The 286018-nt window shown below is 44.2% G+C and overlaps 2 protein-coding genes across 7 annotated transcripts; one reads left to right on the top strand and one right to left on the bottom strand.

The window, feature by feature from the left end:
- Positions 1-24936: 24936 nt before the first annotated feature.
- MCFD2 (multiple coagulation factor deficiency 2, ER cargo receptor complex subunit) lies at positions 24937-35363 on the bottom strand. Of its 5 annotated transcripts, none has more exons than XM_075925407.1 (5): positions 35157-35363; positions 32245-32312; positions 31383-31531; positions 30595-30754; positions 24937-26394 (listed from the first exon to the last, which is right to left on the bottom strand). In XM_075925407.1, the coding sequence occupies exons 3-5, from the start codon at positions 31523-31525 to the stop codon at positions 26263-26265; spliced, it is 435 nt and encodes a 144-aa protein (XP_075781522.1). In that variant the 5' UTR covers positions 31526-31531; positions 32245-32312; positions 35157-35363; the 3' UTR covers positions 24937-26262. The 5 variants fall into 5 exon arrangements, with proteins under 5 accessions (XP_075781522.1, XP_006125550.1, XP_075781521.1 ...); XM_006125488.4 differs by lacking the exon at positions 35157-35363 and adding an exon at positions 34369-34537; XM_075925408.1 differs by lacking the exons at positions 24937-26394; positions 32245-32312; positions 35157-35363 and adding exons at positions 26407-29524; positions 32820-32967; positions 34369-34541.
- Positions 35364-44162: 8799 nt separating this feature from the next.
- Positions 44163-276536, top strand: TTC7A (tetratricopeptide repeat domain 7A). 2 transcript variants are annotated; one of them, XM_006125491.4, is made up of 20 exons: positions 44163-44545; positions 48684-48847; positions 51787-51955; positions 62793-62923; positions 63371-63492; positions 77943-78021; positions 83062-83222; positions 84332-84395; positions 99016-99153; positions 99878-99961; positions 110768-110872; positions 133725-133842; positions 141285-141342; positions 150275-150347; positions 159905-160065; positions 203289-203405; positions 206041-206138; positions 215908-216042; positions 223404-223606; positions 271231-276536. In XM_006125491.4, exons 1-20 carry the CDS (start codon positions 44314-44316, stop codon positions 271450-271452), a joined length of 2634 nt encoding a protein of 877 aa, XP_006125553.2. In that variant the 5' UTR covers positions 44163-44313; the 3' UTR covers positions 271453-276536. The 2 variants fall into 2 exon arrangements, with proteins under 2 accessions (XP_006125553.2, XP_075781518.1); XM_075925403.1 differs by lacking the exons at positions 44163-44545; positions 48684-48847; positions 51787-51955 and adding an exon at positions 52714-52766.
- Positions 276537-286018: the final 9482 nt, after the last annotated feature.

The following is a 286018-nucleotide window of genomic DNA, read 5'->3' as shown; positions in this document are numbered from 1 at the left end:
TGCCACGCATTTTAGAAGGAACCTCAGTGCTTTATCCGTCTTCATGTGAACTTGATTCTTATTAAAGATTTTCAGAAAGTTTTGGAGCTTTTATCTGATATAGAATATGTGTATGGGGGCTTACTCCTGCGAGTTGCTGAGTACCTCCTAGATGTACTGAGCACTTTACAAGGTTCAACCCCTAATGAGCACACTTATCTTATGGAAAAAAGGAATGGGTTTCATTATTAGTAACAGCAGATGATAATTAATTTTAATCTGTAAAGGTTGTGAGTGCATATGGTTTTAAGTCCACCACAGTACTTTGTGTCCTTTTTTTATAACCCAAAATTCTAGACAATTCATATTTTATATTTTGAAAGTATGTGCTTTGAAAATGGCTTGAGTTTCTAATTTCTCTAATTCTTTTTTAAGTAACCCACAATGTTTGCACAACTAACTCAAAATCCAGATGGACCATTTATAAACTTTTGAGATAGTATGTACAAACAAGCTAGTATAAATAGTAAGGTATGGTTTGTTTGTTTGTTTGTTTGTTTTTAAAGCCAACTTTAAGGCAGGCCCCTGTAAACTAGCAAAAGATTCCGTTATATAACAGTCTCGTCTTTTAGCCTTGTCTTTTGTTTCCCTTGATTTGCCACATTGATAAGATGGGAAGAAGAGATCATTTTCTTCTATTGTAAGCTACAGTTATGTTCTATAGATAAAGTATTTCTTTTGCAATAGTCAAACTTGTATCTTAACTAGTTGGTTTTCTGCCAGTAATTAGCAGAGAAATCTGAATGTTATAAGATGAATAATTTCACTACGGTTGGCATCAGCACAGGAAACATCATTTGATATTTCAAATCCTATGAAGCAGAAATTAACAATTATAATACAAAGTAAAGTAATGAAATATATATGTTCTTCTTCGAGTGCTTGCTCATGTCCATTCTGATTAGGTGTACACGTGCCGCATGCATGGATTCTGGAACTTTTTTCCCTTAGCAGTATCCATAGGGCCAGCAGGGAGCCCCCTGGAGTGGTGCTGGTATACCAGTGCATATATACCCCTGCTGGCTCCTCCACCCCCTCAGTTCCTATTTACCGCCGGTGACGGTAGCTGGAGCATGCTTTCAGGCTACTAGCCTATCTCTTAGTGATTGTATTTCCTTTATCTGTTGTACTATGGTTAAATTTGTGGTTTTATCTAGTTAAGTAGCTGTTAAGTACTGTAAATAGTGTAATTAGTTAGATAGGGGAGCATAGTGGGACTCTCCCCGTTAGGGGAGGGCATTCCAGGGCTTTAAACACTGTACTTCTTGCTCAAAACCTATGCCCTGTGGAGATCCTCACTCCGACTGCCTGAAGTGCCTGGGAGAAGCCCATCGAGCAGAAAGCAGCTCTATTTGTAAGAGTTTTAAGCCCCGGACCAAGAAAGAGAGTGACTCCCGGTTGAAACTCCTATTAATGGAGTCGGCACTGCAGCCCCAAGGCAAGGAGCGCCCCCACTCGGTCTGCAGCGCGCCATCAGCGGCACCCGTGTCGGCTAAGCACCGGTCAGAGGCCGATAAGGCACCGAGGCATAGCTCGCAGTCCCTGGTGCCGAGAGGCTCCAAGGGCTCGAGGGGACGCTCAAAGGAGAGGAGTGGCCAGAAGGTGCGCTCTGAGGGGCACTTGTCTTCTAAGGCCTCAAAGAAGAGGCGCAGCCCAGACAGTGGCAGGAGCCCGGGGCAGGCCACGGGGATAGGGGAGGTCCATCCCAGCACCCTAGAACGTTTTGAGGCAGCCCGAGACCTCATTGAGATGGCCGCGGAGGAAGGAGAGAGCCCAGTGCCGCAGGGGAGGAGAGCGCCAGCGCAGGGCTCAAGCGCCCCCCAGCAGGCTCCGACAGCTGGGCCGTGGGACTCTCTGGGCGAGGTGCAGGCCTCAGGCCAGCACCAGCAGCAATTCCCGGTGCCGGCAAGAGCACCAGCACCGGAGTCAGGACAGACACCAGCCTCGACCCTGGCCCCGTCCAGCGGCAGCGGCACTGGGAGCGAGTGCGTTTGCGGCACCGACGGCCCCGGTACCGGGGCACCCAACGGCCTATACGGCACCAGTGCAGGGGCCGGCACTGCAGCCAGCCTTGTGGGCGGTGCAGGGCCTCATGGGCGGTGCAGGGCCCCGCACTGTATTACGTGCTGGTTACGGCACCGCAGCCGGTGCCCAGTACGGCATCGACGCTGCTGCCTCTCCCTGCACCGATCCCATCTCATGCCCTGGGAGCACCAGGACCGCAACAGACTGCGGTGCAGCAGCAAATGGCGGCACCGGTTGGTTATGTACCGGCCTACCAAATGCAGCTGGGCACAGTACTGCTGCAGCAAGTGCCTTCACTTATGCCCCCTCCAGCACCGCATGTGGAACACGGGCAAGCCGTCGGCCATGGCGGCGCAGCAAAGGGTGGAAGTATCATCGGCTCCTCCCTGGTTGGCCTTGGACTATTTGTCTGAGTCCGAGGCCAAATCGTCTGAGGAGAGCATGGTGACAATGCCTAGGCCTCAGGTAATCAGCAGGAGGCCATGGTCCAGCTGGGCTCGGCCCAGATGGGCATTTCGGCTGGAGGGGAATCGGAGGTGCAGCTCGGTGGGGAAGATGTAGTTCCTCTGAGAGAGTCCTCATTGTCATCGCCGGCGAGGCTCTGGCGGACTCCGCACCTCAGCCCCCTTCAATGGACGCAAGGGCGCACCAGAAGCTGCTCCGCAGGTTGGCGGTTAACCTAGCGGTCCAGCACGAGGAGGTCCACGAGGACCAAGATCCTATGGTGGACATTCTGATGGCAGCGTGCCCTGGGCGAGTGGCACTGAATAAAACGGTGGACAAGCTGTCAAAGACCCTGTGGCAGACACCAGCCTCCATCGCACCAACCCAGAAAGGTATGGAGAGGCAGTACTACGTGCCTCAAGTGGGTCACGAGCATCTTTTCAACCATCCAGCCCCGGGGTCGATAGTAGTGCAAGCCGCGGGGCAGAAGGAGCGTCAAGGGCCTCCGGGCCCCACCCCAAAGGCGAAAGAGCCCAAGAAATTGGACCTGGTTGGCCGGAAGGCCTACTCCACGGGGGGCCTTCAGCTACGTATAGCGAACCAGCAAGTGGTACTGGGGCATTATGCCTAAAGCACATGGGCGTCAATGCAAAAATTTAGCAGCCAGCTTCCCCCTTAATCCTGACGAGTTCAGGGCCATGATGGAGGAGGGCAAGGGAGTGGCACGTACATCCCTTCAAGCAGCTCTGGATGCGGCCAATTCAGCTGCCTGCACTATGGCTACTGGGGTGATCATGAGGCATAATGCGTGGCTACAAGTGTCTGGCATCCCGTCCAAGGTGCAGACCACTGCCCAGGACCTACCTTTCGAAGGGTCGGGCCTGTTCTCAGAGCAGACTGACTCCAAGCTTCATAGCTTGAAGGACTCGAGGGCGACACTGAAGTTGCTAGGGATACACGCTCTGGCCCCCCAGAGGCGTTCCCTCCAGGCTAGGAGCTATCCCAGACCCTTTCAGCAGGGGCAAAGCACTGATAGGGTCCGTAGGAGGGGCCGCAAGAATAACCGCCCCGACCTCTTTAGAGGCAGGCGTAGAGGTCCTCGGTAGGACTCTGAGAGAGGTGCAGGGCCGTCACCTGGCCACCAGACTAAGCCTTCATTTTGAAGGTACGTCGGAGAGCAGAGTACCAGTCGCACCTATCTATCCACCCTTTGGGGACCTTCTCTCCCTCTTTTATCAGAAATGGGTAAAGATCACGTCGGACCACTGGGTCCTAGACCTGATAAAGCAGGGGTATACTATGCCCTTCCTTTCCTACCCTGCCCCCCACCCTCCTTCCCTATCCCTTTTCAGGGATCCATCTCAGGAGACACTCCTCCGGCAGGAGGTGCCCAACCTGCTAGCACTATAGAAAGAGTGCCCCCAGAGATGAGGGGAAAGAGTTTCTACTCCCGCTATTTCCTGGTATCCAAAGCAAAGGGGGGCATGCATCCCATATTAGACCTACGAAACCTGAACACCTTCATAAGAAAAGCAAAATTCAGGATGGTGATGTTGGCTTGCTTGAAGGGGAACTGGTATGCTGCTCTTGATCTCAAATACGTGTACTTCCACATTTCGATTTTTCCAAGTCACAGAAAGTTCCTACAGTTTGTGGTAGGATGGGACCATTTCCAGTTTACGGTCCTCCCATTTGGGCTGTGTACAGCCCCGAGGGTGTTTACCAAATGTATGACGGTGGTAACTGTGTTCCTGCAGCAGCACAGGGTCCAAGTGTTTCCATACCTGAATGATTGGCTGATAAGGGGCACGTCTCGAGAACAGGCGCTAGATCACGTCACACGGGTGAGGGCATTGTTCGGTAGCCTCGGCCTACTCAAAAACTATGCCAAATCCTCATTGGACCCTTGCAGGTGATAGACTTCATGGGGCCCATCTATTTCGCCCATGGGAAAGGCGTCTCTACCAAGGGACAGATTCCTTGCTATCCGTTCGCTGGTAGTGGAGCTACAAGAGTTTCCCACTACAACGGCAAGGACCTGTGTGAGGCTCCTAGGCCACATGGTGGCGTGTACTTAAGTGGTGCAACACGCCAGGCTGTGCATGCGCCCATTGCGGGGGTGGCTCAAAGTAGCACACAACCCTTTGAGGTCGCCTTTAGATACAGTGGTGACTATACCTCAGGAGATCCTACGCTCGCTAGAGTGGTGGAAGGATGAGGGCACGGTGTGTGCGGGAGTCCGATTCACCAGAGCGTCCCTGTCGGTGCAGCTGGTCACGGACACTTCGGACGTGGGATGGGGAGTGCACCTGGGCAGCCTCAGAACACAAGGTACGTGGATGCCAGGGGAAGTTCCCCTCCATATAAATATCAAGGCACTCCGGGCAGTCAGGCTGGCCTGCAAGGCGTTCCTTCCCCACTTACAGAACAGGGTGGTGGCAATGTTGACAGACAGCACTACGGCCATGTATTATATCAACAAGCAGGGTGGGGAGCATTCTTCTACCCTGGGCCGGGAAGCCTTAGAACTGTGGGAAATGTGTGTAGCCCACGGCATCTGCTTAGAGGCGTCTCATCTCCCGGGGACCAGGAACAGGCTAGCGGACAGACTCAGCACCCACTCGTGTGCCTGAATCAAACGGCTAAGGTGAGACATACTTCACAAAGTCTTCCAGAGGTGGGGGTTTCCCCGTCTGGACCTGTTTGCAACACTGAGCAATGCCAAGTGCCGGGAGTACTGCTCTTACATGGGTCACGGTTGGGGTTCTCGGGACAATGCGCTACAGATCGGGTGGCCCAGGGGTTTACTTTATGCCTTCCCTCCGTTCCCCCTGATCCACGAGACGCTCATCAGAGTGCAGAGGTTCGGGGCCCAGGCCATTCTGATAGCGTTGGTGTGGCCTCGCCAACACTGGTTCACCACCCTGTTAGATCTAACTGTGGAGGGACCACTCAGGCTACCTCTCTTGCCAGACTTAATCACACAGAGCTGTGAGGCCGGAGTAGCACTCCACCCGAGCCTGTCATCTCTGCACCTCACGGCGTGGTTCCTCAGTGGCTTTTGGTTATGGAGCGAGCCTGCTCCAGAGCAGTCCAGGAGGTGCTGTTAGAAAGTAGGAAGCCGTCCACTCTTTGTGAGGCTAAATGGAAGAGGTTTATCTCGTGGCTAGGGGGCAGAATGCTCGCTCCGGGTGAAGGGACAGTCCCGACTGTCCAGGAGTACCTCCTCCACCTGCGGGGGTAAGGCCTGGCCACAGCCTCCCTAAGGGTACACCTGGCGGCTATAGCGGCTTTTCACCCCGGGGAGGGTCAGAGGTCCATCTTTGTTAATCCTATGGTTAAAAGATTTCTGAAGGGAATTGACAGGATGATGCCATATGAGAGACTGCCGGTCCTGCCTTAGGACCTTAACCTGGTCCTGACTGCCCTTATGAAACTGCCATTCGAGCTTCTGGCATCATGCTCTCTGAAGCACTTGTCTTAGAAGGTAGTTTTCCTAGTGGCCATTACCTCAGCCAGCAGGGTGTCAGAGCTTAGAGCGCTGACTTCAGAACCACCCTACACGGTGTTCTTTAAAGACAAGGTGAGGTTGCGTCCACAGCTGGGGTTTCTACCCAAAGTTGTTTCGCATTTCCATCTCTTCCAGGATATTTAATTACCAGTTTTTTACCCCAAGCCATATGCCTCACCCAGGGAACAGGCTTTGCACTGTCTGGATGTTAGGAGGGTGTTGGCTTTTTACATAGACAGGATGCAAGGGTTTTGTAAATCACCTTAATTGTTTATTTCAGTGGCAAAAAGAATGAAAGGGTTGCCAGTCTTGATGCAGCGTATATCCTCGTGGATTACTTCCTGCATTTGGCTACGCTACGACAGTGCGGGTAGGTCACCGCCGCGCATAATGGCCCATTCCACGAGAGCTCAGACGACGTCGGCGACATTCCTAGCTCATGTGCCAATCTTGGAAATCTGCAGGGCAGTGATATGGTCGTTGGTGCATACCTTTGCAGAACATTATGCAATTATGCAACTGGCCAGGGAGGATGCTGCCGTTGAGAGGGCAGTTCTGAGATCTGCGGAAGGATAATTAGGTAGTTAGTCACCTTCCGACCCCGCCTCCGATGGGGGGGGGGGGGGATACGGCTAGGGATTCACCTAATCAGAATGGACATTAACCTCTTCTTCTTCGAGTGCTTGCTTCTTACCTCATAACTATAGTTCTTCGAGATGTGTTGCTCATGTCCATTCTGCGTCCCACCCGCCTCCCCATGTCGGAAGGAGCCGGCAAGAAGGAACTGAGGGTGTGGAAGGGCCAGCAGGGGTATATATGCACCGGTATACTGGCGCCACTCCAGGGGGCTCCCTACTGGCCCTATGGATACTGCTAAGGGAAAAAAGCTCTGGAATCCGGGCACATGGCGCGCGTACATCTAATCAGAATGGACATGAGCAACACATCTCGAAGAACTACAGTTAGAAGGTAAGTAACCTCTTCTTTTGTGTGATTGTAGAACATAGAGAAAATTGTTAAAAGTATTCCCATTAGTCAGCTTTCATCAACAAATTTAACTTCAATTGCTTTGCTCAGTTTGGTGTAATTTCTCGCTTCTAATATTAAAAGAAAATTTTTTTTTAAAGAGCTTAAAAAAAGATATTAATTAAGCCAATGTTATATTATGTAAATATCTGAAGTATATTAAATGTTGGAACTACTAAAGGGTTATTTTCTTTAAAAATTGTATATTAAAACAATTTCCTTGTCTATTTTAAGAGGATATAAGAACAAACCTAGCATTTATGCTATTACTTCCATAATGAACATGGCTCCTGAAAATAGACCAGTCACTTTCAAACTTAAATCATTCACTTGCAAGTTGCTGTACTGCTTTGACTGCAGATCTTTCAGGAAGAATGTTTGGATATAAATAATTATACAGAAACCTTTCCATTTTTCTTAGTTATGGAAATAAGTTCTGAATTAACCTGACAATATCTCTTTAAGGTTACAGGTATCTAACAAATTACTTGTGTATACTTTTCTCTATTTCCAAGTTAAATTCATTTCTCTTTGTAAGCTCATATAGCAAGTAATGGCAGTTATGAAACTAACATCTTAGGGTCAGCACAAATTCTGCTATAAGCTGAAACTTGTGGTGCTTCATACATTGTCTTAAATACAATAAATGAATAATTTTACACCTGTGTATTCATCTTACACATTTACATTTGTTACGCATATGTTTAGGTCTACAAGCAAATATACCTGACTAGTATGTCTAAAAATAGAACCTAAAGCTTTCCATTGCAAGAGTTATCATAGGGAGCAGGAAAGGGAGAAAATATATTTTATTAGCATCTATCTTTTGTGACAAGTTTCTAGATACAAATATTGCACTCTTTCCTATGTGATGATCCCAGTTCTCTCACTGTTCAAGAACCATTCCTTTGAAAGACAAGAATGGTATATAAATACCTCCCTCTGGCAACTTTTGCTTTTATGGTTTCTTTTACAAAAGTGAGGCATATTTATTAGTATTCAACATATGGAGTCAAGATATTTAAGCATTGCTTTAATAGTAAATTCTTCACTGTTTCAGGAAGCAAGTATTGGCTTTGTAAAGATGCATGCAGATAGATGTTAAGATTATTTATAATTCAGCCTGAATATCTTTGCCAAAAGGCTTTAATAGTATTATGGAATATAATGCATATGCTGCTGTGGTGATGCAGTATTTGGCACAGGTCTGTATATTGGCACCCCTTTGGTCTTTTTGAATATAGTCCCAACATTCCATTTGAAAGTTCCTACCACTGAAAACTTCATGTGGTACTCCAGGATTTGTCTAAAAGGTATGTAGTACATAGTTGGCTGGACTGAGCCAGAGACCTCAAATGCACTGCTCCAAGCCAATAATGGAACTTACTTAATGCCAGAACCCTGTAACTTCATGCCTTGTTAGTCTAAGATGTCATTGGCATCCATTGTTTTAATCCACTGCAGCTTAAATGTTTCTCTACCCTAACTATGCTTTTGTATTTGTAACTAGCTGTCAAACTATATTTGGCAATTTAATAGAGAGAGGAAAATAATATTCCTGTTTTGTCTAGCCATAATCAATGTGATGTAAGTGCCAAACACAGCTACCCCATTTTAAAAAAATGTTGAACACTGTGGGTATGTCTACACTACCACCCTAGTTCGAACGAGGGTGGTAATGTAGGCAACCGGAGTTGCAAATGAAGCCCGGGATTTGAATTTCCCGGGCTTCATTTGCATAAAGCGGGGCACCGCCATTTTTAAATGTCCGCTAGTGCGGACTCCATGCCGCGCAACTACACGCGGCACGGACTAGGTAGTTCGGACTAGGCTTCCTAGTCCGAACTACCGTTACTCCTCGTTTCACTAGGAAGCCTAGTCCGAACTACCTAGTCCGTGCCGTGTGTAGTCGCGCGGCACGGAGTCTGCGCTAGCGGACATTTAAAAATGGCGGCGCCCGGCTTTATGCAAATGAAGCCCAGGAAATTCAAATCCCGGGCTTCATTTGCAACTCCGGTTGCCTACATTACCACCCTAGTTCGAACTAGGGTGGTAGTGTAGACATACCCTATCCTATTTTTCTACGTTGTTATATATCCTAATATTTGAACAAATCCTATTTTCTCCAAATCAGTTTGGAAATATAATTGACATTCAGTTGGTAAACAGTTTTATTTTTAAGTAGATAATCTCTGCTTCGAGAAGCAATTATCTAATTTACTGCAGATCTACTACTTTGTTTTTACAACTATATTTAAAAATCTGTTACTAGATCTGGTTTCCAGTAATCTGATTTATCCTACTTAGATGCTTATCATATTCTGAAATTATTGGTCACCTTTTGCCCTTGGAACTTAAACTGAAATAGAATGTTGGTATTTCCAGGATTATGGACTGAATATAGAACTATATTTGCTACCGCATCTTTATAAGATTTGTCGCCCAGTGCTTTAGTATATAACAATTAAATAGCTTTGCCTGACTTTTAAAAAATGTTATCTTTACTTGAATCTTGATATTTTTCTGTTTTTTTATGTACATACACAAACTATTATTTTAGTACAACGAGTGTCTTTAAAAAAACCTAAAACAGAGTTAACTGGATCCTGGAGGTGTGTATCTTGCTGAAGATCTGCATCAGTTGCTTTCCACCTCAGTTGATATCAGCCCAAATTGACATGTTTGCTTTTGCCTTTTTGGAATGCTCCACTGCAATGAAATGTGATTGTTTTCCCTTTTTTACTGATTTCCATATCAAGTTCTTAGCTGGCAAATGGAAATTCAGTTTAATACTATTCAGTCTGGGCTCTGATATTCAGATTCTGTCACATGCATCATTACCAGTAGAAGATTCTGTGGACTAAATTATACCTATAGCTATCTCTGTATATATTTCTCTTCAGAGTCTATATCCTTTTACTGATACAGGCAAACTCTCTAAACCAGGGGTGGGCAACTACAGCCCATTATTAAATAGCTTTTAATCCAAACTTTAGGATTACCAGTCTGATCTGATAGAAGGGTAAGGCAGGCTCCCTGCATACCCTGGTTTTGAGCTGCTCCCAGAAGCAACTGGCACATCCCAGCAGTCCCTTCCTGGGGAGGAGCAGAGGGCTCTGCACACTGCCCTCACTGGCAGATGCTGTCCCTACAGCTCTTGTTGGCTACGGTTCCATTCCCAGCCAATTGAAGCAGATAATAGTGTCTGCAGGTGAGGACAGCATGTGGAGTCACCAGCCTTAATCCTACTGCACTGCTGACTGGGAGCTGCCCAAGGTAAGCATTCTGAACACCTCCTGTGCCCCAGCTCTGAACCCCCTGCACCTCAGTCTTCTCCTACACCCCTCGCCCTCTATCCTAATTCATAGCTTACCACTCTGTTTCCTTACCCAGAGGTCGGTCTTGGGCCAAAAAATTTGTCAACCACTGCTCTGCAGGCTAATGTAAGTGCACAAGAGGCTATGAAGGCATAATCTGACCTACAGATGCTGTGCTAGTGGAAGCAAAGTTTGGGTTCTGTCTTAATTGGATTGCTAGCCAATGTGAGTTTGGGGAGCTGTGTTAAAAAAATCTCACTACTTGCCAGCTGCTGACACTTGCTATGAGTCCAGCCTATAGAACATGAGTAAGACTTTTACTCACTCTGATACCAAAAAAGTAGTGGTGGTAGGGTGCTTCTGCTCTTCAGTATGATTTTAACAATGTAATTCTAAGGGTGTTAAGGAGTAACAGGATGCATGATCTACCACATAGAGCACACGACTGCAGTTCAGTTTTCTGTTGCTAGTTCTGCTCCCATGTCTTTAGGGTAACCTCAGGCAAGTCACTTTTCTTTTGTGCTTCTGTTTTGTCCATCTGTTAATTACGGGTAATGATACTGGCCATCTTGGCAAAGCACTTTAAGATCTACCAACAAAAACTGCTCAATAAAAGCTTGCAGGGAAGAGAATTCCATGGACTTTTGGTAAAATTACAACCAAGACAGGCACTCTGGAACACTCACTTCAGACACGTTCTATAGCAAATTTTTGGAAGTGCTTAACTTACAAAAATAGGTACATAAAATAGTTCCTAAGCTGTAGATAGATTAAGCTGATATACTTTGGTAAAATATTCATTACTTTTGGCTGGTTGCACATCTAATAACTCCCCCTTCTTTCCCCGCCCCCCCCCCAAAAACCAAACAAACCACACCTCATCCTAGGTGAGAAAAAGGAGTTTTGCATGATCTGGCCCACACTTCCTCCACCTCTGGCCCCACCAAGCATGCTGAAAGTGCTGGGCCAATATAAAAAGAAGCTGGTCAGCTCACTCTAAAAGGGACGCCAGAGTGGAAGGCTGTGTGGTCCCACGGAGAGCCAGCCACAGATCCTTCCTGATTAAGCTAAGCTGAGGACCTGATTAAATTTCCATAGCTGGTGCAGCGCCAGCACTGAGGAACCTGGAGTTCTTCTTCGAGTGGTCCACTGATGGTGTCGCGCTCGTTCTGGAGCCGCAGCTCGGAGACTTTCAATAGGTGTGTTCAGCTGGGTCGCACATGTGCAATCAACAGCTTGTGCTGTCCATGCCCTTTGATCATTGCGCATACCCAGCTCCCCGCTCAGTTCCTCTCAACTGCCTTCGGCCACAGACGGACCTCCTATCCCTTCAGCATTCTTTCAGTCCCCTCGGGATGTGTAGACAAGTAGCTGTAAATAGGTTACCCCTTCTTCCATCAACCTTCTGTCATCTAAACAAAAAAAAAGAGGATTGTTAAATTATTCAAGCTGCGGCTTCCCGCTGTCAGCGGCTAGTGGCTTTAGACACATGGGGTGGGGGTGGGGGGGGGGGAGCGCTGGCCCCGGGCGTGCGGCGCTTGGGGGGGGAGAGCGCCGGCCCCGGGCGCGCGGCGCTTGCAGGGGGCAAGCGCCGGCCCCGGGCGCGTGGCTATGGGGGGGGCCCTGGCCCCAGGCTCGCAAGTGTCCCCACCCCCTGGCGCCCGGTGGGCGAACGGCCACTCCTCCGGCGCCCGGTGGGCAAACGGCCATGCCCCCTGGCGCCCAGCAACCTCTAATGGTTGGGGACCACTGCTCTAGGGAGTCAAGCATCGGCACCTGGGGAAGAGCTGGCACTGGTGCAGGCAACAGCACCGGTGACAGCAACTGCAAAAACACAGAAGCAGGGGAGTCCCTGTTTCCTGTCTCCAACGTTCTCACCGGGACCCTTACCTTCACCTCCACTATACCAGTCACCACTTCAGCATGCCTACCGTCAGGACAGCCCGAGACATCACAACTACTGCTGGCCTCACTATTTGCCATACGGATCCCGCTCCCATTATAATGATCATTACAGATGTTGATCCTACTCCCCGCCACACAGGTAGCTGCCACGCTATTCTCATTCTCCACATGCCAGTTACGATAGGTGATATACAAGCTGCAGATCATCCAGGTACTTGTAACTTCACCCATCTGATCAATACTACAACCACTGTTATGACTCCCCTTATTCTTCGCATTATTACTATCACCAGTGTGCACATCAACAATCTCTATGCTCTGAACCACCACCAGCACAACATACGCTACCGCAGTCACAACATAATCGCCAGCCAGCCCGCCCCTCCTGTATGCAGTCCGGGCGCAACCACACAGCAGTCTGAGCTGAAAGAGGGCCAGATGTTGGAAGTGGAGGACCAATAGATGGAGATCCCAATCCTGACCGTTCGTCCTCCTCTCCTGATGAGGCGGTGTTCCCAGCGGATACGTCTCTGCCGGACAACTTCAAACAGTTCCAGGACCTTTTTAAACAGGTGGCCCAGTCCCAGGAGGTCCAAACAGAAGTGCAAACAAAGCAGTATCGACTATTCAAGAATCTTTACCCAAGACAGAGTGTGAAAGTAGCCATCCCTATCGATAAGGCCATCATGGAGGCTGCAGAAGTCATTTGGCAGACACCAGCATCGGTCCCACCGACCTGCGGGAGAGCAGACAAGAAATACTTAGTCCCTTCCAAAGACCTGGAGTTCCTGTTTAATCACCCACAGCCGAACTCCTTGGTGGTAGATGTGGCACAACAGTGTGCCAAAACACCTCAGTACAAGATGACGACAGATGTAAAAAAGTTAGACACATTTGGTAGAAAGGTATATTCTTCTGCAACCCTGCTCTTACACATAGTGAATTATGCTGCCTTGTTATCTAACCACAACTTTGGTAACTAAATGCTATCGTGCTATCTTCTCAATCTACCAGAAACCAAGCACCCCCTCTTAAAGTCCTATGTGCAAGAAGGTTTTGCAACAGCATGAGCGAGCTTACAAATTTCATTGGATGTGGCAGACACAGCGGTCCACACCATTGCGACAGCAATAGCGATGAGGCGCTCATCTTGGCTTACCTCTGCGGTGGTCCCCAAGAAGCTTCAAACGAAAGTGGAAGACCTCCCATTTGATAGAAACAAACTATTTGCGGAAAAAACAGACTAGGTCCTCCATTCGGGAAAGGATTCCTGCTCAACACTCTGTACTTTGGGGATGTATACACCTCCCTTTAGGTGCAGGAGGTACTATCCCTATCAGAGGAGGTATGACTACCCCTTTCAGAGGCAACAACATCAACAACGACCTATAGACCAGTTGCACGTAAGACAACACCCACAGTGCAAACAACCCCAACCATCCCGTACAGCCAACCAGCAAAATTCAAAGCAGTAAGTTTGATGGTTTCATCAAGGGCTTGCAGCAAGTCCATCCAGTAAAGACAAATCAGCAGGTCACCTACTCCTTTCACCATCGACTACGACCTTTTCAAGCTCAGTGGGTGGCTATTACCCATCAGTCCAATGTATTACAACTCATGGTATCCGGGCTCACCATCCCCCTTCACAACCATACCACCGACAAATCCACCAACCCCGTCCCTCTTCAGGGACTCATCTCACGAGACCCTGTTGAAGGAAGAGGCCCAGCGTCTGCTGTCCATAGGAGCTATAGAGGCCATTCCTCCCCAGTTCAGAGGAAGAGGGTTCTGTGTTTAGTATTTTCTCACAAAGAAAAAAACTGGAGGGTGGAGGCCTATCCTCGACCTCAGGAAGTTGAACAAGTACCTCCTCTGTCAAAGGTTCAAAATGGTGACCCTTTACACGACGATGGTATTATCCGACAAGGACGATTGGTTTGCAGCCCTCGACGTGTAGGACACGTATTTTAAATATAGAGATCCATTCAGCTCACAGGCGTTTCCTCTGCTTCACCATCAGCAATGATCATTTTCAATACTGCATGCTACCATTTGGCTTTGCATCGGCCCCAGAGTTATTTCGAAGACTCTGGCAGTTGTAGCAGCTCACCTGTGGTGCAGAAGCGTGATCATATTCCCGTACCTCAACAACTGCCTTTATAAAAGGCAGGTTGAGGCAAGAGACACTACACATGATCACAGTAGCCAGACAAGCCTTCCAATAGCTCGGACTCATAATCGAGCAAAAATCGACTACAGAGCCTATGCAGATTATAAAGTTTATAGGGGCCTGACTAGATTCTACCACTGCTCGTGCATACCTACCTCAAGAGCATTTTTAGATTATACAGGAACTAGCCACAGTCATCTTCCACACCCCTACAGTGACTGCTCACGTGCCTCCACCTCATGGGGCATATGGCTGCCACCACCTTTGTGGTTCAACATGCGAGACTCCATTTCTATTGCCTGCAGCATTGGTTGGCATCAGTATATACTCCAGCGAAACACAGCACTCACAAGGTGATAAATCCAATCTCTCTAGTTTGCAGATCACTAGATTGGTGGTTGAACCCCCAAAACCTGCTAACGCGGGTTCCATTCAAATGTCAACAGCCATCAAGCCAGCTGACTACAGACGCCTCCCTTCTGGGCTGGGGTACACACATAAATGGCATGTCCCTGCAGGGGAGAAGGTCTTCAAAGGAGGCTGTTTTACATATCAATCTCCTGGAACTAAAAGCCGTATTCCTTACTTGCAGATTTTTCCAGATGCACATTACTGGTACGATCGTCCGGGTTCTGACGGACAATATAGCCACTATATATTATTTCAATCATCAAGGAGGAGTGCGTTCCCGACTACTCTGCACACAAGCAGTCCGCATATGGAACTGGTGTGTGCAAAAACTCATCACCGTAAGAGCGTCTTACTTACCAGACATGAGCAACGTCATGGCGGATGCACTCAGCAGACATTTCCCTCATGAGCAGACATTTCTCTCATGACCATGAGTGGGAAATCCGTCCCAGTGTTCTGAACCGCATCTTCCATGCTTGGGGATGGCCTTGGATAGACCTTTTTGCTACCTATGACAACAGGAAAGGTCACCTATACTGTTCGAGAGGGGGTGTAGGTAAAGGGTCCCTTGGCGATGCCCTGCTAGTCCGCTGGGAACGACCTCTGCTTTATGCATTCCCACCAATGGTGCTTATACCGAGGGTGATACAGAAAATCAGAGAGGATTCAGCCCGAGTCATTCTCCTAACACCAACCTGGGCAAGACAACCTTGGTACCCGTTTCTCCACAGGATGTCCCTGCAACCACCACATCCTTTGCCCCTACTCCCAGATCTTCTCTCTGAGCTACGGCTCCCTGCTACATCCGAGACTGGAGACTCTCCATTTGACAGCGTGGCTCCTCGCTGGCTCAACATAGAGGAGCGCCTTTGTTCAGAGAGAATGAAGGCGGTGCTGTCGAACTGTAGGAGAGAAACTACAAGGAAGACTTACCTGGCAAAATGGAATCGCTACTCCACACCCTCAATGTATGTCGAGTTATAGCGTTTTATATTGACAGAACACGGACCTGGCGCAAAATCAACTGCCTAATAGTATCCATAGTGGATCGCTCCAAGGGCAACTTATCCTCCCAGCATCTTTCTAAGGTCATAGTTTCTTGCATCACTACTTGTTTGAGCCGCAACAAGACCTTCGGACTTGACCTAGGGCACACGCCACCAGAGCAGTAGCAACATCCACTGCTTTTGTCTGTGGAGTCTCACTGCCGGACATCTGCAGGGCAGCCACATGGTCCTCAAACTTGACTTTAACGAACCACTATGCAATAGTTCAGCGGTGGGTAGCTGATTCCTCGGTGGTTTCAGCAGTACTTTCTGTCATTGACAAACCTTAACTCTGGGAACGCAACAGTGGGTACTGCTACATAGTCACCAACAGTGGAGTACCCACGGGGACCACTTGAAGAAGTTACTCACCTTTGTGCAGTAACAATGGTTCTTCGAGATGGGTCCCCATGGGTGCTCCACGTCCTGCCCTTCTTCCCTGTTCCGGAGTTGTTGTTGTTTTTATATCTTTGCAGATACCAAACAGTGAGAGGAACTGAGCAGGGAACCAGGTGTGTGCGATGATCAAAGGGCGTGAATGGCATGAGCTGTGGATCACACATGCACAACCCAGCTGAACACAGCTATTGGTGCCGGGACAAGCCTGACACCATCAGTGGAGCACTCACGGGGCCCCATCTCAGAGAATCATCGTTACTGCATGAAGGTGAATAACTACTACTTCTTCAAGTGATGTCCCTGTGGGTGCTCCACTGTTGGTGGTGGGTCGCCCAGAGCTGCAAATCGGAGCATTGCAAAGCAGTTCTTCCCCGCCCCCCGGGCAGGGCTGCGTATGTACAGGAGGCATCTTGTGCCACTGCCTCACGAGTGCCTGACTTGTGTGGCCCTGTCCCTCCCCTTCAGTTCCTCTTCAGTTGCCCTCGGCTGTGGACAGAGCTTCAACACACTCTCTCTTGTTACCACAGATTATTATTTAGTGTTTGGATAATTTCTTTTAGTGAGTTAGTGTTAGAAATTTGTGTAAATAGTTTCCCTCCATTTTTACCTCATTTTTTTTCTTCCCTTCAGGGGATTTGAACATGGCGTTAGCGCCTCAAGCGTGGTGAACTGGGCATCTCTTGGTTCCCTGCTTCTTGCGGGGGAAGGAACGGAGTCAAATCAACAAATATTACCTATTATGTCTGCCTCCCCAGGCTTTAAGAAATGTACTGACTGCTGAGAGCCCATTCCAGTACCTGATGTCCATTCCCTCTGTATACGCTATTTGGGGGAAGCCCACAATCCTCAAAAATGCAAGCACTGTTCAAGCCTGACAGCAAGGGCAAGAAAAGATAGAGAGTTCTGCTGGAGAATGGGCACTACAGCCTATCGAGGCGCAAGATGCCTCCTCTAACCAGGACAGTTCTCTAAAGAAAAGGGCTGCCTCCCCCCACCCCGCCAGGAAAGTGACAAAGAAGAGAGCTTCTCCAGTTTGCTCTCTCCCTTCTTCCTCCTCCCCAAGAATTAGCAGGGGAGAGAGACCTGGAACATCTGGAGCCACCACCACAAAATCAGCAGGCAGAGCCCATACTGTGGCACCTACACCAGTGCGCACCTCCTCTGTGCAGAGAGAAGTACCAGGGCACCCTAATTTCTCAGTGCTGCTTAAGAGCTTGGTACTGCAAAAAGCTGCAGTACCGCAGGCAAAAGTGGTGCGCTCTAACAAGCTGGCACCGCCTTCAATGCCGCCACTCTCAGCACCAGCCACGTTGGTGCTTGATACAGACCTGCAGTTAACGCAGGCAATATCCGGCAGATCTAACTAATTATCTGACAGGTCAAGGGCCCTCAGTCACACCCGGCTTCTACAGGTCTGTCACCTGCAGTATCTCCCAACACACAGCTCCCCACATGGGATTAGGTCTCCAGTACTCTCTCACTGTAGTCCCTTGCCTGATGATGACCAAATCCATGCATTCTCATCCCCTACGGGCTCACGCACTGTTACAGAGCAAGACCTCATCAGCCTGCCTGGTACCCACATTGGTCTTACCCACCACAGTGGGCATCTTGGAATCACTGGGATCTAGATAGGCAACGCTCATCAACCCACTTCACAACAGCAAAAAGATGCTTGCTTCTGTTTTGATCCCTTCCCCCACCCGAAGAGTCAGAGGAGGAGGCGGGACAGATAGATGATAGGGATCCAGACCCTCATACACTGGATACCTCTCCAACAGATAATGCCTCCCTCACTGTCAGATGATGTGGTCATACTATCTGACACATGCCCAACCCATGAGCTTAAACAATTCCAGGCATTATTCAAAAGAGTACCAAGAAGGTTCTGCCTCAGGAAGTGCAGGAAAAGCAGCACTGTTTGCTGAAGAATCTGCACCCTGTGCTGCAGGGAAAAATTGCCTTGCCCATCGTTGAGGCAATTATGGAGACATCTGATGAGATGCAGGTGTTTGCCACAGCTATACAACCTAGCTGTAAAAGGGCGGGCAGAAAATACTTTGTTCCATCCAAAGACACTGAATTTTTATTCACACACCCACAGCCAAACTCTTTGGTTGTAGAGCTGGTTCAGCACAGATCCAAACTGCCCCAGTATAATTTGGCTAACCAAGATAGGGACCACAAGAAGCTAGATTTTTTTGGTAGAAAGGTCTACTCTTCCTCCACATTGCAGCTTACAATAGCAAATTCCACTGTCCTCTTGATAAAGCATGATTTTGATAATTACTTGAAACTACTCATGGAACAGCTCCCCAATTCAAATAGGCCTATCTCGAAAGTGCTAGTCCATGAGGGCCACACTATCGCAAGTTCTGCCCTACAAATAGTTCTAGATGTGGCAGATATTGCAGCCAGGGCAATGGCCACAGCAGCTGGGATGCAAAGGACATCCTGGTTACAAGCTTCAGGGATTCCTTGTGAGCTCCAGTCTAAGGTGGAGGATCTCCCATTTGACAAGCAAAAGTTATTTGCATCCAGCACAGACGAAGTTCTCCATAGTAGCAAAGACTCAAGAACCTCTCTCTGTACATTGAGCATGTATAATTCACCTTACCAGCGCAAGCGCCATACTCCCTGTAACTAACAGACATGGTCAATATAATCAGCCCCCTCAAAGATCTTATGAGGATACTTGATTCTCAACACTGTCCTCAAAGGAGGTGTTCCAACCACTATCACCCAGCTACCACACAGGCCTCAAAATAGCAGGTTTGAGCATGTGGTCAAGGTTCTGCACAACCTCCTCCACAATCCAATGCCAACACAGCAGCACCATCTTTTACCTACCGTTTGCGTCCCTTCCTACTACACTGACAGTCCATAACATCGAAGCACTGGGTGCTGGAGATCATCCTTACAGGAAATACTATCCTCTTTACTCTGTCCCCACTACCCTACCTCCTACCCTGTCCCTCTTCAGGGATCCCTTTCACGAGAGCCTGCTAAGATAGAAGGTCGATCATCTCCTGATGCTTAGAGCCATAGAGGAGGGTACCCAATGAATTCCATGGAAGGGTGGGTTCTACTCCAAGTATTTCCTGACAGAAAAGAACAGGGGATTGGAAATGGATCCTTGACCTCTAAAAAACTGAACAAATTTCTCAGGAAGCAGCACTTCAAGATGCTCACGCTAACTGCAATTACTCTGGCATTAGATCAGGGGGCTGGTTCACAGCCCTTGACCTACAGAACACCTATTGTCACATCACCATTCACCCAGCTCATCGCCGTTACCTTTGTTTCATACTAGGAGCAGACCACTACTAATATAAGATTCTGCCTTTCAGCCTCTCCTTGGCTCCCTGAGTGTTTTTCAAAGGTTCTAGCCATAGCCACTGCAAGACTATGTGTAGCTGTCATAGGTATCTTCATCTTTCTGGGTCTCAGCATGGGTAGGGGGTAGTGCCAGAAAGAGGTAAGCCTCCCCCAACCCAAGCAGTGGCCCCATCCTTGCTCCCCTGAAGACAGTGGGGGCTTAGTTTGGACCCAAAAAAGGTTCATAAATAGAATGTTGAAATATTTTTGTGTTGGACATAATGTTTTACTTTAAAAATGAAGCCTGTCCAGCAAGTGCTCAATTGGGGCCCCGTCTCCATCTGGCCGCAGCATTGTAACACTCTTGTACCCTCTCCACCCCAGCCCTGAGCCCATCATATACCTGAATCCCCTGCCCTGACCCCTCATAATCCCACATCCCTAGTCTCCTGCTATAACACTGCTGCACCCTCCACACCCCAACCCTGAGCCCCTTATACATCTGAACCCCCTGCCCTAAGCCCCTCATGCCCCCAGACTCCTGCACTCCCACATCCCCAGACTCCTGCCACAAGATTGACAGAAGACAGCCTGAATGCGTGCTTGAAGCTGGATTTGACCAGTTACAATATAAATGTCAAAGAAATGTGCAAAAAGATACAGCAGCAGAAATCCCATTAATTAAAGTCTGTGAGTACAAGGTTTCATTTATGCTATTAATCATTGTCAATTATCAATAATATTAAGTTGAATATTTTCAGTCATGCAAATGGATACTCTTATAAGGCTCTTTGTTGACCACGTGTTCTGAATTTTGATGTAGTTTGGCTCTTTGGTTTGAAAAAGTTGCAGACCTCTGTCCTAGGGCAACCTGACTGATGAGGCATGGAAAAAGCAGTCATGTGCTTTAACAGTAACAAGCATGCAAAAGAGACATTATGTTGAAACATGTGAAAAGTGTTTCTTGGGTAGTGCAAGAGAATGGAATCTCCAAGACAAGGTAACAACAATTAGTAACAATTAGTATTAACAGTGTGATCAAAACTGTGAATAGTTTGTTTTGTTTGAGTTAATCACTGAATTAGCTGCCATTGACAGCCCTACTGGGAAGCTGAATATTTAGCAAAAGACAGCTTTTCTACTAGCTGTCTTTTAAAGCAATTGAATTAAATATGTGTTAAAGCAGGCTGAATAAACAACACTCTTGCTTTACTTATTAATTATATTTCACTTACATGACATTTGCTATCATATGCCTATCTTTTTTTTCAGGAAAAGCAGGGTACAGAAGATCTCAATTCCTAATATAAGAAACAAGCATAAAAACAGGAAAAAATATCCTCTTTGCCTCCTTTGTATATCATAAAGCAAAAGATGTCATGAACTTAATTTTATTTTCCATTTGATGTTAGTTTTAAAGGGTTTACATAAGTCTAGACTTGTTTACTTTATCAAGTTAATCTCAATGATAGAAATATTTGTAAAGCTACTGTCCATAATATCTTCATTCATCTTACACTGTTATGACTTTTGTGCTACATACTATCTTGCAGTTTGACAGAAGACAAACTTGTTTAATTTGAAGTTTCAAATTTTACAGATCACCTTCAAACACAGGCCTGGACTGGTGCAGAGATCCTGGATATCCTCAAGGTCTGGGACGAGGAGACCAACCTCCAAAATCTATGCACCAGAAGGCACAATGCTGAGGTCTACAGACAGATGGCTGCCAGCCTGACTGAGAAGGGACACACATGGACCCTCAACCACGTCCGCATGAAGATAAGGGAGCTCAGGCAAGTCTACAGTAAGGCCAGGGAGCAGCAAGGACACTCTGGGGCAGTGCTGCTACTATGAACAGCTCAATGCCATCCTGGGAGGGGGGCCAGTCACCTCCCTCCACCTGTTGTTCTCAATTTGGCCAGGATACGTCTGGGGTCAGCCTCCACGGGGACAGGGTGGAGGAGGAGGAGCAGGTCAGCCAGTCGACCAGTCCTGCAAGCCAGGAGTTGCTCCTCAGCATGGAGCCAGTTCCTTCCCTGTCTCCCCACCACGCAGGATGTTTCTCAGGCATTGGACAAACCCAGGATAGGTACTTTAATTGAGTTCTGTAATTTTCCTTATACGCACAAGGGGGAGGAAGCAGGCTGGGAGGGGCTGCGTGCTCCTCACTTGGCCTGGCAGTCACACAGCCTGTGCATGTGGGTGCACATGGAGCATGAGTTTGGAGCACTCGGTCCCATGATGCTTTTACACAGGAATCATTGTTTCCGCTAAGGTTCATGCCTGTGCGGCCGTGCACAAAAAGTTCTCTGCCCACCCACCACCTTCACAGAGCCACACAGTGTGCTGGTGGAAGCAGCTGAGCTGCTGCTGCTGATGGTGAATGAGTGGGGGCTCAGCTGGGCAGCTCTTTGCTGTCCCAACTCCTCAGGGCTGTGGCCAGTGCCATGCAATAACTGCCCAGTTGCTCTGGGGTTGGGGCCAGGACCACATGGTGGCAGCAGTGACTCCTGTGGCTGCTGGGGTTGGAGGAGCTGTGTAACAGGAGGTGGTGGTAGCAGCAGCTGCTCTGGTTGGCTGGGACCAGAGCCAGAGGAGCCATGTGACAGGAGGCAGCAGCACCTGTTCCAGCTGGCTGGGGCTAGAACTGGAGGAGCTGCATGGTAGGGGTGCACCAAACTGGTCTGATAGGATGAGATCCCACACAAGGCCAGCTGTGGATTGTGGAGGTCTCGGATTCCCCCACCAGCAGGCTGTTAGCAGGGCCTGACCCCAGAGCTAAAAGGCCAGGTGGGCAGCCCCCACCCCCAATAGACCTCCACCCTCTGTTTAGCATCTTGCTAGGGGACGGGGGGGGGGGGGGGGGGGGGGGGAGAAACAGCCCCCTTGCCTTGATGCTGGCAACTTCCTAGTGTTTCCAAGTGCTTGCCACCAGCTGGAACAGCTCCTTGGGGCTCTAGCCATGTTCCTGAGCCCTCTTCCCCCATTCTAGGTCCCTCCCCTGTTTATCTCCCCCAAATAAACAGAGTTGTTAAAAAAAAAAAAAAAAAAAAAAAAGCTGGATGACCTCTATTCCAAAGGCCACTGTGGTTCTTAAGGGCCTTGGGTGCCATCCTTGAGTGGACCAACCCAGGAGGAGGAAATGATGGAAGAGGGTGCCGAGGGGGGAAGGAGACCCAGGGCCAGAGGAGGACTTGGAATCCAATCAGGTGCTATTTTCTGTCTTCCAGGCTAAGCAGTCACAGCAATCGTGGTTAGGAAAACACAAACAGTCAAGTGATAGAAATGTAGCCGTGTTAGTCTGGGGTAGTTGAAGCAAAATGCAGGACAATATAGCACTTTAAAGACTAACAAGATGGTTTATTAGATGATGAGCTTTCGTGGGCCAGACCCACTTCCTCAGATCAAATACTTTGATCTGAGGAAGTGGGTCTGGCCCACGAAAGCTCATCATCTAATAAACCATCTTGTTAGTCTTTAAAGTGCTATATTGTCCTGCATTTTGCTACAAACAGTCAAGACCGCCTTGGCAAGGGGCATTGATTTTTTGGATGCTCTGCAGTGAATTGGGGGTGGGAGGGTTGCTGACAGAAGGTTTGGGTCTGTGCAGCAGTAATATCAACAGAGGGCTAGCCAGCTACAGAACTGGCTGTTGAATTCTCACTTCATAATAATTGGCCTCAAGTCCATTTTTGCTTCAGATTTAATCTTAAGATCTCAACCGTCATTGCTAGCGTCAGGTCACTGGCTGCACAGGGCAAGAAAACAGCCTCAGAAAAGCTAAGACTTTTTGTGTGATGTTAGGCTGCAGGCTGCTGCTGAAAAAGAACTGCTCCTCTGCTTCTTCAATGAGGGAACAGCCAGAATGACACCATAGAGTAGCTCTTAAATGTTAGAGCACCAGACTACTGTGCTCCAGGTGCTACTTGTACTGCTTGCAGGGCAACTGTGAGACCTTCCCCTGCACCACCCTCCGCCAGTATCCCCTCTCACCACCACCACATTTTGATCCCCATTCTGTCCCCAGTTGGCACTTGCTGCATTCCACACCTGCCCTTTGGCCATCCAGCCCTACAGCTTACCACAAGCACCCAGGGCTCTCAATCCCTGCTCCCACTGCACAGCACATCAGATAGTCGGGCTACATACAATATATAGATATACACAAATCTGCAAACATGCTGGGCCTCCCCGCCTCTCTTCCCACTCAAAGTGCAGATGTGTCATGCTGTATTGGGGGGACGGGGTAATGTCCGTGTTTGCTATCTTAGTTCTATTACATGAAAATAAGCGAGCAGAGCCCAGCAAAGCAACAGCCACTTTTCTACTAAGTACATTGTATGGACCAATAACAGTCACTTACTGCAGTCTTGGGCACCACAACAAATATTACTGGCTTTCAGCATCAAAGTGATGCCTCAAGACACCCCTGATCCTTACAGTCCTGCACTGCGCTCCTCTAATAGCCCTGAGCTCATGCTGTTCAAACTCAACCTCCAGGCACCAAGCCTCAGCCCTGAGTGAAGCTGTCACCCTTTTCTTGGGCTATGTCTAGACTGGCATGATTTTCCGCAAATGCTTTTAACGGAAAAGTTTTTCTGTTGTGAGTAGATTACAACCTGGAAGAGCTGGGTTCGGGCAATCTGCCCGGGCAGAGTACACAGCACTAAAGCTCTAGAAAGATGGCACCAAATGCAGATGGAAGCACTGGGGTTGCTTGGATGCAAAGTGATGCATCACAGGGCATTGGGACAGAACCCAGGATTCCCTACCTCTTTCTTCCCACAAGCCTCAGAAGCAGCAACAGTGGTGCTCTGAGACACAGCTGCAGAGCGCACCCATTTGAGTACAGCTGCAAGTGCTACTGTGCTGGCAACTAACAGTACAGACACACAGCAGTAGTTTCATTCTGTGAGCAGTGAACTGTCAGTGCCTTACATCTGCCAACATAGTCAAAGCCCTAGACCGCTTTTTATTCCAATTTTGTTTAGGTACAGTGGGCTAGCCTTGTTTCCTATGATGTGCTAGCACCATTACCTACTATACTGCCCAATACTATTTCACTGTTTCCTTGTACTTCTCCAGTTGTTAGGCTCGTCTTATTTAAGCTCCTTAAAACAAAGGGATGGTCTTTGCCCGATGTTGTGTAACACCTAGTATAATATAATCCTACTTCATGATTAGGGATCTAAACTCCACAGTAGTACAAATACTTGTATTTGCAGCAAGGAAGTTCAGCAGATAGAATTGGGTAGATTTTTACCCCTGAAGAAGTTTAAATGGAAAAGTGTTCTGGTATTATTCTTTCAACTTCAAATTGCATCAGCTTCAAAATTTTATTGCTTGTTAGATCCTGCATAAGCCATTATACAAATCTGTCAAAATATGGATATTACAATACTGACACTCAGTTTTCATTGCACAAATGTTTAAACAGGAAACTTTACAAATACATTTTTCCTCATAAGAATAGTTTTATACAGAAAATATCTTTACAGAAAAGCTCAATTTAGATTCTGTATCATGAATCTGATGGCTTGATGCACTAAGTTTTTTAAGCTACACTTAAGATTGTGTCATAAAAAGCAGCAGCACATCATTTCTATACTTAAGTCTGCTTGAGTCTTGTTGAACCAAAACATTGAAAATACTCTGGCCACTTTCATAAGCAGATAATTCAAGTATCTTTAAACTCTTTAAAGTATTAGTAATGAAATACTTTGTATTTGTCTAAAAATAACACCATAATTTAAGTGTCAAGATAAATCAATATAAAACTTAACAAGGCAGTATTACCTTAGATTATACTGTTGTGCTAAATAATACTATAACATAAGAGCAGTCTTTAGAAAAAGACTAAACAGATTACATTAAACAAGTTTGAGAACATGAACTTCAAATTGAGTTTTCAGAAAGTGTTCTATTAAATACTATGCAGCATTAAGAAAATAAGGGTCTTTTTTAAATTAGAAACCACTTACAGTAGAGAAGAGTCCAGTAAAGTATTACCTATAGAAGGAAACTGAAAAAAATATAAATGGCTATGCCAGTAAATGATGTATTTGGTTTTGCAAAGAATTGAACTCCATAGAGTATCATTGAAAGTTCAAGCATAAACCATATTCAACAATCTTGTTTTATCTGACAATTTTTATGTCTTGAATTTTTGTATTTATATAGAATTTTCCTAAAATATAACTTGCATGTTTGATGTGGAATTAGGAAGATTTTTTTCTTGTAAAGGAGTACTACAGTCACATGTTCACTTTTTTTGCTTTCCTGGAATTTTATAATTATGATTTTTAAAATGACAGGAAAATACAGTTTACTTTCCTCTCTATCCTTATACTAGGAAAGTAAAATAGTTTACCAACTGAGGCTGAAGCATATATTATAAGCAGTTTTTCATATTGGCACTTTCAAGATTGAGATAGCATGTTACTTTTAGTCAAGTGCGACTCCAACACTGATTTATGTAGTGTTCCTCCCTAACACTCATTTCAACCTACGGAATTAGAGTGGAATCAGAACATTTTCCTACCATGAATATTGTAGCACAGTGGTTTGTACAATTAGTTTATAATAAACAGTAAAATCACATTATAGTGGGTCACATTTGCATACAACTAGAAGAAATTTAAAAAAAACTTATTCCAGTGATTTTGCAAATTCAGCATAATCAATGTATCCATCGTTATTTTTGTCATCATCTCGTAAGACATCATCAATTAGACTAATTAGCTCTTCTTCTTTCATTGCCTGGGAATGTTCACCACCTTCCTGCAAGAAAGAAATTAGTTACAGCAGTTTCTCTCAGTGAGTGGTAGTGCCCCGAATCATTGAAAGTCATGCTACAATTTAGAGCAAAGGATATCTGGCTGCTTCCTTTCACAGACACTGAATCAGTCAGTCAAATAGTCTCTATCAGTCCCTTAAAACAAGTACACACGCAGGTTTGATACCACATTTATAGGAAGTGGAAGAGGGTTCTGAAAATATTTGACTTCAAATAAGGGCTGTCAACTAGGGATGTGAAGGACTAGTCAACTATCTGATAAGCAAATGCTTATCGGATAGTCAACTAGTCTCTCCTCCTCCCCTCCCTTGCTGCCTCTATTACAGAGAGGTAGCAAGGGGTGGGGAGGTACTTCAAAGTGGCCATGCTGCTTGAAGCCTGGGTCCAGACCCCAGGTTCCAAGCCGTGCTGCAGCTCTGAAACACCACATGCAGCCCAGGGCCAGCTGCGTTGTCCCCAGGCTCCCCACAGTGTTTCAAAGTGGCAGCGCTGCTTAGAGCCCGGGGTCAGACCCCAGCTGACCCCAGGCTCCACACTGCACTTCAAAGACAGAGGCACCCTACTGACTAATCGAATAGTCGATGCAAAATATCGATTAGTTGATACTTAATATCCTTACTGCTAACCTGAAGAGCAGGGCTGTCCCCAGCCATAGAATGGCTGGGGCAGCCATCCTAGGCACTGTGCTTTCGAGGACTCTGGTAACTACCACAACCATCTACGGATAGGACAGACCCAGGGGATGACAGGAGCCTGATGAAGGGCTTCTCCCCCTCCACTCACTCACTAGAGGTGGCAGGAAAAGGAATGACGTGACAGTCTACTTCGCTCTGCCCTGTTGCCCTCATGGCCCGCTGTGCCCCGCTTCTTCATGGCTGTAGGAAGCAGAGTGCCCCAGCCCAGGGTTCTCTCCAGTTTGTCACCATGGAGAAGCAGGACATGGTGGCCCAGGAGGAAGAGACAGCAGGCTGCTCCAGCTCCTGCCGTCCACATGCGCTGTGTGTGTGTGTGTGTGTGGGGGGGGGGGGGGGGGAGAGGGGGCTAGAACTCCTGCCACATCACCAGGCTCCCTGTAATCCCCTGGACTACCCTGCTCAGGAGGGGGCAATGGAGTGGAAGCTGCACCGTGTTGCCCCAGGCCCTGCACCCACTTTGGGACAGCCCTGCCGAAAGGGCTGAGGAAGAAAGACTTCCAGTAAAGGAACATGTTTACAGCAGCACATTGATCATATAGCTGCTAACTCCCCTTTCTATTCCCATCCACCAGGCTGTTCTCTCCTCTGCAACTATGACTACATCATGCTTTTCCAAGCCACAGTGTCTAAGATGGAATAGGGCCTCTCAGGAGCACTGAATGCAAAGTTACCGATTGATTTTTATCCAGCCTATGAACATTTACACAAGAGTAAAATTTATTTGGGGTTTTGGTCCCTTTTGAGGAGGGTGGGGAACCTAAGGCCCGAGGACCAGATATGGTCCCCCAGCTTGCTTTAATCGAAACCCCCCCGAGGCTCACGAGACCTCCTCTTGGCTGTCCCCCCGTGGGACTGGAGCACACAAAATTTACTAGCCCAGGCCTCCCTGGGCTCTTGTGTATGAGGGGAACATGTAGAGCAGTGTTTCTTAAACTGTGTTCTGTGGTACACCAGTGTGCCACCTAGATCAGAGTTCAAAATGACCACCCTTAAAGGGGCAGGCCACCTTATTTCTAGAAAAAAATCCTTGTGTTCCTCTATCTTAAAGTTGAAAAAACACTGGTGTGGAGTGTGTCTCCTCAGTTGGCAACCACACCACTGAGAATTTGGGGGGCTTTTTTTTGTTTTTGCCCTTCTCACTTGTGTGGTCCCTGACTGATTTTTTTCTGTGGGTTGGTGACTGACCCAAAAAAAGGTTCCCCACCCCTACTTTTGAGGGTTGGTTTCCTGGGTGCTGAGCCCTTTTAGCGGAGCCCTCCTGGAGCTGAATTGGTTCAATATCTGGTGCTCTGCAGGGAGGTAGTAATCCCAACTCTGTACCTTGGCTGGTGGGAGACCAGAGAATCTGGCTCAGCAGGACACGGTGATGGAGTCAGTGGCATGACCAGCATGCTGGGGCCTTATGTGATCTAACCTATCACAAGCAGCAAGCAAAAAGATTGTAATGATCCAGAAAAACCACCACCATGGATCGGTTTGTGGTAAGGATCAGCAAATACCAATAAGACATCATTAGATTAAAAGACTGCTAGGTTCATTTATGCCACAAATTCTCCTTTGTGCATGGTTAACACCATACAATGTCAGTAAAAGTGTGAGTCCTTATGACCAGGCTACACGCCAGCTGGAAGAACAGACATGGTGTAAGGTTGCCAGATACAGTGTATGAGAAGGAATTTGAACAATGTGCAAGAAATACAGAGGGGAAATTTGCCTGTTTAAGCTTTAATGGGTGGAGCAATGTATGCAATGATCTAGCAATACGTGTCTGTGACAAGAAGATGGTGTTACATATCTTTAAGAAACACTAGATACACTGAGAAATGCCCCTACAACTGAATATTTAAAAAATGGCAGTGAAATCTGTAAAACTGAACAAAAATTCTGCTGTCACATGTGCAGTTTGCAGCATTACCTGTGTGTGTAATTACCTGTGGGGGGGGGGGGGGGGGGGGAGAAACCATGGCAATGATGAAAAGATACTTAGAAGAAAGGGAAGGATGCTCCTTAACAACATATGGCTGCAGTGCTCATTTAGTGCATCTTTTAGCCAAAGACTTATGTATGTCTTCTTCAGGCAGAAAAGAAAATGTTGATGAAGTCACAAAATACTTCTGAAACAACCATTTTACTGCAGTTTTACTATAATGAGCAGGCAGATCCGAACTAGTTCTCCCTCAAAATGTTTGATGGAAGCCTGTGGGTGATTGCTTTCAATAATTTATTAAGAATTGGCCTGGTCACACAAAATTGTGAAGGAAAACCAGGATTAGATACAAGTATCTCATTCAAAGTATCTACCTTTGGATTAAAAAGGAATGTAGTGGATATGCGCAGTATACTGAAATCTCTTATCCACAGCCTTAAACTCCAGGGAAGCTGCAGCTGCATTGTTGATGCTGTCAAAGTTTGGAAGGCACTTCAAGAGACAATGATGAAATACCTCATCGAAAAATTAAACTACAGGCAGTAAAATTTATTCTCTTGTTAACTCTTAATCCCAGATAGAAAAGGTAGATGCCTAACTTCTGAAGATGCTAATACTGCCTTGGCATGGGTGTATAAACAAAACAAAAAAAACAAACCACACCCACCCACCCCTCAGTTATGCCAGTCATAATAAGTTTCAAGACAGGAGCAAAACCACATATCAGTACATGTTTACTGATGTTTTGAACAAAATCTCTCCCCTGAGTTGGCACGAATCATTAGCCAGGCACCTTGAAACAGAGTTCCTTCAGTTGCTAAGCTAACTTTTCACAGTAGTAGCTTCCTCTGCAGTCAGAGAGGGTATACTGTCATCATTTGGTATTAGTCACACAAATCTAAGAAATAGACTGGGAGTTAAAGCAGGAACTCATATTTCTGCTTCAGTCTATGAATCATCTTCCCCACTCCCACTGTCATTTTGAGAGTTTGCTATTCAAGTTTTAAGGGCACTGTACACTTAGTGTTCTGAGGACTGGGTCTGTTAGAGTTAATAAAATTTGAAAAAGTTTAAGGACAGCCATCAGCTGGCAACTCAGGAGACTGCTGCAACTGCAAATGTGAAACATTTTATTAAACTAAATCTTAAATTGTATATCAGTGTGTGTGTGCATGATTTAATTATTGCCATTCCTAATGTACTGCTACTGCATCTGTAGCAGATACAGCATGGTGAACTATTTCTTAAATTAATAAAAAAGTCAAATCAAAATATAAGTACACCCTCTTAGCTGTTGTAAAATGCTATAGTGTCCAGCAGTGATCAGATCTGCACCACTGTTTAAGAAATGTAAGTACTATTAGAGGGAAATTTGATTTAAATCAATATTTTTGGAGATTAAAAAAAAAAAATCTACCCTGGTTAAATTTATATTTTTATAAAAACAAAAACTCACATTAAAAATTAATTTGACTGTACAGAAAATGCATATTCTAATTGGAATTACTTATGAGAACGTATTGTTTTGAAGAGCCACTGGGGCAATTATAAATACTGCTCACCTCTTTATGTACATGTGATATAGCAGTGGCAAGTTCTAACCCATCAAGCAAATTATTGCCATCATAATCGTGCATTTTGAAGTAATGGAGCTGTAACTCCTGTGGGGACATCTCAGATTCTGGTTTGTCAATTACACCTTCTAAGTGTTCCATGATGTGGCTGAAAATACAAAATAAAGTCAGCAGTTAACATATAAAAGCCTATTTATATATTTAACAGTTCTTTGCTCAAGGAACTAATCTACAACAGTTTGGATGAGATTCTATGTTGAGTCTGTTAGAGAAGTGGCATCAAAAACTGGCATCAAAAACTTTTCCTCTCCCCCTCTTCCCAATCTACATATATATGGTGTTTTTAAGCCACCATTGTGTCCTGATCATGGTATGCTAGGATCTAAAGAGATCTGCCATAATTTAGACAGTGTTGGGGGCCTGTCTAAATTAGCCTTGGGAGGCAATTGTATCTCCTTATGAGAGTCTTCCACAGAATCAATGCTGGATGAAGCCTTCCCCACCAGCAGCTTTAGGGCCTATTTATATGATGTGGCTCTTCTAACCACTGTAGAGAGAAGACAAGAATCTTACAGTGTAAGTGTTCATGATGCATATTCCCCCCCCCCCCCCCCCAATGTTTTTGTGGCCAATATACACAAGGAAAAACAGTGTATAAAGATAATTTTGACTGAGTTTTTCTATGCCATGTAGGGAGGGCAACCCTGATATATTGAAGTCCAACTTCAAAATGAATCACTGAGCAATACAAGTTTTACAGAATACAAAGAACATACTCTTTGTCTTGTACTAGGCTCTTATCAAGACGAATATTTGCTTGATGAGTCTCCTCTGTGTGACCCTCAGCTACAGAGGAAATTAAGAATGCAGACACTAGGCAGAATAGCAAATATGTGCTCAACATCCTTGTGGCCATCATGATCTCCTAGCAAGTGAAAAATACATATATTAATACATATGATAAATACATTCAATGAAATGCAATGTTTTCAATGTAATAAGCACAGTGGAAATATGAAGTCTCCATTAAATTGTAGGATGCAAAAATTTTCAGATTCCCAACTTGAAAATGTAGTATGTGCTGTGCAGCTGCTAATCTTTCTGGAGAACAAATCCACAATAAATTACTTGACTCTGTAAATATTGTCTAGTCCAGGGCTACTCAACACATGGCCAACGGGCCGCATGAGGCCCGTGGTGCGGTTTGGGTTTACGCAGGGCTGAACACGCAGCCCATGGGCAGGATTCTTTGAACATGGCCTCCACAGGGAACATGCTCCACAACAGTGAGGTGTCTCCCAGATGGGGTGAGCACTTAAAGGCGCAAGCAGATGGCTGGCTGGAACAGAGGCATAGAGGGTATTGGTGCTTCTAGCCCCCTGGGAGAAGCTGCCAGGAGTGCTGGGATAGCACTTTGTATTCATGCCCATCAATGTGAAAGAAGCTATTTGCATGTATATGCAACCATACTTAAGTTGTGGCCCTTAGAATGTGCTGAGAGTATCATTGTGGCCTCCCAGAGCTTCCAAAGTTGAGTAGCCCTGTTTTAGTCAAATAGTCATAGCAACTTCACTTAGATGCATTTTACAGTATTTTCCTTAAAAAAAAAAAAAAATAATAATAATTAAACTTACAGACCTTCCTAGTCCAACTAGGTAGCCTCCCTTAGATGTAAATGAAAGTGGGGCATGACATCATAAGCACTACTGGAAATATTTAAAAAACAAAACAGCAGTGGAAATGCTCAGATACCAGTTTAATGCAGAACATTCTTTCTTTATAGAAGTCCTAGTTTTAATGATAGAATTGTGATAGTCGAAGCTAAGTTTCATTAAGCTACGTTGATGAATCTTCTTAATCAACAGTGCATTATAAAATTGTTCAGAGTTTATATATTATTGCAGTCTTTGTTTCAATTATTTTGTGGCTCTGTCCAATGACAAAGTGGCTATTTTGAACGTGTAGTGCCACTACCCAAACAAGGCTTATGTTTCTGATATTTTGCGACAAAACATAAGTAATCAGTGTATAAAAATGGTACACTATTTAGACTCTTGGCATTCAATGTTCCTCTCTCATGAAAAGGGTATAAATCACTAAAGTCATAACTAATGGAAGTTAACATAGGTGAAAATAGAGCACAAATGCATTCTATCACATAATCCTAATTAACACAGAATAGTGTTAAGTCAAGTTATAAAAATGAACACTACCATGAAACAATACTGATCTCCTTTTGCAGAAGTTTCCCTGAAGAGTTAATGCCTAATAACAAATCAGGTCTAAAACAGAAATGTTTGCTATTCCACTTGTTTGTCAGAAGATTTAACACCACTTGAAATGTGATAGTAGCAGGTCACCCTGTAAATCCAGAAATACAAATACTAGTGTCAGCTTTCACAACTCTATGGACTATTGCCAGGAGGCTATACAGAGTTTGCATAACTTATGAAAATATTAGGTTTATTAGCTACGCATTTTAAATGGATCAAATATTTTCCACAACTACCTTCCGAACTACCTTCTTTGTCTTTGATAACAGGAAAAAAAAGAAAGCAGGGGAAAAAGAAACTTTTCCTACCAGGACACTAAAATAGTCACTGTACTTGCTCAGTGAAAGTTGAACTGAACCCATTTATTTTAGAACAAATCCCACAAGCCTGAAGACTGCAATTTACTAACTACTTTGGTGCAATTCCTTAAATGGCATGGTACTCATTTACAAAGCAAGACACCACTCCAGTAGTGCCACAGGTACAACAGTATTCTGAAAGAATATTAATACATGATATAGCACAGCAGCAAATCAGTTAGTGAATTTTGTTTGGACTGAAAAAGTTACAGATTGGAAAGGCAACATGGTCAGTACTTTGTCTATATAAGAGAGTTGCACTGGTTTATTTTAAAGCTGTTTTTAACTAAGGCTGTGTCTATATTGGCGCGATCTCACGCAAAAGCGGCTGCTCTTGCGCAAAAACTTGCTGCCTGTCTACACTGGTCGCGAGTTCTTGCGCAAGTACACTGACATTCTAATGTATTAAATCAGTGCTTCTTGTGCAAGAACTCTGATGCTCCTGCTCGGGGATAAGCCCTCTTGCGCAACTGTTCTTGCGCAAGAGGCCAGTGTAGACAGGCAACAAATTTCTTGCACAAGAAAGCCCTATGGTTAAAATGGCCATCAGAGCTTTCTTGCACAAGAGAGCATCTACACTGGCATGGATGCTCTTGCGCAAACGCACATACCAGTGTAGATGCTCTCTTCTGGAAGAGTTTTTGCACAAGAACCCTTCTGCAAAAGAGTTCTTGTGCAAGATCATGCCAGTGTAGACATAGCCTAAGAAATTAAGGCTATAACTACCCCAGCACTTTGCCCATAACACATGTCACTCAGGAGTGGGGGAAAAAAAACCACCAACTGCTCCCTCTCCCTGCCCTGACATAAGTTATACCAACAGAATTGATAGTGCAGACAGCTGTCAGCAGGAGATGCTCGCCCCCCCCTTTCCCCATGAGCAGTGGTAGCTATATACTCATATACCCAATATGGATTTGCACCAGTGTAAGGTGTAACAACTTAAATTCACACCTTCTCTTGTATACTGGTGCAATTTATAGTGATGCAAATTATTACTTAGGATATGAGTGACTGATTTCTGTCACTCAGGAACAGCTTAACCGAAATAAATCATTTTATACTGAAATAAGAGTGCCCATAAAGCCTTTCAGAATGGTCTAACTATATAGGCTTTAAAAAAAACCCACCTTAGACAAGATGTAAGATCCAGGAATTCCTGAATTCTACTGTTCTCTGACACTAATTCACTACATGCTAGGAGCAATTTTCAAACCCTCTCTGCAATAATTTCCCCTGTTGTCAATTAGGGATAAGAGAAGGCCACGTTTTCTGCAGACATAACTCCCCTGATTTGAAATTCACTTCCACCAGCAGAGAATTTTAAGAAGAGTCCTGAACATCAGCTCCTGATAATCTGCAAGGTAGATGCCCAGTTACAACAGTTTAGTTTAAAACGTACTTGACATCCAGCCCTTCACTGGGATGAGCTGAAGGTTTGTAAAACAATAACAAGCACCACAGCCTCCCCACCCAGCCGCTGTGCAACTGACGAGCGATTAGCAGGGAAAGAGACTGGAAGGCAGGAGAGCGGTGACTGCAGGGTCATTAGGTTCAGTTAATTGCCTGCGCCCGCTGCCCGTTTCCATCTACGTGTTACTGCAGCCCTGCTCGGCTACCGGACACCCCTCAAACAGCCCCCACGCCAGGGCCCTGAGCCCCCACCTACCGGCCCCGCTGCCGCGCGCCTCACGCGACCGGGTCTCCCCGCGATTACGCCGGCTCTGCCAAGGAGCCGGACTGGCTCTGCGTGACAGCGCCCGGTGTGGCGGGGCGCGCGGGACCGTAGCCCCCGCCGCCGGCCGCAAACCCATCGCAGCCGAGCTCAGCGCGGCCGGGGCGCGTCTCCGAGCGCGGGGGAGGTGCCGACTCGCCCCGCCCGCGACGCTCCGCAATGTGAGGCGCGGCCCGAACTCACCGGCTGCGTAGCCGACAACGTCCCGGGGCACAGCACCGGGGCACAGGCAGGTGCGCAAGGGAGTAGACCCAGCCGGCCACCGTCCCCAGGCGCATCTTTGACCCGACGCACGCTCGCGTCCTGCCACGCCCCCTCCCGCTCATTGGCTTTCGCCAGCCAGAGCTGGGAGAACGTCAAGGCTCCTGGACATTCCACGTGTAACGAAAATGAAGGGACAGGTGGGGGTGGGGGCGGGAGTGTGTCAGGTGACCAGCATGAAACGCTCCTTCCATGTGCCCCGCCTCCTCCGTGACTCCTGCCCCCATCGGCCTCTGCCTCTCGCTGCACCGCCCCCGGCAATGCGTCGGTGGTCAAGTGGGCGGGGCTTGGAGCTCACCCAGGAGGGGAGTCCTGTAAGAGCCTCCTCTCCCATGGTTTCCAAATAGACCTGCCCTGAGCCTGTTCCAGGCCTCTCCTTGGCCCCTCCCCCCACAAAATGCATCCCAGGCAGCAAGGTCCACAGCTGAGGTGTGGGGGCGTGGCTCTGCGTCCCGGAAGGGGCGGGGCCTCGGACGGAAGGGGCGGGGCGGAGACAGTCAGGCCTAGCGCTGCCTGGAGCGCGACACGCCCGGCCACTTGAAAGGGGCCCGGGACAGGAGCAGCGTCCGGCTCGCTCAGCTGCTGCGCCAGCGCCCACGAGTCGGGCGGGGGCTTCCCTGCGCGTGGCCCTGGTTGAACAAGTGCCTTGGTCGAGGCCGCTGTCCCGGTTCTGTAGCGCGGCGGGTGGAGGGGGGGGAGCACTAGGTTTGGGGGCAATTTTCAACTCTCGTGCGGAATTTTTCTCCCTCACACTTTGTGTGTGTTTGCACGTGGGGGAGGGGGCTTGTTTATGTCATTGGTTCTAGAAACGCCTCCTCCTCCGCATGGCAGCTCAGGAGTGTGTTTAGCAAGCACTTTGGTTTGCTTCTGTTCTGACCCCAATGTTATTTGCTTTCTTATACCAGTATTTTAATAGTGATAGAAATGTAGCCCTGTTAGTCTGGTGTAGCTGAAACAAAATACAGGACTATGTAGCACTTTAAAGACTAACAAGATGGTTTAGTAGGCGATGAGCTTTTGTGGGAGTGGGTCTGGCCCAGGAAAGCTCATCACTTAATAACCATCTTGTTAGTCTTTAAAGTGCTACATAGTCCTGTTTTTTGTTTCAGTATCTTAATAGCCTTTCTATGCCCCTGTGTTTACATTGTACCAGTCCACTCCCTGTCTCTTCTAGGAATGTTGCCTATCTCAAGAAATCTGTACAGTCATTTTGCTTTTGTAAACATTCATCACATTGTTATTAGGCCAGCTTTATTGACTAGTGCTCATTAATGAGCCAGATATAGTAATGAGGAAAAATCAGATCTAACATATAGCTTTCAAGGCTGCCCTGTCTCAAGAGTATTAGTGCTCTCTCTGGGGCAGACTGTTAGGAAAAGGGTCCAACCTCCACTTTAATTTGGAATGCTGATACTTAGATTTTGTTTCACCACTTATCAAGTGTAAATTCCTCAGGCACTATAATAGTCCTAACATGCAGTCAGTCTGTGGTGTACTCAGATTAGTCTTGCCACCCAAATAAGCATGCCTTAGTGATAGATGGTCCCTTACCAAAGATCACAGCAATATTTAGCCATTCATCTGAAGAAGTGGGTTGTGCTATCAAAAGCTCATGTTACCATCTACCTGTTTTAGTAGTATCTAAGGTGCTGCAATACTATTAATCTGTAACTGGAAAAACTTAAAAAAACCAACAAACTCAGCTACCCCCTGGGGTAATATTTAGGTTTCTCCACAGCCCAAAGGATCAATCACTTATCCACTGGCAGATGTACTTTAGTTCTCATACCAAAATGCTTACATCCAGTCCTATTATATGCTATGTAGAGATCAGGGCTGTACCTTGGAGGATGTGAGGCCTAACCCTAACCCTAACCCCCCATTTGCCCCTTCATATTTTGGGACAGGAAAGAGTAAACATAGTTTTTTGTCCTCTTTAATGTTCCACGCTATTCCATCTGTTGTTGATGGGCCTTTCTTGTTGGCCAGAATATAACATCTTCTGTGGGATATCAGCACTTCATACTAGTTAATGTCACTTTTCTGGCTGGTGATCTAAGGGGTTACCAAACAAATGCTGAAATATTACTTTATACCTTATAGTGAATATTACTTTATACCTTATAGTGCAGCAACTTACAAGCATCACATAAAGTCAAAACACATTCTTAGAATTCTAATTCCTGTTTTACTAATACTAACACACAGCTGAGTCAAACTCATTCCAGCTATGTATAAATCATTCAGTGGAGACATGGGGACCTTCATGAGAGCTGGGATATGAGTGTCAGAGAACGAAGGCAAAGGAAGGCATTGCCTACCCAAACAGACATGGTGGCCTTGCCTACACTCTGCCTTATGTCAGGCTTCTTCCTGTGTACAGCAGGCTGCTCTAGGCCCAGCACTGAGGCTGGTGGCCACCCGGTGCTCCAAGACCAGGAAAGCTGGGGCTATGGAATCACCCAACTCGGGAGGGGGGTAGAGACTGCTCTGCCTGGCAACCTGCCACTCTGGGATGTGGAACATGCTAGACTTGGGCAGGAGCCAGGAAGGAACCAGCCAGCAGACACAATGGTGGGTGGGAGCTGCGCAGGGCCATCCCAAGAGGAACATGGGGCCTGGAGCAACCCCTCCTCCCAGTGCCCTAGGCATGGTGCCCAGCTCAACCCTTCTGCAGATCCCACCCCTTCACTGCCCATGCTGTGGTTCTTCCCACTGCTACTCTGCTCCCTGCTGAGCCAGGAGATTACTGGGGACTCGGATCAGGGGTTGCTCTCTCTCTCCCCCCCAACTCTCACCACCGTGGTGGGAGCTGGAGCAGCCAGCCTGCTCTGCTCTACTCCTCCATGCTGCTCTTCCAGCCCGCTGCACCTCACTTCTCTGTGGCAGTGGGAAGTGGAGCATCCTGGGACCTGGGCACTCTGCTTCCTGCTGCCATGGTGAAGCTGAGCACAGCAGGCTGGGAGAGGGCAGTGGCGCAGAGCAAGTTGTTGGGTTGTTCTGGCTCCTGCCATCCTGGTGAGTGCGGGGAGGGGGAATTCCTGTTGCCATCCTGTGCAAAGCCTGTACATAGGACAGTTGAGGTAGTTGCTGTGGGGGGCCCTAAAGCTGAACAGCTATGTGGTTGGGGAACAGGGGCCAAGAGTTACAATGGGGGCTGGATTGGGCTCAGTGGGCACAGAAAGGGTAAAGCCTTGGCCAGAAGGGGTAGGGCTGCCATTCATTCACCATCTATGAGCTGGCACCTGGTCTACCAGCATTGCAATAGCACTATCACTGACTTTTGATGAACTTGCTCTTGACAGAAATGTTACTTAATTTTCAGAACTGGGAGTGACAGTGTAAAGCTGGGTGATCAGTAAAACCCTATAGAGATGGATGAACTCTTAAGTGGATCAGAGATTTGAAACAGATGTTCATTCAAACATTTAGCTCTGTTGGACTTGCTATCGTAATTTTTTGTAAACCAATTAAATGCTCAATGCAACTTTCTATGTGTCTGAAAATATCTTTGTTAGTACATAGGTAGGAATGTGAGAAGGCCTTAAAAGAAAGTACATTTCATCTTGTGTGCCTGGAAACATTCCACACCAAAAGAATTTTCTTCTTTGCCCAGCAAAACTGAGACTGTTCTGGGTTCAAAAATTTTAACCACAACTTAAAAAAACAGTATGTTACTTTACTTTTTGTGGCTAAATTATTTAATGGTTCTTATGTTTCCATTTTTCAGTACAGGCAGTCTCCGGGTTACATGGATCCGACTTACATCGGATCCCTACTTACAAACAGGGTGAGGCAACCCCTCACTAACTGCTTCCCGCCAGCAGACCAGGGAGACGCGAAGCTAGTGTCCCCCCCCCCCCCCCCCTCCCAGCAGACCAGGGAGACGTGGAGCAGCTTTTTCTCAGCAGACACCTCAGCTTGAGAATAAAGGACTGAGGGAAGTGAGGTGTGGGAGAATAAAACTGAGCTCTGGAGAAACGTTTGGCTAGAGTTTCCCCTACAATATGTACCAGTTCCAACTTACATACAAATTCAACTTAAGAACAAACCTACAGTCCCTATCTTGTACGTAACCCAGGGACTGCCTGTACTAGATACGTTACGGGTGCTTCCTGTTTTCACTTTAATACCTACTTCCGGATTGAAATAGATCTCAATATTTTAAGATGTTTTAGTCCAGAACACACACATTACTGGGAGAACAGAAAGTACTCATTATACTGAAGTAATCAATAGATAGTATTTTTTAAAAAATACAGTTTTGCCATAAGTTTCCCAGAATCAGAGAGGAGATTTTAAACTGCTAAAAAACTGGCAGTGCAGTGGGGCTAAGGCAGGCTCCCTGCTTGCCTTGGCACCATGCTGCTCCCAGAGGTGGCTGGCACATTCTTGCAGCCCCTAGCACTTGTGGTAGCTTTGCTAATTCTCTGCCAGGAAAACTGTGGTGGGAGGTAGGGGGTCATTTTAAGTGCTTTTATTTGTGATAAGTATGCTCTCTACTTGGAATGGAAAGTGATGGAATTGTGATAGGAACGAGAGAGAGAGATACATACACTCTCTCTGTCTCTCATAGGGTACATCTACACTTGCTCCCTATCTCGAGATAGGGATGCAAATGTAGTGTACTGATATTGATTTAAATATCCTGTGCTTAATTAACATAATTGCGTCCAGCTGCCATTTTGAAATCGTTACTACACGGGGCGTTTCATTTTGCAATAATGCGATTTCAAAATGGACGCAATTATGCTAATTAAGCACGGGATATTTAAATACTGTGCTTCATCAGCAATTTCAGTACACTACATTTGCATCTCTATCTCGAGATAGGGAGCAAGTGTAGACATACCCATACAGACTTACCTGACATTCTCCAGGTCCTTCATGGCATGGGACTGGTGGTGTGTGGGACTCAGGGCAGCACTTTGGGGATGGGTGGGTAGGTGGTGGGTAGGAGGCCAGGGCAGGGGCAGTGTGAGAGTGAGGGTTGGAATGAGGAGGGGTTCAGGGCATGGGGGCCCATCTGGCATGAGCCTTCCCCCGCGCCCAGCACCCTTCCACCCACCAGGGGCCTTTTCTCTTCCCCAACCCCCTCTGACCACCAGGGAAACAGCCACCAGCTGCCCCCCACCTCCTGCCCTTGCTTCTGCACCCTTTGCCCCTCTGCCCTTTGCCCCTCCTCACCCCCCCAACCATGATTCTTCCCTCCATCTCATTCCCAGCTCCCTGCCCTAGTGTGTGTGTTCGTGTGTGGTTTTGCATGTGTGGGCGAGCGCACGTGCATACATATTTCTTTTTAAGTACTGCAGAGCACTCAAAAGCTTTGTTCTGGCACTGTTTACTTACCTAGCAGGAATGGAATTTAAGCACTTAGGTCAGGGCTACTCAATTTTGGAAGCCCCAGGAGCCACAGTGATACTCACAGCACATGCCAAGGGCCACAATTTAAGTGTGGTTGCATATTGAAGGAACAGAATCTGGACACTGTATGTGAAGCAAGCAAGGGAGTTTGTTACACACACAGCACTGTCAGAGTGTCACATCGCTTGTGAGAACTCAGTGAACACTGCCAAACAATAGATTATAAATAATTATATAGGATGCTCAGTGGGCAGATCAAAGTGATGGGGCGGGGGAGGAGGGGGGAAGAAAGGGGCAGAAGATCCTGGACCCCTGGATAGGTGCTAATTGTGAAGCAAAATAAGAGTAATAATATAAAGTTACATAGGCTGCTTCTAGACTGGCATGAAAAAACGTTTCCGTTAAAAGTATTTGCGCAAAATCATGCCAGTCTAGATGCAGCCATTGTGTTTCCAGTAAAACAAATATTTAAACAAAGCAGACATCAATTATCAACTATGTGTTAAGTGGTGATATGTCTGTCAGCTTCAAGAGGTGTGTCTGCACGGATGAGGTCCACCTGGGGATTAAAGCAGAGACATTATGAGTACTTGACAATGGCACATTTGTTCCTAGCATCATTGAATGTGGCTTCTCCTGTCTCCCATCCTGGGCTAGGTGTGTGTGTGGGAGGGGGGCGGGTAACCATCATGCACTGTGTTTGTGTGCCAGTCCCAGACTCCAAATTTACAATAGGGATTCTTAACAGAATATCATAAACTGCCTCAGAAATTTTCATCCTACACATATACATGCAAATATATATACATGCAAATACATGCAAATAGCTTATTTCACCCTGATGGGCATGAATACAAAGATTAAGCCTTAAGCTGCGGTGCTGGACCCAAATGTGGCCAGTGTGAGCCAATCAGCACCTCTCAGGTCTCTGCCCACAAGCCTAAGCAGCCAGCACTTCCCACAATGCCCTGGCACTCCTGGCACCTCCTCCCTGTGGGCTAGAAATGCCAACACCCGGTACCCATCTGTTTCAGCCAGCCTGTCCGCTTGTGTCTTTCAGTGCTCACCCCACCTAGGAGATGCCTCGCCGTTGTGGAGTGTGTTCCGATGGAGGCCATGTTCAAAGGATCCCACACATGGGCCACGGGCTGCATGTTGAGTAGTCCTGACTTAGGTGAATGAAGAACTGAAACATTTTTCATAGTTTCATTTATGTTACGCTGAGCTGCACAATCAATGAAATGGCAAACATGAAAGTAAGCTGATGGACCTGATTGCAGCACACTGGTTAGAGAGTAGCCAGCTGGAGTGGGCAGGTCTGTAGATGATGCTGGTCACTATATATGGGTAAGGTTCCCATGCTGGTGCAGAGCATGGGTGACCTACTCCTCCCCTGCTGGCAACGCTCCTCTACAGGACCACCCCCCTGTGGTTCCTGGCTCCAGTGTCAGACAGTTGGGGGCAGAGGAGCAAAGCCCCAGCGCTGGTGGACCTGAGTCAGCACCCACAGTTCCTGAGTGGGACAGCCACAGCACCTCCAGGCTTCAGCCCCAGAGCTCTGGTGGCCAAGCAGTGCAGTTCCTGCCGCCCCAGCCAGCGCCCAGGATCTGGCGGTCAAGCAGATCCCCAGATTCCCCACCTCCTGCTCTGAGCTCCCACCCACCCTAATCCTCTGCCTTCAGCACCCCCACTCCAACCTCCTGCTACTGATTCCTGCATCCGCCACACTCCTGCCCTGAGTCCACGCCCCACCCTGAGCTGCCTACACCCCCAACCTCCTGCCCTGACTCCTGTACCCACTCAACTCCACTCCCTGCCTCAAGTTCACCCCTTCCCTTAACTTCTTTCCCTGAGCCTCCCCACTCCATCCCACACCTAAATGTCTTACAGGTAGTGCCTGCTGCAAGGGTACGGTAACGGTAGGACAGTACCTGTAGGAAATATATGTTACTTTTGCCCCTGGTGGTTGGGATTATACAAAGCACAAGAGAAGTAGAGGACACATCTGCCCAACATAAAATTTGGACTATGTATTAGATATCTAGAAGATGTATGTACTGAGCAGCAGAACTATTATGTACATGTGCAAACATAGCCCTTACTTTGGATTGTAACTGATAAATTTTAAATTATTACTGTGAGGAATGCAAACATTTCAGTAGCAGTAAGAATTACCAGGTGAAAGGAAATAAGGAGAGGTCACCCCAAAGTCTAATGGATGAGTTCTGGTAGAAAGGAGTAGAATCAAGTAAAGCAGAGCGCTGCAAATTGAGAGAGATGGATTCATACACTTGGGCTACGTCTACACTGGCCCCTTTTCCGGAAGGGGCATGTTAATTTCAGAGATCGCAATAGGGAAATCCGCGGGGGATTTAAATATCCCCCGCGGCATTTAAATAAAAATGTCCGCCGCTTTTTTCCGGCTTTTAGAAAAGCCGGAAAAGAGCGTCTACACTGGCCCCGATCCTCCAGAAAAAGCGCCCTTTTCCGGAGGATCTTATTCCTACTTTGAATAAGATCCTCCGGAAAAGGGTGCTTTTTCCGGAGGATCGGGGCCAGTGTAGATGCTCTTTTCCGGCTTTTCTAAAAGCCGGAAAAAAGCGGCGGACATTTTTATTTAAATGCCGCGGGGGATATTTAAATCCCCCGCGGATTTCCCTATTGCGATCTCTGAAATTAACATGCCCCTTCCGGAAAAGGGGCCAATGTAGACGAGCCCTTGATGTGCTATCAGCAAGAAGTCAACTAATCTCTTTTTGTCTCTGTGTCTGATGTCATACTTACCTCAAAGGCATGTTGCCAGCCTTTAATAAATTAATGTTTGCTACACATAGTGAAATACTCAGATGGAAAGCATAGTAGACATGCAAAATAGTATTATCATTCACTTCTGCCTGCCTCAGTTGCCTCATCATTATGAAGATGCCCAAGGATAGAGATCTATAAAATCATGACAGGTGTGGAGAAAGCGAATAAGGAAAAGTCATTTACTTGTTCCCATAACATAAGAACTAGGGGTCACCAAATGAAATTAATAGGTAGCAGGTTTAAAACAAAACCAACCAACCAACCAACCAAATGGAAGTAGCTCCTCACAGCACACAGTCAACTTGTGGACCTCCTTGCCAGAGAATGGAGAGAAGACCAGGCTTTTAACAGGATTAAAAAAACCTAGATAAATCCAGGGAAGATAGGTCCATCAACACTTATTAGCCAGGATGGGTGGGAATGGTATCCCTAGCTTTGTGAGAGGCTGGAAATGGATGACAGGAGAGGGATCACTTGATGATTCCCTGTTCTGTTCATTCCCTCTGGGGCACCTGGCACTGGCCACTGTCCAAAGACAGGGCGCTGGGCTAGATGGATTTTTGGTCTGATTCAGTATGGCCTTTTGACCTCAAGGTACAGCTCCTCAGAGAGCTGTTGCTCTCTCAGCACTGCTCACTCCTTTACCGCCTGCTCCTTTCTCGAGTCCAGGCGAAGGAAGGGAAGCCCCCACCAGGCGCTTGTCCTGTGCCAAGCGCTGAGTAGCCGCAGCGCCGCGCCCTGGCGGAGCCCACAGAAACCAGGCAAGGCCGAGCAGGGAAGGAAAGGGGCGCTGCTGGGAGCTAGCTGCACGGCGCGGCGGGGATTTCCCCGCAGGGGTGGCTAAGCGGCAGCTCGCAGGGCGGCCGCCGAACTTCACTTCCCAACATGCACGCGGAAGTCTCTGCACATGCTCAAGGCAGGGAGGGGAGCCCGGCTGTTCCCCAGGCGCCGCCAGCCCAGGACCGGAGCCACCCACGCGAAGATGGCTGCGCGGGGCTCCCACTCCTACCTCAAGCTGGAGGGGGAGATCGAGCGGTGCCGGGCGGAGTGTCAGTGGGACAGGCTGCCCGAGCTGGCGAGGCAGCTGCTGCCGGCCACCAGCCCGCCGCGGAAAGGGGCGGGGGACGCGCAGGACAGCGGTGAGTGACACGGAGCGGGCGACCCCCGCCTGGCTCCCAGCAGCCCGCGCACAGGGAATTCCTCCCCGGGAGCGCACTGCGCCGCTGCCTTGCTTCTAAGTGCGCCCCAGTCCCGAGCGCCGACTGTCCTTTCCCAGCCCCTGAAACGTGCCTGGCCCTGGTGGGGCGCACCTGCGTGGGCGGGCAGGCTGCAGTGGGATTTTCGCACGCGTTTTAGTGGAGTTTGTCTCCGGCCTGGACACCGTGGGAAGCTCTACGGGTATCCAGTTAGCAAAACTCGGTGTCGTGTTTGTAACCCCCTTGCTTTGTCACGAACCCCTTGTTCTCCAGCTTATTTAACTGTTTTGTTCAGGAAGTGGCTGCACTGGCATTGGAGAGCAGCTCATTTGAAACTTTGGCTAATAGCTCAGTCGAGATGTGTTCCTTACAAACGAAGGAGCGGAGATCTATGTAGTTTTAAAAACCAAAACCAAAACATGTATACTTTGGTAGTGCCCTCAGGCCACACAACCTATGGCCCTTGTTGTGCTAGGTGCTGCACATACAAGAGACAAAGTTCCTGCTCCAAAGAGGTTGCTTTTAAAGTGTTCACTCCTCCGCTGTGTCTAGACAGGCAAGCTTTTCCGCAAAAGCAGCTGCTTTTGCGGAAAAACTTGCCAGCTGTCTACACTGGCCACTTGAATTTCTGCAAGAACACTGACGATCTCATGGAAGAAATCAGTGCTTCTTGAGGAAATACTATGCTGCTCCCGTTCGAGCAAAAGTCCTTTGGCACAAAAGCTTTTGTGCAAAAGGGCCAGTGTAGACAGCTCAGATTTGTTTTGCGCAAAAAAGCCCCGATCGCGAAAATGACAATCAGGGCTTTTTTGTGCAAAAGTGCGTCTAGATTGCCACTGACGCTTTTCCGCAAAAAGTGTCCGTGCCAATCCAGACGCTCTTTTCCACAAATGCTTTTAACGGAAAACTTTTCCGTTAAAAGCATTTGCGGAAAATCATGCCAGTCTAGACGTAGCCCTCCTGTAGGAGGAAATGCTAGATGATGTCCTGAGGATCTCTTGATCAGGGTAGACTGTCTCAGAAAGTGGAAAGGTGAAAAATACTCCCAGAAAAGTGGGTGACTGTGATTGTAGTCATGTGATTACAGTGATTCACCTGGCTTTCTAATGCTGGTCCTGGTATATGACAACAGGAGGAACAAAGAGACCCAAAATATATACATCTTCAGGGAAGAGAGACTAGTCTGCAATCTTTAGGGAAATCACACACACACAAAAAGTAAACAAAATCCATGGCCAAATTCAGCCTTCATTTATTCCTGTGTAACACTGACAGTCAGTGGGCTTTCATTGGTATAGCTCATGGTGGAAATTGGTGCTGTGGTTCTAGTTCAGCAAGTGTATACCTTGTAGGTTACAGTTTTGCCCCCTTCTTTCTCATGCTGCATATCTCTGGGGAGGAGACAAGTGACAGCTGGATAGTTGATTTGTTTGAACATACATCCTGTTCAGATTTGCTCACCCAGAACTTTAAAGAATGTCATCTGCAGATTGCTCTTTAACATTTGGAATGATTGTGTAGCTATGTTTATCTTGGACACACTTTAGACATAATATTGTTCTACATTCAGATCAAGTACTTTGCAATGCTTTTAGTTAAAATAAGGGCCCAATACAAGAGGAGGATTTTTCACTAAAGGTTAGAAATAAGGTAGGCCCCTGTGTCTCCTCAGGCCTTGTACCTGTGTACCTCTCCTACAGGCCTTGTACCAGTGTACCTCTCTTTGGTTGTGTATTAGAAGTCAGTTGGACTATTCATGTGGAGTTAAGGCAAAATCTATATATCTGAAACCCCTTCCTTTATCCTCAGCCTGCTAGTTTTCTGGACTCAGATTTAAAAAATATTGAAGCTAATATTAAAAAATATACATAGTGCATAGGTTGAGATACAGAGATTCTGTACATCTGGGTGTCATGCTTGGATTATCTCAAAGTAAAAATTTTGCTTAAGCATAATACAATATAGCATATTATTTATATATATAATTTTAGAGAGTTTGGGCTTCTGTCTGTCCATCTGTGAGTCTCTTTGAGGCTGGAGAGGGATGGCATGAGACAAATCGCTTGATCATTGTCTTCAGTTCACCCTCTCTGGGGCACCTGGTGTTGGTCACTGTCAGCAGACAGGCTACTGGGCTAGATGGACCTTTGGTCTGATCTAGTATGGCCGTTCTTATGTTCTTTGTTCAAGAACTCATCCTAAACGGTAAGAACTAGGTCCACAAATGTGGTATGCAGCTTCGTCTTGTCATAACTTAAAGCAAGGTAACAGTTTTGTTGTGCCAGAAAAATGGGATGTGCCTGGAATTTGATTGTTTTCCATAACATGGAAAAGGAGGGTTCTGATAGGAGGGACAGTTACTCTCTGCAATGCCCATGGGGGAGAGTTATACTGCAGAGTGACCACAGGTGGGTGGCTGCACCAGGAAGAGAGTGGCCAGCTGTGACCTGGGCTCTCTATATTGATGGCCACTGACTCAAGTGTACCCCTGGTCCCTTTCCCCTGGCCCTTAATGGATGAGGCTTGCTAGTTAACCTAGAGACATGCCACAGGCAGGAGTTCTCCAGCCAGACTGGAGCAGCCCCTGTCCACGGTGGGGGTGTGTGAGTATGTGCACCAGACTGGCCCTGGCAAATGGGAGGGCCTCTCCAGACTGTTCCCCTTCTACCTCCCCTTAATCAGTTAACCGGTTAAACATTATGTTTAATTGGTTAACCAATTAAATGGGATTTTTACGTCGCTATATATTTCTGTGATGTATTAAGTGATGTAGTGACTTCACTGAAAGTTAAATGACAACATATGGTGATGTGAAATTTTATTAGACAGCATGGAAAAATACAATGTGTGACTATATCACTCTGTTTAGGACTTGATTATTAAAAACGTGCATGTAATTTTGACTCTAATGTATAAAAGTATTTACTGTGAATGCTCACACAAATTAGATAATTGGGTGTGCACAAATGGGCAGGCATGTATCTAATTGTCCATTTGCAGATGCATTTGTGACATCAGTATTTACAAATTAAGAATGCAATTGAATACTTTCTGTAAAAAAATTCCAACTTAACCCCCCCCCGAGTAATCTCAGCCATAATTCTTGAGTTTTTCAAACTATTTTTGTATGTGTAGCAAAAATGTTATGTCTGTAATACTATTAGTGTTTGAAAATTGTTGTGTAAATTAAAAATAGGGGAACAGATTTGTTCCTGCATTCTCTATATATTGAAAATTCTCTGGTGTTGGAATTTTAAGTGTACATGAAATGCAGGCTTTGGCCTTTGATTTATATATGACCAATCTAAAGGCTTGACCCTTTAAATATTAACATAAGTTCTTACTAACATTAACACTCAGATATTTCTTTATTCTGCAAACACTGTGACACTTAGTACCTTCAGCATGTGTTTGCAGAATATAAGACTATTTATACGTTATTCATGAGTGTAACAGTTGACAGGATGGGATCTTACCCATGGTAATAACAGTTATGCTTACACTAATTATTTTGCAGAATCAAGCTCCAAACTTGTGCTAAGTTTAACTATGGGGTTTGTTTTGTTGTGTTTTGTTTGTTTTTGTTTTTTACTTTATTTTTTAAATTTTTTGTCCTAGCTGAAACTCAACCAATTTTCTACAGGAAGGGTCTTGATTTAGCAAAGCACTTACACATATAATACTTGCTTATACATTTGCAACTATAAGCATTTAGGTGCTAAGCTGAATGTTGGCCTATGTAATGAAAATGGGTTCATGGTAGAAATTTTGAACTGCTGAATTAATGATGTCAATATAAGTGAAGAGTAAATGTCCACACTTGTAAAGATACCTTCAGATAAGAATGGGGAAAAAAAGTTTTTTTTTTTTTTTCTCTCATCTTTTTTGGTAGGAAACTAACATTTCCAATAAGCAGAAGAATAATCAGCCTTTTCATAGCCTAATATTGTCATTTTGCACTTACATTTAACTCCTTAGATCAGGGTGAATATTATGCAGTTGGAGAAGATTCTATGTTTTTATGTCCTATGATAGTTGGGAATACAGTATGTTTTCTTATTCTTTGATCTGTCTCTTTCAGTGGACTATGGAAATCTGCTGCTTGCAGAGGCCCTTCTGGAGCAGTGTTTAAAGGAAAACGTTGCCAAAATAAAGGACTCCATTCCATTAATGGAAAAGAACGAGCCAAAAATGAGTGAAGCCAAAAAGTATTTGATCGGTATTCTAAACAGAGGAAAATTACTAGTAAGTACTGTTAGTCGACACAAACCATTATTATGTTGATACTACCAGGGTATAGTTAGATGGAAACACTAAACATCTGCACCATTTGTATGTGGCTCCCTGTTTCATACACACCATTCTGTGGTCTTTCACATACCGTTATCTCTTTGCAGTATCTTCAGGTGGAAGAGTCCCTTTTTAGTAAATTATGCTCAATTAATTTTTTGGCATTCATTTTAAAAGTGTTGTCCAAAAGGGTAGGAATTTTCTACATTATTGGGCACATCATACTTGTATAGCTCACTTTCAAGGTCTGAAAATAATACCAATCTGAAATCCTGGACTTGCTACAGTCTATTAAAGGGCCTGCTCTTGTGAATGTTGCAGAAGGCCCTCACTTTACATTTATTTCAGTATATTTTTAAGTACTTGGACCAATATTTTCAAAATCTTTGGTGCTAGTTTTTAGACCTGGAGTTTTCTGTGCCCAGCTTGGAAGGATGTGTTTCAGTCCCCTGGAAATGAAATCTGTAGGGTGGAAGTATATACTTAACTGTTCTGAATTGAGTCCCATATTCTTAACCAGTGGTTCTCAACCTTTCCAGACGTCTGTATCCCTTTCCCCTAAGTTTCACTTCACTTAACAACTACTTGTGTATTTTTATGTCTGATTTTGTAAGTGTCACAGCACATTATTACAGAACCATTGCTGACTCTCTCATTTTTACTACATAATTATAAATGTATTAAACTGTAAATTGTGCATTTATGTGTGATACGTGAGGCTGTTTTTCACTTGTCTGAAGCTGAAGTCCCACTGCCAGAGGCTGAATCATATAAATTAACTTTGTGGGGCTTGGGGCAGTTGCCCTGCTTGCTACTCCCTAATGCTGAACCTGCATTTGCAATCTTCTAAACCCAGCCCTTGACCCCTGGGGGGCTGCAGCCCCCAAGATGAGATTAGGGACGTGAATAGTTAACTAGTAAGCCTGACCCTTAGTTTCAACTTCAGACAAGGCTCATAAGCAAGCCTACTACAGGAATGTCTGCAGGGAGTAGTATTCTATGACTCCTGCAGCCCCCCTGGGCAGACAGGGCCAGGGATATGCATGCCTGATGGGGATATGGGAGGAGCCAATTTGTTTATGCTCCCCACTCCCAAGCAGCTTTGGACCATGTGAATGCAGGTCCCCTCTGTACCCCACTGCAGGCTCTTAATACATTTAAAAGGCAGAGGCGTAGCTGGGGGCTGGGCGCGAGCCAGGAATGAGTTGATTCCTGTCTGTACCCGGTCCCAGACACTGCTGCTCTGCTTTTTAAATGTATTACGAGCCACCAGGCTGGCTCGAGCTGGGAATCAGCTGAATATACTTTGGTGTTCAGAGGTCTTCCTAGAGGGAACTCAGCTCAACTGGATTAGTGTATCTCAAGTAGGGATGTAAAATCTTGTTTAACTGGTTAACTGGTTAAACATAATGTTTAACTGGTTAACTATTTGTATGTGGGGCAGGTGGCTCTACTCCACATGTCACCCAGCTTCAGTAGGGAAAGAAGGCTGGAAATGGATTTCTGTTCTTTAATTTGAAAAGAGGAATTATCTCATTGAGGACCCATTAGGAGTCTCTGCAGGCATTTCTGTTGTGGGTTTGCCACAGGTTAAGGTGGAGCAGTGCCCACGCAGAAAAATAGAAATAAAATCTGGGTAAAATCAGTGACACTCCTCCAGTTCTATATGTAGTCCACAATTGCTAGTCTAATAAATTAGTTTTTACCAGATCCATAGGGGGGAATCAACTCTGGTGCCTTGTGTAATATGTTCCAGGACAGGGCTTCAGCACTTTATATTTAACACTTTATATTACCCCCCTGATCTCAGACTTAAAAGCACGAGCCTGAGACTGGAGCTTTTGTCCACCAGCTGTGTTCCATGCCTAGCTTTTGACAGTTCACTATAGAGGAAACCAGCAGTATTGAGACTAACAATACAGGCAGTCCCCGACTTACGCGGATCCGACTTATGTCGGATCTGCACTTACGAACAGGGCTTTTCTCGCCCCGGAGCTCACGGGCGGCGGGTTGCCACCAGTGTCCTCCGGGGCAAAAAAAGCTTCTCCCGGTCTCCCTGGTCTGCTGGGGGGGGGGTTCCAGCAAAGCCGCTGGACCCCCCCAGCAGACCAGGGACACCTGAGCAAAGCCGCCGCCTGTGCGGCTTTGCTCATTTGCCCGGCTTTGCTCGGCGTTTCCCTGGCTTTGCAGGCGGCAGCTTTGCTTGGGTGTCCCTGGTCTGCTGGGGGGGTCCAGCGGCTTTGCTGGACCCCCCCAGCACCCCAGGGAGACAGGAGCAAAGCCGCACGGGCAGCGGGGTCCCTCTGCCTGTGCGGCTTTGCTCGGGTCTCCCTGGTCTGCTGGGGGGGAGGGGGCGCAGCTAGTGCGCCCCCCCCCAGCAGACCAGGCTTTTGTTGCGGGACGCCTCGGGTAGAGCAGCTGGGGTGCTGCCAGGTTGGTCCTGTGGGAACCTACCGGGCAGCGCCCCAGCTGTTCTGTTCCAGGCTCCAGATTCAGCAGCTGTTGAAACTGATCAGGCTGATTCCAGGAAGCTGGGGGCAGAGCAACTCTGCCTCCTGCTTCCTGTAGTCAGCCCCTGGTCAGTTTCAGTGGCAGCAGCTGAATCTGGAGCCAGTTCCGACTTACATACAAATTCAACTTAAGAACAAACCTATAGTCCCTATCTTGTACGTAACCCGGGGATTGCCTGTATAATCATAGAAAGGTAGGGCTGTAAGGGACATTGAGAGGTCATCAGGGCCAGCCCCCTGGGCTGAGGCAGGACCAAATATACCTAAATTATCTCTGACAGATGTTCTTGATTTTTGCTTTATGTCTAGCAAACAGTTTTCTTGGAGGCAGTGCTGTTGTGCTCTCCATGTGTCTTACCCACAGAACATTTTTTATTTTTTCAGCCTAAATATATGACTGAAGCACTGTTGATCCTTGGGAAGTTTCATTATGTGGAGGGATCCTACAGGGATGCAGTCAGCATGTATGCCAAAGCAGGAGTCGATGACATCTCCATAGAAAATGAACCTTTGTACTTTCTGCGCCTGGTGACAGAAGCATTTGTTATCAAAGGTAATGGGCTGTAAATATATCTTAGAAGTAGTTACACATTTAGGTTGGATTTTCAGAAGAGGGAGTCTTGCCACTGATTTTACTGGCAGCAGAGTTAAGTTATGTTGAACACTTTTGAAAATTCCTCCAGTTTGCCTTTGTAGTTTAAAATATATTGTTTGTACATAGATATTGCAAAATCATGCTTCATTCATTTCATACTTGACTGAAATATATAAAAATAAGTTAAAATATTAGAGCAGGTAAGGAATGTTCTAGTAATAGTGGCTCTGATTCAGCAATGCATTTGAAGTTTAAATTAAGTGCATGTTCAAATGCTTTGTTGAATAGGGGGGCTGTTTTTCTTTAGAAGAAAAAGAAATACACACACACACACACTTTAGAGTGACATACACAAAACCGTCAACACAACCACACTAAGTTTTAAACAGTGAACTGATATAATATGTGCTTTCAAAGTGTCTAGCGTATTGTTACAATGCATGCCACATACTATCAGATCTCTTATAAACAAACAGAAGTCTCTCCTTTTTTTCTTCATTTTGTTTTAATTATGCAGATCAGTTTGAGAGACCTTACTGAAAACAGCACCTACAATTAGCAAAATTGCATGTAATTTTTAAAAAAGAAAAAAACACTCTAGACTGATGGAAACAAACCAGCCCTGTAATCTTCTTCTGTAGTTGCTTTCAGTTCTTTTATAAATGTTGCTAAAATATTGCTATCTATCTACTGCTTTCTACTCTTTTCAGCATTTCCACCAGCTTGTTAGGTGAATGAGAACTCTGTGATGATCAGATACCCTCAACTGGTATGTAAAAAAGAAAAAAACCCCAAACCAAACCAAATCCTTGTTTGAATGTGCCATTAGCACTGCTAGCACTGTTTCATGATCTCACACAGTATTCTGCTTTTTAAAAACCTGTTTGTTGTACTTCCTTGATGGCTTTGGATTTCTTTTCTGTTGGTATTAGATGTGTCTTCTGTGAGCTTTTGAGTGAGCTTTTACATGCTGTTACTGACTGATTTGTTATCTGCACTTACTTCTTTTGATGGGAAAGGAGGGGAGGACTAGTGAAAGCTACCAATATGTGTGTTAGCAGTGTGTCCAAGAGCAACTAAGGGTCTTTGAACTCCAAGTCTTTTCATTGCCTTCTGTGCGCATTCAATCAGGTCTCATTAGCTACATACATTTTTGTAATGGGCGCATATAAATTTACTGTAAAACACTGCTTCTTAGGGCCTGAGCCAGTGAGGTGGCGTGAGCCCCATCCACTGCTGATGCCACAGGGAGCCGAGGTAGGTTTGTGCCTTGTTGGAGTAGGTCCTGTGTCTTGCTAACGTTACATGTTTGTAATTATGAAAAATTCATGATACAGGTTGGACCTCCCTACTTTGGCACACTTGGGACCTGTCCTGTCCTGAACAATGGAATTTGCCTGATTGGGGAGGTCCCCTGCCAATAGCCCCCCAGCTTGCGGCTAGCTCTGCTTCTGGCCTCGGCCAGCCCCCATGCCTCAAGCTGGGCGTGTTGTTCCTCCTAGATCCCCTACCGCAGGGCTCCTCACCATGCTGCCGGAGCCACCCCCCATGCCACAGAGCTTCTGGCTGTGCTGCTGGAGTTGCCCCTCCCCATGCTGCAGGGCTCGCAACTGTGCTGCCAGAGTTTCTCTCCCCCCCTGCTATAAGGCTCTCTGGTCCAGGAACACATGTGTTTCTGCCAGGTCATGGATATTGCTGGACCAGAGAGTCCCGGTTTATGGGGGTATAACCTTTACAGAGGCTATGTCTAGATTACGGGGTTTTCCTGGGATACCAGAGGTATCCTGGAAAAACTCTGCTGCATCCAGGGCATCTGCTCTTCTGCTTTTTTTTTGCGGAAGAGCAGATGCACTCTTTCAGAAGTCCTGTTTTCTTCCTCCCACGAGGAAGAAGGGCTCTTCTGAAAGAGGAGGATTTTCCGAAATTTGGCCCAGTGTAGACAGGCCAAATTTTGGAAAAGCCTCTTCTGAAAAAACTGTCGGAAAAAGGTATGCAAATTGCGGAGCACAATTTGCCTACCTTTTTCGATAGATCATTGTAGTCTAGACATACCCAGAGTGAGATATTGTAGTACAGGCTCAAAGGCAAGCAGAATTGGTGATGGAAAGAAGAAGGACCAGGTTGAGGGATATTTGACTTTTTTCATTGAGAGCAAATATATAATATGATGGGAAAGAGCTGATTTGATGCAGGATTTGAGGAAAGCAGTTCTACATCTGTAAAGAAAATGGTGGGGAGTAGAATCTGATGAAAAAATATAATTTGCTTTTATATAGCACCTTTCATACTCTCTCTGGAATAGCACACTTTGATGGATGTTTGACAGTGATTCTAACTTTTCAGCATATTACTATTTATCTGAATTGTGGGTAGCAAACAATCAGAGTCTGGGCCCTGTTGTGCTAGGTGCAGTACAGGCACATAAGAAAAACCCATTATCAAAAGTCTTGCAAGACAGTTTTCTATCCACAATGAATAACTAAGGTAATGGGAGAAATCAAGATCCTTTATCTGAACCGGATGAATCTGCTTTACCCATATCTGTTCCCAAATCCCTCGCCATTTGAGTTGCAGTGTGGGGAAATGAAGGAATACCAGCTCTCCGAAGGGCTCATTTTGAAAGCTCTCTCAGTGATCGTCAAATGGATAAATGAACTGTGCATATTTCCTCTTCAGTATGAGTCTCCAGTGATTTTCATTCTGGAAGTCCTCTGCTGTGTGTACTCTGTTGCATATTTCTTCTTGCTCAGGAGCTTTCTTACTGATCTGTGGTGCAAATACTTCCTGCTTCTTATGCAATTCTGTTTTAATCACAGAAAAATACATCAGAAGCAAAGGTCACTCAGATTTCACTTGTCATCTACTTGGTGCTCATCAGGGCTGGGTTATTTGATATTTTTTCTTCTTTTATCTGTAAACTGACGCAGAAAAATCATCAAACCCTGGTTCCTGAACCATAATAAGACATAAACAAGCCTTTCAGGTTGCCTTTAATACTTGGATGTGAGAGATCCTCACTTGTGGCCCGGGGATAGCATGTAAAAGTTGTCTTTAAATCTTTCCATTGTGCTTCTCTGTTTCCAGTGCTGCATTCAGCATTGCATTCCTCTGTTCTGTTTTAGAGCAACGTGAAGCAGTGGTGGCAACCTGCGTCCTGTGGGCCACATGCAGCCCGTTGGGGTTCTATGTGTGACCCCTGAGATATTTTGTTTCCTGTTGCTCATGCGCAAAGTTGCCACATTTTGCTGATTTCCATCCACATAGGTTTTTTTTCCTACTGGTATTACTAAAGTGACACATCTGTAAAGCAGGGCACATTGTCAGGTGTGTGCTAATTTCACACATTGACTATAAGAGCCATGCCCACCCTCTGCAACGCTGCTATGGTTCAATTGGCACAGCCCACAAATTTGAACCAAAACATACTGCTTGGAAGGATTCCGTAACTGCTATTGTGGCTTCTGTTTGTTTCTCCATGAGAGAGTCATTTTTCTGAAGGGAAGCAAAGAAATCTGCAGGAACATAAATTCTGTGCATGTGCAGCGGCACAGAATTCCCCTAGAAGTAATAATATTTATTGCTTAGGAGTATATTTGTTCCCACTCTTCTTTGTTACCTGAAGTTGTTGTCCTGTACATATCACAAGAAGTTGCCTTGGAGATGATGATGATAATGTGCATAGACTATGGAGACATCAGGTGAGGAAATAAATAACAGAATAATTAGTTTTCATTTCATATCCCTGAATTAAAAAAATCAAGTAGAAATATTGAGCCTATTGGAGTAGCGATTATAAGTAGTAAGGTCTTTGAATAACTACGGTTTGAACAACATAATTTAGTTTATGGATTTTATAAAACCCTACTGTCTAGCCTGCATTCTATAGGTAAATTTATTGAAATGTCCTTTTCTGGCTGTTCATAGATTACATGTATATCATAGGATACAGACATGCTTTCTCGGCATCCTCTGTATTTCAGAAAATGTATTTTTAGGGCATGTTTTGCTTTAGAAGATTAGCCCATTGCCTGAATGTTGTTCTGCCCAAACAGTGCGTAGGGTCTTTCCAAAGGCAGATTTTAAAAGTCCTCTGAAGATTGCTTTTTATATAATATAATATAATATAATATAATATAATATAATATAATATAATATAATATAATATAATATAATATAATATAATATAATATAATATAATATAATATAATATAATATAATATAATAAAATCAATACGGGAATACCTTGCCATTCATTGTACCACATAAAATATATTGTTTTGTGAAGTGAGACAGGGAGTTAAGTTGGATTCATGGGAGGGTGATGGATGTCTATCTATGCTGATGCAACTGTTCCCTTTGTAACTTTTACACAAGTTAAGATAAGGATATTTCATTTGTATATCCTCTCAAGCATGCAACTGCTGAGCAATACATACTTCTGTTTTCTTCTTGGAACTAATCTGCAGAAGAACAGGGGGGAAAAGTCTGTGTTGAACTTAGATCCTGTCCTACATTGCTGCTGTGGGTTGCCTTGAGAAGGATTTATTATTAGTAAAATTTGGTGATCCCTTGGAGTTCAAGGATGGTAGTCTTCCATGAAAGGATAGCTGATTATTGCTGGTAGATCCACAGGGGACTAATAAGATCGATTTGGGAGCTACAGATCTTATCATAATTGGGGCACATATTTTCTGGCAGAAGAGGTGGATTTGGATTGTTGAGTCAGGCTGCAGCATGTTCTTTCCTCCTTTCCTGTTGCTTTGTTTCCTGTTGTTTTCCTTGGGTCTCAAAATGCTAAGATCTTTTCCACCAGGTCCTTCGGTTTCTCATAAATTTCTGGCAGTGTTGCACCTTTTCATATTGGTTTTGAGGGTGTCTGTGAAGCATCTTGTTTGCTCTCTGCTCTCCTGTTAGCTTTGACTCAGTTGTGGGAATGTGATCTCCTTTGGGAGTCGATTGGCATTTAAAGAACTTGACCAGCCCAATGGAGTTGATGGCGAATGATTATAGTTTCGATGCTGGAGGTTTTGGCTCGGTATAGAACACTGATATTTCTGCATTGATCATTCCACTTAATTCGTAAGATCTTGTGGAGGCACTGTTGATAGTATTGTTCCATAGCCTTGCGGTGTCTACTGAACATGTCCTAGGCTTCAGCACTATACAGGTGATTGGGGATAATGATGGCCTGATATCCAGAACCAAATTCAGGTTCTTGTGTGTCACAATCTTCAAGGATATATTTTCTCAAGCATCTAAAAAGCTGCACTAGTCTATTGGAGGTGGTGTTGAATCTCCTTGTCATTACTGGATTTCAGCAACAGATTACTGTCAAGGTACCAAAGTGCTCAATATTTTCCAGGGTCTCTTTGGTGATCTTGCTTGAGGGACGAAGATCCTGATGATTCAGGGCCTGCTGGTAATGCACTTCAGTTTCTTCTTTGAGTGCTTTCTCGTGTGCATTCTATTGTAGGTGTGTTTGCCACATACACCGGTAGTGGAAGATTTTTCCTCAGTGATTCTTCAACGGCAAAGCAGGTGGAAAAAGAGATAATTTCTCTCTCATGAAGGCAGAAGAAGACTGCGGTAAATTAGGAGCCTCATCCTGTCCAAGACCATGGGGACACTGGTGTGCAACAGTATCTCTACATTAAAAGAAATCATGCACCAGGCATTTTACATATTCATGTCCAAGTCCTATGACGATCCAGGCAATGGAAGCAGGACAGCGACCAGAACATCTTATTCACGGATCATCTAACAGCAAGTCGCCTCTGTTAGATAGTCAATTTTTGCATTTGTGTAGAAGCAGGAGTGCAACTCACCACTGCAACCATGACAGAACAATGCTTTTCAGGACCCACTCTGCTCAACCCACATAGGAATGGGGCTAGAAAAAGTTCTCTACACGCAGTCTGCCCTGCCTCTTGCATAACTGCGTCCAGAGGGATCGCCTAACTCCGGTAGAAACTAAACAGAGTTTGGAACCTAGAATGTTCAACGCATGATGGACAATCCAAACAGTAATTGGTGAGGGTGAAGAACAGCAGTGATTCTGGCAAGAGAATTCAGGAGACAGAACATTGCTGCACTAAGTGAGGCCTGATATGCAGGAGGACAGCTGAAGGAACAATCACCACCCTTCTCTGGACAGAAATAAGTGGTGATGAATTATAAATCGATGATATTGGTTTCACCATAAAAAATGAAAACGTCAACCAGATCTCAGAACTATCAGCATCAATGAATGACTGATAACCCTTCACCTTAAATCCACCAAGAATCAGCATGCAGCAGTCATTGGCTGCATACATGCCATCTCTTGATGCTGCTGATGAAAGCAGGGGTGTCAAGCAATTAAAAAATTATTACAGATAATTGCATTGTTAAACGATGATAAATACCATTTATTTTAAATATTTTGGGATGTTGTCTACATTTTCAAATATACTGATTTCAGTTACAACATGGAACACTAAGTGTACAGTGCTCACTTTACTTTTGGTTACAAATATTTGCACAGTAATGAATAAAAAATTTCAAGAGCATTATCAGTATGAAAACATGTCCTCTGGAATGTTGTCTGAAGAATGAAGGGGCATATGGTATCTTTAGTGCATCTAGCATGTAAATATCTTGTAACACCAGCTACAATGACGCCAGGCAAATAAATGCCTGTTCTCATTTTCAGGTGATATGAACAAGAAGTGGCCAGCATTATCTCCTGCAAATGTAAATAAAATGAACAAGTAGGACTGATTGGACTTGTAGGAACTAAAATTTTAAGTGAAAGATTGCACTACAGTACTTGCATTAAATATATTTTTCAATTCACCTTTGTTTTTACAATGCAAATATTTGTAATAAAAATATATATAAAATGAGCACTGTACACTTCATGTCTGAGGTAACTGAAGTCAGTATATTTGAAAATGTAGGAAGCACTCAAATAATTAAGTTGCATTTTGTGCTGTGACACTATGCTCCTGTATTTTTTGTGGAAATTTGTTTTAAAATATGAATATCCCCAACTCAAATATGTGGTATGCAAAACAGGGAAAGTAACCTATCATTCAAGAGCTTGTAACTCCTTGAGTGTGTATATTATATTTGTGTGCATGTATCTTTCTTATATGTGAAGTTAGAATTATGAAGCCTAGATCTGTTTATTAATCTAGGTTTTCTAGTGAAAGCTATTAGTGATACTTAAGGGACCTAATGGCCCAGTGCTCAAGGCCCTGATCTGGGAATAGTCTTGTTTTTCCAATAAGCCTGGGTTGTAGTCGGTCCTACCAAGACACATGGCTGTGCCACCTGGTTTTGGAACTCATCTTGAGTTCGATACTTTCCCATTGGGATGGGAAGAATGCAACAAGATTTCTTGCCCTAGAGAAATTCTATTTAAAGGCTGGAACACAATCATTGATTGGCTTCAGCTAGCTTTTGAAACTGTTTCCCCATGCTAATGCCTAAGAAGCTGTTAAACCCAGACCAGACAAAAGATCAGCTCTGACCTGAAGGATTTTACTGAAATAATGACTAGACTGAGAAATATGATTTGTAACAACTTCTCATTGTGTTAGGCTTAGCTGCATATCTTGTTTTATTTTAGCTTAGTAACTTACTATGATCTGTCTGTCATCACTCACAATCACTTAAATACCACTTTTGATACTTAATAAAATCACCTTTGTTTATTATCAAACCCAGTGTAAATAATTGTTACTTGGGGGGGAAACAACAGTGTGCGTATCTCTTTCATTGATAAAGGGAGGGAACTTATTAACTTTCTCTGTGCAAAACTTTCTTACAGAGTAAGACAGATTTATTTGGGGTTTTGGCCCTATTTGAGGTAGGGATATCAACGTATAGCTGAGTACACGATTAACTGATAAGCCTAGGTTTATTGGTTATCTTACTGACTATACTCCCCCTTGCTGCCTCTGTGTCAGAGGCAGTGGCGGTGGGAGGAAGGAACGGGAGGCAGTGAAGTGGGGAGCTGGCTTTTAAGTTGACTCCCCACTAGTACCAGATCTTTGGAGCCACCTGTCCCCCCCGGCACTGCTGCCTCTGATAGGGAGGCAGAAGTGTGGAGAATGAGGGGGGCAGGCGGGAACAGGTACACATGGAAAGCCAGCTTTCCAGTCAGCTCTCTATCAGAGACAGCAGTGCAGGGAGGGGGACAGGCAGCAGCTGTTACACGTGGGAACCAGCTTTTAAGGTGGCTCTCCTTGCGGATCAGCTCCACGGAGCTGCGTGTCCTCTCACGCTGCTGTCTCTATCAGAGGTGGCGAGGGTAGGTGAGGCTGCTACGGAGCAGCTGCTGACCCTGGCAGGCCCAGACTCACTGCAGACAGGGGCTGCTCAGTGGGATGCCAGTGCCACCTGTCCGTGAGGAGCTAACGCAGGGTGGCAGAAGGGAGCTGATCTGCACAGGGAGCCAGATTTTAATATAGAGGCAGCAGTGCGGGGTGGCAAGTGGCTCCTTGGGAGTGGGGCTGGGAGTGCACTGGCTGCTGGCCCTGCCCCCGGGGACTATTGAATAGACATGTAACTGATAATATTTTGTATGGTTACATGAGTATTCAATTAATCGCTAGCTAACATCCCTAACGTGAGGCTGTGCTCCTGCATGCTGTCAGGTCCCTATAACTGAGCCCTCCCAGAGCTGAGCTGTTATCAATGCCTGTGTTTTACTCTGGGGGCCTGCTATCACAGCTCTGTGCCTTTGCTGGGGGAGACCAGAGCTGCTGGGGGAGACCAGAGCTTCTGGCTGAGCAGGACAGGCTGATGGGGCACCCCAGAGGATAGGTAGGCAGCCCAGTGGTCTGAACAGCCCATCAGGTGACACCTTAAAAGGGATCTCTGTGATCCAGCCCATCACAACTGCAATTAATCAAGATCAATTTTTAAAATAACATGATTAATCACAATTAGTTTTTTAATCTCTTGACAGCCCCAGTGGATACACATATTGATGATTCATGATACAGCAATTTTTGTAGTAACAACTTCATAGTGTTGACCAAAATTCATAAGTCATGCTTAGCTTCCCGAAATAATCACGCAGTGGGTAAGGGCTTTTGTTTTTTAAATAAATATATACATGATGCTCTGTTAGTGTTAGAAGAAGCAAAGGCAAAGAGAACCTCCATTCACTTGGAGAGAAAAATGGGGAGGTTTGTGACGGTCTCTAATTCCTGCAGGCCCCCGAGAAAGCGCTGTCACCTGCACAGTTGAGTGTTACTCCCTGTAGTAGAAAGTTAACTGTTTGACTTCGGTCCTGGAGCTTGAGAGTGGTAATTCACCAGTGAGGGGAGAACGTAATGTGAACTAGTAAGTTTTTACTTCCTCTTGCCTCACTGTTCTTGAGCAAGTTTAGACAGGAGGGAGGTAGAAATGGCTGAATCTTGTCTACATGACAATCCTCATCATTTCCATCATCAATGGAACTGCATCCCTAATGGTTTCCGGGTACACACTGGATATCGTATATGTGCGATGTGTATGTGTTAATGGGTTGTGGTGGGTTTCTTTCAGTTGGTCCTGGAATTCTGGTTTGCCAGTGGTTTTTGTGGCAGAGGAGAATAGGTGACAATCAGGCAATTGTATGTGTGTGGTGATGATCATTTGTCATTTGGGCTGCAACTCTGGACAAGATTCTCTTGACTATGACCACAAATCCACATGCTGGACTTGCCCCCTATGCATTTAAAAGGACATCAGCTTAGGAATCAAACTTCTTTCTGAGGTCACCAGATGAGAATAGCCAAGAAAGGACAGAGAAAAATAGTTATGAATTAGTTTAGCTTGTGAAAAGAGCTGAGAGTGTCCTGGCTCCCTCTACATATGGAGGCAGTTTCTTTTGTTTGTTCAGGGAGAAAGAGATATTTACTATTAACAGAACCACAACCTTTGAAGAGGGACTGGAGGGTGCACTGGATTAGAGAAGATTCCTTTAACACAGAGTGAAGAGTTGACAGAAAAGACAAAACACAAAGGGTGACATTAGTTATTAGATACACAGCAAAGTAATGTCAAGTTTCTACCCACTGCTATAAAATCTGTGGCTATTTGTGCATATGTGGCCCTTAAACTCTCTGAATCACAGTTTGTTTGTCAATAGGACTAATACTTCTCCTCTTCAATGGTGTTGACAGCATAGGCGGTGACTCTGTGGGTGCTGGAACACCTACAGGAAGAATTAGTGGGTGCGGTCCCAAGCTCTCCCTTGTGTCCTCTCCCCCTGTGCCTGCTTGTGGCCCTGTACTTACCAACTCTACCACCTCCCTCATCATGCTTCTGGAGCTCCATAGACAGCTGATTTGTGGGGTTCCAGCTCTGATAGCGCCAGGGTAGAGGGAAAGAAAGAGGATGAAGTGTGCTCAGGGAAAGAGATGGGGAAGAGGCAAGGGTGAAGCAGGGGTGGGAAGAGATGAGGGAATGGACTTGTGGAAAGGGGTGAAATGGGGGCAGGGCCTGGAGTGGAGGGAGAAGGGGTTGAACACTCTCTGGCAAGAAGAGAAGTCAGCGCCTATGGTTCACAGATATGAAAGGTGTTATAGAAATGCATAATACTGTTCTGTATCAAACAGCTGTAAGGTAGTGAATAAAAATACAGCATGAATAGTATACTTTTATTCTATCTGTGCTTCCAAAATATCTGAAGCATGCAAACAAATAAACAAAAGTACTCATTTAAGAGATTTTTTTCCTGTCATCTTGTAAATACTTATGAGTGCAGTGAGCTCACTACTTACGAGATTGGGTTTAAGAAAGTATTTGCATCTTCCAGGTCTCTCACTGGAGCGCTCGCCCAATTCGATTGCCTCCAGTGCTCGGCTGTCCGAAAGGGAAGAGGAAGTCATGGCTTGTTTTGAGAAAGCATGTGTCATTGCACAAGTGTACTTGCAGGAGCTTGAGAAGGTAAGGAAAAAAAAATGTACCTTGAGAGTGGTTACCCATACATGGCCCAAGTCCTGTCTTTGGACAGGGCTCCCAGTGACTTTGTCCATAGAAACTGTGCAAATCTGAGGGGATTGGACTTGATGAACTTCAGAGGTTGCTTCCAACCCTATGATTCTGTAACTAAAAGGATTGTCAGACCACTAATGAAAGGGAGATAGGTCTTCTCAGTATTTCAGACAATAAAATAGTTTTGATACAGTAGGATCCTTATTTTGCTAACTAACTGGAGGCTGAATCAAAAAGTCCATAAAATGTTACATCTCAAAACTACAGTAACCATGGTGCATATGCACATTGTATTATTTTCTTCTTGTCCTCCCATCATTACACAGCGATTCACAGTGCATGTAAGCAGATGACCGGTACAATGAATCTATAATTGTATCACTTTTGTTTCCCTCCTAGTCCTTAAACAGTATGAATTCAAGAAGCATAAAAAGCAGCAGTGCGACTTTTTCAGAGTTTGAACTTCCCTATTTCCTCGAAGCAGCTCTGCAGAGTGCATATGTGTCTCACTTGAAGAAGGGGTAGGTGGATGAAGCTATTTAAGAGAAATGATTAATGCTGAAGGTACTTCAACAGTGAGCTTAGACTTACTTCTGCATACCCGTGCTTCAACTTCTGCAACAGAGGTGCCTGGAGTGAGCTGTGACAGCGCTTGCCACAGCATAATATAGCTACTTCTCTGTTAAATTGATCTTGCTGCTGTTCTCTTTTCAGGGTTCTTTCATTCATTCTACCTCACAGTGGCGCCAAACCGTTGTTCTCTGGACACAGGGCACGTAATCTCCACTCTCTTTTGGCCCAGTTGTCCTCCCATTGAAATCAGTGAGAGTTTGACTATTTGAGAGTTTGATTTCAGTAGGAGCAGAGCAAAGCTGACATTGAATGTTTCTGAAACATCTCAGCCCTATGGAAACTCTCTCATTGACTTCTTAAAAAACAACAAATAGACTAGTAGTATCTTAAAGACTCACCAGACATGTAGACGGTATAATGAGCTTTTGTGGGTGCAACTCACTTCTTCAGATGTATGGAGTATTAGAAGTTCAGATCCAAGAATAAATGTGGGGGGGGGGGGGGAAAAGAGATAAAAAAGGAGGGGGAAAGGTGAAAAAAAAAAGAGAGAGACAGTGAGTAGATGGTTCAAATAGTTACAACAGGCTGATAAGAACAATTTAAAAAATTAATTCTGAAGTTTAAATTCACATATGGTTAAAAATCATAGTGTCCATCTGCTGAATTGCTATTAGTACAGGAACACACCTCTGCATTTGCTCCCATATAAAAGGGTAGATTAATCTTTATCATGAAATCCTAGTGTCATAATAGTAATAAACCAACAAAGCCTGCTTCTCCTCTCATTTACACCAGCGCGAAACAAGAATTAAAGCCAATGAAATTAAAGCACTAGTGGAAAAATTGGTATGAGAATCTATAGCTCATTTACCCATGGCTAATATTAATAATTTCTTGTTTTTATCACAAGAGGGCATGAGCATAACTTTTACACATTCTTGAGATAATTTAAAAGAAGAGAGAAGAGGTTTTGCCAGTTGTATATATGATGTAATTTCCTGTTTCCCCAACTGATGCTGCATGCCTCAAAGAAATTCTATGTATTGCATTTAGCATGATGGAACTAGGAAATGAGTAAAAAATGACAAATGCCCAGATTATGTCAAATGCAGGACAATGTAGCACTTTAAAGACTAACAAGATGGTTTATTAGATGATGAGCTTTCATGGACCAGACCCACTTCCTCAGATCTGAGGAAGTGGGTCTGGCCCACGAAAGCTCATCATCTAATAAACCATCTTGTTAGTCTTTAAAGTGCTACATTGTCCTGCATTTTGCTTCAGCTACCCCAGACTAACACGGCTATATCTCTATCAGATTATGTCAGGATGTCATTTCCCAGTGGAGCATGCGTACTGTGGAGTTACAGGCATTTGATTCTAATTAGCAGAGCTGCCCAATGTCTAGCCAGACAGGAACTGAGGAAATGCACAATTGCTGTCTTTGTTTCCATTGGTATCCTGCGAGATTAGGGCCAGGGGAGTCCTCTCTCTTAAAATATACAATGAAAAGAGAGCCGGTAACTAAAAAAACAAACATCCAGTCTCCCTTTCAGACATTAAAGAATTAGCTGTATGGACCCATAAGCCCTGAGCTGTGGGAAGCTGCTGTGTTCTTGGTGGGCATTTAGTTAATAATTGTATCAGTGAAGGCAAACCTCTTGCACTTGTCTGTTCTTTTGAGTCAGAAAAAAGCTTTCTTGTATTATATTATGCATCATTGATATTCTGTGTATGCAAAGTACAACCAGCCAGGTGGTGTGTCACTGTAGAAAGCAGCCTAATGTGCAGATGTAGTGAGAAAGACTATTTACTTTTCTAGGGAAATGTGTGCATGGAGAAAAGAATCATAATAAGACTGGCTTTTAGTTCAGCTTATTACACATGAATGATTTCTTTATGCAACTGTGCAGGTTTTGCCATCAAAACCATGCATTTTTCTACAGGGCATAGAGACCTCTCCTGAGTCCTTTTCTCATTTTAATCATTTGGTATTATGATGTTATTCATGTGGCTCCAGAAGTGTGCTAGGTGTTTTGCAGACAAATAAAAAGACAATGGACAGAATTTTCCAAAGTGACGAGTGGTTTTGGATGCCTCCATTTTTTGATGTTCAACTTAAAACCTCTTAAAGTGCATGTTAAGTGCTTTCTGAAAATTATACTCTAAGGTGATACAAGTTGAGCATGCAAAACTAGAGGCACACAAAAGCACTAGGTGCCTGCCCAGAAAAGCTTACACGGTAAAATAGTTTGAAACCTCCTGAAAGTGATGTGACCTTAAATCTTTCAAGTGCCTAATTTATTTTTGAAAATGGAAGTTAGGCTCCTAAGGCACTTAGGTCCTGTTGAAAATATCACCCACTATCAAACCAAACAATACAGGCAGTCCCCGGGTTACGTACAAGATAGGGACTGTAGGTTTGTTCTTAAGTTGAATTTGTACGTAAGTCGGAACTGGCGTCCAGATTCAGCCGCTCCTGAAACTGACCAGCGGCTGACTACAGAAAGCCCGAGGCAGAGTTGCTCTGCCCAGGGCTTCCTGGAATCAGCCACTGATCAGTTTCAGCAGCGATTGAATCTGGATACCTGGAACAGAGCAACTGGAGCGCTGCCGGGTAGGTCCCCGCAGCGCCGCACCTCGCCGCTGCGGGGACCAACCCGGCAACACCCCAGCTGCTCTGTTCCAGGTGTCCCCAAGTCAGCTGCTGCTGAAACTGATCAGCGGCTGATTCCAGGAAGCCTGGGGCAGAGCAACTCTGCCTCGGGCTTTCTGTAGTCAGCTGCAGGTCAGTTTCAGCAGCGACTGACTTGGGGACGCCTGGGGCAGAGCAGCTGGGGTGCTGCTGGGTTGGTCCAGTAGCGCCGAGGAGCGGCGCTGCGGGATCAACCCGGCAGCGCCCCAGCTGCTCTACCACAGGCGTCCGCGAGAAAAGCCTGGTCTGCTGGGGGGGAGGGGCGCACTAGCTGCACTCCGTCCCCAGCAGACCAGGGAGCCGCGGGCGGCGGGACCGCTCAGACGCGCCGCGGTCCCGCCGCCCGTGTCCTCCGCGGCTTTGCTCTGCGTCTCCCTGGTCTGCTGGGGGGGGGCTCCCCCCAGCAGACCAGGGAGCCGCGGAGCCGCTTTTCTCACCCCGGAGGATGCGGGCGGCAGGACCGCGGCGCGTCTGGGTGGTCCCGCCGCCCGCGTCCTCCGGGGCGAGAAAAGCCCCGTTCGTAAGTACGGATCTGACGTAAGTTGGATCCACGTAACTCGGGGACTGCCTGTAGACAGAAGTGAACTGCACTGCTGCGTCTCATTGAGAATATTCCTTATCGCTGAGCAGCTCACACCTTGTCCTCTCTCAAGCCCTTCTTCAAGCCATGCTGTTCGGCATCATCCTGTGTTTTTCTCAACCCTGTTGCCATCCATACTTCCAGCAGTTCTGTTTTTGAGTGAGTGCTCATGTGTATTCCAATATGTATGTATGTGCCACATGCACGATTGGAGGAAGCCTTTTCCGTAGCAGTATTCATTGCATCAGCTGTGGCATCATGTATATCAGTGGTCCCCAACCATTTGGGGTTGCCGGGCGCCAGGGGGGCGTGGCCGGGCGACCCCCCCCCCCCCCCATAGCCGCATTCCGGGGCCGGCGCTCTTCCCTCAAGTGCCACGCGCCCGGGGCCGGCGCTCTCTCCCCCCCCCCCCTCCCCAAGCGCCGCGCGCCCGGGGCCGGCGCTAGCGCTTTCTCCCCCGCCCCCTCCCCATCCCCATGCGCCGCGGGTCGTGAATCCGCGGCGCCCCGCGGCAATCTCCGTGCGCCACGCGCCCGGGGCTGGCTCCGGCACCGCGCATGCGCCACGTGCCCGGGGCCAGGCCAGCCCTGAGCACTTGGCGGGCGCAGAGAAAGGCGCCCGTGGGCACCATGTTGGGGACCGCGGATGTATATTATATATATAATTTTTGTCAGAAAAGGATTATGGTGGATGAGAAGCTGGATATGAGTCAACAGTGCACCCTTGTAGCCAAGAAGACTTACGGCATATTGGGGTGCATTAGTAGGAGCACTGCCAGCAGGTCCAGAGAAGTGATTATTCCCCTTTAGTCAGCACTGGTGAGGCCACATCTGGAGTATTGCATCCAATTCTGTATGTCTCCTCCCCCCCCCCCTTTATAGACAGGATGTGAATGCATTGGAAAGAGTCCAGTGGAGGACAACAAAAATGATTAGGAGGCTGGAGCACATGACTTATGAGGAGAAGCTGAGGGATTTGGGCTTATTTAGTCTAGAGAGGAGAAGATTGGGGGTGGGGGGATTTGATAGCAAGCTTCAACTACCTGAAAGGGGGAGGTCCAAAGAGTATGGAGAGAGGCTATTTTCAGTGGTGACGGATGACAGAATGAGGAGCAATGGTCTCTAGTTGCAGTGGGAGAGGTCTAGTTTGGATATTAGAAAATACTATTTCACTAGAAAGGTGGTGAAGCACTGGAATGGGTTACCTAGGGAGGTGGTGGAATCTTCATCCCTAGAGGTTTTTACTTTGACAAAGGCCTGGCTAAGATGATTTAGTTGGGTTTGGTCCTGCTTTTAACAGGGGGTTGGACTCAGTGACATCCTGAGATCTCTTCCAAGTCTATGATTCTATGGTTCTATGATTCTGTATACCCCTGTCGACCTGATTTCTGCTTCATTTCCTTCTTTCCACCAGTGATGGTCATTGGAGCTTCTGACTTCTTGCTTTGCAAGTTGCCAGTTCCTAGCATTACAGATTTTTGTTGCTCTTTGTAGTGTAGATTCGTTTTTGTATGAGTTACCTTAATAGTAGTTAGTCTGGAAGCGATTTCCCTCTTCTATTGTTTGTGCTCCTGGGATATGCAGTGGCTTCAGGGTTTCATACAGTGTGTGAAGCAAGCATGGCAAGCGTATGCCCAGAGGTCACCTTCCAGATAAGTGTAGTATCTGTAATATAATGCTAAATATAGAAGAAGAATATCCAATGATAGGAGGTCAGTTTATCTCTCATCCTTGATCTTTACTTTTAATTTTTAACTATGGTTCTTGGAAGGTTGTCTCTATATAAATATTATTGTTAATTACACATTTTTTCCACCCTGGGAACATTCCTCAGAATGTGGAATACAATGCACATTTTCAAGAATGTAAGGGAAAAATTGTGGCATGATGCAGTAGTCTGAAACAATGGGCTACATTTGAGAATTTACTCCGGGGTGGGCAAAAGGGCCTCCACCGGCCGGATCTGGGTAGATCCAGCCCACGGACGCCCTGCCACTCCCCCGTCCCCAGGCCAATCAGAGCCTGGGAGCTGCTTGAGCTGTAGCTGTCCCTGCCTGTGGTGGTGGAGCTGCTTCAGCCCAGCAGTTGGCGGGGGAGGGTGTGCTTCAGATGGGCTGCTTACCCTCCCTTTAATTGGTTAAACAATATGCAAAACCACTTAACCAATTAAACAGGATTTTACATCCCTAGTACAATAGTGGATCTGATTCATAATACCTTGTTGTTTGTCATTCTCCTCTGTTTAGACTGCATTCACACTGTTGTTGAACAGATGCAAAAATATGCATTAAAAATAGAAATCAGTGAGATTTTGTAGGGTTGTGCATTATTATTTTACTAGTTATTAATATTGTTAGATAGCACCGTAGATGTGAATGGTGCTTTTAAAGACATATAAGCACAATTCCTTCCCTAAATCATTTACAGTCTAAGACCTTGATCCTGCATCAGAATGTACTAGAGCTGACTACCACACCTTTGCAATCCCAGTGATGTCCCTTGGCCTTAACATGGATGCATGCTAAGTAGAATGCAAAGCAGAATGAGGGCTTGAGGGCTAGAATTCATAGCTGTACCTGTAGTAAATCTTTTCAGGACTGACCCTTAAAACATACAACCCATACAAAAGAGAAATAGGAGACTGGGACTGACAAATCATGTGGACCCGAGTTGTTCTTGTTACAGATCAGATCTACATAGCTTTTTTCCTTGTGGTTGTTTTATGGTAGTGGAAATTAAGTCCCCCCTCTTACTGGGCAGTGTAGGTGTCAAGGTCTGACACTTAACACAAAACCAGAAAGTTTTCAAATGTTATTTTTTTTCATTATTCTGATTTTGAATGGGACCAACCATGGCAGGGAATTGTTGGGCCCTTGGGGTATTTGCAAGTCCAGCTTCCTTGCTGACTCATTTCTAAAATTCAGACACATTTTATTTTGAGGGCTTGATGCTGCCACCCTGACTTGTATTGCTTTACTTCATGAATCACTCCAGTGATTTCTACATTGTATTTTGAAAAACCACATTGCAACCGCAATGGGCCCAATGTGGATACAATGAGAGAGGAATGATCATAGAAAGCAAGCACCATTATTCAAGATTTCAGAGATTTATCTACAACTTGACGGAGGACTCTGCACCAGAAAACAGTTTTAAGAAGCAGACTAACTTCATAACACTTTCCCTGACCCCTGCATGTGTTGCATCTTAGCTGTCTGTGGAGCAAGGATTTACAATCCTTCATCTTGCTGCACAGGAGAACAAACATGAAAATGTACCAGTTTCCTTTAAAACAGGACATTTCACCTGTAGATAACTCACATTTTAACCTTTTTCTCCAAGCCTCCACTGGATCTTTTTCAAATCTCTTTGCTCAGGCTAAATTCCTATTGAAAACAACGGAGTGCTGAAAACAAGTCTTAATAAAAGGAACAAAAACATTTTTGTTGTGATCACACTGCCCTCTTTTCCCAATAAACATGCTCAGGCTCTGACTTGAGCCACACTAATTCCTAAACCATGATCCAAAACCCATTGAGGTCAATGGGGTATGTGTACACTACAGAGTTTTTTTGGAAAAATGGCAATTTTCCCGAAAAAACTTGAAGTATATCCACACTGCAATCACATTCTTTCGAAAGAAAATGGAAAGAACAAAGGGGGTTTTTCCGACATTGGTAAACCTCTTTCTATGTGGAAGAAGCCTTTTTCCGAAAGAGCTCTTTCAGAAAAAGGCGTGTGTGGACGGGGAAGAGAGAGTTCTTTTGAAAGAAGAGGAAAGAGGATAAAGCACAGGTGGCCTCGTGGCCACTCCATCCATAGTAATCAAAGCTTACATGCAAGATAACGTCCATTCAGTGTTGACACTATCTGTCGAAATGCACTTTTGCTGTGTAGAGAGAGATCTCTTCCGGAAAAGCTTCTTCCGATAAGAAGCCTGCAGTCCAGACAGCCTAGGAATCATTCATGATGATAATGAATAGTAATTGGATCAGGAAAAGAGCGTGCGAATGGCTCTGTAGTCTGATAGAGCACCCACTGAAGGTGTGATAGACTCAAGTTCCTGCTCTAGAAACTGCTTATTAATTTATAAAAGTGCAGCAGCTTCAACAGGAGAGAGAAGGAGACCCCCTCCCCTCTAACATAATAGTCCCTACCCCTGTAGCTAGCACACTTTTTTTGTAATGTGAGACAACCAGCCTCAAATTCGAGTTGACCACATCAAGCAGGGTTAACCCACATTGGACAGAGGGAGGAACTGAACTTTGGTCTCCCACATCCCCAGATTACCATAGCCACTGGGCTAAAAGTTTATAAAGAACTCCTCATCCTCTTTTCTTCCTCCTTTCCTTCATGGCACTATGTAAATCCAGTCCTCCTTGGCTTTTGTCAAAATGCCCAAAATTTAAATGGAAAACTCAGGTAAAATCAAAAGGTTTAGTTTCTACCTAAGTCAGATTTCATGATTTCTACATGATTCACTGAAAATTTTGAAAAATTTCATTTTCATTTGGCTCAAACACATTTTTTTTCCAGAATTGCTAGTGAATTTAAAACACGCATTCCTCATTTAACTCTATTCCTCACTTGGCTGTGATTAGTGTTGGTCTAGTGGGCTATGTCTAGACTGCAAGCCTCTTTCGAAAGAGAGCGTCTAGACTGCACGTTGAACTTTCGAAAAAGCGGCTTGCTTTTTCGAAAGAAAGCATCCAGTGAGTCTGGATGCTCTCTTTCGAAGAAGCCCTATTTACATTGAAGAACGCCTTCTTTCGAAAGAGGAACTTTCGAAAGAAGGCGTTCTTCCTCGTAAATTGAGGTTTACCGCCATCGAAAGAAAAGCCGCGTTCTTTCGATTTAATTTCGAAAGAACGCGGCTGCAGTCTAGACGCAGGTGAGGTTTTTTCGAAAAAAGGCTACTTTTTTCGAAAAAACCCCTGAGTCTGGACACAGCCGTGGTTAAGCAATAGGACTAGAACTCAGAAGATATAACATCAATTCCTGCATCTTCTACAGACTTGCACAAATCACTTAATCTCTCTACTTCAGTTTCCCCATTTTAACACAGGGAATAATAATACTTCCCTACATCACAGGGTTCTGTCAGGGTACATTCAAGAGTGTGTTTGAAGGGATTTAAGATCCTTGGTCGGAAGTCCTATGAATGTGTAAAGTTTTGTTATCACTTTAATTGTATCACAGACAACACTGAGATTTAGATAAAATTAACAAGGTAGCATAATTACAGTCATGGTGTCACAGTGCTCACAGATGAGGTTGTTGGCAACACAAAGGAGGTAGTCTGTTCTTTTGGTTGGTGTCTGCACTGCGGTTTCCGTGAAGGTATCCCACTGTTGTAGTGCAATTATAGCTCTATTGGTCAAAGTGCTACTGTAGATAGTCTGCTGGTATTTCTACCCTGTGTCACCATGATGTGCTCTGAACAGGATCAGATAATGTGGTGGTACAAGTGGATGTGGCTGGTCTATATCAGCATCCCAGTGTTAATAGTAGCACTTTGTGCTGTAGCACTGTTGGGCAGGGTTAGTAAAATCCCAAGTGTAAATACACTGTGCAAGGCCTCACCTGAATCTGTTGGGGCTGAAACTTTCCAGATTCAAATTATTGAAAATTGGGCACCCAAATCCACTGTATAACTTTGAAAATAGCAGCCTTTACCTCCTGTACTGGGGTTCCCCTAAGCCCTCTTCCCCTTGGTTCCCCAAGAACTTCCTTCCCCAAGGCCGCCTTCACTATAAGTTCAAGATTCGTTCAAAAAAACTTGGACTTAAAGCAAAACAACTTTAAATGGCTGACTTCCATTTGCGCAAATTGGGGTTTTTTTTTGGTGCTACTTAAGAGCAGGAAATGGGGGGGGGCTTATAACGCATCAGTGCCTACAAACGTCAACGACTTTAGTGCGGAACGGATGTATACCAGAGCGACGTATGTGGAGACACCCCTGTACTCCACTATCATGACTCGGGTTCCTTTATTTGGCATACAGCAAAGCTACTTTAAGTTGATCAGACGCAAGTGTTGGGGTTGGTCTCCACACATCTAGAGTTACAAGGCAAATCTCTTCCTTTATATGCATTTACACATTATATTGTATTTACTATACATTACATCATACATTTTGGGGTTGGCATGGTCATTTTTAGGAATCAATCCCTGTTCACATTGTCAGTGCACAACTTACTACTTTTTACATCATCTTTTGTTGCAGGCTTAATAGTTATCTATTGTTATCTTGTCCATTGTAAATGGTTCGCTGAATGTTCCCCATTATCTTACCTATTATAGACTTCTGCTTCCAGCTTGCTGATTTATATACCTTCTAATTCTGTATCTCAAGAAAGGCCTAACCCATGTTCAATTTGCCCTGCTTTCTATATTATTAATAGCTGAAGTGCCATGTTGCCGAGCATTGCAAAACACACTTTGATTTTGCTTTGTGGACTGGTTCAAACTGGGTTACAACCTTACAAATTGCGTAGCTTATTTCAAGGAATTTCAAAATAAAGCACTATTCTGAAACGTCCCTTAATCCTCAAGGAACGAGGTTTACAGGGATGCCGGAATAGCGCACCCGTTATTTCGAAATCTATTTCTGATATCCTGAAATAGTGCCGCAGTGTAGACATAGCTAACTTGTACTTTTCAGATCCCAAATTGGGACTTTTCAGATTCCACAGCATAGTGCAGATAGAACTTCAGTGGGAGTTTTACCACTGACTTTTTTGGAAGCAGAGCTATGTCAGTGCTGAGTGCTTTTGAAAAATCGCACTCCATAAACTACTTGAAAATTACTCTCCCTGCCAAACTGCACGGATTCTATACTGCACTTTGATTTATTTAGCAGTGTCTTGTGTCTGCATTTACAGCAGGCTGAGGACTTATTTTGCCAACTTTTTTGGTAAATAACATTTTAAAGAGCGGTTCAGCATTTTAGAAATCTGAGAGAAAAGCAATAATGATATAAAGCTAGCTTTGAAGACACAGGAGGAATCTCATAGTGTAGCCAGATGTCGTTCCAAAAGGCACCAGCTGCACACAGTTTGAACAGGTAAAATTGTACACAGGAGGAGTGATAGTGAGAAGTTTTCTGTAATCCTCTCATCTCAAGGTGAATGCTTGCATCTATTACAGACAGCTGTGATGTGCTACTGTTGAATAAGAGATCCCGATGAGTTGCTCAATAAAACTCCTGTGGCACTTTTTGCTGCAGGTGCATGAATGTAGGACTGAGCTGTTCTCAACCAGTGTTACATGTACCTTTGGAGGTATGCAGAGGTCTTCCAGGGGATAGATCAGCTCATCTAAATATTTGCCTAGTTTTACAACAGGCTACATAAAAAGCACGAGCAAAGTCACTATAAACTAATATTTCATACAATGACTTGTTTATATTGCTTTGTGTACTTATACACTGAAATGTTGATTTATTTTGTAATCGTATGGTAAAAATGAGAAAGCGAGGAATTTTTCAGTAAGTGCGCTATGGCATGTCTGTATTTTTATGTCTGATTTTTATAAGCAAGTAGTTTTTTAAAGAGGTGAAACTTGGGGTCATGCAGCATGTTGTCAACTTTTTCAGATTTCTGTACCCCTCTTGGGAGTCTGTTTTGTCCTGCATACCTCAGGTTTCACATCACTTAAAAACTACTTGCTTACAAAATCAGACATGAAATACACACATATTACAGTACACTGTTACTGAAAATTTTGTTTATATGAAATTAGTTTTGTATTGACTTTGCTGATGCGTTTTATGTAGCTTTTTGTAAAACTAGTAACATATCTATGTAAGTTAATATATCTGTGGAAGACCTCTGTGTACCCCCAGGGTATGTATAACCCTGATTGAAAACCATGGACCGGGCCAGACTCCAGTTTGGTTCACTACATACTGTCTATCTCAATTAGCTTGGTATTTTTAATTGGATACAGCTATGACATGGTTCCTGGGTGCAGCTTGGACTGTGGGACTGCTAAGACCTCTGTCCCCCCAACGTGGGCTCCCTTTCTCACTGTGATGCTGTTGGCAAACTACAAACCTCTGGCAGATTCTGCACTTACACAGACATCCATGGGCAGAGACCTGCTCAACAGATTTACATGAATGCTTCTCCCTGCCACTCACAAACCAATAATAGAGAGGCTCCAGCCAAGTCCCTCCAGCTCTGCAGCCAGGCACCCCTGAAATATAACATCTTGTCCGGATTAGAAGCTTGACTATTGTAAAATCATTACCCAGTCCACCACCCTCAGTGTGGAGAAGACATATATTAGCCTTTGTAAAATGACCTGAAATGTCCCAAGCACTTTACTCACAACACACCATTCTAGGCAAAATATAAAACAGGTATATTAATGACCGAAAGATTGATTTTAAGTAGAAAGCATTGAAATTGAAGTTGGTTATCTAAGAAATAAAATTAAATTCACAGTCTTAATTCTATAAATTAAACAGGATTTGAATCAAGCAGTGTCTCACCCTGGTAAGTCAAACAGGTCACAAATTTTCAGTACAAAGGCTGGAACACTCCTACAGCCTGGGGTCACCTGTCCCAGTTCAAAGTCTTTGTCATTCTGATACGTTTCCGGGTTTTGAGTTGTGGAGGGAGAGAGGCCCAATGATGATGTAACTCTCCTTCCTTTATGATTTCTTTCAGCTTTCTCGAAAGATCTTTTGCTATGATGTGGATCAAGCAACATCCATTGTATCTGTGCTCTCTGAGAAATATCCATTGTACACAGTTTCTGGGAGTTATGGGAGTGTGGATAACTTTTAATGGGCCATCTGTACTATTGTGGCTACTCCATTCTTGTATCTGCAAGATTGATTGTGGATATTCCTAATCTTACAACATATTTCAGTAATACACACATAGCAAAACTTCATGTGTTTTTATACACTAATAGCACATACAATCCAACAGGATATTAATGTTCAACAGATCAAGATTTTCAAAGTGATGCCTCACAAGGCACAATTTATACAAAACATATCATAATTATATGATAGTGGTGTATATGGAAGTTCTGGGGTGTTGCATTGAGGTACAAAGTTCCACAACAATATCTTAATTTCCCATCCTAGTATTCAGTGTGCATTGTGAAACTGTCACATACACTTTAAGTTTATTTATAAAATGCTGTGAGATCTATTTGCATGAAATGTAAGTACAATATTTTTATCACTAAACCAGACCGATGGGTTTTAGTACCTAAACTGCATTGTGTTATTAAATACTACTTGATTGGCATCAGATCTAAGTCATAATGCACCCAACTCAAAGTACACCCATAACTTGTCCACATTTTTCTTTAAGTTATCCACAAATAATCATAAAACATTCTTTAAAATGGCCATTCATAGGTTTATTTTGGAGTAAAATATTGCCAATTTTGTGGTTAAATCCAAGTCATCTCATTAATGTCAAGATACATCTCTACATCCGTTTATTCTTAGGCAAAAATAACACTGCTTTGTTGTTGTTTGTTGTTTTTGTTAACTTTTCTGTGCTCCTTGAGTGCTTCTTTGGATTGACACCCTTGCTGATGGACACCAAATCTATGATGAAATTTACTTGCTCAGCTTTTTGTTGTATTTTTTTGGGTATGTGCAGAATGCTGTTTATTGTGAGATAAAACAAAAACCAGCCAAACAGAATCTTTGCTTGTTTATCACACTTGCTCCTTTCATGCACATTAGGTCAGATTTACATACATGCGTGTTTAAAAATACAAGATTTTATTGAGTTCCATTCTTGCTTTGACCCACTAAAAGGCAGACTAAGGCCCTGCTTCTGCTCTTGGAGAGATAATGGAAAGATGAAGGCCAGAGATACAAACTTTCTCAAGCTTCCTGTCCCTTACAAACCGAAGCGTATTTTCTATTTAGAGGGGAGGAAATAATTCAGAGCAAATTACTTGCTCAAAATATTCACTTCTTTTTTTATTTTTTGCAAATTATCTCTGAGGAGCACATGATTTTTTCACCTGCATTTGTTTGTATTCTTTCTGTTTGTAATTGTCTCTGAGCAGATCATTGTGAGAATTCATAATCTGAACTACAATGATGAGTTTTGGATTGACAGAAAGTAATACAGTATGGTTTTGTTCCCTCCATGGATGAGTGCATCTCCTTTAAATGAAGTTTTTAGTGTGAATATTCAAAATTGCAAGTTTGTAATTCGTTTCCCACAAATATTTGTGATAGTTATTAACGTGTTGCGGTTTCCTCAAACATTTCTGCCATTAAACTTATTGTTTAGCATGTTTGTGGAACATGACGTGGAAAGAGCGGGATCACTGTTGAAGCCACTTAACTTTAAATTCAATGAAAGCTTCATAGAAAAAGTCTTGTGGTAGGTGCCAAGCTCTTCTTTTTCTTTTGTTTTAAAGACTCTAGGGTTTGCCCGCACAGGAAAGTTATACCAATATAAGCTAAAATGTGAATTTTAAATTGCTTTAGTTAGACTAGTGTAAGCATCCTTGTGGTCACTCTTATACCAGTATAAATGTAGCTTTTTCTTTAACTTATGTCACTTTGGAAGGTGGGGGGAGAAGCCACTCTTGTTCAGGACTTAGAATAATCACATGGACAGTAATACCAGATAACTACAGCAATTTAACTATAGAGATCTATTGTTACTGGAATCTCTGGTAAAAGTTTCCAAGTTAGGTAAGCCCTAATTTTTCCCCAATCTACTCTCAGCGATACAACATTTAAACATAACAAAAAAGAAGTCTTCATTTAAGAACATCACCACAAACTCCGTTTAATACAAGCCAGTACAGAGTGTACATAAAAACAGGAACAGAATGTGCTTTATACATATGATCCATGAGCGGCTTCCAAATGTCTCCTCTGTTCTTCAAAAGTGAATGTGATTTTCTCATAGGAAGCCATCTGGGATAGGCAGGCTAATGACTCTGACTCATTCAGAGTGCCATTGTCTTTCCTATGCCTCAGAGTGACTTGCTTTATGTCATTAGCCTAACTTCGGAATGATTATCCCTTTTATTTTCTCTTCTTTTAAAAAGTCAGTTTGTTGCCTAGCAGATATGCCTCATGAGTAGTCTATCTTAAACGTGCTGCTTTTGCCTTCCTGTTAGAAACATCGTGAAAGGAATGAAGGACTTGCGAGAAGTGTTACGGACTGTGGAAACAAAAGCTACGCAGAGCTTCAAAATGGTAAGAAAAGGTTTAAAGCTGGGAAGTCAGTTTAATCTCCTGTGTGGTTAGTTTCTTTCTCCATCACTGCTGTGGGACTTGATTCCCCTGCCCTCTCCTGATTGATGCCCGGGCCGTGTTGGACATTGTGGTGAGACATTTAATTCAGATACACAACCCCAACAGACAAACCTGATCATTTGAATCTTTTGCAAGCATTGTTCTGTTCAGTGTATTTTTATTGGTTGTTGTATTTGATTTTGAACACCACAGTAATTGTTGTAACATGAAACAAAATATGTCCTGTAATTCTGGCATCCGTTAATCCAGATGATAATGTCTCTCTTTGTCTCTCTGTCACACTCAGACAGACATGTGCTTTCTCACTTTAATACATAGCAGTGCACTGCTAACCACTTCTGCCTCCTGGACTTTCCAGTGCTTTTACATTTAAGCTAGCACATTTTCTCTCTGTGAGGCACGGTGTTGAACAATGTAATTGGGGATGATACTTGGGAATTGCAAGTTTTGAGTGCTGTCTTTCCAAAGGCCTCTTACAAACTGACACATCAGAATTTACCTGCTGCATGTTAGAGAGCAGCTAGAGGCTGTCATGGTTTTGTTCTTAGGGCAATTGATAGTTTATTGTAGGTGTATATTTGTGTGTGCCTTGATTGTAATATTAAAAACACTGAGCATGAGAAAGTAGCCAGGGTATCATTGATGTGCATCATTAAGCAGTGGCTAGACATGAAGTGGGGGATTTTCTGATACTTTTCATAACTCATATATCATGGCTACATGTGAAAAGGCCACTACTCAGGAATGGATAATTCAGTTCAATCTTGTATCTGTTCAGGGCATTGTCTCCCAGTAATTGCTGATAGTCTGCCAAATAATATATGTTTAATGTCAACTGGCCTCTGGTTAATAAGACTGCTATTGTCTGTGCTGTTGATCATGGATGAAGACCATTAAAACTGAAAAGTTATGGTCTTGTGTGTTACTGAGACTGGGTGACTAATCTGGCTTTGTCTTTGTTTAACTTTGTCTGGCCCTAAATTCAATTAAAAAAAATGAGTCCAGGATGGGCTGAGGAAGAGATGTGCTTGTGCTGTTTACCTATGATTTTAGAAGTAGAAGTTGCCAAGGTACCAATGGTGGACTGATTGAAATATGTCCACCCATCATTCAAATTAGGGATGTTAAAATGCGTTTATTCAGGTAAACGTGTAACCACTGAAAATTTCAACCGTTACATGGCTCCCATGGAGCTCCCTGCCCTCCCTCGTGCTGCTCCCCCTGTATCAAAAACAGCGGCATAGGGGTGGGTGGGAGCTGGTGCTCCTCGTGCGGAGTCTACTTAAAAGCCAGCTCCCTGCATGTACTAGCTCCCGCCTGTCTTCCCCTTACTGCTTCTTATACAGAGACATCAGGGGTGGGGTGGGGTGGGGGGAGAGGTGGCGCCACAGGAGCCAGTACATTTGGAGAGCTGACTTAAAAGCCAACTCCCCGCACACACCGTCTCCCACCTGTCCTTTCCCCTCCTTCCCCCACACTGCTGCCTCTGATACAGAGGCAGTAGCGCAGGGGGCAGGTGACTCCCTGGGAGCCAGTGTGCATGGGGAGCCAGCTTTTAGATGAACAATAGGCTTCATGGGAGCTAGTGCTCATGGGGAGCCTGCTTAACAGCCAGCTCCCCGTGAGCACTGGCTCCTGCCAATCTCCTCTCCCCCACCTGCCTCTGACACAGAAGCAGCAGCGGGGAGTGAGAGGACTGCATGTAACCATGAAGATTAACCAATGAGCCTAGGCTCATCTGTTAACCGTTTACATTGGAGTGGGGAACCTAAGGCCCAGGGGCCAGATGCAGTCCCTGGCTTGCCTGGATCCAACCGCTGGTGCTCAGGGATCCTGCCCCCCAACATTGGGGAGCCCATGCTGGCACTCCTGCCCCCTGCCTGACTGATTTTTCTGTGTGTCAGCGGCCCCTGACCCAAAAAAGGTTCCCTACCCCTCCTGGTTTACCAGTTTACATGATCACATCCCTAGTTCAAATCAAGGGCTAAAGCAAATGAGTATACTGAGCACTTATAGAATGATGTTCTGGGTGTGCTTCTGCCCGAATCCATGTCAGGTCTGGTTCCTCTGGCACCTAGATGTGTCATTCTGGGACTTCTCTGTTCAGACTGACAGTCTCATCAGTGTCAGCTCAAAATCCCTAGGTCATCAGGTGGTTATTCCATACTCTCAGTTGCTTTTCTTTTTTTCTGGGAATGGATATAGGTGTTTTTAAAATGAAATGGTCTCATCACTTTCCAGACCAGGATCAAAACTCTGGGGGATTTTATAGCTCAACCATAACATTGCTCTGCTGAAGGGCTGGTGAACATAACCATTTCTTATCCCAATGATACTTGGATGCTGCTTTCTCTGTGCTACGGGGTGAACTGTGCCACAAAAGAGAGATTAGTTCCCAGGGGAAGATTGCCAGTGGAGTTTTTTTTAAATGAGCTGTTGAGAGGGGCTTAGGACAGGAATATACTTAATTAAACTAGGTTTTCAAGCACTAAAATAAAATACATGAGCATATTTCACTTGTAGGCTGACAGTGTACTCCCAGCATAATGATGCTTTTTTAGCCAAAGGCAGTAATAATATAAATCAGAGACTTGGATTGTTCTAATTTGTTTGGTCTTACTCAAAACAAAGTGAAGCTAATTTGTAGTGCTACTGAACATTCAAGTCAAAGCAGACTCAAAGCATTTGAGATTTGTCTTTTCTGAACTGTTTTATCCCAATCATAGTCATGGCTTCATGCAGTGCTTCAGAGACCTTTCTGATATTATTGAAGTTTTTCTTATCCCCGGGGCTTTAAAAAAAATGTAAGAAATTGGAGCCCAAGGGTGAAACTGACTAAATAACTACATGCTGAGATGATAAATTATATTGGCTAATATCACAGTACTGTAGGGTATTTTGCTCAGGTTATAGAAAAGGGTGGTTACTAGCAGATATCTCCCTGTGCTGACAAATGACCAAAAGCTATGAAGACTCCAAGAAATTATGTGGAGCAGTGTTTCTCCACAGCAATACAAACAATTGAAATCTTTTTGATATAGAATATAGAAATAATATAGAAACAGAAATGGAGATAGAAATGAAATCTTCCTTTGAAGTTTTCAAGTAACTTGCACGTTGCTGCTATTGCATCCTAACTAACAAAATGATGTACTTGTGTGATGAGATGGTAAAAAAAAAAAAAAAAACCACCAGTAAAAGCCCTCAGCATCAACAGTTTTTTGTTTTGCAGAAAAGCTGGTAATAGGAACTTTCCATAAGCACAGATAAATTAGACTGAGGTGGAAGAAGTCATTTTTGACATTAGAATACATGGTCAGGAGCAATTAATATGGCAGGCTTAGTTGTCTCCCACCATATATTGTGTATATATATAATATTGTGTGTTTAGGGGTGTTGGATAGCGTGTAATTGAATAGTCGTGTAACCGCATCAGATTTTAGCAATTACATGACTATTCGATAATCCCACTCCTAGGGAGCCCCCTGCCACTCCATTCTGCTGCCCCTCTATCAGAGGAAGCAGTGCGGGGTGGCAAATGGAACCGGTCCACGAGGAGAGCCAATTTAAAAGCTTGCCTGCCCTCCCCACCCCCCCGCAGACAGGGGCTGCTGTCGCAATGGAAGCAGCATTGTGGGGAGGAGCAGAGCCTGTGCTAGGGGCAGATGGCTTTTAAGTTGGCTCCTTCCAAGCACTGGCTTCTGCTCCTCCCCCCCCCCCCCCAGCTCTGTAAGAGGCAGCACGGGGGGTGGGCAGTGGGAGGTGGGTCTGCAGAGCTGGCACACACTGAGAGCCAGCTTGGAAGCTAGCTCCTCATGCATATCGACTTCTGATTGTCCCCCTCACCCTCTGCGCTGGTGCCTCTCTATCGGGGGGAAGGGGAGAGGTGGATGTAGTGCTCATTAGGAGCTGTCTCTTGTCTCCCTTCCCCATCCTTCTTTCTGCCTCTGATACGGAGGCAGCAAGGGGGAGGGGAATGTGTGTATTCGACAGGATTAATTGATAAGCCCAGGTTTACTGGTTAATCATGTACTCATCTACATGTTGACATCCTGTGTGTGTGCATGTGTGTTTATACACACGTGTTACAATCTGCATATATACTATGCAAACGCCAATGGGATGCATTGGGTACATTTGAACAAAGAGACAGGCAATGCAAGAATAAAGTTCTCTCTGATTCACTTCAGTTTGCTCACAACATTGTGTCTTGTAAGCAAACTGGTGATATGCCCTGATGTTGTGGAGGTGAGGGTGTGAGTTACGTAAGGTTCCTCTATTCCATGTACTGCCCAAGCAGTACTCAGTCAGTTCCCATCCCCACATAAAGTTTTTGTTTGGTTCTGAAGTTATTTAGGAGCAAAAGTAGTATTAGTACCCCAAAAGGTTGTTTCTCTTTCACTCTTGTATAATTCAGAAGCTGAAGAAATTGTCCTTTAAAGATTAAAAAAAAAAAAATCCCCACTGGGCTGAGACAAGAGTGGAATTTTTCAGACCAAAAAAGCTACAAATGTGGTTAGGACACAACTATTTGGCATGTACCTGGGGCCTGAAACATCCATGTGAGAGGCGGGCACTTTTCACTTGCATGATTGACCATGTCACTGTCTTCCAGATTTCAGAGAGGCTGACGTATTTGGGTTTTTTTTCCAGCAAAAACAATGGGGAGTCCAGTGGTACCCGGATAAATGTGTTAGTCCTTAAAGGGCTAGGGGACTGTTGGTGGTTTTTGCTGCTTTTCAGGGATTCTCTTACTTTTTCTCTGCCATTTTACAATGAGCCACCCAAACGTCTAGGGCCTGATTTTCAGAAGAGCAGAGCACTTGCAGCTGGCAGGTACTCCATTGGGAGTGTCAGTACTCAGAACTTCTAAAAGTCAAGTTCCCTGTGTATTTTGTGCTCATGTTTCCTGTGTGCGTACATGCCTTCTGCAGGTGAGAGCCTTTTTAATAATTTCCAGTGCTTTCTGTTGCTATGTAGACCGCAGCCAAGCAGCTAGCTGAAGTACTCCTCCACTCCTTGAGTGAAGACTGTTACTGGAGCCCCTTATCTGAACCTCTGCCCGAGTTCATCAACAAGGAAGATAACACTTACGTGAGCAGTCTTCTTCAGCGGAGACCCCAGCTGTACACAGGAGACAAGTAAGGCAGCTCTATATTTTGGTTTCCACCCTGAGAGGAAAAAGCATGGCTGAAGTGTCCCTCAGTGCCAGCATGATTCCTGATCCACGTAGCCTTGTTCATTTTTATGTATTTGTTTGACTTCAGAATGCCTGCTGAAAAACCCAGACCTAAATCTGGCATATTTAGTTATTTCTGATGAATGGAGAATATCTGATTAAATCGCTGTTTCAGTTGTGGAATGGGATGAAGGTTCTGAGGGCTCAAAAGAGTCCATTTTAAAATACGCACTAGAGTCAGGGGTGGGCAATAATTTTTGACCGGGGGCCACTTCAGAAATTTTTGAAGTGGCCCCGGGTTGCCCTGAAAGGGGCAGGGCCTCAGGCGGAAGGGGTGGGGCCAGGACACTTCTGTGCTTCCCCACCCATATACCCTGATTGGTCTGGGGGCGGGGGAGGGCATGAAGTCTTTTCACCATCAGCTGTTCAGAACAGCTGGCGGTTTCCTCTATGTACCTGTGACCCTGGCAGTGGGAGGAGACTTCACCCAGGTTAGTCAGAGCTTGGGGAGGGGGAGCACATGCAGTCTCTTGCTCCCTGTCCCCGCCCTGCAAGGGAGTGCTGCGCTTGGAGTCAGCCTCCACCTGAGCAGTAGCTGTGGTTTACTCTAAGTACCGAGCCCCTTGCAGGGCAGGAAGAAACTCTGCACACTCTCCCTACCCCCACCAGTCCAATCAGGACTTGGGGGGTGAGAGGGAGCACATGAAGTCTCCTCCTGCCCTGCCCCTGTCCTGCAAGGAGCGCGCAGCGCTTAGAAATGCCATGCGCTCCTTGCAGGGCGGGAGTAGACTTTCCATGCTTCCCCCCACCCTGATTGGTCTGAGAGAGGGGGAACGACAGGACCCTTTGGGCCAGATCAGCCCACTTGGCAGGCTAGATCTGGCCCACAGAGGCCCTTTTGCCTACTTCTGCTCTAGAGCTTTTCATTCTGTGAATTTGAAAAAGAGGGTATTATGTAGCAAATGAATCATACATGAGGTGTTTCAAGTTACTGGTCCTCTTGTGACATTAAAAATAGAAACGGGTGGGCTAATTCCTGATCTTGTTTATAAAAAAGTTTTTGTCTTTTAGCCTGTACTGCCCTCAAGACAACATAGAAGAGGCTCTTCTCCTCCTCTTGATCAGTGAATCCATGGTAAGGTAAAATGAGCATTTAATAATGATAGCAATAAGATGTATCTAGCATTTGTGTATCAAGTCTTCTGGAAGTTTTTGTAAACTTCAAGGAATTCACATGTTTACAAAATCTCCCCCAGCCAGCTGAAAATAAGTAAGTCAGCAGGAAGGCAGGGACAACTGTGTCTTCTCTTAATGACTCAGGTTTTATTATTGTTTATTAAATGGATATGCAGTACAGAGCTAGGGGATCCTTCTAAAAGAGTGATTTGCCCATATTGTGTTTTGGAAAATAATTTCTGAAATGCAGTTTATAAGAATTATTGTGAAAGGAAAACAAGTATTTTCCTCTCCTCAAATATAAAAACTTTGTGTTTTGTGTGATTTTTTTTACAAGCTTTCTAGCATTTACAATGATGATTTTGCATGCAACAAATGAGTTGTGTGTGCAACTCAAATTATTAAGGGATCTGTGAAGCTTTGATGCACAAAGCATATTTGTTAAAAAGTACATCTTTTTGTAATAATTAGAAAAAAGGAAATTCATTAGTCTGTTAGGGAGCAACTGTAATTGACAAGTGTAATCTTTGCAGGATTTCTGTACTGTTTGCTATGGTGGCAAAATAAATATTTCCTTTAGTAAAGGCTGCAATAATTGATATTATGTCTGATAATTGCTAGTACTAGAGCACTTATGTAGAGAAGTACACTACAGATATACGAAGAGTAAAAAACAACAACCCCTTTTTAAAGGGAAAACTATAAACAATAATGCAGTATTCAGAATTAAATACGTTATCTCTGGTATATTCAAAGATAAGCATCAAATGTGGACATATATTTTTAAATGACTTAGGAACTAAAAGAATGGTAAGTGAATGTAAATGTTTTGTTGTGTAGGTCAGTGTTCTCTTCTGAATTATAGGTGGTACCTTCCTAAACTGGGACTCTCTGGTCTGGCAAAATCTGTCGTCCAGCAGGACCACGGATGTTCCTGGACCACAGAGTCCAGGAGCAGGGAGGTCTGGTGGTGGGGCAGGAGTGCGGGAGGGGGGAGTAGTGACTCTGCCAGGGAGCACTGACCTGGCCGTGCCGCTCCATCCACAGTCAGGGAGCTCCAGCCCCAGCAGCAGACAGTGAGCTCTGGCCCCGGCCCCAGCTGCGGACCTTTGGCTCAGGCTGCGGAGCTCTGGTCTGACTGCAGAGCCCTGGATGTGGTGCTCTGGCCCCAGCAGCAGTGGGGCTGGCAGCAGCTATAGAACCCTAGGGGGCTGGAGCAGCAGTAGGGCCAGGCTGGAGCCCTAGCCTGCGGGCAGCATGGGCATGAGGGGCAGAACTCCCCCTGGTCCAGCATATCCCCTTGTTCAGGACAGGTCAGGTCCTGAGGGAGCCAGACCAGGGAGTTCCAACCTGTACTAGTTTCTGGAATCTAAGGTAATTTACTACTGCAACTTTTATTGAACTGTCTTTGAACCTGACCAGAGTCCTTCTAGAGTCAATCTGCAAAGTGCTGAGAACTGTCACCAGACCCAACCAAGCCCTTAACCATCTCAGTAGTCCTATTGATTTGGTTGGGACTAATGCACGTGCTTAAATGCTCAGCAAGATTGGATCTGAGCTCTGTGAAACAGAACTTCTATGGGTACTATAATCACATTGGATTTCTGATATTCTTTTCCTAAACCCTGCCCTGATATTTATAGTTGTAAGTCTACGTGAAATTCTCTGTTAATTTGTAGGCCATAAAAATGGAGAACTAGTAATACTATCTAAAGCCAGGAATGATAGAGAGATATGTGCTGCTCGACCTTTACAATATGTCATTGATTCTTAGTCTTTATCTGAAACATCCCTGCTGTTCTGGTCCTGAATGGCTTTGATTAGCTGCAGAAATGGAAAATGGGTATTTGTATTATGTGCACAGCATTCTTAATGGAACATATGGAAACCAACAGGTTTATAATTTATATTTATAACATTTATAACCCTTATAACTTCAGCTAGATGTGAACTCAAGTCTCTTAAAAAAGAAAAATGAATAAAAAATGATCTGTGCAGAATAGTATCAAGAAACCTTTACACCTTGGAAAATAGCTTTTCCTCACTGATATTGTCTAATTTCAATGACTGTACAATATTTATTATTATTTATGTAGCAGCTAAAGTGCACTGTGTGCTTTAAATCCTCTATAACAACATTTCCCTCTGGCCCTAAACAATCAGTTTACAAAACTTTACATTACTGTAAGCAGACAGTTTGCAGACAAACAAGAGAGGGAGAGGATATAACACATTTTCCCCTCTCCTCTTTAATTACAGCCTGTGGAATTTTGAGTAACAAAGCTTGATGCTTTATGACCTTTCTTCATTTCCTGATCTTTCTCTTCCCACCATACAAACCCCTGGAAAAATTGGCAGTTCTAGCATTGCCTGCTCCACACATTCAAAAATAGTGGGTCGGGCCCATCAAAGCGGTGAAATTGGCTTAAAAATTGTGAGTTAAAAAAAGCAATAATAGATTTGGGGCTTTTTAAAATGGGTGTTCTGAGCTTTGAGGACACAGTTGCTTCATGTTTCCAAGCTTTTCTCTGCAGCCACAAGTGCTAGAAACATTTTTCTTTTGGTAACTGAAAGCTGAGATTCTCTTTGAATCATTGGATTCCAGGAGCTAGGGCTTTAAGAAATGATGCAGATCTTTTGAGATTTGTGATACAATCACAAGAGTTGGCAACCCTGCAAGCTTGCTAAGTTTTAGTCCTGCTGTTCATGGAAGAAGAGAACAGGCTTTTGGAGCAATGAATCACAGAATCATATAATCCTAGGGCTGGAAGAGATTTCAGGAGGTCATCGAGTCCAGCCCCCTGCTAAAAGCAGGACCCACCCCCAATTAAATCATCCCAGCCAGGGTTTTGTCAAGCCAGCCTTAAAAATCTCTAGGGATGAAGATTCCACCCCCTCCCTAGGTAACTCATTCCAGTGCTTCACCACTCTCCTAGTGAAATAGGTTTTCCTAATATCCAACTAAGACCTCCCCCACTGGAACTTGAGAGCATTGCTGCTCAGTCTGCCATCTGTCACCACTGAGAACAGCCTCTTTGGAACCTCCTCCAGGCTGCTATCAAATCCCCCCTCACTTTTCTCTTCTGCAGACTAAACATGCCCAAATCCCTCACCCTCTCCTTGCAGGTCATGTGCTCCAGCTCCTTAATTATTTTGATTGCCCTTCGCTGGACCCTCTCCAATGTGTCCACATCAGTGCGTCTAGAACTGGATGCAGTACTCCAGATGCAGCCTCACCAGTGCCGAATAAAGGGAAATAATCACTTCTCTAGATCTGCTGGCAATGCTCCTCCTAATGCAGCCTTGTATGCTGTTAGCCTTCTTAACTACAAGGCCCACAGTTGACTCATATCCAGCTTCTCATCCCTGTAAACCCCAGGTCTTTTTCTGCTGAACTGCTGCTTAACCAGTCGGTCTGTAGCCTGTAGCAGTGCTTCAGATTCTTCTTCCCAAGTGCAGGACTCTCACCAGATTTCCTTTGGCCCAATCCTCCAATTTGTCTAAGACACTCTGAACCCTACCTGTCCCTACCCTCCAATGTACCTACTTCTCCTCCTAGCTTAGCGTCATCTGTCAACTTGCTGAGGGTACAATCCATCCCCTCATCCAGGTCATTAATAAAGACCCCAGAACTAACCATCAGGGTACTCCACCTGATACCAACTGCCAACCAAACATCGAGCCATTAATCATTACTTGTTGAGCCCAATCATTTAGCCAGCATTCTGTCCACCTTACAGTTCATTTATCTGCTCAGTCCCGGCTCCAGCCAGCTCCTGGAGCGACGCCCCCACTCCGCCCCGCGCGGTTCTGCACAGCAGTCCTTATCGACCAATCGACACATTGTATCGATTACACGATTAGTCAGATAACTGCAATTTAACATCCCTGTTGTGTTACACCCTAGATGTGAGAACACTCATGCTTGTTGTGCAAAGTGCCACACATTGGTTTGGAGAGATTACGACTGGCATATATAAAATGGCAGTCTTGGATCTCATTCATCCACTGTGACAGATACCCTCCCTCTAGCCCTCAGGAAAATCATCTGGAGAGAAAGCTCTGTAACAGTTGGTAGGCAACTGTAGATCTGTCATTACTGGATTTACTCCTGTTTGAAGAGATTCCAGAACAGAAAGCTTCCCAATTTCTTACAAATGAATATCTTTACATAGGCAGGAATTGCAAAGGAACAGGAAGACTTGGAGTGTTCAGGATGTTCTCACCATATGTAGATAATGGGTCCAGCCCTGCTTGTCTTACTTTTACAGGCAATCCCACAGAAATCCATTTGGTTGCTCACATGATGTAACGAGAACAGGATATATCCTAGTATCTGTTTCCCTGCTCTACTCTCTATTCTTCCTCAGACTCTTACAGGTCAAATCCCTACTGTGGGTTCAAGTCAGAAATGGGATTTGATTCTTTTTCAGATGTCTATTATGCAGGCACTGAGTTTATTGGCCTTGGATTCAACCAGTTCAATTTCCAATACAACAGAGAAAAAGGAGCAGAAAACCAAAACAATCTATGTTAACTTTGCCCCATTCAGGAGCAGTCAGCTCTGCAGTATTCCACCAGGAAGAGACTGTGCTCTAATATTGCCTTTTGCCACGTATTTGACACAGGGACTCAATGAAGGCAATTTAAGCTGTGCTTTAGATTTCAGACTCAAGATGGGATTGATTCTAAATGTAAATAAACAGCTAAAAATGACTTTAAAATAAATACACAAAAGCTATTAAAAATGTTCCATTCCTGGTATGAGAAACCTCTGGGTGCGGTCAGTTCCAGCACAAAGAATACTCCAGAGAATGGTTGTTAAAATAAATGCAGCTACATTAAGGGAAAATCCTGCCTTACCTCTCTCTTCCCTCCCATCAGTACGGAATGCTTAGCTAGCCACAGAACCTGTGCCCATTCCTACATGAGGGTGTGGGTATCACAATAGGGGGAGCCCACTCTAAGGCAGCCTGGGTGAAATCAGGGGAAAGACTGGACTGGTGGAGTTACAGTTGCACCAATCAACCTGCCAGTCTCCTGCCATACATAATGGGTATCTCGGCTGCCAGGCTGATTGATGGTCATAAGGAAGCCCCACTGATCCATCTGGTTTAAAAGGTGTCTTCCCCCACACGTAGAAGTTCTCCCCCTGAGCAGCCCATGTACCGTTACTTGAGCAATGTTCTCTTGTTGCTGTAGAAAATTCACTTTGTTGAAAGATAATAGATAGGTTGAAGGAAGAATTCTTTCATTGACCCAGTACTGTCTACACTGGGAGGTAAGTTGTCATTGCTGCATCTCTGAGGGGAGTGGATTTTCCATGGATTTTTCACACCCGTGAGAAAGATATCTATGCCAATGTATGTTTTCAATGTAGACCAGTCCTTGGGCTGTGCAAACAGGATGATACTTAAACCTTTGGTTCTTAAACAAACAAGCTTATTAGGAAACATATGGCTGGGTTATACTCCTTCTCATAACAGAAGACCTAAGAGTTACCAAATGAAATTAATAGGCAACAGGTTTAAAACAAACAAAAGGAAGTTTTTCTTTACACAACGTACAGTCAGCCTGTGGAACTCTTTGCAAGAGATTGTTGTGAGGGCATATCTATAGCATGGTTCAGAACAGAACTAGTTAAATTCATGGAGGATAGATCCATCAACAGCTATTAGCCAGGGTGGGCTCTGATTGTCCGACGCTGGGAATGAGCAGCAAGGAATGGATCATTTAATGGTTACTTGTTCTGTTCATTTCCTCTGGGGTACCTGGCACTGTCCACTGTGCCATTGTGGCCTTTCTTATGTTACTATGCCACATAATTATGTGACAACTGTGGCTTAGTTATGTTATCTTTATATGTGTTTATATTAAAAAAATGAAGCAGCAAACCCAAATAGGTATTATTTCAGCAGTTATTCTACATAGAATCATAGGACTGGAAGGGACCTCGAGAGGTCATCGAGTCCAGCCCCCCGCCGTCAAGGCAGGACCAAGCTCCGTCTACACCATCCCTGACAGATGCCTATCTAACCTGTTCTTAAATATCTCCAGAGAGGGAGATTCTACCACCTCCCTTGGCAATTTATTCCCATATTTGACCACCCTGACAGTTAGGAATTTTTTCCTAATGTCCAATCTCAACCTCCCTTGCTGCACTTTAAGCTCATTACTCCTTGTCCTGTCCTCAGAAACCAAGAGGAACAAATTTTCTCCTTCCTCCTTGTGATACCCTTTTAGATATTTGAAAACCGCTATCATGTCCCCCCTTAATCTTCTTTTTTCCAAACTAAACAAGTAGAATATGTGTTATGCTACAGAAAATTAAATTCTACAACATAGAGATGTGCGCTTTAATGTGTAAAATAATGGTATGAATTACAGGCTAGTAAATTCTATGCAATAGCCTCTTATTTCACAGAGCAGATAGGAAGTATTCTTTAATTGCTCACTTTGAAACATAACTTAAAAAAACCCCATTAAAATCTTTAATGAGTGCTTCTCCCTTTCTTCTAATTTATTGGCATCCTAATGTTCAACTTGTGTCTTCTTATAGCAGATATAATTGCCAGATCCACTGCCACCCACAGAGAGTGGGGCAAGGAGAGGCAGGCAGGGAGAGAGAAAGACAGCATAGTGTATACTAGTATACTATCATAATGTAATTGGGGTGGTTACATACCAAAACAATGAAAGCAAAGAAAATACCGTTTAGGTATTTCCCACTGGCAATAGCCTCCGTTCCGGTTTCTGAAATCCCAATTGAGGATTGGGTATCTTATCTTCTGAAATCCAAGTCAGGGGATGGGTAACGGAAAATTAGCATTCTACCCTTAGGGTCTCAATTAGAATCATAGAGTCATAGGATTGGAAGAGACTTTAGGAAGTCATTGAGTCCAAACCCCCTGCTTAAAGCAGGACCAACCCCAACTAAATCATTACAGCCAGGGCTTTGTCAAGCTGAGATTAAAAACTTCTAGGGATGGAGATTCCACCACCTCCGTAGGTAACCCATTCCAGTGCTTCACCACTCTCTTAGTACAGTAGTTTTCCCCAGCTCTTTATGTTCCTAATGATTGAATTCCCCATAACTATTGCCTATCTCTTTTTAATAACTGGAGTTCCCTCCCCTGAAGAGGTATCCTCCGTGCAATAGGATACCACAACATCTGCATGGAGGGTCCCCACTATGGAGTCATTTCCTTCCTTTCCAGCTGGATGATGTTCTTCCCTAAAACTTTCATCCTCCTCAACAGCACAGTCAGACCAGTTCTACTGTGTTCTAGCAAGTCTCACCCAAGTACTTCTTTGCCTCCCTTAGCTCCTCTCGTTCAGCTGCTCTGTTGTCCAAAGACCAAACATGGTCTCTGAGGCCAGGAGCAACTTGCACTGAATGTACACGTCCCACCTGCCCATAGGGCAGGTAATCATACATGCTGCACTGGGCTAGCCCACTCTCTTTCATAAGTTTTGCCTGTATTATCTCTTTACTTCTGAAGCTCATTCCTTTGTTGTTGTTTTGTGTTTATCAGGAGTGAGGTTTTTTGTCTTTAAGTTTGAAGAATGTGAAGTGTATCTAGTTCCCCCTGTCCTCCTCTAAACTCCCTCACAAATTCCCCTGTCACTCTCTCCTTACAAATTTAAGATGGCAGTCTACCTTAGATCCTCATGCGGAACTCATGTTGATAGCATAAATTGTCTCGTGTGTCCCAGGCAATTCTAGAACAGTTTCTCTTTTTCATGGAGTAGATGACCCTCCTGCCCAGTCATGATTGTGTGAACTGTGGAACATCCTTGTGGCAACTAGAACAGTTATTTCTATGGAGAAATTATATTGGGAAGGCCCTAATGCAGTCATCTCCAACCTTTTTATGCACAAGATCACTGTCTGAATTTAAGAGCAATGCAAGATCTACCCTGTCCCTTTCCTGAGGCTCTGCCCCTTCCCCAAAGTCCTTCCTGCTCCCTCCGTTCTCCCCTCCCCCGCCTTCCTCACTTTCATCAGGCTGGGGCAGGGGTTTGGGGTGCTGGCTTTGAGTGGGAGTCAGGATTGGGGAAGGTACATGGGGTACAGGAGGATGTTCAGGGTACAGGAGAGGGTATTGGGTACCTGGTCTGAGAGGGCTCAGGCTATGGCAGGTGCCTTGGGTAGAGGAGGAGTTTAGGGGGAAGGAAGGAGTACAGAGTGCTTGCTCTGGGAGAAGGGTCAGGGCAGGGGATATAGGGTGCAGGAGGGTTTTGGGGTGCTGGCTCCAAGAGGGAGTCAGGGTTGAGGTGCAGGAGGGGATTTGGTTTGTTAGCTCTGGGAGAGGGTTCAGGGCAGGGGCTTGGGATGCAGGGAGGGTTCAGGGTGCAGGAGGAGATATGGGGTGTTGTCTCTGGGAAGGGGGGTCAGAGCAGGGGGTTGGGGTACAGGAGATAGTGCGGTTGCTGGCCCTGGGGCTTGGTGCCAGAATGGGTTCAGGGTTCTGGCTCTGGGAGGGAGGTCAGGCTGGGGCAGTGGCTTGAGGTGCAGGAAGGGGTTATGGGATGCCGGCTCTGGGAAGGGGCTGGGAGTTGTTGCGTGGCCGCCTGCTGGGAGACACTTATCACTTAGGGCTCTCAGCTGGTGGCGCAATAAGGCTAGGGCAGGCTCACTCCCTGCGTTGACACCATGCTACTCCCAGAAGGGCCAATGCACTCCCATGGGCCCACGGATAGCGAGCAGGAGGCATGCGGCTTCATGTGCCTGTCCCCTCTGCCAGCACCATCCCCTCAGCGCCCGTTGGCCACAATTCCCTGTTCCCAGCCAATGGGAGTTGTGGGGAGAGTGGTGCTTGCAGGTAGGAATAGCACGCTGAGATTCCTGCCCCTTCCTCTGCCCCACCACACACCAATGGCCTGATATCCACAGCCTGGGACCACTGATTCATAGATGCTAAGGCTCTATGGAGGTTTCTCCTGAATCATTCTGTCACAGAGATGGATTTGTCTTTTGGGACCAGCCCCCACACCAGTGAATCCTAGAGGATGATCTGCAAGAGGCCAGAGCATCCCTATTCATGTGCTCCATGCCTTTGTCCCCCTGAGATTAGACCAACGCCGTGTGCCCTGCATGTGGTTTCAATTTAAATCAGCTGGGAAACTGGAACTGCTGGAGACAGTGGCTCCCTGCTTACTAAGTAAGGTAGCTTGCCAGGAGTACATGGTATCACTGCTGCTCTGTGTTCTTTGGTGGGGCTACTCATGTGGATTTGACCTATAAAGCTAAGGGCATGACTACACAGCAAAGAAAAACCTGTGGCTGGCCGTGCCAGCTGACTCAGGCTCACGAGGCTTATATTGGGGGGCCGTTGTACTGCTGTATAGACTTCTGGGGGGAGGAGGGGATCATGAGCCCTGGGACCCTCCCATCTTGCAGAGTCATAGAGCCCAGTCTCCAGCCTGAGCCTGTTAGTCTACATAGCAACCAAACAGCCACAGCCTGAGCCACTGAAGTGCTATTGAAAATCCCACCTACATTCATTATACATTTAAATGAATACTAAGGGACGGTGCCCCCTGCTCACTATACTCCCAGCCCTCCTCTCTCTGGGGATAGGCAGCCTCGGCTCTCCCCTTGGCTGCTGGGGAGGGCCAGGCTGAGGCCACGGCATGACAGCCACGGCGTGGTAGTTCTGGCTTCCCCTCTTCCTCCCCGCCCCCATTGGGCCTAGGTTGCGGCAGCCCTGGCTCTCCCACTCCCATCCCAGCTGCTAGCTGAGGCCATGGCAGCCCTGGCTCTGTCCCCAGGCACCAGGGAGGGCCGGACTGCACCAACCCCATTTCTCCCTCCTCCCTGGCTGCTAGATCGAGGCCTTGCCAGCCCCGGTTCTCCCCATGGCTGCTGCCATCAGTACCTCTGTTAGGTTGGAACCTTTCCCTCTCACATTGCTTTGACCGTAATATTTTAGTTGTTCTCTTTCCTGGTAAAGTGGAATACCTCCAGAATGAACAACTATTTTAAAATCATCTATCTTGTAACATGCCGTTTATTGTAGGATCTAGATGCTCCAAAGGGGCATGCGGCACTGATATGTAATGCTGATCTGTTAGCAGAATTTAATGGACAGTCCCCAGTTTGGATGAATCGTCTATCTCTGATAAGATAAGTTACAAAATCACAATGCAGTACTAAACAGATGCCCGAAATAGCAGCAGAGTAAGACTGACTATGGCGTGAGGCTGATTCACATTATGCGATATACGTGGGTGCTTTTTCAGTGCAGTTGTCTTTCACAAATGGTTGTTGTAGCAGAGTATCTGATGCAGAAACTTTTTTTTAAACTGTCATATAAAGCATAAGAGTATTTAATTGGCAGTAAGGATCATGCTGTACATTTATTCCTTTATTTTTTAGCCCTATAATGTTATCATCTTTTCTAAAGGTGAATCCTTTTGGAAAGTTTGACATTTTAAGTTACTTTTCATTATGCTTTTTTAATATTTGCTTTTCTGTTATATTGGATAATAAGTGAAGATTACTTTGTTGTATTTTGCAGCCCTGACAACAAGATTGATTTGAAACTGACGAACCATTGAAGTCTGAATTTCATTTTCTGGTTCTCGTGCACTATTACTGTTCAGCAAAATGTGTGCTGAAAACTAGAGGGGATTTTTTTATAACCAAAATTAATTTCATTGTAATTTAAAAAAAAATACTTAATACATTGGTCTTATAATTTGTAAAAGTTTGTTTTTATAGGACTTTGTATTTTGGACTGAATTAGACCTCTTAGTTTCTTTTAACTCTAGTTGCCAATTAGCCCTTTGTCAGTAATTGTGTTGGCCTGTTTAAATGTGGTAATGAATATCTGTAACAGGGCATTACACAGATTACATGTAATGATGATACAGCTGCCGTTTCTTCTTTTTCTTCCTCTTTTCTTCTTTTTCTTCATCTTTATCTGTCTGTACATCTGTGAGTCCGTTTGTTCAAGAACTCCTCCTAAATAGTACAAGCTAGGATCACCAAATTTGTTATTGAGTTTCCGCTTATCAAAACTGAAAACAAGGTCAGGGTTTAGTTGTGCCAGGCAATGGGATATGCATGGAATTTGTTTCTCATAAAATGGAAAGGGAGGGATCTGCAGGAGGGAGTTATACTTCAGAATGACCACAATGACAGGCAAGGAGCCAGAGATAGGGACCAATACAGCTTTTGGGTGAGCAGAAGACAGGGGTGGAGAAAGGGACAGCTATCTATTATATATTTCAGGGTATATCTACACTTGCCCCCTTCTTCAAAGTAGAGAGGCAAATGAAGCATACCGAAGTTGCAAATCAAGCCTGGGATTTAAATATCCCACGCTTGATTTGCATGTTCCCGGCCAGTCGCATTTCAGAAATTCCTTAGCCCGGAGTAACTGCTCGCGTCTACACGCGGCAGTGAAACGGGAGTCCGATTTAAAGCCCTAACTCAAATTAGCTGGTATTCCTCCTGCAAAGAGGTTTACCAGCTAATTTGAATTAGGGGCTTTAAATCGGACTCCTGTTTCACTGCCGCATGTAGACGCGAGCAGTTACTCTGGACTAGTGAATTTCTAAAATGGTGACAGGCCGGGAACATGCAAATCAAGCGCAAGATATTTAAATCCCGGACTTGATTTGTGACTTTGGTATGCTTCATTTGCCTCCCTACTTCGAAGTAGGGGGCAAGTGTAGACATACCCTCAGAGAGTTTGTCTGTTTGTGTGTCTGGCTGCCCACCAGCAGGGGGACTTGCACACCCCACCTCCCCCCACTGTGCCCTCTTGCGCTGCAGTGGCCACAGATAAGCACTTCTTACCTGGCCCCAAGCTGCTGCTGTGAGAGAGGGCTGAGGTGGTCCTCTCTTCCCGGGGCACCCTGCATATTGAACCCCTCATCCCCAGCCTCACTCCAGGCTGGATCCTTAAGTCACATATTTGACTTAAGGCTCCAAGCAATACCAGGTAAATCATCTAGTAATAAAATATACATAGGCTGCAAGATGTACCTATTATGTCATTTTTATATGCTTGATTTCTGTATTTAGCCTTTTGACAAGACCTTTTCCCTGCAGTTAGAAAGAGAAAGACATAAAAATAAGATTGCAAGGCAAACTTTGCAGCCTTCCTCTTTGGGAGGGATCATAGGACTGGAAGTAACCTCAAGAGTTCTGTCATCAAGTTCTGTCCCCTCCACTCATGGCAAGAACAGGGCAAGAACAAGCACCATTTAGACCACCCTGGCAGGTGTTTGTCTAACAAATTATGGACATTCCACAGCCTCCCTAGGCAATTTATTCCAGTGTTTAACCATCCTGACAGTTAGGAAGTTTTTCCTAATATCCAACCTTCAATTTAAGCCCATTGCTTCTTGTCCTATCCTCAGAGGTCAAGGAGAACCATTTTTCTCCCTCCTCCGTATAACAGCCTTTTTGAGTACCTAAAAGCAGTTATCATGTCCCTTCTCAGTCCTCTCTTTTCCAGACTAAACTAGCCCAGTTCTTTCACTCATCCCTCATAGGTCATGTTTTCTAGACATTTAATCATTTTGTTGCTCTTCTCTTGACCTTCTCCAATTTCTCCACACTTTTCCTGAAATTTGGTGCCCAGCTGAGGACTACTCTGTTCAGAGTAGAGCAGAAGAATTATTACTAATGTCTTGCTCACAACACTCCTGTTAATGCATCCCAGAATTATGTTTGCTTTTTTTGCAGCAGTGTCACACATTGACTCATATTTAGCTTGTGGCCCACTGTATGTGTGTAATCGGTTGTTCCTTCCTAAGTGGAATGCTTTGCATTTGTCCTTATTGCATTTCATTCTATTCACCTCAGACCATTTCTCCAGTTTCTCCAGATCATTTTGAATTATGATCCTCTCCTCCAAAGCGCTTGCAGCCCCTTCCAGCTTGGTATCGTCTGCAAACTTAATAAGTGTACTCTCTATGCCATCATCTAAATCAGTGTATTGCAAAGTGTTCTGTGGGCCCACTTTGGAAAAGCCAGTAGTGGGCCTGGGCTACCACTTTCCATGGCTCCCCTTGGCTAGGAACGGTGAACTGGAGCCTATGGAATCTGCGAGGCTTCATGGCTACGGAGCCTTTAGGGAAACAAAGTGGTGTGGGCCCACTAGCCGCTTTCCCAAAGCGAGCCTGCAGAACACTTTGAGAAACACTGATCTAAATTGTTCAAAGATATTGAACAGAACCAGATCTGGAATAGGTGGGTTGGGTTTGGGTTCTTTGCCCTTGATGGAACTGTGGGGAGTGTCTCCATTGGTTGATGTTTAGTCCTTGATGCCTTGCACTGCAGTCATCCTTCCATCTGAGGAGGATGGTGTGAGCAGTGCTGGTCAATGGCATGGGCACTCCCTCCAGAGTTATAGGCACAACGTCTCTGCTTGTGCCCAATTCTGTGCTGGGGGAGTTGTCAGCCTCTGGTCAAATTGCTCATAGTAAAGGAAGGTAGCCTAGGAGTTCCCATATGCACCTTTCCCATCCTTTACTTGGTGGCAGGTAGCCTTGACATTTTTCATCTGCTTCCTGCACCAGACAATGGTGCAGTAGGTCTCAAATCCCACCCGCCTCTTGGAGATCTTTTCAGTTAAATGCAGATTTTTGGTGCTTTGGTCAAAATCATAGACCTCACAGTCCTCAGATTGACCTGGAATGTTATACCCTTGTACCCGCTGAGCCAGTGACTTTCATTCTGAGGAGTGCAGGTGCTTCTGTGTGGACCGTAGTGGGGTTTGGGCTTAAACACTTGTCAAAGCCTATGCCCATAGTATATAGTAGGCATAGCCTCAGGGTACTGATGATTTGGGTGAAATCCTAGCTCCACTGAACTCCGTGTGATTTTTGCCATTGACTTCAGTGGGATCAGGATTTTATCCTTTGTCTTTAGAAAGCTTAGACCCAAGGATCTGGAGTCAAACCTGAGTGTCTTGCATTATAGTTCAGAGTATTCCGAGAGAGTTACTGGACTGTAGGTTCTGTTTTAACGGACGTTGCAATGCATTGCAATGAATTGTAGGTTATGTGTAATAAATTATGATCTGTACAAATTGTTTAAGAAAAATCTTATTGGCATTACACTGCAAATGAAGTAACATGATGACAGAGAAATCCAATTATTAGTGGAACATGCCCAAATTAACTAATAAAAAGTGAATAGTAGAAAAGATTAAAAAATACCTACCATTGGGAAGTAATACATTATCAGAAGCCTGGGGCAAATTATAGAAATGCAGGTGCAGCCACCAAAGTTGCAGACAATTGAAATAATTAGGCACACAATTTTTATGAGGCCATGAGCTCCTGATGCCTGGAAATTCTGGCCCAGTGGCTCATTTCCCTCTGTAATTTCTATGATTCTGAAAGTTAATGGGGATGAGCTGTTTCCAGCATTTCCTTTCATATGTATGCCACCCTGAATTATCCTTACGTGGATAAATGGGGAGGTAGGTCTAGTGCTTGTTTTGACATGGAGTCATAATGGGTACGCACAGTCAATGACAGACAGATATCTGTCTGCATTTGGCTTGCAGCTTCACTGTCATCAGGTCGGATTTCTTATTTGTGATTGTTGCCAGGCAAACAGAGATGCAGTCATTAGCCGTGCCCCTGACCAGAAGGATGATCGAGCTGTGAGCCTCCAAGATGCTTCTGCAGTGTATGATCTTCTGAGTATCACACTGGGCAGAAGAGGGCAGTATGTCATGCTTTCTGAGGTACTGGATCCTGTTTCTTGTTAAGACATCAACCTAATTCTTGCAAATGTACGCTGTCCTTTGAAGAATAATTGTTGAATGTTGGTGGGGAACGTGAGCAGGAAACACAGTAGTTGAAAATTGTTAGCAACAGCATCAAGTCTGTGTCAGGTTGGCTTAAAAATGTACACCTCTGAGAGCCCAAACTCCGAAAGCCATCCATCGGCACATAAATAAAATGGGCCTGACTTTCAGAGGTGCTGGGCATCTGCCGTTCCCATTAGGTTAGGAGGGGAATTGGAAACGGGAACGCTGCCATAAAACAGTGGTTCTCAAATTGTTGGTCATGGGGTCACCAAGGGCTGACTTAGACTTGCTCGCGCTCAGGGCCGAAGCCCAAGCTCTGCCACCCAGGACTAAAGCAGAAGCCCCAGGGCTTCAACCCTCGGTGGTGGGACTCAGGTTACAGGCCCCCTGCTGGGGGTGAAACCCGTGGGCTTTGGCTCTGTGCCTGGCATGGAAGGGCTTGGGAGAGCTCAGGCTTTGGTCTTCTCTCCTGATGTCATATGAGAAGGGGATTGCGGTGCAATGAAGTTTGAGAACCCTTGCCATAAAAGATCACCTCTGGCCATTTCAGATTGTCCATTTGTGCAAGCCCTTATTTGGCCACTGAGCTGTCTGGCCAGCAGCCTTGACAGACAGAGAAAAATATACTTCTGACATTTCTCCTATGTTTATTTTTCAGTGTTTGGAGCGAGCAATGAAGTTTGCATTTGGTGAATTTCATCTCTGGTACCAGCTGGCACTATCCATGTTGGCTTGCGGGAAGGTAAGACCTAAATCAGACACACCTGTTTTTCTCCTATGTAATGTGTTTTTGCTTGATTTTGGAATATGCAGAAGCACATATTTTATATGGGTTAATGACTATGTTCAGCTTATGTGAAAGGCTAGAGCTGGATGGTTAGACTCTTGCTATGCATCTAATTGGATGTCATATCCTGGACATTGCTTTGGCAACGTAACAGCTGTTTGGCTCCTGATGTCAAGGAACAAAGGGAAACCAGACTAGCTATAGCCATAGCCAATGGAGAAATAAGAGAGCAAGTTCCTCATGTTCCATATAAGTACATTGCTTATAAGAAACAGAGCTGGAAGAGAAGATTTTTGGCTTGTGTTAGGAACTCCACCATGAACTCAATCTGTGGTTCTCTGACCTCTCTAAACTTCAGTTTTCCCTATCTGAGAAAAGGGAGTGTAACCAATACTAGTTTCATGAGGATGTTAGGAAGATTAGTGTTTTATGCTTGTAAAGTGCTTTGAAGTTGCAGTGTGACATACACTGGAGAAGAGAAAAGGAGTGTGTGTGTGTGTGTGTGTGTGTGTGTGTAGTATCACAAGCTTTTGGACTGAATTTTGCTCTTGTTAAAGATTAACAGCCTAGATGATTGAAGTCTTCTATACAAAGAGAACTGTCTAGTGCAGAGAACAAGAAACAGGATATAATAGAATTTCACCTCTAGGTCACTTCTTCCCATGCTCAGATTAGTAACAGCCAAAAGTGGATACACAAAATGCACAAAAGCCGTTAGGCATTGTGACACTGAGCGACACAATGCCTAGCTTTTAGATGTCTAGAAAATTCACAAATCCCTCTTCCCTCTCCCGTGAAAGGGAACTTGAACCAGGGGGTCTCTCCCACATCCCAGATGAGTTCCCTCACCACCAGGCTACAAGTTATGAGGGAGGTGGTCAGATTCCTCCTCCCCCCCCCAGCTGTTTTGTGTGAACATTCTGGGCCTGCAGGGCCCAATCTGGTACACGCACTCAGCGGGTGCCTACCGGATTGGGACCTACACTCAATGTAGGTGGCTGAATGCTTGTCTGTCCCGCAGAGGCAACTGGTGAAAGGGCATACGGGGGGGCGACTGGCCACATGACCCTTCCCAGCCCCAGGAAGGGCTGGGACAACCTCTCGCTACCCTAGGCTCCACCTCTCCCTGCTCCTGGCTCCACCTCTGATGACTGAGGAGGAGGAGTGTTGTGCATCTGTTAACAGTGACCGCTCTGGAATGGCTTTGCCTGCCTCCAAAGGAGCATTGCCTACTCCTCGGAAGCAGATCAGACTGGTTGTGATGATCCAGCAGAAGAACGGTGAAGGGAGGAAATGCAAAAGCTAATGGATAAACATAGTGCGCATGTCCACAGGGCTCCTGTAGGGACACACAAGGCCCCAAGATGAAACTCTTCACAATAAATAGGGTGCTGAGCTATTGCCAATAACAATTTGATTGCAATCTCTGTTCTCCTCATGTTACATATTTGCTTATGTACCTCTTCTAGTAACATTTAGATATTAAATACAAACAGCAGTAAATCTCACATGTGCCTCAGCATAAATCTTTGTAAAGAACTTGAAATTGAAGGACATCCTAGCCTGTTGTCTAGACTTTAAATGTTCAGGAAGTGAAGTGGCCTGATCTTGCAAATTGATATCAGAGCCCTAAATACTTTGAGACTTATATGGAGCAAAGGGAGTTCCCTCACCTAACAATCCCATCCGTGCAGTATTCCATTTCTAGTCCTGAAGCATTCTCAGAGGATTCCTGATGTATACTCTGCAATGGGTCATCTTGCTGATGGGAGATGTGGCACATGTTTTTACACTGCTTTGCCGCTTGTTTAGAACAGAGTTCATTTAAATGTAAGTACTCAAACCTAGCTAGTAGGGATGATGAGCAGTGTGGTCTGTCTAGACCACAGAATGGAGAATACACTTGAGCTTTCAGAGGGAAGAGATCTGTTTCCACCTGCCTCTCAGCCATAGCCAATTCCTGACCACATTACAAAGACCTAGGATCATGCATCCCAAAATGGAACTTTTCGTACAGCATTGGAAATTAGAGTAAGAAAATCTCTGGTATCATGGGAACCCAGTCCAGTAGACCCTTTTATTGACCAGTAAATCTTGAAACCTTTAATATCACATTGCAAAATCTATGCTGTGTAAAAGTGCTGTCAAATCCAATCTTGTCCTCTGTTTATACTATGTTCTTCTTGCACTTCTTATTTCCACCTTCACCAAGATCAGAAATACTGGAGAGTCAAAAATCCAGCCATTTTCTTCATCTCCCAGCTAATAAATTAGCCAGGCAGAATATGTTGTTTTTCACAGGTGTATTAGGCCATTAGATCAGGAAGGTATGCTTGTGTGCGCCTCTTCTTCACAAAGATGGGAGCACTGCACTGTAGGATGTTCACATTGGGCAAATCAGAGGTTCTTCCTTGAGTGCTTGCTCTTGTTGATTCTATGCTAGGGGCATATGTGCCGACCTGTACAGCTGTTGGAGATTTTTCTCTTACTGGTGTCCATAGGGCTCGCTATGGTATCCTCTGGAGCCCCATGCTTATGCACCAGTATATGAGGCGCAGCTGGCCCAGTGCCATCTTAGTTCCTTCTTACCACCCATGAGGTTTTTGTGCAAAAAGAAGCAGTGTGGACTTTTTTTTTTTTTTGGTGCAACCCCCCTGTTTTGCATAAGATCCTTATGCCTCTCCAGGACAAGCAGAAAATATGCTAATGAGATTGCAACTCATGCTAATGAGTCTCTCATTAGCATATTTTCTGCCGAAAAAACTCTCAGTGAAGACAAAGCCACAGAGAATATCTTATTGCCTCTAGATAAATCCATGGTATGCCCATGTTTTGAATACTGCATACAGATATCATCGCCTCATCTCAGAAAAGATATATTGTCATTGGAAAAGGTTCAGAAAAGGGCAACAAAATGATTAGGGGTGTGGAACAGGTGCCATATGAAGAGAGATTAAAAAGACTGGAACTTTTAATTTTAGGAAAAGAGGAGACTAAGGAGGGATATAATAGGGGTCTGTAAAATCATGATAGGTATGAAGAAAGTGTTTAAGGAAAAGTTATTTACTTGTTCCCATAACATAAGAACTAGGGGCCACCAAATGAAATTAATAGGTAGCAGGTTTAAACAAACAAAAGGAAGTTTTTCTTCATCCAATGCACAGTAAACCTTTGGAACTCCTTGCCAGAGGATGTTGTGAAGACCAGGACTTTGACACGGTTCAAAAAATAACTAGATAAATCCATGGAGGATAGGTCTATCAATACTTATTAGCCAGGATGGGTAGGAATGGTGTCCCTAGTCTATGTTTGTCAGAGGCTGGAAATTGGTGACAGGGGAGGGATCTCTTGATGATTACCTGTTTGTGTTCACTCCCTCTGGAGCATATGGCTTTGGCCACTGTTGGAAGACAGGATACTGGGCTAGATGGACCTTTGGTCTGACCCAGTATGGCTGTTCTTATGTAGAAAGGCCACCACCCGGGAAACCTACCTAGTAATATGGAAGTGCTTTACATGTTGGGCTTCAGACTAGAATCTTCCTCCTGAGCAGACCTCATTATAATCCACTTTAGATTACCTGTTTCATCTCAAGCACCTATGTCTGAGAGGGGTCTCATCAATCAAAGTTCACTTGGCAACAACCTCAGCCTTCCACCGTCTGGTCCGGGTAGATCAGTCTTCTCACATGATGTTACAATCTAATTTCTGAGAGGTCTGGAGTTATTTTATCTTCATATTTGTAACATTATTTCACCTTGAGACCTGGATCTGGTACTATCAAGACTCATTGTGCCTCCTCCCGAGCCATTAGTTGGGTGGTCTTTGCTTCTGCTCTTGTGTAAGATCTTTTTACTGACCTCATTGCAGTTACTTTGGCCCAAAGTCTCTGAAATTGGAACTGCACTATATGGTGTTTTACAAGTACAAGGTCCAGTATGGCCCTACAGTCCTCTTACTGAAGGTGGTGTTGCAGTTTCACAATAATCAGGATATATTTCTTCGGGTATTCTCCCCAAGCCTCAAATATCTGGCAAGGAACATAGGTTACATACACTGGATGTTGAAAAGGTCTTAGCCTTCTACATCAAGAGAACCAGACCCTTCTGCAGGTCAACACAGCTCTTTGTCGCTCTGCCATACTGGATGAAAGGTCTGCCAGTCTCTCAGAGACTCTCTTTATGGTTATCTGCCTCCATCAAGTTCTGTTGTGAACAAGCAAAGGAGTCACCGCTGGTGATGATACCCTCCCATTTTACCAGCGTGTAGCCTTCTTGGCACAGGTGCCGATTCAAGACCCATTACGCCATCATCCAGCAGGCCCAAGACGATCTCAGCTTTGGCAAAACAGTGCTGCAGGCTCTATGACCATGAACTCCAAGCCTACCTCCAGGGACACTGCTTATGAGTTATGTAGCATGGAATTGACGTGAGCAAGCATTGAAAGATGAGGCATGGTTACCTCCCTTTTGTAACTACTGTTCTTTGAGACATGTTACTTGTGTTCATTCCATGACCCCACCCACTGTCAGTTGACAACAGGAAGGAACTAAGAGGCTGCAAAACTGGCAGTGCCTAAGCTCAGGAACCAGGCCTACAGATACCACTAAGGGAGAAATCTCCAGCCATCATACATGTGAGCATGCACATGTAACAACCACCAGGTGGATTTGAACCTGGAATCTCTGAAGCAGAGTATAGGAGCCTCTACCGTCTGAACTAAAAGCCAGCTGGCTCCCAGCCCCTGCTGTAGAGGTCTCTTGATCTTAACTGTTGCTGTGGTATAGGTACCATTTGCATTGCTCACTAACCACACTGGGTGTGTGGGTTGCACATCTAGCATGGAAAGGACATAAGCAACACATCTCGAAGAACAATAGTTAGAAAGGTAGGTAACCATTTTTTTCTGTGAATGATGAATTAAATTGTGCAAAGATACACAACCTTTATATTGAACAGCTCGGTTTAAACAGTAGAAATAATACAACAGTTACTTCATTTTGCTGTGTTATGTGTAATTCCCAGAAGCATATTTTTACCCATTTTAGTGAAATTGTGTGCAATGAGGTATGTTTTCCAAAGAGAAGAATTTCCTTTGATTCCATTGAGGAAAAATCATAAATTTGCTGCTCTTCTCACCCTTGGATTGGAGGACAGGAGCTAAGTTGGAGAAGGCCCCTTGGCAGTTGAAAGGACATTGGAGGGAGAGTTACCTTCAGGGAGGGGATGTTGGAGGCAGTTATCTGAGTGTATGTTTGACTTACCAAACATTACAGCCCATAGGGCCCTCATAGTGCTTGCCTCTGAGTTCATGGAACCCCCAGTATGCTACTAAACATCTAGAGCAAAGAGCTATCATAGCCCTCACAGCCCGGGCCATGATGGCATGTGTTTGGGAGCAATTACATCATTCCTGCTCCGTCTGCCTTGGCAGGTACTGAGGCTATTGCAGTGGAAGCTATACAGAATGGTGGGAGGGGCTTAAACTACAGACATAGCACCTCAGAAAAACAGACGGTAAAGAACCTTTAAACCATAGGGACGACTGCCCCATCTGCTCTTATCCATGCACAACAGCAGGAAGGTCAAGCTATGCTCTGACTCCTGAAACATTATTAGCCACGTAATGCTTCAGAGGATGTTGGCGATATGCAAATAATAACAGTCACATTCTTGTCAGCATCTCTGTCACTCATCAGTTCTGCCCGAGGAAGGGAAGCTCACTTTTTCCAGAGCAATTGGTCTGTGCTGCTGCCAGTGCTGGCTCAAGGGTGGTTAGTGTTAGCTTGTGGCGTGGGGCTGCTCAGCACTGAGTTTTGATTTCAGCTGCTTCCCTTAAAGTCAGTTTTGCGCAGATGAACTGCTCACTGTGACCCAATGAGGCAAATGTGCCTTTATTGATGTGTAATAGCCACAGCCCAGTAACGAGTAGTTTAATAGGACATGCTTAATAGGACATTTTAAACTCTTTCCATCCCTTTTGCAAGCAAAAACAGGAATACTTTATTCTTATTTAAAAACAATGCAACATCTTTATCAAGAGCATTACATTTGACTCAAACACATGCATATAATGCCGCTATATACTATTCTGGAAGGTAAGAAAGAAAGCTGTATCTGGGACATAATTCTGTAGCAAGAGCAGATGATTTTATAATTTAGGTTGCTCCTTCTGCTGTTTTCTCTGCAAAAACTTAAGCTAGTTGCTAGGTAACCAGTATAAAAAAAGCATGTTTGTCTATGCATTGCAGTTAAGAGCCTTGGGAAAAGCAGAGGCCTCAGACGGCTTCTTAAATAGCATCATTGGGGAATAAAAGAAAAAATATTGAACATTTATTGGTTAAAGATCCTCTTACGAAGGTCAGCAATCTAGGTGACATTCAATAGTTTGGTTTCTTTTGACCGGGGTAAGAGAGCACAGGAGGAGAGAGATTTGTTTAAGGGTGTGCTTACGACAATATAGCAAATGGAAATTTCCAAAGATTCCTGAAAATGAAACCAAACATATGTTTGTGTTTGGAAGAGAAGGAGAAGGGGATATATATATATATAGCAAGAAACAATTCCTAAATTGAGACATAGCAATTTCCGTGACAGCAGTGTATATGAAGACATTGGGTCATCACTAGTTAGAGTATATTTATGCTAAAAACTATAATCACAGAAGAGATTTGGCAATTATTGAAGCAGATTACATGTGTGACTGGTAGAGCAGCCCTCACTGGAAATGCCAAAGTCAGGGCAGTCTGCAAAAAGGAGCACAGATGCTCCCAAGATGGGAGTCTCCCAAGCAGTCGCATACTGTGCTTCTGATCCCTCCCCACAGTGATTACCAAAAAGTAAAAAAAAAAAAAAAATCTCACCGCCCTTACTTTGTTCTAGTTCTCTGTCTCCTAGTCAGCACGTAGGTCCAGTATAGGGAGGAGTTATTTTAAAACTCTGCTCACATGTACAAAATGTCAGATCAATATTAGGTTGCACCTTACCCAAAATACCACACTGCCAGCCAATCCTTTATTAACTAAAACTAAAGGTTTATTATAAAGAAAAAAGAAAGAACAAGAAGATAGTTGTTAAATGGTTTAGCAGTAACATACATACAAAGACTTCAAAGTCCATATATCAGGCTCTTAGCAATATTGGTGAGTTTGCTGGCTTCAAAAGTCCCTCTGGAACATATTCACAGCTTGGATGTGTCATTCAGTCCTTTGTTCATAGCTTCAGTTTGTAGAAAAGTTACTCTAAAGGTAGGAAGCAGGATTGAAGATGAGAAGCAGAACTGAAGACAAAATGGAGATGCTGCTGTTGCCTTTTATCTTCTTTTACCCTGTGGCTTATACTTCCTGTGTCCCCAAACACAAGTTTTACAGCATATGGCATTAAAAAGCCTCAGAGTTCTCTCCATATGCATGCCACTGGGCTATCAAGCAGGCCTGCTGCCAGTCTGTCTGGGGGTGTCACCCCAGAAACTCAGCACAAGTTTGTAAATACAGATATATCATACACACCTATAACTTATGGTACAAACCTGTAAGCAAGACTATCATACTCTGCAAATTGTGATATTTTTGCAGATACCTCACATTGCTTATCTGGTTGCATTCCTTGCAATTTTATAATATTGCTATCAATGAAATCACAAAGAGTTCAGCATATTCCATATAGCGTAACAGCCTGTAATTCCTTAACTAGGTACATTCAGGGGCATGAGGATAGGGAAAAAATTAAAGTCCTAGGTTAAGAGCCAAATGCAAATGTACTGAGTTGTACACTTGGGTTTCACATTAGAGGGAAAGATCTGATGAGTTTAAGTAATCTGGGGATTCTCATCCTCCAGAGCTGTCATGAATGGGCATCAGGAGTCACAACCACCGTGCCCTTAATAGGTGTTGGCCAAGCTGGATCCCAGCTAGATGAGTTGGGGGTCCCATGGAAAGTGGGGTCCTGCTATGGAAAATCTTGAGAATTACTGAACTAGTCCATTTCCCTGCCAGTGCTGGGTTGTTCTCCATCTAGCGTGGGCAAGACCAGAATTGTACCAAGCAAGAGGGAGAAACACTTGGAAGAGCTTGCTGGGCCACAGTAGTGCCTCAGCATCCTGCTTGATATATCCTGGATGGACATAGCTTAGACATCTCAGCAACTATCTTATTTCTAACCCACAAGACTATTACCAGCAGACATAGAAATTCACTTCCTGAGTTATAGAGATGCAGGTAAAAGCAGACTTGATCCACTTCCTCTGCATCTGAGTTCTGCTTGCCAAGGGTTGAGATTCTCCTACCCGTGTTTGTTTAATATGTAATCCTTGTAAATAAAGGTGGACAATGCAGCCCCTTGCAAACACAGTATAAACTTTCCTATGTTGGGGTAGTAGGAGCCATGTTCCCTGTAAGTTGTGCACATGGGCAGCCACCCAGGAGAGAGTCAGGTGCCGCCCAGCTGATTAGCAGAGCACCCAGAGACAGCAGCATACTGGTGGTGCACATCTACACATGCCTTGGTGCACATAACAAAAATTATTCCATATAAGGATGGAAAAAAATAGACGGAACATTGACTCAGGGTATGTCTAAACTACATGGCTCCATCGACGGAGCCATGTAGATGAGTTTACTAGACATAGGAAAATGGAGCAGCGATTTAAATAATCACCACTTCATTTACATCAAAATGGCCACCGCGCTGTGCTGATCAGCTGTTTGGCGGCAGAGCGGGGCAGTCTGGACACGGTGCAGTCGACAAGGGAAGCCTTTGTCAACCGCTCCGTTATGCCTCGTGAAATGAGGTTTACCGGAGCGGTTGACAAAGGCTTCCCTCGTTGACTGCAGCATGTCCAGACTGCCCCGCTGTGCCGCCAAACAGCTGATCGGCACAGCGTGGTGGCCATTTTGATGTAAATGAAGTGGCGACTATTTAAATTGCCGCTTCATTTTCCTCTGTCTAGTAAACTCATCTACATGGCTCCGTCGATGGAGCCATGTAGTTTAGACATACCCTGAGAGTTCAGTGTTTCATTTTGTTGATACTCCCTGGCAAGGGTAAAGTGTGTATTGCTTTGGAATAGATCTGTGGCTGGGATACAGGCAGGAGGGGAATGGAATATGTCCGGTCATGATCCTTTCTTGATCCATGTCCAAACTTGTAACTCAGCCCAGGAGGGTAAAGAGAGCCCCTGTATCAGACACCAAGGCCAGAGCCATGCTAGAGAGGAAGAAGATGCCTTTGGAATCCCAAGATTCTTGCCTCAAAACCACAAACAGAAACAAAATTAAAACAACGTCAAGAGCAGTTAACTCTTGTAAATACACCAGCCATTTGGGGTATTGCCTTAGGACTGGGAGGCTATGTCTAGACTTCAAGCTTCTTTTGGAAGAAGCTTTTCTGGAAGAGTTCTTCTGGAAAAACTTTTTTTGAAAGGGAGCAGCCACATAGCAAAAGCACAAGAAAAAAGCGATCTGCTTTTTTGAGAGTGTTCACATTGGACGCTATCTAGCATTTAAGTTATGATTAGTATGGATGGAGTGGCCACCAGGGCACCTGTGTTATTTCCTGGAGGCCTTTTCTTTCGAAAGAACTCCCTCTTCAGGAGGGATCCACACATGCCTCTTCCTCTTAGAAATACCCATCCGTTCTTTCAGCTTTCTGTCAAAAGAGCACAATAGCAGTGTGGATGCAAGTATAGTTTTCTGGAAAAACACTGCAGTGTAGACCTACCCAGAGTGTGTCAGGTCTAATTTGAACTCTGACTTGACTCTCCTTCTGGCCTTAGACAATTCACTTAACCTCCTTCTCTTTAGCCATCCATAAATTGAAGATTTTGATGTGATAATATCACTTACTGTTGTTGTACTATTGCCTTTAGGTTGTTGGCACCAGACCTGCACAACTGTGTGTTTTAAACTCCAAACTGCTAGTAGAGCCTCTCCTTTACACTGAGTGATAATGGCTTGTGCTTTTGGATCAGGAGGTTTTAGATTTTGTCCCCCTGTTTGCTGTGAGATTCTTAATCAGTCACAGGTGTGTAGCACTATGTACCTACCTTCATGTTCTGAAGGTAAGTTAATGTGTGTAAAACACTTTAAAGATGGAAAGTGCTATGCACGCACTACATTTATTACATATAATTAATCAATTGTAATCCCAGAGAGAGAGTGAGAGCTTAATGGACTTTCTTATACCGTACACTATTCATACTACCTGCATTATAGTTAATATTCTTCTCCTGGGCATGGTGACCCTATTCAGCTGCTCACTCTGGGCACCTTCTGAACAGTGTGTTGGCCTGCATTTGTCAACTCAATACTATGCTCTGTGTGATTCTGGTGGTATTACTGTTTGCTACAGGACTCAACGGAACAAAAAGAAAACCCACCAGTCCGAGACTGCTTTAGATGCCCAAACCTCTGCTTTCGCTTTGTCTTTATTTAATTAACTGAAGGTTAGGCTCCCCAAATTCCTTTCAAAATCACTGGAAGGTGTCTCTGTAGTCACTGCAAATTACTGCAAATATCCAGGGGGAGAGAAAGAATTAGAATTAGAATAAACCACTTCTTGGGAAAATAGTTCTCTTGCACCTTTTGCAGCCAGATCTGGCTGTGTGGCATTTTGAAAATATGTGTTTCTTGCTGGGAGAGGAGGACAAAGCAACTCACTTGTTGTTGATGTATGAACCTTTGCTGACTTGTGTAACTGTTGTGTACATTTCACTAAATTGCATTGCCTAATCAGACACCTGTTTTTTCTCTCCACCCTCTCTAGTCGGCATATGCTGTGTCAGTGCTCAGAGAATGTGCTAAATTGCGTCCTGCAGATCCCATGATTCCTCTTCTGGCTGCCAAGGTCTGCATTGGGCCATTGCACTGGGTAAGTGAGCTGATGCAATATTTCTTACATTATGTATTCAGTACCGCAGTGACAGTGCCTTCGTTCAGTAAAATACAAAACAAGAACCCTGTGAAATATAGATCAGCCGTGAAATTTTGAAATGAGATTCCCTGGCACACTAGAGCAAATTAAAAGTAAAAGATGATCAAGAATTATTTCTCTGGGTAACCTAGCACTACTTGTTCAGGTTAATTTCCAGAACAGAATCCAAATAATAAGCATTCACCTTCTACTGGCTGTGGGGGAGTTGAGTGAACTTGGTCCCTCATCTGTTAAGACTGCTCTGCTGGCCAGCTCAGCCCTTTGTTTTTGGATCACTGTGTCAGGCTTTTATATTTCAGTTGCATTAATACATGAAACAGTGGGAATGTGAATTTCACAGCGTCTGCAAAATTCTGATTATCTTAAACAGCAGAAACATCAGTCAGTCTTTTGCTGCTTGGTTTAATTAATTGAATAGGAGCCTGCTTTTCCACCTCTCTCTTCCCGCAGCCAATGAGGGATCACAGATGGAAATTTTAAATAATACAAAGAAGGCAAAAGGCACAAAAGAAAAAAAACAAAAAAAATCTGCTTTGGTTGAGTGGAAAAAGTGGGTTTTTTTTCACACTAGGAGCCAGATCCATAGTTGTGTAAATCAGCATAATTCAATTGAAGCTGGTGGAACTACATCTATTTTCATCTGCAGAGACTCTAGTGATACATGTTTTTAAGGGCAGTCAGTCACATGCTGTAATGTTAAAGATCAGACATGAGTTGACAAAGGACAAGAAGTATATTACTGAAGAGATGGTCCCTTCAGGTAAAGATTGAGGCCCCAGGGGATACCGTATGGGGAGGCTGCTACTGCTCCTGCCTAGGATGTCTCCCTCCATTGTGATGGGACTGACCTCTATCCAAAGCACTAAAATTCATGCACAAATTGTATTTTATTTTTTAAAATTCAGAAATAGAATGCCTTATACTTAAAAAGAGAGATTTATAGAAAGCAAAGTGCAAACAGACAGTAGTTTATGTTGAACATTCTGCTTCCCCTTTCTTATCAGATGGTTTTCAAGATAAATTGGACTCACTTCTAAGAACTAGAACAGGCATGTCAAACTCAAAGCCTACTGAGGGCCACACAGAATGAAAATTGATAGCTTTCAGGACCACTAATGTACTTCTATCAGAAAGTCATAATTATTTATTATTATAGGTTATGATTTAGGTATATTGTATAATATTTTTTAGGTCTTGTTTGAATTAATACAATAATTTGATGTGTAAAATTGTTATTTGCTTATATATAATAATTTTTATAATTTTTAAATATACATTTAAGGTACTTTTTAATTTTTATATGATACATAACTTGTTTTGTTGAAATAAAAACAAGTATAGACCAAAATACTAAGGGAGAGACTCGTATTTCAGAATAATTGCTTCAGCCTGGCAAACAATAGCATTGGAATTTTCTTTAAAGAAACACAGTGTAACCTAGGTACACGCTGATTCTTTTTTTGCCCTGGAATTTAAATATGACATCTGTGTTGGCTGCCTTATTCTGCATCCATACCCCCCTCCACCGCCTGCTGTAAGTGTCTATTTGTCCACAGACAGATTACCAAAATGAATCAAGTGGCTTGCAAAGCTGGCCTTTATGCTATCCTTAGGATTTCTTAAACTTTGAACTTTCAAAGGTACATGTAATATTCCTTGCAAGACTAACAAGTTAATTGCCCTTTGGCTGATTGATATACAAGTGCATATTTATTAGCAATATTGGTATGCTCCGGTTACTCTTGACTGGCTGGTACTTCTTAGATATAAAACTGGATACTTTCCTTTTCCTTTTTTATCTTTAAAGCAGATGTTGTTTGAGCCTTCAGAAACTGGAAACCCATCCCAAGTTAAGTCTATAGAGGAGAAAATGAAATAAGGATAGGTAAAATGTGAGATAGCTATCAGGTGTGCAAAGTGGGAATTGATGAGCAAACAGCCAAAATGTGACAAAAAATTGATAAAAGGAAACTTTTTTTACCCAATGTATCTGTGGAACTCACTGCCATTAAATAGCAGTGAGGTCAAAAGTTTGTGAGATTTTTAAAAGGATGAAGGCTTATTGATAATGAAAACATCTAAAATACCATAGGTAGGATAAAAAAACAGATTAAGCCAGCCACAAACTGATGGGAGTGAAGAAGAAACATTCCCTGTCCGGGGATAACTGTCCACTGTCGTTTCCTGTGGACATATGCAAGCACGCTCACACCTCATCCTATGACACATCTTTTATTGGCCACTTTTGTAGCTACAATATTGGACTAGTCTAAAGGGGCCCATTGGCTGATTTGGCAATGCCTACATTCCAAGGAAATCATATGACAAATATGAACACAGTACAGTTAGGTACTTAAAACTCAGGACATATGAAAATTAAACTGGAAACCACAAATCAGTCCCTTGTGTGTGTATATACCAGGGCTCGCTGAACTTCGGCGAGCCCCGCTCGCCAGCCGCGCTGTCCGGCAATCTGCGCATGCGCAGATCGTTATGCGAACGCGCAGATCGCCCAAACCTGGCTCTTCCAGGTTGTAATCTATTCGCCACGGGCGAGTAGCTTACATAGTTTGTTGAGCCCTGTATATTACAGTACTCTTGATTCCATTCCATTCAGTGGAAAAAAAACTTGTATGCTATCATATTATTTAAGAATATGTGACACCATGCAATTAACACTGAATTGTATGCTTCTACAAGGGGAAGAGCTAAAGGGCTGTGGTCCAATGCCTCCCCCAGAGCCAGTCACTCTCAGCTCCCCCAACCTAATGCATCCTCCCTACCCCAGAGCCAGGCACCCCTCAGGTACCCCAACTTAATGCCTCCCCCTCTCCCAGAGCCATGCACTCCCAGCCCCCTCAACCTAATGCCTGGGTCCCGGAGCCACCATCGCTGCGTCGCCGCCACACACTTCTTCCTTAGGCATTGGGGTGGCGTGAGTACAGTGGCCAGCTGTGTGCAGGTGCGTGATGCCTGTGCAGAGTGGCCTGGCCAGCCATGAGCATGTGCTGGCTGCCGTGCGCAGAGCAGCCTGGCTGGCCAGGAGCAGTCGCTGCGGTGCCATGCACAGAGCGACCAGCTGTGATCTGCACTCGGCCATGTCCTCCGAGCGGCCAGCAGGCCTCACTTTATTCTTTTATAAAATGTAGTGGAGGGCCGCGTAAAACTTCAATCGGGCCGCATGCAGCCCTCCAGATGCCTGTTTGACATGCCTTTACTAGAGTATCCTGAGGTGAGCATGATTAGGAAATGGCTTGTCTAGTTTTTGAAAATAGGTCCTGGACATGCAAGGAAAATCACTCAGGCAAACCCATACATTCACACAGACCCATTGAAATCAGTAGGGCTTTATGTGAGCTCAGAGAGCCAGCCTAAAGATTCTCCTTGTAGGACTGAAGCCTAGACATAACTATATAATAATGATAAATCTAGTGACAATCCTGCTTGGAAAGCCAGAATGCTAATAAAGGGAAACAAAGAGATGACCAGCATCTAACAGATGGGCACTTATTGCCCAATGGACTATCCTGTGGCTCCTCCTAAACACAAACTTTGCAGTAGGGAAGGTTGCATTTCCTCCCCCCCCCCCCCCCACATTACTTGCTATACATACAGTCTCCTGTTTTAACTAGCCTGCAGACAGAACTGAAGGTTCAGTTCTGACAGTAAAATCACTGTGATGATCTCAGGTTTTCTGTAAACACTGAAGCTGTTACCGGGCCTCTATCATTGGAACAAAATGGGCCCTTGATATTTGTTGAGATGAAAAGACTCCAACTACTATATTGTGGGAAAAGAAATGTATCACAATTCTTGTGTATACTCTACATTGTGCTACTGCTTTCCTGTAGTTTAGCTTGTTACCTTTCTTCCTACCTTTAATGTTGAGGATCGAATATCTAAAGCAACCATTGTGTGCTCACAGTCCATTCTTGGTTCAAACTATGCACTAATTGTAACCGTTAAAGGTCTAGCCACCTGATTTTTGCCTGTGATCAGGTGTTTATTAGTTGCCTATCTTTTGCTCTCAGCATTAGTGCACCTGAAGTTTACAGATTACAAGTGCAAAATTAGAAGATTATTTGGACCCCATTAATTTGTGCTTTGCTCAGGCTGCATAATCTTCAGCCCTCGATTATATTTCAGCACTGAACAAAGCGTCAGGATGATGTTGATGATCAGGGCTTGACAAGCAGCGGCGAGCCCCGCTCTCCAGCCGCGCAGTTTGGCACGCTGTGCATGCGCTGATCGTGCTGTGGCACGATGCCTGCTTAAAATCTACTTGCCTCTGGCGAGTAGATTGACTAATTTGTTAAGCCCTGTTGATGATTATTATGACGTATGTTACAAGAGTACATAGAAATCACAATTAAGATAATTGTTCACATAGGTGTAAAAATGTATAGAAAAACATAGTGCTTGCCTTGAAGAGCTTATAAAAGAAACAGTACACTTTCTTGTGGGTTTTTTTTAATACTCCCCAGCCACCTCCCTCACTCCCCTCTGTGCAGATGCTCCAGACCGGTGTTTTTCAACCAATGGTACAAATACCCTTAGAAGTACTTGAGAGAAGCCTGGGGGTACATAAACACAACTGAAATTTGGAGAAAACTGAATTTTTGTTTTAAGTTTTACAGCGCTTTTTTATTTTTTGTACTTTTTACACCCAAAAATTTCATTGCCCACCTGGTTACAATTAAGTTGTTTAAACAAACGTATTGCAATGGTAGAAAAAAAACTGTGTGTCTGAAAACTGTATATATATTTTAAAAGGGGCACTTTATAAAAAAGAGTTGAGAAGCATAGATTCAGGCTCAGTCTGGAACCATCTGAATACAAAGAAGAGTTAGCTAAAAAAAAGTTAAAAGGTGTCATAACTCTAATAAAGAAAAGTATGATTTGCCATCTTGTAAGTCTGATGTACAATTTAAAATTTGGGACTTTCACCTTGCCATTCCAGTTAATCAGTACACAGCTGCTGATTTCCTTTAATACTACAATTTGCCTTACTTAATCTTTGGAGTGTATGAAGACTTGGACACTCAACAGTGATATATGGCAAGATGTAGTGATTAAAAAATAAGCACCATCTTCCCTTTGAGGGGGGAGGAGAGAGTAAGGTGGCAAAAGACACCCCTAATTCCCTGCAATGCACAGTTAATATATGAAAAGTATGTTTCTGGTATAGCAGGAAGTCTGGGAGATAAATCTCAGGGAGTTATAGCTCCCTGCCTTGTCAATCCTGGTGTGGTCCAGCTGTGCACAGCTCTTCACTCATGGTCATGGCAGATTGCAAAATGACAAACTAATCCTGGATAAACACAGATTAAGGAAGAGAAGGGATGTGTGTTGAGCAGTTGTTACAATTTAAAGCCTATCTAAAAACCACTGAAGTCTATGGGAATCTTTCTATTTGGATCAGGCCCATACAGCCCTGAATGGGATCCAGTCCAACTAAATATAGCCATCTCGGCTCTAGCTGAATTGCAGGCACTTTTTTACGAGGGCTGTAATGGGGTTCACCTACTTGTGAGCCCCTCTGTGGCCAAGGTGCCACGAAAGCTCTTTGCCTGGCCATCTGGCACTTTCCTTGGCCCCTGGGTCACTTCCCCTGGATACTGCCCAGTCTGGTCGTTTTCAAGGTTCTGAGGCTAGGATCTGACTAGTCCTGTCCACTGTGCTATTGGTTCTTGTATTCAGCCAGTCTTTGGTCACTGGACTGGGCCTTATCCAGGTCTAAGTTCAGCTTACACTCGGAGCTGTCCGTAGTGCTGCTGGTCTCCCAGTCAGTATATAGACCTGCCTGGGTTGAGTTCCTATGAGGAACTGCCAAGCCCTAGCCCAGCAGCTTCTTTTATACCGGTCTGCTGGGTCCTGATTGGCTGCTGCAGAGACAGCCACTCTGTCCTGCCTGGAGGACCTCTTTTCTACTCCTGTTGCTGGGATAGAGTGTGTCAAGGCCTCCGGCCTCCTGTAGGGGGCGTTCGGGCTTAGTCCATCCCATCACAAGGGCCCAGTTCTGCCACCATTTCTCACTTTAAATAGAGCTGTACTCTGTCTGAAGAAGGTACTGCTGATTATATAAGGGTGGCAGAATGGGGGACTTGATGGAGATAACAGCACTGAAATACTGCTAGGTAATTGAAAACTCTTTGTTGTTGTTAAAGCATACATATTCTTATGACTTAACAAATCACTATTGTTCTCCTTTAAGTAAATGGGCTAGATTCTATCCAGACACTGAAGTCAATGGGATTGCAGGGATGTAAAACTAGGCAAAAATGAGTGAAGTCCCTTTAAAAGTCTACAGAAATGGAGAAAAGGGATCAATCTTATATAGTCTCCAGCCACTAGAGGGGAAGTAACTGATTCTTCTGTCAGCAAAAGTAGTTCTGTCAATAAACTTTAAAAGATCTTCTGCCTTCAGAGGGCTGGTTCACAAAATGTCATAATTAAAGTAATTATATGCATTCAAATTACATGGTAATAAAATTAGAATCAAATCATTCTAAAGCAAAGCTGAACTAGTTAGAAAAGCTGTGATCAATGACAATGTAAATAAAGAGCAGGATCAATATTTAATTGAATAATCTAATGGAAAAATAGTAAATGTTTTTGTTGTAAATGTTAATACATTTACAACAAAAACATTAGTAGTTTTCAAGAAGTGTAAGAACTGATTAATTCCTAACTTGCTAGAAATGTGACTAGCTTATTGTTGCTTGAATTATAGCCAGAAAAAGGATGAATGTATACAGATAATCATGTATACAAATGGAAAAGCAATCTCCTGCTCTGTTTGCCTCTTTACTGTATGTGGTGCATTACTACTTCCTGATAGCTTACTGTCCAGATACAAGCAGTACTTTAATCTTATTTTTTCTGCTAGCGATGGAAATAATTTCAGTGCCATTTATGCTTCTGGAAAATTGTAATGTGTCGTGAGGAGTACAGAATTATTTTTTTGCTGGTTAATCAAGCAATTATTTAATTTATAGTACCAGCTTTGTACACAGTATCCTGGAACAATACAAATATTAATTGCATATGATTTAGTGTGTCCAAAATGCATCTATAAAGAGCTTTTGAGTGCACAATAAATTGAAATAAAAGTATGTTTTAATACTACATCGTGCAAATCAACACATAAAGAGCCAGGGCCAGAAAAGAGCTGAATCTCCTCAGTTCCTGTTGACATTAAGAGCCAGATCCTAGGCTTATGGAACTTGTCATAGCTCTGTTGATTTCACGGGAGCTGTGCTGGTGGATGATCTGTTCCCTGAAGAGGATCCTCTCAGTAACTCCTAGGACTGGACCCATGTTGAACAGTTAGCAATGTCCTGTTCAGCCTATATTAGCATTTTAGGTTTTCACAAATAAAAAACTGTGGAATGAACAGAAAATCAATATTAAAAATCTTGCATTAACCTCTAAGAACGGTGTGATAGTTGGGGGGGAGGGGTACTGCTCTGTTCTGGTCATCCTAGCATTTAGTTAATTAAATTGCCAACAGAGTCGATGGGAAGAAAGTGTGAGATTTGAAATAAAACAGATTCTGCCAGCTTTACTTTTTTTGTGTGAGTTCAGAGCAAGAGCTGGGGGTGAGATGAAGTAAGCCTTGGGAATCAGGCATGAAATTTTGAGCAGTATCCATGTCTAGAAAGCCTGAACCTTGGGACAATGGATATGTAAGTGAACAGAGAATGTTTAGTAATATGCAATCATATTATCTTCTTTATTTTCTGGTTTGGTTAAACTCCTGTGTGCTGACTCCCTCTCTCCCTTCCCCTTACACTGAAACTGTCTCCCAAGGGAGCAAGTCTCTGTGCTTTTAATCGGGTTTTTTTAGTTGCTCTGTAACACCTAGCAAACAAGTATGCTTTACCAAGCAGATCTTCTTTGTTTTGTTAATAAAATCATCTTTTTAAGACTCTGATCTGATTCGTATGGCCTAGAAGGCGGGAGGTTCTGTGTACATGTACCTGAGACTGTGAAAGTCAGCTGTCAAGTCACCAGTTTGTTTTCAAGCTCTCTCTCCTGAGGGAGGCTTAAAGAGGTTGGGTTTGCCCAAGCACTGCTGTAGGCCGGGAACTGACTGGCTCTAAGCAACAGTTCTGCAGAAAAGGACCTGGGGATTACAGTGAATGAGAAGTTGGATATGAGTCAGTAGTGTGCCCTTGTAGCCAAGAAGGCTAATGGCATATTAGGGTTCATTAGGAGGAGCACTGCCAGCAGATCTAGACAAGTGATTATTCCCCTTTATTCAGCACGGGTGAGGCAGCATCTGGACTTTTGCATCCAATTCTGGTGGCCTCATTACAGAAAGGATGTGGACACATTGGAGAAAGTCCAGCAGAGAGCAATAAAAATGATTAAGGGGCTGGAGCACATGACTTAAGAGGAGAAGCTGAGGGATTTGGGCTTGTTTCGTCTATAGAAGAGAAGAGTGAGAGTGTATTTGATAGCAGCCTTTAACTACCTGTAGGGATGTTCCAAAGAGGATGGAGAGAGGCTGTTCTCAGTAGTGACACATGGCAGAATAAGGAGCAATGGTCTCAAGTTGCAGTGGGGTAAGTCTAGGTTGGATATTAGGAAAAACAATTTCACTAGGAGGGTGGTGAAGCACTAGAATAGGTTACCTAGGGAGGTGGTAGAATCTCCATCCCTAGAGATTTTTAAGTCCTGGCTTGTGAGAACCTTGGCTTGGATTAATTAGCTGGGATTCGCCCTGCTTTTAGCAGAGGGTTGGGCTCAATGATCTCCTGAGGTCTCTTCCATTCTTATGATTCTATACTCTGGGGCTATGTCTAGACTGCAGGCTTCTTTCGAAAGAGGCTCTTTCGAAAGAGAGCGTCTAGATTGCACGGAGAAATTTCGAAAAAGCGGCTTGCTTTTTCGAAAGAAATCATCCAGCGAGTCTGGATGCTCTCTTTCGAAGAAGCCCTATTTACATTGAAGAACGCCTTCTTTCGAAAGAGGAACTTTCGAAGGAAGGCGTTCTTCCTCGTAAATTGAGGTTTACCACCATCGAAAGAAAAGCCGCGTTCTTTCGAATTAATTTCGAAAGAACGCGGCTTGAGTCTGGACGCAGGGGAAGTTTTTTCGAAAAAAGGCTACTTTTTTCGAAAAAACCCCTGAGTCTGGACACAGCCCATAAGGAGAAATTCCCAAATGTATCTTCCTGGCTCTCAAGGGTGTGATTTTCCCCCTTCCCCTATAGTGGGGGCCCCCAAATGGATGCAAAACTCCAGATGTGGCCTCATCATAGAAGGCAGTCATGCTGGTCAGGCATGATTTGCCCTTGGTGAAACCATGTTGACACTTTCTGATGTCCTCCTTTTCCTCCAAGTGTTTCAAAATGGATTGCTTCAAGATATGCTTCATGATTTTTCTGGGGGCTGAGGTGAGGCTGACTGCTCTGTTGTTCCCTGGATCTTCCTTCTTCCCGTTTTTTAACGATGGGCACTACATTTGCCTTTTTCCAATCATCCGGGACCTCCCCTGATTACTAATAGTTTTCAAAGATAACGGCCAGTGGCTCTGCAGTCACATCAGCTAATACTCTCAGCACCCTCAGATGCATTAGATACGGCCCCATGGACTTGTGAGTGTCTAGGTTTTCTAAATCGTCCTTAATCTGTTATTTCATTACTGAGGTCTGCTCACCTCCTCCCCATACTTTGCAGCCCACTGCAGCAGTCTGGTAGATAACTTTGTGAAGACTGCGACGAGGAGTCCTGTGGCACCTTATAGACTAACTGAAGTGTAGGAGCATAAGCTTTCGTGGGCAAAGACCCACTTCGTCAGATGCATCTGACGAAGTGGGTCTTTGCCCACGAAAGCTTATGCTCCTACACTTCAGTTAGTCTATAAGGTGCCACAGGACTCCTCGTCGCTTTTGCAGATTCAGACTAACACGGCTACCCCTCTGATTTGTGAAGACTGAGACAAAAAAAAATTGAGTACTTCAGCTTTTTCCCCATCATCTGTCAGTAGGTTGCCTTCCACATTCTGTAGGCATCCTTTGCTTTCCCTGATCACCTTCTAAGTGCTAACACATCATTTTATTTCTTACATATATGCAGAAACCCTTCTTGTTATCCTTCACATCCCTTGCTAGCTGTCACTCCAGTTGTGCACTGGCCTTCCTCCCCTGCATGCTTTAGTAATGTTTTTATATTCCTACCTCGTCATCTGCAAGCTTCCCTTTTGTGTTTAAATTCACCAAAACTTCCTCTGTTAAGCCAAGCTGATTGCCTGCCGTATTTACTATTCTGTCTGAACATTGGGATGGCTTGTTCCTGTACCCTCAATAAGTCTTCTTTAAAATACAGGACTCCTCCCCCCCCCATCCCTCTCCCCATGTTAGCTTCCCAAGGAATCCTGCCCATCAGTTCCCTAAGGGATTCAGAGTCTGCATTTCTGAAGTCCAGGATTTTTATTCTGCTGCTCTCTTTTCTTCCTTTTGTGAGGATCGTAAACTCAGCCATCACATTGTTGCTGCTGCCCAGGTTGCCACCTACATCTACTTCCTCTACCAATTCTTTCCTGTTTGGGTACATCTACACAGCAGTGATATTTCAGAATAACTGACATTATTCCAAAATAAAATAGTGCGTATCTAAACTATTTCGAAAGAATGGTGAGCTGGAGGACTTCTTGCTCCAACTCATGATAACCCTCATTTCATGAGGAGTAAGGGAAGTCGAAGGAAGAGTGTTCTCCCTTCAACTCCCTGCTGTGTAGACAGCGCCAAATGCCGAGTTAAACTATTTTGACTTAAGCTACGTAATTGATGTAGCTGAAGTTGCGTAGCTTTATTTGACTTTTGCCCTGCTGTGTAGACGTGCCCTTTATGAGCTATAGGTCAAGAGGAGCATGATTCCTTCAGAACTTGCAGCACGAAATTGTCCTCCATACTCTCCAAAAACTTCCTGGGCCGGCTGTGCATGGCAATATTGCTCTTCCAGGAGATTTCTGGGTGGTTGATGTCCCCCATAAGAATGAAGGCCTGTGATGTGCAAACTTCTGTTAACTGTCTGAAAAAAGCCTCGTCTGCCTCATCTTCCTGGTCTGGTGGTCTATAGCAGATGCCCACTGTAACGTTTTGCCCCGTCCAAAGGGGAATTTGTAACGTTTCACCCCGTCCAAAGGGGCCCTATCCCCGCACCTTGCTGTCTCTGTCCAAATTGGCTCTCCGGTTACTGACCGGGGCGGAGGGGGACCTGGGCCCACCCCCTCTCCGGGTCCCAGCCAAGGACCCTAAGGGTGGGCGTCCAAAACGCACCGCCCGACCGGGGGGCTACGGCCGCAACTCACCGGTCCCCGGGGATTTCCCACCCCGTCCTGGGCTGCTTCCTCCAACCCCTTCGGCTCCGGCCTGCCGCGCTTGGTTCGGTGGGGTGCCGGGAGAGACTCACCCTCTCTGGTCAAGGGGGTCCTCCACTGCCAGTCATGGTGCGTCTGCCGGTCCCACAGAGTTCCCTGCCGGCTGTGCCTGCCGCCGCACTGCTCAGCGGGGTCTCCGCCTCTCATTCCCTTGTGCTCACGGCCGTCCGGCATTTGAACCCGGCGCCCCTGGCCTGGGACGCCAGCGCATGCGCCCTGGAATGCCGGGTCCTCCTCAGAGTCGTGCGCGGGAGAGGCTCCCGCACCTGCACCGGCCACCGCCACCAAAGGGGTTAGGGCACGCGATCCCCGCCGCCCCGTCACACCCACCATGACATCACCCTTGTTGCTCTCACCTCTAATCTTAACTCAGAGACTCTCAACTGACTTTTTTCTCCAGTTTCATACTGGAGCTCTGAGGAAACATACTGCTGTCTTACATGTAATGCAGTTCCACCTTTTCTCCCCCTCCTGAACAGCTTATACCAGTGGTCTCCAACCTTTTTACACCTAAGATCACTTTTTAAATGACAGAACAAGCCAAGATTTACCGTCCCGCCCCTTCCTTGAAGCCCTGCCCCTTCCTTGAAGCCCCGCCCTCTCTATTCTCTTCCTCTCCATTACTTGCTATCCCCAACCCTTATACTGCTGCTTTTTTCCCAATTCTTCTGTAGGAAGAGGTTTTTCCATCATTTGGCCTGTCTAGACTGGACCAAATGTCAGAAAACCCCCTTCTTTTGGAAGCCCCTTTATTCCTTGTGGAAAGAAGAATATAGGGGTGACCAAAAGATCATGTTTGCTCTTCACTAAAAGAGGTAGAAGAACAAATGCATCCCTGGAGGCAGTAGTGTTTTTCTGGGATATCTCCGGAATCCTGAAAAACTCGTGGGCTACGTCTACACTGGCATCCCTTCCGGAAAAGGCATGCTAATGTAGCACGTTGGAATAGGCAAATCCGCGGGGGATTTAAATATCCCCCGCGGCATTTGCATTAACATGGCTGCTGCTTTTTTCCGGCTTGGGGAAAAGCCGGAGAAAAGCGCTAGTCTAGACGTTATTCTCCGGAAAATAAAGCCTTTTCTGGAGGATTTCTTATTCCTACTTTCAAGTCTTCATTTCTCTGATGAAATGCAGGGTAGATACTTGGGCCTCTAGTCCTTTAATCTTCTCTTTGGGTACATCTACAGTAGCCCTCTAGTTCACACTAGGGAAGCTAATGAGGGCAACTGAAATTGCGAATGAAGCGTGGAATATTTAAATCCCGCGCTTGATTAGCATATTCCCGGCCGGTCGCCATTTTGGAAACTGACTAGCCCGAAGTAACTGCCTGCGTCTACACCTGGCAGTGAAGCTTGATTCCGAGATAAACACCTTAGTTCGAATTAACGGTTAAACCTTTGTGCAGACTAAGTCGCTTCTGTCTTCTGGGAGAAAGACAAAGATGGCACGTGCTGTGTAAGTCACAATTGCTGATTGCTCCCTATCCATACAGTCTTCCTTCTAGGAGCCTCTTCAGATGTTCTGTTTTCTGCTCAACAAATCCTGAAAGGCAACTAACTCTGTGGGCGCTCTCCCCAGGCAAACTCCCTCTGTTTGCCTGTCTGCTGTTTGTCATTTACTGAGTTTGCAACAGGCTGCTTTTTCATAAAGGCTGCTTGCTCATAGCAGTTTGCTGAACCATTTTATAAATCTTTTAAAACATGGCTTTGGTGCTGCAGTTTTGCCAGCTCACATGAATAGGGACAAACTGTTCTTGCTCATAGGCTGTGTTCGGTCCTGGAATGAGTAATGCTGATCCTAGTGATGTCTAGCCAATAATTTTTAAATCATCATACAGGAAGTGCTAGGATATGTTAAATGATTGTAGATTATCGGATCATTTGTGTCAGCTTTCCAATGAAAATGACAGTGTGCACCCCTAGGCCCCTCCCTCAATGATCAGACATTTGTCTGGTCTGAATTCAGAGGAAAGAGAGACACCTACTAAACTACCAGAGCGACTTATGTTAAACCCACCGGTGCTTAGGCCATATCTTCACTACGAAATGAGATTGAATTTATTAAGGTTGATTTCTTGCCACCTGATCTTGTAAAGTCAAAGATCCATGTCCCCACTGTGTGCAACATAGTTCAGAGTAGCGCATCCCATTAGGGAGAATGCTGTTGACTTTCAGAGTGATGCACTGTGGGTAGCTACCCCACAATGCCTGTGCCAATTTGCATTCTAGGTTATGTTCCCAGTGCATGATGGGACCAAAAGTGTGAGGTCGGTAGCTCTGGGTTCACGTCTTCAGCATCACATAATGTGTTTGTCTCTACTCTCTTCTGCCTTGCTTGAGATGAACAGGAAACAATCTTTTTGTGCCTCTTTTGGCCCTGGTTACCCAGATACCATAGCAACATGAGCATGGCCTCCTTCATGGATCCCACTTGGTATCAAACCATTATGATGTTGATATCTACCTTGGTGCGCCTATTGGTTCAGTATTTTGAGAGAGTATGCACATTAGTCCACCAGGAAGAGGATGAAGACAAATCTCGGGATCCCATGGACACACTGTGGAGGCAAACTCTTGTGCTGATAGAAACACAGCTGGCAATTGATGCTCTGGAAACAGTGGAACACCGTTTCTGGTGCTGTAAGACAAGCATAGACTAGTGGGACTACATAGTGCTGTGGGTATGGGATGATCAGCAGTGGCTGCAAAATTTCCATATGTGCAAAGTCACTTTCATGGAAGTCATGGCCATGTGAGCTGCTCAAGGTGTGCTGCCTACTCTGAGATGTGCTTGCAACACTGACCACACAGGAAATGAAATTCAAGTTTTCCCTTGACTTTTCCTTTTCACCTGGAGAGCAGTAGAGGTACAAGTTCTGGCCAAACCAGTCACAGCAATGCACTGTGGGATGCTTCCCAGAAGCCTAGAATAATCATCTTTCTGAATGCTGGGTCTATGCTACCATAAATTTGACCATGCAAGGTCGAAATTTATGTTACTGCTCATAAAAGCAGGAGTACCAAAATCAACTTGTGTCCCTTAACGTCAACAGAAAGGACTTCGTAGTGTGCACACATTGTTTAGAAAATCCACATTATGCAGCTAAATTCCACCTAAACTCCTAGTGTAGACCAGGCCTTTTAGAGTGTCAGCCAAATGCTGACTTTGTGAAATCTTATGGGATCCGAGCACAAGTTAGTGCTGCTAATAATAATCACAGTAGTTCCCTGGCTCCATAATTATATTAAAGGTCCAGTTGTACAAATACATATAGAAGAGCAAATGACTACAGACATGCACCAAATTCTGATAATCTTGGCACTCCAGCCTCTCCCATGTTATTAACCTCCCTTAGAGGATAGCTTTCCATTTGAAGATCTCCCTGTGCCATCTGCTTCCTTTTGAATTCTAGGAGGTCATTGTAGAGGCCTTTGGGGGGGAAAACTATGGAGCCAAATGGAGTCTAATCTAGCATTAATCTTAATAGTGAGAAGCAGCATGAGCTACTGGCGAGGGCTCGAGACTTCAAGACCTGTGTTCTATCCCCAACTTTGTCAGTGACCTGCTTTATGAAGATCTCTCACTTCTTCTGTTTCTCCTTCCACCCTTTATCATCTTGTTTAGAACAAAGGGGCTCAAAACTTGGCAAGGGCCTTTATGTTGCTGCTATAATATAAATAATAATAAAAGCGTCTCAAAGAAAACACCCCTCTGTCTCTACAGGCAGTCCCCAGGTTATGTACAAGATAGGGACTGTAGGTTTGTTCTTAAGTTGAATCTGTATGTAAGTCGGAACTGGCGTCAGCCGCTGCTGAAACTGATCAGTTTCAACCGCGGCTGAATCTGGACGCCAGTTCTGACTTACATACAGATTCAACTTAAGAAACCCAGGCGTCCCCAAGTCAGCTGCTGCTGAAACTGATCAGCGGCTGATTCCAGGAAGCCTGGAGCAGAGCAACTCTGCCTCGGGCTTCCTGTAGTCAGCCGCTGGTCAGTTTCAGCAGCGGCTGACTTGGGGACGCCTGGGGCAGAGCAGCTGGGGTGCTGCTGGGTTGCTCCAGTAGCGCGGCTCCTCGGCGCTACTGGAGCAACCCAGCAGCACCCCAGCTGCTCTGCCTCAGGCGTCCTGATTCAGCCGCTGCTGAAACTGACCAGCAGCGGCTGAATCAAGACTCCTGGGGCAGAGCAGCTGGGGTGCTGCCGGCTTGGTCCGGAGCAACGCTGCGGGACCAACCCGGCAGCCCCCAGCTGATCTACCCCAGGGGTAGGCAAGAAAAGCCTGGTCTGCTGGGGGGGGGGGGCACTAGCTGCACCCTTCCCCCCCTCCCCCAGCAGACCAGGAAGACGGGGGTGGGGACGCCCAAGTCCTCCACGGCTTTGCTCCATCTCCCTGGTCTGCTGACCTGGGAGACACGGTGCAAAGCCGCAGAGCACGCGGGCAGCGGGACAGTCCAGGCGCGCCGCGCTGTCCCACTGCTGGCATGCTCCAAGGCTTTGCTCGCCATCTCCCTGGTCTGCTGGTCAGACCAGGGAGACGGGGAGCAAAGCCTTGGAGCACGCCTGCAGCGGGACAGCCCAGGCACGCCTGGGCTGTCCCGCCGCCAGCTTCCCCCGTGGCTTTGCAAAGCCGCGGAGGGGCAAAGCCACGGGGGAAGCCGGCAGCGGGACAGCCCAGGCGCGCCTGGGCTGCCCAGCTGCCTGAGCCCCTCCGCGGCTTTGCTCCACGTCTTCCTGGTCTGCAGACCAGGGACACGCGGAGCAGCTTTTCTCGCCCCGGAGTACATGGGCGGCGGGACCGCGAGGTCCTGCAGTCCGTGTCCTCCGGGGCGAGAAAAGTCGCGTTTGTAACTGCGGATCCGACATAAGTCGGATCCGCGTAAGTCGGGGACTGCCTGTATTTGTATCTGACCAGAATGTGTAAATAGCTAAAGGACACTGATAACTCTTGGCATTGGTAGGTTTGAGTCAGAGACTGTTTCAGGTGCTGTGGGAATACAATGTGGCTAAAGAATTGTTCCAGGATTTTCTCTTTCCTCTAAATCAGTGGTTCTCAACCAGAGGTACACAAAGGTCTTCCAGGGGTACATTAGCTCATCTAGATATTTACCTAATTTTATAATAGGCTATATAAAGAGCACTTGCAAAGTCAGTACAAACTGAAATTTCATGCAGACAATAACTTATTTATACTGCTCTATATACTATATGCTGAAATGTAAGAACCCACACTCTCACACACGTACATATACAGTTAATTTATTTTATAATTATAGGTCAAAATGAGAAAATAAACAAATTTTTAGTAATAGTGTGCCGTGACACTTTTGTGTATTTTGTGTCTGATTTTGTAAGCAAGTAGTTTTTAAGTGAGATGTAACTTAGGGGTGCACAAAAGAAATCAGATTCCTAAAAGGGGTACGGTAGTCTGGAAGGGTTGAGAGCCATTGCTTATGGCACAGCTGTTCATACTTGAGCGATTGCAAAATCTCTCAGAGTCAGCAAATATCAAGTATGCTGTCTTTTTCATGGGACTTCTTGGTGACTGAACAGCTAATGCTGCAGAAGGTCAAGGCCTCTAGAGCCCCATGCAGAGGGCTGGACTTGGGCTCAGTATAATTTGGCAAAATTGGAAATGTGACACAAAATACATAACAGATTCGACCACCTTGAAAACATATGGTCTTAGTTTTTTGTCCTCTGTAATCAGTGAACCATTCTGTATGCTGCAAAGCCTTGTCTTCTACTTCCATTTTGTCCATCCCATTGGCCTTTCTCATTCACTTTCTCTTTTTCTTCTTCATCTACCATTTGGTTTCTATTTCTTTTCCTTCTCTTTGGGCTGCAGCATCTTCTCTTCTTTGAATTGATTGAATAATTGTATCCATGCCTATAGTCCAATACAAAAATATAATAATCATTAAAAACCCACCTCTGTTCTTGTTACAATTAAAATAAAGACCAGAGCATAGTGATATTGTTTGAAATGCCCCCTATTTTACAATCCTAGTAGATGCTTCTCTGGTCCATTGCCCCAATCCAGTGTAATTCTACCTGCCACTCCCCTTGGCAGATGTATAATTATTTAATCAGCTCAAAGAGGGGATTCTGCAACCCAAAGAGGGGGAAAGGAAATAAAAAGCAAATAGTGGACAAAGAGGCAAAGAAAAGAAAAGAAAAAGTGAAGGAGAGGAGGCCCAGGGGGTGTTCAATGACTAACGGACAAAATGGAAGTAGAATACAAAGCTTTGTGGTATACAGAATGGCTCACTGATTACACACGATAAGAAACTAAGTCCATATGTCTGTCACCCCAGCACAGTGTAATTCTACCTGCCAAGTTTTCATCTTCAAAGCTGTTCTCATCCTACTGCTCTGTGCCAGCAGTTTCCCTGCCTGTCCCCAGCTGTGTTAATCAGTACCTGCGGGAGCAGCAGCGCCAGTGTATGAATCTGGAGGGTACAGATTCAGTGTGGTGGGGCTTAAGCCTTTTGAAAAATAAGTGGAGCCAGTTGAAAACCAGATGGGTGGCTGTATGCCATTGGACAGCATCTGCTGTCCCCCCACCCTTCTCAGTGCACCCATGGGCTTGGCTCAAGTACGCATCAAAAGTTCTGGTCAAATCACTTGGTTTGCTAGAACAGACACTTCCTATTTCAGGGAAAACATCTCTCAGAGTTATACTGCTAACAACGGTTCAGCTTCCATCAAAGAAGATGCAGGAGCTGGGGGATAACTCAGATCATTATATTATCAGTGGCTGTTCACAGCTTGGCAACTAACATATTTCTCTGAGAGCTGTGTCTGCTTCCTTGTGGCCCAGAGGAGGAGTTCGCCAGTCATCCAAACTCCCTCTAACAAATAATGACACAATACAGTGTGAGAGTTAACAGTCCTTTAATGTACCTCTGGGGCTCTTTGTTTTTCACCTCCTGTCATTTTTCACCTTCCTGGTTTTACCCTTGCTGATTGTAGTCCTATTCTGATGCTGTTGCTCTCTTCTTTCCCTGTTCAATGGGGAGCATGTGGAAGAGACTCTGTGTATCTGTGTCTGTCTCTCATTTCTGGGCACCTTAGAGACTGTAACAGAACAGATTTCAGGCACAGATCCCACTTGCTTCTAAGAGAACTAAAAATAAAAAGAGGAGGAGGAAAGAAAAATTAAATTCAGACTGCTGCCTGTAAGCTGATGTCCCAGGACTTTTTTTCTTTGCCAGGTGTTGTATTGAGGTTCCACAGCTAAAATGTTTAACCTCTTGTCGCTCCTCGCACAAGGAGGTAGGGATCACTATTTAGTTTGTTTTTGGTAATGCCTTTTGAGGGGCTGTACTCAGATTCTATGCCTCCAGGCTTCCTAGCACTGGCGATAGCTCGATAGCTTGTACACAAGCTTGGTCCATGATCCCTACCAGCTGAGTGAAAATAGATTGGTTCATCATTTCTCCCCAGTCTCATCTGCCACCTAGCCCTGCTGTGTCTGTTTTCTCTCTTGGATCCTTCTAACAGAGTTTGCAAACATGAACACTTAATCCATGGCAGACCAGGATGTGAATGTATCCTGTGTTAGCCTGCTATGCACCAAGGGTGTGTCTATACTATACTGATAGCTCAAAATAAGATATGCAATTTAAGCTACGCAAATTGCATAACTTACTCCGAGTCAATTTTGAAAGAGGTTATTTTGTAATTTGCTATTCCAAAATCTCCCTTACTCCTCATGGAATGAGGTTTACAGGGATGTCGGAATAGCGAGCCTGTTATATTTCGAAATAACAGGCTTTCTGTTTAGACGTCGTATAGCTATTTTGGGTTGCCTCTGGTATCCCCGAAATAGCATTGCAGTATAGACATAAGAATACAAGAATGGCCATACTGGGTCAAACCAAAGGTCTGTGCAGCCCAGTACCCCATCTGCTGACAGTGGCCAATGCCAGGTATCCCGTAGGGAGTGAATCAAACAGGTAATGATCAAGCGATCTCTCTCCTGCCATCCATCTCCACCCTCTGACAAACAGAGGCTAGAGACACCATTCCTTACCCATACTGGCTAATAGGCATTTATGGACTTAACCTCCATGAATTTATCTAGTTCTCTTTTAAACCCTGTTACAGTCCTAGCCTTCACAACCTCCTCAGGCAAGGAGTTCCACAGATTGACTATGTGCTGTGTGAAAAAGAGCTTCCTTTTATTTGTTTTAAACCTGCTGCCCATTAGTTTCATTTGGTGGCCCCTAGTTCTTATATGATGGGAACAAGTAAATAACTTTTCCTTATTCACTTTCTCCACACCACTCATGATATTATAGATCTCTATCATACCCCCTTAGTCTCCTCTTTTCCAATCTGAAAAGTACTAGTTTCTTTAATCTCTCCTGATATGGGACCCGTTCCAAACCCCTAATCATTTTAGTTTCCCTTCTCTGAACCTTTTCTAATGCCAGTATATCTTTTTTGAGATGAGACCACATCTGTACGCAGTATTCTAAATGTGGGTGTACCATGGATTTATATAAGGGCAATAAGATATTCTCCATCTTATTTTCTATCCCTTTTTTAATGATTCCTAACATCATGTTTGTTTTTTTGACTGCCGCTGCACACTGCGTGGACGTCTTCAGAGAATTATCCATGATGACGTAGTCCAAGTGTCCATGCAAGACCTTCTTCCGCGCACTAACATTTTTCTAGAGTGTTTTTATTTACATCCATTTCAAATTGGGCTAGATCAGAGAACACCACCACAGGGTCCATCTGGACACTTAGGGTACATCTATACAGCAAAATAATTATCTTTATTTTGAAATAACATTGAAATACTGTCAAGCTGGAGGACTTCTTACTCCAACTTCTGTAATCTTCATTGAATGAGGAGTAATGGAAGTCAGAGGAAGAGTTCTCTATTGTGAAATAAGTGCTGTGTAGATGCTCCCAATTTCAAAATAAGCTATTTTGAAATAAGCTACACAATAGACATAGCTCAATTTGCATAGCTTATTTTGAGTTAAGCCCTCCTGTGTAGATTAGCCCTGCTGTATTGACATTCCCAAAGGGTGTAAGTCTGAATAAGCTACACAACTTCAGCTACGTCAATTGTGTTGCTTAAGTCGAAATAGCTTATTTTGACTTTTGGTACTGTTTACACAGCAGGAAGTCAAAGGAAGAACACTCTTCCTTTGACTTCCCTTACTCCTTTTAAAATTAGGGTTATCATGAGTCAGAGTAAGAAGTCCTCCAGCTCGACATTATGTCGAAATAAAGGCTTGTAGTGTAGACGCATCCGTTATTTCAGCATAACATCAGTTATTCTGAAATAATGCTGCTGTGTAGACGTACTCTTAGTGCATAACACGGTAGTGTGGGATTGATTCACACTTCAGCTTGTCACAAACTAAGGGTTTATTTAGACAAACCCAGAGTGTCAGCCGATGTATCTGTAAAATCTGTAGTGAGTAAGTTCTCTACCTGGAATGCATTGGGAACCAATTGTGTTTGAGAGCTGAGGCCTAGTGAATGTTGACGTAAATGACCAGTTTGCAGATTTTCAGACTCCCTAAGAATAGTGGAGGAATGGTGAGGGACTGTCACAGCAGAAGTGGCAGTGGCTGAACAGTGCAAAAAAAAAAGGATTTGTGAAAGCTTGAATAGCGAAGTATAGGGACCAGTTCATAAGCATCTCAGAAGCTAAAATTTCTTCATCTAACTTCCAAGTCCATTTTATTTAGACTACTGCTGCTGTGATCATCTTCCTTTTCATTCTTTTCTCCACGTCTCCCCCAGAGAATCCCTTATCTGTCTTTTTGTCTGACTGATCCCTTCTCCTGGTTCTTTCCTACATGAAATGCAAGCTTCTTGTTCTTACCTTCATGCCTTGGCAAGACTGTCTTCTTATGTCTCTCTTGTCCTCTCCTCCTATTAGCTTCCTTAATCTTAAATTCTGTCCAGCCATATCACTTGTTTCGTTTATTCTTTCTGTTCTCATCTTTGTAGCTTCTTTCACCGCTGGATCCCTCCTACATTGTTGTGCTTCAAGTTGCATCCTTCTTGGTCATAGCCCTCCTTAAAACTTATTCGTTTCACAAACCCCACCAATACTAATTGCTCCCAGATGATATCCCCATATGGCGTGGTCACCAACAGGTCGATCACGAGCTACTGGTCGATCGCGAGGCCTCGACCAGTTGCTCGCGAGGCGTCCTGTCTGCCCCGCCCCCATTTCCCTCCCACCCTCGAGAAGCCCCACTACTTACCTCAAGGAGGGGTGAGTCAGCCCCGCAGGAGGCGCGTGGGGGGGGGGTTGGCCCCGGGGCAGGCGTGCGTGCAGGGCTTCCCTGCGCAGGGGGGGGTTGGTGCCGGGACAAGCATGCGGGGCTTCCCTGCGCGGGGCGGGGTCGGCTCCCTGGGCAGGTGCGTGCACGTGGGGCTTCCCTGCGCGGGGGGGTTGGCGCCGGGGCAAGCGCGCGCGGGGTTTCCCTGCACTGGTTGGCCTCGGGGCAGGTGCGTTCGGGGCTTCCCTGCGCCGTGTGGGGTCGGCCCCGGGGCAGGCACGGGCTGGTTTCCCTGGGGGGAGGGGAGAATCCTGGGAGGAGGGAGATGCAGGGGACTCTCCGCCTCCACTGGCACCCCACTCCCCAGCCACAGAACGCTGTCCCCACTCTCCTGTCCCCAGCTACAGAACTCTGTCCCCATTCCCGTCCCCACTCCCCGAACTCTGTCCCCACTGGCACCCTGTCCCCAGCTGCAGAAGCCTGTCCCCACTGGCACCCTGTCCCCTGCTGCAGAACCCTGTTCCCTCTCCCCTACCCCCAGCTGCAGAACTCTGTCCCCACAAAATATATAATTATAAATGCTTCATTTTAGATTTAAATATCATGAATAAAAAACAGACCATTTATTTTGTAACTATAAACACGTGATTTTAATTTTATGTATCGCATAATTTAAAAATAAACTGTTTATCAGAGTGTGTAAGTAAGGGCTGGGGATAGCAAGTGATGGACAGGAGGAGAATAGAGAGAGCGGGGCTTCACGGAAGGGGCGGGGCTTCACGGAAGGGGTGGGGCGGTAGATCTTCGCCTGTTCTGAGATTTAAAAAGTGATCTTGGGTGTAAAAAGAGTGGAGACCACTGCCATATGGTATTGAACTTCAGTGTTATCCCTTGAATTGTATCTGCCCAAGCCTAGTTTGTAAGCTGTCTGCAACAGAGCCCTCATCTTCTGTTTGTGAAATACGGTGTTCACTTTTTAAAAAAAAAAGCCTTTATTTTTAAGGGAATGATGCATACAAATAGATTAACAGATGCAGATAACTCTAACAACTCTCTGGTCATCTGTAATGACACACAGTCTTTTTGGAGTAGGCACGAGGCAAGTAATTGGCTTTTTTCATGCTCTCTTTTCCTTACAGCTGGAAGAAGGGGAATGTTTCGCCAAGATGGTGATAGACCTAGGAGAGGATGCTGGAGAATTTCTGGCTAAGGGATACCTGGCCTTGGGTCTGACATACAGTCTTCAGGCTACTGATGGTAAATATTGTTTATAAAGCAGCTATGCTATGTTTTCAGTGTAAGCAATGTATTAAAGACATTGTTGAAACTCTGACTGATCATGGAAAATACGGTAATGGAATTCCTAGGCCACTGGGGAATATTCACTTGCTCTCTGAACACCATGTGCTGTGATAAACCACATGGAATTTTTATGCTGAAGTACAAAAACAGACTGCTCAGATTTCCTACTGATTTGGAGAGGTCCATTTATTACGGCTAAAAAAATTTGGGTGCTTGAATTGAACATTTGTTATAATTTTTTCAAGTGTTAATTTATATAACAAAACCCCCCTTTTCATCTATTTTCACATTAGTAAGTTCATCTTCTGGCTTAAACATCACTCCCTCTGTGGATTTAAGCAAGTCATTTAACTTCTCTGTGCCTCTCTTTCTCCCTCATTAAAATACTGTAATACTTATGTACCCTTCCAGGGCACGGTGAAAGCTTTGAACGGGAAAGGAGTTATGTAAGCACTGAGCATTATGTTTTAATTATAAGTAGGTTCTGCAGGTTTGGCATATGAAGGTTTGACATGCTCTAAGGCCCATTACGTGGAGTGCAGGAAGAGCTTTTAGTTCTGTTTTTCATCAGGTTCACGTCTAGGAACAGCTTTTAGTTTACCCTTGAACTTCAGGCATACTGACCAGTTTGGCCATGCCATTAATGTGCAATCTTAGAGTTGCTTAGGGTTAGGCCAGTTTGTTTATTGTCCTTGTGGGCAGTAGCGCAGATCACAGAAAAGTGCTAATCTTGGGTGTGGTAGTGCTTTGTGCATACTGATGCAGCACACCACACCATGGCAGAGCAACTTCATCAAATATTTCTGTGCTGTTCAGTAGTAGAAGTCACGGTGATTCTCTGATCCAATGGGCAACTGCCCCCCCTCCAAAGAGGTTGATAATATATAAGGGTATGTCTACACTACCCTCCTAGTTCGAACTAGGAGGGTAATGTAGGCATACCGCACTTGCAAATGAAGCCCGGGATTTGAATTTCCCGGGCTTCATTTGCATAAGCGGGGCGCCGCCATTTTTAAAACCCCGCTGGTTCGAACCCCGTGCAGCGCGGCTACACGGGGCACGAACTACTGTTACTCCTCGTGGAATGAGGAGTAACGGTAGTTCGAACTAGGAAGCCTAGTTCGAACTACCTAGTTCGTGCCCCGTGTAGCCGCGCTGCACGGGGTTCGAACCAGCGGGGTTTTAAAAATGGCGGCGCCCCGCTTATGCAAATGAAGCCCGGGAAATTCAAATCCCGGGCTTCATTTGCAAGTGCGGTATGCCTACATTACCCTCCTAGTTCGAACTAGGAGGGTAGTGTAGACATACCCTAACAGAGTTCCTTCTCTGTTTCACTGCCCCAAAGCAGTTGCTCCTGGAAGGTTCACGTCAATAGACCTACATCCTGAGCAACTTGTACTTTCTCTTATTTTCTAAAGTCCTTTAAAACATTTGAGTCTTACATAGCGGCCTACTTCCTCAAGACATCATGCCCAGATTATGTTTAATTGTCTCTAAGATTGTACGAGATCCCTGAATCAATTTTCAAACAGACTTTTAAAATAGATTACTAAGTAAATAAATAGTAAAATGATTATTCTCTGTACTGATGCTTTATTAAAGAGTTTCTGACAAATGAAGCCAAAGAGGAGTCTGTTGGACTACACTATATCGCTCAGTATATAAGGAGCATTAGTGTGAGTTTTAATGCTTTCTCTTCTGGAACCATGTCTTCTCTGAGTGTTCAAGAGGCTAACCATGTTCAGGAATGTTCTGATCTACACCAAACTTGTTTATTAAATAAACACTTAACCTTCATTACATTAGCTCTGCACTTGTGTCCAATTTAGCCTCTGTATTTCATCATGAAATGGTGGCATTTCTGCCTTTCATGCCTCATACTTTTAGGCTTTGCCTACACTGGCAGATGTGAAGTGCTGGTAGTTAGAGCACTGCTCACAGGGAAGCCGCCATTGTGTGTCCAGAATGCAGCAACAGAAGACTTAGTGTGCACTAAGTGCCTTGCCAGTGGGGACACCTTGGGAGTTACAGTTCTGGAAGATGATTTACTGTGCAGTAATGTTGCCAGTGTAGACTTGTCCCAAGTCTTAAACTAGGCAGGGCTAATTGTTTAGTGGGGGTGTCCAGCAAATTTCCCTCCTGGACCTTATCTTCTCTAAATAAAATGGATTCAATCTCTTTATAACATGCTTGTTTCCAAATACATATATATTTGGTATTTTAACCCCAAACTCCAAATCTATACTGAGAAGAATTTTTTATTGCCATGGGAAGAGTAAAATATTTATCATTGAGATAAAGCAGATATTGAAGGGGAAGACAGGAGGAGAATCAGTCCCCAATATAAACCCCATGTTTCATATTGTGAAATCTTAAATCTGTTTTTGTATGTATTTACACTGATCACACAAAATCTGTGTATATATAAAGTTATGGAAGTGTGTGTGTGTGTGTGTGTGTGTGTGTGTATATATATATATATATATAAACATAAACTTCCATAACTTTCCATTCCCATTGACTTCTGTTTGCTACAGCACATCAAGTGCTAATTAATACATTGTTTCAAAGTCACTTGACAACTTTTGTTAGAAAGTTTTGGTAGAATGGTAGACATTTGCTGACCAAAATTAGGCTTTCTTTTTTAAATTTCTACTTTATCAATAGTTAGCAATATCCAGTAATCCAGGGACATTCAAAACTAAATCTGGTGCCTTGTGACACTTTCTGCTTTATAGCATGACTGTTTCTTTGCAGGAGGTGGATAAGAGAATAATTTTGAATACAATTAAAACATTTTCTAGTATTTTTTAATAATCTTCAAAAAAATCTCTATACATATAAGAGCCACCCTCTTATATGTTACTTTTTTTCCTCTCGCTGTTCCAGTTTTGTCACTGTCTGTGTGCCAGCGTTGTCTTTCTTGGTTCTCATGCAGAATTCATGTAAGACAAGGAAAGGTGGTTTGAGTTTAACTAACGCCTTGCAAGGGGAAAAATCATCAAGTGCAAAAAATACTGTAATGCAAATGCTCTTTATACCTGCCCCCAACATACCTTAGTTAATCCTTAATCTTCTCTGGTTTTTCCAGACCATCCACTCATTCCAAGAGTGTGTGTGTGTGTTTGGAGTTTTGGATACAATGTCACAAATCTGGAATGGAGATGAAAATGTTTCCCTAGCTAGCCATAAGAACAGTGTACAGTTAGTATATGCAGAGCACAAACTAATATTGCTGTAGGCATTGCTTATTAGTGAACTAATCCTGATTTCCTCATCTGTGGATCAGTAATCTCAGATCACAGTAATCAGTAATTATTTCATATTTGATATATGATAAGAAGAATTTGGGCTGTTGTATAAGTGCACCAAACTAAGGCCTGAGGCACTTGCATCCTCTTTGCAAAAGTGACTCAGCACCAGATTTCAAAAATATTTAGATGTCATAATACCTTTAGAAAATCTAGCTTTTAGGAGCCTAAATCCCATTGAATTTTGTAATACTTAAGCTCTAAAAGGCCAGATCTTCATTGAAACCCTGTATCTTAATTAAATCAAGCTGCATTTCCACTGAGACTGTAATAGTTTTATCACCAGTTTGTAATCTGTCAACCATCTTCAATAGTTTTTGGATATTTAGTCCCTTTCTGTGCAGTCTCTCATTGAATAAAGTGCATGGTATGTTTTGATCAAAAGTCTTCATTGTCAGCACACATCTCAGCATGCTTATGGTAGTAGGATGCAAATGCAGAGAGATAGGGCCAGATTTCCAGCTTTTGTATAAATCAGCATAATTATACTGAAGCCAATGGAGCTACATCAATTTGTAACAGCTGAAGAGCTGAACTATAATTTTCAAAAATTCCACAAAATGTCCTTGGATAGTTGAGACATCAATCCTTACTTCTCAGTTAATTAAATGTGAGGTTGATGCTTATGGAAGAATTTCTGAACTCTCTCAATATATTTTGGTATGTAACACCCCCTTTTAAAATGGAGTATGAATGGAATGCTGAACAGCCACAAAAGAGAAGTTTAGGATGTTACTGCCTGGTAAATTCTCTAGAATTTTTCATTTTATTTCTTTGTAACAAATAGTAGAATTCCTCCTTGTCACACTTTGCTGTGCCTTCTTGGGTTAGCATATCTAGCAACTTGGACACAATATTTGGTGTTTTTTCTAAGGGATGTATAATCAGTGGCATTAAGAACACTTCATTTTCCTGCGTAGATGCTTGTAGCCATTATGAGATGATTTGTTTATGTTTCATCAACGATTTTGCATAAAATGTCCATGGTGAGCTTTTTCATTTTTTCTCTGATATTTTTTTTTCTGTGTCTCTACTTTCCTTTCAGTCTGTGTGGAGAGGGATATCCAGGGTGCAGTATTCCAGTCATTTCTTTAAACTGTTCATTTTGTGCTTCATTAGAGCCTACGTGGTTAGCAGCAGCAGCTTCAATTTTCTTATCAAGTCCCTGTCTTTCAAGATGTATGGCATCATCACTGCTAGATCTTTTTGTAATTTTTGGGTGTTGAAGACTGATAGATACTGCTCTAGGTTGAAATGGATGTTAAAAAGAACTAAATTATGTCTCAGAGAAAGAGCTGTATTAATCCTTATCTGCAAAAACCACAAGGAGTCCTTTGGCACCTTAAAGACTAACAGATTTATTTGGGCATAAGCTTTCATGGGTAAAAAACATTTTGTCCGATGTTTGGAGTGGAAATTACAGAAGTAGGGATATATATCTGTACTAGCATATCAAAAGAAGGGAGTTTCTTGTCAACTGTAGGACCAGTTTTAGTTAATAAAGTCATGCCAGGCAGGGTGGATGCCGCTCACTCTCAACAATTGATGGGGTGGTGTGAATAAGAAGACCGGGGAAAATTGTCTTTGTAATGAAAGAATCTTTCTAAATTCTTATTCAGTCCCTAATTTGATAGTGTTAAATTTGCAGATGAATTGCAGCCCTGCTGTTTTTTGTTGTTGTTGTTTTTTGTTTTGTTGTTAGTTTTGAAGGGGTTTGTTTTGTTTTGTTTTGTTTTGTTTTGTTTTGTTGGTAGAAGGATGGCTACTTTTAAATCCATTACTGAGTGTCCAGGGAGGTTAAAGTGTTCTTCTATTAGTTTTGGTATGTTACGTTTCTTGATAGGAGTGAGCCACATCCACCCTGATTGAACTGGTCCTACACTTGACAAGAACCACCCTTCTTTCGATAAGTTGGTACAGGTTGGACCACCCTGGTCTGGCAACATCAGGACCTGACAGGTCCTGAATTAGAGATTTTTCCAGACCAGGGGTGGTGTCCCCTGCCAGCAGCCCTGAGCCAGCCAGCTCTCTGCCTCTGGCCCCCTCTATTTCCACCCCCAGCAGGCATGTCTACCCTGCTGCCACCAGTCCCCCTGCTTTGACTTGTCATGGGTATCCAGGGTTCTCCAACCCCGTGCTGCCACAGTTCCCTGGCCCCGTATTGCTGGGGGTGGCCAGATTTCCCCAGCTCCTCGCTACCACTGGCTCCTGGGATTCTCCGTCACCACACTGCCACACGTGGCCAAGTTTCTTTGTCATCTGGTCCTGTGCTGCCGCAGGCTGCTGGGGTTCTCTGACCCGGCCCCAGCACTTTTGTGGGGCTTTGGTTCCACTGCCCCTGGTCAGGTTGCTGGCTCTCCTACCATTAGGCTTCTGGGTTTTCTGGTCCAGGAGCATTCATGGTCCAGGAGCATTCATGGTCCTGCCAGACCACAGCTGTTGCTGGACCGGAGAGTACCTGTTTTCAGAGGTCCAACCCCTTTGTAATTTCCACTCTGTGCATCTGGCAAAGTGGTTTTTTACCCACAAAAGCTTATGCCCAAATAAATTTGTTAATTTGTATCTGAAAAAACAACAAGCTGTCCTATGGCCAAGGGTGTATTTCAGAGCGAGTGGGGGGCAGAACAGCCATGCCTACCGAGACACAGTTTACTTTTCTTCTCATTCCCCTGAATATCAGGGAACGAGGGGAAAGAACTTGGATTCTATGCATGCCTCTCACTCCTGGCTGGTGAAGGGAGGGGCAGAGGAGTAATTCACAGAATCTAAATACTTTCCCCTTGATCCCTAATACTCAGGGAAATGGGAGGAAAAACAAGCCTTATCCCAGTGCACATAGCTACTGCTCCCCCTGCTCTCCCAAAATGGTGCCCTTGACTGTGGCAACTTAAATACTAACGCTGTTACTCCCCTGTGACTTGACTTTGCAATATTACCAAATTCACTGGTGGTAATGGTGATGTGCTTTTCATTCAATGGCACATTTGATCTGGGAGAATCTGAAGAAACTTTCTCTACATTTTTATATGAGCATGAATCCTCTGTTTTTCTAGTGAACTCTTGAGAGTGCTCGTATTTTCCTTTACTTTTAATGAATAATGTGTTTTCCTTGCATTATGTCAGTCAATCATTTGTTCCTGCCACTTCTATCAACTTGAGGCATGTTGAGTCAGATAAACTCATACATTGAGGTTTTATTATTCACTAAACACTAATCTCCTCTTGGCAGTATTGATCAGTAGCATTTGGAATAAGATATAACCTCCTTATTAATTATGAAGATTGAAAAGCAATATGATCTAGGCTGCTTAATACAGAACAATGCTGTCATATGCCCTTGACAGATGTTTTCAGAAAACCAGGCTTCCCTAATTAGTTTGCATATCCTTTTATTCAGTATCCAATAACAATGAATTACATTCACAAGCCATACCCTCTTTTCAATCTTCCATCCATTTCTGCTTCCCTCTTACAGGGCTCCCTAACTTTATCTTTTCCTAACTGGCATTATAAGAATCTTGAATATTTCCATTTTACCTTTTTTAGAATTGCTTTACAGATAGAAATTAGAGCCTAATGGGGCAGATCCTTAGCTTTGCTGAGTTCATATTGGTGCAGCTGAAGAGAAAGTGCAGGAGGCAACTGGGGACCGAAGCCAAGCTTAGCATAACTTGAAGCAGCCTAAGGATTTGCAGGAAGGTCAGAAAGACTGCTGCACTGGCTGAGAATCTGGCTCTATCCCTGATATTCCCCCTTGTATGCTATTAGTACATAGCAGCCAGGGCCAAGAGTCTGGTTTCAATTTCTGTAGTTTTAAAAAGCCTTTAAATTATGTGTATTATGTAAACAAAAATATTTTAGTCACAGAAAGGCCTTTTTTAAATGGGGGGAGGAAAATTACTTGTAAAAACCCCAAAAATATTTTAAAAGATCTGTTATCGTTTTTCTCTAAGAGCAAAACTGGTTTTGTCAGAGCGTGACATACAAGCACTAATATCCTTCTGCTGTTGTATGTTAACATATTAAAATTTATTGTAAGTGTTCTCTATCTAACTGTTAAATAACCATGTGTGTCTTGTCCTGCAGCCACCCTGAAATGCTCTCAAGACAAATTGCACAAGAAAGCACTTCAAACTTTGCAGAGGTGAGAGAGAGACTGAGTAGCTGCCATTCGTGTTTGCTTTTTTGATGAATCCAAAGTAGTTCTTTAGTTTGTACAAACATATGCTCTAGAAAATGTTTCAACATCTCATGTTTAATATAGTACATCAGAACAAGCATATTGGGTCAAACCAGTGGTCCATCTAGCCCAGGGGCAGGAACCTTTTTTGCATCGGGAGCCACTGACCAATAGAAAAATCAGTTGGGGGCCACACACAAGTGAGAAGAAAAAAAAACAAAAATAAAAACAAACCAAACAAAAATGTGGTCCCCGACTGAGAAGGAAAAGGACACTCCCACATTCCCCACGCACACCAGAGCATAATGGGGCACAAGACTAGTAGATTTTGAGTGCTCCCATCCCACAGTAGGTGCAGGATCTCCAGTGCTGGGTGGGGGAGCCTTGAGCCTCCAGGACTGGATCAAGGCAAGCCAGGAGCTACATCCGGCCCTGGGCCTGAGTTTCCCCACCCTTGATCTAGCCCAATATCCTGTCTTCCAATAGTGTTCATTGCCAGGTGCTCCCAAGGAATGAACAATTGAATGATCTATCCTCTGTGGTCCAGTCCCAGATCCACACAATCAAGAGTTTAGGGACACTCAGGCCATGTGTCCACTACACAGAAGATCAACGCTGCTAAGGTCAATCTTTTGAGGTTTGATTTAGGAGGTCTAGTGAAGACCTATTAAATCAAACTCAGAGGACGTCCCCATCAGTGCCAGTATTCCTGCTCCTCATGAGGAGTAAGGGAAGCTGATGGAGCATTTGCTCCTGTTGACCTCCTACTGTGTGGATAGCATGGAAACACAACTTAAGATACGTTGACTCCAACTATGTAATTGTTGTGTATCTGAATTAGATCTTCCACTGTAGTGTAGACCAGGCCTCAGAGCATGAGGTTGTATACCATACCATCCTGACTAACAGCCATTGATGGGCCCATCCTACATGAACTTATTTAATTCTTTTTTTAATCCATTTATACACAGACCTCCTATTACCTCCCTGGACACAAGAATCAAATCATAGCCTTAAAAAGGTGATTTTATTAACATAACAAAAAGACTTACTTGGTAAAGCATACTTGGTTGCTAAGTGATTTTAAACAACTGAGAAAAGACCAAATTAAAACTCAGAGAATTTCATCCTTGTGATTCAGCTTAAAGTTACAGTGTATGGGGGCGGGGGAGAGGTTTGCATAGACTTAGCACAGAGAAGTTTAACCAAACAACAAAGCAAGCAAAATAACCTGATAATATCTAAATAGACATTCACTATCTACTCAGAATAGTGGTAGAAATGTAGCTGTGTTAGTCTGGTGCAGCTGAAACAAAAAACAGGACTGTGTAGCACTTTAAAGACTAACAAGATGGTTTAATAGGTGATGAGCTTTTGTGGGCATATCCGTGGTTCATGGTCCAGTCTATTTCCATGTCCAGTAATCTCTGCCTGGTTCAATTCATCTTGTTTCCCCAGGTCCTGTCTTAAACTCACACAAAGAAAAAAAAAAGCAAGCAGGGTTCCTTCGAATTCAAATCTCAACACCTTCTCCCATTGGCTCTCCGAGCTTCCTGCTAACAACTCCTAGCTACTTGAGTTTAACCCTTTATTTGTCTAATGCTGGGATGCCAGAAAAGGACAGCACCCCTCCTATTCATCACACCCTCCTCTGTACATTCTTTAATTTTAATATATTTTTGGGATAAAAAAAGAACTGCACACAGTATTTCAAGTGTGGTCATACTATGGATTTATAAAGTGGCACTATGGTATTTTCTGTCTTACTATGTGTCCCTTTCCTAATGGCTCCTAATACTCTGATAGCTTTTTTCACTGCCACAGGATATTGAGCTGATATTTCCAGAGAACTATCCATAATGTTTCCAAGATCTCTTTCTTGAGTGGTAACTGCTAATTTAGACTCTTGCCTATTTCTGAATGTAGTGGGATTGTGTTTTCCAATGTCCATCACTTTGCATTTATTAACATTGGGTTTCATCTCCCATTTTGTCACGTATTTTTGAGATCTGTTTGTAATTTTGTAGTCAGATTTGGACTTGACTATCTTGAGTAATTTTGTATCCTCTGCAGATTTTGCCACCGTAGTGTTTACTCCCATTTAACAATCATTATGAATATGTTGAACAGCACAGATCCCAGTACAGCTCCTTGGGATCCCACTGTTTACCACTCTTCACTGTGAAAGTTGACCACCTATTTCTATCCTCTGTGTCCTGTCTTTTAACCAGTTACTGATCCATGATAGGACCTTTCCTCTTATCCCATGACTGCTTATTTTGCTTAAGAGCCTAAAATGAGGGTCCTCATCAATGTCTTTGAGTGTCCAGGTATACTTTATCAGCTGGATCACCCTTGTCCACGTTCTTACTAGCAGCCTGAAAGAATGTGAGTAGACTGATTAGGCATAATTTCCTTTACAAAAGCTGTGTTGACTCTTCCCCAGCATATCATGTTCATCTGAGTTTGTTAATTCTGTTCTCCATTATCCTTTCATCCAGTTTCCCTGATACTGAAGATAGGCTTATGGGCCTGTAATTACTAGGATCATTTATTTTACATTAGTTATTTTCCAGACATGTGGCACAGAGGCTTTGTTAAGTGATAGGTTGCCTATCATAAAAATCATAGAAGATTAGGGTTGGAAGAGCTATAAGAAGGTCATTGAGTCCAACCCTTTGCTCAAAGCAGGACTAACCCCAACTAAATCATTCTAGCCAGGGCTTTGTCAAGCCTGGCCTTAAAAACCTCTTCAGGGTGGAGATTCCACTCCCTTCCACCCTCCCGCGGTAACCCATTCCAGTGCTTCACCACCCTCCTAGTGAAATAGTTTTTCCTAATATCCAACCTAGATCTCCCACATTGCAACTTGAGGCCATTGTTCCTTGTTCTGTCATTTGTCACCACTGAGAACAGCTTCTCTCCATCCTCTTTGGAACTCCCTTAAGGTAATTGAAGGCTGCGGTCAAATCCCCTTCGTTCTTCTCTTCTGCAGACTAAATAAGCTAAGTTCCTTCACCTCTGCTCATAAGTCATGTGCTCCAGCCCCCTAATCATTTTTATTGCCATCTACTGGATTCTCTCCAATTTGTCCACATCTTCTCTGTAATGTGAGGCCCAAAATTGGACGCAATACTCTAGATATGTCCTTACCAGTGCTGAATAGAGGGAAATAACCACTTCCCTGGATCTGCTGGCAGTGCTTTTACTAATGCAGCCCAATAAGCCATTAGCCTTCCTGGCAATGAGGAAACACTGTTGACTCATATTCAGCTTCTGTAATCCCCATGTGAACAGCCACTTAGGCAGTCAGTCCCTGCCTGTAGCAGCATAGGAGATTCTTTTGCCCTAAGTGCAGAATCTCATGAGGTTTCTTTTTGCCCAGTCCTCCAATTTGTGTAGATCACTCTGGACCCTATCCCTACCTTCCCCCCATCTTAGTGTCATCTGCAAAATTGCTGAGGGTGCAAATCATCCTCTCATCCAAATCATTATTGAAGATGTTGAACAAAACAGGTCCTGGGACTGACTCTTGGAGCATTCTGCTTGATACCAACTGTGAACTGGACATGGAGCCATTGATCACAACTCATTGAGTCCAGTGATTTAGCCAACTTTCTAATCGCCTTATAGTCTATTTATCTGTGCCATACGTCTTACATTTGCAGGCAAGAATACTGTGGGAGATTGTATCAAAAGCTTTGCTAAAGTCAAGGCATATCATGTCCACCACCTTCCCCCTATTCAGAGACAGTTATCTCATCATAGGAGGCCATGAAGTTGGTCAGGCATGACTTGCCCTTAGTGAATCCATGTTGACTGTTCCTGATCCCCTTTCTCTTTTCTGTGAAGACTAAAGGGGGGGAACTTCTTCACCTTTTTCCATATCATTTGTCACTAGGTTGTCTTCCACATTCTGTAAGGATTCCACGCTTTCCCCAACTTTTGTTTTGGTGGTAACATGCCTGTAGAAGCCCTCCTGGTTACCATCACATCCCTTGCTAACTGCAACTCCAGTTGTACTTTGGCCTTCCTGATTATACACTTTCATATTAGAGCAATATCTTTATACTCTTTCCTAGTAATCTGTCCAAGTTTCCTCCTCTTGTAGGCTTCCTTTTTGTGTTTAAGCTCACTGAAGATTTCACTGTTAAGCCAAAGTGAATGCTTGCTATATTTGCTATTCTTTCTGCACTTTGGGATGGTATGTTCCCAAATACCCTCAATAAGTATTCTTGAAAATACAGTCAGCTCTCCTGGACTTGTAAGCCCTCTCATATAGGCCTCCCAGGGGATCCGACTCATCAGGGAGTCAAAGACCCTGCTTTTCTGAAGTCCAGAGTCCATAGTCTGCTGCTCTCCTGTCTTTCTTTTGTCAGGATCCTAAACTCAACCATCTCATCATCACTGCTATCCAGATTGCCACCTTCTTCAACTTACCCTACTAATACTTCCCTGTTTGTGAGCAGCAGGTCAAGAAGAGCATAGCCCTGGTTGGTTCTTCCAGTACTTGCGCTGGGAAGTTGTCCTCAACATTCTCCAAAAACTTCCTGGATTGTCTGTGCACTGCTGTGCTGTTCTTTCAGCCGGCATTATGGTGATAGAAATCTCCCATGAGAATGAGGGCCCATGATCTGGAAACTTCTGTTACTTGTCCCAAGAAAGCATTGTCTACCTCATCTTCCTATCTGGTGGTCTATAGCAGACACCCACCATGATATCACTCTTGTTGCTCTTACTTCTCTCAACATATTGTAAAGACTGTCAACCACAATTTCATACTTGAGGTCTTTCAGAACACTTGGGCAAATACAGTTCTGGCGACTTATTAATATTTAATTTATCTGTGTCAGTTCCTCAGATTTGTCAGCTAACAATCTCCTGCACGTTCTTGGTAGTGAAGATGAGTGCAAAGAATTCACTTTGGTTCACCACAATAGAATTTGTCTTCCTTGAATGTTTCTTTAGCATCTTGATCATCTAGTGGCTCCACCAGTTGTTTGGCAGACTTCCTGCTTCTAATGTTCATACTTTTTTTTGAATCCCAACAGAAGTCTTTCCAAATCACTCCTATGATACAACAATATAGCAGATCATTTGGATAAATTTGAAAGCTTAACTTTTGTGAAATATTTCTTTTTCTCTTCAACTACAAAACAAGCCAAAAATTGAGAATTAACTTCTGAGATTCTCAAGCTTGTAAGAAAAAGGTGGGGTTTCTTTCTAACTGCTAGAAAAACTCTGTCTTAGCTGTTTTATGTCATGTGTTATCGGGACTTCTAAACTCAACACAGCATCTTTAAATTAGAGTGAATTATTTTCTTCTTGCACATCTATAATAGAAATTCTGCAGAAAACCTGCCCTGGGTTACTCCTCGAGAATTGCTTTGTTTTTGTGGCGTTAACAGTTCTGTTGATGTTTCACAAGAAAAATAGAATCCAGCTCACTCACTGCTATCTATCCTGGCTCTGTAGCAGTAATATCTCTCTATATATTAAAGAAAACTTTTTCTGCAGGACGACAGAATGGTATCAGCATGTCACTCTGCAGCCGCAGGAGCCCTGACCATGTGACTTCTCGGTGAAATGGTGTGGGCTCCATCCCCACATGCCCCCTGAACCAGCATCTGCCTGCCTCTGGGCCCTGCCCCCAGCCTGCCCGGCCCACTCACTTTGGTTCTGTGCAGCCTGGGATCAGGTGCACTCTCCTGGCTAGCTCTGTCTCCACGTGCTTCCTTAGCATCCGTTTGCTTCTGAACCCTGCCCCCAGCCTGCCTGGCCCACGCGCCTGCTGTGTGCCTTGGCTTTGTGCGGCCCCAGGCTCAGGCACTCTCTCCTGGGCCCGCTGTGACACGAGCTGGGCAGGTCTTGCACCCAGACACTTCCCCAGCTCTCCAAAGCAGCCGCTGTGGGCTCCCTGGCCTTGCCACGGAGCAAAGCTGCTCCAAGAGGCCTGTGCGCAAAAGCTGAGCTGGGGGTGGGCTGTGGCTCCTGCTGTGGTGCCTAGGGCTGTACTGCTCACCTTGTTAGTGCTCCTGGGGGGAGGGGCAGGCAGCGCAGCGGATTTGGGGTGTGTGAAGGGACGGAGAAAGGGGGATAGGCTGTATGCGGGAATGGGCAGTGTGGTAAAGTGAAATGGTGGAGTTGAGGGGGATATAGGAATGGAGCAGGGGGATGGGCAGTGTGGGGGTGCAGAGGGGGCAGGGTTAGGGAGGGATGGGGATGGTAGGAATGGAGGAAGGAGGTGGGGGTAGAGTTAGGCAGTGTGGGGTGGGGAGGGGTTAGGGAGAATGGTGAGTGCAGGAATGAAGGCAGGGGGGTCAAATTGAAGTACAGTTTGCAGAGAAGGGAAAGGAGGTTCCTGCCTGACCAGAGGGTGGAGTTGGGAGAGACTTGCCTGCCCAGGTGGTAGGGTGGGGAGAGCCAGGGCCAGCCTAGCCTCTGCCCTGCCCGATGGCCAGGGGATGGGGAGAAGGGGGCATGTTGGGGCTGCCATGCCTCAGCCTAGCCCAGACCTCCCCTCCCTGGTGGCTGAGGGAGAGCCGGTGGTGCTGCCTATCCTCAGAGACGGGGCGATGGCGAGTGTAGTGAGCAGGGAGCATTGCCCCCAAGTATAGTAGTAAAAATTAATTTTTGTCACTTAAGTCAGCAGTTGTGACTCTGGGTGCTCACCACATGGTTCTCAGAAGAGCCAGAAGCTGCTCTTTTACTGAGTCTCTTTTCATAGTAAAACTGTACTTTAATTAACACATACCCAGACTCATGTAGTATATCCATGAAAGTGTTAATTACGTGTAATTGCTGTGCTGACTTGCTTTTTATTGTATTTATTTTTATCCTTTGACCTTTCCCACAGACTGCGACTTGTTTTCCCTGTATCTTAACTCTAGCTAGGAAACAGATAAGTCTAAGTTTAGCAAAACATCAGATACTCATAGTTCAGCCAAGTGGGGTGTTATAAGAGTCAGCTAGCTTAGTGCCCTGTCTCAGTATATACATGTTTATCAGTTCTGAAGTATATGTCGACTCTTTCAGCCCATGGTTCAGGATCCTGAAGCCATCCTTAAACACAGGCCTTTCAGCTGGAAGCCTAATTCCTCAAGTTTGATTATTTTTAATGTTCTTTAAGAAGATGCTGATCTACAAAATAGCAGCTTTCCTTTCTTTCTTAAGCCATTGTCAGTCAGTGTTCCCATCTATTGTTGAAGGGACTATTTAAGATTTTACAATAACCACCTGGAAGAACAGGCAAACCAACCTATCCCAGCAGTCATGATTAGGGTTGTTTTTTTTCTTAGGTAAAAGGATCCATTGTGGGGTTTGCAACATGATGTATCTGATGTCAAACCCTAGTCTGATAAATAATAATTTTGGTGTAGATCACAGTGGCCAAATGTTCAAAGAGAGGTTCTAAACAAGCAGAGATGAAAGGAACTTTCTGGCCAAGTTAAACTAATTGGTTCTAGAGCCCTTAATTAAAATAATCGACGCAATAGCTTTTTTTTTTCTCACAAGTTATGATGATAGCGGTATGGTAACTGACATTGAAACAGTAAGTGGATTTTGTTTCCCGCAATAACTCTTACATCTTTTTATTAGTGAATGAATAGTTTGGCAGTGCTTAGCTGCCGCGCTTGTCAGTCTTTCATTCTTCCTCATCCGTCCGTCAGTTACACTTGCTTGTAGTAGGGCACTACTGTTTGTTGGCACACAGCCCAAAGAATTAGAAAACATATGTTTGGTATGATCAGCCTTTCCTATTGTGTAAAGGCAGTACTGCAAAAGAGCACTAGGAAATGAATGAGCTGTGTCAGCCACAGTGGAATGTTATCTGAGTGACCTTTCAAAAATCCTGAAAGGAAACCCAGATGTTGTGATGGGGGAGCTTTGTGAAACCCTTCTCACTGCTCTTCAGAAGCCGTTGCCTTTTGTAGGGAAAGGGTGGTAAGGTAGAGAAAGCCTTTTTGAAATCCTGTTTCTGCCCCTAAACAAAACAACCTGCACCATGCCTGGTTAGAAGTCGAGCCATGTAAGCTATAATCTTCTAAATTCAAAATAGTACAGGTTGTCATTTTATTCAGTCCTGTGATGGGCCAATCACTGTTTTTGTCACTAGGGCACTGAATGGGGAACCAGAAAACCTATTGTTCACTGGCTCAGCCATTGGTCTGATGGGCAAGTAATTCACCTCTGTGTGTCTATTTCCCCTTCCATACTTAAAGTCAGTCATTGAGTATTTAGCCTGTATTTAGCTCTCTGGGCAGGCATAGTCTATACATTTGTATATTGCCTGGCCCAATGGGATTCTGATCTTGGGGTCTCTTGGGGCCCCTAAAATACAAAGTGGTAAAATTACTAGCAGAGAATGCTTTTCATTCACGGTATTAACTCCTCTTTGTTTGTTGAACCCTCATTAAAACATCCAGGAACTGCTGCTGTGTTCTAGTATCAGTAGTAGATAGCAGTTAGAATGCTACTTCAGTTGGCCTGAATTACTTAAAACAGTGTCACAAAGAATGCAGGCCATCAATTAGATGCTGCGTGGTCCTTTTCTCTGTCATAGTTGGGTAGCTAAAGGCCTTGCTATAATTCATCTCTTGCACATTGTCAAAATGGTACTCTGCAAGTGACTGAAACTTAGCATCTTTCCAATCCTCATGCTTCTCATTTTTCTTGCTGTTCCTGCTTGCTGGTTTCATGAGTTTGGCACAGCTGGCAGAGCACCCACATAGTTCTCTGTCTGGTTTCTATCTGCTCTGTACTTGTTGGAGACGAAGTCTTCTTGGATTATGGTTTTATATATAACTAATTTGTGGTCTTCCTCTGGTAGAGAAAAATGTGAAAAGTACAATCTGATACTCACTTTCCTTTTCTTATTGTTCATTTGTTTTTACAGAGCACATCAGTTGGCCCCCGAAGACCACCAAATCATCCTCTACGTCTCATTGCAGCTGGCTCTTGTCAGACAGGTTTGTGCAATGACTAGGAATTTAAGTACTGTCAGCAATTAGAAATTGGTGGAGTGACTGAGCAGAAAGAAACCAAACCCAGTCAAAGTCTGCACTGTTTTTTCCTTATTGATTGAAATTGATACCAAGAATTTTAAAGTAAGTTCACATAAGTGCAGGCAGAAACTCCCTAGGTTGGGGCTCATCACAATCCTGTTGCCAGGCATGATTTTTCAAAAGCATTCATCCAGCTTTAAATCCCAAGGAGTGCCCAATAGGTCCTGCTTTAACATCCATGCAAGTGAAGAGCAAAGATGACTTAGAGGTGATTAACTCTTGTTCCTCAGCAACCAGGAAGTACCCTTCTCTGTGTCAAAAATTCTATCTTGTTCCTTATAAGATGTTGCATTGCACCAATTCTCGGGTTATCCATATCAGGGACTTGCTTATTCCATAATTCAGCATTGTTAGTCAAGATTTCTGTGGGCTCTGAAAACCTCCAGGCAATTAGATTATTTGGCAGTCAAATGTTACTTGCAGGCCTTAGCTCAAAAAAACTATGCTGTGTTAAAGAGAAAGTTTGTCTTTTTTCTTTTTGAAGCCAATGCCTTTTAGTTAAGGAAGTCCCTGTTTATTAAGATTCTTTTTAAGTAGATTTGAAAATTTTATCAGTTTTCTTTTGTTGTTTAGCATGCTCTCTGGTCACTGCATATTACTTTCCCTAGTCTATACTGCAGAGTCAGTCAGATAATTTTTACTTTCTCTAGCTAATTAGGTGTTCTGTTCATTAGATTAAACTAATTATTCAAGTGTGCACACTATTCATGTAACTTTTGTAACCCTTTCATAATAAGAGCAGTGTGCTGCAAAGTTGAATATGAGAAAAAGGATAATTCAAACAGCTGATTTTACTTTGTCATCAACTAATATATGCATGACAGGGCAGATTATTTTCATTCAAACAATATCCTGATAGTGATATTTGGTGATAGTTCTGGGCTATACATGTAGGCAGGCTGATCTGTTTCTTTCCTTAATCCCTTTCAAGAGCAAAAATGCTAAAAGAATATTTGAATAGATATTTTCAATCACCACTTTATAAATTAAACTGAAATTTTCTTTGTTATAGTTTTCTTCTCCTCCTCCTCCTTTTCCTCCTCTTCCTCCTCCTCCTCGGTTTAATTAACTCACCAGGCTTTAAATTGTTTTCCTTTCTCTTTCCCAGGTGATAGTCTTTCTTAGTGCTGCTGTTCACCCTCATTTCATCATTTCCCTCTTTTTTTTTTTTTATTTTTTTTTCATTCAGTCTGTTATCCCCTTCCCTCACACACATGCTTTCTTTGATATCTCTTTCCTGCCTGCATATTTCTCCTTGTTGTTCTGCCACCTATCCCTGGTCACTAGAGGTATGAACCGTATATCTCTTTTGTGTCAGTCTGGCCCTTGCTATGATGCTCCAGTTCTTCTCCATCTAGTTGAATATAAATCTTTAAAGCATGCTTGGAGTGAGTAAAGATACCTGAGACATGCTTATTTTTAGACTGCTGTAAAATATCCTGTTCTTCTTTTGCCAATTTAGTTAATAATAAACATTAGGTAATACATTTTTAATATCCTTAATTATTTAAAGTGCCAACATATTGTTTTTCTGATTAACTGCAGGATACATTATCTTGCTTCCTTTTTTTAACCTCTTACAAATTGTATTAATTTCATTGGGTTGTAACAAAGGGCTAAGAAATAAAGAGTGCAGTCTTGTGCAGTTGACCATAAATGTCTACTGCTGAGAAAAATCAGATCTGTTGGGGTTTTTTTAGTTACTTACCAAAGCACTTTTTATCCATAACTCTCAAACCCATTTACAGGTGAGGACAGTAGCATTTTCCCTTTTTTATTGATTGGAAAAATGAGGCACGGAAAGGTAAATGACTTGTTCAATGCCATCCGGCCAACCAGGTCTTCTAAATCCTAATGCAGCGCTGTGTCCACTAGGCCACTCTGCACTAAGTAAGATACCTTAGTCTCAAATTTCCACAGGTTGATGAAAATGGTGTGTGTGGAGGAGGAAGGGGGGGCAGGCAAGATCAACTTAGCCAGTAAGGTGCTAAGGAAATTGGAAGAACTTCCTTCCCTGAGAAGTCTCTCTGGAACATTTTCAGCAGTGCATGGTTCTGCTATGTGCTTAAAATCACCAAGAAAAATACCTGGGAAGGGAAACAAAAAAACCTCAAACTTTCCTCCCTCATAGGAGCAAGAAATCAAAGTAAGGCTGGGTGGTGGAATAGGCCCGAGTACCTTCAACCGCCAGAGTGAGTGGTGATGTTATGCTAGACACCCAGGTTTGAGTTGTTGTTTTTCTAGGGCCTGATTCCAAGAAGAAAGACTCCAGTTGACTTCAGTAGGTTTTGGATCTGTCCCAGGGCATATTTTGGAACATTTTTCAATGAAATTCATCTCAATGTAAAAACGCAGTGATCTGTAAAGAGAGTTCTCTCTTATTCCCCGTATCCCCAACACTTAAAGTATTAGGCCAGGGGTGGCCAAACTTACTGGCCTTCCAAGCCACATACAACAATCTTCAGAAGTGCAAGAACTAACAACAGTCTTCAGAAGTTCAAGAACTAGGGCACACCTGCTGGGAGCCAGGGCTTGGGGCTTCAGTCCCATCCCTGCTGAAGCTACAAGCCCAGCAGTTGTACCCCACAGGGCTAAAGCCCTGACAAACCCCCTCCCTCCCTGCTGGACAGAAGCCCCTACCCTAGTACCCTACTGCAAGGCAGAGGTCCTGAGTTCCCCCTGCCCCTATCTAGTAGATGGAGAATCGGGGGTGTGTGGAAGGTTTGTAAGCTGCGCTTTTCACAGTAACAGAGCCGCATATGGCTTGTGAGCCAGTTTGGCAACCCCTGTACAAGGCCAAGGCCTGTATTTGTAGGTGTTGGTTACCCCCAGGCGGGACTCTTGGCATTCAACCAAGAAACTGACAAATGAGACTTCTAGCTCTTAACTCCCGGGTGCTATTTGTGTTCCTCCTCCTGTTTCTGTGGTAACAGTTTGGATCAGCAAAGGCAAGGCAGAGTGAACATTTTAAAAATGTCACTTGGAAAAGTCAGCCTTAAAAGTCTTACCATGCCAGTCTGTTTCCATGGAAATATGACCCCACTGAGGTGTCAGAACTCCTGTTAATTTTAGGCGCTGGCTCCCATGTTTTGTGCTTGGTACCAAGTAAATCAATGTCAGATCTGTAGCAAACACAGATTGGGTATTCAGGCCATTTAAAAACTTGCATTAAAGTGGTTTGATTTGATTTGACCTTCCTTCCCATGAAAATAGGAAGAGAAAGGCAGCCAGAGGATTAGAGCTCTCATTGATCAACTTCAGCTTCACTGGCTGCCAATGAAGACCTGAAGTTTCAAGAAATGATTTCCAAAAAACATCTACAGATTTCAAGAGTGTCTGTGCTTAAAGAAGGGGAAAGTGAATACAAAATAGTAGGGAAAACATCTTTAAACTATTTCCCCTCCAGTCCCCTTTTTTCCCCTTTGAACATGATTTCAGAGAGGAGATTGGCTAAAAATTCCTGTGATACCTGCTCTGGTAGAGAAGAGACAGGACTCAGTTGTAATACTTGAGAGGAAGAACGGCATTGCGCAAGAGCCTCTTCTGAAAAAAATGGCGGCTCATTAGTTATGCAAATGAGGCTCGGTGATATTCAACGCTTAGCCTCATTTGCATATTACTTGCGCAAGAAGACGCAAGTGTAGACATAGCCCTGGGGATCCCAGCAAAAGGCTGGGCATCCCAGGAAGAGGCTGTAGTGCTGGGAAGAAGGATAAAGGAGTTTGAGGCACAAGTGGTGTTCTCATCCATCCTCCCTGTTGCAGGAAAAGGCCCCGGTAGGCATCTTTGAATGTTGGAAGTAAATGTGTGGTTGCACAGCTGGTGTTGGAGAGAGGGCTTTGGATTCTTCAAACATGGGATGCTGTTCCAAGCAAAAGGGTTGCTAGGAAAAGATGGGATCCACCTAATGAAGAGAGGGAAGAGCATCTTTCCAGGCAGGCTTGCAAACCTAGTGAGGAGGGCTTTAAACTAGGTTAGTCAGGAGAATGGTGACTTAAGCCCTGAAGTAAGTGGGAAAGTGGGATACTGGGAAGAAACACAAGGAGATAAGTGCAACAGAGGAGACCTCGGATTCCTATGGAAAGAGTAGAACAATTAGCTGCTTATCTATGGTTTCTGTACAAGAACACAAGAAGCTTGGGAAACAAGCAGGAAGAATTAGAAGCCTTGGCACAATCAAAGAACTAGGATTTGATTAGAATAATAGAGACTTGGTGTCATGACTCACATGACTGGAGCACTGTCATGGAAGGATATAAACTGTTCAGGAAGGACAGGCAGGGGAGAAAGGTGGAAGAGTTGCACTGTATGTAAGAGAGCAGTATATACTGGAGCTCTGAGCAATCAAAGCAGGAGAAAAGCCTGTTGAAAGTCTTTAGGTTATGTTTAGATGTGGGAGCAAAAGGGGTGATGGTGTGGTCATTGTCTACTGTAAATCACCACATCAGGTGGATGAGGTAGACGAGGCTTTCTTCAGACAACTAACAGAAGCTTCCAGATCACAGGCCCTGGTTCTCATGGGGGACTTTAATCACACTGAAATCACCTGCAGGGTGATGGACCTCCAGGGTCCATTAGTCCTGTGGCACCAGCAAATGGACTGTTAGCAGCCTGGTCAGCAGTGTTGACCAAAGCCACCAGGGTCCCTTTTCAACTGGGCATTCCAGTGAAAAACTGGACGCCTGGCAACCCTGACATATGGGGTCATTGCGCCCCTCCCCCCCCCCATTCTCAGGATGCCTCTTCATAGAATCATACAATCATAGAATTATAGGGTTGGAAGAGACCTCAGGAGGTCATCGAGTCCAACCCTCTGCTAAAAGCAGGACCATTCCCAACTAAATCATCCTAGCCAGAGCTTTGTCAAGTAGGGACTTAAAAACCTCTAGAGATGGAGATTCCACCACCTTCCTAGGTAACAAACACATTCCAGTACATCACTGCCCTCATAGGGAGGAATGCAAATATAGACATCCGATATTGCAAATGAAGCAGGGAATTAAATATCCCGCACTTCATTTGCATAATCACGGACTGCTGCTTTTCCACAATAGCGCTATTTCGGGACCTCAATCAAACTGGGTCCCCGCGGGGTTATTTTGACAGAAAACCCTTCCCTTGAAATAACCCTTACTTCTCAAAAAATTAGGTTTAAGGGTTATTTTGAGGGAATGGTTTTCTCTCAAAATAACCCCGTGGGGACTGAGTTTGATGTCCCGGAAGAGCGGCAGCCCACGATTATGCAAATGAAGTACGGGATATTTAAATCCCTGCTTCATTTGCAATTTCGGATGTCTACATGTGCATTTCTCCCTCGAAGGAGGAATCAAGTGTGGACATACCCTTAGTTTTTCCTAATATCCAAGCTAGACCTCCCCCACTGCAACTTGAGGCCATTGTTCCTCATTCTGTTTTCTGTCACCACTGAGAACAGCCTCTTTGGAGCTCTCTTTGAGGTAATTAATTCCTGCTAAGAAATCCCCTTTCACTCTTCTCTTCTGAAAACTAAACAACTCTAATTCCCTCTGCTTTTCCTCGTAAGTCATGTGCTCTCCAAATCATTTTTGTTGCCCTCCGCTGGACTTTCCCAGTGGCTTGGACTTATGATGGCAATCAAATTTCTATCCTGTGCAAATATACCAGCTTCCTGTGCAGTAAGAGCTCAAGTCATAATAGTTTAGATCCTCACTTTGCTAAAGCTCTGGGTGTTTGCTATTTTGGTTACAGGCTATATCTAATAGAAAATTTTGCTAGCCATTAAATTTTCTCCTTTTTATAATCCCTGTCCTATAGAAATAGGCACAGCAAATACAAAAAGTTTGCCAAATATTAATATTTTATTAATAACATAAAACTCAGTTGGTATGGAATTTGACAGGACTGGAGTTGGGATGACATGTAATCTAAGTGGCCTGAAGTCATTCAATCTGAAATATTATTTTTGAACCATTGTAAATATAGAGATACATTCTGCCATTGCAAATTACTTTTAAAGACTTCAGATTTCATGTTTATGATCAGGAGGAGAAAGGTAATCTCACAGCCTGTTTGTTAAGCAAATGTGTGTCAAAATAAACCCTAATAATAGTAGACAATATTGTAAATGTTCCACTGTGGCAATTTTTGCAAGTACTTGGAAGGCACCAACTACATTTTATAGCAATAACTTTATTGCTCAGTGAATACAATGTGCACAATACTGTATACACGTGTCTTGCAAAATGTTTTTCATGTAATAATGAATCAGATAATCATCCTATCTTAGGCCCTGTTAGGATTCCTGGAGCAGGTGAGCTGGGATTGTTAAGGCAGCACTGAAAGGGAATTTGATCTGGCAATAGAGTTTCAGAACCCTATCTGGACTTCAGACTTTCAGGTTTCCCATATTCCAGAGCTACTCAAATTAATAAGATGTGACATTGCCAATAGACAATTAGTCTCTGCCTTTCCAAAGAAGTTTGCATTAACTGCTGCCAAGTATCTTGGTGTTATTGTTCTGGAAACTTACCTCATACATTTTCTGTGTCTGGTCTGTTGCAGATTGACTTGTATAATGCTTCTAGTAAAGTGGAGTCTGTTGTCATTAAGTGCTGTTTTCTCATCTGTGTTTGTTCACTGTTCCTAATTATGAAGTTGGAGGAGGATTCTGTGTGGTTACTAACATTGTTATTGTGCTAAGAAATCCTTTCTGATTCTACTTAAATAATCAAGTACTAGACAGATACGTTTAAGGTAAACAAAAAAAAAAAGGATTTTTACTTATGACTGATAAACACCAGGAAGATCTTCTAAATTTATTGCTAAATGTGGGGTTAGGAGGGTGGGAAACATAGCTGCTACTTTGGAAAACAATGGGTTAAACCAGTGTTTCCCAATTGGTGCTCCGTGGAACCCTGGGGTTCTGCAGAGCAAAACAAGGGGTTCCGCGAGGAGCCGGCGCTCCCCCGCCCCCTCTGAAAAAGAGAGAGAGAGAGCCAGCTAGCCAGCAGAGACTTGGGTGGCGAGTTGTGTGGGCTTGTGGTGCCCATGCTCCCGCAATATTTGGAGCTGGAGCTAGAGCTGGAGCTGGTCCCGACCCCGACTCCCTCCCCTCCCCCGCACGTGTCCTCCGAGCCCGGCCCCAGAGCGTCTCTCCCCCGTGTCCGTCCCATCTCAGGCCTCTCCTAATGGAATCTTACCCTCCATCCAATGTACGAGCCAATCCAACACCCAACACTTCAGCTTCACTTCCTAGGATGAGGCATACCTGGGAGGTCGAGAAATGCCTTTTATGTCGACCGCAGAGCGTCCAGACTACCGCGCTGAGCCGACAAACAGCTGATCAGCTCAGCGTGGCAGCCATGTAAATTTAAATGAATTATTTAAGTCAACGCTTCATTTTCCTATGCCGGGTAGTCCAATCTATATGCCTCTGTCGCCAGAGGCATGTAGTCTAGACGTACCCTTTGTCAGGAGGCACTCAGCCTATGAGACTTTTGTGTGCAGCGTGCTGTTGATCTGATTACCGCCCATCTGGCTGGCTCCAGGAACAGCCTCACAGATTGCCTCAGCAGGACCTTCTCATCTTGCCATGAGTGGTCCCTCCATTTGGAGGTGGTCAGCGAAATCTTCCATCAGTGGGCAACTCCCCAGATGGACCTGTTTGTGTCCAAAGAAAACAGGAAGTGCCACCAATTCTCCTCCATTTGGGGTCCAGAGAAGGGTTCACTCTCAGATTCCTTCCTCATTCTGTGGACAGGAGCACTCGTGTGTGTCTTTTCACCAGTGCCATTAATCCACATGGTCCTGGGAAGGTCAAGCAGAACAAAGTTCAGGTCATGTTCATGACTGTGGTGTCACCCCAAAAGCACTGGCTCAGCATGCTGTTTGACCTGTCAGTAGCTGCCCCCTTCCCACTGCCTCTTCGATCAGCTCTGGTGTCACAGAACCATGGCAACCTGCTGGCATGGCTGTTGTATGGCTGACTGAGAATGAACGTGCATGGTCAGCCCATATTCAGCCCATATTCAGCATGTGTTGCTTGGCAGAATAAAACTGTTGACCATGGCAAATTACTTAGCAAAATGGAAAAGGTTTGAGTTCTAGGCTGTAGAGAAGCATCTTTGGTGCAGGATATCCTGGATTACTTGTTGCATCTGAGACTCCAAAGGTTGGCCTTTTCTTCTGTTAAGGTCCACCTGGCTGCCATCTTGGTGCTGCATCCACTGGTCCAGCACAGAGCCCTCTTCACCTACCCTATGACTGTTTTTTTCTAAAAGAGCTGGAGCATACCTTTACCCACATGACTGGGAACCAGTTCCCGCTTGGGACCTGAACCTAATGCTGTCCAGACTTTTGCCTCCCCTTTTGAACTCTTAGCTTCCTGCTCCCTCCTCCTCTTGTGCTGAAAGTCTCCTTTTTGGTCACCATAACTTCAGTCTGTAGTGTGTCAGATTAGGGTGTTCATTTCGAAGCCACCCCATGCGGTTTTCTTCAAGGACAAGGTGCAACTGCATCCTCATCCAGCATTTCTGCCAAGGTTGTGTGTCTGTTTCATATAAGTCAGGATATCTTTTTAACTGGTCCTTTGCCCAAAGCCCCATGTCTCAGCTGAGGAACAGAGGCTTCCCATCCTGGGTGTCAGATAGACAGAACAAAGCCATTCTGTAAGCATCACAACAATTCGTCACAGTTGCACATAAGATGAAAGGTCACCCTGAATCTGTTCAGAGAATCTCATCTTGGATCATGGCATATATCCAATACTGTTCTGAGCTGGCAAAGATACTCTTGTCAGCAAATATAATGTCTCACTCGCTCAGGTGTAGACATCACACCTTTGAAGATGTTCTGTATGGTGACAAAATTCCCCCATAAAATTTGCTACCAATTACCATGGGACAAGATTGCTATTCAGTACTTCCTTCATAAATAGACAGTATAAAGCTGGGATGTCAGACCACATAGACTGCGCACTGTACAGGCAGTCCCCGAGTTACGCTGATCCGACTTACGTCGGATCCGCAGTTACGAACGGGGCCCTCCCTCTCCCTGGTCTCCAGCAGACCAGGGAGAGGAAGCAAAGCGGCGGAGCACGCGTCTCTGGGCAACTCTGCCTCGGGCTTCCTGTAGTCAGCCACTGGTCAGTTTCAGCAGCGGCTGAATCTGGACGCCAGTTCTGACTTACATACAGATTCAACTTAAGAACAAACCTACAGTCCCTATCTTGTACGTAACCTGGGGACTGCCTGTACTTGGGAAAAAAACTCTTTCTCTCATCCCCGGACCTTTTGTCAGGTTTTCCTGGTATGACCATCCATTAATTTGGGCTGGCAGCTAAATTTCTGTCAAAAGTCAGTTTCCCCACCACATTCCCAAGTAGGCTGACAAGATTGCAATGGTCATAAATATGTAACAAGTTTCATGCCTATGGAAAAGAGATCAGAAATGTGGCTGATGGTAAAATATCTCTTGTTTTTCAGATTTCTGATGCAATAGAATGTCTTCAAGAAGCGCTGAAGCTATGCAAAGATGATATGAATTCACTTCATCTCCTGGCTCTCCTTTTTTCAGCCCAAAAGCACTATCAGCATGCACTTGATGTCATCAACATGGCTTTAGCTGAATACCCAGAGAGCTTTAGGTAAGTGATGTTGCTTTAATGTATTATCTAAAATGGTTTGATGAATCTAGCTATGAGTTCATATCTGCCTACTATATCCCTCGTTCTTACCCAAGGGACTGATTTGCCACAGCATTACTCTGGTTTTACACCAATTAAACTCTATTATAATTACACTGGTGTAAAACTAAAGTAACTATGACACATTAGGCTCAATAAATTTGGTGTACTGTCTCAAGAGCCTTTCTGATAGATTAATTATGTAATAAGTAAACCAGGGTTTGCTTGGCATATATGTCTTTGTATAATTTTTCCTACATGTGCTTTCTGTACTTTTTCATGTTTTTATATACATGTAGAACGAGCACGAGACAAATATTAAAAATTACACCCTCTCAAATAGTTGATATTTTGGTTAAAAACAAACTAATTTTAGGCTGTGGATAATTCTTCAGATTTTCACTATTTCTTTTATACTTGTGTGACCTGATTTGTGGGAATAGTCTGGTTTGGGAGGAAAGAAGGTTATGAATTGTAACGTACACCTGAAGGGGTTGGCTTGGTTGTCTAAGACCCAAGTTTGAAATAACAGAGACTCCTTGGAGTCATAGGTTCAAATTGTATCACCATTATTTCACCCTTCCACCTTTGAATGAGACAAATTGAGTTTCTTCCAGTTTATTATGTTATGGCCTTTTAGATGCGGTCTCTTAAAAACTGAGATGGTGTCATTACAGCTATCATGCCATTTTTAGTAGGAGTAGAGGCTAGCTCAATATCTCATTCCATTCAGAGATTGCCTGTATTTCATTGGGGGTTTATACAACTTGAGTGCTTTAGAATCCTTGGTTTATCAGTTACTGCCTTTTACAATTGACGTGAATATTCTAGACGATACTCAGCACATGTCTGAAGTTGTAACCTTCTGTGCACACTGTGTTTTAAAGAAAGTGACAATTAGAACATTTGTTAGTATAAGTTAAGTCCTTCTTCCAACAATACAGTTATGTATGTATGGCTGAGCAGGGAAATACTGTATTGGTTTTTGTGATATATCGTATTTTTGTGAAGATAGTCATCATAATAAAGTCCTCACCCTCTACAATAAGGAGTCAATTATTCCTAGAGAACTATGAACACTAAAAAGTAAATAAGACCAAGAATGTATCAAAGACCAAGATACCCATTTTTGTCAGAAACAGAGGATTTGCCATATCAAATCAGACAACTCCTTCTTCAAATCCCGTATCCTACCTCCACCAGTGTCCAATAACTTACACATCAGAGGAAGGCAAAGAAACCAAATTAAACATGATGCACCTGCTACATATGAGGGGGGAAATTCCTTTGTGAACTCTGAGGCAAACAAATTATCCTGACGTATGAGAATAATATGGTCTATCCTTCTGAAACTCCCCTGGCCCACTGTAGCAAGGTGAGCCCCCATGAGAGTAACATATAAGGTTGGATAGAGAGTTGGGAAATGTATTAATGGAGAGTGAATATTGAAAGCTGCAGGGCCTCAGATCCATTCCACACATTCTACAAACACAACTGCCACTTGACTTCTTAACAGCAGCCCCCCTTCACTCCCTGTGTCTGTTGTGAGCTCTAGTGGAACTGGATTGTGAGAACAGGTCTCATGTACAAGGGTGCAGGCGTAAGTCCTGCCTTCTCTTCTCTTCTGTTCTGGCTCCTACAGCCTTGTTGTTATCACTGAATGCCCTCCAGCAACATGTAGTCATCTGGTAAGTCAGGCCTGGGCAAAATACCCTCTGCAGGCTGGATCTGGCCTGTGAAGCTGCCAGATCCAGCCTGCAGTGGAGAGCCTTGGGCAGACTCCCTGCCTGCCCCCTGCTTGCTGCGAGAAAAGCAGCTGTTGCAGCCTTGCGGTGCTCTGTTTGAACAGTTGTGAGCCCCGGGGAGGAGCGGAGGCTTCAGGCACTGCTCCTGCCCCCAGTACAATCCCATTGGCTGGTTTCCAGCCAAAGGGAGCTGCCTGTTGTCAACAGGCATCTTGTGAAGCACCCTCCCGCCCCCCCAGCCTTCAAAAGACACATGATCCCTGCAGATAGTGCAGGGATGAGGTAGACAGGGAGTCTGCTTGAGAAGGCTACTGGCTGGGAGTCAAGCAGCTAAGTCTCGAAGCCACAACCTGCCTCTGGCACCCTAACTCAACATATCCCAAACCCTTTGTCCCCTCCTGCCCCCAATATCTCCTCCCAGACCCTGTACCCCAAACATCTCCCCATGTCACAACCCAAACCCCTGCACCCCAGTCATCTGCCCCAAGTCACAACCCACTCCTGCCCTAGACCACATCCCAAACCCCTCCATCCTCTCCTGCATCCTAGTCTTCTATCCCAGGTCACAGCCCCCTCTTGCCCAAGGTCATAACCCAACCCCCCTGCACTCTAGTCTCCTAACCCAAGTCACAACTGCCTCCATCACCCAGACTCCTTCCTAGACCCCACACCCTCTCCTGTAGCCCACTCTCTTACTGCAAGTCATGCTACACGCCCTTCTGCAGTCATGCTACATCCCAGACCACCCCCCTTCTCCATTAATATGGAAAAGTGCAGCCCTTAACCACTTTCCAAATTCTTGGAGTGGCCCCCCATCACAAAATTTTGCCCACCCCTGTGGTAAATGAAGGAATGGAGAGAGGTAACAGAACTGTCAGGAGGGAGTAGAAGAAGACCCAGCAAAGATAACAAAGTATAAGGAAGAAAAAGGAAAAATAATACTGAAGAGAGAGAGAAGCCGGGGGAGGGAGAGAGGTGAGAAAAGTCATAAAGAAAAAGAACAGACAAAGGGGAGATAGTGGCAACTGTGTGGACATAGTGGAAAGGAATGGGGCTGCCCATTTGCCCCTGCATACCAAGGCCAGTAGGGAGAGGCTTCAACATTAAAAGTTGCTAATATCTGTCTAGGTGAAAGCCAGCCCATTGAAATGGGAGGAATTGTGGCAGATTAAAGATCACACCATATTTGCAACTTTGACCTCTGCAGCAGCACAGTCTTTTGAAGTAGCTGGAACTGTGAATGGCTGACAGTATTCCAGTTGTATCTACTAGAAGAGAAGTGTATCCTGTTGAAAACTTGGCTCATATGCCAAAGCAGTGATATAGAAAGGAAACCTTTTATTTTGAACTGTTCCTAAATTTTCTAAAGATTAAAAATACAGATTTTATCCAGGAGGGCTTTCTTGCTTTGTAAGTATTATCCAAAGAGTGAGACCAAATTGTAATGTAGATCTCTAGTTGCAATTGACGTGAAGGAAAACTAGTGATTTTTTTAAACTATTGTTTACAAAGTAATATGCAAAGCTAAACAAGAAAATTACAAGGGAAGCTGCAAGAGCTGTCATATATCTCTCCCCAGTAGTGCAAACAGGTCAGTTCTGGTGCCCAGAGCAGCCTATAGAGACATAAAATCACCATTAGAAGATGGATCTGGGTAGTTGTATGAGTAAGACACATTCTATCTCTCTTGCTCCCTATTGCAGCACATGTGCTGTGGAGGGGTAGGACTTTGGGGTATTTCTTAAACTGCAGCAAGGGAGGTTTAGGTTGGACATTAGGAAAAACTTCCTAACTGTCAGGGTGGTATAAATGGGAATAAATTGCCTAGGGAGGTTGTGGAATCTCCATCTCTGGAGATATTTAAGAGCAGGTTAGATAGACATCTATCTGGGATGGTCTAGATGGTAGTGGGCCCTGCCATGAGGGCATGGGACTGGACTCAATGACCTCTCGAGGTCCCTTCCAGTTCTAGTGTTCTGTGATTATCAGGAGATAGGCATGGAGCAGGCTCTGTCCCCTTAAGCAAGGTGGAATGTAGCAGCTTGCCTGCTTAGTAAATTGTTCCTATTGTTCTTACATTGACTCTTGTTCTTACATTGACTCAAGACTCTTTTACATTGCCAGAGTGGTGTAAAGGAGTCTTATTGTAAAGGACAATGTGACCTTATACATGCTTATGGTGTTTTAGAGATTAAAATTGAGCTAAATTGCTATCCAAATGTGTCCCATGAACTGTTTGATATGATACTGACCTTTCTGGAGATGGTCAGAAGCCAATGTAAATTGTGAATTTGTGTCCCCAGCCCTCACTTTCTCTTCAGTTGCCTATGATGTAGCAGTGAGCATATGGCTGCATATATTTATTGACTAATAACTAGGAGTAAAAGGTCAGTACTAGCTACTTACTATTAGACAGAGGGGGCTTGGAAATTTCCACCAATGCTTCCCCCACCCATTCTCCATCCATTGTATCGTAGTTTCAGGGGCAGATGACAGTTTTGCGGAGCCCCGGGCAGCGTAATTCCGCGGGGCCCCCCCCTTTGCCACAGCGCATGCACAGTGGCGCCATGGCACATGCACGGGGCTTTTTGAAGCGTGGGGCCCGGGACGGCCGCCCCGTTCGCCCTGCCCTATATCCGCCCCTGTGTAGTTTAAATAAACTTACCAAAATAATTAAAACTAGCATAATTATATTATTTATTTGATAAATAAAATATGCAGAATTTTGCAGAATTTTAAAATCCTGTGTGTAGAATTTTTAATTTTTGTTGCAGAATTCCCCTAGGAGTATGCTTTGCAAAAAGGACTCTTGCCAGGTGAGAAAATCTACCTGTGTTCACAATAGTTTTGAACTAAATATTAAAAATATCACACCCAAAACAATTTGCCAGTTTTGCTTTGGAAGCTCAGCCCTATGAAATAATTGCTGGTGAAAGCATGTTGGGAACTGCACCTCATTCCGCCTCTATATTCTCTTTCTGAAATTTCATATCAAATCAACTATCAGTTTAAATATTTGGGGGGCTTTTTTGTCTTTGCAAAAAAGAATTACTTTGTATTTCATGCAAATACCTAAGCAGGCTAGGAAGCATCTAATGCAGGGGTGGGCAATAATTTTTACAGAGGGGGCACTTAATTAATTTTGGTATGTGGTCATGGGCTGGCTCCACCCCAGGAAGGGGCAGGGCCTGGGCAGAAGGGGCGGGGCTGGGGACTAGCCTTCGCCCAGAGTTGTGTGGGGCCAGAAGCTTTGAATTAAAAACACAGCAAAGGGCTCATGGCTCCCAGCTCTGCTACTGTCGCATTGCCTGGCAGCTGCCCAGGGTTGCTGCGGCTATTTAAAGGGCTTGCAGCTCTATCTCTTGACAGGGTAACATCATACCTGGGAGCCGTGAGCTATTTAAATAGGTTCCTGCTGCCTGAGCCATGGCCTAGAAATTCAGTGGTACGGGCAGCAGGATATAGATAGAAAGTGGCCAGATGCAGTCCGCAGGCTGAATCAAAGTGTTAGGCAGCCTGGATCTATCCCCTGATCCGCATCTTGCCCAGCCCCGATCTAATGTCTTTTGGAGACTAATAAGAAAATGTGTTCTGCATGGGAAGCTCTTTTTATTGCAGCATGTGACTGTTCTTCTGACATGAAGGATAATGTTCAAGTGGTTTGAGGCTTACCACAGCTAGCCTTTCAAAGTATGAAACACTGTTCTGGATTATAAATGGTTTGATGACACCAAATGCCCTTGACTCCCCCTCTTCCACTACATTAATTTTATAATGTTGAGATCCTCAGGTGTTCTTTCTTACTAGAGAGGAGATGGCATAAAAGGGGCGTTTGCAGATGCAAGGTCAGATATCCTTCATGGGTTTGATCCCCCCCTTTCCACTGTCTGCAAGGATATACATTGTGCAATACTGTGGGGGGTGTTGGTTGTCTACAACATTCACACAGCTGATGACAATAGTAGTATTCCTTTGGCTCTAGACAGTTGCAGTGACTGAGATGTGACCAGGCCCATCAACAGAGGGAGCAAAGGGGGAAATGGCCTGGGGCCTGGCAATTTAAAAGGGCCCAGGTACCCTAGCCGCTGCCATCTCAGCTCTACCCAAAAGCATCTCATGAGTCAAGAATGGTTTTGATATACACTATGCAAATTCTGGGGCTGGATTACGGAGCCCCAGAACCTGCATGGAACATACCAAAGGCATCTTTGAATCAAGAAGCGCATACTACTGTGGCTTTCCCCAGAGGAGACAGGTTGGGTCCAGTGAGGCAAGGCTCAATGCGGCTGTCCTGGAACTCATCCCAGGGGCTGGGCTTACCCCGGGCTACTCTGGCAGCTGTGGGGAGTGTAGCTTGAAGCTTCTCCACGTGGGGGTAGGGAGACTTATGGTCTCAGCTGAGAGAGGTGGTAGGGAGTCTATTCATTTCTGCCTTGGGGCCCAGAATTGCTGTGAATGCTGGGCATGAACTACACTTGACACCTATGCTGGCATACTTTCATCTGTCAGGAGAGTGAAGAAAATCAAACCTTCCAATTACATAGCTATGCTGGCTTAACCTTCAGGGATAATGCAGCTGTTTCATTAGAAAAAAGTCCTTCTGTCAGAATAGTTAATATCATTTGGGGTTCCTGTACTGGCAGAAATACTCATTCTGTTGACATGTGCTTTTGTGTATACTGGATGCTGCAGGGCATATCTGTGCTGAGGTAGCTACTCCAGTGTAGGCTCTGTTCTGTAGATATAGTCTGAGGGATAATTATCCCTGAAGTAAAATCAATCAACTAGATTGTAAACTAGATTGGCTTAGGCTAGGTTTGCACACAGTTCTGGTATGTTGGTAATAATGTCAGTTGGCCTGTGATTATTATTTTTTCACTGGTGTTATATTGATTGACTGAGTGTGGGTGTAGTAATGACTGTCCAAAGGTGCTTTTTTATTAAAAAAAAAATTTTTTTAAAGTGGAAGTGAAATCCTACTGAGGAAAACAGAAAGGAACATAAACTCTGTGACAGGAATTTGAAAAATAGCTAGCCAAATTTTCAAAAAGTAATAGCAACATTTGAGTGAGTAATAACCATTTCTGTGTGGTGTGGCAAAGCTGCAGCTGTGCCCTGTGGGCCTCATGCTACTGGTGGATAAGATTAGCCTCAGCGGTTCGCTGTGGAACTTCACATAGCCTCTTTCCCCTTAAAAGAGACAGGGTCCACAGCTTACTGAGCCCCATACTCATCATAGGTTAGTTCACAGTTTCGGGGTCCCTGGTCTTCCTTCTTGGAGTAGTCTTTGTGTTGGCATGGGGGAGGTTTGGGGGGAACCTGGGCCTGCCCACTACTCTAGGTTCTGGCCCAGGGACCCCAAGGCTGCAGCAACAGACAAGATTGTCTTTACTTCTGATCTGGCAGCTTTTCTCCCTGGATCCCTTCCCCAGACAACCCCTCCAAGTGTCTCTCCCCCTCCCCCTGGTACCTGCTAGCCAGTCCTCTGCTCACTTGCTCTCTCACACAGACCCCTTCCCTTTGTGTACACATACCGTCTCCTTGTACTGCACTTCCTCCTTCTGGTCTGTCACTCCTCTTCCCCCGCTGCTTACCTGAAGGAAACGTTTTAAAAGCAGCCCCACTGTTTTTTATTGGCTGTCGGTGTTTACTGGCTTGCTGAGAGAGCAAGCTAATTAACTAGCCCCGCATGCCTTCATTTTATGGTAGCTGTCTCTAGTAGTTTACTCTGGCAAGAGAAAGCCAATTGTCCAGAACCCTGTATACCTACCTTCTACCAGAGTGTAGCAGGCTGCTGGTTTGGGTTTGTCACACATCCTCCCCCGTCCCCCTGCTCAATACCAAGTGGTTGGATTAAATATATTTGTTAAATACAAATGAATAGAACCCAAAGACTGACGTACTAGCAGCTAAAAGCTGCTCTAATTTAGGACATCTCCTGATCCCCTGACACACAGCATCCCATAGCTATATTTGCTAAGGGAGCTCTCTTCCTGCCTCTGCTTCAGCACAACCCCTTTGCCAATTGCCAGATCTTGGCAAGAAACCTATCTGATTAAAGCTGTTGTGCACAGTGCCTGCACTGGAGGAATTCTCCACCATCCTGATGTGGACTTTTCCAGTCCCTATTTGCCACTGCTGAAGGAAAGGGAGAGATGCTCTCCAAAGTGTTTCAAACAGTATGACCACACATTCTGCCCCCTTTCATTTTTTTCAGTTCATTTGTAGCCAGTCTTCTCAGATAGGTAAGACTGACATTTCTAACATAAAAACAAAACCAAAAAACAATCTCTTTTTTTTTTTTTTTTTGGACATACGTACATATCTTTATACATCCATAAAAAATAAAAAAGGACACAGGCCTGATTTTTCCCCTTTGCAGGCTACCTTCAGAAAAGAAGGGGCATAGAAGGGTTTGAAAAAAGGGGTGTCAGAATGTAGCACTTACAGGCTCTGCTATCTTTCAAAATATTGCAAATTAATCATGCAGATTTCTTGATTTGAAATGTTTGGCCAGACCCCACGGATATCCTTGGCCTACCTGCAGCCTGTTGTCAGCTGAGGAAGAAGAGGTTCCCTCTTACCATGATCCTGGGTTTTCTGAAACATTTGATGTTTCCAGACCATTTTGGAGCAGGTCATAGTGAAATAAGCATTTGCATACAGACTTGGGAGCTTATTTTTAGAATAGGGCTATTAAAATGGTTAACCGGTTAAACACTAATATATCTTAACCATTTTAACTTAGGGCCTGCCACTCGGCACCACCGTAGCCATGAGGTTCCACAGGCAGGCCCACCACCCATCCAGCATTCATCTTCATGGTGGGGGCTGCTCCAGAATGCTGCAGCTGGTCACTGCCGTAGTTCATTGGCAAGAGCGAATTAACCGGTAAACTTTCATTCTTACCGGTATGCTTATCGGTTAACCATTTACCAACCCTGTTTTAGAGTTGCTGAATTCTCACTCCTTCATTTGAAAGCAACGAGAAATATGATTGCAGATTACCATTGAAAAAACAGATCCTTATCTACATTGGTATGCAGGAATCACATTTAGCAAATGACTCTTCAGTACAAAGTGATTATATGATTTTTCCAGTGTTCTTAGCTTGGTCAAACCCAATCCATTTTCCTCCAGACCATGCACTGATTTTCATTGAGAGCTATCTCAATGTCCATTTTGCAACTTTCAAATCTCAGACATTCCTGCAAGAATGTTTTCCTAATTGGAAAAAGAGGTGGGAGATCTTCTACTTTTCTCATTCTCAAAAAAAGTTTAAATAATTTTTTTTTATTCTGACTTTCAAAAAAGGTCACCTGCGGGCAGAAACCTACCTTAGAAAATTTCAGCCCCAAAGGTGAGTGTTTCACAAAGTTGTTGCCTTGTGCAATTAAGAAATACTTTGTACCTGACAGAGCAATAGTTAGCTCACAAATGATATTCCCACAATTCTGCCCTTGTTGAGAATGCTAAGGCACAAACTAGTATGTCAGCACAAATACCCATGTTAATTTCAGTTTCTCTTAGGAGTGAGGCAGGGGGGATTGCTTGCCAAATGGAAGCACTTTAAGTCAGAATAATTACTGCAGTATAGTGTTTCTATGTTACCAGTATCATGTATTGACAAATAATGATATCACGACTTATTCCCCAGGATGTCACATTTTACAACACAGAACAGACAACACATGCAAATCATTTTATCTTTACTTTCTCCTATATACTTCAGCATGTAAATTTCTCACACAAGCCTCTGCATTTAGTGAAGTCACTTTCTCTAAGAAAGGCCAAGATGATGCTGAAGAGCCAAATTCCCTGCCTCCTAGACATAAATGGGTTCAACTCCATTGACATCTGTGAAGTTTCTCCCATTTACATCAAAGGAAACCTTAGCCCAGAATTTCTAAAGTAAGGTGTGGAATTGTGTTCCGGAAAGTGCTTGTGACTTGAAACATGAACTGCTGGAGTTTTAGGTATGGTGTGTAAATAAATCGGATGACCTTTACTCCATGTATTACTATCAGTTGGAAGAATGACAGCAGTCTTAATGATATCACATAAGCAAACATCTCAGTGCCCTGATAGCAGAGAGCAGATAAATTGGAATCAAGATTGTTCATGAAAGTGTGTAGAGACATCTTGAATGTAATTCCACTAGAAATGCACGTGTCCTTACTTTGCTAACATCTTCATGTTTATGGTGGCTTCAGATTATTCAGCAGGTTTTCTTCAACTCTTTTTTCCTCAGGGTAAATCTCTGTATCTTGTATATGTTTGTGTAGTGCCTAGCACAATAGGACACTGAACTAAAGTTGTTAAATATCGGTTAATTGAATAGTCGAGTAACTTCATGAAATTTTATTGGTTAGTCGTCTATTCTATAGTCCCTGGGGGTGGGGGTGGGAGCCACTGTATCAGAGGCAGCAGTGTGGGGTGCCAGGTGGGAGCTGGACCGTGAGGGGAGCTAGTTTAAAAACCAGCTCTCCTCTCAGACTAGCTACCTGTCGCCCTGTGCTGTCGCTCCTAATACACTTTAAATAAAAGACTCGCAACAGGGGTAGGTCCCAGACCCACTGCAAGCCAGGACTGAGTCAGGTTGCTGAGGAATTTACTGGCAGGGAGTGGAGGAGAAGAAAATACATGTAGTCTATAGCATTAACCTATAAGCTCTTGCTTATCGGTTAATCGATTATCCTGTTAGATCCCTACTCTGACCCTAACTAGGGCCAGACAGCACTATTGCCATGTAATTCACAGATAAAGAAGGGAGATCACTGTGATTTTATTGATAGAAAGATCCCATAACAAGACTCGGGATCCATGAAGTGCAGTGACTTATCTTATTTTCCATAGAGATAGCCTAATTGTTCAAAAGCTGGACCTTCACTTTATTGCAGGGTGCTAGTATTTTGTTGGCAGTACAGATGCTCTATTTTCTCTGTAACTTTAAGTATATGTAGGAGAGGAGACATTTACATGCAGAAGCGCAAAATAGGTCAAATAAGAATTGTACAATTCGGCATGAAGCAAAGGAGGGAGCTTCTTTAAAGGTTAATAAGTCTTTTCTGCTTCTCTCCAATTCATTGCCATAGAAGTGTTTCGGATATTGGATATGGCATAGTGTGAAAAATGCACACAAGGAGAGAAATGTACATCTCCTGGCCTTCCTTCAAGTGCACATGCCAAACATTACATGCGCAGCAAGTAGAGATTGTTGTTACCGACACTGATGGGCATGTATGGAGATGGAATTCCGATGGCATTCTTGCTGTAAGAATCACTGATGGCAAAAACAGCACATGCATACTGGACACAAGTTATTAAAGCCTTTCTCCACAGAGACGACACCAACTCAGGGAGGGAAGTGACTAGTTGCAGATGCAGTGATGGGGCTCCATAGTGAAATAGGCCAAATAGACATCGATTTGGCTTGCTAGGAACTGTGACAAGGAAGTAACAGTGGACAAAAGGAATAAATGGTCATCGTCACCAGCCCCACATAGCAAATAGGAGACGCTGAGAATAGGCCACAAGAGGGCCTGACACTTCCAAACAGGCAAAACATATTGGCACAGATAGTGCACCCCGCCGGTGCTGCCAGAAATACACCATTGAGGGGAAGGCAAACACATACACAAGCTGTTAAAAAAAATGTACATCAAATTATATTTCAGGTACCAAAATTCAGTGGATGGTGGCAGAGAACACTTTAGCCAGCTGTGATGATTGTGGTTACCATTTGCTGCTTGGAATTAGTTTGTGCACTTCATATACCTTTTTAGAAAACATCATTATTAGGAAAGGGAGGGGGAGGGAGCTACAGCTATACCTCCTTCTACCCAGAGCACAGCTTCATTGAGCAGCGTGACTTGTGGTGTAGCAGTTCTGAATTGCTCATAACTTGGCTTATGCATTGGGGCACTATTCCAGGACTTCCTTTTTAGATGCAACTTTTTCCAGAGCTCACAGCACAACTGCCTCTTTTTCCCCACTGCTCACCACGTAAAAGAAGGGAAAATGAGACCCTAATATATTTATTTAATTTCAGTTTCTTTAAGCTGTGACCATTTTTAACTATTAGAATTGTGCATTTTATTAAAATCTGAGTACAATTGGTAAGCACTAGTGTGCTGTTTCTACCCCCACCAAAAAAATTCTATTAATGAATATGAAGGCTTTTCCACACCATTCCAAATATGAATTAGGATTTATATTGAATTATTTTTCTGTTTTGAAATGTTATTTAAGATTAAATAGGGTGGCTATGCATGATTGTTGCCCTAGTGTTAAAGCAGACAGAAATTCCTTTAGTCTCCCATACTGCCGTGATATAAACGATGGCGTTTCTTTAGTGAGATTACTAGCCAATTAAAGTCAAATTTTATTTTAATGTTCATTTAAGAGCTGATTCACAATGAGATATTTCTTCCTTTTCAGAGCTCTCACACAACATGATTTAAAAGCTTAACTTTACTCTTCAGAGATGCACATGTACTGTGCTTTTTGTATGGGAGCAAAGAATTCAGGGTAGGGAAGTTAAATACCATTTGTTAAGGATGAATCCTGTCCCAATGGGTTCCTGAGATTGTTTTCAACTTTGCAATGGGTAGTCAACAGTCCAGTGATTGCCAGGGGATGTCACACCTAGTCATGTGCAAACTTTAGGGCTAGGTCTACATGGCACGATCTTGCGCAAGAAAAACTCTCTTGTGCAATGCTGTTACGCTGATTATTTTCAGGAATAACGGCAATGCGCAAGAGGGTTTTTCTTGTGCAAGAAGAGGCAGTGTAGATGCTCCTTTTGGCGCAAGAGCCTTTTCCGCAAAATGGCGGCTCATTAGATATGCAAATGAGGCTCAGCGATATTCCACGCTTAGCCTCATTTGCATATCTCTGGCGCAAGATCGCGCCAGTGTAGACATAGCCTAGGGATTCTGGATGCCAAATAGGAGCCTGGGGTTCCCAAAATGGAAGCCTGTTAGATCATCAAGACCTTCATTGGAGCAGGGACCTCCTGCTTTAACCTGAGGATGTGGCAAATTCAACTGGGGTGATTGCAAGTCAGGGAATTTTCTTCAGCTCTATGCCTGAAACACTCGAGTGTTAGGTGAACTCTCAGTTGCCCTTGTTTGGTTTTCTTTCAGTATCTAAGACTGAGTATCAACCTCTGTTCAGAGCGCTACTATATATTTTAGAAATGTGTGTCTGTCTGTCTGTCTCCTTGTCCATCTGTGAGTCCATTTGTTCAAGAACTTCTAAACAGTAATAGCTTGGACAGCCAAATTTAGTATGCAGCTTCCCCTTATCATAACTTAAAGCAAATTAAGGGTTTGGTTGTACCAAGACAATGGGATGTGCTTGGAATTCAATTATTTCTCATAAAATGGAATAGGAGGGGTCTGGTAGGAGGGAGTTATACTGTAGAACAAGCACAAGGGGGCAGCAAGGGGTCACAGATGGGGACCAGGACAGCTATAATCCCTTTGGGCCAGCAGAGGGCAGTGATGGAGAAAGGGACAACTATCTACTATATAATTCTGTGTCTGTGTTTCTGTGTCTGTCTGTCCCTTAGCTGCAGGACATTCACCCCTCCCTCAGCTTTTTGACTAGAGCTGATGTGGCCATGGACAGGTGCTTCTCACCTGGCCCCAAGCTGCTGCACTGAGAGAGAACTGAGGTTGTCCTTTTCTCTGGGGCAGCTTACACACTGAACCCCTCATCCTGAACCCCACCCCAGAACAATGATTTAAATGAAAAAAGCCAACAATTAATTGTGTTAAGGATCCGAGCAAGGCCAGGTAAACCATCTAGTAACTCTATGTGGGAGGTTGGGGGAGATTATTTCTTATCTTTTATTCTGTGTGTTGTGCATCTATACAGACTCTGAACTCCATCAGGCAGAGGCTGTCTTTTCCTGTATGTTCTGTACAGCACTGAATGTGCTGTCAGCCGTAAAACAAAAAACAAACAAACAACACTACCTATATCATTGTAGAGAATGCTTTGGAAGAGACCTCAGAGAGAATGGATCAGAAGGAAACTCTACTGATCAGATGGCATGGGATGCATAGTCCTAGGGATCAGGGTTGCACGATCGCCACTCCCAGGAGAAGGAGATGGGTGGCGGTGTTTGGGGACTCACTCCCTCCTAAGGGGGACAAAGTCATCCAGCTGCCGTCCAGATCAGGAAATTCTTAAAGTGTGCTGCTTGCCTGGAGCTAGAATTCAGGATGTGACAGAGTCTTCCGAGAATGATCAAGCCTTTGGACCACTACCCCTTCTTGCTTCTCCATGTAGGAACCAACAATACTGCCAAGAATTACCTTGAACAGGTCACTGGAGATTATGTGGCACTGGGAAGAAGGATCAAAAAGTTTGAGGTGCAAGTAGTGTTCTTGTCTATTCTCCCGGTTGAAGGAAAAGGCCCAGATAGGGAATCATCACATTTTGGAAGTAAATGTGTGGTTGTGCGGGTGGTGTTGGACAGTGGGTTTGCATTCTTCAAACATGGGATCGTGTTCCATCCACAAGGGTTGCTAGGAGGAGATGGGATCTAAATAACAAAAAGAGGGAAGAGCATCTTCACAGGCAGGCTTGCAAACCTAGCGAGGAGGGCTTTAAACTAGGTTCATCAGGGGATGGTGACCTAAGTCCTGAAGTAAGTGGGGAAGTGGGATACCGAGAAGAAACACAAGGAGGAAGCTGAAACAGAGAACTCCTGTTTCGTATTCAGAAAGTAGGGCAATCAACAAGGGGCCATACACAGCATGACCTGCTGCTCACAAACAGGGAGGAATTAGGAGTGGAAGTAGATGTGGGTGGCAACATGCGAAGCTGTGATCATGGGACGATCGACTTCAGGAGCCTGACAAAGGAAGAAAGGAGAACCGCAAAATACAGACCTTGGACTTCAGAAAAGCAGACTGACTCCCTCAGGGAACTGATGGCCAGGATCCCTTGGGATGCTAACATGAAGGGTAACAGGACCCTGGATAACTGTCTGTATTTTAAAAAGCCTTATTGAAGGAACAGGAACAAATCATCCTGATCTGCAGTAAGAAAAGCAAATATGAAGGCAACCAGCTTAGCTTAACAGTGATATCTTCGGCGAGTTTAAATACAAAAAGGAAGCTAAGTGGAAACCTGGACAGATCAGTAAGGAAGATTATAAATATATTGCTCAGGCATGCATGGCTGTAATCAGGATGGCTAAAGTGCAATTAGAATTGCAGGTTGCAAAGGATGTGAGAGGTAAAAAGAAAGGTTTCTGTGGGCAAAAAGAGGGTGATCTGGGAAGGTGTGGGGTCCTTACTAGAGGAGGGAGGTAACCTCTTGACAGTGGATATGGGAAAAGCTGACGTACTCAATGCTTTTTTTGCTTTTGTCTTCATGGACAAGGTCAGTTCCCAGGGTATGTCTACACTTGCAGCCTATTTCAGAATAGGGCTGCAAATGTAGGCATTTGGAATTGCAAATCAAGCCCGGGATTTAAATATCCTGCGCTTGATTTGCATCTTCCCGGCCGGGCGCCATTTTTTTTTTTTTTTTTTTTTTTTTGAAATTTACAAGCCAGGAATAACTGCCTGCGTCTACACGTGGCAGTGAAATGGGCATTCGAAATAAAGCCCTATTTCAAACTACCTATTATTCCTCCTGCAATGAGGTTTAACAGGTAGTTCGAAATAGGGCTTTATTTCGAATGCCCGTTTCACTGCCGCATGTAGACATGGGCAGTTATTCCATGCTTGTAAATTTCAAAAATGGCATCCATCCGGGAAGATGCAAATCAAGCGTGGGATATTTAAATCCTGGGCTTGATTTGCAATTCTGAATGCCTACATTTGCAGCCCTATTCCAAAATAGGCTGCAAGTGTAGACATACCCCCAGACTACTGCACTAGGCATCACAGTATGGGAAGCGTGTGTGCAGCCCCAGTGGAGAAAGAACAGGTTGAGAACTATTTAGAAAAGCTGAACATACACGAATCTATTGCTCCAGTTCTAATGCATCTGAGGGTGCTGAGGGAGTTAGGTGAGGTGATTGCAGAGAATTAGCCATTGTCTTCAAAAACTTATGGCAATTGCAGGAGGTCCCAGATGATTTGAAAAAGGCAAATGTAGTGACCATCTTTGCAAAAGGGAAGAACGAGAATCCAGGGAACTAAAGGCTGATCAGCCTCACCTCAGTCCCCAGAAAAATTATGGAGGGGATCCTCAATGAATTGATTTGAAGCACCTGGAAGAGAGGAAAGTGATCAGGAATAGTCAACATGGATTCACCAAGGGCAAGTCATGCCTGACCAACCTGATTGCCTTCTATGATGAGATAACTGGCTCTGTGGATATGGAGAAGGTGGTGGACATGATATACTTTGACTTCAGCAAAGCTTTTGATAAGGTCTCCCACAGTATTCTTGCCAGCAAATTAAAGAGGTATGGATTGGATAAATGGACTGTAAAAAGGAGTAGAAAGTTGGCTAGATTGTCTGGCTCAATGGGTAGTGATCAATGGCTCAATGTCTGGTTGGTGGTCGGTATAAATCAGAGTGCCCTAGTGGTTGGTTCTGGGGCTAGTTTTGTTCAACATCTTTATTAATGACCTGGATGAGGGGATGGATTGCACCCTCAAAGTTCGCAGATGATACTAAGCTAGGGGGAGAGGTAGATACGATGGATAGTAGGGATAGGATCCAGAGTGACCTAGACCAGTGTTTCTCAAACTGTGCTCCGCAGACCCCCAGGGCTCCGCGAGACATCTCCAGGGGCTCTGCGAGGTTGACAAACTGGAAACATTTGATAGATACAACACATACAATCAGTGGACCGTTGGGGCTCCGCATAAATTTTTTACATCTGTAAAGGGCACCGGAGCCCAAAAAGTTTGGAGACCCACTGACCTAGACAAATTGGAGGATTGGGCCAAAAGAAATCTGATGAGGTTCAACAAGGACAAGTGCCAGAGTCCTGCACTTTTTGGCGAAAGAACCCCAAGCATTGTTACAGGCTGGGACTGACGGGCTAAGTAGCAGTTTGGCAGAAAAGGACCTGGGGATTGCAGTAGATGAGAAGCTGGATATGAGTCATCAGTGTGCCCTTGTAGCTGAGAAGGCTAATGGCATATTGGGGTGCATTAGTAGGAGCATTGTCAGCAGATCTACAGAAGTGATTATTCCCCTTTATTGAGCCCGCCCACTACTTCAGGTTCTGGCCCAGGGACCCTAGATAGCAGCAATTGATGCAGTTTTTCCTCTAGCCCCAATACAGCAGCCTTTTCCCTTGGCCACTTCTCCAAATGCTCTCCTAATACCTTCTCTCTGGTACCTGAATGAATCTTTCCCGTTTCAGCACAAGCATTCCTTCCTTTTCCAGTCCTCAGCTCTCCAGCAACACATTTCCTCCTTTCAGTCCTTCACTCATCTCCTTCCCCCTCCCTTACCTGAGGAGAAACCTTTTAAAGTAGCCCAGCAAGTATTATTTGGCTGCAGGTGCCTGATTTGCCTGTTGCTTCAGACAAGCTCTTAATTAGCCTCAGGTTCCTGGCTGCCTTGATTATGTGGCAGTAGTCTCTGGCAGTTTGAGAAGACAGAAAACCATTCACCCAGATCCCGGTATGTCTGCCCCTCCACCAAACTGTTGTAGCAGTTGCCCTCAAGCTATCACATATAGATAATACATTCACTGGCAAAATGAAACTGTTTTGGAAATCAGAGCAGCAATAACAAATTCCAGGCTTAAACCATGAATGAATGGTAAATTTTATCACCAGATGCATGTGTACCTGGCATGTTCTGAGCTGCAAATCCATACACTCTGTGTGGAGATGCAGGAGAAGAATGAGCATGGGGAAGCAGTACTGGAAAGACCTTTAACTTTGTGAGATCTGCCAAGTGCTGCTTGTCGCGAGAATCACAGGTCCGATGATGAGTACCCAAGGGGGGAAGGACAGAACCAGGTGGACAGTTTTATCAAATAAAAATTATTTATTTATGACAGTGGTGAATTTATAGTATTTATTCTAAGATTTTTAATAGACCGTGTTAATAATGAATTTACAGTATTTATTATATTTATTCTATGGTTTCTAGTAAAACGTGTCAGAGATATAGGGATGGGAATGGCAAGGGGAATAGTCTCTAATCTTAAAATATCCAGCTACAGTAATAAAATAACAGTGATAACTACAAACTCTTATGTACTACCCACAAACAACTACAACACTAAGCTTATACAACAAGAAAAAATCAAATCATACATACCAACTTACACAGCACACGGAACATTTCACAGATATCGGTTCGGTTGCGAAGGCCTTGGTTACGCCTGAGAGTCGGGGGAGGTGGCTGGTCGGTTGATCAGGCCGGGAGTGCTTTGAAGAGTACGAGAAGGCACACGCACGATGGTACGTGTGTTGCGAAGACCTCCTAGAGCGAACTGTGCCATGGGTATTTATCCCCAAATCTGCACATCGCTTTCCTGCGCTTGCATATTACCATATATGGCCCAATGGTCACCAAGTAGGGGGGTCGGTGTCCCAGGGGTTGGGTTGAAACTGTGCAGGTTTCATGCGACCAGGTAAGCCCTGCAGTTCTCACGCCAAGGTGACGGGTGGGAGAGTCAGGCTATTTTCCCCTTTTCACACCTTCCCTTTTTCTAAAGGCAATGGTATGCAGGAAGGGTGCGGCCAGTTTCTCTCAAGGAGTCAAGAGCGGCCTGGCCAAACTTTTTTACTGGGGGGCAGTTTCTTTTCTCTAACACTGCTATCATGAAATCTCTCATAACAGTGTGGAAGTAAAGTGCAAAAAGACAGCAAAAATCTTGGGTCAAAACAGCCATGCCAGAAGCAAAGCCCCAATGTGGTACTTTTAGTGGAGTTGTACCCCCTTCCACCTAGGCTATATTTGCCTCTTCATCACACATCACTATGTTTCTTGGTAGAAGTCTGCAGAAGTTCACATTTCCATGTTACACCTTCATTAACATCTGGAGCCAAATCCTGCTTTCCTTTCTCAGGCAGGCACTGAAGTTTGTGGCACTGCTTGCCTGAGTAATGTGTGCAGGAATTGACCCGAAATACACAATTCACAGCAGTCATTAATTTGCAAACGCTAAACTAGATCCTACTGTACTTACTCAGTGTGTAAGCAGGCCCAGTTCCCATTCAAGTTGCTGATAGATTGTCCTGAATAAGCACTAAGGGCTAAATTCTAGAGTTAGCGCAAGCCCTAAATAAGAAGTACAGACTGTCCTTGCTATAAGTCCAAGGTATGTTCCAAAAAACTTGGACTTATAGCAAAATATTTTAAAGTGGGGAACTTTTTTCGCATGGCTGACTTCCATTTGTGCAAATTGGGGTTGGTGGGTTTTTTTGTGCGACTTCAGAGTGGGGAATGAGAGGACTTATAATGCATCGGTTACTACAAGCCTCAACGACTTTAAATCAGAGGCTCTTAGTGGGGAGCGGATGTATACCAGAGCGACTTACAGAGAGGACGTGCTCTGCTCACCATCCACTTGATTTTTCACTTGTATCTGTTAAGTTTTTCTGATCAAGTCTCCATATCCTTCTGCTTGAAATCACTTTTGCTACATTCTTATGGATGGCTGATTATTGTAGAGGATTACAGCTCTGATGCTTTTCCACTAGGAAGCTAAAGGAAGCTATTACTTTAGTCATACATAAAATGTCACATAATCTTTTCAGACAGCTTCTAGATTTAAAATGAGTTAAAGGAAATGTATTAAATAATGTGAATTTTGTAATTCTAATTCAATGGGTTTTTTTAAATAGCACTTACATTTACATTAGGATTTTTTTCCCACTGTGGTGAAAAAAGTATATTGTCAAATCATCCGCTGGTGTATATTGGCATAGAGCAGTGGTCCCCAACCTTTTGGGGCTCCTGGGCACCTGGGGGAGGGGCTACTCATGCACTGGGCACCCGGGGGTGGGGCCACACATGCACCCGGGGCCAGGGCTGCACACGTGTCATGGGGCAGGGCCTCCCATACGGTGTGCGCCCGGTGTTGGCGCCACCCATGCACTGCATTCCTGGGGCCGGGGCCGGGGCTGGCGCTGGCGCCGCTCCTGTGTTGCATGCCCAGGGATGGGGCTGCCCATATGCTGTGTGCTGGGGCTGGAACAGCCCATGCTCCGCACACCTGGGGGCAGGGCCGCCCCGTGGTGCGCACCCGCGGCCGTCACTGCCCATATGCCATGCACCCAGGGCTGGCACAGCCCCTGCACCGCGCATCCGGGAGCAGGGCCACCCAAACGCTGCGCACCCGGGGGCAGGGCTGCCCATGTGCTGCACGCCTGGGGCTGACGCTGCCCATACGCCATGCACCCAGGGGGTCGGCACCACCCATGTGCCATGCGCCCGGGGGTGGGGCCGGCCCTGTCCACTTGGTGGGTGCACAGAAATGGCCCGGCAGGTGCCATGGCGCCTGCGGACACCACATTGGGGACCACTGGCATAGAGGATCTGGCCCAAATTTTAGGCATGCAATACATATTTGAATTGTGCCTTCTTCAAATAGCATTTCCTGTAGAGATTCACTATGGTAAGAAATATTGCATATATTATAAGAAGCTCTCTTTGGGTCAAATTATCACTGTAGTTAGTTGAGAGCCTGGTCTTATTGTGGGTTGGGTATTTCAACTTCCATCACTTTTGAGTGAGTGAAGAGCCATAAAGAGTGAGCAATGTAGCTTTACAACCGCCTCTGTGGCATGTGGCCCTGGGCAATTGCCCTGCTTGCTAATCCCTGACACTTGAGCAGGTTTGTTATGTGCCAAAAAACAGTTATTGTGGCACAGGTAGGCTGTGGAGTTTTTATCCCATGTTGTGGAGTGGAGTGCCTCAGAAAGGAAAAGATTGAGAGCCTCTGATTTAAATCCATTTCCTATTGGACAGGAGTCCACGTCATAGAAATCATCGCTTGCTCCACAAATGGCGCTCAAGTTGGCAGTCCTGACAGAGGTTAAGAATTAAGGCCCTGGCTCTGAAATGTACTTTGCTTGGTAAAGGAAGGAAGAAGAAACTTGAAAGAAATTTCAGTTCACAGAGTCTGTTGACAGATTGCTAAAGTGAAAGTATGGCCCTGCAGTGGGAATGTTATCATTTTATCCATGGCATGTAATTTTATTAAATTATTCTATCTAAACTGTGAGCCTACAGGCCAGTTCTCCTGATAGGTTAAATATCAATCAGCTCCCAAAAGCAGCAGAATGTCCTTTTCTTCAGGGTTTTCTTCAGGGTTCTTCAGAATGTCCTTTTCTTCAGAATGTCCTTTTCTTTACTTAACACAACAGTTCATGGTCACCTCAACACAATCTACTTCACTCTATAATTTCTTCTAAAAACTCAGAATCTGATGCCTGGGCTTTCTTCAGCCCCAGTTCCAGTCAGGTGTCTCCTCCCACACCTTCCACCCAGTTGATGTGGAGAGTTCTGTCCACTGACCATTGATCTCCCTTTTCCTGAGCAGGCTCCCTCTTGTAGAAAGAATTCACTCTCGGAATACTTGGTAACACTTTCCTGTTTGAAGAGTCTGGCTCACTGGGTTGCACATATGAAGTAGTTGGGTTGGGGGTGGATTCAGAAACTTACTAGGGTTCTATGAAACTGCCCTCCTCCATACCAGCACTCAAATTGTGTGAAGAGTTTTAAAACTCAGCTGACAATCTTTGGCAATTTTGTGTCAGTCATTTACATTTTGTCCTCCAGAAGAGACTATCACACTTTTCCTTCATAGATTCCAAGACAATAAGGGACCATTGTGATCATTTAGTCTAATTTCCTGTATAACACATGCCATAGAACAGGAGTAATCTGATTGACTCTTCAATGGGACTGCCTTACATGCTTAAAGGTAAGTATGTACCTGAGTGATTTGCTGGATCAGGCCAACGTGCCAAGTGCAGACTCTATCTCTCCCTTCTTCTGACTGAGAGAGTTGGAAGGCAGATGTACAGTAATGACCAAAATACATATTTTTAAAAAACAGAAAGTGAGATCACTTCCAAAATTTTAGACAGCTTGACAGCACTGCATGATGCATTTTAAAGAGGAAAATGTGTCTGAAGCTGAGTTTTTACTCTGTGTATAGCAAATGCAGGTCTTATGTTTCTGATTTACTAGTATTGATTGACTGAACAGTGATGCCGTGTTTCGCATTAAGAGCTCCTAGCGACAGTATGAATAATGTGCGAGTTTCCATAAAAGTGCCAAGTCTGGTAGAAATGTTTTATTCTATTGGGGCTCTTTATTGATCTATATCTTGTTGCATAATTTATACAACTGTACTGTAAGTACACTACTGCTCACCATATCCTTTATTATTGTGGCTCAAGGTTAATTAGTAGATGTTATACTTCATTTTAGCCATGTGGCTCTGGATTCTGGTTTATCTTCTCAGCCCTGACAAGTTCTTGACTGATGCAAGGTGACACAGATGTGAGTGCTGATATCTATTTCTTAGGGCAAATCTCACCACTCCGTCCTTCAAGGAGTTCCTAAAGAGAGTGTCACTGCATTCATCTTCAGAGTTGTTCTAATTCATGAGGTAGTTTTTTTAAAAGGATTTAAACCTTAATTTAAAATATACAGAGACTGATTGACTGGACAGAGCCATGCCAGATCTCATAATCTGTGATGCTGTTGGTGAGCAGCTAAGCCAATCCTTGAATGGCAAATCTGATCGCAGATGTCACATAAAAATCTGCCATCTACGGGCACTTATGCACTCTTTTAGAATCTTAAGCTTTTCTTCTAATGTTTGGATAAGTTGACTCTCAACGCTTTTGAGAGCCTATGCAATAGTTTGCTGCCAGAACAATCTATCCTGAACTATCATTTCCATATCACTACGAGATATGCTGCATGATTTCATGTTGGCCTTTAGATATCTTTATAATGCTTATACTGACCACGGAGAGAATGTTTTCCACAAGCAAGCTGGCCATAGAAGGCCATCTTCAGTATCCACTGTGACAGACTGCTGGCTAAGCCAGAGCTCTGCCACTATCGCCTGGTTGAAAAGGCCAGTGGCAGCCAGCTGAGCAAGCCCGAGCCTGAAGGGCTAATGGAAGCATCTGTGGGCCTCATTAGTGAGAGCTATATAAGGCAACCAGAGGGGAAGTGAAAGGGGAGGAGCTAGAGCGTAGAGCTGTGTGCTCCCCAAACAGAAGGAGAGGCTGGCTGAATTAGCTGCTGGAAAACCAAAGCTCTGTAAATAGAAGGTGTTGGGAAATTGGCACTGGCAACAAAAGGCTTAGGTGACTGCACCAGACAGTGTCTCCAGGTGATTTGTGACCCAAGCAAGGCAAGGGGCCTGAGCGAGGACCTTGCCACACCACATGTCATCCATCTTCATAACACGACTAGTCCAATGAAACAGTTTGTTCATAAGCATTGCTTCTATGCCTATGATGCCACACAGCTTCAGGACCTAGGTGTCTGGAATTTTCTCACACCTATTCACGTGAACAATCTTTCTGAGGCAGCTCGTATGGAACTGATAAGGTTTCAAAACGTGGCGGCAATATATAGTCCATGATTCTGAACCATACAGCAGGATAGTCAGGACAACTGCCTGTTAAATTGCTACCTTCGTATGAAATTTTAACACCATGGTCATTCCATAAGTGTTTAGTCAGTCTTCTGAAGGCAGCACTGGCTTTGGTTAATTGAGCTGTTGCATCATCATCAATGTTATGCTTATGCTGAAGGACAGTATGCTTCCAAGGTAGCAGAACTTGTCAACAGTCATAAGGACAGTATCAATAGCAGTGATAATTTGGGCGCTGGGCTTTTTCCAGACAGACTGTGACATAATCTCTCCCTTCTTGAGATTTACAGTGAGTTCAAAATAGCGAGTAGATGTAGCAAAATGATCAAAAACCTCTGATGCATCCTTGACTGAAGGAGCCAACAATGCACAGTCATCAGCAAACAGGAGATCATGGATAGTTGTAGCGAACACTTTGGTGGAAGCCTGAAGTCCTTGGAGATTGATAATGCTTCATTGGTTCTGAATTAAATGGGTATGCCCAACTTGTAGTCCTGAAAGCATCTAACACAGGGGTGGTCAATAATTTTTGAAGAGGGGCCACTTCACAAATTTCTGAAGTGGCCCTGAACCACCCCGGTAGGGGAGGGGCCTTCGGTGGAAGGGGCTGGCCAGGACACTTCCTGTGTTCCCGCACCCACAGACCCTGATTGGCCTGAGGGTCAGGTAGCACATAAAGTCTTTGTCACCCCACCCCTGCCCTGCAAGGGGTGCACAGTGCCTAGAGTAAACCACCAGCCCTCAACTTTAAGGACACCTATTTTCATATTGTGATCAAACCTTTCTACAGATGGTATCTCCGATTTCTGGTGGGATGGTCACTTTTACAGTTCACAGCTCTTTCATAGAATACTAGGACTGGAAGGGACCTCGAGAGGTCATCTAGTCCATTCCCCTGCCCTCATGGCAGGACCAAATACTGTCTTGACCATCCCTGATAGACATTTATCTAACCTACTCTTAAATATCTCCAGAGATGGGGATTCCACAACCTCCCTGGGCAATTTATTCCAGTGTTTAACTATCCTGACAGTTAGGAACTTTTTCCTAATGTCCAACCTAAACCTTCCTTGCTACAGTTTAAGCCCATTGCTTCTTGTTCTATCCTCAGAAGCCAAGATGAACAAGTTTTCTCCCTCCTCTTTATGACACCCTTTTAGATACCTGAAAACGGCTATCATGTCCCCCCTCAGCCTTCTCTTTTCTAAACTAAACAAGCCCAATTATTTCATCCTTCCTTCATAGGTCATGTTCTCTTGACCTTTAATCATTCTTGTTGATCTTCTCTGGACCCTCTCCAGTTTCTCCACATCTTTCTTGAAATGCAGTGCCCAGAACTGGACACAGTACTCCAAATGAGGCCTAACCAGCGCAGAGTAGAGCGGAAGAATGACTTTTCGAGTCTTGCTCACAACACACCTCTTAATGCATCCCAGCATCATGTTTGCTTTTTTTGCAATAGCATCACACTGCTGACTCATATTCAGCTTGTGGTCCACTATAACCCCTAGATCCCTTTCTGCCGTACTCCTTCCCAGACAGTCGCTTCCCATTCTGTATGTGTGAAACTGATTGTTCCTTCCTAAGTGGTTTTCTTTAGGTTTCCTATGGCACCACAAGTGTTTACCAAATGTATGACAGTGGTGGCTTCCTTCCTCAAGCATTGCGGGTTCTTACCTGGATGATTGGCTTCTGCAGGACTAGTCTTGTCAACAGGTGGAGGTGCTTGTCACCTTTACCAGGGCCACTCTGGCTGGGCTGGGCCTGCTGCTCAACCCTGGAAAGTCAACTCTTATTTCCATGCAATGAATCAAATTAATTGGGGCTGTGCTCGACACCACCAGGGACTGGGCATTCCCACCAACCATCGATTCCTGGCATTATCCGAGCTTCTGAAGTCTCACTCTGGCATCCCGGTCACCATGGCCCGTACATGCCTCAAGCTCCTGGGTTACATGACAGCATGCACATATGTAGTTCCGTTCATCCGGCTCCACCTGCAGCTGTCCAGTCTTGAGTAGTGTTGATGTACCATCTGGGACAGGACAGCATCAACCTGGTACTCATGGTACCCTGCCACATCACTCACACCGTGTTGGTGGCTAGACCCAGTGGTGCTGGTCAATATTCCCTTTCACCCCCAGCAGCTCCTGTGTCTCTGGTCATGTATGCATCCGCTTTGGGGTGTAGGGCTCACCTAGGAGACCTCACTAATTAAGCAGAATGGTCGGCTGAGGAGCTGTTCCTCCATATCAGTGTACACAAGCTTTGAGCAGTTCATCTCGTGTGTCTGACCTTTCTTCCTCACCTTTGGAAACTCTGTGTGGTGGTCATGATATACAATAAAAAACACTATGTATTATATCAACAAACAGGGAGGAACCCGTTTGTTACCCCTTTGTCCGTGGAACTAGTGCATAGCCCATTCTATTTACTTGGAGGCATCGTACCTCCCAGGGGCCCAAAATTAGTGGGTGGATCACCTCACCCGACATTTTCTCACTCCTGAGTGGTCAGTGCAGCCAGATGTCTTCCATATTATTTTCCGAAAGCATGGGTTACTCCAGATAGACCTCTTCACTACCTGGGACAATCAGAAATACCTGCAATTCTGCTCGTTCTGGGGCTTCCAGTAGATGCAATGATCCCATGGTGAACCAGCCTGCTGTACACCTTTCCCACGTTTCTTCTGGACCACAAAGTGTTCCTCAAGCTCTGCAGAGACAGGGTGAACGTCATTGTGCTAGCTCTGTCTGGGCTTGTCAGCATCCCCACCTTCCTGCACTTGTTGGTACAACTGCCCATTCTGTTTCCTGTTCCTGGACCTCATCACACATGACCACAGTTGCCTCTACCACCCAGACCTGCACTCTCTCCATCTCATGGCGTGGTGGCTCCGTGGCTGAACCCTATCAAGCTAGCCTGCTCTAGGCTAGTCTATCAGGTCTTTCTCAGGAGTAGGAAGCCTTCCACTTGACTCATGTATCTGGCTAAGTAAAAGTGATTCTCCTGTTGGTGTCTTTAGAATAACCTGGTTCTCTTGTCAGTCTCTATCCCCCAGATGATGGGAGTACCTGGTATCTCTGAAATATCAGGGCCTGGCAGCTTCCTCACTGGAGGTTCACCCAGCAGCTATTTCCACTTTCTACCCAGGAGAGGCTAATTGCTCAGTCTTTGCAAGCCCTCTGGTTGGGCACTTTCTCAAGGGTATGAATAGCCTCCACCTGCCAATCTGGTTCCTGGTCTCTCCTTGGGTTCTCAGCGTGATCTTCTCAGTGCTCACAGGTCCCTGCTTTGAGCCCTTAGCAATGTGTTTGTTACTTTACCTTCCATGGACGGTGACTTTACAGGTCCCCTTCATTTCCACCAGATGGGTGTTGGTGTTCCACGCCCTCACAGCGGAACCTTTGTGCACTGTCTTCCATAAAGACAAGGTTCAGCTTCGTCCTCACCCGTCTTTCCTCTCAAAGGTGGTCTCTACCTTCTACATGGGTCAGGACACTTTCCTTCCTGTTTTCTACCCTAAACCTCACCAGCCTTTGCGGGAACAGAGACTGCACTCACTGGGTGTCAGGTGGATTCTCGCATTCTGCATTGACAGGACTGAGTCTTTTTAAAAATCTTCACAGCTGTTTGTGGCAGTGGCGGACCAAATGAAGAGACTGCCAGTTTCATCACGGTGCATCTCCTCCTGGATTACGGTGTGCACCCGCATGTGCTGTGACCTCCCTAAGGTTTCCCTGCTGTCTCCCATGGTGCATTCTACATGAGTTCAGGCCTCTTCCGCCTCTTTTCTAGCCCATGTTCCTCTTCAGGAAATCTGTAAAACTGCAACATGGTCCTTAGTTCACATCTTTACGTTGCACTATAGCATCGTTCAACAGTCCAGATGTGGTGCTGCTTTTGGGGCCAGGGTATGAATTGACTCCTACCCTCCTCCTGGATAAGGGTTGTGAATCACCTAACTTGGAATGGATGTGAGCAAACATTCGAAGAAGAAAAAATAGTTACTCATCTTTGTAACTGTTGCTCTTTGAGATGCTTTGCTCATATCTATTCTCTACCCTCCCTCCTTTCCCATTGTCAGAGTAGCTGGAAAAAAGGAGCTAAGTGGTGGTTGGATCTACACGAACATATATAGTGCGCTGCACCAATGCCTCTTCAGGGGACTCCACAGCTGACCCAACGGGTAGCAGCTAGGGTAAAACTTTCTAGCAGTTGTACACGCAGTGCATGCACACTTCACTTGGAATAGATATGAGCAACACATCTCAAAGAACAATAGTTACAAACACCAGTAACTTTTTGTGAATAGCAGACACTCAAGTGGGATCCCTCTTGGTATAAAATATTGTGGGCTTAAAGAAAGGTGTTCTTCTTGAAGGGCCTTTGGCTCTGAATTCACTCATCTGCATGGGCTAAAACAGCTGAAATTAATTGACTTTTAAGATGTGTTGCAAAGCTGATTTCCTGATCCATGTTTTTGAAAGAATGTTGGAAGGTGACTATGATAAGGGACTGGTAATTGTGTCTATATTGTATGAGAAGCTGCAACCACAAGTAGGTTAACACAGTTCTGCTGATGAATACTGTATCGAGGCACAGTATGCAGTGCTGTAGCTGTGACAGTCCCAGGATATTAGACAGACCAAGCTTGGTGAGGTAATATCTTTTATTAGACCAACTTCTTTTGCTGAGGCCTAGTCTGTGCTACAGAGGTAGGTCAACACAAGACACACCAACCTAACTCTGTAAGCATCAGTAAAATGTAGCTCCCACTGATTTACCCACTAACCTTGCTTAATAACTCCAGAGCTTCAAGAGGTGCAGCACTTAAGTCGATGTAGGTTGATGCAGTGTCACTGTAGATGCTGCACTACTTACATTACCTGCATGTCAACATAACTGAAGTTGATTTAATTTTGTAATGTAGACTTGCCTTTAGAGTAGAATTCAAGTTTGCACCTCCCCCAACTGTTTTCCCCACCCGTTTCATCCCATGACTGGAAGGGTGTTAACAGGCAACTTCATTTTGAATGTTCCTGTCACAGGGTGAGCACTCACTGCCGCAGAGCCTTCTGCCGTCACTCCAGCTCTGGACTTGCGTCACTCTCAGACTGCAGTGTCCTCTTCAGGACACTGCCCTCTGGCAGTGCCCACTCCAGTGTCTCTCGGCCCACTTCCAGGTAGGTGTTTATCAGTCTCTGCACTCTGGGGTCCTCCCCAACCAGGGAACCCTAAATTGCCCTGTGCCCACCTTGCTGCAGTGACCCAATGCCAGTTGCCATCTAGCCCCTGCCACGGGGGCAAACTGCAGTCTGAAATGGCCACTCATCATTGACAAGGGGGAGTGGTGCCTCTTTCTAACCTGGGGCTGTCTCCCTGCAGCCCAGTACACTCAGGCCTTACCTCTGGCCCTGAAGCCTGGGAGTGAGGCCAGGCTAACACTCCCCAGCTCTGCCTGCCTTTCCCCAACACTGCTTTGTCTCAGGAAACTCCCAGCTTCCTTGGTAGCCAGGTCCCTCCTGCTCCCCAGCTAGAGCAAGAGTCAGTCTCTGTCCTCTCTCCTGGAGCCCTTATTTATACAGCCTCCAGCTGGGCCCTAACTGTCAGTATTTGCCTCAGCCGTGGGGCTTTGCTCTCTCAGCCCTCACCCGGAGCTGGGTTTTACCCTTAAAGGGCCAATGCCCTGTCACAGTTCCCTTGAAATATGTGTTAACTACTTATGCTAAAAAATCTGTTCCCTCTGTGTTACTCCGAGGGCTTGTCTACGCTCCTGCTTTTATTGGTATAACTTTTGTCATTCAATGGTGTGAAAAACACACAGCCTTGAGCAACGTAAGTTACACTGAGAGAAGTGCTGGTGGACAGTGCTAAGTGTGTGGGAGAGTTTCTCTCTCACTGCCACTTGTGGAGGTGTTTTTATTATGTCAGTGGGAGAATTCTATCCAATCAGCATAAGTGATCATACAGTGGCACAGCTGCTTTGGTACAGTTCTGACAATTTGTGCTCGCTAATGTAGACATGGCCTGAGTGAGGGCAGATCTGCTCTTAAAATGCTGCATTGGTGCAGCTGTTCTGCTGTAGTTGTTTAATGAAGATGCTCTTCACCAATGGGAGAAAGTGCTAACATCAGTGTAACAACTCCACCTCCACCAGAGGAAATACCTATGTCAGCAAGAGAAGTCTCTCCAACATAACACTGTCTACACCAGCGCTTAAGTCAATATAGCTATATTGCTCTGGGGTGCAGATTTTTCACCAAGTAATTCTTGCTTGTATATCTGCAAAGTTACACCAAAGTAATTCTTACTTATATATCTGCCCTCAGTTTTCTATACCTGAAAAAGAGCTCTGTGTAACAACAGAAGTTGGTCTAGTAACAGCTTTTACTTCACTTCACAGAATTACAGAATATTTGGGTTCAAAGAGACCTCACGAGGTTATCCAGTCCAACCACCTGCTCAAAACAGGACCAACCCCAGCTAAATCATTTCAGACAGAGCTTTGTCAAGCCTGGCCTTAAAAACCTTAGAGAATGGAACTTCCACCACCTCCCTAGGTAACCCATTCCAGCGCTTTACCACTCTCCTAGGCTGTGTCTAGACTACATGCCTCTGTCGGCAGAGGCATGTAGATTAGACAGATCAGCAAAGGCAAATGAAGCCGTGATTTAAATGATCGCGGCTTCATTTACATTTACATGGCTGCCGCACTGAGCCGACAAACAGCTGATCAGCTGTTTGTCGGCTCGCGCGCTAGTCTGGACGTTCCCCCTGTCAACATCAAAGCCCTTTGTCGGCAGCCCCGTTATTCCTCGTGGAATAAATCGCGGCTTCATTTGCCTTTGCTGAACAAACAAATCTACATGCCTCTGCCGACAGAGGCATGTAGTTTAGACGTACCCCTAGTGAAATAGCTTTTCCTAATATCCAACCTATACCTGCAATTTGAGGCCACTGCTTCTTGTTCTGTCATCTGTCATGACTGAGAACAGCCTTGCTCCATCCTCTTTGGAACCCCTCTTCAAGTAATTGAAGGCTCCTATCAAACCCCCCCTCACTTTTCTGCAGACTAAATGAGCCCAGTTCCCTTAGCCTCTCCTCATCAGTCATGTGCCTCAGCCCCCAAATTATTTTTGTTGCTCTCTGCTGGACTTTCTCCAATTTCTCCATATCCTTTCTGTAGTGGGGGGCCCAAAACTGGACACAGTATCCCATGTGTGGTCTCACTAGTGCCAAATAGAAGAGAATAATCACTTCCCTTAAACTGCTGGCAATCAATAAAGTAGGGAAATACAGTGTAGATGGGGCTACTAGAAGGTAGGTGCTTAACTGGTTGGATAAAAGTTCTCCGAGAGTAGTTATCAATGGTTCAAAATCATGCTCTAATGGTGGAAAAAGTGGGGTTCCGCAGGGATCAGTTTTGGGATCAGTTCTCTTCAATCTCTTCATCAACAATTTAGATAATGGCACAGAGAGTACACTTGTAAACGTTGTGGATGAAACAAAGCAGGGAGGGATTGCAAGTGCTTTGGGGAGGACAGAGTTATAATTCAAAATGATCTGGAAAAACTGGAGAAATGGTCTGAGGTAAATCAGGTAAAGTTCAATAAGGATAAATGGAAAGTACTCTGGGAGGAACAGTCAGCTTCACACACATAGAATAGGGATATTAGCAGAAGTGTTGTAAGCAAGACGTAATTTTTCTGCTCTACTCTGTGCTGATTAGGCCTTAATTAGAGTATTGTATCTGGTTCTGGGCACCACATTTCAAGAAAGATGTGAAGAAATTGGAGATATTTAAGAGCAGGTTAGACTGTAAGGGGTGATCTAATTGGTGCTTGGTCCTGCCATGTGGGCAGGGGACTGGACTTGATGACCTCTCGAGGTCCCTTCCAGTTCTAGTATTCTGTGGTTCTGCAATAATGCTCCCACTAATGTAGCTCAATACGCCATTAGCCTTCTTGGCAAGAAGCACACACTGTGGGCTCATATCCAGCCTCTCAACCACTAATTTCCAGGTCCTTTTATGAAGAACTGCTCCTTAGCTAGTTAGTCCCAGCCTGTAGCGGTGCTTAGTATTCCTGCACTTGTCCTTGTTGAACCTCATCCAATTTGTTTTGGCCCAGTCATCCAATTTGTTTAGGGCACTCTGGACAGATTAAGGAGTTCAGTATAGAGAGACTCATCTGAAAAGAGACTTAGACAAGGGCCTATTTCCTAAGGTCTGTGGGTACCTTGTTACTGGATTGTAAGTTACACAACTAGTTAAAGTTGTTAATGGATATGTGTGTTGTATCTTGTCCTTAGCTCAGGGATACTGGTACTGTGGGGGGCCAGAGGGCCATGGGACCATCATTTTTTATGACCTAAGTGTGAGCAAGGGGGGAAGGGCTAGAGAGAAGGGAGAGGGGAGCTCGAGGAGAAGAGAAGCATGAGAGTGTGGCCTTCGGAGGAAGGAGAAGTACAGGATGGGGCTTCAGGCATAGGTTCTAGAACTGGGGATCTGAAGACGGTGGCATCTTGAAGTAGTTTCCATTATATACAAGGATTCTCAGATTGGTTCAGTGGCTCTCAGAACCCCACTATACAAATTGTGGCAGTACTCCTGGCTTCAGAGGAAGGGGCGGTCCCTGGTTGCTCCCCTCCCATTTTTAGGGAGCTTCTGCCACTTCTGCCTCAGCAAATCATCATTCTGAATTCTTTGAGATTGCTAGCAATTGATCCACATTGCCTCTCACCATTGGTGATTTCTTCAGTTAATTTCTGTGAGGTGTTTGTAATAATCTTTGAGACCAGCCAAGTCCTGTATCCTCTCTCAGAGATGTGTGATTGTACAAGCCAGTGTGTGGTTTCATGCAACTTTTTAAAGTAAGTACCACCATTATGGCCAAGTATTGTCAGCACTTTATTTAAGGAAGAAAAATGTGTAAGAGTTCCCTTGCCTCAACATTGGGAAGACTGAACTCTGCTGCCGGACTTCCTTTTTTGGAAAGTCTACCACAAAGTGAATATTATCCCAATCGAAATCATAATGAATAATAATAATAATAATAGATGATTTTCTTATCTGTACTTCCATTCACTGAAGAGATTCTTTGTTAGGAAGAGAGTCAGGTTAAGAGATTTAGTGTCATTTTCTTTTATACCCTTCCTGAAGAAAGATGAGGGTCCACATTTTTTTTCATATGCATGGTCTGTACCTCTTTTTCCTATGATGCGCTTCTGCAGTAACATGTGTTCTTATGAACATAAGGCTAAATTATTGTAACTAAACAGTTGACAGCAGGACAGCTCCACTAGTCCAACTTGCTTAGAATGCAGCAGCATATTTTAATAACTGGTTTGAGCAATCACAATCATACTAGCTCCGCCCTGTAACTGTGGACAAAGTGGGAGTTTGGGTTTTTTGTTAGCATTCTTTGATTTTAAATAATAAACAACACCGAATTGGATTATATTCTCTGAGCCTCACTGGGGCAGCTATATGTATTCTGATACCATCTCTCTTTTAGGTGTCCTATTGCAACCACTCAGGTCATAAGAGGTCATATGGTGTGCAAAATTCTTCCTCCTGCAATAGCCAGCCCAGCTCATCTCTCCCTACATTTTAACAAAAACTCCAATTCCTTTACTACAGATAAGCGTTTTTACAGTAGCAACTCTGATATACAGTTAACACCCCGCAAACACATTTCTTTCTCCTTTTTATATCGAAACTCCTCAAGTGATCGTTCTGTGTGAATTTTGAAATGTTTCATTCCATTTTTATTATGATGTACAGCGCCTTATGAGCATTGATGGGGAAGATATGTTAAAACCACAATTATTTTACCTGAAAATAATCATTGTTTTGTACCATTTATATTACTTGATTTATAGCTTAAGAAAGGGGAATTTAAGAGTTAGGATTTTTTCATCAGTTACATTAATACTGTGGGAATGGAAATATATTTAAGTTCAGCACTTAATGGTCAATATTGATATATGGAAATTTAGGAGTAATTAAATAAAAATGTATCTAAACCTCAGATCACATTAGTGCTGATGATGAGAAACTGGATCTCTAGTGAAAAGTTATTAGCAGAAACACTGATGGCTAATATTTGCTCTCTTGCCTGAGGAGCCAGTTATAGTTAAAAGGAAAAGTAGCATTAAGGTTGGTGGAAGTTGGAACTGGCACTGTTTTGCTTTTCATGCTTTGCCAAAAAGAGTGAAGATGAAACGGGCTTTCTCAGGTTTATCCAGTGAATGTCTTGTGCACCCTGATATTATAAGCAAAGATATCCTGAGTTCTAGCTCAAGCAGCATGCTTAAGTTTCCTTGTCTGGGCGGCAGATGGATGATTTTGCCCCCGTTAGGAGGGAATCTCTGAACACCACCACCCATCTCCTTCTCTTGAGAGTGGTGGTCATGGAACCCCCACTTTTAGGACAGTGCATCCCATGCCTTCCATTTGATGGGGTCTTCTGATCCCTTCTCTGAAATGACTCTTCCAAACCCATTCTCCACCAGTTATCTGTGCAGAAGGACTGAACCTTTATCTGCACTAGGGATGTTAACAGGTCACCTTACTGGATGATGCCGGGGCTGCTCTGGCTGGGCTGCAACATGGCTGTGATGTGGAAGAGGGCCACTGCAGCCCAGCTGGGCTGGAGCGGCCCCCTACTTGTAGGGCCCTGATTAATCGGTGAACTGGTTAAACAGGATTTTACATCCCTAAACTTCACTGGGGGTACATGAGTTCTCCTCTTTGTTCTTCTTGAGGTCATATGCTGGCAGTTTTTCCTCCCTACTCTGCATTGCCTTCTCTGATTTTTCAGCATGCTGTGCCTGCAGTACCAAACACTGACTTCTATCCAGGGAGTCTTCATTTTCTCTGATGCAACACAGAGTGGATATTTGGGCAGCTAGTCCTTTAATCTGCTTTTCCAATATGAAGACCAGATTACATGTCATACAGATGAAGTCACCTGTATCCCGAGGGAAAGACAAACATGGCACATCCCGTGTAGATCACAACAGCTGATTGCACGCTATCCATATTGTCTTCCTTCTAGGACCTTCTTTAGATGTCGTATTTACTGCTCAGAATCCTAAATCCCAAAAACTCTGTGGTAAAGATTAGGTGATCCTAGCATCAAAGCACACCTCCTGTTGCATGGGAAGATAAACCACCGCAGCCCCTAGCATTCCTGCTAATCTGACCTAAGGGAATCTTGCTTCCCAATCCCCAAACTGTCAAGTTGGTAAATAAGACACATTTTAGCCTACTGAGCTAACCCTTACCATAAGGATTTGTAAAGAATTCATGGATTACATAGTTTAGTATTGAGCTTGAGACATGGCCACAAATAGAGAGGGGTCTGACCCAAAACTCCACATCTGAACTTTATAATTCTGTGACGTAAAGCCAAGAGAGAGAACAGGTAATGCTGTTACAGTCTATACGGCCCAGAAGTAATGTGGAATCCTAATAATAAATAAGGGAACTTTCTTCTGTTTTTGCCTTAGTACTGACCTGCCCTTTCTAAAATCCCATGAGAAAAGCATCTCTGAAGCCAGGGGTGGGCAAAAGGGCTTCTGTGGGCTGAATCCGGCCCACCAAGCTGCTTGATCCAGCCCGCGGAGGTCCTGCCACTCCCCTACTCCCAGGCTAATTAGTGTCTGGGAGCAGGGGGAAGTGTGTGAAGTCTCCTCCTGCCCTGCCACTGCCCTGCAAGGAGTGTGCGATGCTTAGAAGCGCCGTGTGCTTCTAGCAGGGCGAGAGGAGAATTTGCACATTCTCCTTGCCTCCAAGCCCTGATTGGCCTGGGGGCAGGGAGAGCATGCAAAGTCTCCTCCCACCCTGCGAGGGGTGTGGCGCTTTTAAGTGCCACATGCTCCTTGCAGGACAGGGGCAGGGTGGGAGGAGCATGTGGAATTTCCCCCCACCCTGCAAGGGGCTCGGCACTAAGTCAACTGTCAGCTGCTGCAGTTCAGAACAGCTGGTGGTTCTCTCTGAGAGCAGTGGGGGGCAAAGACTTCACATGCTCCCCCACTTCCAGACCAATCAGAATCTGTGGGTGGGGAAGCACGGAAGTGTCCTGGCCTTGACCCTTCTGCCTGAGGTCCCACCCCTTCTGGGGCGGCCCGGGGACACTTCAAAAATTTCTGAAGTGGCCCCTAGTCAAAAGTTATTGCCCACCGCTGTCTTAAGAGGTCCCTTCTACTTGCCTAACTTTGTATAGCACTTTGAAATCATTTTGTTTTTATTTCCAATGAGTAATGGAATTATCAATTTCAATGCCAGTAATTGCTGTACTATTTTTGTATGTTTAATCTGTTATGAGTAATATTAAGAGCATCCGACAAGAGAGCAATAAAAATAATGTTGAAAAAATACAATAAACTCTAGTCTGTGCAAGCAACTTTTATTTATGTTCATGGGAGTTTCATGCAAACTTTGAAGGAAAACTAGACCCATTAGGTTCATTTGTTTTGTTTTGTTTTAAAGTACTTCTATCATTAGAATAAAATTAAGAGCCAGAGAATAGAGTGACACTGTCATCTATTTAATTTGAATGTTTTCTTCTTTGTTGTTATAATAATAACCCATGAGAAGCTGAGAAATATAATTAATCTTACATTCGGATTTTGTTTCCACCTGGCAACTGCTATGTATTACTGCATCTCTAGTGCTTCTGTAGTCAACATAGCTTCTATTTCCTTGTGACATTTATGTTGTTCTCCCTGGTGCATCAGCTTTGGATAACTGTTGCAGCTGTTAACCCAGTATTGGTATCTTTAAGATATGGTAATGTTCCACCGCAGAAAAGACTGACAAAGAGTTAAGTGTTTTTCTACCCTTTTGTGCTATTTCATGATTGAAGATTATGTCTTGCTGAGACGAGACAGTTTTTTTTCTTTCCTAATTACGATCTTTCCTGAAATAGAACATTGCATATTCGTCCAAGGAAGCTTTTGTACATTGAGTGTAAACAAGTAAGCCTTGTAATGATGAGAAGAGAAATAATTGCATGTATTTGTCTATGTAGTGCTTAACTGCTGCGTTAAAGCATGCTATATGGTTGTTTTTAATTTGTGAATGTATTGCTACTTTATCTATATATAGTGAAAGCTTTGTTATCCAGCACTCATGGGGAATGCCAGTTCCTGATTAATTGAATGTGTCAGATATTCAAGCAAAGGGTTAGGCAACTCATGACAGATTGAGGGGGAAGGAGGCTCCTGCTGATGACATCATCTGGCAGTGCTGCAATGCTGGTCAACAACATTTTCCAGTTAACAAAGTGGCGGATAATAAAGCTTTCATTTTAGGGCACAGAAAGGAAATACCAATATATCCTTTTTCTGATAGCAACTTCACAGGTATGACACCAAATGCTTTATACCAGTGTTCCCTTATTCCATTAGTATTGTATTTGGTAACTGGTAACATCCATGACTGTACATTAATATTGATAATTTCTTCTAACGATTGCTCTTTGTCCTCTTTTCTGATGTGTGCCATGCCACTCCTCCTGCTCAATAGATTCCTGAGAATCTCATCCATTGATCACCACAGCAAGCCAAAACTTACATCTGCACTAGAGCATATCTTCTAGAAAGTTATACAGTCTGGCTTTATAGACAGTGATGGAGAATCTGTTGCATCCGTAGATATGTTCTTATAATCGTTAAATGTTCATTGTTAAAAATGTGCACCTTATTTCTTGTCTGAATTTCTCTAGCTGCAGCTTCCAACCATTCAATCTCACTATGCCTTTTTTTTTGCTAGATAGAAGGAACAATCTAAAGGTACATGTAGCCTCTGATGAAGTTACTACTTAACCTTCCCTTGCATAAGCTTAGTAGACTGAGGTTCTTTGGTCTCTTACTATAACAAATATTTTCCAGAACTCAGATAATTTTCCTTGCTCTTTCTGAGCCGTTTTTAATTTTGCAGTATTTTAAAAAGTATATTCCAATAATGGTCTCTCTGATGCTTCAGACAGAAATAATACCACCTTCCTACTCCTATTTGATATTCCCCTACTATTATAACTGAGGATCATGTTTGCTTCCATAGCAATAGGTTTGCACTGGAAGCCCCTTTCTTTGTCAGTGTATGCAAGTCTACAGTCCTTCATCCTGCAAGTGCAACCTACGTTCTTTGCTCCTAGATGTGTGACCTTGTATTTGGCTGTTTTAAAACACATATTCAAATGAACCCATCTTACCAAAGCATCAGCCTATTCCCATTATTATTTATTACTCCCAGACTGTGTGACATCTCCCAGTTTTATTTTAAGTGCACACCTTGTAGCATTTGTGATGTTCTTATTATCCGTGGACCAAAACCTAAAAGTTGACAAGCACACCTGTTTTAGTGGAAGCTCCTATTTTCAATGGGAGGATCAGCACTTAATATGTGGTTGCTAGCATTTGTCAGACAGATGGAAATAATGGTGGGAGAGCAAAGCAACCAGAGGAACTGTCCAAGAGAACAGGAATATAAGCAACGAATCGACTGGTCGACTATCCAGTAAGCAAAAGCAAAAGCTTATTGGATAGTTGACACACTACGTTGACTAGTTGCTCCCCTTCCTCCTTGCTGCCTCTATCAGAAAGAGGCAGCGGGGAAGTGGGGGAAAGAGGAGGGGATGCTGGAGGGAGCCAGCTTATTCACTTCAGCAAAATAAAAATAGAGACCTACTCACTACAATACTGACCTTCTGTGGTTTGGCAAATTCTTTGGTTCATCACTCGTTAGTTCCTGAGGGTGCTGATCTAGATGGTTCAACCTATATTTGTTTGTCTGCCTTTTCTCACTTAAATATTTAGTATGGGAGTTTTGTTGGATCCTTGACTATTTTGGTATGTTCAAAGGAGTGCATTATTCTTCTATGTTTGGGTACAAAATTGCTACTGGTTTTTGGGGGGGTTTTTCAGCTGTGGACTTTTCTATAGTGATCCATGTCACCCAGGTCTGAAATTTGCTCTATTTGGGGTTACATCTGAAGGCCATGTGGAAACTTCAATTAATGCAAATTGTGGCTGCCCACTCTGCATATTACTAAAGATTTGTGCTCCATAGTCTGTTGGTTAATTTCCAAGAGTAGTTGAAGGTGTCGGTTTTTCTCTGTAAAGCTACTGTGTTATGGATTTTGTCACTTTTGAGACAACTGTAAAATTGGTGAAGTTCCATAGTATTAAGTCCACCCTCACAGTTCTGACAGGATGTAATACGGGAAGGTTTCTGGGGGCACCGCTGAAAGAGTTAATTCAGGGCGACTTGCTTGAAAATCGGGTTACTTACAGCCCAAGATGGGGGCCCTCCATCATAAAGCACACAAAACCAGTCACAAAAAGCCTTACTGGCTAGCAAGGAATCATATAAACAATCCCCTTAGATACTCTAGTTCTCCAGTGCCACCATCAGTACTACTCCCTATATGGATGAGACATTATGAAAACCAATCTCACCACATTCAAAAGGGTTCTTCTTATCCCACAGGACCAGCCCACATTCCCACACCAGTTTATAATTCATATCTTACTCTGTTAGCCAATCCTTAAGAATCTACGGATTGAGAGGGAGGGAAAAAAGGAGGATTAAAATTGTTAAAGGAATCAAATACATACACCAGTTGCAAAGTTATTGGTGTAGGCTTGTAACAGAGGTGGAATAATATGCTGTTTTAAGTGAAGTCTCTGGAATAGATCCTCTGTTAGGATGGGTCATGAGTCCTTTCAAGCTTCAGTTCATAACAAAGATGATTCAGAAATGATGACATGCTAGACTGAAGACAAATGGAAGGAATCCTCAAGGCCCTTTTTGTAACTTTGACCATGTACAGGGAGTTGTTCTCACTGTGTGAAGTTAGTCACATGAGAAAATTCACCTGTCCATGCATGAGTCTGTCCTTTTTAGGCAGACGCCATGGCCTGCATTCCAGATTGAAGATTTGCAGGAAAGTCCATTCAATGTAGTTGGGTGCCTCCCATGCTTCATTGTTCGATGGATGTTCCTTGATGGACCAATCAACCTGAATACCCTTTCCCACATATGATGGCTAGCTATTCTGTGGGTGTTACTCCAGAGGCTGACATTTGAAATCTAGATGCACAGCTAATGTGCATATCTTCAAGTACAAAAATTGTATGTGCATACAAGTAGTATAAACAGAATCAGTGAATTATAGGCTTTCTATAGACATCTCACTTGGTCTATTTTGTACAAGATTTGGTGCAAACCTATAATAGTGGTTGCAACAATGATTTGTATGTTCATATTATAATTCAATAACATCAAATTGGGGGACCTATTTTATTACTGCTGTGTTTTATTGTATATTTTGGATGAAAGTGCTGTTGTATTGAATTAATTGGACATTTGGTATTTTGCCTTGATTTTACAGTAACAAATAAAGTAAAGGGTTAACTTTAACGTGGTAAAAAACCTCACAAGACTGGGTGACTGGGCAACTACTGAACGATGAAATTCAGTTTTAATAAATGCAAAGAAATGCACGTTGGAAACATAATCCCAACTATACATATAAAATGATGGTGTCTACATTAGCTATTTCCACTCAAGAGAGAAATCTTGGAGTCATAGTGACTGTTCTCTGAAAACATCCACTCGATGTGCAGTGGCAATCAGAAGAGCAAGCAGAATATTGGGAATCATTAAGAAAGGGATAGATAATAAGACAGAAAATATCATATTGCCTCTATATAAATCCATGGTACACCCACATCTTGAATATTGCGTGTAGATGTAGTCACTTCATCTCAAAAAAGATATTTTGGAATTGGAAAAGGTTCAAAAAAGGGCAACAAAAATGATTAAACGTATGAAATGGCTGCCATGTGAGGGGAGATTACTAAGACTTGGACTTTGCAGCTTGAAAGAGAGCCGATTAAGGGGAGAGAAAATAAGTAAGTGTTATTTATTCCTCATAACACAGAAGTCACCCAATGAAATTAATAGGCAGCAGATTTAAAACAAAAGGAAATATTTTTTCACACAACACACAGTCAACCTGTGAAGCTCTCTGCTAGAGGATGCTGTGAAGGCCAAGACTGTAACAGGGTTCAAAAAATAACTAGATGAATGAAGAGAAATAGTATCCCTAATCTCTATTAGCCAGATCCTGGGAATGGGTGACAGGATGGATCACTTGATGGTTACCTCTTTTGTCCATTTCCCCTGGGGCACTAGGCATTGGCCACTGCTGGAAGACAGAATATGGGGCTAGATGGACCTTTGGTCTGACCCAGTGTGGCTGTTCTTACGCTACAGTCATACGTTCTTAAATAAGAAATTGAAGTATCTCACCAATTAAAAAAACAAAGCAAGTGACATTCTAGCAGCAATGGATAGATTGTGATAGTAATTACTCTGTCTTATAACCTCTCTCTGTTCTAATTCCGCTGCATTTTAGCCCTCTGTGAAAATACAATTTCTCTGGGAATAAGAATAGCATCTGCAGTTATGCTAGGTAGGACAAAAATGTACAACGGCTATTAGCCTTCTTGCCTCGGGCATAAGATGATCACCAGCTAGGGCAGTGGTTTTCAAACGTTTTTTTCTGATGACCCAAGTGAAGAAAATTGTTGATGCCTGAGATCCAGCAGAGCTGGGGCTAAGGACTTTGGGGTGCAGGAGATAGTGTAGGGCTGGGGCAGTGAGTAGGGGTGCAGAGGTGAGGGCAGTGGTGTGGGGCTGGAGATGATGGGTTCACGGTGGATCTTTGGACTGGGGTAGGGGTTGAGGTACAGGACAGGGTCAGGGCTCGTGATGCATGCTATGATATGGAGCTGTGGATGAGGGATTTAGGGTGCAGGAGACTCAGGGTTTGGAAGGGTTCAGGGCTGGAGCAGGGGATTGGGACACAGGGTTGGGGCACGGACTTACTTCTCGTGGCTTCTTGTCAGCAGGGATTTGAAGGCAGGCTTCCTGCCTGTCTTGACACCTTGGACCAGGTTGTGCCCCTGAAGAGGCCAGCAACAGATCTGGTTCCTAGGCGGAGGCAAGCAAGCAGCAATGCACAGCACTCACCTGGAGGTACTGACCCTCCCCAGCTCCCATAACTGCTCAGTGAGAGTGTGGAGCGAGTGCTCTGGTGAAGGGCAGTGTGGGGAGCCCCATGCTTTTGCTGCCTAGGAGCTGAACCTGCTGCTGACCACTTCCAGGGCACAGGATGGTATCAGAACAAGTAGGGATTGGCCAAAGGTTTTCAGAGTGTGGGCTGTGACCAAGCCTTAGCTGGCCACCTGGGTCCCTGCGTGCTCAGCAATGCGACCCAGTGCCTTACATTTTGTGACCCAATACTGGATCACGACCCACACTTTGAAAACCACTGAGCGAGGGTGAAGAAAAAATGTTTCCCCCTCCAAATTGGCTCACACAATGGGTCAGGTGTAAACAGGGGCTGGTTTTATTTATTACTCACCTTTCCCTGAAATGGATGGTATAAGCCAATGCCATAGGAAGGATACCAGACTAGAAGGATTATTGCTCTGTGCTTTCTGGCAATTCTTATGAGGGATTTTTTTGCTGTCTAAAATAAAACAAGTGTCATGACGTTTTTAAATACTGGCTAACTTTGAAATGCATTGTTCTTCTTCAGCTGCTTGCTCATGTCCATACCATGTAGGTGTGCACATGCTGCATGCACAGATGTGGAGCTTTTTTCCCCCAGCAGTACCTGTTGAGCCAGCCAGGAAGCCCCCTGGAGTGGTGCCACTATATCAGCCTTGCTGGCCTCCCACCACTCAGTTCCTTCTTACCGCCTGTGAGGGTAGTTGGAGGGTCTCTGACTTCTCTTCAGCCTTTGTGTACATAGTTGTAGAGTTATTTTACTGTTTTAGTACTTAGTAGATAATTAGTAGATAGTTGTTAGCAGTGGGAGTTCCCACTTTGTGTCTCCCTTCTGGGGAGGGGATGCCGGGGCTGCACGGGTTCAAGCCTTGCTCCAAGTGCTTGACGGCTATGCCCTGCAGCGATCCCCACGACACTTGCTTAAAGTGGCTGGGGGAAGGCCACCTTGCATTTATAAGATTTGCTGGGGCAAATCTCCCAGAACTGAGAAGGAGAAAGATTCCAGACTCAAATTCCTCTTGATAGAATCGTCTCTCCAACCTCTGACACTGGCGTCGGTACCGGTGGTGCAGAGCGCACTGGGATTGGTGCATGAGACTGTGAGGGCACCAAGGCTCTTGGTGGCACTGTCTAGGACCATCCTGTCCCAGCACGGCTCCCAATTGCCGGTGCCCAAGAAGAAGAGGATGTGTTGTGTGAGGTCCCCCTTGAAGCATGGGCATAGAGTGCAGCACCTGGAGGGCCACTCTGAAGTCCTGTTGCCTCCCCCTCCCCCCAGCACCTCGAAGCTCCTGCGCCGCCCAGGTGCCAGGTGAGCTCGTTACGGGGTGTGAGTCTGGCACAGGATATACCCTTGGATGATGTCCAGCAGCTGGGCCAGTGGGTACGTCTGGGGGAAAAAGCTCCAACATTTATGCACACGGAGCACGCACACACCTACATGGAATGGACATGAGCAACACATCTTGGAGAACAACAGTTACAAGAGGTAAGTATCTGTTTTTTTTCTAATACGGTCTTAATAAATCAGTCCCACCAATGATAGTGGTCAGGGAGTATTGTCAACACTCTGATTTCTTCTGGGACATCACATTTGAACTAAAGAGATGTTTCTTATATTATAGTGAAGTTATTTCCCCCACTCCATCCCCCAGCCAGATGTACAAAGCAAGTGAAAATGCTATCTGTTGGGAGCCAACCAGAGTGTTGGTGGATCTATTTACGCTGCATGAAACCCTAGTGAAGTTTGGTGATTTTTTTTTCTCTTGTAGCTTACTGTTCACCAAACTAAAGCTTGAACGGGTGCATAAAGGACCTGAAGAAGCTCTAGTGACCTGTCGACACATGATGCATATGTGGCAGATGGTATATAACTTTTCACAGTACAGGTAAGTTTCTTATGTGCTGCCTGACAAATTTGAACTTTGAAACGGATATATGATTAGCTACCTTAATTTGCAAGTTATTCTGCAGAAAAGCAACAAATAATACAGATTTTAAAAGTACATAGTAAAGCCAAAACATGGAGTTATTTATATATATATATAATCCCAGCCTTCCTAAAAATAAGGATTTCAGGTTAAAGAATTACTTTTTGGCCAAGATTTTCAAAGTTAGTCATCTAAATCAATATTTCCATGGCCTGTTTCTAAAATTCCAAGCACTCACTAGCTCAGTGGAGCTATGTTGTTTTACGCTAGCAAAGAATATAGTCCCACATTTTTTCCCCCAAGAAAAAGGAAAAATATTGAGCTTGTAAAAATTGCTAAATTCATTCTCTTATCACACAAGCCTTCCACTTTGTGTCACTTTCAGTGTCATTGGTACTTCTTAGCACATATTATCCCACCACTGAATTAAGACTGTAACCTTCAGAAATGATACTGGGGAAGAGGGGTAAATTGCTAAGAGTCTGCAGGCCTCCGCAATTTATATGTGTGTTTACATACACTTTATAAAAAAAATGTGTACATGAACATATCTGCTTAAATGTGTACCTTCCTTGAGGGATTATTAGAAATTGCCTGAGTTAACTCACCAGCAATAAAAATAGTCCAAAAAAGTGGTCATTAGAAAGTGAATAGAAGAATGGACTCTGACTTGTTGGGATCATTATTCTCCACAAGCCTTAGCCTGTATGGGTCTGATCCTCAATAAATTATCTTTATTCACGCAAATGGTCTCATTGAAATGAAACTTGATGGCTTTTTCACAAATATTTCACACTGTATCCTGTATGTCCTTGTGTTAGTCCAACTGCTACAGGGTTGGCTGAGAGCTTTAAAAATATGGATAGGATTTTCAAAAGTGTCTAAGGGATTTGAGCATTAACCCTTTGAAAAATCCCTGCCCACATTACTAGGCATCAAGTCTTGATTTGAAGATGTGAAGAGATGAAGAATCCACTGCTTCCATTGGTAGTTTGTTCCAACTCGCTGTTTCTTAAAATAATGTGTCTTATTTCTAATTTGGATTTCTCTAGCTCTAGCTTGCAGCCATGGGTTCTTGTGTGTACCTTTCTCTGCTAAATGAAATATCACTTTAGTACATAGTATTGTCTTCCCAGGAAGGCACCTATGTATCTTGATCAAATCACCTCTTGATCATCTTTTTGATAAACCAAACAGATTGAGCTTTTAAAATCTCTCACTGTAAGGCCACGTTTCTCAAAGTGGTCCGCAGATCCACTCTGAGAAACCTGCTAACTGGCTGCTGCAGTTTGTTTATTTACCGTCGCCGCAGCCATGGTGCCTTGCAGCTCCCATTGGCTCTGGTTCACTGTTTGCAGCCAAGGGGAGCAGTGTGGGCCAGTCCTGCCGCTTCAGAGACCATTGTAGGGAACGAGGCAGGCTGCGTGTTCCAGGTCAAGGTCCTCTCGGGGTTGGCGGTGCCAGCGGGTCACGCGGGGTCAAGAGGCTGGCACGGGAGATGTGGCTCATGCCCCACCCACAGCTGGTCCAGCTGTGAAGAACAAAGAGAAGGGCAGTCACCCCAGGAGACACAGTGCATGAAGACAGCCCTCATCTCTGAGCCAACACCAAAAGGTCTCGGGTCAGACAGAAGCGATGTGCTTCAAGCCGGACCATCTGATGCCTGGACAGGGCTCCTTCCTGCAGGGGCACAGATGTCCAGGGGGGAGCCTCGCTACCCCTTCATCCCAGGGACAAGCAGGCATGGGACGGTGACAGCCAGGTCGGGAGCCTACGGGAAGGAGCGGGGGTGATGGGGCAGCTCAGTTTCCCTCCGTGCCGCACACACACCAGGTCCAGCAATGGTGGCGTCCCGCGGGAAGAGGACTTGTATCCCTGCCTTCTGGAGGAAATGGTGTTGGGAAAGATGTGTGTGAGTGGCAGACACTGCTTGCTGTGGAGGGTGCTACTGGGGTTCCCTCCACTTCTCCCTCCCGGGACTGGTGTCCTCCCTCATGCCACGCTTGCCTGGGAGCGGATGCTGCCCTTGAAATGATCAGTTGGCAGATGTGTGGTAAGAAATGAGCAGAACCACCTTCACTATGAACCAAATCCTCATGCTAACATCAAGTCTCAATTGATGCAGAGAAGCAGTGGTCTGTGCCCTTCATGTGATCTTGTAACGGGCTGGAGGGTTTGTGAAGCAGAAAATCCTCTGGCCCTGATTCTTGACAGTAACAAAGTTCCTATGAACTGATCTGCGGAGACCCTTCACAGGATCCAACGTTAATGAAATAAATTAGAGCTGACAAAGCCCTATTAGAGCATCTTCTCTATCCCTTCCCTGCCTAAGCAAGACTGCTTCCTACAGTAAGTATCCTTGTCATTTTACACGACACTTTCTTTAGTCTAAAGGGATGTTTTAGCATGAATAATTTTCAGAGCTTTTGGAGAAAAATCAGCAGAACTCTTTCTCCAATACACTTCAGTAGCCACTGCCCTGTACTGAATGGTACAACTGACAAATCTAATGGCTATTTGACTGGATTACTGTATGTTTTGGAGTCCTAATTCTCCATCAGTGGCTGCCTAACACCGTTTTGTTTCTTTACAGTAGCTCTGAGGAAGAAAGCAGTGTGACTGAAGTGCCTATGGTCAAAAAGCACAATGGGATGCATCTTTCTCTTCCTGATGCTCATGATACTGACTCTGGTGAGGAAAATAATAATTTAAAAATCCCTTCTCCTTTCCCCAACCAAATGCATACTTTCATAAGGGAGAGAAAGTGGTGTTTTCTAGTGTTCTGGGCATTTGGCTGGGAGTCGGGCATTTTGAAGTCTGTTCTTTATTCTGCAGTTGGCTTGCTGTGTGACCAGGGCAAGTCATTTCGCTTATCTCTGCTTTGGTTTCCTCATCTTCAAATGTATGTAATATTTGCCTCTTTTGGTACAGTTTGTTGATGTCTATAAATGAAAAATGCTAAATAAGAGCATTTGTTTCTGTTAGTACTAGTAGATAAAACCCCATACTATTGCATGGTGGTGTAATTTATAAAATTGTGTATTTTTTTTAAAAGGGGGAGGGTGTTAAGAATTTAAGAACTAGATGGTAACAGATAACATATCCCATTGATGATTCAACCTGGTGAGAGTCTGGGGAAAAAAAAAGGTCTCAGCCATGCTTATCACTGTTTCCATCACAGACTTAACAGACATTCTAGACTCCAGAGTGATGTTTGGGGTTATTGTCTGTAATGAGAGTGTGCTGGGAGATTTGTATTAATTTGTGACGATGGCAAATGATGCATGCATACTGCCATGAGGAACTATTGTGGATGCTGGTTGTGGTGTCTGGGTGATTTGTGTCTAGGACAGAGATGGGCAAACTGCAGCTGCAGGATCGTTCTTGAATTTGTTCTTGTCAAGGGTGAAAGCTGAACAAGAGGCAACTAGGAGAACAAAATGTCCAAGAGCAGTCTTGCACCTGAGTTGCTAGCTTGTGTATTTCACTGCCCTAAGTTACCTTGTTCTGCCGCTTTCCACGAGCTGGTCAGGCGGGGAAGTTTGGGGCTTTCTTCACCTACCCTTTCCCCCTGCTCCGCACGCTCTTCGATCGGGAAGCCAGACTCGTGCTCCAGCCTCATGGCTGCACAGCAACCACCAGGCTGGACTGGCAGCACGGGCTCCCCGCTGTGTTGAGGAGGGAGGGGTCTGAGCTCCCCTTTCCCAACCCTACTGGAGGAACAGCGGTGCAGTGACGTGCTGGCTGGTGGCTTTCCCTGCTGCTGCCATTGGCTGGCCAATGGGAGCAACGGGGGTGCAAAGGGTAAGATTCTCCCCTCATGCCCAGACCCCAATCCCCGTCAGTCACTCCCCTCCCCCTGCACTCTGTTTGCTCCTGCACCCTCCCTCCTGGCCACATACTGCACCCTCCCTTGCTCTTGTTAACTCCCACCAGACACCCTACTCCCAGCCTTCTTCTGCACCCTATCTCCCACCCAGACCTCGCACCCTCACCCCCTCCTACAGCCCACCTCCTGCCCAGATCCTGCACCCCTATCTCTATCCCACTCACTTCCTGCACCCCCATCCCTATCCCACTCTCTGGCAGTTCTGTCATGCACTGAATCCCTCATTTTTAGCCCAGCCCAGAGCCTAGGGGGGCCCACAAAATCCACTAATCCTGGAATCCCAGAAGAATTAATCTGGCCTGAGGCCTTGAACCTCAGTCGTCCCGTGCCCCCCCCCCTCCCCCCGGGGCTGAAGCGCCAGGGGAGTGAGGTGTTTCAGTTGGGGGCCACATCAGTGAGAGTTGGGTTTTTTTGGAAAGGATTCTTTTGCTTCTGACTTGTGTGGTTCCCAACTGATTTTTCTGTGGGTCAGTGGCCCTCAACCCAGAAGAGGTTCCCCACTCCTGCCATAAATAAATAAAATATTGAAACCTTTTATTCTGGACATAAATTAATATTTTACTTTATTTAAAATTAAGTTTGATAAACTAACACAAGAAAGTTAAAACGCTTAATTTGTTTAATCATTTAAATTAAACCTTTCTCCCTGGCTGCAGCATAGCAAAATGGCTTGGGCATAATTATGTAATTAATGGTGAGTTTCCATTAGCAACTGGGTTCCATGGAAAGGTTTGCATTGAGCCAGGCAGTGGTCCATGGGCCAAAAAGTTTGAGAACCACTGCTCTAAGAGGGTACGTCTACACTACAGCGCTAATTCGAACTAACTTAGTTCGAATTAGTTAATTCGAACTAAGCTAATTCGAACTAACGCGTCTAAAACTAAAAACTAGTTCGAATTAGCGTTTTGCTAATTCGAACTAGCATGTCCACATTAAGTGGACCCTGAACCGGGCTTAAGGATGGCCGGAAGCAGTGCCGGCAGGGCATCAGAGGAGGACTTAGAGCGTGGAGATGCTGTCTCAGGCTAGCCGAGGGCTGCGCTTAAAGGGTCCCGACCCCCACCCCGGACAGACAGTTCTCAGGGTTGCCCTGCTTGCAAAGCAGTCCTGGCTTGGAGTGCCCAGAGTGCCCACACTGGGCACATCACAGCACTCGGCCATCAGCCTGGCTGCACTTGCCGCAGGCTGCCATCTGGGGAGATGGGGCAATTGGGGGGCTGCAGGAGAGCTTCCACCCCCAGAAGCACGCAGAGCCAGCCCAGTCCTCCCCACTGGGGGCGCGTACCCCATTCCTCGCTCACCTCCTTCCACTTACCCTTCCCTAGCCCCTTTTCTTGATGTACAAAATAAAGGACAATTGTGTTCAAAAATGGAATCTGTCTTTATTGAACAAAACTGGGGGAGACTGGGAAAAGGAGGTGGGAGAGGGGAAGAGAGAGGCTGGGAGAGGGGAGGGCAACTACAATGATCAGAGGTTGGGAACAGGTCCCATATAAAGAGAGGCTAAAGAGACTGGGACTTTTCAGCTTAAAAAAGAGGAGACGGAGGAGGGACAGGATAGAGGTCTCTAAAAGCAGGAGTTGGGTGGAGAGGGTGCATACAGAAAAGTTCTTCATTAGTTCCCATAAAGAAGGACTAGAGGACACCAAAGGAAAGGAATGGGTAGCAGGCTTCAAACTAGTAACAGAAAGTTCTTCTTCACAAAGCAAAGAGTCAACCTGTGGAACTCCTTGCTGCAGGAGGCTGTGAAGGCTACAACTAGAACAGAGTTTAAAGGGAAGTGAGATCAAGTCATGGAGGTTGGGTCCATGGAGTGCTATTAGCCAGGGGGTCAGAGTGATGTCCCTGCCCAAGGTTTGTGGAAGGCTGGAGAGGGATGGCACGAGACAAATGGCTTGGTCACTGTCTTCGGTCCATCCCCTCCAGGGTCCCTAGGGTTGGCCGCTGTCGGCAGACAGGCTACTGGGCTAGATGGACCTTTGGTCTGACCCAGGACGGCCATTGTAAGCTCAGGGCTCAGGGTCGGGGGTCTCAGTGGACCCCCTTGATTTTCATGCACACCTGCTCCTGGGTGGCCAGGCTGGCAGATCTCCTGCCCTAGACGGCCACTTTCCTGTGCCTAGTGCTGAGATCGTGGACAAGGTCCACGATGTCCGCTCTAGACCAGGCTGGTGCCCGCTTCTTGCGGTCCCGGGCAAGCTCCCGGGAGCCGCCAGCCTGGTCCTGGGAAGAGGGGGAGGGCTGGGGGGCATCGGGTGGCTGGCTCGAGCCGTGCCAGGTGCAGGGTTTGCTAGCTGGGTGCTGACAGGCTTGCACCTGGCACGGGCACCGTAGCCAGCCCGTGCCCCTTTAAGGGGTCCGGGGCCGGGAGGGGGGCAGACGAGTTTCCCTGGTGTTGGCCAGAGTGGCCACCAGGGAAACCTGGGGAGGGCTAGCCTCCCACTAGTTCGAATTAAGGGGCTACACACCCCTTAATTCAAACTAGTTAGTTCGAACTAGGCTTAATCCTCATAAAATGAGGTTTTCCTAGTCCGAACTAAGCGCTCCGCTAGTTCGAATTAAGTTTGAACTAGCGGAGCGCTAGTGTAACGCCTATGAAAGTTAGTTCGAACTAACATCCGTTAGTTCGAACTAACTCTGTAGTGTAGACATACCCAGAGAGAGGCAGACCACTGCACAAATTTCATGCTCTGCTCCAAAATGTGGCAAAAATCTGGGCTTGGAAGTAGAGGAAATGGCCAAGTGGTTGGACTCAGTGTTTCATGCCCTCTTGGCTTCTACCTCTGCCCATGTCACTCTGGCAGTTCACAAAGGGATTTTAAGGGTCACTAGGGCCCTATACAAACTCGTCCATCTTTCCCACTTCCAGGAAAGCAGAAGAAAAATATTTTGTCCCAGCCAAAGGGTTCGAAAAATCTATATACCCATCCTCCCCCATTGTCTCAGCAGTCAATGAAACAGGCAAGCAATTCCATTCCTCCTCCTGTTCCCAAGAATAGAGGTGAAAAGACTGGATCTCTTTGAGAGAAAGATTTGACTGCCAGCCTGCAAATCCAGGTGGCAAACAACCAGGCCTTCCTGGGCAAGTACAATTTCAACTTGTAGAATACCACCCACAAGTTCCAGGAATCCTTCCCACATGGGTCAGTAAGAGAGCGATGCCCCCGGGGCTTCTCAACCTGGAGAAAGTGTCCTAAACAGCTCCCAACTCTGAGCTATCTTTGTTTCTGCCCGCCAGCCCCCTTGATCTTCTCCCTTCCAGATCTGGGCAGCAACTGAGCTGCCTTTAGTCTTGCAGCTTCTTATATAGTCCCTCCTGGCTTCTAATTGGCTAATTTTCTCTTAGCCACTCGAACCTCCTGGAGGATTTCTCTATGGCCCTTTTGGCCTTAGGGCCAAGCCCCATTACACATGGTTTTAGGCCATGGCAGACTTTGATCCATATAAAAACTCACCTACTCACTATGGTAGGAGACTATATCCTGAATTTGCAAAGGAAATGATTTTGTGATCTCTACCTATTAATGTTGTTTATTATTTGTATCAGAGCATCTGCATGTTAAGTGTGCATGGAAGAGGGAACAACTATAAATTAAGAACATGTAAAAGCCACTCAACTTATTAGACACTAACAGATGTGTATTGCAAGATTCACAGCAACCTCCAGTCCCTTTGACTACCATGCAAGTTGAGAAACTCAGAAGCTGGCAAGATCAAATTCAAATCACATGATCACATGCTTTACTTTTATTTGAAAGTGTCCAACTAATGCATCATAGGAATAGAGAGAGAGGTACATTTTTGTAGCACAACCAAGAAACAATGTTCCTAGTAAGTTGGAAATAGATGGATACTTTACTAGCTTATAAGAGGATGTTACTGTACTTTTATGGCACAGCCTGAACCTTAACAGAATATCAAAGTTGTGCTGATGTAGACAGTCTTCCAGATCTGTCTCAGAAGGAGATCAGGGTTTTCCTAGGCTCTGCGGATGTCCTACTAATGTAATCAGAACAGCTCCATACATCATGGAATGGGCATTTTAAGTAGCATGTTTCAAAAAAGGCTCTTTGAAAGAGCAACAAGCAGGCCTGTGGCACTTCAGAGACTAACAAATTTATTAGGTCATGAGCTTTCATGGGGAAAACCCACTTCATTGGATGAGTTGAAGTGGAAATTACATAATTCAGAGTAACTATAACAGTAAAAGAAGTTACCTGTCAATTGTAGGACCGGTGTTAATTAAGCTAATGAAGTATCTCATTCATAGTATTTGGTGTGGAGATGCAAATATCAAAGTCAGGGAAATTGCCTTTGTAGTGCATTAACCAGTTAAGATCTTTATTCAAGCTTAGGTCGATAGTATTGAACTTGTAAATGAACTTCAGTTCAGGTGTAATCGGGTGGTAAAATTCTTTTGTAGAAGAATGGCTACTTTTAAATCCATTATTGAATGTCCAGGGAGGTTACAATGTTCCCCTACAGGCATATGTATGCTACCATTCCTGATATCTGATTTGTGTCCATTTATCCTTCGTTGCAAAGACTCCCGTTTGGCCAATATACCTGGCAGAGGGGCATTGCTGGCACTTGATAGTGTATATCATATTAATAGATCTGCATGTATCTGAGCCCCTGGTGGCGTTAGGTCCTGTGGTGGTGTTGTTTGTATAGATATGCGGTCAGAGTTGGCAATGGGGTAGGTTCCTGGATGAGTGTTTCTGTGATGTGGTGAGTGGCTGCTGGTAAGTAATTGCTTCAGGTTGTGGGGCTCTCTGAAAGAGGACATGCTTGGGAGAGAAATATATAATTGTAGATTGTTTTTAAAGCACTCAAATGATGTGATAATAGACACCAATTTAAGAATCAGGATAGACTGTTTGCAAAATCAAAATCCCCCCCCCCAAAAATAATTTGAAGTCATAATTACTACAGTACCACATTGTTATCTCTTTGAAACATTATACCAGGAATGTCTTTGAAAATATGTAGGAACTTAAAAAATGCACTTAGGAAAAAGAGAGCATTGACATTTTTAAAATGAGTTGTACGAGGTGCATGTGCCAAAACCGTTACAGAGTTATTTTGAAGTTTTGCTGCTTAAAACGAATGTCACTCAGTTAGTTGTGAGATAATGGAACAAATATGTCCCAGAGCAGTTCTAGCCTTCAGTTGTGTCTTTGGACTATCTCCAGACTTTCCTGTCCCACAGACTCAGAGTTATATAAAAACGATGGGTCAAATCCTGCCCTGTGCTGCATGGGCGTGTTATTAAGAAAATAGACACAGGGAGCATCATACTCCGTTTCCACCCAGTAGAGTAGATACCAACTCAGTGCTCAAGAGAGTACTAGACGGGGGATCAGGCTGCTGTGCCTGCTGGCACTCCACAGCCCCAGCGGATTTGCTGGCAAGTGGGTGTGTCTTAGCAACATATGGGCAGCACACTTCTGCTGGGAATTCAAGCAGTTCCTTTTAAAAAGGCAGCATATGTCAGCCTCACCACAGGTTTTGTACCCATCTGTCCCCTCCATTGCCTCCAGCCAGCCTGGCAGAATGTCTCCAGGCTTGCACTGCTCCTGCAATGTGGCTCCAACAAGCCAGAACAAGTGATAAGCCTAATATCAATTGGTCTGGAATGTCAATATTAACAGCACATTGAGGAGTGATGTCTGAGCAACAGCTTCTGTCAGAGCAGCTCTTGAGAGGTGTAGTTTCAGCCTTAAAAGTCACATTTACCTACTTTCTTCACATTATTTTAGTATCTATATTTCTTAAGAAAAAAATCAAACTTTGATTTCAGATCAGGTTTATTTTTTCTTCTCATTTTGTAACCTTTTCTTAGGTGATAGGCATCTTTGACTTTTAAGTCTTCTGAAGCAGGAAAATAAGAATTCCACAGGTCAGGATGATATAGGTACAGTGAGAAGGATTCTTGTGATTTTGCAGTATTCAGATAACATATTGCTTCCAGAGTACTGGACTCCCAAGATCTCTTTCTTAATTAGTAACAGCTAATTTAGGCACCATCATTTTGTATGTGTAGTTGGGATTATATTTTGCCATGTACTTTGCTTGGTATTAACATTTAATGTTATCTGCCATTTTGTTGCTAAGTCACCCGCTGTTGTGAGAGCCCTTTGTAACTCTTTGCAGTCTGTTTTGAATATAACTGTCTTGGGTATTTTCATATCACCTGCAAACTTTGCCACCTCACTTTTTACCCCTTTTTAACAACCATTTATGAATATGTTGAACAACACTGATCCCAGACCAGTGAGATCCCAATGGGAGCATCTCCATTTATTTCTGTCTGTTCTCAAAATGGGTCATTTATTCCTTTGTTTCCTTATCTTTTAACTGGAGTGCCTGGGGATGCTTTCAGGATCATGTGTGGATCTTTAATGTAATTTCATTACAAGCCTTTTGTTATCTTAATTCCCCCTTCCTCCAGTTATGAACCACTTCCCTGCCCCAATGGCAGAAGTTGATAGCAGCACAGAACTTGTCAACTAGAGCCTGGTAAATTTGTGGATATCTGCTCTATATCTGTGGGTATCTGTAAATCATTTTGCTGATATGGCTGCAGATACTAATTTTGTATCCATGCGGGACTTTACTCATCACATTCCACGCTAAAGCTCTGGTCCTATTTTTTTTCAGTGGATGCTTGAAAGCAGAGAACCTACGCAGTTAGTGCCTGTGGTAGGCATCCTGGTACTCCCTAATATGCATGCATGATCCTACTCATGAACTGCTTTGGAAGATTATAGGCACTCTGTCCATGGACTTTTTTAAGGAACAGTGTTTGATATGGTATTCTGTTTGCAGAGACGGGAATTCTAGATGTACTGTGCTTACATAATAATATAGAACATAATAAAGGTTGTTAATATAGTGAAAGCTCTAAGCTTTTCCAGTCCCCAAGGTTAAAGAAAAGCCAAGCAAGAGTCTAAACCAGTGAAATTATACTCAAGTCACTTGAAATTTACATGTTGGATGAGTTGTTCTAACCAAATTTGCAATATTGTACTGAAATTTGTTAGATTCTTTCTTGAGAGTTGTGATGGATGGGAGGAGTGCTGTCCTTTTCTGAACAGCCCAGCAGTCGGCATCTAAAGGGTTAAACTCAGGTAGCTAGAAAGTGTTGGCAGGAAGCAAGGAGAACCAATGGGAAGTAAGTGTTGAGATTTGAATGGAAAGATAATCTGCTTAATGTGTTTTCTTTGTGAGAGTTTAAGCCAGGAGCTAGGGGTAAAAGATGAATTGAACTATGCAGGGATATCTGGGCCTAGAATCGGACTGAACCTTAGAGGTATGGACACATGAATAGATAGGTAATGTTTATTTAGAGGTAATCGGGTTATTTTCTTTGTTTTGTTGTTTGGTTAAACTTCTCTGTGCTGAGTCTGCAGGGGCTCACAGTGCAACCCGTGCCAACTACAGGCAGCGCGGCCCCTCCCGGTGCGGGGATTCTCGCCACTGGGCTGCCTGCATGCAGCTCCGGCGCGAGGAGGTGGGGCGCGAGCCAGAGGGCAGGACACTGGCGTGACATGGCGTTGTGACGTCACAGCCGGTGACTGCCAGATTCAAAAAGGCTCCAGCAGCCCTGCAAAGTGGAAGGCAGAAGCCAGGTAGGGGAGGGGAAGAGGCTTGTGCTGAGGGGAGGGGTCAGGTCAGGAGAAAGGAGAAGGCACCAAGGGGTAGGGTGCAGGAGAGACAAATGCCGGGGGCCAAGTGGAGACGTGCGTGTGTTTTTATTTTATTTTATTTTTTTGCTCAACGAAAATTTTTAGCCTGCGTGTTTGGTATTTTTTGGGAGAACATCCCTACTTGCGGCCCGCAGCTGTTTTCTTTGGAGTAATATGGCCCTCGCCACTTTCCGAGTTGTGCAGGCCTGAAGTAACCAAATATGCTTTACCAAGTATATATTTTTATTTTGTTAATAAAATCACCTTTTTTAAGGCTATAATCTGATTCTTGTGTCCTGGAAGATAATCGGAGGTCTGTGTATGCATGCCTAAGACTGTGAGGTCAGCTATCAGAGATGACCATTTGTTTTTTCAAGCTCTCTTGTAGTAAAAGAACTTGGGATGCCCCTCTGGAAGAAGTTCCCAAGGGATTTCTTCCTGGGTTCAAGAAAAAAAGGGTGTGTTTTTTCACTTGCTGGTGGCAGCAAGTTCCCAAGGTCAAGGAATCTGTAACCTTGGAGAGTTCTTTTTAAAGAGAAGCCTATAAAGGCAAGGTATTTTTAATATCTCTCATGGGCCCCCACCTTCTGCACAAGAAGTGCTAGAGTGGGAAACAACCTTGACAAAGGTGCTGCGCAGATCTTTGTGTAATTACTCTCTGTCTCTTAATTTATTTGTTTTGAGCTGCAGCTCCTGGGTAATCCAGGAGTCTTTAGAATTAAATACATCTGTACAAAGTATAAAGCTAGAGAGTTTGACTCTCATTCTGTTACACCTGTTTGAGGTCATTAGAGTTACACAAGTATAAAACTTGTGCAGTGGAGTGAAGAATCAGATTCACAGTCTTTAATTAATAAAGTCATTGTTGTTTTGTTTTTAGGCTCGCAGCGTGCCTCTTCTATTGCTGCTTCACGACTGGAACAGGCCATGTCTGAAGTAACTATGCAGAATGCTGCCCTGAAGCAAGGACCCATGCAACTATGGACAACACTTGAACAAATTTGGCTAGAATCTGGTATGTCTCAGTGTGCATGCAGAACTTTAAAAAACAAATGAGAGTAACAAGTTCTAGAGCCATTTGCAAATAAACCACTATGGCTAAGATTTCATAGGTGAATTTATTCCTCTGAGGTTCTTCTTCAGGGGCTGACTCTAATCCCACCAATGATGATAAGATTGGCTTACATGGGAGAAGGATGAGTTGCTTTTTCTGTACATATTTTCTGCAAGTTTAAGTATTGTTCTCTTAAGACCAACCACATCCCTCTTGTTTGTGGAATTTAGAAGAATTGTCTCTTCCTGCTATTTGATAGTCTTGAGGCAACATAGAATGAAATAAATATTACTTGGGCACATTCTCAAAAGATGTAAATTGTCATAGCTGCATTGACTGTTAGTTTTAGTAATAGAATCTGAGGGCTGGAAGAGACCTCAGCATGTCATCGAGTTCAACCCCCTGCTAAAAGCAGGACCAACCCCAACTAAATCATCCCAGCCAGAGCTTTGTCAAGCTGGGACATAAAAACCTCTAGAGATGGAAGTTCCATCACCTCCCTAGGTAACCCATTCTAGTGCTTCACCGCCCTTCTAGTAAAATAGTTTTTCCTAGTCTTCAACTGAAACCTCCCTCCCTCCAACTTGAGATCATTGCTCCTCATTTTGTCATCTGTCACCACTTAGAGTACTCTCTCTCCATCCTCTTTAGAATCCCCCTACAGGTAGTTGAAGAGTCTTATCAAATCCCTCCTTACTCGTCTCTTCTGTAGACTAAATAAGCCCAAATCCTCAGCCTCTCCTCACAAGTCATGTGCTCCAGGCTCCTAATCATTTTTGTTGCACTTCACTGGACTCTCCAATGTGTCCACATCCTTTCTGTAATGGGAGGCCCAGGATAGGATGCAAAATTCCAGTTGTGACCTCACCTGTGTTGAATAAAGAGAAATAATCACTTCCCTAGATTTACTGGCAATGCTTCTTCTAATGCACCCCAGTATGTCATTAGCCTTCTTGGCTACAAGGGCACACTGTTTACTCATATCCAGCTTCTCATCCACTGTAATCCCCGGGTCTTTTTCTGCAGAATTGCCCTGCCCCTTCCCTGACTCCTGGTCCCTGCCCTGACCCTCAGGCCCAGCCTTTGGGCAAAGTGAGCAAGGTGGTCACCTTGGGCCCTGTGAGTCCCCACATTCAGGACCCTGCACTGCCCAGCTTCCGGCCCCATCCACCTAGCCAGGAGCCATGTAGCTCAGCGTGCTGCCTTGAGCCCCTCACGCTTTTTGGCTGGGCCTGCTGCCCCTTCTACTAGGCCCTCTTTCTCTCCATTGTGTGCTCGCCCCCGCTCTTGCTCACTCTCTTTCTCTAGGCTGAGGCAGGCAGTTGGGGTACAGGAGGAGGAGCGGGCTCTCATGCAGAATCAGGGATGAGGGATTTGAGATGCAGGAGGGGACATGCCAGACACTTTCCAGGAGCCACCAGGAGCTAGGCAGGAAGCCTGCCAGCACCATTGGCACACCGGCCAGACTTTTAACAGCTCAGTCAAGGGTGATGAGCCTGCAGGGTCCCTCTTCGACTGGATGTTCCAGTTGAATACTGGACACCTAGCAACCCTAGTTGTATAAGGTTAGCAGTAAGGGTCCATTTTCAGGGCCAGCTGAAAATTCTTGCATTGGAATTCTGTTCTTGCAGACACTACTTTCTTCCACAGCTCCTTGGGCCTACAACTGTGACTCTGCAGTGTTACCAGCTAGCTACCTGAGGAAGCCTAGCTGGTAACCTGGCACTCTTTCTGCAGCAGAATCTTGCAAATTCTCACATCACTAATCGGTACAGCTGATAAATCTCATATAAAACAGTATCACCCTTCTCAGCAAAGATGTCTTTTATCAGCACAACTTCAGTACTTAGATAAAATATACAGTACGTACTACTGAATATGCTAAATGTAAATATTAAGTTTAATATACTTAAATATATGTGTACAAAAGAATTTACCCAGCATTGGTTGGGTCCTTAACTCAATTATTTTTTGTTGTTCTTCATTTAAATCATTGTTCTGGGGTGGAGCTGGGGATAAGGGAGGCAGTATGCAGGCTGCCCCAGAGAGAGAGGGCTACCCCAGCCCTCTCTCACTGCAGCAACTTGGGGCCAGGTGAGATGTACCTCTCCATGGCTGCTAAGATGCCAGCAAACACAGCTGGGATAAGGGTGCATTTCCCTCAGGAATACCCAGCAATATTCCCATAAGACCGGGAGGGAATGCAGCCCCCCCTTTTCCCTCCTCTCTCCCCCCCCCCCCCCGACACACACTCTAAAGAGCATTTGAGGGGTGGGAGACTCAGGGCTGGAGCAGACCTGGATGGGGGGAAGGGGCTGCACTCCCAGCCAGCCCTTTTCACCCCCCTGGTGATTGTCTTTCTTTTCTGAATATTTTTATGCAGCCCTGTATGCATCAGGAGACTGTGGGGACCTTAGCCTCCTTCTTCCCTTGCACAACCAAACCCTTAGCTTGTTCAAATGTGGTGGTCCTGGCTTTTATGGTTTTGGAGTTCTTGATCAAACAGACAGACAGACAGACAGACTTGCTCGCCCATGTTGCGCTGCCCCTTAGAAATGCTGCCCCAGCGTTTCAAAGGGGTAGCGCAGCTTTAACGCCTGCGATTAACGCGTTAAAAAAATGAACGCGTTAATCCTGTCCTGCGTTAATTGCAGGCATTAATGCACATCCTGTTTAAAGAAAAGAACAAGGCACATCAAGTGATGTGTCATCCTGTATCATGGTAATACTTGCTTATTTATTTGCTAGTTCATTGAATTCAATGATCTGCGTGGGTCTTTTATGTAATTCAGCTTATTTGAAGCATTTGGTGGGAGATGAACATTAAAGATCTAGGTCACCTTTCTGTGCCAAGAAGCCATGTGTCTGTAATCCATTATCCTGAAGAATTCCTTAGGCAGCCTACATCTTTGCTGCAATGTGAAAAAAATAAGACACAAGTTTATGATTAGAATTTGCTATGACAGACCCACTAGGGACATGGGAATATGGGAACTTGGAAAGCAAATTTAAGATTGAAGTAGTGGCTGCCCATCATCAGAAGAGAAAAGTAGTTTCAAATAGACTCCATTTGTTGTTTTTCTTTTTAAAGAATAAACTAAGCAACCTTAATTCTGCCTGTTTTGTACCACAGCCCTTCCTATCTGAAGTTATATCCTGCAAACTCTCACTATACTGCACAATAAAAATATTGCTAGATGAGACTTCTAAATTATAGGCTGTGATATTTGTTTCAATCACAGACAGTGGAGGTAGAGATCTTAAAATAAAAAATCCATTTCATTGGTATAGTGGCTATACCAATAATCTTCTCCCATCTCATCTACATCATACTTATTGTAAAAGCTTAAATAATCTATAATGTATATAATCTTAAATGTGAGAGTAATCCACGTTTATATGTTTAAATACTTATCTCTAAACAAAGAACACTTGCATTTATTTGTTTAAATGGTGACATCAGTTGTATCAGTCATTTACATATAACATACCTGAGAGTCTTAAACCCCTAAAGTAGATAGAGACATGGAATGAAATCCTAGTAGACCTTTCATTATTTCAGTGGAGTCAGGATTTCACCCAGGGGCCATTCATAAAGAATGAGAAACAATTTTTAAAGTATTTTTCTTTTTACAGTATGTGGCCAAAAGAGGGTCAGAGTAAGCTCAATAAATGTCTAATAGGCATTATGACAGGCTAGTGTTTGTGTTTACTTATTAAATGAAACTGCTTCTCATTGGTGGTACAGACTTTGTCAAAGATTTGTTTATAAGGGCATCTTAAAAAGGAAACTATTAAGGTTGATTCAGATAGAAAATATGGGTGCAGTATTAATGAATAACTGTCAACACATTTATACTGTATATAACCCTTCTCCCAGGAGGAACCACTAGCAGCCCGGGCTGGGTTCAATAAAGGGTTCCATTGATTCAACACAGAACTGGCTCAAACCCCTCCCTCTCCCCCCGGGAAATGTACGCACCACCCCTGGAGAATTCTGACAGGCAATGCTTCCCCACTCCACAAGCACAGAGTATGAGTATAAAAAGGTTTTTTTTTAATAAAAGGTATAGACTCTGATTAACCTTTTGTGGATTTAGTGCCAAATGTATTTGTGGGCTCCTATGGGGCAATGGAGTATGGTAGGGAAGTCAGTCCTCCACCAAGGGGCCAGCCAGAGACATGGCATAGCTGGGGAAGCCCCACTCGGCCCACCCCAGTGAAAGTATTTTCAAACCAGCAGTTGCTAGATGTACAATGGCCTGCCTGACACTCTGCTTTCAGCATTCCCTATGGCATGCCGCACAACTCCCCCACACCGAAAACTACCTTCTCCTCCAATACAGAGTTAGGTGTTGTCCAGTGTTCTTCCTTTATGCAAATTAAGCCTCCCACATCATTAAATCATCGTTTGACTACGGAGCCTACAAAGAAATGGACTGAAGTTTAATATGTTACATTTCCGTACCATAAAATACAATTTGTGGATCATAAATTCCTTGTTGTTTTCATAGCTTTTTAATCATTATGATTACTGCAGAGGGTTTACAGATACACAGGCACATCTGGAAGGAAGAACAAGTACTCTTTAGATTGCATACTTTGTATTACAGACTATATGTAATCTCACATTCTTTTCTCCTGACCTTAATTCTTACCTTATATGGGCTGACTTGTATTTTGTTTTGGTTGGTAGTAGAGCAGCTAAGATGGTGATATGCAGATGCAATATTCTCCATAGGCCTAACTTCACCTTGTTTTGGCATGTCAACTCAAGTGTTTTAAGTTAGAGTAGGGGTGGGAAACCTAAGGCCTGGGGGCTGGATGAGGCATCCAGCCCCTGGGGCTCAGGGCTCCCCTCTATCCCAGCATTTGGGAGCCTGTGTTGGCACTCCAGTCCTTACCGCCATCCTGCAGGGGTGGAGCACACAAAATCTACTAGCTTGGGCCTCCTTGGTTCTGGTGTGCAAGGGGAATGTGGGAAGTGTCTCTCCTTCTCCGTTGGGGGCCACATCCGTGAGGTGGGTTTTTTTTCTTTTTTTTATTGGCTTCTCACTTGTGTGTGACCCTTGACTGATTTTTCTGCAGGTCAGTGGCCCCTGACCTAAAAAAAGACAAATGCTTAAGTGCTTCATGCTTCTAGGTACTGGGTGTTCTTCCTCCTCCTTGCAAACTTAAAAGTTGTTACTTCTGGCATCTTATTCCTAGCTGAGTGCAAGTTCTGGCCCCTAATAATTGGGGGGGAATCCTGACCCCACTGAAATCGGAGGCAAAACTCCCTTTGATTTCAATGGAGCCAGGATTTCACCATAATTATTAAGGGCCAGCACCTGTGCTGCTACATTTGGGAGTTACCAAACAATGTATTTTTCTTCAGGATGTGAATTGTCACTTTGCATACCCAAGTCTGATTTGTTACCATAGGCATATCATCAGCTGCTGTGCGTGGCAGGAAAACATTGTTTGCCATGGGAAGAGAAAGTAAAATATTTTCTGCCCACAACATTTTGAATAAAGTTCAGAATATCCTCAATTTGATGAGGTATCTGCATTCCCCTGCAGCTTTGGGAAGGGTCTGTTTACCGAGATTCTACTCTGATTAAGCATACAATTTCTTTCCTGCAAAAAATACACTGAGTGTATGATCTTCTTTTAAAAAGTGAGCTCCTTTTGAAAGCTGAATATTTCGCATGTGAAAGGAGCCACATTGACAACCTTGGAGAACAGCATCATTTATCTATCTACAGCACAGCACAGACAAGGTCAACTATGTACAAGCTTCTCTATGGTGTCCCACCCATGTCCGGGAAAGATCACCAACAGGACTTAAATGGGATTCAGAAATTATGGCTCTTCATTATTTGACCAATCAGTATCTGCCAATAAGTGCCAGTTGCAATGTAGACTGAGGCCATGGTCTTATTTAAGATAGGCCACAGAACAGCCTTCAGATGACAATAACTCTGGGTTGCTACCAACCTGTGATGTACTTTTGATCTGCTTACTTGCAGGTGGAAAGCTCTATATCCCATTACCAGTTCCTTGAATTGTCTGTGTCATCCAATAAACTAAGGCCAGTATTTTCACACTAGGGTGTCTAAAGGTTTGGCACCTAATTTTCAGAAGTGCAGAGCCCCAGTAGCTCCTGTTGACTTTTCTTAGAGTTTAAGTTATTTGTTGCCTCTGAAAATGTAGCCATTGAAATTGGTGTTGAAATAAGGAATCAGTGGCCTGCCATTAGCACCTGAGTTTGAAAATTGTAACCAAGATTTTACAAGGCTGCAGTTTATGTAATATATGGAATGAATTAAAAAATGAGTCCATCAGACTCTGCAGCTGATTAGCACGGGTAACATGACCAGGCGATAGAACAAAGAAATTGCAGATGCTTTTCGCTGGTGACAGTAATGAGAATTAATGTATATTTTTATATTAGAAGCTCCCATTTAAAATATATGGCTCAATGAAATCTGAATGTCCTGTTGTGAAGCCTTTTTGTGAGGTTTTTTATAATATTAGGAGGAGGATTTAATTCATAATAAATTTTGTTTAGTGTTTATATTAACAAATTGTTAGTATCCGTATAATACATTCATGTGCTAGTTCCATTTTTTTCTTTGAGAGAAAAAGCAGTAGTGCAATTGCTTACTTGGTTATAAAAGTAAACAGCAGAATAATCAGATTTTCAGTCAGTGATTTCATATAAGATCTCTATTTTTATGACACGTGCATGTTTGTGTATACTAATAATAAATATTATATTTAATATATATCTATGATAAACAGAATATAGAACTTTTATAGACAATCAGAAAACTCACTTAGATAATTTAGTCCATTTAAAACTATCCAAGTTCTGAGTTCCCCTTCAAATAAGAAATTTTTGACCCCCTCAATTAAATGTATCCTTTTACTCTGACATTGTCAAACCTCCCACCAGACAACCATAACTGCTTTCCTTCCATCTGATTGGAAATGGCCTTAAATAGCTACTAGTATGGCTCTTCTAGGATCAGATCCAGCACATATTTAGCTCCAATTCAGAAAACATTTAAGCATATATTTAAATGTGTCCCATTTCAGGGAAGAACTTTAAAGATATGTTTAAAGTTTGCCAGGAATACTTTCCTGTATTGAGACATTTCAGTGTCCTAGCTACTAAGTGTCAATTCAATGGAATTATTTGAGTAGAAAGCACTAACCAAAATAGTAAGGATTTTCAGGACCCAGACCTTCTAATTGAATTTAAGGGAGAAGGTGTCATTATTACAAGTATAAAGCTTACTGAATTATTGAAACTAATGGTAGTTTTTGTTTTGTAGCTGAACTCTTCATGGAAAAACGGCATCTCAAAGAAGCAGGCTTTTGTATCCAGGAGGCAGCTAGTCTTTTCCCCACATCTCACACTGTGCTGTACATGCGTGGGAGGCTTGCAGAGATGAAAGGCAGTTTGGAGGAGGCTAAGCAATTGTATGATGAGGCACTCACAGTGAATCCAGCTGGAGTGGAAATTATGCACAGCCTGGTGAGTTTTTCAGGGGGTGAGCCTCATTATGGTGTTTCTGCTCCTGATTAACTATAATAAGAAGAGAAGGGTCCAACAGCAACAGAAGGTGAGTTACTTTATACCAGGAATCATTTGGGTAGCTTGCACCTCCTAATTCAGGATTGGATTGAAAGTCTTTAACTAATTAGACTAATACTTGTGTCAAATGTAATATTTTAAGTGCTGCAAAACTGATAGTTTTGGAAGTATATTTATTGCTTTGTTATCATTGTAGATGAGCTTCTTATTGAAAGCCATGCAATTTTATCATGCAATGCACTTATAGTTGAGCTATGTCTACACTGCAGGGCAAAGTCAGAAAAAGATACACAAATTGCGAACCGCAGTTGGCGTATCTTTTTCCGCTTTTCTTCTGGAAGAGGCTTTTCCAACATTTGGCTCGTCTACACGGGCCAAGTGTGAAGGGGAAAAACCCCTCTTTTGGAACATTTCTTCTTCCTCATAGAACAAGGTTTACAGGGATGCAAAAAAACACATATGCTTTTCCGATTTTTTTTTCGGAAAAGCAGACTCTTTCCTTGGATGCGGCAGAGCTTTCAAACATTTTTTAAGTGGCCCCCAGTCAAAAATTATTGCCCACCCCTGTTCTAGATAGTGGTTGGTCCTACCATGAGTGCAGGTGACTGTACTTGATGACCTGTCAGGGTCTCTTCCAGTTCTAATATTTGATGATTCTATCATTTCATGGTAAAATTCCCCACTTACATCCTTGAATAGGATTTGAGTGGTGCATAGGCTCAGTGCTAACCTTCAACCACAACTGAATGTCACCCTTTGATTTTCTTGAGGAACTGCAAAGTGAGGATAGTTTTGTTCTTCATCATCACAAAAACAAAAATCTGTATATACTTGGCCTATGGCTTGCAACCTGTGGTCCATAGAACTTCCCAGTGGAGCACCTCTGTGGTGAAATATTGGTCAACCTTGAATCAGAGATGCTCCTTGTCATCGTAGTACTTCTTGGACTTTTTGGACATTTTTTGATAATCTTTTTTTTTTTAATATCCAGTAGTCCACATGGCTGCTTTATGTGATCATTGGCTATTTTGTGTTTTGTTAGCATTCAATAATGACGTAATTTGTGAGGGACTCCAAAAGGGAAGCATCAAACACTCAAGAGGAAAAAAATAAACTGAAAAAAGGCAGTTATTTTTAGAACATTTTAGTCAAAATGGTTCAGCCATTTCTGAGAACAAAACTAAGGGGGAAAACCTATTACTTTACACATGTTTTAAAAATCTAGTGGTCTTTCCTTTGATTCTCATGTCTCCCTGCTTGAGATTTGGCAAGTGCATGGTCTTTTTATCTAGTACGTGTTTTTTGCCATAACTGTAAATTTGACCAACTGAAAGGCCTTTCAAGAATCTCAGTTCTCACATGTCCCGTAGAAACTTCTAGGCTACAATGATCACACAAAGTATTTGTCTACATTGGCAAGATTTTGCGCAAATACTCTTTAACGCAAGAGTTTTTGCGTTAGAGTATTTGCACAAGAGAGCGTCTATACTGGCATGTGCTTTTGCGCAAGAGATGTGCTTTTGCGCAAAAGCATCTGTGCCAGTGTAGACGCTCTCTTGCACAAGAAAGCTCTGATGGCCATTTTAACCATCGGGCTTTCTTGCGCAAGAAATTCATGTTGCCTGTCTACACTGGCCTCTTGCACAAGAAGCACTAATTTCTTACATTAGAACATCGGTGTTCTTGCGCAAGAACTCGCGGCCAGTGTAGACAGGTAGCAAGTTTTGCGCAAAAGCAATTGCTTTTGCGCAGAATCTTGCCAATGTAGACACAGCCCTAGAGTTTAGCCACTAACATTTGAGCATGCTCTAACACCTTACGACTCCTCTGTATGACCAAGACCACACTTGTGCCATCTTCCCTCTCCCTACTCTGTCTCACTGTCCCAGAGTGACTGAGAATGAGTGACTGCAGGGCTACAGGGATGAAATTAGACTTTCCCTGTAATTTTTGGTCCCTACTATCCTGTTCTGGGGTGGGACTCCCATTACTGTGAGCAAAGAGCCTGTATCTCCTGTGCTGCAAGTGACTTTCCTGCAGACACCCAGGTAGTGAAAAGGCAATTGATTTGGGAGGGGTATAGTGCTCTGAAGCCTCTCCCTCCCTCCCTGCACCACAGAGAGCCACCGGAAGCAATTAGCCATGTTGAGTGGCACTGTTCCCTGCCACAGGGGTGGGGGTGGGCACAGTCTGGATCAAAAGGCTTGGTGGACCGAATCCAGCCCACAGGCATTATCTTGCTTACCCCTGTTGTAATATGATAGTCATTAATTACATGATGACATACTATTTTTCCACAGTATCTCTGCCTTATTCAGTGCATTGGATGGACCTATTCTGGAGATGAATCAAGGTTGTGTAGTGAAGGAGGTTCTTGTTTGTAGGACTCCTGCATCATTTGCAGCAGAAATTGGAAGGTGTGTAGTGAATGAGGGCAGAGATTGCAAAAAGAGAAAGGAAGGTGTCTTGATTATGACAGTATAATGCTGCTTTGGAGAACTGTATTCTGTTCCTGCCTGTGCCACAGAGTTCCTGTGTGACACAAGGTGACTTCGTTACTTTTCAAAGGTGGCCATTAATTGTTCTGCATTTGCTGGGTGCCTGGGAGCATCCAATTTGCATGAGTGCTCAATGCTCACTGTTGCAGCTGAAGTCACCAGTCGCTGTGCTTTGAACACATGGATGCTCCATGATGCTAAGTACTCTGAAAAATCAGGCCCCAGGTGTCTCAAATTGGGCACCCAAAATTATTGGTTACTATAAGCTCTCTGCCTTAGATCTCCATCTGTATAATGGGGATATAACAATAACTCTTCCCTCTCAGAGGATTTGTAAAAATAAATTAATGATTATGAAGCATTTAGATATTATAGTGAGCACCACAGAACAGCCAATGAGGAAATAAACAATTATCATAGAATCATAGGGATGGAAAAGACCTCAGGAGGTCATCGAGTCCAATCCCCTGCTAAAACAGGACCTATAGGGGTGGAGATTCCACCACCTCCCTAGGTAACCTGCCTCACCACCTTCCTAGTAAAATAATTTTTCCTAATATCCAACCTAGAACTTCCCTACTGCAATTTGAGACCATTGCTCCTTATTCTGCCATCTGTCACTACTTTGAACAACCTCTCTCCATCCTCCTTGGAACCCCCCTTCAGGTAGTTAAAGGCTGCTATCATATCCCCCCTCACTCTTCTGTAGACTAAATAAGCCCAAATCCTTCAGCTTCTCCTCGTAAGTCAAGTGCTTCAGCCCCCTTATCATTTGGTTGCCCTCTGCGGAACTTTCTCCTACGCATCCATATCCTTTCTGTAGTGGGGGGCCCAGAATTGGATGCAGTACTCCACATGTAGCCTCACCAGTGCTGAATAAAGGAGAATAATTACTTCTCTAGATCTGATGGCAGTGTTCCTACTAATACAACCCAATATGCCATTAGCCTTCTTGACTATAAGGGCACACGGTTGACTTCTGTCCAGCTTCTCATCCACTGTAATCCCCGCATCCTTTTCTGCTGAACTACTTCTTAGCCAGTCGGTCCCCAGCCTATAACAATGCATGGGAGTCTACACTTGGCCTTGTTGAACATCATCAGATTTCTTTTGGCTCAAACCCCCAGTTTGTCTAGGTCACTCTGCACCTTATCCCTACCCTCCAATGTATCTACATCTCCCCTTAGCTTAGTGTCATCTGCAAACTTACTGAAGGTGCAATTCCTCCCCTATTCCAAGTCATTACTAAAGATGTTGAAGAAAATCGGCCTCAGTACTGACCTTTGAGGCAGTCCTCTTGATACTGACTGCCAGCCAAACATCGAGCTGTTGATCACTACCCGTTGAGCCCAACATTCTATCCACCTTACAGTCCATTTATCCAATCCATTATTCTTTAACTTGCTGGCAAGAATATTGTGGGAGACCATATCAAAAGCCTTACTAAAGTCAAGGTATATCATGTCCACCGCCTTTCCGAAATCAACAGAGCATGTTACTGTGTCATAGAAGGTAATTGGGCAATTTTCAGAGTGGAGTTTGAATACTGTGCAATAAACGAGGTCACACATTCAGGATAATATAAAATATTTAAAAGCTAATCATTCACCGAGCACTGTCCATCCTATGCATTCAACGAGGTAGGGATCCTGTCAAAATCTATGTGAGCATGTATTTTAAAACTGTATTATAATCTCCTGATGTATTTGAATCATAAGAAGATAACATAAGACCGTCATAAGAACATAAGAAAGCCCATAATGGGTCAGACCAAAGGTCCATCTAGCCCAGTATCCTGTCTTCCAACAGTGGCCAATGCCAGATGCCCCAGAGGGAGAGAACAGAACAGGTAATCAGCAAGTGATCCCTCTCCTGTCATCCATTTCCAGCCCCTTACAAATAGAGGCTAGGGGCACCATTCCTACCTATCCTGGCTAATAGCCATTGATGGACCCAACCTCCATGAATTTATCTAGTTTATTTTTGAACCCTGTTAAAGTCCTGGCCTTCACAGCATCCTCTGGCAAGGAGTTCCAAAGACTGACTGTATGTTGTATGAAGAAATACTTCCTTTTGTTTGTTTTAAACCAGCTACCTATTAATTTCATTTGGTGACCCCTAGTTCTTACGTTATGTGAACAAATAAATAACTTTTCCTTATTCACTCTCTCCATACCTGTCATGATTTATAGACCTGTATCATATCCCCCCTTAGTCTCCTCTTTTCTAAGATGAAAAGTCCCAGTCTTTTTAATGTCTCTTCATATGGGACTTGTTCCAAACTCCTAATCATTTTTGTTGCCCTTTTCTGCCATATATATGCCAATATATATTTTTTGAGATGAGGCAACCACATCTGCATTCAAGATGTGGGCATACTATAGATTTATATAGAGGCAATAAGATATTCTCTATCTTATTCTCCATCCCTTTTTTTTAACGATTGCAGCATTCTGTTTGCTTTTTTGACTGATGCTGCACATTGAGAGGATGTTTTCGGAGAACTATACACAATGACTCTAAGATCTTTCTCTTGAGTGGTTATAGCTAAACTAGTTCCCATCATTTTATATGTATAGTTGGGATTATGTTTTCTAATATGCATGACTTTGTATTTATCAACATTAAAATAATTTTCCATTTTGTTGCTCAGTTACGTAGCTTTGTGAGATCCTTTTGAAGCTCTTCACAGTCTGCTTTGTTCTTAACTATCTTGTTTAGTATAATCTGCAAATTTTGCCACATCAGCATTTACCCCTTTCTCCAGATCATTTATAAATAGGTTAAGTAGGACTGGTCCCAGTACAGACCCTTGGGGGACACCACTAGTTACCACTTTCCTCTCTGACAACTGTCCATTTATTCCAACTCTTTGTTTCCTATCTTTTAACCAGTTATCAATCCACGAGAGGATGTTCCCTCTTATCCCATGACAGCTAATTTTGCTTAAGAGTGTTGGGTAATGGACTTTGTCAAAGGCTTTCTGGAAATCTAAATATACTATGTTCATTGGATCCACTTTGTCCACATGTTTGTTGACCCCCTCAAAGAACTCTAGTAGATTAGTAAGGCACGATTTCCCTTTACAGAATCCATGTTGACTTTTCCCCAACAAATTACATTCATCTGTATGTCTGACCATTCTATTCTTAACTATAGTTTCAACTAATTTGCCCGGTACTGACATTAGACTTACTGGTGTCTGTAATTGCCAGGATCGCCTCTCCAGCCCTTTTTAAATATTGGCATCACATTAGCTGTCTTCCAGTCATTAGGTACAGAAGATGATTTAAAGGATAAGTTACAAATCTCCAAAGCTTGAATGCTTTTATGGAATGTATGTGTTAGTCAAATAAAAGTCATTGGCTCAGTACTGGTATAATTTAATAATCTATGATTTACAGGTGGTCTAATTGATTTACAGGTGTTCAGATTAGATGAGGGATACCCAACCTGCAGGCCCTACATGAGCCACCAAAGCATTTCATGAAGCCTGCATTCTATTTCAATGCACGATATAATAATGACTAATTTATTAGTGTTTTGTCATCATGTTTATATCATTTTTGTTTTCACAAAGAAGTGTGTAGAATCTGACCCATGCAAGGTTGTGTATAGGTTTATGTGACCTAGCAGTATAATAAGATTGGGCGCCACTAGACTAGTTGACCATGTCACACTACCTCCATATTTTTGTGGAAATATGTTTTAATGTGAATATACATAACTCAAATATGCTTTATGCAAAACAAGGCAAATAACCTGTCATTTAAGATCTTGTGACCTCCTTAATGTGTGCATTCAATTTATGTTCATGTATCATTCTTGTATGTGAAATTAGAAATATGAAGTCTAAACCTGTTTTATTAATTCTAGGTCTTCTAGTGAAAGCCATTAGTGGTACTTAAGGAACTTAATAGCCTGATGCTCAAAACAATGATCTGTAAATGTTTTTGTTTTTCCTGTAAGCCCAAACTGTGATTGTCCTATAAAGACATGTGGCCATACCAGCTCGTGCTGGAATCTACCTTGAATTTGGTATTTTTCCATTGGGATGGGGAGAATAGAATCAAGATTGGGATGAAATGGGAAACAATCAATGATTATATCCAACTGTCTTTTGAAACTGCCTCCCTGTTAGACACAGGTCAGAGAAAAGATCAGGATTTTACCTGAAATAAGGACTAGAATGAGAAATATGATCTGTAACAATTTCTCTTAGGGACAAGGTTTATTTTAGATTAGTTACTTGCTTTGATCTGTTTGTTTTCATTTGCGATTACTTAAATTGTGCTGACTGTGCCACTGGGATGGGTTGTATCACTTAGGTCCCCTTGACTGTCAAATCCCTTTTGCTGAGCCCTCCCAGAGCTGTTATCATCATCTGTGTTGCTTTGCAGGTGGGCGGTAACCCCAACTCCGTGCCTTTGCTGGGGGAGACCAGAGCTTTTGGTCTAGCATGGACCAAAAGCACCCTAGAAGGAATGTAGGCTGCACACCAGGTGGCAGTCTCAAGAGGAGCTCAAGGGGATCACAGATCTAATGGTACCTTAAAGTTTAAAACAATAAAATCCATGGGTATGTCTAGACTACATGGCTCCGTCGACGGAGCCATGTAGATGAGTTTACTAGACATAGGAAAATGAAGCGGCGATTTAAATAACTGCCGCTTCATTTACATCAAAATGGCCACCGCACTGTGCTGATCAGCTGTTTGGCACCACAGCACGGTAGTTTGGACGCTCCACAGTCGACAAGGGAAGCCCTTGTCGACTGCTCTGGTAAACGTCATTTCACGAGGCATAACGGAGTGGTCAACAAGGGCTTCCCTTGTCAACTGCGGAGCGTCCAGACTACCGTGCTGTGCCGCCAAACAGCTGATCGGCACAGCGCGGTGGCCATTTTGATGTAAATGAAACGGCGGTTATTTAAATCGCCGCTTCATTTTCCTATGTGTAGTATACTCTTCTACATGGCTCTGTTGACGGAGCCATGTAGTCTAGACATACCCCATGTGTACACCAAGATGAATCAAGGTTATCCTTAATAAAACTTTAATTCTGGCAATTCTAAATCTTTGAATGCTTATCTTTAGAACTTGTAATAATATTAATGTAGCTTTGCATGTATAGTAATCTATGTTGGACTCATTAGGAAAAAGATTAGAGATTAAAGGACTTTCTCCACCTAAAGGAATTATTGTTTGACATAATACATTTGCTATCCAACTGACCTAGTCAGTTTTCAAAGAAAACTTTATTGTAGACAGTGTCATTGTTCCTGGGGTATCAGCACCAATTAGTGAAGTAGCATGCCTCTCCCCTCAGGCTGACACAGCTGCGCTGTCAAATCTATATTTGGATAATTCCAATGTGAATAGTGTTGTTGTTTTAAAATGAGGGCACAAATGTAGCAATAAGTGCTTTCTTCACTTAACTGAAAACAGTTGTGACTTAAGTGTTACAGAAGAGCTTTCTAACTTGTTCTTTCCACATTGAATCTAGTTGTTCCATGCACATTGCAGAAATGCAACACAGTGTGCAGCAGGTGTACATGCAATATAGATATTCAAATAGATTGTATCATAGTAAACTATAAGCTCTTCAAAGCAGGGGCTGTCTTTGTTATGTATCTTGTACAGCAGCATGAAAACCACTTACACTTAAGATATTATTATTATATTAAACAACAATAATTATGTTGTTTTTATGTCAATACCTCTACTTCATAGGCAATGCCACAGAATCTGCAAGTTGTTGCTACTCATTCATACATCTGACTTTTTCAAATAAGTTAATGACAGTAAAACTAAAAAAAAATAATGCTATGTTTTATTAGGGTGAGATTATAAAACCCTTAACTCCCACTGATGAACACTGAAGTAGTCCCATCAAAGTCTGTGGAACTACTTCTTTGAGTAACTGCTCGCCAGTATGAGTAAGCAATTAGTAATCTGGCTTTTGGAAGCTTATGTTAACTTTTTCTTTCATGTTTGTTTTTATTTGTTTGTTTCTTTGGCTGGTTGGTTTGGGGTTTTTGAGGGAGGAGAGTGGCAGAGAATTGAGCAACTCCAAGTTCCTCCTCATTGTCACTTTATATTCAGTCCTCTGTCTTCTAATGCCCCGTGTTGGAACCAACCCTTCCTTATGCCTGTATGGTCTAGCTTCTGCTCCCTCTGGAGCTTGCCTATGAAACACCTATGTGGGCTAGTGGGAGTAACTGGAAAGCTGTATAAATTGTCTTCTTTCCCCATCCTTCTTCCTGAGACTACTGACAAACCTTAATTAAGCATGCAGCTTTTACTGGCCCAGGAACAAAAGCAAAAGGGCACATCTTAAGAGTCTATCCACGTCTATGCATTGGATAGGAAAACTCAGTGATAACTAATGATCATTTCCTCTAGTACATGGCCAACAAAATTCTGTACAAGGAACTCCATTGTGATGATTAGGGACAGTTCTACACTGACATACATCCTACTGTGTCAATGAACGTGGTAGAATTTGGCCCACTGAGGTGATGCAGCTTTCTTGTAGTTCAAGTATAGGCCATCTAACCTTTATGCTCCAGGAATAAGAAATAAAAATGTACCATATTCCTTTTAGCAATATGGTTCCTTTGATTCTGGAAAAAACAGTGTCCAGTATATGAGAGGATTCAAATCCTGAAGATCCATAAATGATATTGCAAGCTAAACTAAACGGTTCATTGTAATATTCAAAAGAACATACTGATTTGTTAGATTTTGTCCATTTTCATCATGAAAAGGAAGGAAGAAAGAATTATGCATTTAAGAGATAAGTAAATGTGCACTGTTGTTGCTCACGTCAAGCCAGATTTTTTTTTAAATGAAAGATTTGCTTGAGTCATAGTTGAGTTTTGTTGATTCCACTGAAGGATTGTAATGATTTCTGGCTTCTCATAGTGCCTGGAGCAAGAATGATAAGCTTGTTAGCAGAAAGCTCTATAGCTTTCTGGCTGTTCTCAACCCATAATCCCTGTGTTTGATATTGAATGGTGGGAACAAAGATGTAATGTTTATTTCTGTAAAGATTAAAATGGAAAACTATTCTTATTGCATATTCCTCTATTCTGTTGCATGGGTGTGTACATGTAGATATAATAAGATAGTCATGTAAATTCATTTGAGTCAATCCATAGAGAAATTATGTGGAGTATGATTTTTAATAAGTACTGGAAATTCTAGTACTTGAGTGTACTAATCCTGAGAATTCTGGTGTTTTCTGGAGGGCCAGCCAAATATATGTAGAAGTATAGATTAGCACCCATTACAAAAACCACTTGAGTAAGAACACTCCAGCCCAAATCAATAGAGCCTTTTGTTTATTACTACAAAACCTCCATTCCATCCTATAAAATCATAATTTTATAGTAGTACATAGTACTATATAGTACTTTATATAGTAATATTATGATATTTTTTGTCATATTATCTATCCCTTTCTTAATGGTTCCTAGCATTCTCTTGGTAGTTTGTTTTCTTTTGGTTTTGACTGCCATTGCTCATTGAGTGAATATTTTCAGAGAATTAGCCATAGTCACTCCAAGATCTGTTTTTGAGTGGTAGCCACTAATTTAGACCCCGTTATTTTGTATGTGTAGTTGTTTTCCAATGTGCATTACTTTGTATTTGTCATCTTTGCTTTTATCTGTCATTTTGTTGCTCCGCTATCGGGTTTTGTGAGATCACCTTGTAACACTTTGCATTTGACTGCTTTTTGTGTCCTCTGCATATTTTGCAACCTCTTTGTTCAGCACCTTTTCCAGATTATTTATAAATAAGTTGAACAGTACAACTCCCATTACACATCCTTGAGGGACCCTGCTATTTGCCTCTCTCCATTGGGAAAACTGGTCATTTTTTCCTACCGTTTATTGTTTCCTATCTTAACCAGTTATTGATCCATGAGAGGAACTTCCCTTAAATCCCATGACTGTGTGCTTTGCTTGAGTCTTTGGTGTGACTTTGAGTCCCTAAATGCTGTATCAGCTGTCACACCTGTACACATGCTTGTTGACTCCCTCAAAGAATTTTAATAGATCTGTGAAGCATAATTTCCCTTTATAAAAGCAGTGTTGTCTCTTACCTTCATTTATGTCTGATAATTCTGTTCTTATTTTCATCCCATTTATATGGTGCTGAAGTTTGACTTCTCAGCCTATAATTGCCAGGATTGCCTTTAGAGCTTTTATTTTTAATTAGCATTACATTAGCTACATTCTAATAATCTGGTACAGAGACTGGTTTGAGTGATAGATTATATACCACAGTAGGCCTGCAATTTCCTGTATCAGTTCCTTTAGAACTCTTGGGTGACTATCTTGGTGCTTTATTACTGTTTAATTAATTTGTTCCAAAGCTTCCTCTGTTAACACCTCAATCTGGGACAGATTCCTATAACTGTCACCTAAAAAAATGGGTCAGGTATGAAAATTTCACTCACATCCTCTGCAGTAAAGACAAATAGAATTAATTTCATTTCCCTGAAACAGCTTTGTCTTCCTACTCATCCAGTAGCCTCACTGATTGTTTGGCAGACTTCCTACTTCCAATGTACTTAAAGAAAATTTGCTGTTACTCTTTGTGTCTTTGATAGCTGCTCTTCAAATTCTTCACTGGATGCCTGATTATACTTGACTTGCCAGAGTTGATGTTCCTCTGACTTTCAGTTTTCAAAGCATGCTTTTTTGCCTCTAACCATCCTCTTCATTCTGTTTAGCCAAGGTGGAATTTGGTCCTCTTACAGCTTTTGTGGGAGTGGTATACACTGAATTTGAGCCTTGATTATTGTGTTCTTAAATAGTTTCCATGCAGCTTGCAGGCATTTCACTCTTGCGACTATTCCTTTTAATTTCTGTCTAACTAGCTTCCTCATTTTTGTGCAGTTCCCCTTTTTTAAATTAAAAGCTGCTGTGGTGTGTTTCTTTGGTACTTTCTTCCCTACATTTAATTATATTATTATCTGTATTATTGAGTGGTTCAGCTATAGTCACCTCTTGGATGATATTCTGTGGTCCATTTAAGACTAAATCAAGAATTACCTTTCCTTTGAAGGTTTCAGAACAGGCTGCTCAAAGAAGCATTAATGGTGTCTAGAAATGTTATCTCTGCATCCTATCCTGAGTATCCATTGTGCAACACTTTGATCCCATTCAAAATTTCCATATGCAAATCTTTAAGAGAAAGGAATATAAAAGCTAAAATATTTTTACACATTATTTTATTCATATTTATTACCTACACCTTAGTAAGTCTCCATTTAATCTGGTATTTCTAATCCATGTATCACTTTGGCATCCTGCTCATTATCATGTAGTAAAATTAATGTGAACAGGAACATTTAAAAAACCCTGCTATTTCATACAGTTATATACTTATGACTTCACAAATTCCGATGCTATGGTATCTATTACTAATGTCCTAAAGCTGTTGTTCTGATAGCCAGTGGTGAATCAGTGTTTCATAATAAGGCTATTTATTGGCAAATGTAGTGGCATTTCTGCAGACAGTGTGATCTTGTGCTTATAGCAAGACTGTGAGAGTCATAATTCCTGGCTCCTGTTCACATCTTAGATACTGATTTGTCAAATCACCTAGGGCTATGTTGTTGCTACCCAGTATGCAGCCGCATGGGTGTGAGACCTTCCCCCTCCAGAGAGTACAGAGACTGCCTCTGAGTAGATCTCTATTGATAACAATTAACTGAAAAGGGTTGGGTAATAGGTAGAGCCATGACTGTGACCATCCTGCACATAGGTCAGCTATGCTGCCATCTGGGATGTGACTGTATGCCACAATTTATTTCTGAACTTCTTTAAAAGGATACTAATAATATGGAGATTGTGAAGCTCAGTTAATGTTTGCACAATGTCAGCTAATGACAGACACTATGTTAAGTGCAGATTATTACTATCATTATCTGTGTATGCTATGTTATTTTCACTTCTGCCTTTGGACTGAAAACCCTTATGGGCAGGACCTGTTATTATTTAGCACAGATCTGCTGCACAGTTCTGTGAACACTTCTGGCACACTTTAGGTAATGATTATTATTAAAGCATTATTCTAGAGCAGCGGTTTCCAAACTTTTTGGCCCATAGCCCACCCCGCTCAATGCAGATCTTTTCACGACCACCAGCCAACTATGACAAAATGATTGCAGGAGGAGGTGAAAGTAGGGTTTCCAGATGGTTTAATCAAAATAACCGAACACCCTCCCCCCTCCAAAAAAAATAGGGGGAAAAATTCTGTTGAGGGAAAAAAAGGGGAGACCAAAGTTGTTGAGCAAAAAAAAAACAGCATTGCCCCTTTAAGAAAGGCCTTTGAGGCTTTTTGCTAGTGGCCATCTTGTTTCCCTGCTCTGAGCCAGAAGACAGCTCCTCTGTGGAACCAGGTAAACGGTGAGGAGGGAGGCTGGGCCCGGTTGCTGAGTGTGTGTGTAGGGTTGCCAGGTGTCCGGTATTGTCTCCTCCTGGCAGGGTAAAAGAATCAGAAAATACCGGACATTTTAGGTGTCCAGTATTTCTGAACTTTTTTACCGGACAGGAGGCGAAAATACTGGACTGTCCAGGTCAACGTGTGGGGTGAAAGTGTGGGGTTTATCTGAGAGATAGTGTTCAGGACTTAGTTCCCTCTAGGCATGCAGAAAGAATTTAAGTCCCTCCCATCTCATTGGCAGAGCTGTGCAGCAGCAGGTAAGCTGGTGATAGTGGGCTTGGTGGGAGAATAGGGGCTGTCTAAAAATAGGCAGCTCTCTGCTCTTTCCAGGGTTGGCGCTGGGGTCAGGGCCATGTGGTGGCTTCCTGGCTGATCCCGGGCTGGGGCTGCATGGCGTGCGGCTGCACCGTGTGCTGGAGCTAGAACCAGAGCAGCAGTGAGGCTGTTCCTGGGGCTGGGGTGATGGTGTGGCGATCCCACTACAGCTGCACAGCGGCCCCAGCCCTGGGAGCAGCCATACTACAGCCCTGGCTTGACAATATCATTTTCATTTATCGTTTCAATTTGAAGGATATATATCAGCTCAGTTTTTGACATTTTAATTTACTTAGTGCTGTTAATTACTATACCCTGGCCAGGTGCCTTACACTGTAACAGATCTTGTGGTCATTAGGCAGTTTACTCAAGGCCTGCTTTGCCAACTGTCTGCACAGGGTTGGGGCAGCACACGGGGACATACTCTCTCCTACGTATCACAACCTATCCCTCCTTGGGATCTCAACCTGTAATGGCTCATGAGTCCCCCCCATTCAAGCCACTGGCAATATACTCTGTTCTACATGTCCTGGAAGGTGAGCTTCCTGATGGCCATTACCTTAGCCAGATATGGAGGTTCTGAAATGAACGCCCTATGTGATATTTTTCAAGGAAATGGTTCAGTTGCATCCTCATTGAGCCTTCCTCCCAAAGGTGGTTTCACAATTCCACTTTAACCAGTCTTTCCAGTCTTCTTTCTGAAACCACATGCCAACAGACAGTAGCAGCAAATTCACACACTTGATGTCGGACACAGGAAGGACTAAATCATTTCAGAAAACCACTCAACTTTTTTGTGGCTGTTGCAGAAAAAGTTGAAAGGTCTTCTAGCCTCAGCCCAGAGGTTTTCATCATGGATCACTTCCAGTATCCAAACAGGCACCTGGCAAAGGTCCCTGCTCCAGCTCCGATGATGCATTCCACAAAGGCGTCTTCAGCTGCATTCATGGCATAGGTTCCTCTCCAAGACATCTGTAGAGTGTCAGTATGTCGGTCCACACTTTTGTATCTCACTGTGCCATCAGTAAGAAGGATGCTGGATCTAGCATATCAGTGATATAGTCTGCTTGTCAGTGCACTCCGAGCCCTCTCTGTACAACTTGCTTGGGAGTCACCTGTATTGGAATAGACATGAGTAAATACTTGAAGAAGAAAAAAGAAGAAAAAAAAAGCTACTAACCTTCTGTATACATGGTTCCTCCAGATGTGTCGCACAATCCCTTCCAAACCACCCACCCTCACCCCTCTGTCAGAGTTATCCAGCAAGAAGGATCTGAAGAGACAGCAGGGCAGTGGAGACTTTTATATTAGCACTATGAGCATGCAACTCCAGGGACACTAGAGCCAATCCAACAGAGACCACTGAGGGAATATCTTTCTGGCAGCAGAGTTCTGGGGGAGCATTCAGCATTGGAATGGACTTTTGCAACACATCCTGAAGAATAATAGCTGCATAATAGTTACTAAGTCTTTTATTCTATGGCCAAGAACACAAAGGGCATGTCTACACTGTAATTAAATACTGTGGTTGGTCAGCGTGAATTGACTCAGGCTATGGTGCTGTTTAATTGTGGTGCAGATGTTCAGGCTGTGCTGGAGCCCAGATTCTGGGTCTCTGTGAAGAAGGAAGGAGGTCCCAGAGCTCAGACTACAATCCAAGCTCAAACATCTACATCAAATTAAACAGCCCTGTAATATGAGTGACAGCTGGGCCATTGGGTTTTTAATTGCAATCTAGCTATACTCAGTGGCTACGTCTACACTGACATGATTTTCCGGAAATGCTTTTAACGGAAAAGTTTTCCGTTAAAAGCATTTTCAGAAAAGCGCATCTAGATTGGCAGGACGCTTTTCCGCAAAAGCACTTTTGGCGGAAGAGCGTCCATGGCCAATCTAGACACGCTTTTCTGCAAAAAAGCCCCGATTGCCATTTTGCGATCGGGGCTTTTTTGCGGAAAAGAAATCTCTGCTGTCTACACTGGCCCTTTTGCGCAAAAGTCTTTCGGAAAAAGACTTTTGCCCGAACGGGAGCAGCACAGTATTTCTGCAAAAGCACTGACAATCTTACATGAGATCGTCAGTACTTTTGCGGAAATTCAAGCGGCCAGTGTAGACAGCTGGCAAGTTTTTCCGCAAAAGCAGATGATTTTGTGGAAAAACTTGCCAGTCTAGACACAGCCAGTGGGAGTTGCTTAGTCCACTGCACTTTTGAAAATCAGGCCACTTGTGTGTGTGCCTGATGTCACACTGCCATCTTTGAAAATCTTGGCTTACATCTTTTTAAAAAAATTCAAAAAAAGTTGGAAAGTCTTTAAATGAACAGTGGCAGAATCAGCATATTTCCTACTGCCATGGTCATCTTCTCTGTCACACCACTCCTACCAAAACACAATGCTTTAAAGCCCCCAAACTGTCTAATAGTTGCCCCCTGCATAACAAAAGTTTCTTTGTTTTGGATGTTAAGAGGGTTCCAGTGAAACACTCTTCCAACCTCTCATTTTTTTGGATGAAGTTTTTTGAGCTGTGAATCAAAAGTTGAATGACAGATACAGCTGGAATCAGAAGAGTTAAATTCAAGCTTCGAAAGAAAAGCTTCATGGCAGTTCAGCTATATTGACAATAATGTCAAGCCAGGTTTAATAGAATAGTTCCTTGTTGAATAAATTTATCCCAGAGGAAGCAATATGACCTTCCTGTATATGCGCAAGATAAAAAAAAATCAATATTAATACCTCTGGAGGAAAATATAAGACTAATGGAATATTTCAGTGAACCAAATGAGACTCAGATGGCAAAAAAACTGTTAATATTGACTCCGATGGTAGAGCAATGTTATATATGCTCCGACTAAACAAATAATACAATGAAATCTATGTAATGCTAGTTACACAGATGCAAGATACAGTTTAATGGATTTGCAATTATTTTGTATGGTTTCCTGACAGAACACCAGGGGATTTACAAGCAATCACCTTTTGGTACAGAGATTTATGACCAATGTAGTTAGCTGAGCCTTTTCTCCACGAGGGCATAGAATGGAGACAGTACTTCTGAGAAGCATGTCAATGGTATGTGGAAGCAGGATAATTAGAAATATGCTTGAGCATCTCTGTTAGCAACTGCTCTCTAGAGTTATGGTACACTGATATTACCAAATACAATGTTAGCCTTAATCAGTACTAATTAATGCTAATTTTGAAGGGGGAAAACAATAACTCTTTTCATACTTTACATAATAACCATTGGTTTGGTAGGAAATAAACAAACAATGTTTAAACCATCCTGATGCGCAGTAAGAAAAGCATATATGGAAGGTGATCAGCTTGACTTAACAGTGAAATCTTTGGCGAGCTTAAACACAAAAAGGAAGCTTACAAGAGGTAGAAGTTTGGACAGATGACTAGGGAAAAGTATTTAAAAATTGCTTCAGCTTGCAGGGGATGAAATTAGCAAGGCCAAAACGAAATTGGAATTGCAGCTAGCAAGGGATGTGAAATATAACAAGAAGGTTTCTACAGGCATGTTATAAATAAGGGGGTGATCAGGAAAGGTGTGGGACCCTTACTGAAAGAGGGAAGTAACCTAGGGTGCATCTACACTGTAACCAGAGCTCAAAATAAGCTATGCAATTTGAGCTACGCAAATTGCATAGCTTATTTTGAGTGTATTTTGAAATTTTTGAAATTTAGTGCTGCCTAAACAGATCCCAAATTTCAAAATAAACTGCTATTCTTAAACATCCCGTAATCCTCATGGAACAAGGTTTACTAGCAAGCCTGTTATTTCAAAAGCTATTTCAAAACAATGGGCTTGCTTAGAAGACGCAGAATAGCTATATTGGGATACCGGAAGTACCCGAAATAATGGAGCTGTCTAGGCGTACCCCAAGGCTATGTCTACACTGCAATACTATGCAAGCCCATTATTTCAGGCTTGTTATTCCGACATCTCTGTAAGCCTCATTCCACAAAGAGTAAGGGACATTTCAGAATAGCGGGTTATTTTGAAATAAGATACGCAATTTACTTAGCTCAAATTGTGTGTCTTATTTCAAGCTACAGTGCAGTGCAGATGAACCCCTAGTGACAGATATGGGAAAAGCTCAGTGGTTTTTTTGCCTCTGTCTTCACAGACAAGTCATCTCCCAGAATATTGCACAAGGCAGCACTCTGTAGGAAGGAGATGTACAGCTCTTAGTGGAGAAAGAACAGGTTAAGAACTATTTAGAAAAGCTGAATATACACAAATCCATGGGGCCAGATCTAATGCATCCAAGGGTGTTGACTGATGTGACTTCAGAGCCATTGACCATTTTCTTTGAAAACTTGTGGCAATTGAGGGAGGTCCCACACAACTGGAAAAAGGCAAATGTAGTGCCAGGCTTTAAAAATGGAAGAAGAAGAAGAATCCAGGGAACTACAGACCAGTCAGCCTCAGCTCAGTTCCCAGAAAAATCATGGCAGGAGAACCTCAAAGAATCTATTTTGAAGAACTTGGAAGAGAGGAAAGTATCAGGAATAGTCAGTATGGATCCACCAAGAGCAAGTAATGCCTGATCTACGTGATTGCCTTCTATAATGAAGTAATTGGCTCTTTGGATGTGGGGGAGGCAGTTGACATGATGTATCTTGACTTCAGCAAAGTTTTTGATATGGTCTCCCACAGTATTCTTGCCAGCAAATTAAGGAAGTATGGACTGATTAAATGGACTATAAGATGGATAGAAATCTGGCTAGATTTTCGGGCTCAATGGATAAAGATCAATGGCTTCATGTCTGGTTGGCATTCGGTATCAAGCGGATTGCTGTATGGGTCAGTTCTGGAACTTGTTTTGTTCAACATCTTTATTAATGATCTGGATGAGGGGATGGATTGCACCATCAGCAAATTCACAGATGACACTAAGGTAGGGGGAGAGGTAGATACGATGGACAGTAGAGATAAGGTCCAGAGTGACCTAGACAAATTGGAGGATTGGGCCAAAACAAATCTGATGAGGTACAAGAACAAGTGCAGTCTTGCATTTGAGATGGAAGAATCCAAGCACTGCTGCAGGTTGGGGCCAAACGGCTAAGCAGCAGTTCGTCAGAAAACGACTCAGGGTTTACAGTGGTTGAGAAGCTGGACATGAGTCAACAGTGTGCCCTTGTAGCCAAGAAGGCTAATGGCATCTTGGGGTGCATTAGTAGGAGCATTATATCTAGGGAAGTGATTATTCCCCTTTATTTGGCACTGATGAGGGCACATCTGGAGTATTGCATCCAATTCTTCCCCCCTCCTCCTCTTCCCCCCCCCCCCCCCCCCCATTGCAGAAAGGATGTGGATGCATTGGAGAAACCCAGCAGAGGGCAACAAAAATGATTAGGAGGCTGGAACACATGACTTATGAGGAGAGGCTGAGGGATTTGGGCTTATTTAGTCTACAGAAAAGAAGATTGAGAGGGGATTTGATAGCAGCCTTCAACTACCTGAAGGGGGGCTCTAAAGAGAATGGAGAGAGTCTGCGCTCAGTGGTGACAGAGGACAGAATGAGGAGCAATGGTCTCAAGTTGCAATGCAAGGTTGGATATTTGGAAAAACTATTTCACTAGGAGAGTGGTGAAGCACTGGAATGGGTTACCTTGGGAGGTTGTGGAATTTCTATTCCTAGAGGTTTTTAAGTCCCGGCTTGACAAAGCCCTGGCTGGGATGATTTATCTGGGATTGGTCCTGCTTTGGGCAGGGGGTTGGACTTGATGGTCTCCTGAGATCTCTTCCAGCCCTAGGATTCTATGTGCTTTTATTCTTCTTCTGTCTATGGCACAGTGGTAGCAGTTCAGTTTCAATCCTTAGGGTGCCAAGAGCTTTCAGGCACCAGTAGAAGCTAAAGGCTCTCAGCACCTTCCAGGAAGCACTTCCCAAGTGGGGAAGGAGGGGTTCTCTGCCCCAGCTATCATAGAGGGAATGCATGAGCTACCCTTTTTCAAAGGGTGTCATTGCATCTGCTCCAATGTGTTCTGTCCTCAAGGGACTGCGGCTGACTCAGCCAAAATTGCTCTAATGTGCCCTGCTGCATGAGGCACAAGGAGAGGATCACAGTATTGGAGCCACGGTGTTATTTTAAGAAAGAAATCCATTTTGGGCAACGTGGTAAGGTACAAAAGAATGGTTAGTGGCAGCCTTCAGAAAACGCCTTAAAATGACGGGGAATATGAGCAATAGTTTGCTGTAAGTTCCACTGTTTATTCCTTAGAGAAATGGGCTAGAGTGTGGCTTGCAGCCACTGGCTGCAGAGAGGGCATAGGCTGAGAAGGAGCTACCTAGCAGTAGGTGTCCCCAAAGTGATTTTGACTGAGCCCAGGAGCTCCACTACGCTTTTGAAGAAGGGTGCCCTGTGAATTCCCTCTACACTGGTTGGGGCAGAGAGCCTTTTCGCACGTGAGCCATCTAGATTTATAGTGTTTGCCTAACTACACCTTTGGTGGTCTCCACATAGAGGCATAGGGAGAGGCTCCTTGTACGGTCTCATGGGTCGTTTTGGAGGGGACCCCCCATCACTATTCTTTGTGGAGAGTACAGTTTACTCTCTCATGAAAATATACAAGTATCAGAGGGGTAGCCGTGTTAGTCTGAATCTGCAAAAGCGACGAGGAGTCTTGTGGCACCTTATAGACTAACTGAAGTGTAGGAGCATAAGCTTTCATGGGCAAAGACCCACTTCATCAGATGCATGTCTGACGAAGTGGGTCTTTGCCCACGAAAGCTTATGCTCCTACACTTCAGTTAGTCTATAAGGTGCCACAGGACTCCTCGTCGCTTATGAAAATATACAGTAGCCCTTTGGAAAGAGGCTGGGAAATGACACCATATTTTGCAAAGTACTTCTAGACTAAACCGTCCATTGTTACGTGACATTAATTCATTTGTCCCCCCATAAAAGTCGATATCTAAAGGCCAGTGTTTGCTGCATATTTGTGTGAGCCTTCTCACTGCACAGTTTTGCCTGTTATTAGTATTAAAATCAACAAGGAGGTAGGAGATAAAACTTTTCTGTATTCCAGCTGCATCATCTATCTATGTGCAGCCAGATACAGAGGGTCTGTAACTCCAGGGTGAGTAGAAAGGCTGAAAATAAAAGCCTTGTCAGCACTCATCCAGCATTGCTAAGCTGTATAGGAAAGATTATTTGTTTATGCCCTTTACCAGCTTTAACTAAACAAAGATAAGCATGTAAATGCTACAGTGAAGGTCCTTGAACAGGATTACATTGCTGATACAGACTGGCACTTAGCATCACAGTCATGGATCCTCTTGTGAGAGGTGTAATCTGTTCACTGCCACACTGCATGTACTAGGAGCTAAGCGACAGGAGAGCAGAGAGGTATGAGCAGGCTTACCTGAAGTACACTACTGCTTTCTTCAGATGGTTCCATCAATTAGTTTTGATTCAGAGGATTAACACCACCAGATTAATGCTTTAATCCTCAAAAATCCAGATTGATCTGGATTCACATAAAGGCCACTAATCAGTCCAGGTCCTAGGTCTGCAAACCTGACAATAAAACAGACCAGTCCCATGTGTTTCCCACTTAGGAATAAACAAGGCCCAAACTGAGTGGGAAACAGGTCTCAGGATTGGCTCATGTCAGAAATAACATCCATAGTGTAATGCTTATTGAAATACACAGAAGCGTCAGTGTGCCTTTTCATTTGCATTTAGACAAAGATGTACAGTATTTGAGTCACCTCCACCGTGTTCCAGATGATGAAAATATTGATGACAAATGACACAAGTGATTATATAGTAGATATGTGCAACGTCTCAGTTCACGTGTCATGAGCGCATTAGTACTATTGTGACCTGCCTTTCTCTTTTTAAAACAAAACCAAACGTGTTGACAAGAAGGATGGATCGTTGAGACAGCATGTGACATCAGTGTCTAATGGACTGAGGTAACATGCATGTAATGATTTCTTACAGCCATCAAGATTTTTATGCATGGAATAAGTAAAAGATTAAGATTATTCAGTGCCTAAATCAAAATATGTACAGTAAAAACAAAGGTGTATGGCTGCCCTTCCTTAATTTTGCTTTAATATAAATGACAAATGTTAACATCCCATAATGCATCTATCATGGGGTGGGCTTACCACTGCGGTGCCTCCTGCGTTCTGGTGGCTCACCCATCCATGCTCCAAGCTCTTGCTCTGGATCCGGTTTGCTCCCAGACTGTGGCATCCTCTTCTGGACACTGCCCTCCAGCAATGCCCACTCCACAGGTCTTTTGTTCCCCTTCTGGGGGTTATCACCAGTCCTTCATCTAGCACCTGCCACCATAGCCAACTGCAGCCTTAATCTAGCCCCTCACTTCAGAGGGAAGCCATAGTCCTTCCAGGCCACACATCAATGGTGGCTAGACATGGAGCAATGCTGGGGGGCAGGCCTGCCCACCACTCTGGGTCCCAACCCAGGGACCCTCTGGCAGCAGCCTTGTCCTGCCCTCCTGTACTCACCTCTCCTGCCTCTAGTTCCCTGGGCCACTGCCCCTGTGACCTTTTGCACCCCCCTGACCCTTGTAGCAAGGCCTGTAGCCTGGCAGGTATCAGACTGGAGCCTCACTCTCTAGCCTCCTCCCCTAAGCTTGGCCAGCAGTGCTCTCCAGGAGGTACCTCTCTGGGAACAGGGCCTGCACCTTCACTGGTCAGGGTGTTACTGACTCTCTCTGCTGGGCAGCTCCTTTTATAGGGCTATCCCAGTAAGACACACCCAGATTGGCTAGTAAAAAGACTTTCCCTAATTCATCGTGGAATGAGGTTTATTAATTTTGAAATAAGCGCTCCGCTATTTTGATTTAATTTCGAAATAGCGGTTTGGCTGTGTAGACAATAGGAAAGTTATTTCGAAATAACAGCTGTTATTTCAAAATAACTTTAATGTGTAGACCTATCTTTACAGACTAACAATATATATATAGATACTATCATGAGCTTTTTTGGGTACAAACCCACTTTTTTTAGATGAGTCAAGCAAAAGAGAAAGAAACCCCAAACGTAAAGCAGAAAAAAAAAGGAGGGATGAACCTGTCAGTTATTGTGCCCACGCTAAATGAGGCTAGTCGAGCGGGCTGTAAGTATCCCTTACTTAGCTTTTGATGTCATTTGGGTGCTAAATATAACAACCCATCCAGTTCATACATTTGTTCAGTCCCGGTGAGAGAGTGCCAAATTTGCATATGAAGGCCAGTTCCACAGTCTCTCTCTGTAGCTGGTTCCTAAAATTACTCTGGAAAGGAATGTCTACTTTTAAATCTATTGATGAGTGCCCAGGCAGGTTAAAATGTTCCTCCACAGGTTTCTGTATGTTACCATTTCGAATTGGGGTGGCTGGGCGGCCAGGCAGGGAGGGCTGAGGGGAGAAAAAAGACCTCCAGCAGCCAGGTGGAGGGACTGGGTGACAAAAACAGGCCAGGCCTGAACCCCTCCTCACCTCACAGCTCTCACTCACTCTTACACCTCCCCTTGCCCCCAGCCTCCTGCACTACCCCCCAAATCCTCAAAGCTCTGCCTTGAGTACTGCATATACCCCCACTGCCATCCCCTTGCCCTGAAGGACCTGGGCATGTCAGGTAAGTCTGCTAGTGATGTCATATGAGACACTTCCAAGAATGCCTGTTATAATTACCCAGGAGGAAGGGTCGGAGAAAGGTAGATTTCATTCCCTTGCTCTGCCAAATCATTAAACACATACAATGAAATAGGTAAAAACAAAACTGCACATTAAATTAAGCAAGTGGAACCCTTCTTCAGGGTCTGACAGCGGCTTGATTTATCCTGTATTTAACTCTTCTGGCTTAGGCCTTAATCCTGCAGTGAGGCTTGAGAAAACTGGTCCCTGGGTCTGTGCAGGACCTCATTGACTTAAGGGGAGGTCTTCATGAGCACTGGGGTCTGCCCACATGGAGCTCATTTCAGGGCTGGGATCTTGAGAGGCTCTGCACCAGTTCAGAGGTGTGATTGCAGTAGGTGTAGGACCAAGCCTTAAAACATGTCCTTAGCTTTGCAGTACTGCACAATGCCCCAGATCCATAGCCAGCGTGAATTAGTGTCGTTCCAATGACAGCTTGCCTCACCTGAGGCTCTGCTCTCATGCATTTCATGAAAAAGCACCTCATCTCTCTACATAGCTAAAGATGAATTAGCTTCTCAGTCTCACACTAATTTTCAATCCCCCTTTGATTTTGCCAGAATCAAACTGATTCACATCAATTTTTACATACCATCTCCTAACACGGAAGAATTTTTATGCCTGTTTGACTTATCAATTAATTCTAATTTCATCTTTTTAAAAAATTAAAAAATGTCCTCTATTTAATTAAAAATATTGCAAATCTGCTGTATAAAGCATGGCATTGAGATTATGGGCCAGATCTGCAGCTTATGTAAATTGGCCTCACTCCATTGAAGTTATGCCAGTTTACACCAGTTGAGGATCTAGCCCAATATTTTTTAAATGGTGTTTGGGTATGTCTACACTACCCCGCTAGTTCGAACTAGCGGGGTAATGTAGGCATACCGCACTTGCAAATGAAGCCCGGGATTTGAATTTCCCGGGCTTCATTTGCATAAGCTGGGCACTGCCATTTTTAAATCCCGGCTGGTTCGAACCCCGTGCCGCGCGGCTACATGCGGCACGAACTAGGTAGTTCGAACTAGGCTTCCTAGTTACTCCTCGTGGAATGAGCTGTCATGAGAAAAGTTATAAGTGGTTCTGTAAAACAGGCTGTAATTTAGAGCCCTTCAGTACCTATGTCCTTGAACAGCACAGGTCTATCAGCAGGGTTTCTCCACAAGGCTTGCTCAAATGTCCAGGGGCTGCAGACAGCAGGATAAAATATACTGTGCAAAATTCATAGAATCATAGAATACTAAGACTGGAAGGGACCTCGAGAGGGCATCGAGTCCAGTCCCGTGCCCTCATGGCAGGACCAAATACTGTCTAGACCCTCCCTGATAGACATTTATCTAACCTACTCTTAAATATCTCCACAGATGGGGATTCCACAACCTCCCTGGGCAATTTATTCCAGTGTTTGACTACCCTGACAGCTAGGAACTTTTTCCTTATGTCCAACCTAAACCTCCCTTGCTGCAGTTTAAGCCCATTGCTTCTTGTTCTATCCTCAGAGGCCAAGATGAACAAGTTTTCTCCCTCCTCCTTATGTTTTCTAAACTAAACAAACCCAATTCTTTCAGCCTTCCTTCATAGGTCATGTTCTCTAGACCTTTAATGATTCTTGTTGCTCTTCTCTGGGCCCTTTCCAATTTCTCCACATCTTTCTTGAAATGTGTTGCCCAGAACTGGACACAATACTCCCAACTGAGGCCTAACTAGCGCAGAGTAGAGCCTCTGTTCACTATCTGATGCCATTCTACATCAGTACTGTCTACATACTGCATCTTGGTCTAAACAAGATCCAAGGGGATCTAGAATGATGATGTAGGTAAGAATCTGCCTCCTTGTAAATAACTTTACCCTTGAAGGATTAGATTAGAGGCAGTTAGGCCATGGATACTGTTAGAAGGAAGTTTGCACAGGATTATTCCCCTCTTGAGACTGTTTCTAAGGCTATGTCTAGACTGCAGGCTTCTTTCGAAAGAGCCTCTTTCAAAAGATCACGTCTAGACTGCAGGCGGATCTTTCGAAAGAGAAATCCGCTTTTTCGAAAGAGAGCACCCAGCGAGTCTGGATGCTCTCTTTCAAAGACGGCCTCTTTACATTGAAGAACGCCTTCTTTCGAAAGAGGAACTTTCGAAAGAAGGCGTTCTTCCTCATGAAACGAGGTTTACCGCCATCGAAAGAAAAGCCGCGTTCTTTCGAAATAATTTCGAAAGAACGCAGCTTGAGTCTGGACGCAGGGGAAGTTTTTTCGGGAAAAGGCTACCTTTCCCGAAAAAACCCCTGAGTCTGGACACAGCCTAAGTGTGGTTTCTTTAACAGACATGATTTCTTGGCCTTTTGACTAAAACCCAGTATAATCTCAGAACAATCTCTAAAATATGTGTTGTAGGGGGGAGAGAGACTTGACAACCTATCACTCCAGACACCTGTATCTTCCTCTCCTCATCTCTTTTACTATCTTCCGACATCAGCTTCTTTTCTTAGACAAGTGAATAGACTGAGGGGTAAATTCTGTACTGTTTACATTCCATGCAGTTTCATTGAAGACAGTGTAGAATAAGGTTACAGGGTAAATAAATTGCTTCCCTCTAGTGAGATGCACTGGTGAACAGGAGCTAGCAAAATTCTCTGAGTCCTCAGAATGCCATCCAGTCAAGCTAGCCACACATAAATAGAGAAGTAGGAACTCCTCCATGATGAGTGCCCTGCTGTCGTATCATCGTATTGTGGAGCACTAGGCCTTCATCCCGTTGATGCCCAGACAATATTTATAGAAAGTTTTTAATTTTTTATCTTCTCATTGAGTTTATTCTCTTTAACTTTTGTACATGTACAGGTTGTACCTCTCTTATCTGGTCCAGCAACATCTGTTGTCCAGCATGGACCATGGATGTTCCTGGCCTGGACCACAGAGCACAGGAACAGGGAGGTCACGCGGCGAGGCAGGAGCATGTTAGGGGACACCGGCAACCCATTGGGCCAGAGGGAGATGGGTGGCACAGCAGGGAGTTCTGGCCCCAGCAGTGGCCATGTAGCTCCAGCCCCAGAAGTAGCAAGGGAGTTCTGTCCCCAGCCACAGAGCTCTGGCCCCAGGCCTCCGCCCCAGCCATGGTTGCACAGTTCCAGCCCCGGCCGCGGAGCCAGACAGCTGCACAGCTCCAGCCATGGCACTCCACCCCGGCAGCAGCGAGGCCAGTAGCATCTAGAGAGCCCAGAGGTGGAGAGGGGGCAACAGCAGCAGGGGCAGGCTGGAGCCCTAACCAGGTGGTAGCAAAGGCCAAGGGGGGAGGGACCTTCTCTGGTCCAGCAAATCCCCTTATTCGGGACCAGTTAGGTCCCAAGGGAGCTGGACCAGTGAGGTCCAACCTGGAGTGAAAAATGTAGCAATGGCTATAATTTAATAACTGTTCTTTATGCACAAAGGTGTATGAGACAGGTCAGGTTAAAAGAAGATAAAGGAACAGTCCCATGGGCTCCGAAACATTGCACAGCTAGAGTTGAAGACTGATGTGCTAGTTTGAGCATATAGGTACATTCCTACTTAGATCCCACTGCAGTTCCAAGCAGTGGTTACTGTAATGACAGTGCATTTTGGCTCTGGCTAGAGTTGTTCAGAGGATGTCATTAATAATATGTGTTAACCAGAAGAGTGCCAGGGTGGAGAAATAAGCAAGTCAAGATTTTCTATATAGCTCACTCTGCTCAGGAGACATATGTTTACAGCTCGTTATGGGCATGAGTATTTTCTACTATAAGAAAGGCTATAACACAGTGGTGGGCAACCTGCAGCCGATTGGGGTTCTATGTGTGGCCTGCAACATGTTTTACTATTGCCCATGCACAGGACTGCCAGATTCTCCTGGTTTCCGTTCACATAATTATTTTTGCTGCGGTATTACTAAAGTGACGTGCACGTAAAGCAGGGCCATGTAAAGCGAGGTGCATGCTGATCACACACAACACTGACTGCTACAGTTCAGTTAGCATACCTAGCAAATTCTAGGTGTTCATGCTGAGTTAGAAAAACGACCCTATCCTGGAAGACTGACACAGTCCTGTGGCCCGCTGGCATGAAGGAGGGCCACGCATGTGGCTCATTCACTAGCCTAGGTTGCCCATCACTACTGTTATAGGCAGGGCCGGAAGGAGACATGGGAGAGCCGGGCAGCTGCCCACGCGCCTGGCTCCTGCAGCACCGGCCCACCTGCATCCCCGCAGGCGCCGGCCAGAAACACCCTTTCCCCCACAGCCGCGGGGCCCTACATGGCCCGGTGTGCGCGCCAGCAGCAACAACCAGGCTGGACTGGGCTGCGCTTTCGCCGTGCGCCCTGGGGGCGGGCACCAGGCTGTGCGCCAGCTGCCATAGCCAGGCTGCACATGTGTTGTGCGCCCCGGGGGCGGGCCTGTGCACCCTATGGGGGCGGGCCTGCTCCCCATGGGTGGGCCCGTGCATGTGCCGTGCGCCCGGGGGCGGCACCGCGCGCCCATGCCCGGGACGCCAGAATGCCTCAGGCCAGCCCTGGTTATAGGATCATAGTGCCTGATGCCACTAGGAAATACAGCTGCTGTGAGTTGTCCTGTTGGTGGTGGTATGTCTCCACTGCATTGTAAACTCAGGTCCATGGGACCTAGACTTCTGGACTGTGTGTAGTAAGTAGGCATGGCCTCCCTCGGATGCAAATGCAGAGGAACACCATAAGCCCCTCCTTAGGCCAGGTGACCTGCGCTCCTCAGTCACCCTTACCAGAGCCCCATAGACTGTGTGTGGTACCAGACCCCATGCATTGGGTTGTTGCTACAGCTCTACCTGATTGTTTATGGCCTTGCCATATGTTGAAGGTTGGGGCCTTCACCCCAACTAATTTATCCACTAATTCACCCCTTTTTCTTTGTGAAGAGACAATTCTAGGGGTGCATCTACACTGCACGCTTAGCTCGAAATAAACTACGCAATTATTTGAGCTTATTTCGAGTTAATTTTGTAATAGTTTATTTTGTCATTTGGCACTGTCTACACCACGCCAAATTTTGAAATAACCCACTATGTCCCTTAATCCTCATGGAACAAGGTTTACAGGGACATCGGAACCTGGATCCCAACAGCCATGCTAATGCATCCACAGTGTGCAGACCTTCTGATCTGAGTCTGCAACTTGAGCTGCAAAATGACAGGGCTTGGACCCAACTCACAGTAGGACACAGGCTCTGATCCATTGCCTAGCAGTGTCCTAAGATCCCAGGTCCTGAATTCTTGCTGACCCAAGTCAGACTGATTTGGGTATGGACAGAAGCATAGCTTGAGCTCAAACCCAAGTCAGATCTCAGGTTTAGTTTGCAGTGTAGACATACTCCTTGATAACTGTAACTCTGAAGGAGATATGCTTTACAGGATGTATTGTGCCTATGTATAGGAGTTGCCTTGCACTCACTATGCCATCCCTATCGTCAAATCCTTACTAAATGTGTTGCTTACTCTGGAGAGTATTAGAGGAGTAGCCGTGTTAGTCTGGATCTGCAAAAGTGATGAGAAGTTCTGTGGCACCTTATAGACTAACAGATTTATTGGAGCATAAGCTTTCGTGGGCAAAGACCCACTTCGTCGCTTACTCTGGAGAGTGGTTTAGTAAAAGAGTTCCAAGAAACATGGACTGCCTGTGTGATCTGCAGGTTATTTCAGGAGGTGGAAGGGTTCATTTTTGTGATAGTTAGCAGAAAAAGTGTGTTTTGGGGGTGATCTGAGGAGGAAAAGACAATTTTTTGATATGCAAGAACGGAGTAAATGTTCCAGTATAAGGGATGGCATTCGAAGAGACATAAGTAATCTTGAGAGAACTTTTGCAGGACTGAGTCTATAGTTTATAAGATCCTGTTAATAACCAGTTAAATCATAAAACAAATTATTGGACACCAAAAACTTTTGGGCATCAAAGTAGAAATTAAGTGAGTCAGCTGTGCAATTGAACTGCTTCGAGATTGCTGAGGAAGGACTGATTTTCTAAATCACTGATTGGTCCTGGAACAGTAAATGCAAGACAGCTAGCATACAGACATTCAAAAGTTTCCCTCCTGTCCAGGGAAAATCTCTTTAGGAAACCTCCCAAATAAGTGAAAGGTTTTCATGCTAGGCCAGGCTTCGGCGTTGTATCTCTCTCATTTGTCATGAAAAAAATCTTCTGTTCATTTTGCCCTGATCCTTCCCACAGAAACCTTTATCAGTACTTCTTCTCCAACCTTGCTTTTCTCCATCCATTTCTATAATTGCAACATATTCAGAACTCTTCAACTAACTTTTAAAAGGAAGCATATTCCTGCTGAGAGAAATCTGAGCCTTGTAGGCTTTCAGCATGATTTCTCAAATGTTCTCTCTCTCTCTCTCTCTCTCGCTCTCTCTTGCTTGCTCGCTCGCGCACGCACTGAAAATATTTCGATTGGGGTAGGTATGGATGAAAAACCTAGAGCTGGCTATATTTAGTAGTTGTCCTATTCCCACACAAGACACTTTCAGACACTGAAATGCTTGCACTGGGAAACTGAACAGTATTCTAGTCACTTTTCTTCCGCATATCTTGTAGGTGACACTTCTAAATGTAACAGCCTTCTCTATTTTCCTGCTGCTGACTATAAACACAGCAAGAAAAGGGGGAGAGCACTAGGTGGAAAGAAAACTAAGTTTGTAAGACTGCTAAGTCAAGAATTAGGCTACCATGATCAAATATAGACATAAGCATCAAAAGATATAGAAGGGGGGCAGGAAGAGCAGAGGATATTTCCCCAAATCCTTGCTTCTGCCTGTGTTTGCTTCTGTCAAGGCTGTTCCTCAGACTGGCACAATGAATGCAGAAGTTGGGGGCCTGCAAGAGCACTCCAGAACCTTGCCTCTTCAGGCTCTGGTACAAAAACTTCCCCCCACAAAATCCTAATACCCAGATTTTGGGGGACCCGCTGCCACCCCCCAAGTAATTCCAAGAAAATCAGGGAAGAGATCACTTGGGAAATCCCATCCCTAAAGTAAAACTCTCCCCCGTGTCCCAGCCTATATTTTACTCGGAGTTGGCAAAACAGAGGGAATCCACAGACAACAATGGACTCTGCCCTTGTAACTAGACACTGAGTCGTAAGGACACAACAATCAACCAATTCCAGTTTATTAGGAGAAAAACAAACTTATTATCAAAACAAAACTATAGTTGCAAGCATAGTAAATTGGCTAGATGGAAAGAGCCACCATTTGATATAGGTACTCCAGGGAAGTCACTGGGCTGAAGGCTTAGTTACAAAAGAGAAAAAAAGAAACAAATAGTAAACTCAGACATAATTTCCAAATCCCCAAGCAAGGAAAACAATAAGCCCTGATGGACTATCTAAACTTTTCCCTACTTAAACATGTTAAGTCCATTCTTGGAGAATCCATCTCCCTTAGGGTGTATCTAGACTACGTCCCTTTTTCAAGAAAGGGATGTCAATTAGACACGTCAATATTGCAAATGAAGCAATTTGCATAATGGCGGCTCCAGCTTTTTTTCGAAATGGGGCTTTTCGAAAAAAATTGGCAGTTTAGACACGAATCTTTTGAAAATAAAACCCTTTTTCGAAAGATCCAGGGGCATTTCTGTCAAAAATGCCCCGTCGAAAATGCCAGGTTTTTTTTAAAAAGCCCCATTTCAGAAAAAAGTGGTGGCCGCCATTATGCAAATGAAGCGTGGGATATTTAAATCCTGGCTTCATCTGCGCTTTCGATGTGTCTAATTTACATAGAATCATAGAACCATAGAGCTGGAAAAGACCTCAGAAGGTTATCAAGTCCAGCCCCTTGCTCTAGGCAGGACCAATCCCAACTAAATCAACCCAGCCAGGGTTTTGTCAAGCCGAGACTTAAACACCTCCAGGGATGGAGATTCCACTCCTTCCCTAGGTAACCCAGTCCAGTGCTTCACCACCCGCTTAGTGAAATAGTTTTTCCTAATATCCAACCTGGACCTCTCCCACCCCAACTTGAGACCATTGCTCCTTGTTCTGCCATCTGTCACTACTGAGAACAGCCTCTCTCCATCCTCTTTGGAACCTCCCTTCAGGAAGTTGAAGGCTGCTATCAAATCCCCCCTCACTCTTCGCTTCTGCAGACTAAACAGACCCAACTCCCTCAGCCTCTGCTCATAGGTCATATGCTCCAGCCCCCTAATCATTTTGGTAATTAGACACATCGAAAGTGCAGATGAAGCCAACAGAGAGGTGTAGTTTAGACACACTCTTTGTAGCTGGGAGAAACTGCTCTGATCTCAAACCAAGAAGAGAGAGAGAGAAAAACCCCTCTTTTCCAGTTTGAATTTCCTACCCGCATTGTTATTGGCTGACTGCCCAGCACCTGGGCTAGGTACAGGAGTTAACCTCTTAGTCACCAGGTGCTTATCAGCAATCCTGACTGACACAGTCTTACTCACTTTCCCTGAAATCCCATAGCACTCAATGCAAAGGATTTGGGACACAGGATTATGGGAATAGGAAGTTGATATAATCCCCTTTTTTGTCTAGAGCAACAACTGATCTAGGAAAAAACAAAAATAAAATTGACATCTTGTTTGCCAACCAGCACTCTGCTTGTACTCCTCCCCTCCCCCCCAAATTTTGCCTGTCTTACCTGTTACCTGTTTAGTGTGTCAATGACGAGATTGGAACCCTAGATTTTGAGGTTTTGGGAGCAGGAATCTTCTCTTACTATATGTTTGTATGTTGCATAATAAAGGTTTGATCCCTGATTGGGGTGCCTAGGTACACTTTTGCAAGATTACTATGACAACTACTAAGATCTGGCATTGGAGAAATGTCTTACTTAGGAGGGGGGAAAGGGAAACTAATGGTGCATTTGGCTAGTCTCTGAAATATATGGATGAGGGAGGCATTCTGTTAGTTTCTTTAAGGCTTCATTTCCATGTATGTTTCAGTGAAAGCAGAACTGTCTGTAGAATACTGAGACAGTTCTGCTTTGGCTGAATCCTAAATTATGAAAATCCAGTGAAGCAGAAAAAATATTCCTCTTTTCATTTTCCCTCTGCTTCATGAGCATCCCTGAGAAGAGATCAGAACTTCCTGGTTTATGCTATGCTGCCTGAGGGCCTACTTTTATGTCAATTAATGCTTTATCATATTTAACCTTCAAACACTAGCAGCATGCCTATTAACATTTGATGAACCAAAATAGATACTGCAGAGCTGGGGGGGAGGGACAACGCATCCCCTTCCACTTGGCTACATGTCGTAAGAAGGGGTTTTCTCTCAATTCTCAGAGGAAGTTCTGAGGAACCAGATCCCTTTCAGTTATGAGCTGCCATAAAAAGAGAATTTGGGGGGATTAGATGGCTGGGAAAATTCACAAGGAAATCCTTTCTGTACTTTTCTCTGCTTTCCTCCCTCTTTTCACACCTCTTCTGAATCTTGCAGTATTTTCTATATAATCTATTGCCATGTTATCTAAGGGTATGTTATTTTGAAATAAGGCGATCGCCCACACTACCAAACCTGCTATTTTGAAAAAACAGGCTTGTTATTTTGAAATAATAACTACTATTTGTGAAGAGGAATAGCGCTTATTTCAAAACTGTTATTTCAAAATAGCATTAGTGTGGACGTTTAGCTGCTGTTATTTTGAAATAATTGACCTCCAAAGCCTCTCACAGCTGCACTTGTGGCCACTCTGGCCACACCCCTGACAACTCCACTGCTCCCATTCTCCCGAAGACTTTAAAACAGCAATCAGAAGGGAAAGGGCTTATGGCACCACAACAGCCCTGTCAGCCCCATGCCACACAGCAGCCTTTAGAGGAACCATGTCTGACCTCAGCACTCCCTCTGCACCCCCCTGGGCTGTCAGCATGCCTGCCGGGGCAAAAGAGAGCACTGACCTGGACTGGTGCAGAGATTCTGGATCTCATCGAGGTCTGTGGTAAGGAGACCAACAGCCAGAATCTCCACACCAAGAGGCAAAATGCCAACGTGTACGGCCAGATGTCTACTAGCCAGGCCCAGGAGGGGCACAGCTACACCCTGGACCAGGTGCAAATGAAAATAAAAGAACTCTAGCAGTCGAATACCAAGGCCAAGGAAGAAAGTGGACACTCTGGGGCGGCACCTCATGTGTGCCGCTACTATAAGCAGCTGGATGCTATCCTGGGACAGGGACCGGTCACCTCCTTCCTTCTCCCCTCATCATCGACCCCAGCCAGGACACGTCAGCCTCCCCAAGGGCGGGGTTGTGTAGGAGGACAAGGAAGAGAAGGATCAGGCTAGCCTGGACACCATGCCCACCAGCCAGGAGATCATCATAAGCCTGGGGCCAGTCCCCCACTATCTCCCAGAATGTCTCCCAGGGCTTGGACAAACCCAGGGAAGGCAGTTCAAGTGAGTTCTGTCACTTTCCCTATACACACAGAGGGGCAAGCGGCATGGGACTGCACATTCCTCGCTCAGCCACCTTAGCCTGGGGCTCGCACAACAGCGCTTGTGCACGTGGTACACCAGTCTGAAGCACTCAGCTCCATGATGCTCTCACACAGGAACCCATTGCTCCTCCTCACAAGTTTCTTGGAAAGCCTGCCTTACTCTGGCCTCCACGGTGGGACCCCTTCCTCTGACTAGCCACCACTAGGGAGGCTCAGATAATGGAAACACACAACAGTGCTGCACAAGGCACAGGCTCATACCTGGACTCTAGGGCAGCATCTGCTCCCAGTCAAGTGCAGTGATACGGAAGGCACCAACGCCCTGCATGGGAACCTGCTGGGGGAAAGAAGAGGAGGGGACCCCAGTAGCACTCTCTCTGGAAAGCGGTGTCTGCCATTCACACACACCTCCCCCAGCATCCTTCCTCCTCCCTCCCTCCAGTGGGCAGGGATAGAAGTTCGCTCTCTGTGGGACGTAGCCACTGCCAGACCCAGCCTGTGTGGGACACAGAAGGAAGCCACCCCATTTTCTCCCCCCCCCCCCCCCACACACACACAGAGGCTTCTGGCCTGGCCTGCACCTTCCTATGCCTGCTTGTCCTTGGGCCCAGGGGCAGATGAGAGTGCCGCGGGGCCCCAGGCAGCAAAATTTTCGGGGCCCCTCCTTTGACACGGCGCATGCGCGGGGCCTCGGGAAGCGCGGGGCCGGGGCAGCCTCCCTGCTCGCCCTGCCCTAAGTCCGCTGCTGCTTGGGCCATAGGGTAGCAAGGCTTCCCTGTGACATCTGAAACCCTACAAGAAATTGCCCGCTTTCTAGGCAACAGATGGCCTTGCTCGAAGCCCATCGCAGTTGTCTGATCCAAGACCTTTAGTATCAGCTCAGAAATTAGGGCTAGGCTTCATGTACAGTGTCTCCTGGGATGATTACCCTTGTCACTTTTCTTCACAGCTGGGCCAGCTCTGAGCATGATGTGTCCATCACCTCCTGCACCATCTTCCTGACCCTGCGAGACACGCAGGCGAAGGTGAACCCACAAGGACCTGGTGCGGGAACACTTTGACTGCCTCCATGCCCTCAGCTGGAGCTTCAACAAGAAGCACCAGGGGCACCGGGCTGACTGTGAACTGACGAGGACTATGTGGGAGCAGGTGTCATGCCAGCATGAGGCCATATGTTCCTCAATTACCGCCCTCATGGAGTGCATGGTCGCATGTATGGAGTGGTCCACCAGCCACCTCCTTGCACCTACTCCCCCCAACTCTGAGCCCCCCTCCCCCACTTCCAGCACCCACACTGCTGGCTTTTCCTCCTGGCCGCCTGAGGGGCAGCTGGGGTCCGCGAACACATGATGGTGGAACCTCTCAGGCAGCCAAAGCCTCCTGAGGTACCTGAGGCAGGTGCCAGTCCCAGCCCCATCCCTGAGCCCCTCCCCTCCCTCCTCCATCCACCCCACTTCCAGGTTCATTGCATATTCCCCAAATCAAAATAACAGAGTTATTTTTTTCAAACAGAAATGCTTTTTTATTTGGTTTACAGGGGAGAGTTGAAGGTGGGAAGGGAGGGCAGGGGAACATAAGCACAGCCAGACTGGGTCAGACCAAAGGTCAATCTAGCCCAGTATCCTGTCTGCTGACAGTGGCCAATGCCAGATGCCCCAGAGGGAGTGAACACAAGGGGTAATCATCACGTGATCCCCCACCTGTCATCCATTTCCAGACAAACAGGGGCTACCATTCCTACCCATCCTGACAAATATCCATTGATGGACCTAACCTCCATGAATTTATCTAGCTCTTTTTTTGAACCCTGTTAAAGTCCTAGTCTTCACTGGCAAGGAGTTACACAGGTTTGACTGTGCGCTGCCTAAAGAAAAACTTCCCTTTTTTGTTTTAAACCTATTAATTTCATTTGCTGACCCCTAGTTCTTTTATTATGACAACAAGTAAATAACTTTTCCTTATTCACTTTTTCCACACCAGCCATGATTTTATAGATCTTAGTCTTCTCTTTTCTAAGCTGAAAGAGTCTTTTTAATTTCTCTTCATATGGGACCCATTCCAAACATTTAAATCACCTCTTCATTTGCAATTTCGAAGTGTCTAATTTACATCCTTATGTTGAAAGAGGGATGTAATCTAGAGACAGCCTGAGATGAGGCATCCACATCTGTACATAATATTCAAGTTTTATATGGAGGCAATACCATGGTTTTATATTGAAGCAATAAGATATTCTCTGTCTTATTCTCTACCCCTGTTTTAATGATTCCCAACTTTCTATTTGCTTTTTTGGTTGCCACTGCACACTGAGTGGATGTTTTCAGAGAACTATCCACAATGACTCCATTTCTCTCTGGGTATGTCTACACTACCCCGCTAGTTCGAACTAGTGGGGGTAATGTAGTCATCCGCAATTGCAAATGAAGCCCGGGATTTGAATTTCCTGGGCTTCATTTGCATGAAGCCGGCCGGCGCCATTTTTTAATGCGGGCTAGTTCGAACCCCGTGCTGCGCGGCTAGACGCGGCACGGACTAGCTAGTTCGGATTAGGCTTCTAATCTGAACTAGCTGTATGCCTTGTTGAACAAGGTGTACAGCTAGTTCGGATTAGAAGCCTAATCCGAACTAGCTAGTCCGTGCCGCGTCTAGCCGCGCAGCACGGGGTTCGAACTAGCCGGCATCTAAAAATGGCGCCGGCCGGCTTCATACAAATGAAGCCCGGGAAATTCAAATCCCGGGCTTCATTTGCAACTGCGGATGACTAAATTACCCCCGCTAGTTCGAACTAGCGGGGTAGTGTAGACATACCCTCTCTCTTGAGTTTAATTAGTCCCCATCATATTGTATGTATAGTTGGGATTATTTTTTCCAATGTGCATTACTTTACATTTATCAACATTAAATTTCATTTGCCATTTTGTTCCCCAGTCACTTAGTTTTGGGAAGGAAAGGATGAGGGAGGAAAGGTACACAGGGGCAATGCAGGGTCCACTTGTGGGGAGGCCTGTGGGAGCGTCTCACAGCTGGCTTTGGTGAAACTCTCCCTCAAGGCCTCCCAGATGAGCACAGCTCTCTGATGTGCTTGCCGGGTCTCGTATATCCCAAATAAGCTCTGTTACTACTGGGCTAAAATTAGGAGGAAGACCCTGCTCCTCCAAGAAGAGGGAGGTGCCTCCTGGAAGTGTGGACTTAGGTGCCAAATCCCTGAAAAGAACGTGGGGACAGGCCACTTTCTCTGGCATCTCTCATTGGCCAGGTTAGGCAGGGAGCTTCCTGGTGTCCCGGCCTTTAAGAATCGCATTCTAAGGCATCAATTTCTATCTATTCAATTGTGGAAGGAACCTCAGGGCCTAACTTTTGTGAATCCAGATTATTTTCTCTACACCTAAAAATTAAGTATGATGATGTCAGCATTGCAACACCTACAGTTCCTTTGTGAATCTAGCTCATCTGTGCCTCTGGCAAATACCCAATGATTACTCCAGCAATGTGCTTTATATTTTATGCTTCATGTATTTTTTTGTAACGGGCCTTCAAAAGATCTAGCTCTAGCATGTCACAAAACCCTCACTGAATTAACAGAATGAAAGATTCAATAATGCACAGTGGCAGATCATTGTGTGGTGAGGTGATGCATACTCCCTACATCTCAAAAATGCCAACTCCTTTGAAAGAGACGGATCAGAATCTATTTCTGGATGAAGGACAGTTATCAAAGAAAAACAGCAGGAGAAATCATCTAAAATCATCAAAAGATTGCAAATGTTTTATCCTGTGATTCTAGGAAGCTTTGAATGTCCCAGGTTACATCTTTGCCATTTTACAAAAGGGCTCTTTGTCATCTCCTGATGTATGCACTAGATTGTGCTCACAACTTGTTTTGATTGTTAAATAATTACACAAGTGTATGCTGCCCAGTAGCAATGAAGACTTTGCATTACATGAGAATATTGCCATAAGGTTTCAAATGTGTTTCAAAGGCACTTTGCAGTATGCTAGTGAAGAATCACCATCTGCTTTCATTAAGCGCCATTTTGAAATAGCACCAGATGCTATCAAGTGTTCAAAGGCTCACAGAATTTTTAACATTCAAAGAAAATTAGTGATTTGACTTGAAAATGGAATTCATCCCCTGTTCTTCTTACTGTAATGAGTGAAGTCTCTGCTCTTATCCAAGTGAAAGGAAAGAAGGGACATTGATTCTTGTATAAAGACAGACATCTGCACACTTTATTTATTTATTTATTTATTTATTTTATTAAAAGTGCCCTGCAAAGGATAAAATTGAATGTGCCCCCAAGCTTCTTTATGATATATAAATATTTTTTTCTGAAACAAAGGGGCTACGTCTACACTGGCCCCTTTTCCGGAAGGGGCATGTAAATTTCACCAGTCGTCGTAGGGAAATCCGCGGGGGATTTAAATATCCCCCGCGGCATTTAAATAAAAATGTCCGCCGCTTTTTTCCGGCTTTTAAAAAAGCCGGAAAAGAGCGTCTACACTGGCCCCGATCCTCCGGAAAAAGTGCCCTTTTCCGGAGGGTCTTATTCCTACTTCAAAGTAGGAATAAGACCCTCCGGAAAAGGGCACTTTTTCCGGAGGATCGGGGCCAGTGTAGACGCTCTTTTCCGGCTTTTTTAAAAGCCGGAAAAAAGCGGCGGACATTTTTATTTAAATGCCGCGGGGGATATTTAAATCCCCCGCGGATTTCCCTACGACGACTGGTGAAATTTACATGCCCCTTCCGGAAAAGGGGCCAGTGTAGACGTAGCCATGGGGTTTTTGCTTGGACTTCTATTCCTTATTTTTGCTTCAAGATTCCCAAGAAATTAATTGGAAGCTTTCTCTACCCTTTCTGGAAGGGGATGAGGATGTTGAGGCTATACCAAAGAAAGCTTTTCTCACAGTTGTTTATAAAATATTTGAACTAAGCAGATGTTAGCAAAAAGCATGTTTTCACTTTCTAACCAGAAAGCCAGTTGGTTGTTATCTCTAATGTTATATATTACTGACTTTTCAGTCATCCGTAATATCTCCCAGGAAGAGAAAGGAAGAGAGAGTCTGAATTTCTAATGCAAAAAACTTCAAACAAACAAAATCCCTTTTAGGAGCCTTCTCCATGCATCATTAAGAAGTTAAAAAAAAAGGCCAGATGTGATTTTCAAAACAGTCTAAATGACTTAAGCCACAAGTCCTACTAATTCTCAATAGGATTTGTGCTTCCAGTTCTAAGGGCTGGTCCACATGGTAATTGGCTAAAATAATTACTTTTCAAATTGACCAAAATAATTACTTTTTACCAACTGGATTTACATTGAACTAGGGGACTCCCATTTCAAAATACATCATAGACGTGCACAGCACATTTCATTAGGGTGTGCACCCAAAGAATTTTTTAATGCATTTTGACCCCCCATTAGCCACACCCCTGACCCCTGTTAACCACGCCCCTGGTCCCCATTAGCCACGCCCTTGGAGGTAACCCTCTCCGGGCAAGATGGGCACATGACCAAAAGTAAAAAGTGTTATGTGACCCCTGACCCAAGGACTTTTTCCACCATCCTCCTACCAATAGGGATTAGTTTGGCCCCCACCAACCTCCCCCCATGCAACTATCCTGCAATTGCATTAATCCAATGTGTGTGACATTAATTCATGGGTGGAGAGGCTGGGGGCGGGGAAGTGTTCCCTCTAAGAGTTTCCTCCCATGAGCAGAATGAATTTTGTGTTGTGCACCAGTACCGAATTCATGTGGCTTGTTTGGATGTGCCATTGTGGCACCCAAGTTATTAATAAATATCTACCTTTCCCCTCTGCTGCCATGTCTCCTCCCCTTGCTCCATCAACTCCCCTGGTGCCTGCTGCCCCCCAACCCTTCACCCTCCTCTGCTGTCCTGACTCCTGCCCTTCTCACTACCCTCAGCCCTCCTGCGACCTGCCCCCCTCCACCAGCCCTTCTCTCCCCCCTGTGCCCACTCCTCCAGTAGCCCCACTCTGATTATGTGAGCTACCCCTCCTCATCCCTTCGTCTAACACCTCCCTCGCCTCTCTCCTCTGGTGCTGGTCCCTCCCCTGCAGGTGTCTGCCCTTCTGCTTCACCCCCAGAATTCCCTGGCACCTGCACCTTCCCTTACTCCTGCACCCTCCTGGTGCCTTCCCCTTCCCTCACTGCCCCTGCCCCCTTTGCCCTTTTTTCCCTGATGCCCATCCCCTCACCATTCTCTGCCCCCATTCCCTTCATGCCCCTGTGCCCTCACACATGACTTGCTCCAACCCCACCTTCCTCATGCCTACCCCTTCTGTCAAGCCTTCTCCCAGCACCTCCCCGTCCAATCCCCAATGCCCTTACCCTCTCCTCTCCCAGCATCACCCCGTCCCCCCTCCCACTGACACCTCCCCTCCTGACCTTTTCCTCATTCTCCACTTCCCCCCTAGCATTTGTGTCTTCTCTACCCTGTCTCTTTGGTGCCTTCCCCTTTCTTCCCCCTCTCCCCTCCCCCTCCGTACAAGCCCCTTCCACCCCTTCCCCTTTCTTCCTCCTCCACCCTCCCCCACCGCAAAAGCCCCTTCCTCTCCCACTCCTTCCTCTTATCCCCCCCTGACCTTCAGCTTCTGCCTTACACCGCACAGTGCTGCCGGGACAGGTGGGGGTACCCCCGGGGTGCCACGCAGTGCTGTAGGGCAGGGCGGGGATGCCCCCGGGGTGTCATGCTGTGCTGCAGGGGGGGGGCGCTGCGTGGTGCTGCCGGGACAAGCGGGGGAACCTCTGGGGCGCCGCACGGTGCTACCGGGTTGGGCGGGGGCGCCCCCAGGGCACTGCACAGTGCAGCTGGACCAGGCGGGGGTGCTCCCGGGCGCCTCAAGGGCACCGTGCCATGCTGCCAGGCTGGGTGGGGGCACTCCTGGGCACCTCAAGGACACCATGCCATGCTGCCATGCTGGGAGGGGGCATTCCCGGGCGCCATGCTGCTGGGCCGTGCAGTGCTGCTGGGCCGGGTGGGGCCCAGGGCGCAAAAATGGCTCGGACTAGCCGGCACACTCCGTGCACATGCCTATGAAATACATGGACTCCACTGAAATAACTTTATCGGTTGTAATCCATGCCTTTAGTTATTTGGATTCCATTTTCCATGTTGATGAGCCCTACATCACTTAGGCCCAGCTCCTCAAAGATATTTAGGCACCTCACAATCTAAATATCTTTCAGACTCTGGACCAGGGGCAACTTTGAAAATTCCATCCAAAAGCCCGGTGTTTCTTTTTCTTTGCAGATCACCTTCTGTGAATGTGGTTACAGGCATAAGTCCCCTTGAATCATAATGCCAAATTCCATATCTGCACTGCTTATATCTGCATAAGTTACTCCAGCATTACTTTGCTAACACTTCTCTATACAAGGAAGTTAAAAAAAAGAAGACTACAGTATTTTTATAAATCGTTCAATGGTAGAGAGAAAGAAGGGACATCATTTCAATGCTATCAGGCTTTGTCTACACTATGTGTTTTTTTGAAAGGGACAATGCAAATGAAACTCTGATTAGCATTTTCTTGCGCTTCATTTGCATAATCTATTTTGATCTGTTTTTGCACAAAAACAAGCAGTGTCAACGTGTCCGTTTTACACAAAACCCTCTTTTTGCACAAGATCCTTATGCCCCTCCTGGCATTTTTGCAGAGTTTTTGTGCAAAACAGACATGTCCACACTGCATGTTTTAGTGCAAAAACCTCTTGTGCAAAAATGGATCAGAATAGATTATGCAAATGAAGCACAAGAAAATGCTAATCAGCGCTTTATTTGCATTGCCTCTTCCGACAAAACACGTAGTGTAGACATAGCCTACGTCAAGATTCATAAGCATTAACATTTAGCTTCAAAAAATAGAGGATGAAAATATTAAATGAATTTGTCTTCGTTATCTTATGACCACATTTGGTAGAACAATACTTATGCTCTAATAGTTAAACCAGTACTCACGCTTTAACAGCTAGAGCGGAGGAAAGTAGTATCATTGTTTAACCTAGAACTGGGGGAGGCAGGACAGTGGGGTTTCTTACTTGACATAACACTCTCTCTCTCTCTCTGTATATCTATATCTGTGTGTGTGTGTGTGTTTATAATATAAAGCTTTGTTTTTCTTCATTTAAATCAGGGGTGGGGAATCTTTTTTGGGTCCAGAGCCACTGACCCACAGGAAAATCAGTTAGGGGCTGCACACAAGTGAGGAGCAAACAAACAAATACCAACCCTCATAGTTGTGGTCCCCAACTTAGGACACTCCTTACATTCGCCTTGCACACCAGAATCTAGGGGGGCCCAGGCTAGCAGATTTTGTGCACTCCAGCCCTGTGGTGGGGCAGTGGGGGGCTGGAGTGCCAGTGCAGGTTCCCCAATGCTGGAGGTGAGGGGGAGTCCTGAGTCTTGGAGGCCAGATCCAGGCAAGCCAGGGGCCACTTCTGGCACCTGGGTCTGAGATTCCCATTGTTCTGGGGTGAGGCTAGTGATGAGGGGTTCAGTATGCAGGCTGCCCCAGGAAGAGAGATCAACACCAGCCCTCTGTCACTACAGCAACTTGGGGCTAGGTGAGAAGCGCTTCTCCCTGGCCGCTACAGTGAGCACAGCCGGGGAAGGGGTGCACGTCTCCCAGCTGAAGGATAAACAGAAACCCAGACAAACACACAGATAAAACAGACAAAACTCTCTTAAATATATAATAGATAACTTTAAAAAAACAGCCTGTCCGCCATCTCCCCTTGAGCCTGACCCTGCACTGTCAAAATATATGGGAGTTTAGCTCTTAATGGAAATGGGAATGGGATTGAGATCTTAAAAGACCATTGAAATCAATGGACAATATTTTGGTGATTCTAGTGTTGGGATATACTAATCATCTGTATAACCTAACTAAATGGGGAAGGAGGTAACTCATAAGAGCCTTCTTGACAGCCCAAACAATCCCTCTGTTGGACTGGAAAAGAAAGGCTATGCCATGTATTGATTTCTACATTGATATGGGGGGAAATGGGGAGGGAGTGGGGAAGTAAAGGACAATAATAACACAGCCCCTCCTTTTGCTTATAATAGGAAAATGAAACCCTTAATCATTTGCCTTCTCTTAGTTCTACTAATTGCTGATCTTCCTTAGACCTCTGATTTTATGAAATTATGCATGCGCATGAAGCAGATGTGTTTCTGTGGAAACTAAGGAACGGAACTTTTCACTAGAAAATCTAAAAAGGCTTCCAGCTAAAAATGTAAATTGCCCATCAGTGGGTGGTTCTATGAATATATTATTTTATTTGCATTGTAGGTAGATTCCAGATGGATGCTACATAGCAACAACATGCAAGCAATATTTACAACTAGCCAGACTCCATCGTGAACTATAGAATTCACTAGTGAAGAGCAGCATTCTGGGCTATGCTCCCAGTGCACCCTGGGACCAAAACTCCAAAGGGGGGGGTCAGAAACACACATGGGAGAGCCTTTTGTTCCCGAGGTGTAGGGTAAGGCTGCCCTTGATTACCCCGTGTCCTGGGGCCCAAGTGGCCCCAGAAACCCTGGAAATAGAAGCATCAGGGCTGGGGGAGGAGGGACCGGGGGGGGGGGTGTCATCAGGGCAGGCGGGGTTTTGGGAGGAGGCTCTCTCCAGATATGCAACCAGATGGTCCATCACATCTGTTAGGGAGGTAAAGAAGGTTTCCTGCTGCCTTGCCTGCTGCTCTCTAGTGGCTCCACTCTCCTGGCGTTCAGCAATCTGGTCCTGCCACTCTGTCCACATTTCCTCCACAAGGGACTTCATGCACTCCATCTGCTCCCTGAACATGTCCTCCCTTTCACCCTGGATCTGGGCCAGGAGGGCAGATGTTGGAAAAGGGGGAATACGCAGTGAGCTGGCTGCAGTCCCAGCTGCAATGAAAAGTTACAAGGGCACACATTTCAGGAGATATATTGTGCGATGCCTCCCCTAATCTGTTAGTCTACACTGAAGATCTCTGTATAGACAGTGGAGATGTGTTCTGTGCAAGGGCATATTTTGGCTTTAAAGCGGGCTCTTTAAAGCAGGTGCAGAGTTCTCAGGGGAGCATCTGGGCACATGTAGTTCGGAGGCAGACAGGCATAGTAAGGGGCCAGCCAGGACAGGAGCCTGCAGGCAGGGAGGGGGAGAATGGACAGGGTGGCTTCCCTCAGTGTCCAGCACATGCTGGGTATGGCAGAGGCAGCCTCCCGGGTAGAGTGCTGCTTTCCCATCCCATGAGGACCGTGGGGAGGATGTGTGTCCACCACATGCTGCTTCTCGGGGAGAGTGCTAACAGCAACCCTCCTCTTCCTTCATCTAGGCTATCATGAGCAATAACAGTCTTCTCCAAATCACAGAGTGATAGGGAGCAGATGCTGACTGAATGGGGCCTTAAACTTGGGCCTTATGCTGCAATGCTTTGCGGTTCAATAATGCCAGACCACTTTCTGGTGGCTTGGCATGGGAAGGTGTCCTACTGCAGAGGATGGCATAAGGCTGGCGTCTCCAAAAACCTTGTGAGAAGGATCAAAGAGTTCCTATGCGAGAGTTTCATGAAGACTCCCACTCTGTCTGCAGATGCATTAACAAGCTGGTCCGGGACCTCTGTGCTGGGTTGGCACAGAGCATGCTGCACATCACACCCAATTGCCTGAACCCAGTAAAAGGAGGGGATTGGGAGGAGGGGACTGGCTCCAGTGTAATGAACAATATCTTGGCTCTTCTTGATTGCTGCTTGGCCATTCTCCTCTTCCTTCTCCTCACCCTCCACTATCATGCCGTCTCCACGCTGCCATGTCTTGACTGGACGCCACAGTCAGACAGGGGAAGCTGGTTGGGTCCCTCCCCAGAATCACATTCAGTTGCTCATAAAAGTGGCATCTGTGAGGTGCTGTGCCAGACTATCTGTTAGCCTCCTTCACCTTATGGTAGGACTGTCTCAGCAACTTGATTTTGACTAGGCAGTGCTGAGCATCCCTGGATTAGGGATGTAATAATATAGTCGATTAACCTACTAACTGATAAGCAAAAGCTTATACGTTAATGCTATAGACTACACGCATTTCTCCCCCACTCCTCTGCCAGTACATTTTTTAGCAGGCTGGCCAGCAGCCCAGCTCAGTCGTGGCTTGCGACAGGTCCAGGGCCTACCCCTGCTGAGGCTCTGCATTTAAGGTGTATTAGAGGCAGAGCAGGCAGACAGCCCTGCTCATTTCCGGCTCATTCCAGGTCCAGGAGCTCAGACCCACCCTAGACAAGGGCTGCTGCCACCCTGCACTGCTGCCTCTTTGTCAGAGACAACAGCACAGGGCCACAGGCAGCCAGTCCATGAAGGGAGCTGGTTTTTAAACAGAGACAGCAGCTCGGAGTGGCAGCAGGCTCCTTGGGAATGAGGAGCATTGGCTGCTGGCCCCGCCCCCAGAGACTATAGAATAGTCAAGTAACCAATAAGAATTCAAGAGGTTACTCAACTACTCCGTTAACATCCCTACCGTAGAATAGCCTTTAGCCCCCAAGCAGCTTGCAATCTTCGCAAAAGTGTCCACATTCCGCTTGCTTGTTTGGAGCTCAAAAAGAATTGATTCCTCTCCCCACACCTCGGTAGGGTCCAAGATCTCCCAGACACTCCACACTGGTGCTCTTCTGTGACCCTGAGAACTGGAGCCCATGGGAGAAGTATTCAAAGTCATCACAGTGTTTGAATTAGTCAAAGTCATGGCCACTTGTGCCACGGTGTGCTGCTCGCTCTGAGATGTGCTCGCAATGCTGGCAGCACGGGAAATGAAATTCAGTTTTTCCTGGAGCTTTTCCTGTTCAACTTCTGACCAGTAGAGGCACTAGTTCTGCCCAGAGTAGGGTAATGTGGGATTCCTCCTGGAGGCCAATAACCTTAACTTACTCTAGTGTTAGGTCCACACTATTGTAAATTCAACCATGCAAGGTCAGGGATAGTATTACTCCTCATGAAATCAGGAGTAACCAACATCTACTTCAGTGGCCCTTAACATAAACGTGACAGGCGTGGTAGTATGGATGCATCATTTAGAAAATCAACCTTACGCAGCTAAATTCAATATATATTTCTATTGTAGACCAGGCCTAACAGACACTTACGATGAGTTCTCCATACTGTCATGTTTCAGCAGGTCAGCCACTCCTGGCTAGATTGTCAGAAAAGTTGATTGTAGCAACATTTCCCAAAACTCCAAAGCCATAACTGTGTTTCTCACTTATCCAGCAACGGGAGTCTTTCCACTGACTTCAAAGAGCATTCAGTCATTCCTCTGTAAACTTGTAGATTGTTCTGATGAGCTAAATGGGTAACTTTTTAAATGATTATTTTATTTCTGATCAGCCAAATATTAATTTGTAACATTACATTTCTGACTAGAGGATATACCGTGTTCTGAGATTCACACTGTGTTAATACATTAAAATGCAATGCACAGAGTTGGTATATATCCTCCTTCAGACATCGTGTCCCAAAATATTTGTAGAGAGAAGTAAGCTAGAAGGTGTCATGTTATTGGATGTGATATGTTTTGACAGATGGTTGTTGCATCCACTGTTGTGTGTTTGCAACAAATCATGTTCAAAATGTGCCAAATGAGATGTCTATGTAAACTAAAGCTTATGGTTGACTGGTTTTAGCTATATTATTTGTGTGCATGTATCATTTTTGTATTTGAAGATATGAACATTAACTGTGCATCTGTATTTCAAATGTTAGCTCCTGAAGTAACACCCTCAGAATAGCTAGCCAGCATGTCTGGGAAAGGCTATTCAGGTTGAAACATTCAACAGACAATTAAGCATGGGAGGTACCCAGTTACACTAAATAGACTTTCCTGCAAACCTTCAATCTGGAATGTAGGCAGTGACATCTACCTGCAAAGAACTGAGTCATGCATGGACATGTGACCTGCCCATATGGCTCCAAACTCCATCTTCTTGCTGTACTCTTTCACAGCAAAATCAACGAGGGTCCGTCTTCACTGCACACAGAGCTTGAAATTAGCTATGCAATTTGAACTACACAAGTTAATTTTGAAATAGTTTAGTTCAAAATTTGGTGCTGTAACATCACAAGATGGCAACTGTAAATGCCGTAACAGAAGTGTGTTGCTATCTGCAATACCACAATGTCCAAACCAGAGTATCGAATTGGAAAATAAATGGTTATGCTTGAATATAAGGTGGTGTCATATGCACCCAAACATATTAAGTATATATACATACTGTACATGTATGCCCATATAAAATAAATAAATAAATACATATTTATATATACCATAGATATATTATTCATATATATTCATTATTTGGGAGCGCCTCTAAGGCTCAGTCATAAAAATACATTCTCCAAGTTATGGTACCAGGCCTAGCATGCTCAGGTCCATCATAAAGAACTAAACTCAATTGGCAAATAAAATCTGTCCATCAATCCTGTACACTCCCCATGGATAACAAGAGCATACTGGCCCAGCCTAAGGATAAGTTCAGGATGATAACATGATGGATAGGGATATTTTGATTGAACCAACACGTGTAATGGGTGGCACCCGTGTATGTCAGAGGGTAGCACCATGATATGTCAGGAGTGATGTGTTTCTTGTTTGTATCTGTGCATAAAGATGTATCTCAGAGGGGCTGTCTTTGTCTAGCCTAGGGAGCAGTGGAAGTTCCTGACAGTGACTGAGCTGTGTCCATTGCATCAGGCATACATGTGTTCGTGGCCTGGTAGAGTCTGCTGGACCATGCTGTGTTGAAAATAAACCTGGGGAGATGTTCTCTCATCCCTTATCTGATTTTGTGGTCATTGGAGTTTCTCTTAGGGTCTGCTACGTGGGCTGTATGGAAAGAGCCAAGGCACATGCATGCAGCCGAACAGTTATCAACATTCAACAATGCAGAATATTTGTCAGGACACAACATCAGTGACATCTGATGACATCGACAATGAAATCAATGTGTAATTTAGGAGTGGGAAACTCCTCTTCAGGAATTATTTGGTGCTGAATATCCTCTCATAGGCTGAGGAATATCACAACTGATCTGTTGTTTGCCTGCTTAGAGTGTTAGCCTGCTGGGGCATTCCATGTATTATACCATTATGAAACACAGTGTGAATTGACAAAGCTAATACTTCTGTGCACTGATACCAGATTACTGTTTATTTGCAGGGGCCCATACTGAGCAAGCTTGGACGGAGAAGCCTGGCTCAGAAGGTTCTGAGGGATGCAGTCCAGATACAGAACACCAGTCACCAAGCCTGGAACAGCCTAGGAGAAGTATTGCAAGCACAAGGAAAAAATGAAGCTGCTGTGGAATGCCTCCTAACAGCACTGGACCTTGAATCCAGTAGTCCTGTTGTTCCATTCACTGTCATACCCAGAGAACTATAAAGCACTTCCTTTCAACAAAGCACAGCTTTTCAGTTGGCAGATGCCAAGAAATATATACAGAAAAAACTCTGGGTTAGACAGAAAAATAAACTTGATGATTGGTGAAGTAATTCCTGAACAGGACGCTGATCTATGTGTTTAGCTGTGTTAAAACCCAGCCTTAAAGAACAAGTGACCGGGCACAAAGAGGACACTGTCTTCTGGCATCAGAGATGTGTGATCTGGCTCCTGCTGATGTCAGTGGAAAGACTCCTGTTGATTTCAGCTGGAGGCAGCTCAGGCCCTAGATGACTAAACTGACAGTAGTATAGATGCTGCTGCAACATAGCTGAAATAAGCACTTGTATTGCAAACAAATTTCATGCACCTTTTAATTTTTTTTGTGAGAGAGAGAGAGACTTAATTTAAAAACAGCCATGAGCTAAATTCAAACCTATTATAAGCATGTACAACTCTACTGTAGTAAGTGAAGTTGCCCAGCTTACATCAGAACCAAATTTGACCTCATACCTGTATGTGCACACAGACGCCATGCAGTGCCATACTGCACACACAGTCAACACTCAGAGTAGCTTTTGACTGGACAGTTAGAACATTTTTCTATGGGCTGCTGTGGTGGTGTGATCAACTGAAGTGGAAAAGCCAAAGATCTGATCCATTCAAATTTTGATTAATCTTTAAAAATGATTTTCATTCAAATTACATTTTTATTGCAAGGCAATTCTTCAGGCCAGTTAATATGAACTGTCTGAGTATTATTCTTAGCAGTTACATACTCCAGCAGCTATTAGAGAAAACACATTGTTGATTTCAGGCAATGTATTATATTTGTACTTTGTGCTTTTCTTTTGCTTTTGACGGATTTTTTTTCCTGTTCATCTATAAAATATAGTGACTACACAGATGATAAACATGTTTAATTGTTGGAAGCAGTATATGTATATATACATTACCTTTATTCCCACTGTAGTTTTTTGATCAGCCATTTCTTTAAAAAGAAATTGGCATGATAAATACTAGTCCAGATCCTTCAGTATATTAGGACCACTTTATGCCTCATCACCACTATAATGTGGCCCTGAATCTGTCTTGCCTGGCCAGAGAGTATTGGAGTGATCTTCTTGTGGTGCAGAACCATTCTTCCTTCTGCTGGCATGGTAGGGAAAGGTGGTATGACTGGGTTTAAGCTGTGTGGCCAATGCAGCAAGTTTGCAGCCTTCCATGGAGCAGCACAATGATCAAAGGCATGAAAAGATGAGCTCTAGGCCATCTTTACACACAAACACACACCCAGTTTGTATCATACATGCTTTGGCTGTTCATAGCTTATAATCTGGTCCATTATTTCCAACTATTTTAAATGGTTTTGCACTGAAGTACTCTTTATGCTGTAGCTTCACCATCTATTGTGGCCTCAGACTAGTTTACTCCAGAAATAATATCTTCATGCTCCATAAATATCGAGGGTTTATTTGTAAAGAACTTCAAGATTCTTCAGTAGACTTGCTGTCTGAATTATTTATGGAAATGTAAAGACTACTTGAAATATTCTGGTGTTGGATGTGTCCCTTCTACAGTAAACACAAGACATGCTGCTAATATGGAACAGGACTGTGCTCTCCTCAGTGCTCTTTTTCCCTCTCAGGTTGTGGGGATTTTATTCATCTTGTTGCATGTGAGTTCTCCTGTCTTATAGTAACCCTGTGTGTGCGCCTCAGTTTCTCTGGATACTATACTGATGCCTAGACGGGAACGGGAATTTCAGCTATGACTTCCACTTGAGATCCAGCCACCTGCATGTAAACAATGGTCCTCATAACCTGAGCCCAGGAGGGGTGCAACCAGGTGGTACTTTTTGCCTGGGAAGCAACTCAGAGCCTGGAGGAGGAGCCTGGTTGGGGGTCTGGGAACAGACAGATGGAAGTGGGTCAGTCTTACCTGACTTGGGGCTCTAGCTATTGGCTTCCTTCTTCCAATGATGAATTTTACTGAATGTTCCTGTTATGCCCTCTGACTCTCCCCCACTTTGGTGATCATGGTACTCTAGCCTCTTCAAGTAAGTAAACACAGTTTAATCACATTCCATAGAACTGTGCTGACTTATACCAGAAGAGGATTTGGCCTAATTCCTGTTCGCCTCAATGGAAGCAAGGCAAGTGTGACTGGGCAGTTGCCCTGCACTGGAATGAAAAGGGTTAAAACAGCCTTCGAAGATGGATGAGGTTGAGAGCCAATTAGGAGAGGGCTTCAGGCAGCCAATAAGAACTCTGAAGGGCTGTATAAAAAGATGTCTGGCCAAGAGGTGCACACTCTTGTTCCAACTCTGCAGGTAGAGGGGCCTAACTGTGTTCTGGTACAGGGGGTACCTTGGACCGAGGAGTGCTGGGAAAAGGCAGGGTGAGCCAAGGGGAGTGCAGGCCTGAATAAACACCAGGCTGAGGCCCAGTGACAGGGGCCCAGAGAGATATCAGGGCTGCAGAGGAACAGCCAGAGCAGGAGAAGGCAGCACAGTCTACACCCCCTTGCCAATGATGAGTGACCATTTTAGACTACAGTTTGCTCGTGGGCAAGGGCTGGATGATGACGGGCAGTGGTCACTGGGGCAAGATGGATTTAGGGGTTTGGGATTTTGTGGGAGGTGAGGACCCTGGGTTTTGGGGGCACTGCTGCAAGACAGCACCATGAGGATAGGGGCACCATGGACTGGGAGGGACATGGGCCCTGAAGTAGTGCAGAAACTGAGAGCAAGACACTGGTCAACAGAGCTGGAAGAGCTAGTTTAGGCAAGCAGGAGGTGCCACACCAGTCAGTGCTCAAACCTTACAACAGCCAGGAAAAGGAATCTGTGTGCTCTATCATCCGCATTGTTGTTTTCTACTTCAGTGCATGAAGCACTGTTGTAGTAACTCAGGTATGAAGGAAAATCATTTAAAGCAGGTACTAATGTTCCTTTGAGTCTTATAATTCCACCAGACTGCTCTAAAAAGTGTTATGAGATTCTAATCCTACTGGTGAAAAGGAGGGGGGTGGGGAAATTTCCCTAATATAAAAGAAAAAACACAGATTTCCATATTTTTACTCATTCCCACCTCCACCGCTGTCTGCATAACTTGCTGTATCATAGTTGTTTTATAAAGAAGTGATTGTCTTGAGAGATTTTTGTGTTTGGGAATATTTGAGTTCTCACAGAGATCAGGCTTCTTTAGGTATGTGAAATTGTATGAAATGCCTTATATGCCCAACTAGTCCAATAATCCCAGTCTACTACTAGGAATTATGTATGTTAATGCAAGACCTCTGCCAGCCACAATTTTACCTAAAGGTCTTTGCTTCAGTTGTATAGTAAGTGACCATGAGATATTCCCATTGGGAAGTACACAGATAAATCCCCCTGTAGTAGTGCATTAGTAGTTCTAGTTCATAAATATTGCCTAATTGAAGAACTAGAATTGTGCATGTAATGAATTGAAGTCCAAAGTGGGTGTTGTGCTTATTACCTCTCAGGGTCTGAACTTTGGTAGTTGAGCACTTCCAGATCTGAGATTTCTGTCATTTGTGTAAGGAGGGTAATTATTGTAGGGATATGGTGGGCAATCATCTGCTTATGGTATGTCTACAATATGCAGCTTTTACGGATAAAGCTGTGTTGACACAGCCCTGTTGCAAAAAGTCAGGATGTGTGAACGCTGGCTAGCACTTTTGCCGACAAAATACTTCCACCACCTACAAGCAGCTTTTGTTTTCTCAACCATATTCACATCAAATGCACTTGCCATGGCAAATCTTTGTCATTCATGGGAGTGGGGGGTTAAGCACTCACGAATGACAAAAGTTTTGTCAATTGAGTGCAAGTGTAGACATAGCCTTAAACTTCTATTTTGCTGCTTAAAAACCTTTCCAGGGTAACATGCTGCCTCTGTTCTTTATATTTCTAAGTATGGACTTCACTGATCTTTTGATATATAGATAAGATAAATATCTCCTCCCTGCTTAAACAAAAGGAAAAAGTATGTAGCACTTTAAAGACTAAACCATCTTGTTAGTCTTTAAAGTGCTACATAGTTTTTCCTTTTGTTTTAGCAAGATCAGACTAACACGGCTACCTCTCTATTATTATTCCTCCCTGCTTGTAAGCCTAACCTTGTTGCATAGTTTACTCATGTGAGTGCCTTCAACAAGATTAATGAGACTACTCATTTGAGCAAGTTGAGCAATACTTATTCCTATATAGTAGTCAGTGGGAATATCAGTGTGCATAGGAAATGTAGTTTTGGCCCATAGAACTTCAATTTTTAGCCCCTGGCTTTTCTGAACACTAACAATATGTATTGCTAGTGTGAATTAGTATTTTGTGAAATCATGACTCCACTGAAGTCAATGGGAGCCCTTTTAGTAAGGAGCAGGTTTTTCACCCCACTGTCTTTCTAAAAGTCTCCTTTATAGTAGACAGATTTTAGAAGCATGGATTCAATAGGAAGTAATCTATATCCAAGCCCCATTACTGCCACCAACTTTATTTTATCGTGAGTAACCCGGATGCATCCAACAGGAAGGAAAATGGTTAGACCCTTTTCTCTTGTGTTACACCCTTTTCTCTTGTGTGTGTGTGTGTCTTTCTTCTGTTAGATCCTTTTCTCATGTGTGTGTGTGTGTGTGTGTGTGTGTGTGTGTGTTGAGTAGTAAAATAGAAGTATTTATATTTCCCTTAGCTGCCAGTTATTCTTTTCATACTGTAAAAAAAATTGAAAGCTTTATTTCATTACACCAGACTGCCTTCTCTGAGCTATTCTATACAGAAACATAAGAGACTTGCAGCTTCATCCAGAGCTAACCTAAATTGTCGCACTCCACTGAAGCTATTGGCGCTATTACAGTTTATACCAGTTGAGGCTCTGCCTTTTGATGTCCTTGTTTGTGCAGAGAGTACAGAGAGCTCTTTTAACAGACCATCCATACCCTGCATGGTACAAGAGTTCCATTCTGTTTCTGTTGGTAACAGCAATTTGTAACACTGATTATTGCAATGTTTCAGAAGCACTATTTGTCTTTTCTCGATAACAACTAATAAATCCAAATAGAAAACAGTCCTATGATGTATTTACTTGAAAATACTTTAACTGCACATTATAATGGGAACAGCAGTGATTTCTGTGGTTCAGGTGGCAAAATGATTTCCTTTATAAAGGCCTATTTTCAGAAAGCCCTGGAAAGAAACAGTTTGATTATTTTTTGTTTTAGTGATGGGAGCCTCGGGATAAAATAACACTTTTCCATGATAAACATGCTTGTGACCATTTTGCATCCAAACCAACTCAGGTTCGTAATTGCAATGGGGTCTGGAAATAATCGTCCCAAAGCAGCCTTGCTCTAGAGATAATTGCTTTTCACTGGACTGAGCATTTGACAGTTATGCACTGAAGGGGTATATACCAGAGGGTTTTGTTGTTTATTAAGCTTATTGAGTGCTCTCTTAAGGCAAGATGTTCTGCACTGCATGCACACTGTAAAGTTAACTGAGCTACCTAGGGTAAGTCTACACAGCAGAGATATTTAGCTATCCCGTGTCTTAGAAAAATGCTCATTATTTCAAAATATTTTTTGAAATAATGGGTGCTCTATTTTGCCATACCTGTAAACCTTGTTGCCCGAGGTTAAGGGATGGTTCGAAATAGACTTGAAATAAGCTACGCAATTTGCATAGTGCAAATTGTGAATCTTATTTTGAGTTTCGGGTGCTGTGTAGATGCACCCTGTGTGACCTGGCTCAGCCTTCGAATGGCCGTAATCAGGCAGGACAAATTACCAAGTATTTTAGATATCCAGATTTTCTTTCTTCTGTTCTTGCTGCTTTCTCCACCATAATGCTCCCATAGCAAAGGAACATGTACTACGTTGTATCTAAAGTTATTGAAAAGACCATCTGATTTACTGTGTTGTTTGCAAAGTGTTGTGGGATGCAATTCAAGACTCACTTATTATTTGCACACAAAAGGGGGGCAATTAAGATTGTATATTCACCCTTTACTTGTCATTTCCTGACTTTTGAGTGCTTCACTATAAAACTGAATGTTCTGTTAATGTAGGGTTCTTGGAATTTTTTTCATTTAATATGAAAAAGAAAGTTAAATTACAAGATACTTACCCCCAGATGAAGAAATAGATCCTGTGGGAGGATAAAACTTCTCATACACAGTCATTTCCTGCTGCTTTAAATGTTTTAATATATTCATAGCACAAATATTTTAAGAGCTATGAAACCAATATTTTTATATTAACTGGCACCTCATGTGCCCCATGAGTTACCAGTTGCAAAAAACATTTTCATGGGAAAAGCTGCCCTATGTCTACAAGTACAACAGGGACAAATGCTTCCATAAAGGAACTGAGTTGGGAAGGAATAATGTGTCCTCAGCTGTTTGGCTCTCTTGCAATTCACATGTGGATCATGATCTTCTTGTGCTGCTCTCACTTCAAAAGAGGGAAAACTCCCAACACTGTGATGGGTTGGATCATAGGAGTCCCCTTGGGGTTGTCACACGGTGTGCTCATCAAGCCACTCAGCCCCTTTCCTGCCTTCTGGGGCTCCCCACTATCCTTTCCCTCTGGGCCAGAAGCTCTGGTCTCCCCCAGCCAAGGCACAGAGTTGGGATAACCACCACCCCCCAGCAAAGCAACACAAATAGTGACCCAACTCAGCTCTGGGAAGGCTCAGCTATCTGGCTGTTGACAGTGCCCAAGAACCCCAACCCACAAAAGGGACTAAACCCCAGGTCTGTGTCTAGACTGCATCCCTTTTCTGTAAAAGGGATGCAAATTAGACATATGGCAATTGCAAATGAAGCGGAGATTTAAATCCCCCCCGCTTCATTAGCATAAAAATGGCTGCCGCTTTTTTCCAGCTCGGAGCTTTGCCGGAAAAAAGCGCCAGTCTAGACGCAGATCTTTCAGAAAATAAACCCTTTTCCGAAAGATCCCTTATTCCTCTTAAAATGATCTTTCGGATCTTTCAGAAAAAGGCTTTTTTTTCCGAAAGATCAGAGTCTAGACTGGCGCTTTTTTCTGGCAAAACTCTGAGCCGGAAAAAAGCGGCAGCCATTTTTATGCTAATGAAGAGGGGGGGATTTAAATCTCCGCTTCATTTGCAATTGCGATATGTCTAATTTGCATCCCTTTTACGGAAAAGGAATGCAGTCTAGACACAGCCCAGATGAATCAGTCTTAGGCTTTGTCTACACTACGAGTTTTTGCAACAGAAAATATGCTAACAAGGGACTCATTAGCATAAGTCATTGCATCATTAGCATATTTTCTGCCATTTCTTTTCATGCAAGGGGTTTTTGTGCAAAAAGAAGTAGTGTAGCCACTTCCATTTTGCACAAAAACCCTGTTTTGTGCAAGATCCTTATGCTTCTCCCAGACAGGCATAAGGATCTTGCACAAAATGGGGTTTTTGTGCAAAATGGAAGCGTCAAAAAGTTTTACACAGAAAGAGCTCGTAAGTTTGCTCTTTTTATCAATGCAAGAAACATGCACTGTGATTGCTTCCTCCCAGCCCCACACACCACGTAACAATTGTTTACACTGGGATTAATAAACAAAAGTGTTTTATTTAGTATAAAAAGTAGGATTTAAGTGATTGCAAGTAAAAACAGAGAAATCAAAGTAAGTTACTAAGCCAAAACAAAACATGCCAGCTACTTCTAATACCCTAAGAAACTTGCTACATGCAAATTCTTACCATAACAGTTGTACTAATGATCTCTTTCACAAACTAAGTAATACCCAGTCCTTCCCCATGTTCAATATTAGCTGTTTCCACCGGGCATCTTAGGCGGTAACTGGGGTCTTTTGGTTTCTGGTCATTCCCTATTGTTTGGGTCCCCCTTTTACATCCCATTTGCCCAAGGTGGGAAGTCTTTGTGGTCAGGTCAAACTTTTCTCACCGTAAGTGGAAAAGCACCAGATCCAAAATGATTTCCAGCATCAGGTGGACCGACCAGAGTTTGGGCTAACAGGAAAAACAAAACCATTCACAGGTCATTGACTTGATCATCAAGTTTCTAAGGTATCACAAATGGCTTTTACTAAAATACATGGACTAATAAAACAGGTTTCCACTTAATATGTCTGACTTCACATACAAGAAAGATACATGCATAGACATTGGCTATACAGATTCAGCTGTTCACAAACTTTAAAATGACATGTCGCATGATCTATTTTGCATACATCTTTACATATTCATAAGCCAATTTTCATAAAGCACAGGGGCATGAAAACATTTCCTTTGGAGTCACTGTTGTGGGTTGGACTCATTTTGGTCAATAATGTTAATCAGCTTTTCGGTATGCACAGTCACACCTCCAATTCTGTCAAGTTAAATAGACCTTCATTCATTTTCCAGAGGACTGACATTTTTACATATTGAAATCCACATGGGGTTTGGTTAACAAGTTATCTTGTAAAAAGCTGGCCCTCATGTTTAGCTTTGTCAGGCATCAAGCGGAGGTGCCTCTCCTATATAGGGTTTAGCTCAACCAGAATGAATTGCCAATGCCCCTCATAACCAGAGGAGTGTGACCAGGAGAAACCTTTTGTCCAGGAAGCAACTTAAAGACCAGAGGAGGAGCCTGGGAGCAACAGGTGACACGGCAGGAAGCATGACTTTAAAAGTGATTTTGCAAATACATTTCTGTCCCTTTTTCTGCTTGTGTGTGATCTATGGAGGAGAAAGGTGAGGATTATTCCCACTTTCTTCCCTCCCTCCCACCCACACAGCTGTTTGTTTTTGCTAGTTACATATAAATATCAAGTCCTCTCTTTGGTTGGAGACTTTTTGGGTGATTCTGGTGTATAGGGAGCTTTTTTCAGCCCTTAATTCAATATCACTTCCCCTCACACATCAATCAGTTTTCATTTTGTTAGGATTTGTGACATGCTACTTCTATTTATTTCTCTGCCCCTTCGCAGCATCTTCCAGGATAGGCAATATCTGAATTTCTGATTTAGAAAAAAAAGCACACAACCTCCCTTGTTTTCAAATAAACATTTTAGGCCTTCATTATTTATTAAAATTAAATCCTCCAGACAGATCTGCCTATTCATTTGCAAAGCAACAAAAATAACTGTTTTGTTGAGTATCTGTGGAGCCCACTAAGTTTTTTCTCCCAGCATCTCCAACTTCTAAACCCCAAGATAAGCATGTGCTTAGATGCTTTACTAAACATTGCACAGTAAAGCAAAAGTTACTAGAGAGTATTTAACCATGGGTTATTTCATTGAAAAGTGCCCTTCAATCTACCATATAATCTAGCTGAGTAAAATCCAGTTTCGTTTGTTTGAAAACATTGTTTACAAATTCTGTTCTGACCCCACTTAAATGACACTACTGATGAGATATAAGCAAGACCTATTGGGTTCAACAAACTTAATAAACCCATTGTTTGTCTTTGTCCAACAGTCACCTTCTGTATGAAAAATGATGGTAGGAGTTGCAAGTTCTGGGTCTTAAAGCCTGTGCTGAAGGAACACCATCCCAAACACAATGGTTACGTCTAGACTGGCATGATTTTCCAGAAATGCTTTTAACGGAAAAGTTTTCTGTTAAAAGCATTTTCGGAACAGAGCGTCTAGATTGGCACGGACGCTTTTCCGCAAAAGCACTTTTTGCGGAAAAGCGTCCGTGCCAATCTAGACGCACTTTTCCACAAAAAAGCCCCGATTGCCATTTTCGCGATTGAGGCTTTTTTGTGGAAAACAAATCTGGGCTGTCTACACTGGCCCTTTTGCGCAAAAGGACTGTTGCCTGAACAGGAACAGCATAGTATTTCCGCAAGAACACTGACAATCTCAAGATTGTCAGTGCTTTTGCAGAAATTCAAGCGGCCAGTGTAGACAGCTGGCAAGTTTTTCCGGAAAAGTCGCTGATTTTCCGGAAAAACTGGCCAGTCTAGACACAGCCAATGGGTGTAGGAGAAAGTTCTTTCCTTTATCATCTATTTCTTACAACAGCAAAGTCCAGTCACACAGCGGATCCTCTTAGCCTAATGGAGGGGCCCTGCCAAATTCACAGTCCATTATAGTCAATTTCAGGGCCATAGGATGTGAAAATTGGAAATTTGACATTTTTGGCTGTTCAGAGTTGTAACTGTGGGGTCCCAACCTAAAAGGAGATTGTGGGGGGGGGGGTCCATCACAAACCTCTTGTAGAGAGGTCATGGGATTGCCACCCTCACTTCTGTGCTGTTTTCAGAGCTGGACTCTGAAGGCAGCAGTCATAGAGCTTCCTGCAATCGCAGGAATTTCCAAGAGCACCCCACCTAGGGGCTCCTCTCTGCTAGTCCTGATCGGCTTGGAAGGGACAATAGCTGCAGAAAGTGCTGCACCCCTTGTCCCACTCTCAGCTGCAGGAACCTTAGGCTGCTGCGCTGCCCAGACCCAGACAGATCTGGGTGCCTCTCCTAGATGCAGGATGTTGCCTGGTCTCTCCTTGCCCCCAGCAGCTATGCAGAAGATGGACAAGTCCTGTCCCTCCACTGCCCAGTCAGAGCTAGGTAGCCCCCTTTGATGGGGCACTTCCTGCAGCACAGGGAAGACATGATCAAACTTCACAGATGTCCTTCAGCTACAGGAAACAGGCTGTTCTTCAGTCCCAGACATCATCCTGCTGCAAGGGGAGGCACCCAGAGGTGGGTCTGCTCAGGCCCCCTCTCCCACCACCAGAGCAGTTTGCAGGGGAGGGGCAAGTTCTGTCCTGTCCTGTCCTGTCTTTTTCCTGCCCAGGAAGCCCTCTTTGATAGGGTGCTCAATGACAGCAGCAGGGAAAGCCTCCAGGAAAATGGTTTTCCCAGCCACCAGCACACAAAGCCACTTCCTTTCCCCGCAAGCTGGATCCAGCTCATAAGGCTTGGGCCTCCACCCCCCTCTCTACAGTGGAAAGCTAATGCTCCAGCCTCGTGGGGGGGAGGGGGTGTGCAGAACTGGAGGGGCAGTACAGCTACCTGCTGAACAGGGGGGGCCAGCCTCCTGCGAGACTGTCATGGATCACACTTTGAGAATCACTGATATAAGAATAACGGTGAATGAAAAACCAGCAATTTGGCAAACTTCTATTAGAAACCATTTTGGGAGATTGAGTTCAAGGATTTAAATGAAAGGCTGGTAACAGTAGGACAAATTTGGTTTTGTAATCAGTGGAGAAGCATTGTCTTGCAAGAGTATCTATGGCAAAAAATCATCTTGTTCTAGGCTGACAACATAAATGTCTCAAATTTCTATATTTACTTGCCAGAATAGGTACCTGTTTAAATCTAGAAAGCAAGCAATTCAATACCCAGTTATAACAGTGGTCCTCTTTGCCTTTTCTAAGGATACTAAGGGGTTTTCCAAAGGATGTCAGGTCAGAGAAAAATATTGTAGCCTCCTTTTCCAGTTGAGAAAATTGCATCCTGTGGAAGTTAAGAGATTTGGTCAAGGTTTCACTACAACAAAGCATTAAATAGGACTAGTACAACTCTGTGCCTACCTCCCAATTACTTCCTCTAAAAATATCTAAACCACTATTATGAAAACAGGCACATCAAGGCCAAAATTGTTTCCTTTCTGTGATACACATCAGACTGTATCATTCAAATATTTTAAACTATTTTTCCTCTACTCTATACCCACAGTAGTCTAATGCTAGTAGAGAGAGATGTTTGCAGTTTGTAATCCTGCTGCACATCCCTACAGCAGGTCTTTTCCAGGGAAAGAGTACCATGTTCCCTTGTGTGGGCAACAGGCTAAGGAGAGCCAGTACAGCACATGCTCCACACAAAAAAGTACTTTGCAAACAGCTCTCTTTTCAGCAACATTGAAGGGGAGGAAAGAAGATAAACATGCTTATAAGTAGCCAGAGCAAAAAAAACAATATAGACGTTTAGCATAAGAACCATGGGCACTTATGCAAGCCTAAGCCTGCAGCATGGAAGATGTTTCTGATGGTGATTCAAAGCCAGCAAGGTTCAATCCCAGAACTGGCTAGAAAATTAGGGTGATTTCCACAGAGTTGTGTTTTCTGTGGAAAAATCAAAATCCAAAATATCTTTTCAGCCAAAATATTTCACTTTTGGACAAACTATTTCAGTTCTGAAATATTGCTATAGTGCTTCATAGAAATTGTAGCTTGAATGCCTCACGTTCCCATTCTCGTCTGTATGACAGGCTCCCTAGATGGGCTACATTTCTCATGATCAGGGCTTGACAAGCGGCGGTGAGCCCCGTGTGCCCGCTGCATGATTTGGCACGCTGTGCATACGCAGACCGCACTGTGCATGCGCTGATCACGCTGCAGCACCATGCCGGGCTAAAATCTACTCGCCACGGGTGAGTAGATTGCCCTAATTGTTGAGCCCTGCTCATGATGCACCAGGATCTCCTCTCCTAATGAAGGGAGTAAACTCTACAAGGAAGTCACATGGAACATGCATCATGGGAAATGTAGTCCTGTTGATGAATGTGATTCCTGTAAGAGAATGAGAGCATGAGACCAATGAACTACTACTCCCATTAGACACTGTGGCAACATTTCAGGTTTAAAATATTTTGGTTTTCTGACAAAATATTTCAGTTTTTGGCCAATTTTGTGCATTCAGGGTTTTCATGAAAAAACTGAAATTGGCAACTGAAAGTAGACACCTTTTAAAAAACAAAACAAAAAAAAATCAGTTTCCATTAAAACACTTGCAAGAAAATGTTTGCCAGTTTTATTCCATTCACATTGTGTCCACCAAAGAAACACTGTCAAAGCCATCAGCTATCCTCATCATTTTTGCCCAAGTGAGGAGTGCAGCATTTGGCTCCAATTTTTCGAACAAGACACATATTTACCCCCTTTGGCTACATCTACACTACATACTTCTTGTGCAAGAAGCCTTTTGCACAAGAGTTTTTGCACAAAAACGTCTTGTGCAAGAGCACGTCCAAACCTCAAAGCACATTACAAAAACCATGTGCTTTTGCGCAAGAGAGTGTCCACACTGCATGGACACTCTTGCGCAAGAAAGCTCTGATGGCCATTCACAGAATGGCCATCAGAGCACCTGTGCTTTTTCCTCTGAAGCATCCACACTTGCCTTTTTGCGCAATAGCTGTAGCACAAAAAGGAGTTATACCTCATAAAAGGAGGTTTACCTACGCCAAAAAAAGCCCTCTGTTCTGCCGTTTTACTGTTGATTTACTTGCGCAAAAGCGTATTTGAGGTGTGGACACTCCACGGGTTTTGGCTCAAAAACAGTTGTTTTTGTGCAAAAACCTTGCAGTGTAGATATAGCCTTTGTGTTTAACATGATTATGAGTTCCTTTTTTGCCATCTATATAATTAATGTGTTCAAAGGGAATCTTGATGGCATATCAGCTCTCAGATCTGGAGGGTTTTTTTTTTTTAAGATATCACACAGCAATTGCTCCAAACAAAGCAACAGCATTAATAAATACGTGTACCAGGAAATTTACAAAGATTAAGTGATTTTCTATAGTGTAATTCATTCTGCTAATTAGGTTGCTTCAACAAACTCTTTGTTCATGTATTTTGTTTGCCTGTTTGCATAATTCATGGCATTGCAAAATAAATGTCTTTGCAAAGTGTCCTAATTAGATGAAGTGAGACTATAATATTCTTTAGAACTTGTGCATTACAATATGCACTGGCACAAAGTTCATTTAGTTGGGATTGGTCCTGCTTTTAATAGGGGGTTGGACCTCCTGCAGTCTCTCCCAACCCTATGAGTCTATTAAAGTGGAGCGAGAGAAAGCACTAAACAGTAAGCAACAAGAATTTCTATCATTTTCCAGAGGGACCAAGTTTTTCAATGTGTCTGTTAAATGCTAACACATTGAGGACAGGGAGCATGCCTCAATGCCATATATGTGATTGGATAACCTAAAAACAACCATAAAAAATTTCCCTCTGAAAGGCAGAGTGCACACCATTGAAAAATAATTTCTAAATTATTTCTTTGCAGTGTTTGCAGCCACAAGGCTGAAATATTCCTCGTGTGTGTTTTCAATGTAATCAACATAGATATCTTTGTATAGTCACTCTATCTACTTCATTCATATTTGATGGACTAGTCAGTACAACAGATACTTTCTAGCCTTCCCATGAGTAATAAGAAACCAGAGACAATGGTATTGCAGTTTCTTCTCAGTTAACATGGGAAATGGCAGCTGTTATCCTAGGCTATTTACAGCACAGTGTTTGATAGAAGGATAGGAAATTTAATTAGTGTATTTAGGGGACATTACCTTTACCATCATTTCATTACTAGGAAATTTTTCTGGCACGACACAGAAGATAGTTTACCCAAGCTTGCTGAGTACAGTCAGGTAGATTCTGCATTTAGATTTTCAAGATGCTAAATGATTACAGTTGCAATAACAAGCAAGAAAAGTAAAACAAAGTTAATGGAAACCCTCATAACATATTCCATTAGCTATAATGACCACAAGTGTCAAAACATGCCACCAGTAGGCCAAAACCTGCTCCAACTGAAATCAATGGCAAAATGCCGATTAACTTCTATAGGTG

The sequence above is a fragment of the Pelodiscus sinensis genome, chromosome 3, assembly GCF_049634645.1.
Source record: "Pelodiscus sinensis isolate JC-2024 chromosome 3, ASM4963464v1, whole genome shotgun sequence".
NCBI lineage: Eukaryota > Metazoa > Chordata > Testudines > Trionychidae > Pelodiscus > Pelodiscus sinensis.
Note: the sequence above shows the minus strand (reverse complement) of the source record. Positions and strands in the feature narration are given on the sequence as shown.

What these genes read in the sequence shown, in the direction of transcription:
- TTC7A (XM_006125491.4), top strand. Translation starts at nt 44,314, where the DNA reads ATGCTCAAGGCAGGGAGGGGAGCCCGGCTGTTCCCCAGGCGCCGCCAG. An exon ending in CAGCTGTACACAGGAGACAA is followed by an intron (nt 83,223 to 84,331) that starts GTAAGGCAGCTC and finishes TTTGTCTTTTAG; the next exon opens with CCTGTACTGCCCTCAAGACA. An exon ending in GCATTGGGCCATTGCACTGG is followed by an intron (nt 110,873 to 133,724) that starts GTAAGTGAGCTG and finishes TTTTCCTTACAG; the next exon opens with CTGGAAGAAGGGGAATGTTT.
- MCFD2 (XM_075925407.1), bottom strand. Translation starts at nt 31,525, where the DNA reads ATGATGGCCACAAGGATGTTGAGCACATATTTGCTATTCTGCCTAGTG. An exon ending in AGCCTAGTACAAGACAAAGA is followed by an intron (nt 30,755 to 31,382) that starts GTATGTTCTTTG and finishes TTGTATTTTCAG; the next exon opens with CCACATCATGGAACACTTAG. An exon ending in TATCACATGTACATAAAGAG is followed by an intron (nt 26,395 to 30,594) that starts GTGAGCAGTATT and finishes TCTTTCTTGCAG; the next exon opens with GAAGGTGGTGAACATTCCCA.